The sequence below is a fragment of the Musa acuminata genome, chromosome BXJ1-6, assembly GCF_036884655.1.
Source record: "Musa acuminata AAA Group cultivar baxijiao chromosome BXJ1-6, Cavendish_Baxijiao_AAA, whole genome shotgun sequence".
Lineage (NCBI taxonomy): Eukaryota > Viridiplantae > Streptophyta > Magnoliopsida > Zingiberales > Musaceae > Musa > Musa acuminata.
This window is the reverse complement of record NC_088332.1, coordinates 6,945,125-7,184,293: the sequence shown is the minus strand read 5'-3', so window position 1 is coordinate 7,184,293 and position 239,169 is coordinate 6,945,125. Positions and strand designations below refer to the sequence as shown.

Sequence of the window (239,169 nt, the reverse complement as noted above, 5' to 3'; positions counted from 1 at the left end):
TTAACAACTTAAGCTTTTGAATTTTTTATGAGCCAATCTAAAAGCTTTAATAATAATAATAATAATAAAACACATATCATGTCAAATTACATTTAAGTTAAATCTCAAATAATTCTCCCATCCTCTCTCTCTCTCTAAGAGTATATGTATATTATTTTAGTGAAAGAAAAGTCTTCCCATATGATCTTAATCTGAATTAGAATTTTAGGATCTATGACTGTTCCATTAAGAGCTCAACAGTCTGACATTTGTGTGAAGATTTCAAGATCTTCAACATAGATAAAGTACCTCTTAGTGTGGAGTCTGTGGACATCAAGTGGTGGAAGGGGACCTCACTGTGGCCAAGCATTATAACCAACATGCATTAATTTAGGATTCCTGTTAATTAAACAGGATTAAGGTTACACAGAACATGCAGCCACGACACTGTCCAGTGGACAAGCCCTAAAAAACAGGACTTGATTTTTTGTTTTAGATTCTTTGACATGATTTCCTCTCTAATGTTACAATTATTCGCCACTTCGTTTAATTTCTTAGGAATTGCATAGATGTCATTAAACACTTTTGTATCCAATACCCATTTTGTACTTCTTCTATTTGTATTCCACCACTCAAAATTTCTATGGTATTGTCTAAAAGAATACGACAATAGAATGAATAATGGCCATGTGCTGAATATTTTAAAATGTGATAACGTTATTTTAATACAATTACATATATATATATATATATATATATATAATTCTTTATATATGTACATAACTTATGCAAGCTATCGATCGCATATCTATCTGTGTTGACAGCAAAAGATGATAGGAGCGATAGAGGGACAGACGAAGCATGTGTAGAAATCAAAAACGTTTTGGTTCAGATTTATTTGGAGCTTCGAGTGGGTTGGCGTGAAGTTGAACCCACACAAACACATGGAATCCAACTATCCAACCATGTCGGCTCTCCAGTCCCACGGACCCCCCCCACCATGTCGGCTCTCACCACTCCCACGGCTTACACACCCCCCCTCCCCCACCACCACCCCACCAACTAGTTTCTAATTATCTACTTAGATACCTATAATAAATAATTCTTTTATTTAAATATTCAAAATATCATATATAAAATGAAAAAAATGATCTCATTAGTTCTTTGGAAGACAAATTCTTGAAAAAAATAATTAGTTACAAAAAATTATCGTATAGCATCTTCATTTTCAAAAAAAATTATAATATAATTTTATTTTGTAAAGATAATTTTACCCCGTGCCTTCACCATTGGCCATCGATCTCCCTCGTCCTCCCCTGGCCACCTCTTGTCTATGCTCTTGACAACCTCTATGTGTGAGTCTGTGATCGTCTTTGCACATGGCTCTTCATTGCTTGTCCTCGCTCGTAACGTCCACCCTCCGTTATCTCCCCTATTGCTTATGAGCTTGTGCATGGAGGTGTAACTAGCTAACGATAAAAGCGTAAGTAACCAAGGTTTGTGTTCACTCATGGCTCCCCACCTTATCATTGTCCTTGACAAGGAGAGAGGAGGTATGATAATAATATAAGAAAATGAGGACTATGATACAAAGCTAGGGCACAAGTGCAATGAATATAAAGATAAAATAATCTTTTCATGAGACATTTGCTCTACTAAAATTTCTTAAAACTATATGTTTTAAATTATGTATATATATATATATATATATATATATATATATATATATATATATAACATAATTAGGTTTTGGGTGATGGAATGGGACGCGCTACCTAAGACATGAGACCAGTGTTTATCGTAGGGACACAGGAGCGTAGGAGTACGCAGGACAATATGGAGCAGTGTTAATCCTAGCGTCACAGGATCGTAGGACGGGCGTGGGATCACCATCTCCGGTCTTTCTTCCACATCCCGACGCCACCTCCTGCTAACTACAGAGCCACTGAGCGAATGCTCTGTCCTCTTCGGGACTATGTTATGTGCTTCGTCCGTTGGGACTGGAAATAGTTAAGAGATGACGACCATTACTGTTATGGCACTTCGCTGAGGCTTTTACGCAAACAGTTGTCATCGTGCGATATGGTCATGCATCTTCACGAGCACGAGATTCTCTTGGCTAAGCCACACGCTACCGAGGCTTTGGAGAGGAGGAATCCGTCCAGCGTGGGGTTCGTCACGCGTACAAGCCCGACAAATCTTTCATTAGGTGGCGACGGCGACATCTCCCATCCTCGGCCGACATCGAAAGCAGCGGCTGCAACCACGGGTTGTCCGCCGCCATGGTGTTCTGGTTCCAGCGTGGCAACACAGCCGACGACGCCCACAACCTGGTCTCCAGCCTCCTGTCCTGTTATCGTCCACCGCCGACATATCGTCGAACACTTGTAAGTCGTCGGACGCCGCGGTACTGTTGCAATTTTCACACTGTAGTACCTGTGAAACGGGTCTACCACGTCTACAACGTCACAGTCGTGTTCGACGATATGTCGGACACCGTGTCGTTTCGACATTGCTTTGAATGAATCGTTCGTTCCTCTGTATAAGTATCACTGTTCAAACCAAATCATTAGGGGGCCAAATTTAACTGAACCGATTTCTGATCTGATTCTGATTAAAATAAGATAAGTTCGAATCAGTTTAAAACCGATTATTTATTACGGTTTGATCGATCGATTAATTATTTTATAATTTTAAATATTTTTTAAAAAATATATTTTTTTTCAAATCTCGAACCGATTGAATCGAACCAAAATCTTTGTTCGATCGAACCATTAATAAGTCTTCGAGATCGAAATATTGATGGACATATTCAAGCCGAACCGATTTGATTTCGTTTTCCGAATACCCCTAACAACACAATTGATATGAGGACCCTCAAATTAAAATTCTCTTAACTCATGCTCACCTTCTCTCAAAATTCATCCTTGCCTTCAATATGTCTAAACTAATAGAGGAGCGATCGAAAACTTAATCTCTCGATAATACATCAATCCACCAAACATGAACTCATTGAAGCCTCATATGGCTCTGAGCCATCCCAAATTCAAATTACAGATCACAAAAGTTACATCTATCACTAATACATCGATCCATACCAAATCCTGCATTGATAGGTGCCCTCTTGTACGGGCCATCTTTTTAATGGAGCTGTCTCGAACACTATCATTTGGCAAACTACATCTGAGCTTGCCAATCAATGTTGTACTAAATTGCACACACAAATGCCTTTGTGGGTTGATGATAGCAAGTTCAGAAAAAAAAAGACTCCAATAATGAACCTTGCCTGACAAGGGACAAAGATCTGAGGCAGCAGCTCCCAAGTTCATGCCATCCCCATCAAAGTGACAATAAACCTTAGCCTTTTGCAGGCTTTACACCACTGCATCTTACCCCCAAACGGAGGTGGCTGAGTCACTGTTGATTTGCAAGTTTCACCAACTCATATGGTCCCAACTATAAGCTATAATCCAACAGCAGTTTCTTCTTTACTTACAGCATAGTATTCACAGCACTTTACAATGTCAAAGTAGGCAGGGATAGAGTTAGATGCTATGCCTGTTTCCTAGCGAACTAGATAGGGAGGTTTAGATTGGGGCTTGTGTTAACCTAAATGAGCATGGTGGCTGGCCCATGGTCATCTAACAAAGAATTATATGGTGCAATATGGCAGAACAGCTGATGAAACAGATGTTAGATATGTGGCAATATGAAATGCTGACATGCTTGCCAGGAAGGTTTGGTTATCTGCAATTAGAAACAACTACAAGTAGCAACTGCAGGTGCACTGTAGAATTCTAACATGACAGAGAGAGAAATGCTACTTACAACTCAGCATATAAATGAGACATGTAAGTGAATTGCTTGATACATATAGACTTGTAGCAGGCAAATCACTTGAGAAAGAGTCCAGCAATTGTTGCATGCTGTAAACACCATATGCTGAGCTCTCTTCACTCTTTTTGTTCTTCTCTTTGGTGGGTTTATAGACACTATATGTATACATATACTTTATACACATTCAGAAGAAAAAAATTCTAGTTCTGAAGCTAAAAGTAATATTTCTTTTAAAAATTTTGAATGATAAAGCACATCAGTGATCTAAGATCTCATCAAGTCTATAAAGATTCCGCCGTAATGCTCGAGGAAACTAGATGTAAGCATGTTATCTCTCTCTGTCAAGCTGAACTTTGTTGTTCAAGTTTTCAAAAGTGATCCACAGTTTGCATTACACATGACCAAAAGCTTGATAATTTTCTTGGATTCTTTATATATCCAACAGTAAAGCACTCGTTGTGGATGAGTATGCCTAGTTCATGTGTCAGTCAACTACTAAACTTCCACCTCTACTAGATGAGAATACATATGTTGTTTACAAACCCTAGTAGAGGGATCTATTGTTGCATTCCTAGTCATATTTCTGGTGATGTCCCATGACAAAAAGCCACAGCCTCATGATCCGATCGGTAGAAGAATCTAGGTTAAATATGGTTGTGATCACTGATCTGATTTGCAGTTCTACTGTCTATCAACATTCTTCAGTCTACTGAAAGGTATTATAGGTAGAAGCTTATACAATACCTGTGCTTGGCAGGTAAGATTTGCAGATGGATATGCTGGACAATGTGGAAATTATCATGATGGTAGAGCAGAACATTGCAGACAAGATTTCCGCTGCTGCTTATTCCATTGAGATGATAAAGTCCCATTTCTATGAGCAATGCAGACTTGAGATTAATTGAAATAATGCATATTATCTATACTTCCAACCTTGAAACTGTTTCACGAGTGTTTGAGTTTGGGGCATTTGTTTCCATCTTTCAGAACTAGCTTCTTTTGCAAACATGAATCTGAAAGCTTGACATTAGTTTCTGGCCTTCTTTTGTTTCCATCATTCTTCTGAAACATCACTCATTTAATATCCTGTGCCATCTTATGGAAAGATGGTTTTATCAGCAAATAAATGTAGAACATAATTTGCCATCACAGATTTTCTTGGCAAGAAGCACAACTTGCTCAACTGCAGACTTGTAGGTATTAGAGGAGCTTCCATCAGTGATCAGTCCATGAGAGGCTGGTACAAGATCTGTGGGTTCTACAGTCACACTGGGACTTGCAGCAGACCTCCATCTATGATCCCAGGTTGCCATCATAGCACTTCACTAATTTCCTTCCCTTAAATGCAGCTCCTTGGATCCAAGGAAATTAACCTAGTCATTAATAGGGCATGGCTTTCAAACTGCTCATCATGCATCGGTACAGTTTGACTCCAGGAGACCTACCACCAGTTGGTGGAGCAGGGACAGCAGAATATAAAAAGTCATAGAAGAAAGTTCCAGCATACATTAAGGGGCTCTGCATTTCTCATCATGAGTGGACCATGTGGGGGCATTCAGTGACATGGAAGTCAATGGCACCTGCAACACTCTAGCCATGCAATCCTACCTTTTGCAAGACAAATCTCACTCCGGCATACCAAGTTGGATGCAGTTCCATGGCAAGCAGACTTATCTGATCTGCCTGCCCTTTCCATCCCAAGTTGTACTGGCAAATCTAGAGAAAGGTCTTCTACCTTTATGTCCCCATCCCAAAGTGACCCTTCCATCCCTATCATTTTGCCAGATCTGCCTGCATTGGAGGCACAATCCAATGAGAACTTTTTAGTCTGGTATGATGGTGAAAAGTACCTCGATGCCTCCTCCTGGAAGCTGCCATGATGTTTGGGTGCTTTTTTGACTGGTTATCAAGTGCAGCACTCGAGTGCTGCTCATGATTTGTTCTTGGATCCATGCAAGAACCCGTAGGAGGAATCAAGAAGGCAACATCGATAGAATCCCTGCAGCCCTTCCTTGTAGCGATGGGTCATGAGCACCACCACCATCCATCCACATGCAACACTGCAATGACTGGCCTTCCACAGAGTAAACCTTGGGTTCTCGAGAGTTGTGTGGGGAGAGGAGAGGGGGGCCAATAGAGCATTCCAGTGTCACCACCATTTACTCACCCCTAAGGCTTCGCCATCATTCTGTTCCAGCCTAAACCAACATGATCATACTATGCCAAGATCTACTTCACATCAACCGAAACCCCTGCGATATTTGCTCTACTTTTCATGCTCCCAACCTGCATAAAAAGAAAACATAGAGTTACCACAAGCACATCTTTGATTGCAGAAACATAACATCTGCACCTTACGAGAGAAACACCTGAGAGCCATAAGAAACGGATGAGAGAACAGAAAAGATAGTCTCCCGGTGAACAACTGTTCACCTCACGCTGTAAGAATCCAAAAACCACCATCTATTTTCTATGACATCTCCTGCTTTGTTATGATTGGAACTGACGAGTTTAATGTTATTGGGATTTTGAAGAGACAAAAAAATGGATAGAAGCCAAAGGAACGGAGAGTTAATGGATGGGATAACAGTGGTCATCAAAGGTAATAATAATGGGAAAGAAACAAAAGAGAATCGAGGAGGGAAGGGGGGAAGAGGGAGGCCATCATTGCGAATCTTTGGGCCGACGGAAACCCCACCACCATCAATCATCATCATGATCAAGTGAAGTCATCCCCATGAAATCCCCGTAACGCCCTCCGCTGGCCACCCATCATCATGTGACGCCACCCGCTCTCCTCCCGGCCGCCTCCTCACTTTGCTTGCTTGCATGCATCCCACACATGCACGACTCCTGCATCTGCCACTGTGTATGTCTCTCTCTAAAAGAAATGTGTGTGTGAGAGAGAGAGAGAGAGAGTACCTGCACCATTCTTGCACCCTATAAATAACCCCGAGACCTCGACACCCGGAAGGCCATGCAGTCCGCAGCACAGCTTCATATCAGTCTTTCTCTGTTTCCTTCCATCCGTCTCCTCAAAGGTGATCTTGTTTGAAGTAGAAACAAATGCACTTCTCATCTTGTTTTCGCCCTTATTATGTTCTTCTATTTCAAGTTAGATTCTGATTTCTGAAGCGAAAATAAATTATTTGCTAATCACGTTTATCTAGAGCTCTCTCTCTCTCTCTCTCTCTCTCTCTCGGACACACACACACACACACACAGTCAGGAGCATGTTTCGGTTTGCTGGCTCTGTGGGTTTCTCGTGTAGTCCATTTTGTTCCTTGTGGATTTCTCATGTTGCAGTACCATTACCTTTTCTTTTCTCTCTTCTTTTCTGGAAAGACAACAAGACATTTTGTTAGGATATCTCATGCCCAAAGGCACCCCACTGCCTGTACTTTATTGGTTTCAGGGTGCTGTTCCTTGGAGCAAGCCATGGAGAGGCTCAACACCAAGCTGTACTTGCAGAACTGCTACATCATGAAGGAGAACGAGAGGTTGAGGAAGAATCTCCAGCTTCTCAACCAGGAGAACCAGGTCCTCTTCTCTCAACTGCAGCAGAAGCTGGCCAAGTCCAATGCCACCTCCACCTCCAGCCCCAATCCCAATATCCCAGACCTCAACACTCCCCCACCACCCACCATGTCTCCAACTGGAAGCAAGCGCTCATCTCAGTAGGAAGATGTACTCACCACAAGTACTTCCTTTTGGATGGATGTTTTGGTGTGATAGAATTATGGATCCTATACATGTTCCTGGACCAGTTTGGTCAACAGGCTACAGGCCAGTCTTATGTATGTATGTATGAATGATCTCTATCAAAATTTAGCCTTACCAACAAACTGTTCTTGTTTTGATAACTATGAACCATGACCCAGTAAAGATACCCAAGCTTAATTCTAATGCCACAACCAAGTTAAACTTATTGCCAATCATAGATATATATCAGCATTCTGTACAAAACATAGATACTAAAGGCTTCAAATTTATCCACTTAATGATCCCAGCATTGTTTCTCAAAATTTCCAACTCAGAATGTGTCTTGCCTCATTGACTTAGCTATTCTTTAGAAAATTATTCAAGAACTCTGTACTAAAACCCACCTGTGTGTGAACGACTGAAAGGCTCAACTCTTGGCTCTCAGATAACATCAATATCATAAAACTTTATTTCTTATATGGACCTCAAAGACATTGCATGTGTGGAAACAAGATTGTATAAGCTTAAATAGTACAATCATACCTCATGATAATTGATATAATAGCTGCAGTCCCATGTGTATGCACTCAGCAGCAACAGATGTTTGAGACCTGACACAATAACATGATATTTTGATCAGCTGGCTTAGCTAGGTTGCCACCAAAATGAACAAAAAGATGATGACAACCAAATTTGATTGTATTACCATAAGCTTGGTTGCTGGGAAATCAGAAGACAATTCTGCAGTGGGTTCATCAGTGAGATCATTATTATTGGCTTTTATGACTGGCTCCCAAAGGCAGGTGGTATCAGTCTTTTCTCTGAGAAATGAGCTTTGATTAGATATCTTTTATCATATGCCATCTAGACCAAAAGTCCAACTGAGTACGACAACAGAGGCAATAAAATAAAAAGCAATAAGGTCAAACAGATGAAGGTCCACAAGCACAAGATGACATCAGTAAATGACAGGATGCTTGATCTCTCAGTACCAAAGAGGTTGACCATCACCCACCGTTATCAAAGTCCCATCAGAAGTCCACAGTATGCAAGCCCTGATTTAGATGATTTATGTGGTTAGGCATCTTAATTTAGATGATTTATTTCTAATGTAAGATTCAAGAAGTAATAATGTTTTTTAAAAATGAAATTAATGACCACCAATTAAAATGATTTATTTCTAATGTAAGTTTCAAGAAGTAATAATGTTTTTTTATGAAATTAACGACCACCTAAAGGCTTATTACCAAACCAACAAAAATTTAAAAAACCCCTAAATAAGGATTAAGAAATGACTACATGAATGCTGTAACATAGTGTGGAGCAGAGAGATTATCATTTTAAGATGCTATGATGAAAATCACTGGCTCCACCAATGAGAATTATTTACTACTGAGTTTAAGAAAGATCAATATGCAGTCTTATTCCTACAAATAATGTTTTTGTTACTGAGATTACAATGTTATGCTACAATAATGATTACATTTTGAATTATTAAATTTTAATAATTTACCTATCTACAGGAGACAAATAATGGCAGATTGGTGCACTAATTTTGACAGAGTTGATGAAATGAATTGTCAAAAGGTTGTCCCCCCTAGCAATGCTACTTCCAAATCCAATGAACAATAATTAATTAGCTAAAACTGATGGTATGTTTCTGCCAAGGAATCAAATACTATTGCATTCAGGTTTTGACTGGGAGTAAGACAAAGGAATGTGGGAAGCACTGTTGAAATGAGAACCCTAGAAATTGATGTTAGATCATCAGCATTTATCTGTGTAAGAAGCAAAAGAGATTGCAAAATTGAGATGAGATGCAAGAAACTGATACAAAATTTTGTTCCAGTTAAGATGTATCTTTAACAGAATCAAAGGTTTCAAGTGATAACAATAAAGAACAGGATTACCTTCAGTAGTCATTGACTCGAATTACAATTGTTCAGGCATTGACCTTATAGAATGATGGCTTGTGCTTCCAAGTCATATCAATAAAAGAGCAGCAACCCTCTAGTCTTCATGTGATCATCAACCAAGAGCTCCATCGAGTTTGAACTGAAGGATCAAGGATGCAGCATTTTAGAGTAATTTAACTGAACTAAAAGAAAACTAGAAAAGGTATGCTGATAAACTTTATATAATTATGGATTTGTCAGTTTCTTTTTTGTGCAGTAGGGGCCAGAGATTTAGAAACTGGAAAACGTGAAGTACCCATTGTTGGGACATTTCACTTTATTCGCTACAAAGTCTGCACATGATCAAGATCATTCAAAATAGGTCCTGTCACTAAAAGCAAAGTTATAAATATTTCCTGTTTAATAAGGTTGTTTATAACAATAAGAATTAAAAGTGCAAAAATGAATCCGAGATAACTATGAGGAGCAATGCTTAAAATACTGGTAATTAGAAAATATAAAATGAAATGTCTCAGCTAAAGCTCGAGAACAATGAACAGATAGCATGCCTTTTAAATGTTATTTGAAGAAGGAAAAGAAAACGACAGAGAGGTCATTTGTTGCTGATTGGTTCTCAAGAAAAAATCTCAAGTGAAACAGAAAGAGAGCAAAGATATTAGTAGTCATCATACTATGATGCAATAAGAACATATAAGATGAAGAAAAGAAAATTGCACAAGAAATTATAATGCTGAACCCACAAGCCAAAAGTATAAGCGATCACAAGAACAAGACAACTGGTTGTGTGAAGAAGCTAGCATGAAAACAACTGCATGCAACTTTATTGATGACTATACATGTGTATAACAAAAAAATACCTTTAAAAAAGAGAATTACTCATGAGCATCTGGTTTGGTGGAAAACAAACCAACAGAGTGGCCTCTCAAGAATGAAAAGAAGAATAGGAAATGAGAATATGACAACATTATAATCAGTCGAACACTCATCCATGATTCTAAGCAAATATGAAGAGTTCTCTTTGATATTGGCTTACCAGACTCGGAGGGACCAATGCATCGCCATCCTCTGGCATAGCTGCCGGGATCTGATCTGACCATGTTCACTTGCTGTTTAAACTATGCAATACGATCAAACTAGTACAAAGGACCTTTGTTTCTCCAAGTGCCTGAGGATATTCACTGCAAGCTATGATGAAAAAATTTCAGCATCTCAAACCAGAAAAATATTCTCCTGCTTATCTGCTTCTTTGGAAACCTCTGCATTGACTGTATGTTGAAATTCAAATCCTCATGTTACTGAAACCCTTGTCACCAACTAATGCAAACAATTCATTTAAATAGTATTAAATCAGAAAACAAGTCTCAAAAGCATATCTTGACCAGCTACTCTTCACAAGAATACTCTAATCATATGATAACAATAAACAGAAGATAATCATCAGCTTCTGGGAGTTGACTATGAAATGGTTGACATTACAAACTGAATTTTTTTTAGATTCATTTTCTACAAAAAAAAAAGAGCTTTCTTTAACATGCACTGCAAGAAACATTATCTTCATGGATCCAATATGCAGAAACCAAAAAGCTGAGACAAGCATTTGAAAGAATGCTTTCTGGAGGAAGTTATAAGCATTCATAGAATTCCTAAAAGCTCTATTTTTTCCCCATAGTTATTGGACATTGCAACTCATTCTTCTACACATAGGAGCAAAATGCTTTACAACTTATTTACCATCATTTATGGGTTCAGAAGTAGAAGTCTGTATGCCATATTTATCCTCAATCTAAGCTATTCAACTTCAGGTTTCTCAATCATTAACATTGAGGATTAAAGTTTTAAACTTGAAAGATTTGCAAATATCAATTTTCTCAACCAACTTCTGAACATCATAAAGTGATCCTTTCGCCATGGAATTACCTGTATACTCACAAGTAGCTCATGTAGCATCTTCTGGGGATACATCGGAATTTAAGACTGCAACTTCTGAAAATTTCAATTGACAATTTAGGCTTTCTTTCATCGGTGGGATCCCTAAACATTCCTTCCGAAGCTATTATCTTCATTCAGCATGGCATTTTTCCTCCTGTAGTTACCTTCCCCGTTATATAATCCAGTAGGTGTTTGCAGTGTTCTGCTCTCTGTGTTGGACCTACTATTGCCACGGCAGTATCTTCCATTGCCCCCCATCTCACCGGTTTGAAACTTTAGCAGAAGCCATTACTTCAACCATGTTAGATCTAAATTGAGCCCAGATCCTCGGCTTCTGCCATTCCCATGGTCTCTTGGATACCATTCAGCCTGACAGAATTAGCTTCTCCAACCTCCACCTTCAAGTCCTTGTATTCACCCATGATGTCGCTGACGTCATCACAACCAAGTCGACCTGGAAATATTTGCATCTGAGAATTGACACGATGCTTGATCTATCAATCATCTCATCCTCCCCTGCACCCCTATCTTGACGATTGAAGTTCCTCAGGGATCTTGAATTAAATCTCTGAGGCAAAAGTCAGAACTTTGATCACCTTGATCGGTCTAGATTCTTTGCTTTCACATTGATATCCTTCTCCTGTGGGCCGATGACTGTCCATTGTTCAAGTACCTAATTGACCTCCTCTTCCTCCAAATAGTAATGCCACCCGCTCCCCTGGCGATGTAATCATCAAACCTCAGCTCCTCCTCTGCCCCGTCCCCCGAGTCCTGTTCGATCCCCGGGTGACGCCATACGGTTTCACACTGTGGAAGACGGGAAGAGGCGGGCGTTGAGCAGCTGCTTCGCATTCTGCTGCATCCGCTTCCATTGCCACTTCGACACGTACCACCCGGGGGCCACCGCTGCCACGGCAGAAACCAGAGGAGAAGGGGAATCTGTAGGCCCCCGACAGGTATTTGTGGAGGAGAGGGTTTGACTGGCGGCGGTGGCGGACCGGCGAATGGCGACGGTAGCAGGAAGGATCGCGGACGGCATTTTGCGGTTGGATCGGATCGCTCGATCGAGCAAGACGAACCCAAATAAATTTCGGGTCCTCAGCGAGTCGGGTATGTATACACTCCGACCCGATAGTGAAGAAGCGGTCCTTTAGCCCACGCGGGTCGGTTCCCGGCCTCGTCGTATACAGACCCAAACCCACTTATAGGATTTCGGGTCCGCACCCGCTCAATACCAGCGCTGTTCTCGCCCTTCGCCTCCCCGTCGCCTTCCTCCTTGCCAAGTTTTCTCCTCCGGTCGAATCGGTCGAATTCTTTTCAGGTATTCTTCCATTCTCCAGATGTCGCGCCAATGGTCATTGGCCGGTGTGGCCTCATCCGAGCGTTGGATGTTCATATTTCTCATCGTAATTTCTTTCTCCCCGTTTCCTGTTTGATGCTTCGTCGCAAAAAAGTTCACTTTTTTTTTTGTTTTGTTTCTTTAGTGCTTCGAATCTTTATTAGTAAGACTCGTATTTTTGTGTTTGATGATGAGCTTGGCGATTTGGTAGGCTTTGGCGAGATGGTTTTGGGGTCTTGAGATGTCAAATTCGCTCGCTTTACCTCGAGAGTTCACCTAATGAGAGGGAGAAGAGAAAGATGGAAGAACTAATGTGGGTAGTTTACATGGTTTGTGGCTGCTAAGCTCTTAGTTTGATTCCTAGAAAATTGCTATGATCAGGACTTGTATTAGGCCCGGTTTGATCGGTGGAACCAATTCCAGTCGGGTGCTTTGCACGTTCTACATTCGAATCAATATAGCACCTATAGCATACAAGCTGGCTTGGTGATGGTTTCTGCTATAAACTCAGCTATAATTCTTGGATGCTTCCGGTTCGAACCCACCATAATGTAAAAGAGCCCAAGGGGCAAACAACAAAGTTTTGTTCGACCGAATTCTAGTGGCTTTTTGCACTCGAAAGAATCTTGTGTTTGGACCGATTGAGTAAATACCTAAAGACTTGCAGCCCAATCTGAAGTGTACATGTCGTTTCTCGACTGATAGGATAAGTATATACATCTTTGTTTCATGAACCCTTATTACATCATGCCATGTGTTCTTCAACTAAGATTCATCCATTAATTCTACATATTCATTGGTATCTAATTGACATTCGAAATGTTAAATTTTGCATTATTCTCGTAGTTTTTTGCACTTTCTGGTATCATTTGCTTGATAAGAAATTCTCATTTAGGGGGATGCTACCTTAATGCTCAAGCTCAGTGCACTTTGGATCATGTCATTCACATCTAACAGGTTTTTATTTCATAAGTTCTGCACTATTTGGAGGATTGATTGCTGCTCGGTCAGGTTAGTTTTCATAGATATTGGGATGGAAACACTTGTATGTTTCCACCCCAGGCTGGAATAATGGTTAATTTATAATGTACATGTGCAAATAATTTTACATGGACTTTAAATTATTGATTGATGCTTTTGGTCCCATAAACCTAAACTCTAATGCGGCAGTTTTTGACAATTATTCTTTCTCTCGTGGTTCGGGTGATAATGTGGCCATTAGATCGCATTGTGTCCTCTGTGGATTCATGCATTTGTGACATCATAGCGAACATATGTTTCTTGCAAATTTCAGGTCACTCAGTTTGGATTGCAGAAAATACATCCTCTAACTTGACACAAGCATCATATGTGTGCTGAAGTATGTTGGTCACATTTCCTCAGACATTCTTGTCTTATATTGTTAATCAATTGTTGTGGTATTTTGCTGCTAAGGTTTCTTTGCCATTTCATTTAATTTTTCTATTCATCACAAGGAGAAAGAAAGCTGATGCAAAATGGTTAATAAAACTGATTTTAAGTTATCTCTTCTCTTCAAGCTATGTAGCTTGATAGTGCTTTCATCTTTCCTTTGTCTTCTAATATACTTGCATGCATACATATCTATTGCTCTGACATATGGAGTGATGTTCAGTTTTCCATTCTTCCAGATTATTGAGTTCCAGAAGTGCCATGCAGACCATCCAACTGGAAAGTTTTTTAGGCAATGCACTGAACTAAAGATAAAGCTTGACCGTTGCTTTCGACAGGAGGTGTTTGAAAACATGAGAAGTAAAGAAGACACACAGCCACAATAACACCAATGCATTTTGCACCAACTTTTTCTCTTGATATAGATGTTTTATTTGCCTTTTCTAATATTCAGCTTTTAATCCTTTTACTCTGTTAAGATTTCACGTCACTCATGTTTCATTTCTTTTTATTTTGTTATATTCTTTGGTGTTTTGAAAGCTGTTAAATGGAAGGCTAAATTTGAGGAAAACAAAAACTTCAAGGAAAGGCTGCAGGCTTACAGAAAAGAAATGGTGGAAAAAGGCACATAGGGACGTTTCGAAAATTACATAGACAGACAATTATGTACTACCGCATAATTTGAGATAATGAATGAGATGTATCTCCTGGCCAAGCATTTAATTTACTGTTTATTGTGAAAATTGCTGGATTGTAACAATCTAGAGAAATAAATCAGATGACTGATTTCATCTTAATATGCCAATTTAATGAGCTGCAAACTCTGTTTGATCCATAGATGCATATAATTATTGACTCATCCAGGTGTTAGCTTATTTGCTTTCTTTGCCCCAGAAAAAGTTGTCACCACTGATGATGCTGCCTTCACAGCCTCAGCAAATTCCAGGGTGGTGGAGCTGGTTGAGCAGTCTTCTCCTCTATGGAGAAGGTTCAGAGGGTAACAAATGAGGATGTGAGATCAGCTACAGACTGGCTGGAGGTTTAATAAAGGGTTGCCTTCCTCTTCACATGGAAGCTTCTTTGTGTGTGTCTGCTGGAAACTTCCTTTACATTGACTTTGGGTGTCTGTTTTGAGTGCTATGGATGACAAAATGTTGCTGCTGTGGGTTGGCAATATCAATAGAAAAGTAACTGGGAGACAGACAATAGAGAAATATCATGTAGTGTGATGAACCAAGTACAAGGAACAGGTTGATCATATCTTGCAAGGACTTATTAGAATCTGATCATTCTCTCATCATAATTTTCTCTGTGTTGGAAAATTGTTTGTGATACAAAGTTTAGGACTAACTAGTGTAACCCATCCTGTTTCAACTCTTATTAGGAAAGGGGCATGTGAAAAGAAATGATCATCAATTTATATATTGGAATCACAATATGATTTGGCACTAATGTATATTTTCAGCATAATGTCTTTATTTTATGGAAGGGTGGTAGCTGCAAAGTATTGGGCATAAATGTGCCCAATACTTTGTTCTTAGGATGAACCTGACCAAAGTCATTTTAAAAGAATGATGTGTAGTGTAAGATGATGCTACATCTTTATTTTTCTCTCTGAAGGGAAGAAAATTCTACAATCACTAATGTCAACAAGAATGGTTCAATGCATGTGAATAATAATCATATTATAAAAACCCTCTTCAAAATTTTCCTTTAAACAATGTGTTTGGTTGAAATGTATGGATTCATAAGTCTGAAGAACTATTCCTAATAGCTACTCTCCACCCTCCACCCTCTATATAAGTACCAGCAAACTACTTTCAGTTCTCATTGATTGAGAACACAAAAAGAAGGGGTTACTCTATCAATTTGATTCTTATATAGATTTCAGGAGATGGCAGCCCTTCCTCTTCTGAGCCCTTACAAGATGGGAAAGTTTGATCTGTCTCACAGGTAATTAATTTGGTTTATCTCGTTCTTCATCTCTGTGATAATTTGTATTTGGATTTTCTGATTGCTTTTTACTGAAAATACATCAGTAATGGTTGATCTTGTGAAGGTTTTGGATTCTTTTGCTACCCTTTCTCTTTTGGTTTCTTTTCTTGTATGTAGCAACATGAAATGCAAGACAAATGTTAAACAGTTCTTCAGCACAAATGATCCAAGTATGAGTGGCATTCTGGATTATAGATTTTCTTATTGAAAAAGATAATGATGATGAAAGAAGAGGATTTGAATCAATAACTTGCTTTTATACCATGATAAATGGCTAGCAGGATGATAACTATTTAAAAAAGCTCAAGTTAATTAATGTGATGAAACTTGATTAGTATCATTCTGACAAGCCAAACAATTTGAGTTATTTAGGATTGGTCAAACTATTTATATTTGTGAGTAACTACAAGGATGCCCATGAACAGTCCATGGTTCTTCACCTTCTTTAGCTTGTTTCTGCTATTTCATGGGAATTATCTAAAACATGAGGACAATGATGGAGGAAAACTCTTATGAATCCTAAAAGTTGAGTTCATTGATTGCAAACATTTGCTTTGTTGGGCTGTCATCTGCATCTTAGTTTTGGGTTTTGTCGTAGAGAAGAAGGTATGACAACATCAAGCAACTTCTCATACCTAATCACATCATGGTTGGTGGGATTCTTGCTTTTATGAACCTAATTCAAAGTAGGTTAACAAACTAGATTTAATGTTGGTCAAAGTTTTACCTTCTTCTTCTTTTTTTTCATGTAGATAAATTATATTTATTGACAAAAAAAATACAATTATATCTATCAAACAGAGCAATTAGTAATGGGTGATACATCTGTAGGATTGTCTTAGCACCTCTCACAAGATCAAGATCTTACGGCAATGTTCCCCAGCCGATTGCAGTCCTGTACTACTCTCAGAGGACCAGCAATGGTGGATTCTTGATCGCTGAAGCCACCGGGGTCTCAGACACTGCTCAAGGGTATATCGTCATCCTCGTAGCATAATAGCATGTAATCTTTGCTGCAAGTGTGACGTCTGTGGGATCGCCGTAGATTACCGCACACCCCTGGAATCTGGACGAGGGAGCAGGTGGAGGCATGGAAGCCGATTGTGAATGCCGTGCATGCCAAGGGTGGTGTCTTCTTCTGCCAACTCTGGCACTGCGGCAGGTTCTCCAAACCTGGTGCGTTGCCATGTCCCAAGCTACACCTTCGATGTGTGCATATCTACATTTGCGATCCATTCAAGATCGATGGATGGAGCATTTAGATTCTCTCTCTCTCTCTCTCTCTCTCTCTCTCTCTCTCTCTCTCGTTATAGCTTTTCTTCTTGTGTTGCTGATAGAGTACCAGCCTAATGGAGAAGATCCTGTGTCGAGCACCGACAAGGCGGCGCCTCCGTACGTGTACGACAACGGCTACGTCGATGAGTTCTCTCCCCCCAGGCGACTGAGAACGGATGAGATCCCTGGAATCGTCAACGACTTCAGAGTCGCCGCAAGGAACGCCGTCGAAGCTGGTAACTTCTCTTCCAGTGTTGTGGCCATCCTGTAGTATTGCAGCGGTGGTGGTGGTCACCGCATGCCTTCTGGACGTACAGGCTTCGACGGAGTAGAGATCCACGGCGCCCATGGATTCCTCATCGAACAATTCTTGAAGGACAGCGTGAACGACCGAGACGACGAGTACGGCGGGAGCTTGGACCGGCGCTGCCGCTTCGCCTTGGAGGTGGTGGCGGCCGTCGCCGACGAGATAGGGGCCGACAGGGTCGGGGTACGCCTCTCGCCCTTCGCCGACTACGGGGGGTGCAGGGACTCCGACCCGGAGGCGCTTGCCCTGCACCTGATCCGACAGCTGAACCAGCACGGCGTTCTCTACTGCCACATGGTGGAGCCGGAGATGACCGTCGTCGACGGCCGGCTGCGAATCCCCCACCGCCTCCTTCCCATGAGGCAGGCGTTCAAGGGAACCTTCATCGTCGCTGGAGGATACGACCGCGAGGAGGGCAACAGAGTCGTTGCCGACGGGTACACGGATCTGGTGGCCTACGGTCGGCTGTTCTTGGCCAACCCCGACCTGCCCAAGCGATTCGAGCTGGACGCGCAGCTGAACAAGTACGAAAGGCTCACCTTCTACACTCACGATCCTGTCGTCGGGTACACCGACTACTCGTTTCTTGAATCATCCGCCTCAAGCATGCGTTGACTTCACTGTGTTCAAGCACCACCGATACGTTGACTTCAGTCGTCTGCCAAATGGGACTCAAAACATCCGTCAACGTATGCGGACCATGGTTGCCAATTAGTGCTGAAGCTTAAACCTCGTTACGTAATGTACATGTGTATCAAAAACACAACCTAAATCTACTTCACTGCCATCATCACTATCGCGGCGAAGGAAGCGCGGCGGCGCTCAGAAGTTGGCCTTGACTTTGTCGATGCGGGACTTGCGGACCGCTTGCTGGATCTGCCTCTCGTGTTCCTTGAGCATGTCTTCGATGTTCCCACCTGGGGGCATCAACGGACCCGAGTAGTGGATCCGTTTGATTCTGGTGCCGTAACCCTGCGTCACAGTGTGGGGATCATCAAGAACGATGCATGCGTTGCGAGGAGAAGCAGCAGTTGCGGCGGGAAGAACTTACTGGTGCCGGATCTTTGATGCCTACTGGGTCGTCTTTCCTATCGAGCGCGTGCTTCTGGGCGGGCTCAGCCACGTCGAGGCGATTACGTCGGGACTTTGCAGCGTTTCTTGCGGCGAGCGAGCCGGAGATGTCGGAGAAGTCTGCAGCACCGGGCTGAGGCCTGCATGACATCTGTGGCTTCAGGTGAGGGCCGTTCGGCACCCACACCGAGCTGGATGTGCGGCTGGGGACTTGCCGGAGCTGTTCCTGGTTCGGTTTCCTGGTCCATGAGGGTTCAAGTGCTCTAGGGTGCATGCCGGTATGAGAGAGGCCATTTCTTGCCGTTTCTACAGCAGGCTCGATGGGGAATCCAGACCCAGTTTCATCTTGTGGGTCGTACTTCTCGCTGATGCTTTTGGGATTTGCCTGCACCTGCCGCGTCTGCCACCAAAAACAGAGGAAGAACAAGAGATGCACTCTGAAGCAGACGATTCTAAGGGTTGAAATGATCATACAACGTCATGAACAAGACACGAAAGGCACCTGCAGTTCTGCATTGGCACCTGATGCTGCCATTGCTTTGGAATCTATTCTTCCCGGTCTGACAGATTCACATCCACGTCCCCTGGCAACTTCTGCTCTTTGCCTGCAGAGATTCGCAGTTGCACAAAGGTGAACATGGTATCAACAGCACAATGCGGTCATCTCAGTCCTACTCAATACATTTTGCATCAAGTAATTATGTAGAAAAGGAAGAAAAAGAAAAGGCTTCAGTGATTATGTAGAGCAGTGCATATGATCGAATACCTCCTAGCCTCATCCTGAAGTTTAGCATCATACTCCTTGCTTGGTGGATATTTTGGCAAATTTGAAGGGTCGCAGGCAAATGGCTTTGTCAAGAAGAACTGAAAAGAACATTAAGAAGATTATTGAATGCGGTAATATTGAGGAAAAGTATGTATGATACAGAAGCCCGGAATAAAGTGCAGAGGAAAGGAAACCTCCAAGATCATGTTCTCGGCAATAGAGATAGCATATTCTAAATGAAACCTATTAAATCATCATCAACGACTCAGAATGAAGAAGTGCTGTCAAATTCAAGCATTACAACATATTTATAGTTCCGACAGAAGTAGACTAGATGCATATGTGATCCAATCGACGATATTATATCGTCTCGAGCAATCATTTGGTGCACAAAAAAAAGAAGCTAAACGAGAAAACTAGACCAGAAATAAGAAATCATGACTTACTTCACTCTCGAGGGCTGATGCTGCAGTTCCTCGGTTTGCTGGTTCTATAGCAAGAAGAGAATCCAAGAGAGATAAAGCTGAAGGTGGGAAATCCTTGAATGTCTCAGCAAAGCAGCGTCTATACTGATTCTGAGGTTTGAATATGGTTGCATGTGGCAGCTTTGATTTCTCCCAGTACTCATCTGATGGTGAACCGCAGAGTTTAAATATCTTGTGCAGTTGTTCCACCTAAAATGGTTTGACCATCAAAAGTTGAGATGAGAAATGGAATAACAAAAGATCAGCAGCCACCATTTTCTATCAAATTGAGAATCATAATAGAAAGTCATTTCTCGGTAACAAAGTTAATCTGCATTGTTTGGAAAACTAAATCAAATTTTCTGCCAAACAAAACATTCTACAACCTAGTTGAGATATGCAGAATTACTTGGATAATTCTTCAGATTCCGTGGTTATTTTGTGCATAGCAAATGCAGAAATCAACACACCTCAGTTCTTCCAGGCATGATTGGTTTCCCGGCAAACAATTCTGCAAGAATGCAACCAGAGCTCCATAAATCAACGGCAGCGTCATACTCTGTAGCACCAAGCAAAAGCTCAGGAGGCCTATACCACAAGGTCACCACACGACTTGTTAGCTGCTGATTCTGGTCAGGATTGAACAGTGTTGCGAGGCCAAAATCTGCTATTCTGAGCATGCCATTGTTGTCTATCAACAGATTTGAACCCTTAATGTCTCGATGCAAAACCCCGCGACCATGACAGTGAGCAAGCCCTTCAAGCAGCTGTCTCATATAGCACTTAACCTGAGATTGATATGAAGGCGATCAGAGGATACATGTTCGAACAAGAAGTATGAACAAAGGACTTTAGTTATAGCAAAAGATGTGATATAAGATACCTGTGGTTGAGTAAACCTGGGACCTGACCTAGCTAAAAGTCCAGCAAGATCATGCTCCATGTACTCAAAGACAAGATACAGGTTGCATGACATCCGTGATGTAACTATACCTTCAAGCTTTATAACATTTGGGTGATCGAGTTTACGAAGAATATGGATTTCCCTTGCCATAAAGCGGACGCTTTCAGGGTCCATATTAACAAATCGCACTTTCTTGAGCGCAACGATTTTACCGGTCTCAAGATCGCGGGCTCTGAAAACATGACTATAAGTTCCTTCTCCAATCTGAAATGGAATGAGTTCGACTATGCACGTAAGTACTGCCACCACTATTACCAGGGACTAGAAAATTTTGTATTCTAGACTACCTTTGATTTCAAACTATGCAACAAAAATTAGTATATTAAACTCCGATACAATAGCATGCAGACCATCTATATAACATTAAAGAGTGATGCGATCAGACGACATCTGAACCAAAAGACAATGAGTTTCAAACACAAAATTTTCATAAGCAGGACCGATAAAGCAGAAGAATTTCGTTCTCTTCATGGATTTATTCAACGAAATTATTGTTGTTAGAGGTTCTTTCACCAAAAAATATCTGGAATCTTCATTTTGAGGATGAAATCATTTAGTTTCTTGTCAATAGTTTCATTTGTTTAAACATTTTCAGAATTATGTTTGCCATAAGCAATCTTTTCTCTTGATTATGGTTTCACATCACTGCACAATTTCTACATGAATATCAGCATCGGAAGAGTCAAGACAGGAGAAAAAATAAGAACATAACTTTTGGCCATCTTGATCGCGGATGGGAACTTGGTGATTTTACGTACAGTAATCGCAATGGAGGAAAAAAGAAGCCTATGTAAACTAGATAATCGATTCATTTACTAAGCTCATTCTGATCTTGCCATATAATAAGAATCATGATCTATCAAGAAGTTCCAAGTTCAGAGAAGTCTTTGTCATGGTAAAACTAAACTATACATGAAAGATATTGTTTTAGAACATCAAAACCATTTAATCGCGACATATCCCAGGTTGTATCCATCAGATCATTAATTCTCATGATTCCCTTTGCACTTAGCCAAGCAAGTTGAGTTAAGGTTTTCTTTAACATCAATGAAACATCTTCCTGCAGATATTTCCTTCTCTGGAGCATAAAAAAAAACAGCTAGGCTTACAGCAAAGATGACAAGCATATAGAAATGCAATATTAGACATAAAGAAGAAATGGAGTCATTTAAAGAGAGAGGCAAAGAACAGAACTCTAACCTTGTCTAGTTTCTCAAATGAATCTCCTCTCCTAGGCAACCACCCCTTGATTGCTTCTCCGGCCACCGTCGCAAGCCAAGAAGGCCACCCTGCTGCAACATACTCTCCTGTAATACCATCGGGCACATCCACGATTCCCATATCGTCTCCTGAGTTATTGGCAACACCGATAACTTCAGAACCATCTCTACGTGCCCCGACATCCACCGTAGCCCGTCTCTGATGCGCCCCAACTTTCGTCACCCTGTCAGCGACTGTGTCTGCTTTCTTCTCTTCATCATCGGACGATGACAACGAGGTGGAGTCTGCATCGTCCGGTGTCTTAGACAAGAATCTTGAACTGCCATGGCTTCCGCTGAGTGCGACATTGATGATGGCAGCCACGACCTCGTCTTTCTTCGGAAGTGTGACGAGACGACTCGAGGACTTGCTTTCCTCTGCCACGCCATCCTCATCAAGGTCGATACCTTTGGAACAAAGGCAGCCCATAAGCAGAAATCTAGGACAACCTCTACCTCATTTCCGTGTGCATTGACCCATAGTATGGTGCGTCCATTCTGGAATTGCAACTGCAAACACGTCTGCCCCCAAATCTCCAGGAACGCACCGATTTCCCCTCTGCAATTGCAAAAATAATCGAACTCCCTTCCCGAATTCTGCAAGAACGCCGTTCAATCCAGAAAATCCCCAACTCAACGCGGAATCAAACTCAAGAATCTCGGAAGACCGTATCGAAAGCTGCCGCCTTTCTGGGTCGAAGGGCACGGGAACCGGGAACAAATGACCGAATCCCCTCAAGATCGAGAACAGAAGCCCGAGCCCGTCGAACCCCAGAGGAAAGACGCCGTGGGGGTCGCGGAACCGGATCAAGATGCCACCCTGATGCGGGAATCACGAGCACCGGTGGCTGAGTCGTGGTTTTGTCGGTTCATTTCTCGTCGATAGTCTTGCGGTGGAGCTTTCCGCACCGCAGGTGGCTCTTTTTCTTCATTTTCGCGCTGAACAGAACCGAGGGAAAAGCGGAGAAGACGATCAAATTTGGATAGGAAAACAAAATCAAACTATTAACGTAAAAAATTGCGCTTTTTCCCTGCAACCGATCGACGACAACAAAGGGAAATGACAAGTTCCGGCAAACCAAACCAATCGAAGAGGTGGGAAACGGAAGCAGAGGCGCCTTTGTCGGATCCCCATCGCCCTAAAATCTCGCCCAGCCTATGGATTTCTTCCTCGCATGTCTTCACAGCCAACAGCCCTAAATGGGTTGGACTCTTCCCCTGCATCGGAAGAGAGCAAGTCGTTGATGCGAGGCTGCGCGCCAACCAGCCTTTCTGCCGTTATGTCGGGTTATTTTACATACTAGTCCTTTTATATTTTATTTTTCTACATACACCCTCATTTTCTTACCGAAAGCCCCCCTATCTCTTAGATTTTGCACATTAGTCCATCAGTTAATTTGATACAATATTCTAAATATACATTTCACTAATCCCATTAACTCACTAACACTAGACAAAACTTATCCCTATAAAAATAATAAAACTTCTAATACCGATCTAATCGCTACATATCAATCGATGCTTATCGATAGAATCAAGAATAATTTCTGCAACATATAATTTAACATCGATATATTAGTTTATTTTCATTTGTCATTATTTAATTCAATGATATCATGCAGCATAAATCAATATGTCGTTCGATATATCGGTACTATATCGATATGATAAATTTTCAACATCGATATTTACATTTTGATTTAATAACAGCATTTTGAACTTTTATCCTTTTAAAGAATTTGGGCATTAATTATATTTCAGTAAATGATAAATTGACTTGTGTCGGAATTAAGGAGTAAAAGAGTAATTTAAGCAGTAAGATTGATCTAAATTGACTGTAGTTGAAAGTAAAGATGACTGTTTCTAAAGTACATATTGGAACTAATTAGTATCATTTCTTGTCACACACTTCTCAGTTGGATGAACAATTTCAAGAAACAATCCTTTTCTGGAAGAGCATGTGATCCATTTTAACAGTGTGCACAAAGTTCAAGCTTCAGAAGTCAAGTTCATGCTTGCATTGAGAACCACTCGGAGCATGGATTACTAGGGTTCCTCACTTGAGCACACAAAGAACTAGGAGATGATAACAACTGGATAGATAGATATCTTATGATTTCAATCTGGAGTAAGAAGAAAGCGAATGAACTTGGTCATCGATGGTAGTTGAGGATACAATGCATCTTCGTGAACTCGATGGCCATTCCTTATCGACTACGAAAAGCTCGGTCCGAGCAGAAATAAATTGTGTACTGCCTCGAGAAGAAGATGGGAGATAAGGCCAAGTTGCAGCGTGATGATATCCTCTCCTTCGATCCGGGAAGTCCAACCGAGAAGAAATCCTCAAAGCTTCATCCAGTATTCAGGACAGTATCTGTGGTTGATGTGTGCTTAGGATCCTAACTATCTTACGGCAGACTCAATTCTCAGCGATAATGATTCATTCCAAGCTCCAGAAAGCAACAAGAGAGCATGATGATTCTGTCAATGGCATTGGTTGCTGAATTGCTCAGCTCAATGTAATCCGTAGATTCATCTTTCTCTATTTAGGTCGCAGTTTGCCAGCTCAAGCTGTCATAAATGCAAATGCTGCCTCCAAAGACGAGTCTGATTAGTTTTGGTGTTAGAAATATATGCACATATCTTACGGTATTGGGCACTGGGAATCGAGCAGATCCCGACGCAGAATCCCGCAGAACAGCCATACCCCTGGCGAAAGAATCCCACGAATCAAGCGGCTGATCTTTTCTATAGCCAAACTAAGATGATCCAGGGTGGATTGGCGTGCCGTTTCTTGATCCTTTCCCTCAATTCACATAAGCCAGTTGACGAGTAGAAGCTTATCGCTGATCGATACTATGGCTGACCTATATATACCAATGCCTGCAGCAGCAGATGCTGGCCAACCATCGCCGATGGCAGCAACGAAGCAGCGGCTTGGTTTCCTCGTCGTAACTTGCTTCTTGATTCGCGTTCATGGACACCCCAACTACGCTGATGCGTTGCGCAAATCCATCTTGTTCTTCGAGGGGCAGAGGTCCGGTCGGCTTCCCGGGGATCAACGGATTACTTGGAGATCAAACTCCGGCCTTTCCGATGGCTCGGCCGCCAATGTAACATCGCTCTTCATGCTTGAATCGATGGATTAGTATTCCAGCGAGGTTATCGAGCTAGTTGCGTGTGGTTTCCATTGAGCTGTAGGTGGATCTGAGCGGAGGCTACTACGACGCCGGGGACAACGTCAAGTTCGGGTTCCCGATGGCCTTCACGGCCACCATGCTGTCGTGGAGCGTGCTGGAGTACGGGAAGCGCATGGGAGGCGAGGTGGGGAATGCGAGGGCCGCCATCCGCTGGGCCACCGACTACCTGCTGAAGGCCGCCACCCAGACGCCGGGCAAGCTCTACGTCGGCGTCGGAGACCCCGACGCCGACCACCGGTGCTGGGAGCGCCCCGAGGACATGGACACGCCGAGGGCGGTGTACTCGGTGTCCAAGACCAACCCGGGGTCGGACGTGGCGGGGGAGACCGCGGCGGCGCTGGCCGCGGCCTCGCTGGTGTTTCGGGTGACCGACCGCGCCTACTCGAGGCGGCTGCTGGCCGTGGCCAAGACCGTGATGGTCTTCGCCATGAAGTACCAGGGCAAGTACAGTGACTATCTTGGAAGCGTCGTGTGCCCGTTCTACTGCTCCTACTCGGGCTATCAGGTACGCAGCATACAACCTTTCTCTGTGATGGAGGAAGAAGCTATAATGCCTCTGTTGCAATAAACATAAACTACTGCACGTTTGATTCTGGAATTCTTTCTCTTCTGTTTCTTCTTCGTCTTGTAGTAATAGTTTGGCCAACTATATGCAATAGGTCAGACCTCACAAACATATGCTGCTAACCAGCTGACTTCAACCCACACTTTTTGGTCAATCTTAACCTTAAAAAAAACATTTTTGGCTTTTTTTTCGGATTTTAATAGTAATGTGTTTATTTTAATGATAGGATGAACTACTATGGGGTGCTTCATGGCTATTCAGAGCAACCAATGATGCCTTCTACCTCAACTATCTTAAATCTCTAGGAGCAAATGACAACACTGACTTCTTCAGCTGGGATAACAAATTTGCAGGAGCTCGAGTTCTTCTATCCAGGGTAAAGAAATGAAGAGAGAGAGAGAGAGAGAGAGAGAGAGAGAGAGAGAGAGAGAGAGAGATTTAGTTGTTTCTTTGTTGTTTAATGCAGAGTGGTCATGTTGTTTGTGCAGAGAGTACATGTAGACAACAACATGTCTTTCGTACAGTTTCAGCAGCAAGCTGAGGACTTCATGTGCCGAATTCTCCCCAACAATCCTTCCTCGACAACACAGTATACTCCAGGTTAGAACAGTCCATAAATCCCATTGCTGTGCTAGCTTAATCCAGTGAGTTCAATACAGGAGGACTGATGTACAAGCAGAGCTCTGCTAATCTCCAGTATGCTACCTCCATTTCCTTCTTGCTCTTCACCTACTCCAAGTACATTGCTTCCTCCAAGCACAGTTTCACCTGTGGCAACCTCTTGTTCACTGCAAGTTCCCTGAGATCTCTTGCCAAGAAACAGGTGACTCTGCTAGTCTTCACCCTTCAAAGATGTCATGCATGGAGAAACAGGTAACTCTGCTTAGTTCACTGACCCTGCATTACATCCTCAGGTGGACTACATTCTCGGAGAGAACCCTTTAAAGATGTCATACATGGTAGGGTTTGGTGCAAGATTCCCACAGAAGATACACCACAGAGCCGCCTCCCTGCCCTCCCTGGCCACCTACCCTGGTCACGTTGGTTGCCAAGCCGGTTTCCAGTACTTGGACTCCAGCAGCCCTAACCCTAACATCTTAACTGGAGCTGTGGTTGGTGGCCCCGATCAGATTGATGCATTTACAGATGATCGGAAGGACTTCAGTCATGCTGAGCCGGCCACCTACATCAATGCTCCCCTTGTTGGTTCTCTTGCTTACTTGGTTGGGAGCTATGGCAATGGTTAACTGTTGCAGTATGTTTGCAGCTTTCTTAAAGCTCAATGGCAGGAGAAGATCCATGTAGCCATTGTAGCTTCTGTTAAGGAATCTTAATCTCAAACTTCTAGTGTTCTAACTATATAAACAACAGATTTTTCTACTCGTTCATTAGAAAATTCCACTCTCCTATTTTTTTGATAGATTAACACAACCAAAGAGAAATCTGTGTGAAGATTAAGATAAGATCATCCATCCTTCAGAGATGAGAACATCCAAAGTGTTGTTGGAACTTGGAACCATGAGATTCACATGTTTGCTCACTGCCCATGTGCGACCTGACATGAGTCATTACTGCAGGCTTTGGCTTCTTCAAATTGACTGCAACGTTGTCTCACAGTAACAAAGACCATGTTTGTTATCGTTCACTTGGGAGCGGTAGTGTTAGCTCTAGTTCCCATGTTGTCAACATGAGAAGGTCTTCTTCCCCGCATCAACCCATCAAACTCGGATCACCTTTCTATCCCAAAGTCTGCAGCCACGAATCATCAAAAGGATCACTTCTCTGGTGGCTACTTCCCTGTTTTCTTCAAATCCCAGCATGGATTCACCTTCAAGATCCCACCTTTTTGGTGATTCAACTCACAAAACCTTGTTGGGATTCCTCCTGTTCCTGTCCCTGGCCCCATCATTTGCAGAGACCCAGATTTCCGACGAGCTGACCGCCTACCAGATGCTGGAGAAGTATGATTTCCCCAAAGGGATCCTCCCACAGGGCGCGCAGAGCTACGTCCTGAACCGAGACGGGAGCTTTGAGGTGTATCTCAGCGGCGACTGCGAGTTCGAGGTCACCGGGGGCTACTTGTTGCAATACAAGAGAAGAATCACCGGCACGGTGGGCATGGGGTCGTTGACCAACTTGCGAGGCGTCAGGGTGAAGGTCCTCCTTCTGTGGTTCGGAATCAATGAGGTGGTGAGGAGCGGCAACGAGCTCAAGTTCTACGTCGGCCCGCTGTCGGCGTCCTTCGGCTTGTCCAACTTCGAGGAGTGTCCCAGCTGCCGCTGCGGCTTCGACTGCGCCGACGCCATGGTCTCTGATTCTTAGCATACTGGTGTTGGCGCGCATGGAGCATCTCGGACCTCTGTCTCTTCTCTAACTCTGGATTCCATGGATGTGTGGGGATGATGGTTTAATCTCTTCGACTTCGAATAATTGCACATTGTGCTTCGGTTGAAACATCGCCTCATGCCGAATCATGTAGTTGGAAGTGTTTAGGACTTGTGTTCTCCGTTGTTGTAGCTTGGTGATGAAGAGATTGGAGTTGGATCACTCTTCTAAGCTCAACTTCAAGCAAGATTGTATTAAGAATGATTTGAACTTTGATGTGAATGTTGTGTAACGGTTATTATTAAATATCTTATTTAATAATAACGTAACCGTTCTCATTAAGATTCATAATTCATTATCATGAATTTCTTCATTTATTATGGTTTAAATGATTTCGATTTCTTATTCTTTATGCATGAAATTGTTATTATTAAATTAAATATTTAATATCATTAAGTTCTTCATTATGGTCCAAACGTTACAAATTTGAATTAATTCTGGAACGTTATGAGTTGGTGATGATAAATGTTCTTGATGGGAGAACATCTATATATACATGAGGATTTTGGTCCCTTGGTTCAATCATCTCTTTGAAGCGAAAGGCTTTCCTACACCATCTAAAGCGAGAGTTCTGAGCCGAGAAGAACCAAAGTTCAAGAAGAAACCTCTGCAGAAATTCTTGGCGACAATGGCTGGAGGTACGCTATTTCGTTTCCGCATTAGTTTTATTGTGTTTCTATTACAATGATTTAGAAACACAAGTTGGCTTCATTAAAATTTCTTACATTTGGTATCAGAGCCGAATGACCTCTGCCTTGATATGAAAAAGTTTTCATTTTTATGCCATGAAAATGATTTGATTTTGGTTTCTTCTTGGAAACTTGTTGATATATTTTGTTGAAAATTATGAGGAAATATCATTTTCAACATTTTTAGTCGATAAAATGCTCATATTATGTATGCATATTTAGTTATATTAAATTATGTTTATGAGCAAATTTTTTATGTTTAAAATGTCTAGTGATCCATATAATCTTAATTAATTAAGAATTAGCCACAGCATCCTTAATCAATTAAAATTATATATAAAGTTAAAATAAGGATCACATAAGTAATTAAACATCATATTGTGATTGATTATATTTCGTATAATAATTGTTATCCCACAGGATCTTTTATTATATTTAATATAATTAATCAGGATAAAATATCAGATTATTTTTATAATTTACCCACAGGGATTATGAATTGGAATATAATTTGATAGTTTTATCATAAAGACCATATGAATCTATTTGAATTAAGAATTTAGCCCACAGGCAATTTTTATGTCATGAGATTCATATTTTGGCATGTTTCACATTGGTAAAACATGTAATTTAGTCTATTAAGCTTCAAATTTTGACATAAGTATGTTTGATTTTATGCGGTTTCTCAAACTGTTAATTTCTCTGATATTCGATGTGATATTCCCGAACTTAGTGGTGATAACTATAAGATATGGAAGGAGAGAGTTCTCCTCCATTTAGGGTGGATGGATATTGATTATGCTATTAGAAAAGACGAACCACCTATAGTCACTGATACCAGCACTCTAACTGAGATCGCGTTATATGAGCGATGGGAGCGATCCAATCGGCTCAGCGTGATGTTTATCAAAACTAAGATAACTGCTGGCATACGTGGTTCTGTTGACCAGCATGAAAATGTCCGAGACTTGCTAAAGGCTATCGATGAACAATTCATCACTTCGGATAAGGCACTAGCAAACACCCTTATTATGAAATTTTCATCACTTAGACTCACCAACATAAAGGGTGTGCGTGAGCACATAATGCAAATGCGAGATATTGCAGCTCAACTTAAGAAACTTGAGGTTAATATGTCAGAATCCTTCCTGGTGCACTATATTCTGAACACCCTTCCACCTCAATATAGCCCTTTTAAAATTTCATACAATACACATAAGGATAAATGGTCAATTAATGAATTAATGACCATGTGTGTTCAAGAAGAAGAGAGGCTAGTAATGGAATTGGGTGAGAGTGCATTGATGGTAACCACTCGAGGGAAGAACAAAATTAACAAACATCACGCCAATCAAAAAGCTTATCAGCAGGGAAAAGGTAAAATACCACCCCAAGCTGATATCAAGAAAGAAGCAAGGTGTTTCTTTTGTAAAAGAAAGGGACACATGAAGAAGGAATGTACGAAATTCCAACAATGACTTGAAAAGAAAGGTAAACCAACCTCATATGTATGTTATGAATCTAATATGGTCAATGTTAATATTAACACCTGGTGGATTGACTCTGGATCAACAATCCATATTGCAAACTCTTTGCAGGGTATGCAAAACCTAAGGAAGCCAGTGGGAAGTGAGCAAAGCATCTTATCAGGAAATAAGATGGGCTCACATGTGGAAGCAATTGGAACATGCATTTTAACTTTAAGTAGTGGTTTTGTTTTAAAATTGGAAAGAACCTTTTATGTACCAAGTTTCTCACGAAACTTAATTTCTGTTTCCAGACTCGTACCATTTGGATATTCCTTTAATTTTAAAGACACATCATTTCGTTTATTATATAAATCTGATTGTGTTGGGAATGGTATTTTGTCTGACGGTCTTTACAGTATTTTATTACAAAATGATAATACTCAAGGTTCAATGCATGTTCACGCTGGCATTAAAAGGTGTAATATTAATGAGGACTCCTCTATATTATGGCATCGGAGATTAGGACATATCTCCCTAGAGAGAATTAAAAGATTAGTTAAAGATGGAGTACTTAGTACTTTTGATTTTACTAATTTTAAGACTTGTGTGGATTGTATTAAAGGAAAACAGACCAATAAGTCCAAAAGGGGTGCTAATAGGAGTTCAGACTCATTAGAAATAATTCATACTGATATATGTTGTCCAGACATGGACATACATGGTCAGAAATACTTCATCTCCTTTATAGATGATTACTCACGATATATGTATATATATTTGCTTCATAATAAAAATGAAGCATTGGATGCCTTCAAAGTCTTTAAGGCTGAAGTTGAGAACCAATGTGGTAAGCAAATTAAAATTGTGAGATCAGATAGGGGTGGAGAATATTATGGTAGATATACTGAAAATGGACAAGCACCTGGTCCTTTTGCTAAGTTTCTTCAAGAACATGGGATTATTGCCCAATACACTATGCCTGGTTCTCCAGACCAGAATGGTGTTGCAGAAAGAAGAAACCGAACATTATTGGACATGGTGCGGAGTATGCTTAGCAACTCCAATCTTCCTAAGTTCTTGTGGACTGAAGCATTAAAAACGGCTGTGTATATATTAAACCGAGTTCCAACTAAGGCTGTCCAAAAGACACCATTTGAACTATGGAAAGGTTGGAAACCGAGTTTGCGACATATGCGCGTTTGGGGATGTCCGTCTGAAGTTAGGATATATAATCCACAGGAGAAGAAACTGGACCCGAGGACTATTAGTGGGTATTTCATTGGATATGCCGAAAAGTCCAAAGGTTACAGGTTCTATTGTCCATCTCACACAACTAGGATTATGGAATCAAGAAACGCTAAATTTCTTGAGGATGATGTGATTAGTGGGAGCGATCATTTCAGGAACATAGTTTCCGCACATGATCATACAGAATCTCAACCTTCCACATCAAATGATAGATTGGTTATAGTTCATAGCACTCCTCAAGTACAAACTAGTGCTGAACAACCAATCATTGAAATTCCACAAGTTGATAGTATTCTAATAGATCAAGCAGTTCAGGAATTACAACAAGCTCCTGAACAACTAGTTGAACCACAAGTTCCTCAAGGAACCATTGGTACAACATTAAGAAGATCTACTAGAAATAAAAGATCAGCAATTCCTAGTGATTATGTTGTATATCTACAAGAATCTGACTATAATATTGGATCCAAAAATGATCCTGAAACATTTTCACAAGCCATGAGTTGCAAAAAGTCAAATTTGTGGCATGATGCTATGAAAGAAGAGATGAATTCCATGATGAGCAATGGAGTCTGGGATCTTGTAGAGTTGCCTAATGAAGCAAAGGCCATTGGTTGCAAATGGGTCTTTAAAACTAAGAAAGATTCGTTAGACAACATTGAGAGATACAAGGCAAGACTTGTTGCAAAGGGATTTACTCAAAAAGAGGGAATCGATTATACGGAGACATTTTCTCCTGTATCTAAGAAAGATTCTCTGCGTATTATTTTAGCATTAGTTGCTCATTTTGACCTTGAGTTGCAACAAATGGATGTGAAAACAGCATTTCTTAATGGAGATCTAGAGGAAGAGGTTTATATGAAACAACCTGAAGGTTTCTCCTCTAGTGTTGGTGAGCACTTGGTTTGCAAGCTTAGGAAGTCTATATACGGCTTAAAACAAGCCTCCCGCCAATGGTATTTTAAATTTCATGAAGTGATTTCTTCATTCGGATTTGTTGAAAATCTCATGGATCAATGCATATACCAGAAGGTTAGTGGGAGTAAAATATGTTTCCTTGTTTTATACGTAGATGATATTTTGCTTGCAACCAATGATAAGGATTTGCTGCATGAGGTGAAACAATTTCTTTCTAAAAATTTTGACATGAAAGATATGGGTGAAGCATCTTATGTCATTGGCATTAAGATCTATAGAGATAGACCTCGAGGCATTTTAGGTCTATCACAAGAAACCTATATTGATAAACTTTTAGAAAGATTTCGGATGAAGGATTGTTCACCAAGTGTTGCTCCCATTGTGAAAGGTGATAGGTTCAATTTGAACCAATGCCCAAAGAACAATTTTGAAAGGGAATCAATGAAAAACATCCCATATGCTTCTGTCGTAGGAAGCCTTATGTATGCTCAGGTCTGTACTAGACCTGATATTGCATTTATTGTGGGGATGCTAGGTCGATATCAGAGTAATCCAGGTATGGACCACTGGAGAGCTGCAAAGAAAGTGATGAGGTATCTACAAGGAACCAAAGATTACATGTTTATGTATAGACATACAGACAATCTGGATGTGATTGGTTACTCAGATTCAGACTTCGCCGGTTGTGTTGATTCTCGTAAATCAACATCAGGATATATTTTTATGATGGCCGGTGGAGCTATTTCTTGGAGAAGTGCTAAGCAGACCTTGACTGCTACTTCTACCATGGAAGCTGAGTTTGTCTCCTGCTTTGAGGCTACTTCACATGGTGTATGGCTTAAGAGTTTCATTTCTGGGCTTAGAATCATGGATTCTATTTCTAGGCCATTAAGAATTTTCTATGACAATTCAGCTGCTGTCTTTATGGCTAAAAACAATAAAAGTGGAAGTCGAAGTAAACACATCGACATTAAGTATTTAGCCATAAGAGAACGTGTAAAAGAACATAAAGTGGTCATTGAGCACATTAGCACTGAATTGATGATTGCTGATCCTTTGACTAAAGGCATGCCACCTCTAAAATTCAAGGATCATGTAAAGAAAATGGGACTTAGTTCCACTTTGTAATGATATTGAAACTCTTATATATTGTGAAAATTTCTCATTTATGTACACATTATTTTGAGAAAATATATTGTTGTTGGACCAAGAATAAACATAAGGTTTATTCATAAAGTAATATTACCACATTAAGATTAAGAAACTAAATACATCGTGATACATGGATGATAATACTCGCTCTTAGAGGACTTATCGCTATGATTCATGTATTTATTTCTTAAGAAAGTTGTTCGAGAAAGATTAATTCAAATTATTAAGATAAACGTATGGACCAAGTGGGAGAATGTAACGGTTATTATTAAATATTTTATTTAATAATAACATAACCGTTCTCATTAAGATTCATAATTCATTATCATGAATTTCTTCATTTATTATGGTTTAAATGATTTCGGTTTCTTATTCTTTATGCATGAAACCGTTATTATTAAATTAAATATTTAATATCATTAAGTTCTTCATTATGGTCCAAACGTTACAAATTTGAATTAATTCTTGAACGTTATGAGTTGGTGATGATAAATGTTCTTGATGGGAGAACATCTATATATACATGAGGATTTTGGTCCCTTGGTTCAATCATCTCTTTGAAGCGAAAGGCTTTCCTACACCATCTAACGTGAGAGTTCTGAGCCGAGAAGAACCAAAGTTCAAGAAGAAACCTCTGCAGAAATTCTTGGCGACAATGGCTGGAGGTACGCTATTTCGTTTCCGCATTAGTTTTATTGTGTTTCTATTACAATGATTTAGAAACACAAGTTGGCTTCATTAAAATTTCTTACATTTGGTATCAGAGCCGAATGACCTCTGCCTTGATATGAAAAAGTTTTCATTTTTATGCCATGAAAATGATTTGATTTTGGTTTCTTCTTGGAAACTTGTTGATATATTTTGTTGAAAATTATGAGGAAATATCATTTTCAACATTTTTAGTCGATAAAATGCTCATATTATGTATGCATATTTAGTTATATTAAATTATGTTTATGAGCAAATTTTTTATGTTTAAAATGTCTAGTGATCCATATAATCTTAATTAATTAAGAATTAGCCACAGCATCCTTAATCAATTAAAATTATATATAAAGTTAAAATAAGGATCACATAAGTAATTAAACATCATATTGTGATTGATTATATTTCGTATAATAATTGTTATCCCACAGGATCTTTTATTATATTTAATATAATTAATCAGGATAAAATATCAGATTATTTTCATAATTTACCCACAGGGATTATGAATTGGAATATAATTTGATAGTTTTATCATAAAGACCATATGAATCTATTTGAATTAAGAATTTAGCCCACAGGCAATTTTTATGTCATGAGATTCATATTTTGGCATGTTTCACATTGGTAAAACATGTAATTTAGTCTATTAAGCTTCAAATTTTGACATAAGTATGTTTGATTTTATGCAGTTTCTCAAACTGTTAATTTCTCTGATATTCGATGTGATATTCCCGAACTTAGTGGTGATAACTATAAGATATGGAAGGAGAGAGTTCTCCTCCATTTAGGGTGGATGGATATTGATTATGCTATTAGAAAAGACGAACCACCTATAGTCACTGATACCAGCACTCTAACTGAGATCGCGTTATATGAGCGATGGGAGCGATCCAATCGGCTCAGCGTGATGTTTATCAAAACTAAGATAACTGCTGGCATACGTGGTTCTGTTGACCAGCATGAAAATGTCCGAGACTTGCTAAAGGCTATCGATGAACAATTCATCACTTCGGATAAGGCACTAGCAAACACCCTTATTATGAAATTTTCATCACTTAGACTCACCAACATAAAGGGTGTGCGTGAGCACATAATGCAAATGCGAGATATTGCAGCTCAACTTAAGAAACTTGAGGTTAATATGTCAGAATCCTTCCTGGTGCACTATATTCTGAACACCCTTCCACCTCAATATAGCCCTTTTAAAATTTCATACAATACACATAAGGATAAATGGTCAATTAATGAATTAATGACCATGTGTGTTCAAGAAGAAGAGAGGCTAGTAATGGAATTGGGTGAGAGTGCATTGATGGTAACCACTCGAGGGAAGAACAAAATTAACAAACATCAAGCCAATCAAAAAGCTTATCAGCAGGGAAAAGGTAAAATACCACCCCAAGCTGATATCAAGAAAGAAGCAAGGTGTTTCTTTTGTAAAAGAAAGGGACACATGAAGAAGGAATGTACGAAATTCCAACAATGACTTGAAAAGAAAGGTAAACCAACCTCATATGTATGTTATGAATCTAATATGGTCAATGTTAATATTAACACCTGGTGGATTGACTCTGGATCAACAATCCATATTGCAAACTCTTTGCAGGGTATGCAAAACCTAAGGAAGCCAGTGGGAAGTGAGCAAAGCATCATATCAGGAAATAAGATGGGCTCACATGTGGAAGCAATTGGAACATGCATTTTAACTTTAAGTAGTGGTTTTGTTTTAAAATTGGAAAGAACCTTTTATGTACCAAGTTTCTCGCGAAACTTAATTTCTGTTTCCAGACTCGTACCATTTGGATATTCCTTTAATTTTAAAGACACATCATTTCGTTTATTATATAAATCTGATTGTGTTGGGAATGGTATTTTGTCTGACGGTCTTTACAGTATTTTATTACAAAATGATAATACTCAAGGTTCAATGCATGTTCACGCTGGCATTAAAAGGTGTAATATTAATGAGGACTCCTCTATATTATGGCATCGGAGATTAGGACATATCTCCCTAGAGAGAATTAAAAGATTAGTTAAAGATGGAGTACTTAGTACTTTTGATTTTACTAATTTTAAGACTTGTGTGGATTGTATTAAAGGAAAACAGACCAATAAGTCCAAAAGGGGTGCTAATAGGAGTTCAGACTCATTAGAAATAATTCATACTGATATATGTTGTCCAGACATGGACATACATGGTCAGAAATACTTCATCTCCTTTATAGATGATTACTCACGATATATGTATATATATTTGCTTCATAATAAAAATGAAGCATTGGATGCCTTCAAAGTCTTTAAGGCTGAAGTTGAGAACCAATGTGGTAAGCAAATTAAAATTGTGAGATCAGATAGGGGTGGAGAATATTATGGTAGATATACTGAAAATGGACAAGCACCTGGTCCTTTTGCTAAGTTTCTTCAAGAACATGGGATTATTGCCCAATACACTATGCCTGGTTCTCCAGACCAGAATGGTGTTGCAGAAAGAAGAAACCGAACATTATTGGACATGGTGCGGAGTATGCTTAGCAACTCCAATCTTCCTAAGTTCTTGTGGACTGAAGCATTAAAAACGGCTGTGTATATATTAAACCGAGTTCCAACTAAGGCTGTCCAAAAGACACCATTTGAACTATGGAAAGGTTGGAAACCGAGTTTGCGACATATGCGCGTTTGGGGATGTCCGTCTGAAGTTAGGATATATAATCCACAGGAGAAGAAACTGGACCCGAGGACTATTAGTGGGTATTTCATTGGATATGCCGAAAAGTCCAAAGGTTACAGGTTCTATTGTCCATCTCACACAACTAGGATTATGGAATCAAGAAACGCTAAATTTCTTGAGGATGATGTGATTAGTGGGAGCGATCATTTCAGGAACATAGTTTCCGCACATGATCATACAGAATCTCAACCTTCCACATCAAATGATAGATTGGTTATAGTTCATAGCACTCCTCAAGTACAAACTAGTGCTGAACAACCAATCATTGAAATTCCACAAGTTGTTGATAGTATTCTAATAGATCAAGCAGTTCAGGAATTACAACAAGCTCCTGAACAACTAGTTGAACCACAAGTTCCTCAAGGAACCATTGGTACAACATTAAGAAGATCTACTAGAAATAAAAGATCAGCAATTCCTAGTGATTATGTTGTATATCTACAAGAATCTGACTATAATATTGGATCCAAAAATGATCCTGAAACATTTTCACAAGCCATGAGTTGCAAAAAGTCAAATTTGTGGCATGATGCTATGAAAGAAGAGATGAATTCCATGATGAGCAATGGAGTCTGGGATCTTGTAGAGTTGCCTAATGAAGCAAAGGCCATTGGTTGCAAATGGGTCTTTAAAACTAAGAAAGATTCGTTAGGCAACATTGAGAGATACAAGGCAAGACTTGTTGCAAAGGGATTTACTCAAAAAGAGGGAATCGATTATACAGAGACATTTTCTCCTGTATCTAAGAAAGATTCTCTGCGTATTATTTTAGCATTAGTTGCTCATTTTGACCTTGAGTTGCAACAAATGGATGTGAAAACAGCATTTCTTAATGGAGATCTAGAGGAAGAGGTTTATATGAAACAACCTGAAGGTTTCTCCTCTAGTGTTGGTGAGCACTTGGTTTGCAAGCTTAGGAAGTCTATATACGGCTTAAAACAAGCCTCCCGCCAATGGTATTTTAAATTTCATGAAGTGATTTCTTCATTCGGATTTGTTGAAAATCTCATGGATCAATGCATATACCAGAAGGTTAGTGGGAGTAAAATATGTTTCCTTGTTTTATACGTAGATGATATTTTGCTTGCAACCAATGATAAGGATTTGCTGCATGAGGTGAAACAATTTCTTTCTAAAAATTTTGACATGAAAGATATGGGTGAAGCATCTTATGTCATTGGCATTAAGATCTATAGAGATAGACCTCGAGGCATTTTAGGTCTATCACAAGAAACCTATATTGATAAACTTTTAGAAAGATTTCGGATGAAGGATTGTTCACCAAGTGTTGCTCCCATTGTGAAAGGTGATAGGTTCAATTTGAACCAATGCCCAAAGAACAATTTTGAAAGGGAATCAATGAAAAACATCCCATATGCTTCTGTCGTAGGAAGCCTTATGTATGCTCAGGTCTGTACTAGACCTGATATTGCATTTATTGTGGGGATGCTAGGTCGATATCAGAGTAATCCAGGTATGGACCACTGGAGAGCTGCAAAGAAAGTGATGAGGTATCTACAAGGAACCAAAGATTACATGTTTATGTATAGACATACAGACAATCTGGATGTGATTGGTTACTCAGATTCAGACTTCGCCGGTTGTGTTGATTCTCGTAAATCAACATCAGGATATATTTTTATGATGGCCGGTGGAGCTATTTCTTGGAGAAGTGCTAAGCAGACCTTGACTGCTACTTCTACCATGGAAGCTGAGTTTGTCTCCTGCTTTGAGGCTACTTCACATGGTGTATGGCTTAAGAGTTTCATTTCTGGGCTTAGAATCATGGATTCTATTTCTAGGCCATTAAGAATTTTCTATGACAATTCAGCTGCTGTCTTTATGGCTAAAAACAATAAAAGTGGAAGTCGAAGTAAACACATCGACATTAAGTATTTAGCCATAAGAGAACGTGTAAAAGAACATAAAGTGGTCATTGAGCACATTAGCACTGAATTGATGATTGCTGATCCTTTGACTAAAGGCATGCCACCTCTAAAATTCAAGGATCATGTAAAGAAAATGGGACTTAGTTCCACTTTGTAATGATATTGAAACTCTTATATATTGTGAAAATTTCTCATTTATGTACACATTATTTTGAGAAAATATATTGTTGTTGGACCAAGAATAAACATAAGGTTTATTCATAAAGTAATATTACCACATTAAGATTAAGAAACTAAATACATCGTGATACATGGATGATAATACTCGCTCTTAGAGGACTTATCGCTATGATTCATGTATTTATTTCTTAAGAAAGTTGTTCGAGAAAGATTAATTCAAATTATTAAGATAAACGTATGGACCAAGTGGGAGAATGTAACGGTTATTATTAAATATTTTATTTAATAATAACATAACCGTTCTCATTAAGATTCATAATTCATTATCATGAATTTCTTCATTTATTATGGTTTAAATGATTTCGGTTTCTTATTCTTTATGCATGAAACCGTTATTATTAAATTAAATATTTAATATCATTAAGTTCTTCATTATGGTCCAAACGTTACAAATTTGAATTAATTCTTGAACGTTATGAGTTGGTGATGATAAATGTTCTTGATGGGAGAACATCTATATATACATGAGGATTTTGGTCCCTTGGTTCAATCATCTCTTTGAAGCGAAAGGCTTTCCTACACCATCTAACGTGAGAGTTCTGAGCCGAGAAGAACCAAAGTTCAAGAAGAAACCTCTGCAGAAATTCTTGGCGACAATGGCTGGAGGTACGCTATTTCGTTTCCGCATTAGTTTTATTGTGTTTCTATTACAATGATTTAGAAACACAAGTTGGCTTCATTAAAATTTCTTACATTTGGTATCAGAGCCGAATGACCTCTGCCTTGATATGAAAAAGTTTTCATTTTTATGCCATGAAAATGATTTGATTTTGGTTTCTTCTTGGAAACTTGTTGATATATTTTGTTGAAAATTATGAGGAAATATCATTTTCAACATTTTTAGTCGATAAAATGCTCATATTATGTATGCATATTTAGTTATATTAAATTATGTTTATGAGCAAATTTTTTATGTTTAAAATGTCTAGTGATCCATATAATCTTAATTAATTAAGAATTAGCCACAGCATCCTTAATCAATTAAAATTATATATAAAGTTAAAATAAGGATCACATAAGTAATTAAACATCATATTGTGATTGATTATATTTCGTATAATAATTGTTATCCCACAGGATCTTTTATTATATTTAATATAATTAATCAGGATAAAATATCAGATTATTTTCATAATTTACCCACAGGGATTATGAATTGGAATATAATTTGATAGTTTTATCATAAAGACCATATGAATCTATTTGAATTAAGAATTTAGCCCACAGGCAATTTTTATGTCATGAGATTCATATTTTGGCATGTTTCACATTGGTAAAACATGTAATTTAGTCTATTAAGCTTCAAATTTTGACATAAGTATGTTTGATTTTATGCAGTTTCTCAAACTGTTAATTTCTCTGATATTCGATGTGATATTCCCGAACTTAGTGGTGATAACTATAAGATATGGAAGGAGAGAGTTCTCCTCCATTTAGGGTGGATGGATATTGATTATGCTATTAGAAAAGACGAACCACCTATAGTCACTGATACCAGCACTCTAACTGAGATCGCGTTATATGAGCGATGGGAGCGATCCAATCGGCTCAGCGTGATGTTTATCAAAACTAAGATAACTGCTGGCATACGTGGTTCTGTTGACCAGCATGAAAATGTCCGAGACTTGCTAAAGGCTATCGATGAACAATTCATCACTTCGGATAAGGCACTAGCAAACACCCTTATTATGAAATTTTCATCACTTAGACTCACCAACATAAAGGGTGTGCGTGAGCACATAATGCAAATGCGAGATATTGCAGCTCAACTTAAGAAACTTGAGGTTAATATGTCAGAATCCTTCCTGGTGCACTATATTCTGAACACCCTTCCACCTCAATATAGCCCTTTTAAAATTTCATACAATACACATAAGGATAAATGGTCAATTAATGAATTAATGACCATGTGTGTTCAAGAAGAAGAGAGGCTAGTAATGGAATTGGGTGAGAGTGCATTGATGGTAACCACTCGAGGGAAGAACAAAATTAACAAACATCAAGCCAATCAAAAAGCTTATCAGCAGGGAAAAGGTAAAATACCACCCCAAGCTGATATCAAGAAAGAAGCAAGGTGTTTCTTTTGTAAAAGAAAGGGACACATGAAGAAGGAATGTACGAAATTCCAACAATGACTTGAAAAGAAAGGTAAACCAACCTCATATGTATGTTATGAATCTAATATGGTCAATGTTAATATTAACACCTGGTGGATTGACTCTGGATCAACAATCCATATTGCAAACTCTTTGCAGGGTATGCAAAACCTAAGGAAGCCAGTGGGAAGTGAGCAAAGCATCATATCAGGAAATAAGATGGGCTCACATGTGGAAGCAATTGGAACATGCATTTTAACTTTAAGTAGTGGTTTTGTTTTAAAATTGGAAAGAACCTTTTATGTACCAAGTTTCTCGCGAAACTTAATTTCTGTTTCCAGACTCGTACCATTTGGATATTCCTTTAATTTTAAAGACACATCATTTCGTTTATTATATAAATCTGATTGTGTTGGGAATGGTATTTTGTCTGACGGTCTTTACAGTATTTTATTACAAAATGATAATACTCAAGGTTCAATGCATGTTCACGCTGGCATTAAAAGGTGTAATATTAATGAGGACTCCTCTATATTATGGCATCGGAGATTAGGACATATCTCCCTAGAGAGAATTAAAAGATTAGTTAAAGATGGAGTACTTAGTACTTTTGATTTTACTAATTTTAAGACTTGTGTGGATTGTATTAAAGGAAAACAGACCAATAAGTCCAAAAGGGGTGCTAATAGGAGTTCAGACTCATTAGAAATAATTCATACTGATATATGTTGTCCAGACATGGACATACATGGTCAGAAATACTTCATCTCCTTTATAGATGATTACTCACGATATATGTATATATATTTGCTTCATAATAAAAATGAAGCATTGGATGCCTTCAAAGTCTTTAAGGCTGAAGTTGAGAACCAATGTGGTAAGCAAATTAAAATTGTGAGATCAGATAGGGGTGGAGAATATTATGGTAGATATACTGAAAATGGACAAGCACCTGGTCCTTTTGCTAAGTTTCTTCAAGAACATGGGATTATTGCCCAATACACTATGCCTGGTTCTCCAGACCAGAATGGTGTTGCAGAAAGAAGAAACCGAACATTATTGGACATGGTGCGGAGTATGCTTAGCAACTCCAATCTTCCTAAGTTCTTGTGGACTGAAGCATTAAAAACGGCTGTGTATATATTAAACCGAGTTCCAACTAAGGCTGTCCAAAAGACACCATTTGAACTATGGAAAGGTTGGAAACCGAGTTTGCGACATATGCGCGTTTGGGGATGTCCGTCTGAAGTTAGGATATATAATCCACAGGAGAAGAAACTGGACCCGAGGACTATTAGTGGGTATTTCATTGGATATGCCGAAAAGTCCAAAGGTTACAGGTTCTATTGTCCATCTCACACAACTAGGATTATGGAATCAAGAAACGCTAAATTTCTTGAGGATGATGTGATTAGTGGGAGCGATCATTTCAGGAACATAGTTTCCGCACATGATCATACAGAATCTCAACCTTCCACATCAAATGATAGATTGGTTATAGTTCATAGCACTCCTCAAGTACAAACTAGTGCTGAACAACCAATCATTGAAATTCCACAAGTTGTTGATAGTATTCTAATAGATCAAGCAGTTCAGGAATTACAACAAGCTCCTGAACAACTAGTTGAACCACAAGTTCCTCAAGGAACCATTGGTACAACATTAAGAAGATCTACTAGAAATAAAAGATCAGCAATTCCTAGTGATTATGTTGTATATCTACAAGAATCTGACTATAATATTGGATCCAAAAATGATCCTGAAACATTTTCACAAGCCATGAGTTGCAAAAAGTCAAATTTGTGGCATGATGCTATGAAAGAAGAGATGAATTCCATGATGAGCAATGGAGTCTGGGATCTTGTAGAGTTGCCTAATGAAGCAAAGGCCATTGGTTGCAAATGGGTCTTTAAAACTAAGAAAGATTCGTTAGGCAACATTGAGAGATACAAGGCAAGACTTGTTGCAAAGGGATTTACTCAAAAAGAGGGAATCGATTATACAGAGACATTTTCTCCTGTATCTAAGAAAGATTCTCTGCGTATTATTTTAGCATTAGTTGCTCATTTTGACCTTGAGTTGCAACAAATGGATGTGAAAACAGCATTTCTTAATGGAGATCTAGAGGAAGAGGTTTATATGAAACAACCTGAAGGTTTCTCCTCTAGTGTTGGTGAGCACTTGGTTTGCAAGCTTAGGAAGTCTATATACGGCTTAAAACAAGCCTCCCGCCAATGGTATTTTAAATTTCATGAAGTGATTTCTTCATTCGGATTTGTTGAAAATCTCATGGATCAATGCATATACCAGAAGGTTAGTGGGAGTAAAATATGTTTCCTTGTTTTATACGTAGATGATATTTTGCTTGCAACCAATGATAAGGATTTGCTGCATGAGGTGAAACAATTTCTTTCTAAAAATTTTGACATGAAAGATATGGGTGAAGCATCTTATGTCATTGGCATTAAGATCTATAGAGATAGACCTCGAGGCATTTTAGGTCTATCACAAGAAACCTATATTGATAAACTTTTAGAAAGATTTCGGATGAAGGATTGTTCACCAAGTGTTGCTCCCATTGTGAAAGGTGATAGGTTCAATTTGAACCAATGCCCAAAGAACAATTTTGAAAGGGAATCAATGAAAAACATCCCATATGCTTCTGTCGTAGGAAGCCTTATGTATGCTCAGGTCTGTACTAGACCTGATATTGCATTTATTGTGGGGATGCTAGGTCGATATCAGAGTAATCCAGGTATGGACCACTGGAGAGCTGCAAAGAAAGTGATGAGGTATCTACAAGGAACCAAAGATTACATGTTTATGTATAGACATACAGACAATCTGGATGTGATTGGTTACTCAGATTCAGACTTCGCCGGTTGTGTTGATTCTCGTAAATCAACATCAGGATATATTTTTATGATGGCCGGTGGAGCTATTTCTTGGAGAAGTGCTAAGCAGACCTTGACTGCTACTTCTACCATGGAAGCTGAGTTTGTCTCCTGCTTTGAGGCTACTTCACATGGTGTATGGCTTAAGAGTTTCATTTCTGGGCTTAGAATCATGGATTCTATTTCTAGGCCATTAAGAATTTTCTATGACAATTCAGCTGCTGTCTTTATGGCTAAAAACAATAAAAGTGGAAGTCGAAGTAAACACATCGACATTAAGTATTTAGCCATAAGAGAACGTGTAAAAGAACATAAAGTGGTCATTGAGCACATTAGCACTGAATTGATGATTGCTGATCCTTTGACTAAAGGCATGCCACCTCTAAAATTCAAGGATCATGTAAAGAAAATGGGACTTAGTTCCACTTTGTAATGATATTGAAACTCTTATATATTGTGAAAATTTCTCATTTATGTACACATTATTTTGAGAAAATATATTGTTGTTGGACCAAGAATAAACATAAGGTTTATTCATAAAGTAATATTACCACATTAAGATTAAGAAACTAAATACATCGTGATACATGGATGATAATACTCGCTCTTAGAGGACTTATCGCTATGATTCATGTATTTATTTCTTAAGAAAGTTGTTCGAGAAAGATTAATTCAAATTATTAAGATAAACGTATGGACCAAGTGGGAGAATGTAACGGTTATTATTAAATATTTTATTTAATAATAACATAACCGTTCTCATTAAGATTCATAATTCATTATCATGAATTTCTTCATTTATTATGGTTTAAATGATTTCGGTTTCTTATTCTTTATGCATGAAACCGTTATTATTAAATTAAATATTTAATATCATTAAGTTCTTCATTATGGTCCAAACGTTACAAATTTGAATTAATTCTTGAACGTTATGAGTTGGTGATGATAAATGTTCTTGATGGGAGAACATCTATATATACATGAGGATTTTGGTCCCTTGGTTCAATCATCTCTTTGAAGCGAAAGGCTTTCCTACACCATCTAACGTGAGAGTTCTGAGCCGAGAAGAACCAAAGTTCAAGAAGAAACCTCTGCAGAAATTCTTGGCGACAATGGCTGGAGGTACGCTATTTCGTTTCCGCATTAGTTTTATTGTGTTTCTATTACAATGATTTAGAAACACAAGTTGGCTTCATTAAAATTTCTTACATTTGGTATCAGAGCCGAATGACCTCTGCCTTGATATGAAAAAGTTTTCATTTTTATGCCATGAAAATGATTTGATTTTGGTTTCTTCTTGGAAACTTGTTGATATATTTTGTTGAAAATTATGAGGAAATATCATTTTCAACATTTTTAGTCGATAAAATGCTCATATTATGTATGCATATTTAGTTATATTAAATTATGTTTATGAGCAAATTTTTTATGTTTAAAATGTCTAGTGATCCATATAATCTTAATTAATTAAGAATTAGCCACAGCATCCTTAATCAATTAAAATTATATATAAAGTTAAAATAAGGATCACATAAGTAATTAAACATCATATTGTGATTGATTATATTTCGTATAATAATTGTTATCCCACAGGATCTTTTATTATATTTAATATAATTAATCAGGATAAAATATCAGATTATTTTCATAATTTACCCACAGGGATTATGAATTGGAATATAATTTGATAGTTTTATCATAAAGACCATATGAATCTATTTGAATTAAGAATTTAGCCCACAGGCAATTTTTATGTCATGAGATTCATATTTTGGCATGTTTCACATTGGTAAAACATGTAATTTAATCTATTAAGCTTCAAATTTTGACATAAGTATGTTTGATTTTATGCAGTTTCTCAAACTGTTAATTTCTCTGATATTCGATGTGATATTCCCGAACTTAGTGGTGATAACTATAAGATATGGAAGGAGAGAGTTCTCCTCCATTTAGGGTGGATGGATATTGATTATGCTATTAGAAAAGACGAACCACCTATAGTCACTGATACCAGCACTCTAACTGAGATCGCGTTATATGAGCGATGGGAGCGATCCAATCGGCTCAGCGTGATGTTTATCAAAACTAAGATAACTGCTGGCATACGTGGTTCTGTTGACCAGCATGAAAATGTCCGAGACTTGCTAAAGGCTATCGATGAACAATTCATCACTTCGGATAAGGCACTAGCAAACACCCTTATTATGAAATTTTCATCACTTAGACTCACCAACATAAAGGGTGTGCGTGAGCACATAATGCAAATGCGAGATATTGCAGCTCAACTTAAGAAACTTGAGGTTAATATGTCAGAATCCTTCCTGGTGCACTATATTCTGAACACCCTTCCACCTCAATATAGCCCTTTTAAAATTTCATACAATACACATAAGGATAAATGGTCAATTAATGAATTAATGACCATGTGTGTTCAAGAAGAAGAGAGGCTAGTAATGGAATTGGGTGAGAGTGCATTGATGGTAACCACTCGAGGGAAGAACAAAATTAACAAACATCAAGCCAATCAAAAAGCTTATCAGCAGGGAAAAGGTAAAATACCACCCCAAGCTGATATCAAGAAAGAAGCAAGGTGTTTCTTTTGTAAAAGAAAGGGACACATGAAGAAGGAATGTACGAAATTCCAACAATGACTTGAAAAGAAAGGTAAACCAACCTCATATGTATGTTATGAATCTAATATGGTCAATGTTAATATTAACACCTGGTGGATTGACTCTGGATCAACAATCCATATTGCAAACTCTTTGCAGGGTATGCAAAACCTAAGGAAGCCAGTGGGAAGTGAGCAAAGCATCATATCAGGAAATAAGATGGGCTCACATGTGGAAGCAATTGGAACATGCATTTTAACTTTAAGTAGTGGTTTTGTTTTAAAATTGGAAAGAACCTTTTATGTACCAAGTTTCTCGCGAAACTTAATTTCTGTTTCCAGACTCGTACCATTTGGATATTCCTTTAATTTTAAAGACACATCATTTCGTTTATTATATAAATCTGATTGTGTTGGGAATGGTATTTTGTCTGACGGTCTTTACAGTATTTTATTACAAAATGATAATACTCAAGGTTCAATGCATGTTCACGCTGGCATTAAAAGGTGTAATATTAATGAGGACTCCTCTATATTATGGCATCGGAGATTAGGACATATCTCCCTAGAGAGAATTAAAAGATTAGTTAAAGATGGAGTACTTAGTACTTTTGATTTTACTAATTTTAAGACTTGTGTGGATTGTATTAAAGGAAAACAGACCAATAAGTCCAAAAGGGGTGCTAATAGGAGTTCAGACTCATTAGAAATAATTCATACTGATATATGTTGTCCAGACATGGACATACATGGTCAGAAATACTTCATCTCCTTTATAGATGATTACTCACGATATATGTATATATATTTGCTTCATAATAAAAATGAAGCATTGGATGCCTTCAAAGTCTTTAAGGCTGAAGTTGAGAACCAATGTGGTAAGCAAATTAAAATTGTGAGATCAGATAGGGGTGGAGAATATTATGGTAGATATACTGAAAATGGACAAGCACCTGGTCCTTTTGCTAAGTTTCTTCAAGAACATGGGATTATTGCCCAATACACTATGCCTGGTTCTCCAGACCAGAATGGTGTTGCAGAAAGAAGAAACCGAACATTATTGGACATGGTGCGGAGTATGCTTAGCAACTCCAATCTTCCTAAGTTCTTGTGGACTGAAGCATTAAAAACGGCTGTGTATATATTAAACCGAGTTCCAACTAAGGCTGTCCAAAAGACACCATTTGAACTATGGAAAGGTTGGAAACCGAGTTTGCGACATATGCGCGTTTGGGGATGTCCGTCTGAAGTTAGGATATATAATCCACAGGAGAAGAAACTGGACCCGAGGACTATTAGTGGGTATTTCATTGGATATGCCGAAAAGTCCAAAGGTTACAGGTTCTATTGTCCATCTCACACAACTAGGATTATGGAATCAAGAAACGCTAAATTTCTTGAGGATGATGTGATTAGTGGGAGCGATCATTTCAGGAACATAGTTTCCGCACATGATCATACAGAATCTCAACCTTCCACATCAAATGATAGATTGGTTATAGTTCATAGCACTCCTCAAGTACAAACTAGTGCTGAACAACCAATCATTGAAATTCCACAAGTTGTTGATAGTATTCTAATAGATCAAGCAGTTCAGGAATTACAACAAGCTCCTGAACAACTAGTTGAACCACAAGTTCCTCAAGGAACCATTGGTACAACATTAAGAAGATCTACTAGAAATAAAAGATCAGCAATTCCTAGTGATTATGTTGTATATCTACAAGAATCTGACTATAATATTGGATCCAAAAATGATCCTGAAACATTTTCACAAGCCATGAGTTGCAAAAAGTCAAATTTGTGGCATGATGCTATGAAAGAAGAGATGAATTCCATGATGAGCAATGGAGTCTGGGATCTTGTAGAGTTGCCTAATGAAGCAAAGGCCATTGGTTGCAAATGGGTCTTTAAAACTAAGAAAGATTCGTTAGGCAACATTGAGAGATACAAGGCAAGACTTGTTGCAAAGGGATTTACTCAAAAAGAGGGAATCGATTATACAGAGACATTTTCTCCTGTATCTAAGAAAGATTCTCTGCGTATTATTTTAGCATTAGTTGCTCATTTTGACCTTGAGTTGCAACAAATGGATGTGAAAACAGCATTTCTTAATGGAGATCTAGAGGAAGAGGTTTATATGAAACAACCTGAAGGTTTCTCCTCTAGTGTTGGTGAGCACTTGGTTTGCAAGCTTAGGAAGTCTATATACGGCTTAAAACAAGCCTCCCGCCAATGGTATTTTAAATTTCATGAAGTGATTTCTTCATTCGGATTTGTTGAAAATCTCATGGATCAATGCATATACCAGAAGGTTAGTGGGAGTAAAATATGTTTCCTTGTTTTATACGTAGATGATATTTTGCTTGCAACCAATGATAAGGATTTGCTGCATGAGGTGAAACAATTTCTTTCTAAAAATTTTGACATGAAAGATATGGGTGAAGCATCTTATGTCATTGGCATTAAGATCTATAGAGATAGACCTCGAGGCATTTTAGGTCTATCACAAGAAACCTATATTGATAAACTTTTAGAAAGATTTCGGATGAAGGATTGTTCACCAAGTGTTGCTCCCATTGTGAAAGGTGATAGGTTCAATTTGAACCAATGCCCAAAGAACAATTTTGAAAGGGAATCAATGAAAAACATCCCATATGCTTCTGTCGTAGGAAGCCTTATGTATGCTCAGGTCTGTACTAGACCTGATATTGCATTTATTGTGGGGATGCTAGGTCGATATCAGAGTAATCCAGGTATGGACCACTGGAGAGCTGCAAAGAAAGTGATGAGGTATCTACAAGGAACCAAAGATTACATGTTTATGTATAGACATACAGACAATCTGGATGTGATTGGTTACTCAGATTCAGACTTCGCCGGTTGTGTTGATTCTCGTAAATCAACATCAGGATATATTTTTATGATGGCCGGTGGAGCTATTTCTTGGAGAAGTGCTAAGCAGACCTTGACTGCTACTTCTACCATGGAAGCTGAGTTTGTCTCCTGCTTTGAGGCTACTTCACATGGTGTATGGCTTAAGAGTTTCATTTCTGGGCTTAGAATCATGGATTCTATTTCTAGGCCATTAAGAATTTTCTATGACAATTCAGCTGCTGTCTTTATGGCTAAAAACAATAAAAGTGGAAGTCGAAGTAAACACATCGACATTAAGTATTTAGCCATAAGAGAACGTGTAAAAGAACATAAAGTGGTCATTGAGCACATTAGCACTGAATTGATGATTGCTGATCCTTTGACTAAAGGCATGCCACCTCTAAAATTCAAGGATCATGTAAAGAAAATGGGACTTAGTTCCACTTTGTAATGATATTGAAACTCTTATATATTGTGAAAATTTCTCATTTATGTACACATTATTTTGAGAAAATATATTGTTGTTGGACCAAGAATAAACATAAGGTTTATTCATAAAGTAATATTACCACATTAAGATTAAGAAACTAAATACATCGTGATACATGGATGATAATACTCGCTCTTAGAGGACTTATCGCTATGATTCATGTATTTATTTCTTAAGAAAGTTGTTCGAGAAAGATTAATTCAAATTATTAAGATAAACGTATGGACCAAGTGGGAGAATGTAACGGTTATTATTAAATATTTTATTTAATAATAACATAACCGTTCTCATTAAGATTCATAATTCATTATCATGAATTTCTTCATTTATTATGGTTTAAATGATTTCGGTTTCTTATTCTTTATGCATGAAACCGTTATTATTAAATTAAATATTTAATATCATTAAGTTCTTCATTATGGTCCAAACGTTACAAATTTGAATTAATTCTTGAACGTTATGAGTTGGTGATGATAAATGTTCTTGATGGGAGAACATCTATATATACATGAGGATTTTGGTCCCTTGGTTCAATCATCTCTTTGAAGCGAAAGGCTTTCCTACACCATCTAACGTGAGAGTTCTGAGCCGAGAAGAACCAAAGTTCAAGAAGAAACCTCTGCAGAAATTCTTGGCGACAATGGCTGGAGGTACGCTATTTCGTTTCCGCATTAGTTTTATTGTGTTTCTATTACAATGATTTAGAAACACAAGTTGGCTTCATTAAAATTTCTTACATTTGGTATCAGAGCCGAATGACCTCTGCCTTGATATGAAAAAGTTTTCATTTTTATGCCATGAAAATGATTTGATTTTGGTTTCTTCTTGGAAACTTGTTGATATATTTTGTTGAAAATTATGAGGAAATATCATTTTCAACATTTTTAGTCGATAAAATGCTCATATTATGTATGCATATTTAGTTATATTAAATTATGTTTATGAGCAAATTTTTTATGTTTAAAATGTCTAGTGATCCATATAATCTTAATTAATTAAGAATTAGCCACAGCATCCTTAATCAATTAAAATTATATATAAAGTTAAAATAAGGATCACATAAGTAATTAAACATCATATTGTGATTGATTATATTTCGTATAATAATTGTTATCCCACAGGATCTTTTATTATATTTAATATAATTAATCAGGATAAAATATCAGATTATTTTCATAATTTACCCACAGGGATTATGAATTGGAATATAATTTGATAGTTTTATCATAAAGACCATATGAATCTATTTGAATTAAGAATTTAGCCCACAGGCAATTTTTATGTCATGAGATTCATATTTTGGCATGTTTCACATTGGTAAAACATGTAATTTAATCTATTAAGCTTCAAATTTTGACATAAGTATGTTTGATTTTATGCAGTTTCTCAAACTGTTAATTTCTCTGATATTCGATGTGATATTCCCGAACTTAGTGGTGATAACTATAAGATATGGAAGGAGAGAGTTCTCCTCCATTTAGGGTGGATGGATATTGATTATGCTATTAGAAAAGACGAACCACCTATAGTCACTGATACCAGCACTCTAACTGAGATCGCGTTATATGAGCGATGGGAGCGATCCAATCGGCTCAGCGTGATGTTTATCAAAACTAAGATAACTGCTGGCATACGTGGTTCTGTTGACCAGCATGAAAATGTCCGAGACTTGCTAAAGGCTATCGATGAACAATTCATCACTTCGGATAAGGCACTAGCAAACACCCTTATTATGAAATTTTCATCACTTAGACTCACCAACATAAAGGGTGTGCGTGAGCACATAATGCAAATGCGAGATATTGCAGCTCAACTTAAGAAACTTGAGGTTAATATGTCAGAATCCTTCCTGGTGCACTATATTCTGAACACCCTTCCACCTCAATATAGCCCTTTTAAAATTTCATACAATACACATAAGGATAAATGGTCAATTAATGAATTAATGACCATGTGTGTTCAAGAAGAAGAGAGGCTAGTAATGGAATTGGGTGAGAGTGCATTGATGGTAACCACTCGAGGGAAGAACAAAATTAACAAACATCAAGCCAATCAAAAAGCTTATCAGCAGGGAAAAGGTAAAATACCACCCCAAGCTGATATCAAGAAAGAAGCAAGGTGTTTCTTTTGTAAAAGAAAGGGACACATGAAGAAGGAATGTACGAAATTCCAACAATGACTTGAAAAGAAAGGTAAACCAACCTCATATGTATGTTATGAATCTAATATGGTCAATGTTAATATTAACACCTGGTGGATTGACTCTGGATCAACAATCCATATTGCAAACTCTTTGCAGGGTATGCAAAACCTAAGGAAGCCAGTGGGAAGTGAGCAAAGCATCATATCAGGAAATAAGATGGGCTCACATGTGGAAGCAATTGGAACATGCATTTTAACTTTAAGTAGTGGTTTTGTTTTAAAATTGGAAAGAACCTTTTATGTACCAAGTTTCTCGCGAAACTTAATTTCTGTTTCCAGACTCGTACCATTTGGATATTCCTTTAATTTTAAAGACACATCATTTCGTTTATTATATAAATCTGATTGTGTTGGGAATGGTATTTTGTCTGACGGTCTTTACAGTATTTTATTACAAAATGATAATACTCAAGGTTCAATGCATGTTCACGCTGGCATTAAAAGGTGTAATATTAATGAGGACTCCTCTATATTATGGCATCGGAGATTAGGACATATCTCCCTAGAGAGAATTAAAAGATTAGTTAAAGATGGAGTACTTAGTACTTTTGATTTTACTAATTTTAAGACTTGTGTGGATTGTATTAAAGGAAAACAGACCAATAAGTCCAAAAGGGGTGCTAATAGGAGTTCAGACTCATTAGAAATAATTCATACTGATATATGTTGTCCAGACATGGACATACATGGTCAGAAATACTTCATCTCCTTTATAGATGATTACTCACGATATATGTATATATATTTGCTTCATAATAAAAATGAAGCATTGGATGCCTTCAAAGTCTTTAAGGCTGAAGTTGAGAACCAATGTGGTAAGCAAATTAAAATTGTGAGATCAGATAGGGGTGGAGAATATTATGGTAGATATACTGAAAATGGACAAGCACCTGGTCCTTTTGCTAAGTTTCTTCAAGAACATGGGATTATTGCCCAATACACTATGCCTGGTTCTCCAGACCAGAATGGTGTTGCAGAAAGAAGAAACCGAACATTATTGGACATGGTGCGGAGTATGCTTAGCAACTCCAATCTTCCTAAGTTCTTGTGGACTGAAGCATTAAAAACGGCTGTGTATATATTAAACCGAGTTCCAACTAAGGCTGTCCAAAAGACACCATTTGAACTATGGAAAGGTTGGAAACCGAGTTTGCGACATATGCGCGTTTGGGGATGTCCGTCTGAAGTTAGGATATATAATCCACAGGAGAAGAAACTGGACCCGAGGACTATTAGTGGGTATTTCATTGGATATGCCGAAAAGTCCAAAGGTTACAGGTTCTATTGTCCATCTCACACAACTAGGATTATGGAATCAAGAAACGCTAAATTTCTTGAGGATGATGTGATTAGTGGGAGCGATCATTTCAGGAACATAGTTTCCGCACATGATCATACAGAATCTCAACCTTCCACATCAAATGATAGATTGGTTATAGTTCATAGCACTCCTCAAGTACAAACTAGTGCTGAACAACCAATCATTGAAATTCCACAAGTTGTTGATAGTATTCTAATAGATCAAGCAGTTCAGGAATTACAACAAGCTCCTGAACAACTAGTTGAACCACAAGTTCCTCAAGGAACCATTGGTACAACATTAAGAAGATCTACTAGAAATAAAAGATCAGCAATTCCTAGTGATTATGTTGTATATCTACAAGAATCTGACTATAATATTGGATCCAAAAATGATCCTGAAACATTTTCACAAGCCATGAGTTGCAAAAAGTCAAATTTGTGGCATGATGCTATGAAAGAAGAGATGAATTCCATGATGAGCAATGGAGTCTGGGATCTTGTAGAGTTGCCTAATGAAGCAAAGGCCATTGGTTGCAAATGGGTCTTTAAAACTAAGAAAGATTCGTTAGGCAACATTGAGAGATACAAGGCAAGACTTGTTGCAAAGGGATTTACTCAAAAAGAGGGAATCGATTATACAGAGACATTTTCTCCTGTATCTAAGAAAGATTCTCTGCGTATTATTTTAGCATTAGTTGCTCATTTTGACCTTGAGTTGCAACAAATGGATGTGAAAACAGCATTTCTTAATGGAGATCTAGAGGAAGAGGTTTATATGAAACAACCTGAAGGTTTCTCCTCTAGTGTTGGTGAGCACTTGGTTTGCAAGCTTAGGAAGTCTATATACGGCTTAAAACAAGCCTCCCGCCAATGGTATTTTAAATTTCATGAAGTGATTTCTTCATTCGGATTTGTTGAAAATCTCATGGATCAATGCATATACCAGAAGGTTAGTGGGAGTAAAATATGTTTCCTTGTTTTATACGTAGATGATATTTTGCTTGCAACCAATGATAAGGATTTGCTGCATGAGGTGAAACAATTTCTTTCTAAAAATTTTGACATGAAAGATATGGGTGAAGCATCTTATGTCATTGGCATTAAGATCTATAGAGATAGACCTCGAGGCATTTTAGGTCTATCACAAGAAACCTATATTGATAAACTTTTAGAAAGATTTCGGATGAAGGATTGTTCACCAAGTGTTGCTCCCATTGTGAAAGGTGATAGGTTCAATTTGAACCAATGCCCAAAGAACAATTTTGAAAGGGAATCAATGAAAAACATCCCATATGCTTCTGTCGTAGGAAGCCTTATGTATGCTCAGGTCTGTACTAGACCTGATATTGCATTTATTGTGGGGATGCTAGGTCGATATCAGAGTAATCCAGGTATGGACCACTGGAGAGCTGCAAAGAAAGTGATGAGGTATCTACAAGGAACCAAAGATTACATGTTTATGTATAGACATACAGACAATCTGGATGTGATTGGTTACTCAGATTCAGACTTCGCCGGTTGTGTTGATTCTCGTAAATCAACATCAGGATATATTTTTATGATGGCCGGTGGAGCTATTTCTTGGAGAAGTGCTAAGCAGACCTTGACTGCTACTTCTACCATGGAAGCTGAGTTTGTCTCCTGCTTTGAGGCTACTTCACATGGTGTATGGCTTAAGAGTTTCATTTCTGGGCTTAGAATCATGGATTCTATTTCTAGGCCATTAAGAATTTTCTATGACAATTCAGCTGCTGTCTTTATGGCTAAAAACAATAAAAGTGGAAGTCGAAGTAAACACATCGACATTAAGTATTTAGCCATAAGAGAACGTGTAAAAGAACATAAAGTGGTCATTGAGCACATTAGCACTGAATTGATGATTGCTGATCCTTTGACTAAAGGCATGCCACCTCTAAAATTCAAGGATCATGTAAAGAAAATGGGACTTAGTTCCACTTTGTAATGATATTGAAACTCTTATATATTGTGAAAATTTCTCATTTATGTACACATTATTTTGAGAAAATATATTGTTGTTGGACCAAGAATAAACATAAGGTTTATTCATAAAGTAATATTACCACATTAAGATTAAGAAACTAAATACATCGTGATACATGGATGATAATACTCGCTCTTAGAGGACTTATCGCTATGATTCATGTATTTATTTCTTAAGAAAGTTGTTCGAGAAAGATTAATTCAAATTATTAAGATAAACGTATGGACCAAGTGGGAGAATGTAACGGTTATTATTAAATATTTTATTTAATAATAACGTAACCGTTCTCATTAAGATTCATAATTCATTATCATGAATTTCTTCATTTATTATGGTTTAAATGATTTCGGTTTCTTATTCTTTTTGCATGAAACCGTTATTATTAAATTAAATATTTAATATCATTAAGTTCTTCATTATGGTCCAAACGTTACAAATTTGAATTAATTCTTGAACGTTATGAGTTGGTGATGATAAATGTTCTTGATGGGAGAACATCTATATATACATGAGGATTTTGGTCCCTTGGTTCAATCATCTCTTTGAAGCGAAAGGCTTTCCTACACCATCTAAAGCGAGAGTTCTGAGCCGAGAAGAACCAAAGTTCAAGAAGAAACCTCTGCAGAAATTCTTGGCGACAATGGCCGGAGGTACGCTATTTCGTTTCCGCATTAGTTTTATTGTGTTTCTATTACAATGATTTAGAAACACAAGTTGGCTTCATTAAAATTTCTTACATATTGGGCATCAAGTATCATGCTTTCTTGGTCTGTGTTTGATTATATTTCTTTTGATCACAGATACAACTATACGTTTCAGAGGCCGTAAAAACATCAACCAATAACTTTGATTGAAGAATCAAAACAGAGAGGAAGTCCAAAGCACAAGAAGAAACACATAGAACACCTACCCGAAGAAGAAACGTGATAAACGAGCATAAACAGCAATGATTGAGCAAAAAATGGAAGAGGCTGAGACCTCTTGTGAGACAGGTTGTGCCATGAGCTTTATGAGGAGCAGCTGACAGACATGTCCTTCCTTACTCAGAACTGTGCGCTTCCTACGAGAATCCAAAATCTTATCTCACATCAAAAGAGAGAAACAAAGTATTCGTTCAAAATGCATTCATCAACCGCAATATTTTATAGAGAGTGATTGCCGGGAAATGCTTCTTCTGTCAGTAGCAGCTCAGATGACAGGCACATGTGCCTTGAAAAGCCCCTAATTGTCCTATAAGAAAACCAAAGATCGCCTCACATCATACAGAAACATCTAAGAAATTTGATGAAACGTAGTGCAAAAACACATTTACCAAATACAATTTTCCATTTAAGTATTATCGAAGCTCATGGGCTGTGAAGTATTATTATTTATTTGATTTCTGCAGGGAAGGTGAACAGAATTAATTACCCAATTGAGGATTTCTGCAGCATTGTTGGATGACAAGATCATAACTCCAACAATTCCATGCGCAATGAAGATGTTGATCTCATAATTATGCCCTTCTCATATGGGAGTCTATCCTAACATCTACCTGTGGGGGTGATGCTGACATCGTGATCAGGTGGTGCAGCTTGTGTGCCCCAAACATGACCCCACCTTCTGCACGCGGGTCTCTTTTCAGGTTAATTTATCGGATCCGCAGCTGTAGCGGTCTGCGTTGGATCCGGTAAGCTTAGTACAGGGATCGGACAGGGACCCACGCAACAGATATGATCCGATCCCATTACCGGTAGTTGGCGGACCGTCCTATTAATCATCGCATGCCAATGATGGAAATATGAAAATTTACGCATATGCCCATGCAATTAGTCTCGTAAAAAGGGGATTTTACCCATAATTATTTTATATTATGATTCAAATATCTTTAATAAAATTATAAAAGAATAGTGATTGTGCTTTAACTCGTTTTTCAGGATTGAACTGATTTTTTTAGATAAATCGGACACATCAATTAAATTAAATCATAATTATTCAATTTAATTTAATTATATCTTATATTATCCCTTGATTTTTTTTAAATTATCTCCACCCTTCACCTCCCCTCATATTTCTCCTCCGATCGTCTCCTCCCTCTCCTCAATCACTTCTCTTTCTCACCCTCCGCCGCCTCGTCATTCTACTCTTTCCTTTCTCCTCATCCTTATAGTTTATTTATAAAAATCATAATACTTGAGTTGTACTTATTTATATAATATAATAATAAATATATAAAATTATCTTAAATTCATCATTAAAAACTTGGGTTATCCTAAATATATATATATATATAAATTTTTAGATAAATTTATCCTAAATTATCTAGAAAAACCATTATCTTCACACTCATGTTATATTCAAGTTACACTCATTCATATAATATATTTAAAAATATATTAATTTTTATATAAAATTATCTTAAATTCATCAGAAGACTAATCACAAAATCCTATATTTTTTATTTTCTATTTCCTATATTGACTTAGTTAAACTCAAAATTAAAATAAATTAATTTTGATTACCTAACATATTTTAATATTAATATTTTTAGATATTTTAAATATAATTAATTATTAAAACTTTGAGAATTATACTATAATTTGATTGTAACAAAAAAATATCAATTTTTTTATATATTAGAAAACTCAAGTTATCCTAAAAATATATTAATTTTTATCCAAAATTATCTTGAAAAGTTATTACGTTCTATTTATACTCAGATTACACACGAGTTATCCTCAATCATATAATATATTAAAAAATATTTTAGTCTCTATATAAAATTTTATTAAATTCATTACAAAATAAAAAAAATTAAGTTACCCTAAAAAATATATTAAATTTTATATAATATTATCATTATCTAAAACATCATTACACTTAAGTTACACTCATTTGTAGAACATGTTAAAAAATATATTAATTTTATAAAATTATCTTAAAATCATCATAAAATTTTATATTTTCTATTTACTATATTAACTTGGTTATACTCAAAATTAAAATAAGTTAAATTTGATTACTTTTAATAATATTATTATTTTAAAAAGATATTTTTAGGATAATTAATTATCAAAACTTTGAGAATTCTATTGTAATCTGACAAAAATTTTACTAGTTTTTAATTTATAATAAATTTAGAATAAATCTATATAAAAATTAATATATTTTAATAAATTTTATGAATGAGTATAACTTGAATGTAAGATATATGAACCAACATGATTTGAAAGGATTTGACTTGAATCGACCCATATATCAGTTTGATCTATGACCTGATTTATATAAATTTATATAAAAAATAATATTTTTTAATAAATTAGAGTGTAACTTAAGTATAATTTGAAAATAAGATATCCAACTTGGCTCAACCTAATCTGAAAGGATCTAACTCGAATCAACCTGATTCAAATCAAATCGACCCGTAAATCCATCATGCTTAAAACAGTTTGGTTCAACTACATTATTAGGATTTTTGGAAGAAAAAAAAGACACTCTTCCATAAAAACCAAATATAAGAGCATCACTCGCTCATCACCAAGCATTTTTTGTTTTATAAATTGCCCAATGATATACAATATTTTTGGAAAGCTTAGTTTGAATGCAATTTAATGCATGCCATGCATAGCGAAGTTCTAAAGGATCCTTCAAAACCTTCCAATTTCATTTCCTTTTCCTCATATTTGTTCACTTGATTTGTTCAAATTATTTATGATATTTATTGTTTAACATATGAATAAATGACAATGGAATTACAATGCAATAAATAGTAACGTTATAAGGATTATTTTTAATTTAAAAATTAATAATATTTTCTGTGTCATGCGAAATACATACCCGTTCGATCAAGATCAAACGGTAGCACGCATTTCAAACGATCACCGTCGGATCCTACGGGGTGGTGCTATATAGACCCATGTTCTCCGTTCCACCTTACGGGACACTTTTCTCTTTCTCCTCTTCCACATCCATCGGCAGCGAGAGACTCGCGGGGCGACCCCTTTTCGCCTCTCTCGTCACGGGGAAATAGCGTGAAGATGAAGGAAGACGAGAGGTTCGGTTAATCGCTACAGAGGAAATTTTTGGCGATCGTGAGTCTCGGTGGATGAAATCGAGCAGCTCTTTTGCGGAGGAGTCAAACCCGTAGATCGAGGTACCGTTTTATCTCTGCTTCGTTCCGATCCCGAATTCTCGAGGTTTGGGACTCATCAGAGTCTGCTCTTTTCCTGTGGGTTTCTGGAACTATTTCTAATCTCTTACAGATCGATTTCTTGCCGTGCTTCTTACCATTAATTTGCTTTGTTGTTCTTCAACTATAAAAGGAATATTGAATGACGATCGAATGTTAAAACCCCCCTACGCCATGTTCATTCTTCCTATTCTATTGTTTCTTTAAGTACTTTGGTGGAAGAACAGATTCAGAGGAAGAGGGGCGTCGTCGCCCAAGAGATCTCTATCGCGCATCTCGTGGGAGTACATCAATGAGCAATTGTAGTAGCTGTTCCCATTCGTTCGCAAATGGGACGTATCCCTACTTCCGATCTGCAAATCAGCAGACCCCTCAACTCAATTGCTTCCTCTTGGAATAATTAGTGATGATGTGTGGATAGGAGAGTTGTCTGCTAACAGAATCGGTGGTTCCCATACTGCTTCCTTGATACAGGAATCTGGTGCTGATGTCAGGAATTGACCTCCACATGTCATCTTCATTGCCGTAATTGCATTGATCCTAAAGTAAATGGTCGTATCGAAATGGATTAAATCAAGTAGCAGTATGAATTAATTGCAAGCTTTCCCAGGTTTGATTGTAGTTCTGATTATTGTAGTACATGGAATAGAGCCTAGGATTTGACCTTGACAGTTACGTGAAGGAACCGCCAATCTCGGATCAACCCTCTAATAATTGTGTCACGTAGTTTCCTCTGCGGTAGGCAAGAGTTGTCCACCCAACAATATACCCCTGCTTGTGTTGCAGTCGGGGCTTAAACACGACAACGAACACGAGTATCAACGCCATAATGCTTGCCTTGGGACTCGTGACAACAATTTACATGCCTAAGCAGTCACGTCTTTGGAAGGCTTAGCAGTATTTGTACTCGAATACCGGAGAAAAGAACTAATGTGACGCGAAATGTTCGCGTCAACCGTTTCTGTTGCCCAAACAAAACTCCACCCACGTCACCAGTTCTCTTGGAAGCTATGGGGCCACTGCTGCTTCCAATCACCAGGCAGCACAGCATCGGCCTCCTTGTTATTGAGGCTGCTGTGCTGACCAGGCTTCTGTGGTCCAGAGCGAGTGGGGGCGGTTCGCTCTAACACGCAATTCGTGCCATGTGTTACGGCATGTTGCTTTGGGAAGTCCCACAATTTTGCACCCACCAAACCATGGTGCGACCTCCAATTGTCGTCTGCCGACGCCCGATGGACCACTAGTTTGTGGTCCGTAATATCGACGTGCCTGTTCATAATTCGCTTCATTGCTGGAATGATGACCTGAACGTCTACTGCATTTCAGGTGTCCCCCATTTTTGTTTCCCTTTTGCTGGTACAACCATCGCCAATCCATTCATGCGACTTGGAGGACTTGTAAGGGTTGTTTCTGAATATTGTTTTTGTAGGTGAACCGAGATCTTCATATTGAAGGTCTTTTGGCAGCGACAGACACAGGGAGGAGCAATGGATCATCAAGAGGGAAGCAACGACATAGATGGCATGGAGGGCGCGTGGCGGGAGATAGAGAGGAATGGATCGGGGTTGTACGAGAATGAGGAGGCTGGGAGTATGAGGGAGCCACTACTGAGGAAGCGCACCATGAATACAACCTCGCAGATCGCTATCGTTGGCGCCAATGTCTGCACCATCGAGAGCTTGGACTACGAGTAAGGCTTGATCTTAAATTATCTATTGGGTTGTGGTGGCATACGCACTGCCATCTTTGTTTGAGTACTTATTTCGTAAAGTATGCAACTTTCCTATTTTAAAGTAGTCCAGATGCAATTTTGTGTGTGTTTTTTTCCCTCTCTTCTGTCGATTTGGATCATCTGTAAGCTGCAGTTTAACATGTAGTTGACTTATGTTGGAATATTAAATTAGAGCATTGTTTAGCATTAGGAGTTTGATCAAGATTAGAAGTTACAATATACTTTGAAGGAGTCATGGTTTTATATATGTCGCATGTAGCCTTCTAAATCAATTCTCAGAGAGCATTGATGAATAAAAAATTTAGATTATTGCCTTCTAGAACTCTTTTATAATTCTTCTTTGTTAATTTTTAGATTTACCATCTTCAGAGCTATTCCTCAGCAGGCTTGAACTAGGAGACTATTCTAATTTCCACTATGGTGTCATCTGGTTTGCAGAGATATTTTCAGCATGAGAATGTGAGAATAAGTGAAGAATTATATAAACAATATGAGATCACAATTTACCGGAATTGATTACACTAAAGTTCATAACTAGTCCTGTACCAATAGCAAGAACCATATAGACCTTGCCTATCTCTGTGCACCATCTTCTTTCTATATGATTTCAGAACAACATGGTGAAGATTATATTTATTTTCTTCTTCTCAGCATTTTATAAATAAAGGTGTGGCCACATACTTAAATATTCTTAAAATGGTTTTTTAAGTGGATTGCCATGAATAAGATTTATAAGGTCGATTGTGATTAATTGTTAACGCCTTCTTGTGACACTCAAATTTGAAATCTAGAAATTTTTGTATGTTTTATCTTTAATATATATGCCATTTGCTGCAACTCAATTATTTTTTCCCTACCTATTTTATGATGTCAAATAAAACTTCAAACTTGTTATGCTATATTTGTAATGATGGATCACAAAATCAGTATTATTAGATCACTATGAACTTTCATGTTGTTTTCAAATTGTTTATGAGCATCGGACCTGGTATCTTTTTTCTTTTATGCTTAGATAAAATGTCTTGGGACTGTCATATGGCTATTTGTTAATCATAAATGATCTCATTTTGTCTTAGAATTGTGGAAAACGATCTTTTCGAGCAAGACTGGCGGTCGAGGAAGAAAGTCCAGATATTCCAGTACATTGTCCTCAAATGGACTCTTGCTCTTCTGATTGGTTTGGCAACAGGGCTAGTTGGCTTTTTCAATAACCTTGCAGTTGAGAACATTGCTGGATTTAAATTGTTGCTGACGAGTAATCTTATGCTTGAGCACAGGTAAAACCAACTTACGTTAAAACCAACTTACGTTATCACCATTTTTTCTGAACATGCATGCCATTGAAATTGGCTGAATTACTTTCTGCTATCAAATAAAGAAGTATTGCACACAGCGACAAATAAATGTTAATGGCAAATATTATAATGCAACAAGCTGTTCGTTGAGGATTTATAAGAAAATTCATAAGTTTTAAGTGCTTTTGTCTTAAATATCTAGGCCAATTGCTTTCTATTTAATATGTTGATTGCTAATACAATTCGTTTTAGACAATGCCAGAATAACTTATGTTCTAACAGACCTTTTTTAAAGGTTTTTCTGTGGGAAACTGGAATATAACAAGATCCAACCGGAGATCTGTTTCAAGAGTTTTAGCATGAAACAAACCAAAGAGTTCTAAATGTTTCACAGCAAAATGATGGACCATTTTGCCTCAACAGAACTTAAGTCTAACTGGGCACAAAAAAGACCTTGTTTGCAAGAATTTTTGCGGAACGTTAAATTCTAAAGAAGGCTCTAATTGTGATGAAAGACTGGATATTCCTAGCCTTCTGCATTTTTTTTCTTGATTTTCCTTTTTCTCAGATGAACGACAACAAAATTAAGTTCCTGGTGATGTTTATTGTGGAATGGTTCTTTGAATCTAACAAATTAAAAGGTAAAGTCGGGATTGAACTTTGGATTCACTTCCATAATCTTTATTGATTTCTATTAATCTTCGGGTGACTGGATCTATTTGTTTTAGATTGATTTCAGCTGGATTGCTAAAATTGACTGCTTTCCATAGTTTTTATTGTATAATCAAGAATTTTATGCTTGTGCATGTGCTTTGTCAAGCGTATAACAATGCATCTGAACAATTTTGGGTTTCAGAACATCTTTCAGATGCATCACAAAAGGCTAATCATAAAATATAAAAAGTTTTTCTGGTGACATGCTTTAATAGTTTGCAAACTGCCAGAGTTCAAGTTAATGCAAAAAGAAAACGCCAAAGTTCTTTCGCATTTGCAGAATAATATCATGTAATTGGTACAATTATGGTTCCAGTACAGGTACTTTGCAGCATTTTTAGCCTACTGTAGCATCAATGCAATTTTGGCAGCATCTGCAGCTGCCCTCTGTGCTTATGTTGCACCTGCGGCTGCTGGGTCTGGCATTCCTGAAGTGAAAGCTTATCTAAACGGAGTCGATGCTTATTCCATACTGGCTCCTAGCACGCTCTTCGTAAAAGTAAGTTCCAAACATAAACTATTTTCTGAAATTTTCCGGTCTTGTTAATCACACACAGCTCCAGCCATGAACTTGTGAAAACACCCTCCTAAAGAGCATCATAAATTTTAAATTCACATTCCACCACAGAGGTAGATGCTAAGTGATGACAGTGCACATCCACTCAAATTTTTTTTTATTGCTGCCAATTAGTAGAGGAAGAAAACCATCATATATGGTTTAAAAACAATCTACAATTGTTTTCATATTTGCCTAATCTCTTTTTATCTTTCTTCATCCTGTCTTCTCTTGAAGCACTCCAAGCAGTAGAACAAAATTATAACTGTCTTACCTAACTTCCTTCTATGGTTATAGTTGGACAAGTAAGACACAAAGTTATCACTAGTTTTTTTTCTTTTTTCCAAAAAGCTATAACTAGTTGATCTATGCAAAATTCTTCATAAGAGGGGATCTTTCATGATGAACTTTATCTTTTACTAGGATATCTTTTCCAAGTTTCTTGGAGTTTTGACCATAAGCATCCAGCTACAAACTGAATAATGTCTGACATGACCATTTTTGTGACAAGGATCATCTCAACTTTCTCGAAGGACCAAGTTTGCTAGCTGATCATCTTGTAACAACACTCACTTTAGGAACTTGCCAATGGGGGAGGGGGGCGGGGGGTGTGGGGTAGGTAGGGGTATCAGGAGATACGTATCTGTCAGATTGGGAATTTATAAACTGAAAATGTTCAATTCCAATTCCTGGTCTTGAAGCAAATATAAAAACTCCATTCAGCAGATCTACCTCTAAATCAAATAAATCTTCTACCTGATTGATCAACTAAAGATCGTATGAGGTCTTTACATTATGCAGTGTGGCAAATGAAGTATCAACCATAAACATCGTTGCAAAACATATTGTTCTGCGTATGGATTAGTTGTATATAGTGCATGGTGTTTATTAATTTATATTTCTTGATTCTCTAGATATTTGGGTCAATTGGTGGAGTTTCTGCTGGATTTGTATTGGGTAAGGAGGGGCCTATGGTGCACACAGGAGCATGCATTGCCAACTTACTTGGTCAAGGTGGATCTCGCAAGTATCATCTGACTTGGACATGGCTCAGGTACTTCAAAAATGATAGGGATCGACGAGATCTGATAACCTGTGGATCAGCAGCAGGAGTGGCAGCTGCCTTCCGAGCACCAGTTGGTGGTGTTCTCTTTGCTCTCGAAGAAGCGGCTTCCTGGTAATCCTACTTTTTTTTTCTTTTGGTGCTGCAATTGTGATATTAGTTCAGCATTTATGACCATCGATAGACAATTCTGGCTGCCATATTCATATAGATTGAAACAAATATTATGGCATTTGGTTTAGCAGTAATAATTATTGGACATATGTTTCCTCAAAAGTAAAAATTATGGGATACTACTTTTAACAAATAAATCAAAATCGAAGACAGGATCTGCTTTTCACAAATTATTTGTGTTGATGCATCAAAATGACATTATTTTTAGAAATGAAAGAATTTTAAATGATCATGTATTTTGAGCAAGGCAGTTTGCAAAGCGTTTTTTTCTTACCTCCAGAGCTCGACAAGTGCCAGAAAGCAAGACTCTTCGAAAATTGAGATGGCAGATCTTGATGCCTCAAAAACATGCATTATTATCTTACTAGTTGTCTTCATTTTCCTCAGGTGGCGAAGTGCGCTTCTGTGGAGAACATTCTTCACAACAGCTGTTGTTGCTGTATCATTGAGAAGTTTAATAGAGTATTGCCGCAGTGGAAAATGCGGGTTGTTTGGCAAAGGAGGACTAATAATGTTCGATGTTAGCTCAAGCGTTACCACATACAGCACTCCCGATCTGATAGTCATAATAGTTCTTGGAGTAATTGGGGGAGTCTTCGGAGCCCTCTTCAATTACCTTCTGGACCGGATTCTTCGAACCTACAGCTTCATCAATGAGTAAATTCCTTACATTCACTCTGTTATTAATGATATCAGTCCTAAGAAAAATTTTCGAGTCGATCAAACGATTGTATTTGATTGCAGGAAAGGTGCTCCGTTCAAGATTCTCCTCACCGTGGCCATATCTATCCTCACATCATGCTGCTCTTACGGGCTCCCTTGGCTCGCCAGCTGCACTCCCTGCCCCGCACATCTCCAAGAGCAGTGCCCGACCATAGGCCGCTCCGGCAATTTCAAGAACTTCCAGTGTCCCCCGGGTCACTACAATGACCTTGCCTCCCTCTTCCTCAACACCAACGACGATGCCATCCGCAATCTCTTCAGTGCCGGCACTGACAACGAGTTCCATATGTCTACCCTTTTCGTCTTCTTCGCTGCGGTTTATTGCCTTGGACTCGTAACATATGGCATTGCTGTTCCTTCGGGTCTCTTCATCCCAGTTATACTCGCCGGTTCTACATATGGCCGAATGGTTGGGACTCTGCTTGGCCCTATCTCGGACCTCGACGCCGGCCTCTTTGCCCTCCTTGGAGCAGCATCTTTTCTTGGTGGAACCATGAGAATGACTGTTTCAGTCTGTGTCATCCTCCTTGAGCTCACCAATGACCTGCTACTGCTACCTCTGGTGATGCTGGTTCTTCTGATATCCAAAACAATGGCTGATAGCTTCAACAAGGGGGTCTACGACCAGATTGTTCGGATGAAGGGCTTGCCTTTCATGGAGGCCCATGCAGAGCCTCACATGAGGCACTTGGTCGCAAGGGATGTGGTCTCAGGACCCCCCGTCAGCTTTTCTGGAGTGGAGAAGGTGGGAACCATAGTACATGCACTAAGATTGACCGGTCACAATGGATTTCCGGTGGTTGATGAGCCACCGTTCTCGGATGCCCCTGAGTTAGTCGGGCTGGTGTTGAGGTCTCACTTACTGATTCTGCTGAAAGGGAAGAGATTTTCCAAGGAAAGGGTGAAGACTGGGGTACGAGAAATGTTACAAAGGTTTGGTGCCTTTGATTTCGCTAAAGCTGGATCAGGGAAAGGACTCAAGTTGGAAGACTTGAACATCCTCGAAGAGGAAATGGATATGTTTGTTGATCTCCATCCTGTTACGAATAAATCACCCTACACGGTGGTTGAGACGATGTCATTGGCTAAGGCTGCCATCCTCTTCAGGGAGCTCGGACTCCGGCACCTCTGCGTTGTGCCAAAGACACCGGGGGTAAGAACTCCTTTTATCTCTATAATTATAATTATAATTATGATTAGTTTTCGTATATACTGTCAGTGGTTTGTTACATTGCCAATCACTTCTACGATAAACATGTTCACAACAATATCGCATTCGAATAGCTACAATCTACTCATAATTATGCCTAGTTTTGTATATACTGTAGTGGATATCTATCTGTCTATTCACGCGTGTTCATATTTTAGAACTCATCAGCTCTGACCGACTCATTGCTACACCTGTTTGCGTGCAGACGCCTCCAATTGTTGGAATCCTTACTCGACACGACTTCATGGCGGAACACATTCTTGGATTGTTCCCTCATCACCACTCCCACAAATAGGTCATCGCTGTACTTATATTTCTTTGCCTGTCACACTGTTACTGCAATATCTATCAACATATTAATATCGCTGCAGACTTTATTTTTTTTTTGCTCTTTTTATGAAAGAATACAACTTAAAAAGTCGATTGCATTCCACCGTTGTTACACGAGTTCTTACGGCTCCTCGAGGAGGATAGTTTTTTTGCCAATCTCTGCTATTTGGTGCTTCGTATCCGGTCATTCTCGAATTCTTATGGACAGAAAAGGGCCATTGCAACCCAAGATGGTTGAAACACACAGCAAACTCGACGGATTACATGGGGAATAAACCGAAAGGACCTTGCTGCACGCTTTCAATAGTGGATGAGCTCATGCAATGGAGTGCAACACACTATGATTGATCTTTGTATATTTTGTACAAGCAACACTGCACAAGGAAATCTTAAAGCTTTTTAAAAAACATGGTCGTGCTTATGCAATGGAGTGCAATACACTGCGATTGATCTCTATATATGTTGTACAAGCAGAACACTGCATAAGGAAATCTTGAGCTTTTTAAAAGAACATTGTTGTGTTCTTAAACTGGCAATCAGAATCTACTACTAACGCAAAAATATGGCTCTGTTATTGCTGGTTCCTCTACGGTCCATTCTCTCAGGGTTTAGAACACCTGTTTAGACTACAAAACGGCAACCCATCGAGCTCCAACATCCAAATTAAGACCAGCCATAAGTGACGTTAAGAATCAAACATACTTGGGAAGTCGGAACCAATGATACTGATGACAAGCAAGGGGTCCAGTAAAATCACGGGAGTATTCAACAGAAATTTTAAAATGGAAAGAAATCGAATTCCAAATAATTTTGTAGGCTCATGCATATGTATATATTCATAAATGTGGATGCATGGTCTGATGATTGGTCCCGATAGATCATGGGATTTTGGGTCAATTCTCCGTAAAAAGTAACATCGAATGTACAGAATGGAGCGAGATAGCATTAAAATTTGCAAGAATTCTCCAGCTCATTCCAGAGTTTTGAGAAGCCTGAACAAGCCAGCAGCCTCCCTGATGCGGGAGAACTCGATGCAGAATGCCTGCACCTCGATGAATAGATCATGAACTGCATATCACGACAAACAACCATAGGAATGTCATTACCAGTGTGGGACGACATGCATCACGTCATCCATGCTAATCTTAATGTACAATAATAAACTGTCACAACAACAATTTTTTTTTTTTTGTCACATAAACTACAATACATATTCGATCTAAGAAGACTGTCCATTTTGAAAATGTAATTTTCATTTACATGATCAAATAAACCTAAATCATCTTAAAAGTTTATCAGAAAGTCGGGCAGTCTAACTATACACAAAAGAAGAACCCAAAATGAGAACCAATGAGGTGTTTAGGGGGGGGGGGGGTCTATATATATAATCGTATCCTTACAAGTAAAGAGATCACTATTTTAACACAACCTCTGGTCATTTAGATTGCGAGGATCGACATGCGAAGCCAACGTAGAGTCAGGAGGGTCAATATGTGCAGGCAGCCCTCATCACACTAAAATATGATTATGTACACTGTAAACTGTTGAGATATCAATAATAAGTGCTCTATGTGAACCAACTACGATCTACGTAAGCAACTACCACATGGTAGAGTATCGCACCGACAAAAACTTAGTACCAGGGTACAGAACATCTTGATGGGCAAAGTTAAAGAAAAAAAGGGTACCAGAATCCATAGATAACTAATTGATCATTTCATTACCTTTCCCTTTGCTTTTGATTATTTCCTAACTACGCTGACACTCATGACCAACACAGGGATTTGATCCTAGATCAAAATCAAACATAAAACTGCAACAAGGACTATGACCACCACCCACTACTAAACTTAAAGAGCATAGAGTTCCAGTAAAACTGTATTCTAGAGCTTGCAACGAAAAAAGACAGTTCATAACTTTCATACAAAAAGGACAAACTAACAGAGAAAAGTAAAAAACTTTGTTTAATGCACTTAGAAGCAGGGAAATGGCAGCATAAACATCAACCATGAATGTCAGTTCCTCCACGAGAGAGCATAAGTACACTATAATATATAAGCATGCTGAAAAGCAAACTCACCATTAATGATCTTGTTCCTGATAAGACTCTGTAGAAACACACAAACCAACCTCACCAGTCTGTTTTGCATGTACTTGTCCTGCATAATAGACAAAACATCAAATTAACAATTTAGCGGTTCTGTGAGTTTGTCATAAAAAAGACAACATCAAATCCAATAGAATTTAAAGCACAAATTTCCTAGTTTTAGCATGTGTATACTAAATGAAGAACAGTAAGATCCATTGAAACACCCAACTGCTGTAAGTAACAAACATCATACATCTAAATAGCAAGACAAACAAAACCGTAAGTAGACATTGTTGATATAGCAAAATATGTTTCGACAAACCTACACTTTTAAGACTACAGGAGTACAATGATTTATAGTTTACAATGATAGTGTAATGACAAACACTAGACTGCTAAACAGTTCCAAGCATTAATGAACATGTAAACATAAACTCAATCAAGATGAAAGTTTTGGCTAAACAGCCAACCAGTCAGTAGCATCATAATTAGTTCCCCTGCTCTTGATGTCTGGGTATGAATTATTATGTTTCAGGTTATATCAACCAGTTTCTGACAGTATCAGCTAAAAAAGATCCAAAATCCATTTCTAGAAACTCAAAAGATTGGCATGAGCAACTTACAGGAGACAATGACAACAATAAAAAAAGAAAGAAATTAAAAGATTATTGTCTACAAGGTTTTAGGTTTCTATTTCTTGGAGACAACACTTATTCATCACTTGATTATCTTATTCAGAGTCAATGTAGACTACAAAATTAACAAGAATCTTCTGTTTTCACAATTGAAGCTCAGAAACTCAAGCTAAATGCAATTATGCTGCCTGAAAATCAGATCTTCAGTCTGACCATAAAAATAGAAGAATAAGCATAAATCCTCAACAATGATAATCAAAGTACCATCAGTATCAAAAGTGCTGCTACCTATGGAGCTCTTCTGCAGGCAAAACTTGATGTCAGCTATAAACATGGCCAACTAGAGAATAAGTAATTGAATGACCACTGTGAATTGATCTAGCAACAAAATAAATTTAGACAATGGCGTGTTTCCATGTGTGCATCTAGTAATGAAACATAGAACAAAGTACAGGATATTACAGTTTCATTGGCAATTGCTATACAATGAAAGCACGTAATCCGAGGAAGAATGGCTACACACTAAGTTCTAGATGATGATTGATCTAACAGATGAAAGCATATGAGCTAAAACATTAGAAAAAACATTAAGGTTCTTTTCTCTCCACAAAACTCAAAGAACTTCTGTACCATTTCACACGCCTGGTCAAATATTATACTACTACTACAAACACGTAAAATCCCAACTCAAATCTTATACTAATGAATGGTTAATTCAGCAGAACCAGATTCAATCAACTTTCCTCACTGCCAATATTATCATGGTGTGAAGTGATCATGCTGTTTCAGGTACAGGACATGTTTCGACGATTTGGTTGGGGACTGATATGTACCGGTTACCAGTTGGGATCACTGTACCACTCAACAAACAGTACACCGGTATCCGCTGGTGTTTCAAAAAGGAACAAAAAGGAGAAGAGGAAAGGGCAATGGAGGAAGGGAAGAAAAGAGGAAGGAGGATGGAAGAAAGAGGCGGTGGAGGAAGAGGAAGAGGCAAACGGAGGAAGAAGGAGAGCAGGCAGTAGGGGAAGAAGATGGAGGGAGAGGAAGGAATAAGAGGAAGAGAAAGAGAAGGGGAGGAGGAGGCATACGTCTCGAAGCAGCACGAGAGATGTACTCATGTTCGGGCAAAGAGGGCTTGCAAATGCGTATCATAAAAGTTTAAACGAGTTGAAGTCAACCCGTTTTAGTGGGTCAGAGTGGACCGCCCCGGTCCACGTACGTACTGCCTGTTTCGTACATTCTAAACGAGTCGAAGTCAACCCAGACAAAACAGCAGTCCTACTGGGAACAGCCACATGCAAATGAAATTACTCTCTTAGAGGCTTTGGAAAAGACCATTTGCTAATGAAAAATAGCATGTTTTCACCAATTAGCTACAAGCAGTGCACAAAGTACTAAAATAACTGAAAGCCAATGGTTTTTTCAGCTACAAACATGTCAGTAGATTGCAATCAATATCTTCAAAAAAGGGGAACATTTGAGGATGAAAGTGTGGGAAGACCTTTATGTTTTCGCAGGATGATATACAGTTAGTGATGTACATGTGTACAAACTCTGTTGGGAGGTTAACTGCAGTTGTAAGCCTGTTTACTACTTCCATTGAGTGTAGACTCATTTCCATATTCACAAGAACCGTAAAGTACCTGCACAACCAAACTCAGGAATAAGTATAACAGAATAACATATACATCACTAGTAAGCACATGACAATTAAAATGTTTTACTCTGAAATTTCAGGGGAATTCATCAACTTTGTAAGAACTTCGACAGCTATAAGTGGATTGTGCTCAACTAGTTCCTACAAAAGAGAAATACGGATGCTACCAGATTAGAAACAGCATCAAATAAAAATTAACCATATAAGCACAGACGTCACAAACCGGAAGCTTCAGGGGAGTAAGTCCGCAATGATAAACAAGTTTTGGGTCCTTTGCTAGTTCTAAAACAACTTGCTGCAGAAAGAAGCAAATAATAGTAACTGTTTTGCACAAGTATGGAATCAACAAAGGTAGGTTCAAGCCAGAAAACTATTATCAAAATTACGGCATAGAATCAAGACTTGTGAAAAAACTATATAGTTGCTATTATTTTAGTTCGGATCTACAAGCACAAAAACAATGGCCAAAAGAAGGCATATAAATCGACAAAAAACTAATATAAAATTTAAAAAACACTATTCACATAGGGAGACAATTCATATACAAATGAGCCATCCTTCTTATCGCATGAAATATTCAGCTAAAACTGTTTAATTGTCTCAGAGCAAGACCTCCTGTTGGGAAGGTACAAGTGGACCTTTCAATGCTTTTGCAATCAAATCTCTAACAGCTGCTCCCCGACTGGTGTCAGCACACATGCCATAGTCCCACAACAGCTCATGATTATTATCAGGATTGAGCCACATAAGCTGTACAATAAATTTTCATTAACAAGAGATCAAAATATTGAATAATAAGCTCTCGAGTGAAATCTTACCTCTCCATCTAATACTGGAAGCATCGGCGGAACAGGCCTAATCCACTGGGGACCCAGTCCTTCCAAAGATAAGTTCTGCAATGAACCTATTATAGCACTGTCTCTATCCTCAGAACCAATTCTTGGTTTAGCTCCTGTTAGTGATAAATTTGGCCTGAAACCATACAATATTGGGGAAAAAAGGTGTTAGGTAAAGTTAAAATGAACCAAATCAATTCTTTCTTTTTCTTTTTTCCTTATGTGGAGGGAATTGGTTGTACTCAGATGAATTAGCATCAAAGCCAAGAGGTACATCTGGATCAGGTATAACATTTTTAACCGCTGCTGCTTGGAAAATACTTTTATATGACTCGGACTGCAATCCATCTACATGCTGCTTCTGCAGCTGTTCATATTGCAATAGAACCTAAATAACCATAAAATAGGAAAAAAAAAAAAAAAAAGAGTCATCAGAAGATCATGCCAAATCATATGAACCAATTGTTTCAAGCAAAAGGCTTTATCAACTAAATTATCCTCACAAACCTCATACTTACATAGGACGATGAGTCAAATCCTTTTATGTAATCCACCGCTGACTGCTTCATAACCTGATCAGAAACCAAATAAAAATACGTAGAAAACAGATTGGAGGAAATGGATGAATCTTATAAGAAATGCAAATGAATTTACCATTAAAAGAAAAAAAATCCCAACTGTAATAAATGTACTGAATATATATGGATAAATGGCTTAACAAAAAAAGCTTGCAGATGTTAACATTTTGTTATTTATTTTTTTAAAAGGCTTGTACCCATCGTCAAAATTTGAGATTGACAGAAAAAAAAACTACTACACTTCGAATGAGCAAATTTCATTCTAAAACATGAGAGAGATAAAGAGAAACAAAATGCATCAGAAGGTTATAACTTTTTTATATATGCATCTAAAGATCATAGGTCACTTAAACAGTATAGATTCTCCCTCATTAATTCTCGAGTGGAAGGATCCACATAAAAGCCTTGCTTATCCTAGCCAGGATGTGTTAATATCCATGTATATAAGCATACATATTCTACAACATATACATATAATTTGATTAAACTTTTGAACCTGTCCATATCTTCATCTGTTTACTACCATGAGAACAGCAACCAAATACAAGGCAGAGTACCAACCAAATACCATTGAGCAAGACATATAAGATGCAGAACCCCAGTTTTGAACCCAAGAAATATTCCTGATATATCTGAAAAATAAAAAGGAACCAGACGAGCTGCATGACACATATACTAAGAACCGGTGCATAACCAGTCTAGTTTGTATATATTATATAATAGGCATCAAGGGACCCAAGGGGTTTCACCAGGAACGGAACAAAAGTTACCAAGAAACAGGAACCAAGGAACTGGTTTCATCTGGGGTTAATGGTGGTGATTTTTGCCCAACCATTCAGTCCAACCTAAGCATAAAACCAGGTCCATCTGCATATAATACTGTCTGAAATCCAGGTCTGGACATAATTTTGTACTTAATTGTAAAAGTTCTAGTCCAGATTTATAATTGGAGGAATCGATTTTTTCTACCTAGTCTCTTCAGAATTCAAATCATTCCATCTATCACTTAAAGCAAAGAAAAAAGAAAAAAATCATGAACTGGTTCCTTAAATAGCTGTAAGTTGTATAAGACATTGATTGCTGAAGGAAGAAATGATCTTTCTTTCCCCTTCTCACCAGAGCCTAATTCTTTGACCCCTCATCACTTCTTGGCCGCATGATTCATTGTGCCTACAAGGGATTATATTTGCAACTTTTTTTAATTCAAAACAAACACATCTCAAACTAAGGTAAGGTTGCTAGGCATGATCATATGTACTTGATATAAAATAATAACTGGTAATTATATAGTTCAATGATAAATGAAACAAAACTCTAAAGTATTCCAGAGAAGATATGACTCTAGAAAAATTTTGACCTAAATTATATAGAAGCTCCTGAAATGATGTTTTTTCCTCACTTTTTATTCCTCTTGTACTATTTCATCACATTTAAAAATTATGCAAAATATTTATGTGACTAACTAAACAAATCTAAATCCAAAGAAATAGCTACCAGAACAAATGCAACTGAAAGGGGAGGAGACAAAAGAGCAAACCTCTTTGTTACTGTTCCCACCAATAGATCCCAACAGAAGTTGAATAAATGCCATCTCCATTTCCTCTAAGGCATCATCTGTTGCTGCCTGTGAAGACAAATAGTAGCTTTATAAAAAAATTGAATGACAAAAGATCATATTTTTGCCAGCATTAGAACCCAGCACTGACAAGCTAGGTGTTGTAAAAAACTATTCTGCAAGGATTCTTCAGTTTTCTACCCTTAGAATAAAGGGCAGAGTGTGCAACTTCTAGGTTTCATGTAACTATAAACAAATGTAGAACCAGACCAGTCAAATTCAATTGACAATTATTTTATCATTTGGAATTAATAAAACAAACAGGTTTCCAATACCTTGATATACTGACCACATTGTACTAGTCTGAGAGCATATAAGTACCAATGTACCAACAGCATTGGTTGGAACCAACACATCAAAATTTTGTTAGTATTCTTATTTGTATACCAAAACAAATACCATACTAACCAGTCAATGCAGTTCAATAAGATTCAGGTGCATAACAATATGGGCGATTAAAACCTTGAAACAGGACAACTAGAAGGGATAACTCCTAAGATCTGCTATACAAATCAAGGAACGCTTCCATGATAACCCGCTGCACCCCAAAAGTCTTAAGTTTGTGCACAATAGATTTCTATATGATTTATCTTTTTCATGTATGTTTAGCATATAATGATTATAAGAATGCCCAAACCACCTGTCACCAACAAATCAAACCTAATTTGTCTTGGTTAAAATAAACTTTAATTTCGATTTGATGATATTGTAGCTTGGATTTCTTTGCAAGTAAAGATAGAATTAACTACAGATACCACATAACCAATGGTATTAATGGTTATATGTTTCAGCCAGTATACTCAAATCTTAAAAGAAGCACCATAGTTCTTGACTTGTACCATTCTGGCTGGAGACCAGCATGGATCCGATACCCAACACATCAAACCCTATTAAGACACATCTGGTGTCATTTTGCATAACATACTATTGCTTAATCAGGAGGTTCCAATTATCTCAGTAACGATAATTTATCAAGTTATGAATTATATACATTGAATCTGAAAAAAAATATATCCAGCTTGACCTTTTGGTTCCATATCAATTTGTGAGAATTCGGTGATAGTGTACATGATTGCTTGTTTCTCCAGTCCACTTCCTCATTGTTTCAGATTATTTTTAGACCATTTAGCTGTCGGCACCAGTTCACGTAATCACATGAAAATAATAGTGACGTGCACTCAGGAAATGTCAAAATGCAACCAATCCTTGTAATTCTAAATGTCAAGCATTTGGAAGAAATGCATCAGAAAGAAATTGCCGTACTTACATTTACAAGTAATGAAATGAATGGGTTCAACGATGACGGCTGAGAGGAATAAGTCTCGTGAAGAATAGCATAAGCAACCAAACGCTGGCTGGGCTTAAGCAAAACTTTATCCTGGGTATGTGAAAAAAAGTTAAAAGCAGGCCGAAGCATGAGATAACACATTCAATTAGAGCAGCAAATTACCATAAGGAGAAGAACAAAGGGAAAGATATTACATTTGCACAATCAGAATTCATACCCAAATACTTTTGCAGGACTTACGAGTAGTGATCCTTGGCAATAAAAGATCACAGGAAGAGAAAATTTGGGCATTAAAATATCACAAAATTCATTTTATAAGAACATCACAGTAAACTTTCTTGCAAACAAGTATGTTAACATATATAACTAATTTATGGTGGAATCTCTGAACAGACAAGCATTAATACTCAACCAAAAAAAACTTCGGTCTCAGCTTCAAGAAGAAAATATAAATCGATGGGCATCAACAGATTATTATAACCTTGGTTTCTACCACGATAATGGCTGACTACATTTCCATGCAAACCTCAAAAGTTCTGCAGGATTCTAGGTGCTGTTAAGTGTGAACCAAAAACCCTTGTAGAACAAAAATATCAATAAGTATCAAATTCAATAAAAAAATGTTAACGACAAGTGAATGTTTCTAAAGAAGCTCATTTTTCATTTCACAAATACCATCAAAATCATGGTGCTGAAACTGATTCAGTTTCCTTGGGACAAGATACATGAGGAGAGGCAGGGAGAAATTAAGAAAAAAATAGTTCCTCCAAACAGCACCAAGAGAAAGAATCCAAATAAAAGCTTCATAGTTAAGGCTCTAAAAACATAATGATTGCATTGAAATAGAAATAATTTTATGCATGTCATATTGTCACTTATACAGCTTGCTAAGGGGAAAATGACAAGGCCAACACGTCGGCACCACGTGGCTGACATATCAACGCAATATAACCGACATGCTGACACCGTGCTGCCAACACGTTGAGACCAGTGATTTAAAAAGCGCTAGGCGCCAAGGTCCAAAAACGCCCGAGGTGCTAGGCGCTCGCCCGAGCGAAGCGAGGCGCTAAAATATAAAAATATATAATATAATTAATAAATATAATTATTTAAAATTTTAAATAAAAATATGCTATTAAATTAAGAAAATATATTAATAGTATTGAAAATTAATCATTTCAAATAAACTTAATATTAACAGTATATTGTATACTGAGCTTGTTGACTGAGAAACGAGGAAGCAGCGGCGATAGCGGCAGCGGCGATAGCGGCAGCGGCGATAGCGGCAGCGGCGAGCAACGACAGCAGCAGCAGCGGCGGCAGCGAGAAAGGGAGCGGGAGGCGCGAGCGGCGACAGAGGCAGCGTTTGCGAGCAGCGACAGCGGCGAGCGGCGACAACGGCAGCGTTTGCTAGCAGCGACAGCGGCGAGCAGCGAGTTCGAGATCGAGATCGGGAGTGGCAACGACAGCGGGTTAGGGTTGGGTAAGGGTTATATTGGTTTAGTTGGTTCGATTGAACCAACTAACCAACCAAACTAGGACTGAACCAGACCTAAAATCCTGGTTCGGTCGCCTTGGTTTACCCAGGCGCTCGCCCGAAGCGCCCAACGCTTGGGCTCGGGCGAGCGCCCAGGCGGCGCCTGTTTAAAGCGTGCCGCCTGGGAGATTAGCGAGGCGCTCGGGCCTCGCCTCGCCTCGCCCGAGCGCCTAGGCGAGCGCCTTTTTCAATCACTGGTTGAGACCATGCGGCCAACACGTTTGCCACGTTTGGCCAACAACCGACTTACACAGCTGACATTGTCGACACCATGTGGCAGATATCCCAGGCCATGCGACCGATACGTCGACGCCATATGGCAGACAATGGGTTGTCGCATGGTCGACAAGTCAGATCCATATAATTGACACCTCGATGCCACCTCCCAACCATGTGGCCGAATCCTGGGTCTCGAGGGGTGGCCCACTACCAGCGAACAAATTCCACATGGTGAGCACAAAAACTCCCCATGGTTCCACATTCTCCAACCAACTAGCCACCCCCATCGTCCAATCCACGTCACATGTTAGGAAGCTACGCAATCCCAAACTCAACGTGGGCTAGCAACAGTTACGACCGGAATCGGTGCTCCACGTTCGCATGAAGAACGCACCATGCGAAGGAAATGGCATCGAGCACCCACTATAAAAGGGGCTCCAATGGTATGTCAAAACACACAGACTCAAAGCCTATCCGACTTGTCCGGCCTATCCATTGACTTAAGCATCAAAGGGACATCGTCAGGAGTGCCCCAACGTAGTTTTGTAGGATTTGAACGGCTAGTAGTGAAGTTCGATTTGAGACTAGCTTGGGAAAGGAACCAGGTTGGATCTGAATTCAACTTCCACTTCGAACAACCAAAAATTGACCAAACACATCCCATCTTCTTTAATTCTTGTAGACTTATAATATACATGGCATATAATGTTTAAATATACTACTTGCACATAATGGAGAGCATATGCATGTACCACTTAATTGACAACCTACATTTGCTAGTCAAATGAAATGTCTCTAATAATAGTACCAATTTACTTAAATTTTGGATCCCATGGCAAGGATAGAATTCAGTGTCATATTAACCTCAACAGCAAGGTTTGTCGAACCAACCAGTTCGGCCGATATTTACCACTTCAACTATCGACTGGTACACGGAACATCCCACACATATAATATGTGTGTGGGTCAGTTTTCCTCTTTTAGTTAGGGATCACGACTCCTCACACTCGCGAGCTGCATGGGTTGCACAACCATCACTTAGTCTCACAGTGCCATTGTTCACTACTCAAATGGCCATCATCATTTGTCACTCACACGGCCTCCTCCTCCTCTTTCTCTTTCTTCTTCTTTCTTACTCCTCACCTCTTCTTCCTTTTCCTTCCACCTCCTTTCTCCTCTTACTCCTCTTCATCCTCCTTCCTTCTTCTTCCTCCCCTCGTTGCCCTCCCCCAATGGTTCATGGTATGTTCCAACATACCAAGACACTGTACTCCAAAATGGACCAGAACAGATTCGGTAATTGGACCTTCAGACCTTGCTCAACAGATTTCTCAACCACAATTCACATGGAGTGATAAAAAGCACACTAAATATACTTTGTTCCTAATACAAATCACATGCTTGTTAACACTATGATCAAGTTCTGATAACTTAAAATATAACTAAAGAATCGTCCCACTAATAGCTAAATTATATGTCACCACCAAAAAATCTATCTCCTGAAAGAAAATATTGAAGCCAGGTTTCTTCACACCCTATGCAGACATTATATTCAGGAATCAGAAGAGGGGTAGCTGCTGAATTACTAACAAGTATTATAGATAAATAATAATGTAAAATAGAAAAAAAAACCACATGATGAAGAAATGAGGTCGATGAGAATTTCAGTCCTATATTGGACGCCAAATTCCTACTTCAGTCTAAATAATCTGGATGAAGACTTCTGAACTGAATCTAATGGCTCAAATCTTGCTCTCAAGAGCTAACACTACATATATACTATGCTCGATGCTCAGCTCATTTCCCATTCAGTAAGACAAACAGGAAAAAGTCAAAGTCCATAAGCTGTTCCCACCAAACCATTGTCTTAAACTCCACTTTTTAGAAATTTATAAATTATAACAAAGAACCTTCAGCTGCATTGATGCTTGCTGACAACAAAAATCTTGGGAGTATTAATCCAGTTGGCGTTTCCAATCCTCTGGGCTGCTTTATGGGCTTCGCATATTGCGAACAAGCACATAAAAAACAAAGAACAGACCGTTTGATGCAAAAATAATACAGATTTCAGATTGCAACCAGAAATTGTGAAAATAAAGACCAGAATATAAAATTCAAAGACAGGGCACGTCAGTACTCACTTCAAATTGCATACATCCAAAAATATTTTGTTCAGTACACACAGCATTTCTCCTGCCAACGTTCCCAATCCAATAGGCTAATTTATGGTCTTAGCAAAGTATGAACAAACGCACCAGAAACAAAGACGAGACTGTTTGATGCTACAATAACACAGTTCGGATTACTACCAGAAGTCGTTACAATTGAAAAGGACACCTCAATATTGGCTAATCAATTGCGAGGATCCAAGAACATTTCGTTTAACGCATACAGTCAAATATATATATTCGAAGAAAAAAAATACCCTTTTAGTTCATATACCACATCCTTCGTCAAAAAGTAAAAAAAAAGAATAACCAAAAGAGATTGCGCAAATGTACTCCTGATGCATGATCTTCTTGTTGATACTATTACATTATCATATCATATTCTCTTCATCAAATGCTAAAGCGAAAGCTTCAAACAATGTTAGAAGAAAGCACATAAAATTCTCGAATATAAACCAGAAGCAGAAGGAAAAAAGGCACTTCGTCATTATAAGTTTTCCAAGACATGGGAAAGCCAAGACCCCCAACGATACAAATTCCAGGCAGAAATTAGCAAAAACGTATCAAGATAAGAGGAGGAATCCAGAGCAACCATCTTAAAACCCAAGATCAAGCAGCGAATGCCCTAATAACTCAAGCCCCCATAAACCAAATCAATCAAAAGAATCAAGAAACAACAAAAGATGTAGGACTTCATCTCCTACCTCGAGGAGAACAGCGAGGGAGGAGCAAACCCTAAACCGGGCTTCTCGCGCGAACTGGGATAGGTAATCCGCGACGATCTCATCGAAGGGCTTCGATTCCGCGTCCAGCAAGGCGAATAGATTCTTCGATTCCTCGATCGATAACATGGTCGCGATCGAAGGAAAAGCGATGCGAGCAGCACCAAACACCGAGAGGGTTTCCCCGGGACTTGGCGTCGACTCGGAAGTGTTCGGGGGAAAAGGGCACCGTACCGGTTAAAACGAAGTCTGTAACATTTCCACTCATCTTGCCTATTATAACGCTATGCTGTCGGGTCGGATTCGGATCAAATCCAACTTGAGCTTATAACCTGGCCGGATCCTAAAATTTAAGATCCGTATCCAAAAATTAAGCGTGTGTGTTGTATATACAAATAGAGTATAACAGCATAATGCTTATTATAGGTCATACTAAGTTAATGCACTCATCAACATAAATCCCAATGGAAATATTAATTTTATTTTCCCATATAATGCATTTAGCATAATATTAAATACTTTTAATTGGATGCTTAGCACGGTTCTTTATTTTGTTCTATACTACTCATTTCAAGATGGATAAAATGCCTAGCGTATTAGCTAGGGGTTATTATCAAGTCGGATCCATTTTGGACCTATGCCCGGATCCGAATTCAATGAAACATATGATTCTAAAAATGAGGACCCATACCCAAAGTTCTACATGCTATAAGAACCCCTAAAGGAAAAAATAACTCAACCATCAGAGAGAGTTGTTCATAAAACATGACAATGCTAAATTACGTTGACAATTGAAAGATTTGCCACCTTTTCTCTACATTTAGGTGTAAGTTAGAGTCAATTTCTTGTACAAAGAATTGAGGCAGAAAACCATCGAGTAGCAGCAAACAAGGGGAACAAAGATGAAAAATAATTTAACTTATATTTACATAATTTCTAGTGACAATAATAGAAAGTGATGAAACACACAGAAGTTCTAACTCAGGAGAGGATAAATAGAGTCCCAACAAAAACAACTTGAGTGTTGGACAGAAGAGCAGCTGCATACAATACAAGACAGTGAGGTGCAGTAATGCATGTTCCTATCTCAGCAAATGATTGTCAAAAGCCCATTTCCTTTTCACTACTGGTTAAAGTGATCTCGGAATGAGCTGTTAGGACTGGCCTTAAAAAAAAAGGCCATGTCAATAACTATTTAAGACACCATCAGCATCCATCTTCTGTGGTGGCCATTGGAGATGCAAACAACATTTCAATCAATGAAAACCAGCCTAGGCAAGGGTTACACAGACCAGGAACAGATTGGACACATGATGAGCCAGCAGCCAAATCTATATTCGACAGTGCTCCAACTTGGTGAGAAGCTTGGTGTCAAATTGCCAGCAATCCTGATTAGCAACGCAAGATGGTTATTGAGGGTGGTTTTTATAGTCATCCGCACCAGACGAAGCTTTCTTCACTCTGAAGTTGATATCACCACGGATGACTGGAAGCTTAATCTTGGGAGACAGCCTCTTGGCCTCCTCGCACGTGTATATATGTATCTTCCTCACAATGCTGCAGAATTCACTGCAGTTAAAAAGAACGAAATTTAAATTATTGTGACACCAAATGACCAAATTGACCTATTGTCAGTAAAATGATTGACAGATAAGATTTAATTCTTCAATAACTTTCTCATCATTTAGCACAATAAAGAAGGATTTTGGAACATTACTTCCATGGGTCATCGCCAACCAACATAATGTCATCCTCATCATCTGTGTAGACAATTACCCACTTATTGACTGCACCAGTAAGTTCTCTTTCAATGCTGAACATCTCTTCCAGTTTGTGCAAAAGCTCATCATATCCATTTAGTCTCGTCAAGTCCACTGCCCTCCCAACTGCAAACCCTTGCATATGAACCTGCAGAAAAGGAGGGGTTCGGTCACTCGTGTATTTCTCCTCCGTCACATGAATTATATCGGCTGTCAAAATTTCTTGCTAGAGTTATCTAAATTCAATATATAAATTGCTGATATAGTCCTATTTAATGGAGGGCAGCAAAGCCAAAAAAGAGAAGTTTTAGTAACCTTGGTGCAGCTCCTTGTTTGGCGGCTATATGTCTCTTGTGGTGACTTCAAGCATGACTTATCAACTTCACTGCTAATTGCCGGAGTATCAGACCTTTTAACATTTGATGGCTGAGATTTCCTATCAGAATCCACAATCAAAGATGTCAACGGTTGGTCCTCTGCAATGCTAGAAATCGTAACCACTGGTGAAATTTCTTCTGTTGCAGCACTCTCGATTAGTTGGATCCCAAAGAGCCTGCAGCCCATGGTCGCCTCCTTCTTTGTTTCATTTGGTCCCTCATTAATGCTTGTCAAGAAGGATTTAGTTTGAGCTGATGTCCTAATTGGCCAGTAGATGGGACTGTTGGTGACAGTTGATGTTCCAGTTTTTGCACTAAAACCAATGGTGTCAAACTTTGATGCTGCTGAGAATGAAGAGGACTGTGTCTCAGAAACTGAGTAATTTTGTCTAGTTTCCTCTGGGGATTTCCATAATTCTGCAATGAGAAGCAAATATGAGTGATTGAAGAAATAAAATAATTGAACAGGCAAGTAAGATATAGTTGCAGAATGGTTCCTTTGTTGGTGGATTTTGTTTCTACGTAATAATAGCGATGGTAGAACCTAAATGAAGTTTTATTGATGTTGATAGTGGCATTGCTTCCGAACCCTAGATATTGTCGATGCTTCTACTTAATTAGGATTTCTTAAATCATATGTAGCCAAAGCACTGTTTTAATAGAAGTCTCTCCAAAGACACACTGTCACAGAATCAAGAAACAAAAGCAAAAACACAAATAAGAAATCATAAATCCTAGATATTCATGGTTGGCTGCATCTATAAGGACATTCTCCTGGCATTGAACTTCATCAAGGGCAATGTCACAAGTCACATTGAAAAAAACTACATCCTTTCTTATTGTGTTCGATGAAGTTGTCTTATTACATCTCTTGTATAGCACATTGTCTTAAGTCTTGTCTTATTACAACAATGTCTTGCACCACTACCCTGAACTGCCACTGTCTAAAAATACTTTCACAAAAGACTCATTGAATCTCAAAGCAGGGTAGAGATTTTATCAGCAAGAACATACTTGTATAGCACAGACCACCACAAACCATATGTGATAGTTGTTTTGTATAGCTACAGCTACAAGGACATTCTCCTTTCACTGAACTTTATCGAAGGCAATGTCACAAGCCACACTAAGAGCAACCACGGCCTTTCTCATTGTGTTTGATGAAGTTGTCTTATTACATCTCCTTGCACCACTACCCTGAACCGCCACTATCTAAAAATACTTTCACAAAAGACTCATTGCATCTCGAAGTAGGGTAGAGAATTTATCAGCAAGAACAAACTTGTATAACACAGACCACCACAAACCATATGTGATCGTTGATTTATATCAACACTACCACAAACCTTGTCTAGTTTATATAACACTGAATACCGTACCATACCGGTATACCAATCAGCTATCAGTACAGTACACACCGAACGTACCGACACACGGTACACTAAAGTATACTGATGTACCACCCGTACCAGTCCTCTATCGGACTAGTACGTACCACTCGCACCGAGCGGTATGGTACAGTATTGCAAAGCATGATAACAACCAAAAAAGTCAATATTATAGATATCAGTTGTACACAAAAATGCCATGAGTTCTGGATATCGAACTGTGACAATGATATAATCATATAACCACAACAATCTATTCTTGTGTATTGTGCATTGTAATCATTACCTGCCAAGGTACAAGTACACAATAAACAGTAGTATGCACCGATCTCTTTTTGAGAAAAACCAAAATATTCATAATCATCATGGCTTCATGACCTTATAATACTAAATACTATGTCTGCTCAGGACTGGTATGGGAGAACATAATTGTTTATATAAAGCACAAGTTGTTCAAAGACAAAGACAAAAAGCAATCTAGTCTAGGGAAAAACAATTATTTTCCAAAGAAAATACAACAATAATGATCAGAAACATCAAAATCAAACAACGAAGATTGCATGCCCTACCAGGTGAACCTGGTGGTCGTGCACGTTTGCTTCTCTGAACTGGTTGAGAGGATAGATGAGTAGCTGCTACAAGTGGCACCAATTCCCATGGTGAAACTTTATCTGGCCGCATGATGGACGAATGTTCATCCCACCGTACCTAGATATGAAAGCCAGACAGTTTGTGAACACAAAAACAGCAGTATGGAAAAAAAAACATGGTGTTAAGGTAAATATTAGATTTTGAATTATCATGACAATCTAGGGAAGGCTTGAAGTTTATTATATACTTCTGATAACAAAATGGGAACAAAGCCATTGTTCCTTAGTATTTATGAAGTTGGCTACAAACTTCTGATTAGCAGCATGCTTTTAGCACTTTATAGAAATGAATTTCTACCTTTAAGGATCTCCATTCTGAATCTGCCCATATGGAAGTCTTAGTATCACCCATGCCAATTATAGTACCACTGAATCTGGAAAATTGTAAAGGAAACATTGCTTATGAAAGATACATTGATGACAGTAAGATCATTAACGAGAAAATAACATACCTTTTCTCCGGAGCCTCATCGCCTTCAAATCTCATCTTAAACCTCATCCCCACGGAAATTTTTTTATTCTTGGCTTCAAGATACTTGTTAACACTGATGACAAACTCAGAACGATTTGTTCTGAAAAATGAACATTCTATTATGTATTAGGAAAAATAAATTGGAAAATACATCAAAAAAAATTCCTGGTTTACATAATTTTTTTAAGAACAAACTTAGATAAAGGAATGGAACCATAAAATGGTTAATTCAGAATTAGCAAACTTTATGTGCCCGAATATTCAATTAGAGTTTCTAATAAAAACTAGAACATTAAATATCATTTCCAACTACGATTGGATACAAAAGTGACACCCTGAGCATCTTAATATGTCATACTGGAACTTTGCGTTCTATTTAATCAAATGTAGACAAACACCAATGACATGATTGCAAGCTTAAAATATATAAATGTTTACGATTGTGCGTATGCATGGGTATGAAATAGTGTGATAACGAAGACAGGGATATCATTAGTAGCAATATTACCAGAAAATGATAGAAAGCAATGGCAATGACAATGGCAACGGCAATGACAATGGCTTAAAATAAAAATCAAACCTGGGTTTGTAGAAAACAGAAAAGCGAGTCCCTGTAGAGAAAGCGTGAGCAGCAGTAGCTAGAACTCCAACATGCATGCTATGACTAGATATGACAGATGATGGCATGTTATTTTGTTGTTTCATAAGCCTCCTCACACCAACTCGCAATTCACCATTCTCGCCTCTGCCATGTATCATAGAAAATGCTTATGCCCAAGTAAACAGGAAAAAACAACTAATTGTTGACCAAAGACACAGTATAAAATGCCAGAGTTCAGCAGAAGAAAAATATCTAACCTCAAAAAGATAAATGCATCACCAGCTACTAATTGCTTTGCACTAACAAAGACACTCCATCCGGTTGTGAGAAGATGGCGCTTAGGATGCCCTGAAAAGCATGAGAAGCAACAATATCCATTTAATATCAATGTTCATCCGCCATGAAAATTTTGAAACATATGGTTAGGAAATGTATATGTGATTATATTGATCATGGGCATTAAAAGAATTCTCAATAGTGAAAATATTAAGGCTCTGTTTGTAGCACAGGATGTGAGAAAAAAAAAAGATAAATTCTAAATCAAAATTAGATGGTTGAAAAGAAAATCTCAGGCTTTTTACCAGAGTGAAAAACAAATCTATATCCACTTGGAATTGCTAAGCTATTGGCCAAAATATTTGCTCATAGTAACCAACAAATCTAGGTTTTCCTTTTTAACTTTCCTCCTCTTCTCTATCCTGTTATTTACAAGCAGCAGCCAAATCAGGCCAGAACATTTTGCCATCTATTGGCCCCCCCTTCCTATCCTATCTATGTTTCCACCTTTTTCATATTATCATTGCAGTTGGATTTGGTTGATTCCTAATGATTTCATGTCTCGTACAAAAATAAGCTGAGAAATCAACTGAAAGTAGCTCAAGACAGACCAATCCTAATTTAAATCAACCTATCTAATGAACCGAGTTATAGTCCTCAGTTTCAGTAACCTCCCAAACTAGTGTGTCACCTGCTTAACAGACAATTGATTGTCTTGTACCTTTCAATATCATTGAATAAATGACACTGTACCACTACCGAGCTATATGTTTTGGTACTAATCCTCGATCAAACCAGTAAATAGGAGTGTGTCACATCAGTGCGATCAAGATTTGATACCATGCTCGAAACCACTATAAGATTAAACCAAATAAGCCTATCAACTAAGAAAGCAGAATACATGTAACCTCGAAATATATGACGAAAATGCCACTCATTTCGATGAAGATCTTTGGCAACCAATTCTTGTGAAGGTGGATTCTGGGACATATCCTGCACAAAGAAGAACTTGATAATATCTTGAGAAAGTTGGAGGAAAAATAAAGAGAAAAAAAGTGCATATCGTGAAATACTGAACAGAAAAAAAAATCATATTAGTGACATACCAATGGAGGAAGGCACTCATCTGCATGTCGCCTAAGAACTGAGAACCCACCATGGGTGCTGGTGTCTGAAGCTGTCAGAATCTTACAAAAAGAATGGACAGTACACCTTTCTGCCTCAGGAAGAGGTGGATCTGGGGTGGTAACCTCACCTTGCTGCTAAAAGTAGAGCAAGGAGGCCAGTGTAAATAAAAGAAGCATGTCGAATAAAGTAGAAACAAATGGAAGAGATACATCCATCTGAAATAAATAGTTGAACTTTATCATAGCTCAGAGGTTGCAGACACATTAGAAAATGAAAAAACTCAATTGATTATGTATTGTCACTAGTGATTTAACAGGCACATCGAAGCACATACTGCTCATGCAAAATTAGATTACCTGACTAGGAATTCAATCTGGCTTTAAAAGTGATCATAATGCAGAAAAAAGAGAGCATCCGAAGTAATTGATAGACCATGTAGTGAGCAGCACAAGTTTATAATGGAGCAAAGTATTCAACTTAGAATAACTTACATTTATCTCGGGAAGCAGTGTGATCTGTGCATAAACTTCATCTGTATCTGGTTCAGCCTACAACATGAGAATATAATGGAGAAAATAACATGATTTCTTCGATTACTGCATCAAATATGAAAAAGGGCCAAAACGATAATTGGATTAAATTTAAAAGGGAAAAAAGGATAACAGTGGTAGGAACTTACGTGCAAGTCAACATGAATCACCTTGCATAGGATCTTTGAGGGTAGATTAAACAATGGCATCTTCTGCTCATTCTCCTGGTCTGATGGTGCTTCAAGCTAACAAAACAGAAAGAGAAGCAGATGTGAAAATCTACGTCAATTTGTTCTGTCTTGTAGGAACTAGCCCGTGAACATAATAGCTAATGAGCCATATGCAACAATCAACATAAAACAGTGTGACTATGTCCTGAACCAGCCTGGGATTGCCATATTAGCTGCCCTTAATGGTAAATGCCCTATTAAGATTGGAGAAGCCAGCTCAAAGACCCAACAATTGGCTAACAGGTCCACAGTTCATAGGTTCTTATGGTGCAAGAGAAGACATGGGGAAAAAGAACACCACCTAGACATGCATAATAATAAATCTTTGCAAGATGAGGCAGAAGAAAATATATATTTTGGAAAAATTATCACATGAAAAACTAATAATCACCTGTTCCATGTGACCCTGAGGAAAGTAATAAACCCGTTCTCCTTGACAAGGCACAGTAACGAGAGGTCCAGCACATGCATGCCATAGTTCCTTATACAAACCATCACATGAGGACCCTGAAAAACGATGATCAATAGCATAACCCATTATCGGAGCTCTCCAAACCAAGAGGTCGTAAAATTGAACTGTTATAACTCGAAAGGTGTTAATTTTGACAATATAACCAAATCAATAAATGTAATCAGGGCAAAAGCACGTCCCAACAGAATCCACAAGACCCCTTAGAAATCGATATGGAAATCAATACAAGCACATGCAGAAAGAGCGAATGGTAAAAGAACAAGACCGCAGAAGCGCATGAATGAACAAGGCGAGATTAAACAAATGAAACAGTTCAGCACCACGAAACTTCTACAACATGGGTTTAGACATAGTCCAAATCAAATAAAATAAGAAATGAAAGGAATACAGAACAAAAGGTATTGGAAATATTATGCATTAGCGTCAACAGCCTTTTGCTTTATCACTACAGAATCATATGTTCTGAATGAAAATTTTCAAGGAGAGTTAGAAAGACTGGAAAGATTAGAAAATAAAAACTAACCTAGACCTACTGAACAATTTGGAGGCCCCATCGCCATGATAATAGGCTGGAATTTCCCTTGAGCAGCTCGATCAGCCAAAAAGAAACAATCCTTACAGAAGATGGTGGCAAGACACAACTAGCTCGCCCTGGCCTCTGCTAAATCAACCCCGCAAAGGCTTCTCACAAGAGGAAAATCGAAGAACTTGAAGACCGCTTCTTCTTGTAAGCCTGCGAACAAAGTTCGAGTGCTCGTGAAACGCCAACCTGATCACCCTCACTAACTCCAAAGCAACTCCAAGTACCACCACCCTACAAAGCCCCTAGCAAAATGACAAGAAGGCCTCGATTACTTCGGAGAAGGTGCTATGCCTAAGATAGCAACTGAACCCTATCTCTGATTCCTAGCAGCCATCAGAGTTTGTCTCGCGCAAAAAAGAAACGCTAGTGGCCCGCACCTGCATCAATCCCTACTCCTCGGTTCCCTTGAAACGGACGGGGCTCCGTCACTTGATGGCCACGGGTAGCGTATATGCGCCCCTCTCTCCGGCTCTAACAAAAGCGTTCTTCTACCAGGAAGGCGCCGCCTTTCGGTGCTAATTCTTAGTCACGACCACGAATTCAAATCGAAGAACTTAACTCCACCGATTCAGATATGGAACGGCGACTCTTTGCTTGACCAAATTCCACTGACTTCGACGGATTCACGTCAATGCAAATTCTTAAGAGAAAGACCCAAAAAATCCCGATCTCAACAACCAAAAAAATGGGGATAAAATCAACAAGCCCTCCTCGTTCTTTAACCATTAGACAAAAGCTCCCCTGCGAAAGCCGCCAAAACCTCAAAAAGACTCATAATTCCATCGCGGAACAATCATTAATCCGTCGAAACCCTCCAAAATCCACCACTCCCAAACGAAGCAAAGCTCCTTCCGCAGCGCTTCTGAGACGCCGCCCGGATCGCCGAGAGAGAGAGAGCTAAAGTCTGACGGCAAGTTGACGCCCCTATTGCCTAAAGACTCCGGAAGAAACGGAGACCAAACACGCAACTCCCGCAGCAACGCGAAGTTTTGTTTTTGTTTTTGTCTCCGATCTCGACTCCTCCATCTCGCGCCACCGCCATTCCCCTGTTCCTGCGGTTCCACTTACTTATCTCATTCCGACGGTCCGATCCCTCCAATTTATGCGCATCACATCTGATTGCTTTTGTCTCACCGACTTTACAACGTCCCGGAGGAACAGAGGAAACAAAGCCGGTACGCGCGTCGCAGCGCCGTCGATACCGTCGCGGGCTTACAGATCCAACGGCTCATTCTCCACTGTAACGTCAAATGATCCTGTTTTCGACGGCGTTATTCCGACGAGCCACCAAAGGAGCGGCTTCAATTGGGTCCCTATAATTTTAATAGCAATTAATAAAAATGGGTTAAATTGCTAATTAAAATATTTTTAATTAATGTTTAGGGACGACGATTGTGATCAGAAGGTCGAGAATGAATCTTGCAGATAGGGTTACGATGGTAATTTGGGAAGTGGATGGGCCGGCTCCGACATGGTCTTCCTCGAGAGCGATGGCTTCCGTTCCCCGCAACGGGAGACAGCCGACGGCTTGACGGCATGCATGACGGGGAGCGTCAAAAGGCGTGACGCGGCGTCCTCTATTTCGCAGGCAAAATCTCTTTGCGAAAAGGGATCTCCTCCGTTCATCTGCGATCTGTAAATCCAACGGTGTATAAATATTCTCGCACACTGATTACTTGCGCCACGTGTCCACGACACGTTGGGCCCCGGGAGCCACCCAGTCTACCGGCAATCAAAGCGCCTGCTTCCGATGTCCCATTCAGGTAGGCCCCGCACAATTTCCCCAATTAAAGAACGGGTAGGTCAGCAGGGAGGGATGGGTGTGCGGGAAAAGTACATTTTCTCTGTTTCTCAGTGCCTCCATTATTGTACTAAACAAAGTGTTGTTGTTCAGCAGTGAGCCTCAGCATTTATTAACCATACAACTTTGGGGAAATGGCTTTTATTATACCTCTTGAGGTTTGGGTGGGTGTAGGATTGGGATGCAAATTATATGGGAAGCATCCTTATAATAATATTATCCATTAATAATAACACAAATATCAAAAATTAGGTAGATCATCTATAATGATCCTTCATGACTTCCCTATGAATAAGGACAAATAGAGTATGCAACAATTTGGATTGACCAGCTTGTGTTATTGATTGCACCTAAAAAGAAAAAAGAAAAGACTGTTGTTGGAGGATATAAAGGTGCAAGAAAAGTAGTCATCAAGTCCTTGTCAAAAGCCAAGTAAATGAAACAAAAGGCAAGGCATGGAAAGTGGATTCCTATTCTCTAAGGGTGCTTGACAAATCTTTGTGTGGCATTGAGGAACAGGCTAGAAGGAGAGGGGACAGTGTGGGGAAGGTCAGAACTGGTGGCATCTGCCAGGGAACGATATTCCAATTGGCTTCCTCCCTCTTGCACACATTTATGGCGTGGAAAGGGATGGGTGATGTAGTGGCATCCAAGTCCTTGGCCACCTGCTTGGAATTTGGTGTTTTGGTGACCGGGACTTGGTTGGACTTATTGGTCTCATGTCCATTTCATGTTCCTTATCCTCTGCATCTTGTTCATATGACATCACCCCCTTAGACCTTTAAGATTGCAGTGGAAAATGTGCATGACATGTTCTTTATACAAACTCAAGCAGAAGAAGTACTCTATCAGTTTTAAGAATCATGTTCTCAAGAATTAAAGACTTGGCATGAATTTTGGTAGAAGCCTCACAGACTACTTCTCACCAGAATCTGTCCTCTCTGTTTTTTTTTTTTTCCTTCTTTTATTTTTTTTGATAAATTGGTCAGCTAATCATTTATTTTTTGCAGAGTTTATGTGAATTTATTGAGGCCTTTTGGTGTAATCATGCATTAGGTGGGGGGGTTTCAGCTCCTACCTACTTCCAGTACAACACAGAGCAGAGGAGGCTCCCTTTGCCTGCAGACTCATGCACAGATTTCCATGTCTTCCATCAAATTCTTGCACATCTCTCAAAGATTGATAGATACAGATCATGAGCAGTGCAGCAGCTAATTAATTATCCATGATTCAGAGGACCATTGTTTCCCAGTACTGTTGCAGGGATGATTTTAATGCGCAATGCTGGTCTCTGTGGTGGTGTTGGCCTCTTTGTGCTTGTTCCTTTCATTGATTGAAGTAGTTAACTGTGCATTTATAGATCCCTCCTCCCAAGAAATGGATACAGAAATCAACACAGAACATGGTCCCTAAGAGCTACACTAGATCAACATCACCCTCCTTGTGCCCACATCTTCCTTGGCATCACATGAAATAGCCCTATCTCATAAAATAATATGAACAACATGAGCTTCAGGTCTCAGTATCTCTGAACAATATGCATAACATGAAATAGCCTTATTTTATAAAATAAAGGTAAAAATAAAAAATGAAGCTACCTTCACATCTTTCACCACCTAGAAAGGTGGAGATCAGACATGAAGCTTTCAGCATAAAAGTGGCCACCTTTATGGTGGTCAATGCCCAGTTGGTCTTGGACAATTCAATAGATGCTTGTTTCAGTATTGATACACAATGGCTTGACATGAAGGAAAGGATGTTCACATTGGAGATGTGACCTAAACACAAAGTCCACAGCTAAAATAGCATGCTTTGTTTGTACCTTCTTCATGTGCATGATTAACTTAGGTTTAACTTCTTTGCAGATATTAAAATACCAGTTCTTTCTCTCTCTTTAGACCAGCCCAGACACTGCATCTATAGTCCAGGTTACCCTTTGATTGAGTACTGTAGGTGGGTGTAAAGAAATGAGTTCTATATGGGGAGCTGTATGGAAGAAAGGTTCTTCAGAACAAAGTCTGTAACTGCACTTGTTGATTGGGGGAACCTTCCCAACCACAGGTACAGCAGCTTCAGACACTGAAGTATTTGTATTATCACAAGGGTGAGCACAGTAAGAGATTGGGCTGTGTTCTGTGTGTGTTTGTGTGGATCAGTGGATAGCATCAGTTGCAGTAGCATAGCTTGGCTCAATTGGATGCTGGACTTGGCATTGAGCTCATCTGTTCCAAGGTGGTTTCCAAAGGATTGAGAATATTAAAGGAGAGTAGAATTTGGTTTTCTTAGAACAATATGTTATAAGACTATGGAGGTGCATTAATAGGTAGTGTCAAGAAATCAACAACTTAAACCTTCAACTGAATTTATTATATTAATAATAAGAAAATCCAACACAAGTGCATAATATTGGATATTAGCATAAAAGTAAAATAGAAATTCAAGAAATTTTTTTGGCTATTTCTTTTGAACCTATAGATGATATCATTGGATGATTAAAGTTTTATGTTTATAGATCCGAGTCAAAATAAAATTTTTGAGTGGTAAGGATATGATATTTGAGTAAAATCTATTATATATTATTTCACTACAATCTATTATTGTTCTTAGATGAATGAATAGTTTCTGTCATTATATTTTTACAGTACACTTATTTGAAATTTAAATTAAATATTTTAAATAAAAATTTAATTCAATCCAACCCAAATAGGTGTTTTCATGATACAATTAGTTGAACTTTAAAGTAAAATATTATTTGAAATAGTAATTAATTAAAACTAATAATACAAATTATTTTGTTTGTCTAACTTTATTTCTAATTTAAATATAATGTAATAGGTGCAGTCAACAGTTGAAACTAAGATTTTATTTGGGCCCAAAAAATGGGATTGGCCCGCATCTGTTGGCCCATTTATGGGTCCATTATCTACGTAGAATTATACGAAGCGCAACAGATTTCCATGGGCGAACAGTTACTCTTACTTAGTTCAACCCGTGTTAACGATTGTAAAAATAGAAAAGGATATCGAGGACCCACATGTGGGCATATGTCTTGGCTAATGGAAAGAAGGGTATGAAAATTGGGTAATATTTCTGGACGGGAAAAATTACCTTCGATCATCCTTTTTACCTTCGATCGTAGAACGACGATAACAACTATTGCTATTTTTTCGCTTTCTGGTGTCCGTCTCCTCTATTGCACCTCGTCGTTGGATCGGGACTCCCATGGGCGGGCAGTGATGGCACAACCGGCGGGCCGGCCGATGGTGGCAGATGCCGCGGCGAGACGGGCGGAATGCGCAGCGGCAGCAGCAGCCGGGGTTCGGGCAGACGGTGGCGGGGATCTTGCTGATGGCGCTGCTCTCGTACTTCGCCATGAAGTTCTTTGGCCCCAAGAGGCCCGCGGCCGTTCCAGCTCATCTCCAATCTCTTCCACAAGGGCGACTCGTTGGTTCGTCTCATATTTGTCCCTAACCCTAGCTTTTTTTGAGCTCCTCGCGCAAGATTTGGCACCGTGTCGGATCTTTATCACACGTGTGCGAGTTGAAAAAGATAATATTAATTTGTTTTTCTGAATGCTTGATGGTAATAGTGAAGGAATAGCGCGAAAGGCGAAACCCTTGTGAATTGTGATTCCAGATCGAATAGACTTTCCCAGGATACACATACCAGTATGTTCTTTGAAGGAATTGGTCAAGAATCAAAAAATGATATGAGGTTATCTATTATACATGGGCACTTGATGACCCCCTCATTTTCTTGATAAAGATTGTTATACTAAATCACCTACTTCCATTGAGTTTTGGCAGTCTCATGCTTTATCTGACTTGATTCAACTATAAGATCATGTAAAGGGATGGTTTGACAATTGAACTGGAGGAGAGGGCACCTAATAAAAGAGGCATGATCTAATTTGAGGTTGATTGTTCTTTTGCAATTGTGCATTTAACTTGCAACAGAGGCCAGCTATATTTTCATGAGCCTTGGACCTTTGAGCATTCGGATTCAATGCTACTCTGGATCTTGGTCAAGGACCCCATACAACAACACTAACAATAAAACCATAAGTACCAGCTAGGACTTGCAAAAAAACAAGAGAGTAAAAAGATTGTTTTTACAGTTTGCAAAACACAAACTCAGTTCATAGGATCAGTTCAAGTGCAACATACACTGTTCATTAGTGAAATGAACATACGGAAGTACTTGATTTTGACCAAGCTCTTCAGAATATTCTGGAGAACACTGTATCCTTTCATACAGATTGTGTAGTTGTATGCCACCACATGCTAGCTCATGTTTAGCTATACTGCACTCATAGTGTTGTTTAGTATGTGGTGTTGCCTTTCTGGATCTGTGCCTTTGAGAACTGACTTTGTCAGTCAGCAATTTTGTGTTATGGACATGAACCCAGTTGACGTGTACTTTTGGGTGTCTCACTTGGCAAGGAGACAAAAGAATAAAGGTGATTTATGGGGAAATATAATTGTAATAACAAATCTATACATTTTATCTTTTCATGTCAGGCAAGCACATAATGCAAATATGAGAAGATGAGTTTTTTTAAATTGAAAAAAATCTTCAAGAGAAGTAAATAAGTTATTGGCTTATTGGTACATTTCAACACTTTGGATACACATCTGACACGTGGATAAACAATGGTACATGATTTTTGGGTGCTGGAAACAAGTGTTCTGATTATACTATCCACAGCACATTATTCTGGAGTGTTTTTTATTTGCACTATCTGTTTTAGCCAATATTCCTATTTACTAGTACAATATATGGGTGAAATACAAGTTTGCCATGGTCTTCTATGGGGTATTTTGTGCTATTATTTGCTATCTTGTGATAATAAAGTCATCTCTGTTACTTTACAATGTGTAATGGAATTTATTTTGCTAATTACCAGGACATGTGGGTTTATCTCTCTGAGAACGAGAAGCTTAAGGATTTTGGTGATGAGTATGCCCTTGTTTGGCATGAGTCTAATATACCTTGTTTGGCATGATTTAGGCCTTGTACGATAAGCGATCTATTATATTTTGCTGATAGAATTCTTTTCATTATATGGTTTTGGTGCATTCTTTTGTTCTTATTATCTTGCTAGTCCCCTAGGCATATTTTAGCCATTGAAAAAACATGATTGCCTGTGTACCTTCTCTCTTCACAGATTTTGGTGTTTTCACACAACTTCTTTATGTTGTTGTTACAGTTGAAGAATGATAATCATGTTGAAGCCAAGGATAAGGGCCCTGTAGATTGTGTTTCATATTGGAAACCAAATATCACAATGAACTTTGTTGATAATTTTACAAGGTAACATTCCCTCCAAAGAAAAAGAAAAAAAAGGAGTTGACCGACAAGACTTGGATACTTGTTAACAATACGTACAAGTATGACAGCTGTAGACTCTTTATTTTAAATTAAGCCATAAAAGATTGTGACAGTTTCCTTTTTTTGCATGCTAAAGTTGTCTGGCTGCTGTCTGATTCTTGATGCCCCTGATCTGTATATATATTTTGGAAGTCCTTTTTGTATTATAAATCAAAGATCAAGTTTATTTGCTGCCATTATTTGACCTTTGACCTTTTGTTTGTCTTGATGCTGTCTTTAACATCCCTTAATTATCATACTTTTATACCAAAAATTTGTGGTGTTAACATGCCCTTTTGTCAGATTCTGTAGAAAATTGGAACGAGCCTAAAACCTTTCTTGCTTGAGGATGGCTCATATATATATTGGTTGATGTGTGAGTTAAGTCAAGATAGACTGTGGTGTTTGTTGGAACTACTAGCTATATGTGAGAATAATTGCTGGAAAATGATGATTTCTTGTAGAACGACAAGAAACAATGAATCAAGAGGTGATACTTGGGGGAGTGGGGTGGATCTTAGGTAAAAGGTGGTCCACCTTTACCTTTCTTCTTTCAAGGTGAGACACCAAACCTAGCAACATAGGCCACAAGCCCTGCAATGCTATCCTATACCACAATTAGGCTACAAGAGACATTCAAGTCAATTTAAACCCACAAACCTACCAAAGTGAATCATCCATCATGAGTTGAGAAAATGCATACTTTTCATAGGATGGGATTTAACTCCAAACTTTCCACTAGGGAGAGAGATGCTAATCATTGAAGGCAATGGATGTGGCACAGTGATTGAAAAAGGCGCTCGGGCAAGGCGAGGCGAGGCCCGAGCGCCTCGCTAATGTCCCAGGCGGCGCGCTTCAAACAGGCGCCGCCTGGGCGCTCACCCGATCCCAGGCGCTGGGCGCTTCGGGCGAGCGCCTGGGTAAACCAAGTGACCGAACCAGGATTTTAGGTCTGGTTCGGTCTTGGTTCGGTTGTTAGTTGGTTCAATTGAACAAACTAAACCGATATAACCCTTACCCAACCATAACCCGCTGCCGCTCCCGATCCCGATCCCGATCTCGCTGCTCGTCGCTCCTGCTCCCGCTGCCGCTGCTCGCCGCTGTCGCTGCTTGTGCCTCCCGCGAGCCCTCCCGCTGCTCGCGCCTCCCACCTTCCCGCTGCCGTTGCCGCCGCTCGTCGCTGCTTCCTCGTTTCTCCGTCAGGCTCAGTATACAGTATACTCTTAATATTAAGTTTATTTGAATTTTGAAATGATTAATTTTCAATACTGTTAATAGATTAATAATATATTATTTTGATTTTAATGTTATTAATTTTTATTTATTTGAAATTATTGCTAGGTTTCAACATAAATGACTTTGATGTAAAATTTTATTGTTTTGAATTTTGAAACTTTTTGTTAATGTGACATTGTGATTTTGTATCTTAGATTTTCTTAATTTAATAGCATATTTTTATTTAAAATTTTAAATAATTATATTTATTAATTATATTATATATTTTTATATTTTAGCGCCTCGCTTCGTTCGGGCGAGCGCGTGAGCAAGCGCCTAGCGCCTCGGGTGTTTTTGGACCTTGGCGCCTTTTGGCGCCTAGCACTTTTTAAATCACTGATGTGGCATACCTGCTACCTTCTTATAAGACTGTATATGGGTAGTGTAGTAAGAATGAATTTCTAATGAGGTCTTGATGTGAAGAACTATTCATTGGAAGATGCCAAAGAAATAGGTCGTATGGAATACTTAACCTTATAAAAAATATGTACAAATTGGTATGTTTAGGATGTCAAATCAAGGATAGGTATGTAGGTTGTGCTGGGTGGGAAGGGACAAACATGGTGCACTGGTTATGGCATGTCATGTGTCAATGTGACTGTCCCTACCATGTCTACCTACTGTCACTGCCCTGTACCACCACAATCATGCTGGTTGAAGGTGATACATCTGTGAATGTTTGCGAATTGGAGAATTATTTTACGCAAGCTCATAAGCTGCAATTCAATGGGAAATATCTTAGACAAACAATGTCTCTAAGCATGAAGGAAGTTCCTGTGTTTGAAGGTGAACATAGAATACTTTTTTATGTGTTATGGTGTGGCTGCTCCATCCCAAATTTGTCCACTTCGAGTTTGATAATAAATAAATGGTCAACTTGATCGACATTGCATCATTATTGAAGATATGCTATATGATGTCATTTAAAAATATTGGGTTCTTTATGTGTATGCAACATAGATGTAACAAACATTTAATGTAGTGCAAGTAATGGTGAGTAGAGTTTAGATGTCATCGTTGTCATTTTTCAGCTGGCATGCATTTATTGCTAGAACTTGCATACTATTGAAATTAATTTGTCAATTAAAATTCATTCTCACTGAGAATTTGTGCATTTAAGGCTTGTTTATTGCTATTTGTGTGCCGAAGCTAAGTTATTTATACTTGCTGATAAAGCTTCACGTTGTGACAGTATATGCTTGACAATTGATGAGATATTCATTTGCTGTTTTGTTGTCTTCTCTCTTCTGTAATATACATTGGTTCTGTTTTTCATGCCTTACTGCCATAAGTCTGCTGTTTGTTACTGCATTCAGAGTATAATGCTTCAAGCATCAAGTATGATATTTGATCAATCGAACATAAGCATTCATTTTTGTCCTTATTGCTGAATTGTAGCATAAGTTTAGATGACGTTGCACTGTCTTGAGATGTTGGGAGAGATTTAAGATGGCCATCATTTATCTTACCTTTGCTGGTTCTAGCTTTAGTTCTGATCTCCTGGAGTTTGGGACATCAGTATGTGATTTGCACCAGTAATGAGGTGTGGCAAGCTTGATTCTGGATGAAAAGGTTTCATCTCTCTGCAGTGGGAGGAAAAAGATACGTCATGCTTACAGCAGTATGCCATTGCTTTTGATGAGAAAGCGCTGCACCAGTTCAGGTGAGAGTGGAAGATCAAGTCACTGCAATCTTTGCAGGCTGAAATATAACCATCCCTGGTAGACTCTTCTCTCATGCTTGTTTGCTGATTTCTTCCTTGTAGTTGTCACTGAACAGTCAGCACTGCCTGTCAATGAATGTAGCTACTGCAGATGCCATCACTGCAAGTCCAACCTCTGGTGGCTGGGAGCTCCTTCTTTATGATATGAACTTGATCTGCTGCAGGGCACAGTGTTCCACTGCTGGATAAAAATTGCTCTCTGAGTTTCACATTTCTATAAACTTGCCTCAGTTATTTAGCATTGGAGCTTTAGCTTCTATCTTCACTTGTGGCAGTGACCAACATATCAGGATAAATGGATCCAAGTGACCGACTTGTGGTGTGCTTTTTCTTTCACTTGCCACCTCATGATATACATATATATATATATGTGAATAACACAGTGGAACTGAGATATCAATGCGCTTGTTGGTGAAGTATTATTGTGTGCAACATTGTGTGAAGTTCATTGTGTTGACATGTCTAACGTCTTTTCCATGTCTATCATGTTTAAACTCCACAATCCTTGGCAGCTTGTTGCCTTCTTTAGACTTTACAGCATACCTTAGTGGGTCTTGAGTGTCTCATTAGCTCCCCTTTTTCCAAAGCCTATCCGGGAGCTCTTATTGCACCTAGCTGGTTAGGATCTTGTCAACATCTAATCTCATCACTGATCAATTCATGTATATAGGTTTGTATAACATGTGCTGAAGTGGATGAGAATGTCTTGATGGAAGATCAAGTAGATGTTTGAGATACCATCTGCTACTGAAAACCAGCTCCGTCAGCTCCGTTCCATGACACGGTATGAGGTTGCACAAGACAGTGGAGTCTGATTCAAATGCATGTTTTTTAGTTAGTAGATGCTTGACATGTCAATCGAGCAACCAACGAGAAGGTGGAGATCGGGAGGGAGAGGGAGGAAAGACAGGTATTGATCTATCTTTCAGCTGACCTGCCAAGAAGATAGATAGATTGATTGTTGATGATTTGACCTACCATTTGATCGCAAAATTTGCACGAAGTAGCTTTATTTCTTTTGGTAGAACCACTAGTTGGATAAAAAAGATGAATCATTGTTATTTAGATTACAGAAGAAGTAGATTCTTTCAACTTTTCCTCTGAAGTGCTGAGCTTTCAGATAAGTTTGGCAAAAAGACATCTCCTGTTTGCAGAAATGACAGCGTCGGCAATAGCCTGATCTCCCAAAGAGGATCTCAGCATGTTCTGGTGTCACGTAGCTGACTCATCCGCGACACCTGCAACCTCAAGCTGAGGCTCCACTTCGGTGGGGTGCATGCACGAAGCCTAAGAACATGCACCTTTTGACCTAGATCCTCTCAAAGAATATATCTTCCCGATTGCGCCTGCAAAAGATTCCATGAACTTGGACCAAAAAAAAGAGAGCAGATCGAACAAGACATGCAGAGGCGATTGGCTTTGGGAGCATTCATGGCGAGCAAGGCAATGGAAGGTGCTGCTGTTGGTCGGCACAGTTTGTTGTTTCTTAGGTGGGTGGGGATGCTGCTGCCCCCCTCAAAGCCGATGGTAGCTGAGATATCAGCTAAAAGTCAAGCCGGGGTTGACTTGGATGTCGATGCCAATGATGATGTTGGCATAACCTCAGTACCATATCGGCTTAAAGCCATTACACGACGAAGATTAGGCTGAAACACCACTAAGTTTGCGCAGTGATATCATCAATCCTTTGGCCATTGGATTCGATCACCGGAGCACTAATCAACGAGCATGTCTTTTAAGTCATAATGGCTTGTGACTAATCTCATTAAGGTAAAAGTTGAGCATCAAATCATGACACACAAAATTGCTCAATTAAAATAATTGGTCGAAATTTTGATTCGGTCGTCCGTCGTCGACTCAAAAGTCCACTTTGATCTCCTCCGCGTGATCTTGTTGGGAACGGATCAGATGGCGCTCATTGTCTCACGATCTCAAGGTCGGACCATCTCTGCCGTACACCTGCGAGCTGGTCCACCTCTCCTTACGCCCAAGTAATATTGTGGTGGGTTAGCGTGGGACCCACTCAAACTCTCCTCTCGTGCGCCCCCCGCTGACTTCCGATATCAAACCCGGCTGCCGAATGGAGGGCCCCACCGTCCACATATATATATATATATATATATATATATATATATATATATATATATATATATATATATATGATGCATAAGCATTGGTGTATATAAGGAGATTTTTAGGCAAAATGATGCATCCTTGAAACTGATTTAGCAGCATAAGCATGGATTATTTTGGGTTCCTTGCACAATTACAGTATTGGAACTTAGCATGAAAAGGGTTTATATAAGGAGTTTGATTCCAAGTTAGTTCTGTGGCAGACCAGCTTTTGGTGTTCTTCTCACTTTGCTTGGTAAAATTATAGCACTCTGACAATCCAACTCCAACATACTACCCCACTAGCCAGTGACTGTTCACAACCCATTGATTCTCTCACCATAGAGGATCCATATCACACCAACCCCCCTCTCTCTCTCTCTCTCTCTCTCTCTCTCATGTGCTGTGCTGTTATAAATAAGTGAATCAACATGCCTTGAATTCATCAGAGTCATCTTGGAAGAAGAAGAAGAGCTGCTTGTATAATTGGGTTGTGAGCTTGAGAAGAGATTCTCTGCAAAGTGAGGTAGACAGAGTGCTGTGTGAGTGTGTGTGAAGAAAGAGTTTATGGACATTCAGACAAGACAGGATCTTAGAGGGGATTGCATGGTTACTGAAGTCTCCCTTGATTGGAGGGGCAATCCCTGCAAGCCCAACAAGCATGGGGGCATGAGAACTGTTGTCTTTGTGTTAGGTCCCCTCTCTCTCTCTCTCTCTCTCTATTGGACTTGGCATCCTCAATTTCTACTCTATGATCACATGTTCTTGATTCATGAGGCCACTATATACAAGTTTCACAGATCAAAATAGATTAGCTCTCTTGTTCTATTACAGTACAGATAATCAAGTTATATGCAGGATTCAGATTCACAAACAACAATCTACAAGTTTTGCCAAAGGTAGATTGAACTGGTGTGAATTATCTAAACATTGTTTTCATTCTCTTCCAGGCATTCAAGCATTTGAGATCATGGCAATTGCTGCTGTTGGCAACAACCTCATAACATATGTCTTCAATGAGATGCACTTTTCTCTGTCAGAATCAGCAAACATAGTGACCAACTTCGTAGGAACCATTTTTATCTTGTCTCTCCTTGGTGGGTTTCTCTCAGATTCTTACCTGGGGAGCTTCTGGACCATGTTGATATTTGGATCTGTCGAACTCTCAGTAAGTTCTGTTTCCTCTGACAATTAATCCATGTCTACTGAAGAAGCAGGACAGAAGAACAAACTCTGTGATCGATAACCTATTCAAGGAAAACCAATTTTCAAGGATTAAATGTGTTCTTCCAATTGCTAGCCATATACTTGCATGTGATTTCCATCATAATACCACCGAAGAAGATATGAGAATGCAGTCCAGCAAAGAACATTAACAGATTGCTTTTCCTGCATTGAATCTGCTTTCGTTGGTTTTGCTCAGGGCTTCATACTCCTATCGGTGCAAGCACATCTTCCACAGCTGAGGCCACCACCATGCGACATGATGTCAGAAGCGCATTGCATGGAGGCCAAAGGCGTCAAGGCAACCATGTTCTTTCTTGCACTCTATCTGGTGGCCTTGGGGAGTGGCTGCCTGAAACCTAACATGATATCCCATGGTGCTGACCAGTTCAGAGAAGATGATCCGAACCAGTCGAAGAAGCTCTCCACATATTTCAACATAGCGTACTTCAGCTTCTGTGTGGGAGAGCTGATAGCTCTCACCGTTCTCGTTTGGGTCCAGACGCGATCAGGGATGGACGTCGGTTTCGGAGTGTCAGCAGTTGCCATGGCCATGGGGCTCATCAGCTTAGTTTCTGGTGTTCTTCTCTACAGGAACAGGCCTTCGCAGGGCAGCATCTTTAACCCCATTGCAAGAGTAAGCTTCATCAACCTCTTCTTCAGAGATTACAGATTAATCAAGTGTTACAGTCCTGTGTTTGATGCTCATCATGATCGCAATTATTCCTTGATGATTTGGTTTTGGTGGAAGAGAGTAGGAAATTTCCTTTGTATTTAGATTCATAGTCTTGTGTTCGATGTGTGTGTCGCAAAAAGAGTTTCGTTTGCAAGCTGATCCAGTGACTGTCGACACATTAACCTTTAAGATAAGAACAATGGTGTTTCATTTGGACTGTTCTGCTGCAATAGATGTAATAAAGCTGTATGTAAGCTTTGAATGTTCTTACCATCATGTAGAATGTTCTCTTGCAGGTGTTTGTAGCAGCTTTTTCCAAGAGAAAGCAGGTTTGCCCCTCCATCGTTGGTGATCTTGTACCTTCTCCAATTGTCCACAACATCATGCACATCAACAAGTTCAGGTTAGAATAGCTAATCATTCAATCTGATCATATATATCTTCTTAAAGAGCTAATCCTTAAGAGTTGAATGACTGTATTTTTGGTTCCTCTGCATGAGTAAGATTTCTGAACAAAGCCTGCATGAAATCTCATGATGGTTCTGCCATGAAAGAGAGCCGGTGGAGGCTATGCACCCCTGCAGAAGTCGAGCAGGTGAAGGTGATCCTTTCGGTGATACCCATCTTTGCATGCACTATCATCTTCAACACGATCCTCGCCCAGCTCCAGACCTTCTCGGTCCAACAGGGAAGTTCCATGAACGCCCAGCTCGCTGACTCCTTCAAAGTCCCACCGGCTTCTCTCCAAGCCATCCCTTACATGATGCTCATCGTACTGGTGCCCATCTACGAGACCTGCGTCGTCCCTCTCGCTCGACGGCTCACCGGAAAAGACCCTGGGATCTCTCCGCTGCAGCGGATCGGCGTCGGTCTCTTCACCGTCACCTTCTCGATGGTCGCAGCTGCCATGATCGAGAGGAAGAGAAGAGAGACGGCCATTGGGTCGAACGAGCTGCTGTCCATCTTCTGGATTGCCCCTCAGTTCCTCATCTTTGGGCTCTCGGAGATGTTCACAGCAGTGGGGCTCATCGAGTTCTTCTACAAGCAGTCGTCGGCTGGCATGCAGTCCTTCTCGACTGCCATGACCTACTGCTCTTACTCGTTTGGGTTCTTCTTGAGCTCCCTCCTTGTGTCATCGGTGAACAAGATCACATCAAACTCATCAAACGGTGGATGGTTGAGCGACAACGACCTCAACAAGGACAGACTCGACCTCTTCTACTGGCTACTGGCTGCTCTCAGCCTCCTTAACTTCTTCCACTATCTTTTCTGGGCCAAATGGTACTCCGACACTCCATCTCCATCAACTGTTACAACACATGAAGAAGACTACCGCAGCGTCAGTTCTTCAAAGCATGTCGGAGCTGATCAGGACACACTGTGAAATCACCATCCCACATGAAGCTTCCTTCTCGTGAGTCCTATACTGGAACTAATCTAAACCATGAACATCTCAAGTATGTTTCACACCAAATCTAGCTGGTGCTGAACCATGAAAACCTCAAAGATTGTCTAAAAGGAAGTCAGGTTCCATCTGAATCATTCACCGTCGAAGAAAACATACTGTCTGCTCTCTTTTCTTGTCTTCTCTTCTCTTTCTCTTCCTTTTTGATTTGAAATCATATTACTGATATCATGCAGATAACCAGCCGAACATTATCTAGTTTCCATCCATAGATTTGATCTATAGCCAGAGATAATTCCCAGCGCAAAGAACAAACAATTCCCAAAAATGACTTGCAGTATTCTGACTTCCATCATCTTTTAGAGTGCATTCTAGCATTTCTACTGCCATCAACTGGACTACCGCTTCAAAGGAGAGAATTGCTTCAAAGCTTGTGTTTGCTGAATGGATCAAAGTTGCAAAGGATCTCTGCAATGCCTGCAGCATTTCCGGAGACCATAAAGGTTCCAGCGAGATTTAGGATTCGTGCTCCATCCCCGTTAACGGTTGGATTTTCATCCTACGAACGCAGGTTGCGACATGCGTGTCTTGATCGAGTTACCTATGGCTTGGGCGGACACATCACCCCGAGGCATTTTTTAGGTGATTACGATTGACGTGGTCCGTGCACGCACATCTCACGTGCATAGGTAGCATCTTTTCATACGTCAGTTCCTGTAGAGCGTCAAATCATCACGCACAAAAAATAATCATTTTCTGGGTCCCGCAAGGTTTCGCCATCCGACATCCAATCACGAGGCAGGTAAGGGTTCGGGGATTGTTTTAGTTAGTAGAATAATCAACGCTTGGAGTCTTTGGTAAACCCCATGACACGATAAAGACTTTTCTTTATTACAAATATTGCCATTATATTTTCCTTTAATTAGTATAATCCGGCAGCTATATATTTTTTTCCTTAATCTAATTAGAAAATTCATAGTAATCTCTTCTAACTATAGTCAAAATTAGTTGTTTAGTACAAAACATATATATATATATATATGTACATATATATATATATATAATTTTAGTTCTATATGATTTGGCAATATATTTGCTTAACTTAGATGTATAATTAGAACGACAAATACCAAATTCACCGACTTGGGAGTACAATATATGTAATTGCGCCGATGACGTAGTTTTCCCTTTCTTAGATGCTCTCTCCGTTCTTGACCGATACATTTGGTGTTACGCGATCTCTCGACACTCATTCGGGATCGTTCCGCTTCTCCCCCTCTAGAGATCGGAACCCTAATTTGGGGGCAAAAACCCTAGCCGCGATCCAAGGATTTCGAGACCTCTCGATCCAATCCGCAGAAGATTCCCGCAGGGGTATCGTTTTTTTTCGTTTAATTGTTGAGAGGGAGGGGGTTTGAGGGTCGAGACACATGAAGGATCCCTCCGATCGGACTAAGGTCGTGGTCCGGCGCTTGCCGCCATCGATGTCGCAACCCGTGCTGATGGAGCAGATCGATGGGAGGTTTGCCGGCCGCTACGATTGGGTGTGCTTTCGTCCCGGAAAGAATAGGTAAAGGGTTTCTTTTTCCCCCGACGAGAAATTTATATGGAGTTGTGCTACGTGGCTCTAGTTGTTGTGGAATTCGATATCTTGATGTTTAGTTAAGGTGGGCGTCGCTTAACGCTGTAATCAAACATATATCTTGGTTAGGATTCTGGTGGCATGGGAGTTGGTTAGCTGACATTTACAGGGGTTCTTTTGAGGCCGTAATTCCGTAGCCTTCGTTTGAGGTTTCATTTGAGATGTAGTTGCCTCTCTAAATCCTATTGTACCGACTAATTGAGGGACTTCGATCTTTATGTCTACAGTCATTCATTCTAAAGAGTGTTTTGACTGCGTATTTCCTTTTTTGTCAATTCTTCTTTTTTATTTATACTTCTATAGCAAAACTTGTTTTCTGTCGTACCATGGACTTAATTAGATCTGTTATTGCAGGTGTAACGGTAAATCATGTTACTGCTTTTTTTGCAGTTAAGTTAGCTCTAAGATTCTATGCTGTTTATGATCTGGTTGTGGAAATGCCAGACTTGATTTTACTAAGCAAATATGTTTGGAAATTTTGTTTAGGCTTTTTTTTGCTTTTGATTTTGTTCATATGCATCATATTAGATAATGCTTTCATCTAAATAATCCACAAAACCTACGCCTATGATTTAGAATCTGAATGAGAACTGTATATATGCTTTTATTTTCAAAAAAATTAAATAGGCTTTCTACTTTTTTTACTATATCTGTAATGTTATATATCTGTAAAGACATGCCTAGTGCTAATTTTTAATACTTTACTGAATGTCAGTTTGGCTTCAAAGTTACTCGAGTTCCTGACTTATCTTAACATTTTTAACTTTGAAGTATCCAATTATTTCAGTAACATGTGCCTGTATTAACTTCAACCATCGTAAATACAATGGATTTTGTACTTGGCATTTTTATGTTGACTGCACCTGGATTTATAAGTTTACTTTTTTTTTGTTTTACATCTTATTTACAATATGCTAGTGATAGATATAGTTGTTTTATCTTCTTATGGCGTGCATTGAATTTCCACAGCCAAAAGAACCAGAGATATACTCGAGCTTACCTTAACTTCAAGATACCAGATGATGTGGTTGAGTTTGCTGAGTTCTTTGATGGGCATATATTTGTCAACGAGAAGGGTATTCATTATATTCTCATCCTTATATGTAGCTTGAGTTAAGTTTTCATTATCGTTTGTAACTTATTTATTCAAAAGCTATTTAAGATTAGGGCAGCATAAGAGATGATAAAGGTTTTTTTCCTTCAGAATCCTTTTGGTAGTGTTGTTTGTCTGAGAACAAATTGCAAATCATATTCATTGTGGGCTTTGTCTTTCTATTTATTTTGATATTTGAACCTCCTTCCTAGCTTATGCATGTCTGTTTTCTGCATATGCATGTGGCACATCTTGCTGATTGTTATGTGCAGGCTTACATGTGGAGCTTCTGTGTTTGCTTGTGCAATGTGTGCTCATTTATGGTTAAGCTAGTTTCAAATGTAGATTGTATTTGAGTAATCAGCTAGCTATATTGTATACTAGTTATGTTCCATGTGAAAAATCCTAAAAATTTTTGGTTGGTATTTTCCATGTAATTTGTAATATGGTTTTTGTCTGATAAGTTCTTGAAAATTGTTACGCCAGGTGCTCAATTTAAGGCTCTTGTAGAGTATGCACCCTTTCAACGTGTCCCAAAGCATTGGTCAAAGAAAGATGTTCGTGAAGGGACCATATATAAGGGTACACCTTTCTATCTATTTTCATTTTCTTTTATCTTGTGTACTTGACATTTTAAATGCATGTCTGTGACTCTGTTAGTGTTCTGATTTTAATCACTGTTAGTTTTTTGATGGATACCTAGATTCTGAATATATGGAGTTTCTTGAGCTTATATCAAAGCCTGTGGAACATCTTCCTAGTGCTGAGATTCAGCTGGAGAGAAAAGAAGCTGAAAGAGCTGGTCAGTTATAATATTTTTATGCATTGATACTTTAAACTAGATGGTACCATAACAAGTAGTAGCTGTCTAACATGATGAATTTGTTTAATGGTAGAAAAAAATCGTTTTAACAAATATGGCATTTTGTTCTATAGGTGCTACAAAGGAAACACCCATAGTAACACCTCTAATGGATTTTGTTCGACGGAAAAGAGCAGCTAAAAGTGGTGTTCAGGTATCAAGCTAATCGTGTAGGCTTGCCACTTCCCTTGTATTGATTTTATTTTATTTGATGTATCTGTTTGTCATAAGTCCATGTATCTAACATCTGTATGGGAACTGTCAAACCATGTTCATCCCCACTTGGGCTGCTCCCTGACCCTATGCAGTATACACCTGAAATTTCTAAGGGGTTCAGGTGGCCAACCAAATTCTTGTGGGGGAATCATTTAGGTGTAAAACAACTTTCTTATTAGTTGGGTGCTTGCTTGGTTGCTACAAGTAATTGTTAAAATTCGAACGAAACTCAAATTAGAATAAATTATTATATTGGCGTGATAGATACCTAATTGAATTAATTATATGTTTTTTGTTCTAATATAATCTTTTTGTTCCTACAATAATGATTCCTGGCTCTGCCTCTTTCCATAGCCTGACTTGATGATTGTTTTAACTTTTAATGCTAGTGATGATTTGTGTTGTTATCGCAAACTAAGTGTTCGTTCCTTTAGAATACTGCCGAACCTTTGAATGTTTGAAATTTATGGGGAAACACCAAAGGGCCTCCTTCAACAACCATTCTACATTAGCCACATGGACAATTAACTCAACATTATTGATAGCTTCAATGAGCTTTGTTTTGTCAACCTCAATCATTAATATTGGTTCCTTCAAACTATTAATGGGCTGACCTTATAACACTTATTAGTTGTTCTCTGATGTATAGGGGGCAACATCCATCGTGGCTGACTCACTGATTTCCTCCACCTCTATATGGATGAACAACATATATAAAAAGGGGTGCTTTAGGAAGTGCAGTAACTCTGGAAATAACAATATTTACTTTTTCTAACTTTCATTTGCTACAATTATGGCTTCTTTTTTTTCCTACCTGAGATTTGTTTCGAACATCAGATGACCTAGTTTGGCCCATCCTCGGCAATTTTTCAATTTTTTGACCCAGGCAGTTGTGTACTGCATGGTGCAAACTCAGCATCAAGGCATCGATCAGGTTAGATCTTGCTTTCCGTGTCATCTGGATGACCAAAAAAAGTATCATCAGATATTAAATGATTTAGGGTCTAATTGCTTCCCCAAAGGTGGAAATTGGCATCATAGTGGAGATAAGTCAATACTTTGGAATTTGACATTGTGATGAGTGTTTGGTTAATGTCATGTACTTCTGGTTTGACAAACGGGTCTATAATATAAGTTAATGTCATTTTACATTTAGATCTTGCTTTCTGTGTCAGCTGGATGACCAAAAAGAGTATAATCGGATATTAAATGATTTAGGGTCTAATTGCTTCCCCAAAGGTGGAAATTGGCACCAAAGTGGAGATAGGTTAAATACTTTGGAATTTGACATTGTGATGAGTGTTTGGTTAATGTCAAGTACTTCTGGTTTGACAAACGGGTCTATAGTAGAAGTTAATGTCATTTTACATGTAATACCTTAGTAGTAATTTCAATGATTTGAAATACTGAAACTTATGATAAAACAAATGAAAGTCCAAGAATCTCAAACATGATCGAATTATGAATCCTTCAGGGAAACGGTCCAAAGTTAGTGGAAATGTGAATGAATTTGAAGTAATTATCGATAGATATAAGCAACTGTGGGTGGAAATATGATAATTTTTTATCATGATGCTCGTAGTACAGTATAATCATTTAATGCACTGGAAAACTATCATGTGTATATTCTAAGATCCTCATTACCTTAATGGTTTCAGCCAATTGACAAATACATTATGTACATTTAAGGATGTAGATAAATTGGACTATTTGGTTCAATACCTTAAGTTAAACAGTTCAAAATCCATAATCACTTGAAGTCAATCTGGGAAGGGCCTTTGGGAAAATATAGAAGCATGATAAGAGATAAAGGTGGATGTTCACAAAGTTCTTTGAGGTGGTTTTTGTTAGGTAATTTATGTTGTGATGAAAGTCATGAGTAAACCGTTGAGAAAGGATGACCTTATTAGAAAGTTTGTTGGGAGATCATTCACAAAATGGGATTAAACAATTGAAGTTACGCTGAAAGATTCTATATGGGCTTATAGGGAGAGCCTTTGAACATTGGGTGATATAGACAACTGAGAGTTGCATGAAGTTCTTTGAGGTGCTTCTTGTTTGGCATTTTATATTATAGTGAGAACTGCAACTAAAACAATTTAAAGTGCTGGTCTTATTAGAAAGTTTGTTGAAAGGCCAGTTGCATCATAAATGATCACGGGTAATGGAATATGGAATTTCCTGCATTAATAATTTCAAATTTAGTGGATAAAAACAGCAGAAAATAAAATTATTTGAAGTGGATAAATATAGGAATCCTAAAAGTGGAATGGTATTCTTTCAGCAATGATTAAAATCAATATTGTGCTCTAGATGGACTAGACATCCTTTTTCTTGATGGCATCAGGTTTTTAATTAGTGTCCTGAAAAGTGCCACATTTGACAAGGATTATGACATGAGATGGTATACAAGTCACTGCCACTCTTCAGAATTTCAACTCCTTAGGAGATACACCTTTTTTTAGAGAAACAGCCAACATGATTTTGACTTTGGATCATGACAATGTTTGCAACGAATTGAGGGCAATATGACATTATTGGTTTATGGAGCTGCTTATGATATGAATTTCATAACTTACTACTGCAATGCCATATATAGCAGAAGTATTAATTTTCTTGTTGTTTCTTATAGATGGTTATGAAGTAAACTGTGGCATACATGTGTGAAACTACAAACTCTTGTTGTCCTATACAGAAGTGGCTGCTTTGCAGCATATGATGAAATTGGCCATGATTGGTAAAAAATAAAAAGATCCACATTTTAAGTTTTTTTTAATGAATTAAATCTTAAACCTGCATGGATATTTTTAGTTGGTTGATCACTGGCTAAAATTCTTATGGGTTAAATGTGAACACGTGTTTCTTTGTGTTTGCTATTCTCGGCTTTTAGATTCAATGCACAGTTTAAACATGCTGCCAAAGTTGGCCGTAAGCTATTATTGCTGAACATTCCCTAAGATATTACTTTGCTGCAGAGATCATCTGGTAGTGGTAAAGTTAGCAGAAGAGCTTTAGGAGTTTCTGCGAGCAGCTCAAGTCCTTCCAAAAGAAGTTCCGAGAAGCGTAAAGTTGTAACTTCCACTCTATGTATTTGCTTACTTATTTAGTTATTCAGTTTGAATTTTGTTATTGTGCTGCAAGTTCTTGGATATCTATATGCTTCTATATTTCATACTTGTTTAATTTGACATCTGTTTCTGGTTGAATTTGTAACTTGGCTGATGTTCCTTAAACTTTTGGTGAGAGTTTCTTTAGCAGTACAAACTGCTTTGGGAAGATGGGTCTGCTTGCTGCTTTTGTTGCACTAGTTTTTTTTAAATGTCATACATTTTCTATTTTGCTTGTTGCTATTAGTGGTCATATTTTGTCGTTACTTCTTTTGTCCCATTCATTGTCCTTTTTTATTCTGGTCCAATATCTTGATTTACACTGAGCTTTTAATTTTATGATTGTGAAAATGGTGATACTATTTATTATATCCCATATTCACCATTTAAGCGGTCATAATTTTAATGTCTGCATGCTATTGAAAGGCAGCATCTGGAATTATGCATCTAAAGAAGCAGTGGTATAAAAGCATTGACTGAATGCTTAACATTTTTTACCATTTTGGTTACATGATAGAATAATTTGCTCTTAATGTAGCGCAAAGAGTTCTAGACCTTTTAGTAGGTTAAAGGGACTTAATGCGGGCATCGGTTATAGACAAAAACTCTTAACTGGTGTTGCTATGGTTGTTAGTCTAATTATTTACCACTTTATTGTTTGAGAAATAGTTGCCCAAGGAATTTTTGCTAAGACTTATTTGGGCCATGAAACATGAGAAAATATGTGCCTTCATATACAAATTACAACAAAATGCTCAAGATGAATGCTTTATTATCTCCTCAGTACTCTCCTTGGGCAAAATAACTTTTAACTTAGCTAATTCTGTTGCTTCGATGGAGCAATGAACCTTTATTCCTTGCAGAATTTGGACTAAAAACCATGGCTAATTTCTATCTTTTTGATACTTTACACATGTTGTTATCAAAGTAATAAAAAATGTCTGGGCAGGGAAAGGCTTAGGTGGATGTCCTTGACAAATAGGTTGTCACCTAGAAAAAAATGCAATAAAAATAGTATGAAGTTATGAACTCACACACACACACGTGTATCTACATATGTGTGTGTGAGTGAAGTGAAAACATTTTTTATAATCAGTAAGTCCTCAAAAGAGACATGATATACAATGTTTATTCCTCATGCATTAACATCTTAATAGAGATTGCATAATCTGATATTCTTAACATCCTGCATTTCATATTGGATATTGTGATTATAATCCTATGGCTTGTCAAATTTATTCTCTCCCTTTTATACTAGTGTTTTGATAGATATGCTACTTAATATTAACAAAAAGAACATGAGAAGAAATCCTTTTATTCTTTAATAAATATTATTTGTAAAAAACATCCACTTAGCAGTAAAAGGTGGTTTTAGGTACCAATTTAGCTCCCTAAGCCCCATCTTGGTGTTCAAGCTGAAGCTTGGACTGAAACTCAAAATTGCCAGGTAACTAGAACAGGCAGTGATTTTGAGAACATTGGCACTTACATTGCAAACGACCTGATCCTCAAATGCTTTGGCTAATGCAGTGAGTTATAAACTAACGAAGCTTGTGTCAATTTTTCTGCAGTATTTTCTAATTCAATCTCCATAGGTGAATAAGACTCTTTGATAATTTTAGTTGTCAGCTTCCACGGTATCTTTTTTTATAATCAGGAGCTCTTTTAATCTCACTGACCTGGTTATGACAATTAATTCTTTTGGGCCACGAACATTTTGGTTAGCTCAAATCCCTCAATTGTGTGCTATTATCTGGTTTTGAACTACTTAATGTTGCCATTATAAAGATCAGATGTATAGCAAGAACCACATTTATTTATCTAACATATTGCTTTTTCTTGATATCTATAACCTCCTGTTAGACTGTTTCCATTGTTCTAAAACCTGTCAGTATACCTTTGTTCCTTTCTTTTTTTTAATGTCTCAAATTTCTGCCTGAATGTATCCGTTGTTGTAAAGCCTGTTGCTACACTTTTTTTCCTTTTATGTTGTCTTTGTTCCTCAAAACTTTGTCATAACCTTATTGTAACAGTTAACGGGATTGAAACTGTTTTTGATTGAAAGAAAAATGCAGAAGTTAGTGCAATAGTGCCTGTTGGTGCTGGGCAGCTATGCCCTAGCTGTCCACTCTACAGTCACATTCATGCTTGTCACTGGTCATAATCTATTACATGAAAGATGCATTTGAAATGGAAATACGATTCTTGAAGATAATATATCTTTCTTGTTTATATATGGATGATTTTTTTTTTGATACATCGTTTGAGATGATTGATGTCAAATTTCCATTTTTTCTGTGTTAAATGATCAAATTATTCTTTTTTCTTTTTGTAACACTGAATGGACCATAACTTGCGTTAAGTATGCTGTAGTCTATCCCATTTTCGCAGATATAGCTACAGTAACAGGTTCCAACTATGCATGCCTCCTTGTGTTCACATGCATGCATGTTTACATCTTTTTCTTTTCTTACCACATGTTTTCTTCATAAGTTTTGCATTAGATCTCTGTTTTCATCACTTTGCAAACGATATTATGCTAACAAAAATCTGATTATGGTGTGTTCATTAGTCTTTTATCTTATTGTTCATCATATGTTGTAACTTGGAAGGACTATGTTTTACAATTTTCATTGGGTTGGTTGTAGTCATGGATTCTATCAACTCGATTTAATGACCATGGTAAGACTATCCGGCTCTATGTCATAGGTCCAATTAATGATATGTTTTGCATCTGGTCAATTTTAAATATCAAATACAAATGTTAGAAAAATGGAGCAGCATGTCCTATTGTTATGACTAGGCCTGATGGGATAATTAGCCCATTAACGTTATTGAGCTTGAACTATTAGCTCATAATGCTTACGCTGAAATTAACAGTAGTATACTCAGACTCTTATAAGTCAATCTTAATCTTAGTCCACTTCTAATGTTGCACTAAATCGGGATGTTATAGTCTTCTTCACTTAAGAGCTTGACGTCCTAGTCAAAACCTAGCATAGCCCAGATCGAACCCTAACATGGTGCATGTGAGACATGGCCCAATGGTGGCTCCATGTTGTGACGTGCCCTTTGACCTCGTCCACAGTTAGTCCTTAACTACACAAACTTCTCACCATGTCTCCATTACTAGGGCGACTCTGATACCAATTGTTATGATCAAGCCTGATGGGGTAACTGGCCTATTACCTTCGTTGAGCTTGAACCATTAACTCAAAATGCTTATAGGCTGAAGTTACTAGTACTCTAGTAGTGCACTCATTAAACCCTTATAAGTTAGTTTTTGTCTTGGCCTACTTCTGATACTGGACTAATGTGGGGTGTTACACCTATAGTTCTCATTCTTGTTGATGAAGAAGAGGAGAGTTGATACTCCGGGTGGAAGCTTAATTATGCTAGGGAAAAGTCTCAAGTCAACATTTCTGCATAAGATTTCTTGTAAAATTACATATGAATTAGACAAATTTCCTTGAGCAGTATATAGCCACTAAAAATTTTAAGAAATATATTATAGGTTGGCCTTTGAGCACATGCTTGAACTTGATTCATCTAGATTTCTGTCTAACGCATGATTGCATGTATTGTAAGTGTGCTTTATAAATACTGCACCATGCAGTATATGCTGATAGAAAAGTGTCATTGCGCTAACGTTGATAATGCGCTTGCCAATGTATACCAATGCATGTCCTGGTGTCTGTATATCTTTTTATATGATGGTTCTTATGAGTTATGATACTTTAATCCTCATATTATGGTGCCTTTCTTGCTGATTCAACTTCCTATTCATGTATCTTTCTGTCTTTTGTTGGGTTATCACCTTTATTCCCAATGAACAACCTTTTAGGTTCTTTTGGACATGAATCATTCTCTTTATTAGGCACCTTGAGGCATCATCATGAACCTTATTTACCACCTTCTTTATATTCTAACAACAATGGTCATGTCTTTTCTCCTTTCTGCAGTATGTGTTAAAGGATAGCACGAAAAAGGGGAGTGCCAAAGACAAACCAACATACATTTTAATGTCAAGGAGAGAAGATCAGCAGCTTACAGTGGATAAATCTGCTTATGTACCTTCTCCAGGGAAAAAAGAAGCATTAGAAGATGAATTTGGTGCGTATGCTCAATTCCCATTTCTTGGACATCCCATCTAATTGACTTTGTGTTGCCCGCACTAGTTACTGGTGAATATTCTGATGTATTCTATCAGTTGTTTGGGTTTGATCTATAGATTTTCACATGAGATGATTTGTGCCTTTTTAGGCTGCTTTTGCATGGAAATGGTTAGTTTACACTTTAACACAAACCTGGTCACAAAAATTCATGCATAGGGTCCTTCATGGTTTCCTTGATAACAATGACTGCTTTCTTTTGCTACTGTTTTCTTTTATAGAACTTGTATTTAGACTTTCATGGTTTTGTAACTGAATTTTAACTTCTTCTTTGGTAGATTATATTTTTTTATTAGTATGTTCTCTTCCTTTTCTTATAATTTACATCATCTAATCATCAGCAATTCTTTTTTGTTATAGTTTATACTCTTAATTCCTCATAAGTTGGTCAGAACTTGGTAAGTTCTGTATTGCTATAATTAGGTGCCTTATAGTTCAAAATTTTTAATGTGTTGTTGCCTCTTGTTATTTATTATGTTGATACAATTGTTTGGTTATAATCCTTAACCACGGTACCCTAATTGATTAATATTCTGTAATAGTAGTTTGGTCGCCTTCCCTAAACTTTCTTGCCAGTCAGGTGCTTAGGCTAAAGTTCAAATTTTATGGGAGCTTTTAACATATAGAGAAGTAAAATGGTTAAATCCTATAAAATCAGGTATAATGTCATTCAATATTCTAACAGAAAATGATAATTTAAAAGTAACTTCTTTTAAATTACATAAGTTCATAATAAAGCATAATCACAATTAATCACCTGAATATGAACATGGCAGAGCATTAGAACCTGTTTGTGAATCCTTTCTGCATGTCTTGTAATCTGCTTATGTTCATATATAGCTGTTCCTTAATTATACATAATTTGCAAATTATTTGAAGGAAAATGTTATAGCATGATGTTGCCCATGTATTACTGTTCACAGATGTAATGTCGAGATGAGAAAACTTGGTATGATGATTTAGCCTTGCCATTGGATGAGGAATGAAAATCTAGAAGCCTTGTGAGAGAAAAAGCTACACCCTGACCTATTCTTGACGACTTCTACTTGGATAGTAATTTCAGATGTTTGTATGATTTTTTTATGGGTGTAAGTGTGATATCGGTGATTGAAAAATTGTACCTTTAGTTGTATTTAAGAAAATTGCATCTGCTCTATTGCTGTGGTCTACAATTTTTCTTAGTGATCACAACTATTCAGACCAAAAGGTGTTTGTTAACACAATGGAGATTAAGGAAAGATGGAGAAACTATTATTATAAATTATTTAATGAATATTTTATTGATAACTTATCCTTCAAGTAGGAAGTCTAGGAACAACATATTTGTTCATAAAGTAGATAAGAGAGGCAAAAGAAGTTTCAAAGAGGATAAAAGTAGGTTAAATGATACTTTGGTTGCCTATTTCGTTTAACAAAATTTGGAGCATAAAAGATTGCGTCATGCTTGAAGGTTTTTTATTTTTCTGTTAGTAGTGATTTTATGAATAAGGGGGAGATCTAAATCTGCTTTGATATAGAAGGACTAACCTAATGAGACATGCTATGGAACCTCGAGAAAGGGTGATTGGAAAAAAAGGATAGACCAATATATGAAATGAGCATTTCTGAGTATCAGTTTGATTCTGTGCTTGAAAGATCTAACCATAGATTCTATTTATTTGTTGACACAATTAAGAATACAGAGATGAGAAATATTTTATATTCTTTTATTGACTTTGAAAAAAAATTTACTATATAGTTCTTAAAGATTCATTATACAGGTCACTATTGTTGGGATTATTAGGAGTCTTTTTAACGAGTTTCTTATAAAAATAGTATCACATCAAAGTCAATCAAGTCTGTGTCTTTCCACATTGGTCATGGATAGTCACGACCCGGGCCTGATGGGCTAATTGGCCTATCAACTTCGTTTGGCTCAAACCGCTAGCCAAAATGCTTAAACTGAAGTTGATAGTAGCACACTCATCGGACCCTTGTAAGCCAATCTTAATCTTGCCCACTTCCGATGTGGGAACAATCGGGGGTGTTACAATCTCCCCCACTCAAAGGTTTGACGTTCTCGTCAAGGCCCAGCATAACCCAGATCAAACCATAGCATAGTGCATGTGAGGCGTAGTCCAGTGGTGGCTCACGTCGTGTCGAGTCCTCTGACTCCATCCACGGGTAGCTCTTTCCTACTCGAACCCTCTCATCATGCTCAAATACTAGGTCAGCTCTGATACCAAATGTTACGACCCAGGCCTGATGGACTAATTAGCCTATCGACTTCGTTTGGCCCGAACCACTGGCCAAAATACTCAAGTTGAAGTTGATAGTTGTACACTCATCAGACCCTTATGAACCAATCTTAATCTTGCCCATTTCCAATGTGGAAATAATTAGGGGTGTTACAGATATGCTGCTAGTTATGGACAGGATAGATGCCCTTCCTATTTGATTAATATGTGTTGTTTGCTAATGATATTATCTTGATTGATGAATTGGGATTAATTCTAAACTTCAGTTGTAGAGAAAAACCTTGGAAACTAAAGGTTTTTAGATTAACCATATTTAAGGTTGAATATATGCATTGCTAAGAAAAGACATGAGTGTGTTTTGGATTCATTATTAAAAAATAATGAGAGATTAATGAATACACTGTGCATAGAGAAAAAGATGAATGGTTAGAATGGAGAAGTTTAGTGGATTTGTGCAAATTATTTTGTTCCCCTTAGATAAAAGGAATATTTTATAACTAGTTGTAAATCTAGTCACTGCCTTCTCCCTTTGTCTTTTGTTTTTCTCTTTTTATTCTATTCTATCTGATTTTTGTCTCAATGAAAATGCAAGGTTTATCCATGAAGCTCAGTGGGAATATGTTCTTTTGATGTTGAACTTAGGTTAACGCGGGTTTTCAAGCCTATAATTGACAGAGACGATTTATGGTTTTAATGGGCATATGAGAAGGATTGGTGATTTAATTTCGGCAAGCAAGGTTCTTTGACAATAGGGAATGGTTTCAACTGTCAAGGTGTGTAAATAATCTGACAAGGGAACCTCCTTGTGTCATACACATAGAATGCCTTTATTAGTTTGAATAGTTGATCTCCACTTAGTAGAACTACTGATATTGTTTTCTATAGGAGGTCCAAAAACTTCAGATGTCATTGTAATATGGTCAATCAAAGTTTAAAAGAATTTCTTAGATGTTATGAAGTGTCCATACCGGTGACTGACTGGCATTTATCAGCTAGATTTTTGCTCGAGGAAATACAACCCCTTTTTCAGAAGAAAGAACAAGAAGGGAAAGTAAAATTATGGTACTGAACTTTTAAATATCCCAGGAACTAATTCACTATCCATGCAACCTGGACATGGCTAATTAGGTTAAGATTGACTAATGTAACCAATTCTTATTCATGCATGTTTTGTGAACCTTGACAAGATTCGATAAAGTTCTAGATTCCACTTAATCGAGGGATTTTGTTAAATGTTTTTACAACAGGAAGTTGGCAGTTCTGAGAATCAATTGTTAATACAGCTTCTTGACTTTACATGTGTGCATATGTGTTGGTGTTATGTATGTGCTTTAGTGCTTGGCCTCAATTGCAACAACTTATTCTGATTGTTGGTTTAAATTGGCATCTCTTTGGTACCACAGTAATGTTAGGCTTGTGGGGTTCTAATCCGTGAGCATCCTTCAGTTTAACTGATCTACAATCCTGACTGATTTATCTTCATGAATTATTTTTATTCTGAGTTCTTTACCTGATATAACGTCATAATATGTGTTGGGGTTGTTTTGTTAACTTGTAGTAACTGAATTTCATGGAAATTTTGTAGCTTCTGAAACTTCTGAATCTGGAAAAGGAAGATTTGTGCTTTTGAAAGGGAAAGAGCAAGAAGTTTCTGATGTAAGACACTGATGATGATGTGATCTTTTTTGTCTTTTAATCTTTATATTAGTAACTGCTTCAAATATCCTTTGGCCAGGTGTCTAAGAGTTTGTTACAACAGCATATCATAACATCTTCGGTAAGAAATTCACCATCCTTAACATCTAGACAGAACCAGGCAAGTGGAAGAATCATTAGGAAAATACTCTCGAAGGAAGGGCATGTGGATCAGTCACATGTATCTGTGACCCATCCTGAGCAGCAAACACAAGCGGTAAATGTGGAGAAGGACAAGCGCCTGCCTCGGCCCCCCAGTGCAATCTCAAATACGAAAGATTACATTTCACGTATTTCATCACTTGCATCTGTTTCTGATGGTGATGATAAAAGATATATAGTTGATAAATTTTCTGTAAACAATATACAAGGTTCCATATCAATTAGTGAAAAGCACGAAAAGCGAACAAGGAAAAAGGATAGACCTGATCGTGGTGTTTGGGCCCCTCGTCGTCGTGCAGACAGATCTCGATCTGGTGATGGAAGTCCATATGCTGAGGTGACTCAGATGACGGATGCTTTAGAAAGCATATCCATTTCTCACCAGGCTGTTGGTAAAGTTGGGGAGGAGGACATGGTTGTTCAAAATGCTCGTGTTGGACGTGGCAGTAATTTGCATGCCGCCTATGAAACATCATTAGGTCGTGTAGAAAGAAAAGCTGATATGTCTTCTGCAAGTAGAAGTGAAGATATGAAGATGTATGGAAGTGGACGAGTTGATTTTTCTTCATTGGATAATGGTATGGCCTTTCCAATTCAGTGTCTTTTTTGCTTTTTTTTTCTTTTTACTACATGACTGATATTTTTTTATAACTTATTTAGGTTCTCATAGGCATGTTGGCCGCCGTGTGTCTGCACGTGGTCCAAAGGAAACGGATAGCTCCTTGAGTCTTACGGAGGGAAAGAGTTTTAAAAGGGGTCCCACTGTCTACAGTTCCCACGAGGTGAAATTTGATAAAATGTTATTTCTGGTTTAAAGCTATTTCATGATATTATACTTACTCTTCCCAAACTATGTTCAGAGACAAGTATGGGTTCAGAAGTCAGGCTCAGCTTCGTGAATCTTCTAGTGAATGGTGAAGGTTTTTTTCTTTAGAACATATGATTTTCTATTTATTAGTTACTTCTATGGCATTAGCTGAGTTCTACTAATTAATGATTCAGCTAAAATTTAGGGTTTCCACCATGGAAACAAGGAGCCGAAAGTATAAATTGTCATCATTATAAAATATACTGGCATAATGTTTTAGTTCGGGCCACAGTTTTAATCATTTTATTAGGGTTTTTAGGATCTTTTTTTATATAGTGCTAAGAAAATTTATAAATTGTTGGGTTGTGAACACAATTAGGGGCATTGGTTTATTTAGAGAACAGCTAAGTGGAGTCGAAAAATCACTTTTAAGGTGACTTTTTTGAGTTATTTATACTTTTCGTTGGTTGTTTTTACCTACAAGGAATCACATGTTATGCTGACATCTACCGAAGAGCCTTCTCTCAGATTACCTTCATGTTCGGAGTCTCATGCACTGGGCTGCCCTGAGTTGGATAACTAGTGTACTATGGTGTTGAAATCTTTGATATATAGATATTAGAATATAGATTAATTTTATATAAATCATGCTTTATTAAACTAATTTATCTCGAAAAACTCCTGAAGCCCATTCGTTGGTTCTTTGGGAAGACAATAATGGGTTTGCTTTTTTCTTATTGGTTATTTAGTACTTACATGTTTGGATCCTTGTATTATGTGTACTATTTTATTTTGTATTAACTTGCTAATGTTTATGCTACAGGATATATGCAATTATGCACTATTGCAGATTTGTCAATTGTGGCAACATTTTGGTTGTGGGGCTCGGTCTATCAGTTCTTGATAATGTTTGCATGGCAGTTATGCGGCTTTGGATAAATGCTGCTCGAAGGATGCTGTTACCAAATTGTTCCATATGGAATTACAGCTATAGCTCTAGTTGAATCAAGAGCAGCATGATCTAAGGTAGCTAGGAAGTGAAATAAATTGGCTTGTGGGTCTGTGAGTTTCAAAAAAATATCGAGTTATTTGGATGGAATCCTGTTGGCCAGCTGATGGAAGATTCGTCTGTCTTCTATACCACTGAACAGTTTGAGCTGGCTAAGATACTTTTCGCATAGAGATGTAAGCAAAGGCCCTTCTCAAGTATATTATGCCAACGAGCAACTTCTCTTGGTATAAACTGTAAAGAATAGTTTGAGGAGGTCAGTGCTTCTTTCTGGCCATTGTTTATAGGTTTGAAGAGCGTTGTACGACTCACTGCTTCATGGACTACTTGGTCTGGTTAGTACTTATACAGTAGTGGGAGAATCCCCGTTTTAAGCACCCCAAGTATTACCATTTGTTGCTGTAAAGTGTAATGGTGAAACCGGCTTAGGGTGGATCGGTCTGTCATCAAGGTCTGTTTTGGAGTATTTGAACGAGTTGATTGAGGCATAAAACTCGGGTTTTGTGACTTGGTTTATGCTGTTATACTGCTAAATCTAAGATGGGTTTTATTTCAACTAAGTTGGTTTTATGGAAGCTATTTTTTGCCGATTTATCTCGTAAGGTTTGTGTTTGTTCTCGCGGAAAAGGACTTCCCCGAATAGTTTCTGATTCCTAAAATGGATGGAAACACCTGGTGTTTATTTACCTCTCACTTTGTTATTGGATTGCTGTGGATTGAGTATTATGATAAATCCACCAGAATAATTCTTCTCTTAAGATCCATCTATTTATTGCTGTTGCAACTTTGATTTTAATATATTAATTCTTTCAACATAAATCTTGCCTTTTTTTTTTCCAAAGTGCTTGATCTTAAAATTTATCGCTTCATCTTACAAGAACTGTTGCTCTCTTATTGCCCTCGTCAAATTCATTCTCACTCAAATTAAGCTGGCACTACTTAATTATTTGAGGCAATTCATCCATGTTACTGAAATTGTGACGAGGTTAGCGTTTTCTTGATGTGGAATTAAGCTACCATCTTTCCTTATTTCAATTGATTTCTAGACATGAGCAAAACACTTGAGAAATATGAGACTTCTTAGGACAAAAACTTGGCATGCAACAACTTCAAAAGGACAGGGAAGGGTGCAGTCTAAGCCGCACCAGCAGCACTGCGTGGCTTACGTGCAGCTGAACTTGCATTTTGTAAGTTATTGATCTTGTTTGAATGTGTCTGATCCAATTCTTGCTCATCCCCATGGATTCATCATGAGCTTCAGGTGATGTTTTTGCTCGTGCAATGAGTTCACCAAGTTCTAATAATCATGGGGAGAGAGATCTAATTGATCATTCCGACAGGCATACATGAAGCAAAGTATCTCAGCATGGCCTGCTGCTACTTTTCACCATTTGCAGACAGGAAAAGCTGCCACCGTAAGGTTTGATCTTTATTCTAACAGATCAAAGGCTGCAAAGGAAGGTGATAAATAATGTGTCTAAACCACACCTGGATGCTGGAAACCCATCAAAGAGATCAAAGAATTCCAAGCCAAGAAAACACACATGCAAATTGGCAGATACCATATGTGTCATCAGTATGACGACAGGTGAAACCAAAGAACACAAAGAATAGTTTGGGTTGTTCAGACACAAAAAGGATTTGCATTTTGTGTCACATAACGAGAGCAGAAGTGCACTGCACCCACCGAAAGACCTGTAGAAGAGCTCCATAATGCGGATCAAGAAATGCATGGAGACGACTCTGAGCCTCACCACATTCGTTAGACAAAAAGAACTTTAGCCTAGAACAGTTGCTTGTCATTGAGATCTTAAATCTTTTGCTCAAGAAAAAGAGTGTCCCATCTCACTGTTGTTTCTTTTTCTTTTCACCCACTTCTTTGGATCGTCTCCGGCTACCCCATCGGTTCATGTTCTGATCTTATCCTACACATCGTTCATCTGTCACACTCCCAGAAGCCTACATAATGGTCCTCAACAGTCAATAGGAGAAGAGTGGGAAGGACTTTTGAAAAGAGGCACTTTTGTTGATTGGCTGTATAGAGAGAGAAACAAAGGGAAAGATGTGTCTGCAGATTGCCACTCAGTGGGGTTCATCTGTCTCCTCCTCCTGTATAGAGAGAGAGAGAGAGAGAGAGAGAGAGAGAGAGAGCCATGCAGCAATGGGTTACTCATTGAACCCCTGCTCTGATCAACTCTGCTTTCAAATTTTGGTCCTTTGCACTCCAAAGATCAATGATTCATGAATAGATTTTTGTTGAATCAATCAATGCCTTACCTTTGATTTAGTTTTGCAGGTGATAGCTATAATTAACAGAAACATAAAAAAAAGAAAAAGAGAAAGAGAAGATAAGATAGGGTATCATCAAAGGTTCATAGGACAGTATTAGGAAACAGAGCATAGTTAGACCACCCTCCCAATAATGACACAACAGCTCAGGTGTGATACTTCCACTACCACACTTGACAATTCCAACATAAACTACTGCTGAACCAACAAAGAATTTGAGGGAAATGAGAGCAGCTTGAGGCCAAAGATTAGAGAGGATTACAAAAGCAAATAGCTATGATGGAAAAGTATTGTACATGGACCACACTTGGAGCTGCATGACAACCTTAGCCATGCTTTCTTTTGATGAAGGTGATCACCACCACCATCAACCCATCAACAGAGTAAAGCTCATTGTTGTTCCAACAGTTCTTCTGCAACTCGCACTGAGATCTGAAAAGAAAGCAGCACCTTTGCTCATCAAAGTTAAAGAATTATAGGGGTCCATTTCATCATCATTGCTGTAATTTACACACCACTCCCGCACATCTTCACCGTCATCAGGTCAAGAGATCCGGGAAGAGCTTGCAGAAGCCGGTCTCCTTCTTGCCTGAGCTGCTCTCTTTCAGTGCAGTGGCAGAGGAAGAGGGAGAGTGGCTCTCCGGGACATGGTGCGGGAACTCGGAGAGCATCTGGACAACCTCCCTCATCGTCGGCCTCTCCACGCTGTTCTCCTGCACGCACAGCATGGCCACGAAGAAGACATGCATCACCTCGGCTATCGGCACCGTGCTCAGCCTTGGATCAGCGATGGCGGCGACGTTGTCTCTGCTGCAGTCGGTGACCCTCTTGGCCCACTGAACTATGTCCACTCCGTCCCCGAACTCCCCCACCGGGCGTCGCCCGGTGATGAGCTCAAGTAGAACCACTCCGAAGCTGTAGACGTCGCTCTTCTCGTCTACTTTGAGCGTGTACGCATACTCTGGGATCAAACATGCAAGCAAAAACAGAGTAAGAGAACAGTTGTACACAAAACGAGGATTTAATGGACTATACATCATCCGAAAGAGAAGATATAGAAGAACTCGGTGGCGAATGACCCATTAACATTAATGGACTATACATCATCGTGTGCATGTCCCGAGAGTCAGATAGCATATCCCCCATCAAATCAAAGGAGGAGGAGGAGGAGCAGTGTGAGGTGGGAGAATCTTTGTGATCCATGTATTTTACAGGTCTCGGGAGTTGCCATTGAAATCCATCACAAGCCTCAAAAAATCCCACGCTGTGCTGGTGTTGAGCACACATGCAAGAGAGATAGAGAGAGAGAGAGAGAGATGTGGTGGATGATGTGATCTCTCACAAACCTAAATCTGAAGTGACGGGACCAGGTTGCTGAATCCCACTCCAAGATTTTTCGGGTGATTCAGTCAACCTAGAAGGCAGCTCCTTGGAAGGAGAACGAACAGTGATCTCAACGCAGGAAAAGAGTCAAGGCCTTCGAATTGGGAACAGCAGAAGGCACGCTTTCACCAAAGCCGATACTGCGAAAGCTGCCGCCCCTTCTTGTCGGTCCCCCACCCCACCCCTGGTCCTGTGACTCGGATTTCCATTTCCGGTGGTACGAAGCCGCGCACCGGAACAGGTGGGCGGATTCACGACGTGACATACAGCGCCTCAGCGTCACGTCCCTGTTCTCTCCCTCTCTCTCTCTGCCCATCAATCTGTGTGCATGCTGTCGCTTCAACGTGAGCCAGTCGCACAGTACCCCTGAGCTTTTATCTGGTGGGTAAAACACATAGGTTTTGTTTCTGTTGCAGAAATCAGAGGTCCCGAGTCTCACGCATGTTTAAGACTCTGACTCTGCAGACGGCTGCCGGTTTTTGGTAGCAGAATGAAAAGCGAAGCGGGAAACGGTTTTGTATGAGAGTGTTTCGGAAACAGAACGATCCATGTTTTGAGAACAGAAAACAGAAAACAGAAACGAGAAGGGTGAGAGCGCACCTGGAGCGATATAGCCGTAGGATCCGGCGATGGCAGACATGCTCTCGGAGGCGCCGCCGTCCTGCAAGAACTTGGCCAGGCCGAAGTCCGCCACGTGTGCCTCAAAACCCGTGTCGAGCAAGATGTTGTTGGACTTCACATCTCGGTGTACTATCATGGGACTGCAATCGTGGTGGAGGTAGCACAGCCCCCTCGCCGCCTCCACCGCGATCCGGTAGCGGCGGTCCCAGCCCAGGAAGCCGCCCCCCTTCCCGTGCAACACCTCGCCGAGGCTGCCGTTCCCCATGTACTCGTACACCAGCACGTTGGTGTCCTGGTTGGTGCAGAAGGCCAGCAGCCGCACGATGTTCCGGTGCCGGATGCTCCCCAGCGTCCGGACCTCCGCCCTGAACCCATGGTCGTGCCCGCCGGCCCTCAGTCGCTTCACCGCGATCGCCTCCCCGGCTCGGGTCCGCCCCATGTACACCACCCCGCCACCGCCGCGCCCGATCACGTTCCCGTCCCTCATGCACTCCAGCACGTCCGACACCCCGAAGTCCACCTTCTGGAACGCGGTGAGCCGCCACGCCGCGCCTCCAGGCCCCCGGCGGTACGACCGCGCCCGCACGGCCGCGGCCACCGCGAACACCAGCGAGCAGAGCAGCAGCCCCAGCGCGAATATCAACTTGAAGTCCCCCGCGCTGCGCGGCGCATGCACCCTGCCGGCCGTGTGGCTGCAGGGGTTCTCCAGGACCGGCCCGCAGAGGCCGACGTTGCCCGCGAACGAGGAGGCGTTCATGTAGGCCAGCTGCCCGACTTCCGGCAGCTCGCCGGAGAGGTCGTTGAACGAGAAGTCGGCCGCTGTGAGGCTCCTCATCGCCGCAATCGACCTCGGTATCGAGTCGCTCAAGTGGTTCATGGAAAGGTTCAGGTAATTCAGTATCGAAATTCCGGCGATCTCCGACGGAATCGGGCCGGACAGATTGTTCTGGCTGAGATCGAGGTAGGTGAGCTGGGTGCAACTGCCGATCTCCGGCGGGATCGAGCCGGACAGGCGATTGCGGCTCAGGTCGAGCTTGACCATGCGCCGCAGCCCGCCGATGGCGCTGGGGATTGGACCGGCCAACTGATTGTTGCCAAGCAGCAAGGTTTGAATGGAAGAGAGGTTTGAGATGGAGGATGGTATTGGCCCGGCGAGCAGGTTGTTGGATAGGTTGAGCTCGGCCAGCTGGGTTGGACTGTGGCCACTGTTATCATCATTCGCTGGTACTGGACCAGAGAGGTAATTGTTCTGCAGCTCCAATAGGTTTAGGTTGGGAAGGTAGAGGAGGCCTAATGGGATGCTGCCATTGAGATAATTCTGACCGAGTCTCACTCTTGTGAGGCTGGAACACCTGCCTAAGCTCGCGGGCACGGCGCCGAACAAGAAATTGTTGAGTAGAATGAGGACTTTGAGCTGATTAAGAGGACACAGGTTAGCAGGGACTGCACCGGTGAGCTTGTTCGACGAAAGATCGAGCACCCGTATCCGGCCTCCCGAGCCGAGCCTCTCCGGTATGGCGCCCGTGAAGTTGTTCATGAAGAGCTGGAGCGTGTCCAGGTTAGGTAGCTCTGCGACGAACTCGGGTATCGAGCCATGCAATCGGTTCATGAAGAGGTTGAGCAGGTTCAGCTGGGTGAGGGCGGCCAGCTCGTGGGGAACTTCTCCGGTGAGCGCATTGTTCGACAGGTCGAGCAGCGTCAGCCTGGTGAGATTACCGAGCGACGGCGGTATCTGCCCGGACAACCGGTTGGAGTGCAGGAACAGCGTTTCGAGGTTGATCAACTTGCCGATCTGCCGCGGTATCTCCCCGTCGAGGCCGCAGCTCGAGAGGTCCAGGAGGACTAGATTGCTTAGTTTGCTCAGCTCGGTGGGAATGTCGCCGTCGTACACATTATAGTAGCCCAAGTAAAGCTGCTTGAGGCTTGTCAGGTTCCCCAACTCGGCGGGAATTCTGCCGCGGAGATCGTTGCCGTTCAACGACAGGTACTCTAACGTGGTTAATCTCCCATAGCTGGCCGGAATTTCTCCGTCGAAGTAGTTGCCGCCGAGGTCCAAGTACTTGATTCTCTTCAAGCTCGCGACGCCGGCCGGTAACGAGGCCGTGAAGTTGTTGTCGTAGGCGTCGAGCACCTCCAGGTTCGGCAGGCCCAAGTAGTCCCACTCGAGCCCGCCGTCGAACTGGTTGAAGGAGATGTTCAAGTACCGAAGGCTCGGCAAATGGGACACCCTGATCGCACCTTGGAGCTGGTTTCCGGCGAGCGAAAGGTTGACGAGGGAGTCGAGGCCGAAGATGTCGAGCGAAACAGAGCCAGAAATGTTCAAGTTGGAGAGATCGACGGCGACGACGCGGCCGTGCTCGCACTGGACTCCGAACCACGAGCACACTGAGCTAAGGTCCGCAGTATTCCAGCTCTCTACTTCTGGGGTAGAAGATTGGAAGCCTTCTCTTACGGAAGCCAACACTAAGGCATCGTTCTGAAGCGAAGCACAAGCAACAGGACTTACAACAGTAAACAAGGCGAGGAGGAGGAGAGAAGGGACCATTTTGATGAAGTTTTGGAGATCGATCTAGTCAGACATATCTCTACGAGAATATGACTTGGAGGAATGAAAGAGAAGAATGGAGGTTTACAGACTGTACATGGGAGGATATAAGGCTAAGGGCTTGGAATCTGAGAAGCTTCGCATGTGTATGGTTTTCAGGGAAGAGGCATCTTTCAGAGAGGAGACTTCACAGGGAAGATATGAAGGGAGACAGGTACCTCCTACTTCCTTCGTCTGATCTCTTTTATTTTATTGTTCTCCTTCTGCTCTTTGATATGTGTGTGGAGAGAGAGAGAGAGAGAGAGAGAGAGAGAGAGAGAGAGAGGTGGCTGTTGTGGCTCCTTCAGCTAGGCCAAAAATATATGGCAAGAGAGGGAAAGAGAAGAAGGTGGTCTTTAAATATTATTTGCAGGCAAACAAAGTGCTGACATTGGCTGCAGAATTCCATTAAAGTTTTAGATGTTAGGAAAAAGATCTATGAGGTTAAAGTGGGTCTCAAGATGTTGGCCCAAACTTGACAGATTGAGGTTTAGAATCGTCAGCAAATCTTAAGTGGTAAATATAGGAGCCAAGTAGATCAACTCAACTGAGGCAACAAATTTGAATGAGGATTCAGCATGGCCTCAAAAAATCCTTATATCCCAAGAGAAGAAAGAGAACGTTGCATGTGCAGGAAGAAATTGCAAAGGAGCAACAACAACTGGGTTATTGCTTCACCATGTACCGAAGCTGGCACCTGCCACTGATTGCTGATGGGGCCACAGTTCAGAGCCTGCACACTGCCATTAAAAGTCTAGCTTGGAATGTCCTGGATGAGCACAAGGACCACAGTGTTTCATAGATGTTCTGTGTTGTCCACAATCAATAGGAAAAGAGGATGATGTGCAGAAGATGTGAGGAGTTTACTACTGTTTCAAGCATTTTCCAGTTCCTGTACTCTGGTCAGTGATGCCAATCGTGATTATAGCAGAATCATTATGTCCAGGTAACAGAGATCATACATGGCTATATAATCAATCAGGCAATGGAATGATTGTGACCTGCAATGATGGCTGTAATAATATATACAGCTGTTGATATGCTGCGTGGGAAGGAATAATTGAAGCTTTCTCTTTTATTTCCCTGCTTTATTTCTTGTCCCTCTCCTCTCTCCACCCTTCAAAGATACATGGTCCTTGAGAGAGAGAGAGAAAGAGAGAGAGAGATGGAGGTGGGGGTAAGATCCTCCTCCACTCCAAAAGAAAGGAAAAGATGCAGATGCATGGCCCCCTTCACATGGGAAAGAGTGCTCTTGTATCATATGGGAATTGCACAGGAGCCACTTCTCTTTTGCTTCTCTTCTTTCCCAAAGTTGCCTTCTTTGCTTCCTAGTGCTTCTACTTGACTCCTTTTTCCTCCTTTAGGCTTCGTGGATTATCTGGCTAAAGCTAATCCACTCCCTTGCATGCATGGGTCACTTTGAATTCATCCATGGCATCTGAAACCTCCCTTTTAGGGTGGGGGGGTGCTCTGTGGCTAGTTGGTAAGCACCTCCTCCTCGAAGCCAAGGAGAAGAAGGGTAGCCATTTGACAAGTCACCATCTGAGACTTTTGTGACGGTGGTGTAAGAAGCATGTGAAGTTTGCCACCAAGCAATGTGATGAATGCTAGTGGATTGAGAGAAGATCCAATGAGATATCTTGAATGGCCACATGAAATGGTCAGTCGTGATCTTGATGCCCATCTAAGATCTTTCTCCAATGGCAAATGGCCCCTGAACAGTCTCTCTCTCTCTCTCTCTCTCTCTCTCTCTCTCTCTCTCTCTCTCTGTCAAGTGCAGAGAAGCAAGAACTACCTTGTCGGGCAACGGTAAACCTCTCCGTTTCCTTCACAAGAGATCAAACAGCATGTAGCGACAATTCAAGCAGGACGATAGGGAAGAAATGAAGTCACGAGACTCGCAAGACAACCACAAGAAGAACAGAAGACGGAAAGCATAGTTTTCTAGATGGATGATTGGACATCGAGTGAGTACAAGAGACAAATCAAACTAGTAAGTAATGTGCCCATCATTTTCGATATCAGCACGTCGATCACCGCACCCCATGCAGTGGTGCTGCCTGCGACAAAGCCGGTCTTCAGTTCAAGGAGAGAAGGAATGACCGCCAAAGGCCTTCAAAAGCCGAGGCACTAACACAGGCCTCTTTAGCTTTAACTAAAGAATGGTGCGCTTCGCCTCACACCCCTCATTTTACACTGGGAAAGCAGGCGATGAACGTGCTCGGCCAAAGGAAAAGACAAAAAGAGAGAAAGAGAGCTTCGAATTAAAGAGGAGGAGAAAACAAAGCGAGAACACATCATTCTTTTCTTCCCTCCATTCTTTGAAGAGATCATCGCTCTGGCTCGGAGGACAAGAGAGGATCTTTGGAAGGTGCCATGTCTCACCCTTTGCGTTGGCAATGAATGACACGAGAGAAACTAAAGTCTCGATGCGTGCACACTTCCCCAGTTTGATGGCAGAAGCCTTCCTTGCTCGCCCGGATGCCCCTGCCCAGCCACCATAGGCTTTCTTTTAGACTTCTCTAATGCATGTCCTTCCTCTCTCTTAATGTGCAGGAATCAACATGTCGAAGCTGAACACTTCACATCACACAGAGAAACTCGTATTGATTGCTTGTAACGAGATGGACATCTGCTTCTTTCTCGCTCGAGCTTTGCCACTTTGAACTCAGTGGAAGAATCCTCGCCTTTTCCTTTTGTCTTGTGCCGCTTCTTTGGAGTTGCAACGTCCACAGCATGCTTTGTTCACGTTGCAAAAGGAGCCACCGCTGCAAAAGAGACACTCAAGGTTGGTGTTCCATCAAGATCGGCAAAGCATTGCTTGCCGACCTATGTGGCCGATCCAAATGGTTTGAACATTGCGGCCTATTATTATTATTGTTCTATTACACTTCAACTACATTTAGTTCCATTACTTGCTTGCTTGATTCTAACTAAACATGTGAAATATAGGAGGCGACGAGCAGTGCGAACAAGATTAGAGATAATGCATGGGCAAGAAATGATCAAACAATAATTAGCGTAAAATATAGGAGGTGATGAGTAGTGTCTTCTTTCCGTTTTTTAAGGTGCTCGAGTCCAAGCATCTTCTTTCCGTTCTAAAAGCATATGATAGTGGAATGCCGATTTGGGTCTACACAATCCCACTAGTTTAGCTTCATGGATTATGGAGACACTGCTGTCGAAGAAAAAGATGATTATGGACTCGACCACACCAGTCTTTTTTGTGCTCATAGAAACTAACATCAATCGATCAGACAATGATGTGATGGAGCATTTGTCATCATTTCTAGCATTATTAGCTAAGGTATGCGCATATTATAATCGAATTAGTTTATGTTTTTACCTTGGTATAATAGCATTAACCTGTGCTTTACGTGAGCAGTCACAGATGATGGATCACCGAAGGCTGCCTCGCCTGTGTTGTTCCATCATGCTGCTGTCAGGCAGCCTTCGGAAAAGGGTTGACAACCATCAATAATGTTGAAACAGTGGAAGTATCAGTCTCATTCATGTCATATCTGCATCTCGAGTGGCATATCGACAATCACACTCTTTCCACCACCGTGGCTGATTCTGATCTCGTCTCCTTCCATGGGTGGATGCATTGCAATTGCACAAGAGTCAATTTCAGATGAAGAATCTCGTTATCTTAACGTATGCTAAGATGCACCATTATACACTGCTCGAAACCTGCCTAGAAATTGAAGGAGGTGCGGAAACTGAGAGGGATTGAATCGTCTGACAAGGTGATCAATGCTTTTGGCCCCTGGAGAAATGGCACAAGGCAAAGCATTAATGAAGGGAGAAGAAGAGCCGGCTGCCTCATCTGCTAATTGCAGCAACTGCCGCTGCCGGAAACTGACTCCATCAGTTCATCAAGGCGAGCAGAGACTGGCAGCACGGTACCTAAGCCTTCTTTGAACAGGAACAGGAACAGGTCATGGATCTCGAAAGTTTGGAAAGCTGCCTCCTGCTGCAGGTCTTCACTGGAAGAGACAACATAAGTACTTGGGACAGATTGCGGACCCTTTTGGTGTCATTTACCAGTTCATGCAGAAATTATGGTCAGATGCTCTTCTACTTTGTCAGAGTGGAGATTCTGTACAAGATTTGGATACAGTGCTCGGTCATCAGTGTCAAATAAATTAACATTCAAAGATGTTCTTGCACTGAATTCTGATGGGTAATTACAGTATTTTTTTTAGACATTTTATCCTAAAATCCTAATATTTATTGATTCTTTTCTGTACTGGATCGGATGGCATCTACTATTGGGTTTCTTTTACTGGATGGTGGGACCTTTTCTCCTCACTTGGACAAAACTATCTTTAGATTTTCTCTTATATAATTTGATTAGATTCATATCCTATTGATTATGTAGAATTTTAAGTTGAAGCTGACAAAATTATACTTCAAATTGAATATTATCAGTTCAAAAATTCTCAAATTCTGATAATTAATTATTATATTTTTTTAAAAAAGAAAAATATTATACTAATTATCTTTAAATAATGTTTAATTGATTCTGTGAAAATTTTGATTGGTATAATAAAAATTTGATAAAGTGTTTAATCGCATAACCTATTAAAAAAACTAAGTTAACACTCGAAATTGAATCGAATCATACTCGATCACAAAAAAATCTCTAAATTTAACAATTAATATCATAATTTTTTAAATAATACTTATTATCTTAGAATGATATCCTAATGGTTCTGTGAAATTTTGGATTGATTTAGTAGAAAAATATCAGTTCAAAAAATCTTAAATTTTAATAATTAATATTATAAATTATTAAAAAAAATTAATATTAATCATCTACAGATCATGTTCTAGTTACATTTGAATTACACTAGATCATAAAACCAACCTATTCAAAGAGTCTCCCATTTCAATTAAGTTTATTTCGTCGATATTTTATTATTTATAAGAAACATACTCTCAAATAAAAATGAATAGAAAAACATTATCCATTAAAAAGCCAATAGTTGATGCATGCATGCAGTAGCTAAACTTATGTATCATTTAGTTATTCCTAAGTTTCACTTGGTTGCCTCAAAGCATAAGCATCCATAATCAAACTTGTGTATAAAAGGTTAAATATTTATCCTTCCCTTTTTCCTCTGTCTCCTTTGTGTGACATAAAGTCTCCTCAGGGATTCACTCAAAAGAGTTGAAGGATTCAGTTTCTGCAGTAGGAATGTTCACTATTCAGGCAAACATATCTAATATGAATATTCTTGTAAAGAATATATGTCATCAAATTTTACAGACAGCAAGTGATCCATTGAAAGGCCTAAAATTTTGATTGAAATTTTTTGGCTGAAACTTTATGGTAATAATCCTCACATCCAAATCTTTTACAGTTCTGAAAGAAAACTGAAGAACAAGTGGTAGACTGCAATTTCCTAAAAGATCTATGAACTTTAGCTATTAGATATGTTTGCTGAAAATTTATAGTAATAATCCTGCATGCAAATCTTTACAGTTTCGAAAGAAAACCGAAGAACAAGTGATTCCATTTCCATTCTGATTGCAATTTCCTTCCTTGGGGGAAAGATTACGACCAGACTATTAAGTTTATTCCCAGTAGATAAACAATGCATTCATTACCTTGAATGCATGAAATTTCATGATCCACATCTGCGTTCTTGGTCGATGTCCTCAGCACAGTGGGTGTCTCATCTGTTTCAGAAGTAGAGTTCCATAACCTTTAAGCAAACTTACATCAGTTTGATGCTTCATGAGATGTAAACATCACAAGAACATATTGGCTGTGCCTATGCCACCAGCTCGAAGCAGTATCTCTTCAGGAATTCTATTTATCATTCTATAAAGTGTGACAAGTATTTTTAATTTGTGTTTCTACAAATTATTGATTTTTAATTCTATCAAGTTAATAGATCATTTATCTCATTGGGTTGAAATCATAGATAGATGAGATAATCCTCGTATATGCTATATAATCTGGTTTGGTTTCGGATTAGGATATAAAGCCATCAGTTATGAGATAGTGTAATATCCAGTAGTAATAGATGGATCTTATAAGACGATGCTGAAAGAAAATTCTAAAGCAGTGAGCCTTCAAGAGATGCGCATCGAAATAATTAGGTTTAAGACTTTGATCTCACACGCCACTCGATTAATTCTATAGTCCAACCACATGAGCACACCACCATCGCAACGTAAGCGCTCACACTAACAAGAGAGATGACATGCTTTAGCTTAAGCCATCAACTTTGACTCCTTTGTCAGATAATGTATTCTGCAAAGCCAGCATCGAGCAGATTTCACTGTGCATGATCTCAGCCAAAAGCTTTCGAGATGCAGAGCTATCGGATGCAGTAGCAGAAGAAGCCCAGGAAATGGAAGACAGTAGAGAGACGTGGGTCGAGAAGAATCACTCACCCATGCCTACAATGCCGTGCTATCGGATCTGTCGCCCGCATGTTTTGTTCTTGCTTGTTCTTGAGATGATTGGAGGACAAAGATACGACACAGATTCTTCTCGGAAGAAATATGCTTTGGGTCACAAAAATTCCCATTCTACTGTCGAACGCATGCTTGACAGACGTCCATGGAATCAATTTTTTATTAGGAATTTGCTCCACTTGATGTGTCAATAATTTTTAGTATATCCTGTGGAAGATTTGAGTCCTGAAGGTGAAATAGATTTCTTGAGAGTTTCTTTTTTGGTGATGGAATTCTTTGGTGGTTTATGAAGGGACTATTTGCAGGTATATGTTGGATTTTAGGGTACAAAATGAAGCCCATAATAAGATTTTGCAAGGCTAAAAATAGAAAATTCCAGCAATTAAATTTGAATATAAAAGAAAAAAACTAAAAATGACCAAAATGCTGATTTATTTAGAATAATTTAGTCGAATTCTTAATAAAGCCGGAGATGGGTAAGTGGGGAGGCGGCGGCCCCCACAAATGGGGCCCTTCCAGCCATAACGGCCATTGCTTTGCCGCCTTCGTTCCTTCGTCCGCTTCCGTAGATTTCGAGCGCATCCTCGATAACCCTCCACGGCGCAACGAGAGCGACGAGGAGTGGAACAAGTGGGGGAACGACGAAGTCGGTAGGTGAAGTCGAGGTGGGCAATCACGGCTTGAAGCGTTGGAGCCGACGGGAGGGGACACCACCGCCTCCTCGACACCGCACCGCAAGTGGAGACCCCCAAGCGCCGTCCCCCTTTCTCCACCGGCCTTCTCTTGGACAAGGAGCGCAGCCCCGCTCCCCACGGCGGTCGCGGCGCTCTCCCCTCAGCCGGTGGTAGCTCCTCCGACCTCCTCTTCCTCGCCGGCGGTGGGAGAGGACTCTCCCCCTCCTTTTCCCCTGCCCTATTTTGGTTAATTAGCTTAACCGTCCCCACCTCCCCCCTGTTCTCCCCTTTTCGCGTGTTACGTGAATAACCGATAGAGAAAGGAAGATGCTAACTATTAAGAGAGTCCCGACCGTGCTCTCAAACTATCAGGAAGATTCCGGCGAGCCCCGCGGCTGCGACCGAAACTGCCTCGGCAAGTGCTGCTTGCCTGGTAACGCGCAAAATTCCATCTTGATTTTCCCTTTTCTCTGAAACTCGTCCTTTTGTTTTCCTTCCTTTTTGGAATCCTCTTGGGCGATTCGATTTACTTTCACGTCTGATTTGTTGCGGGAAAACATTGGCAGTCTCCAAGCTTCCGCTTTATGCCTTCGAGAGCGACGCGAGGCCCAAAATTTCTTCCTCTGGTGACGACGAACCACCGTCCGACTTCTTCCTCAACACCCTTTTGCTGGGACAGGTACCATTCTTCTATACGTGCCATCAAAATTCGAACTTTTTTGGGGGTTCTTTCTAGTGTCTTTCTCAGTGATTCTGATGTGCTTTTGGGGATTTCACAGTGGGAGGATCGGATGAGCCGTGGGCTGTTCCGGTACGACGTGATGGCATGCGAGACTAAGGTGATCCCTGGGGAGTATGGCTTCGTTGCGCAGCTGAACGAAGGCCGCCACCTCAAGAAGAGGCCGACTGAGTTCCGCGTCGACCGCGTCCTCCAGCCTTTTGATCGTGCGAAGTTTAACTTCACCAAGGTCGGCCAGGAGGAGGTCCTGTTCCGCTTCGAGCCCGGGGAAAGTGGCAGTGGCCGCTTATTAGAGGATGATGCAGTTGGTGACGCCAACGCCCCCAATGTTGTTGCAATCAATGTAAGAGCTAAGAGCTACTCCCGATTCATGACATTCACGTTCAGCCGTTTCTATCTCTATTCACGTGTTTGCAGGTGAGCCCCATTGAGTATGGTCATGTGCTGCTGATTCCCCGCGTGCTCGACTGCTTGCCTCAGAGGATTGACCCTGATAGTTTCTTGCTCGCCCTTCATATGGCAGCGGAAGCAGGGAGCCCTTACTTTAGGCTCGGGTACAACAGCTTGGGTGCCTTTGCCACCATCAATCATCTGCATTTCCAGGTATATCCTCCAGAGATGCTCGGTCTTGCTGTTTCATCTCTGCTTATAGCTACTGTTAGATTGACACAATAAGTAAGTCACTGTGATGAAGTCTGCAGAAAGATTGACCAAGCAAGATTTTTATTGTGTCGAGACAGGCTTATTTCTTATCCATGCCCTTTCCTGTGGAGAAAGCTTCCACTCAAAGGATTCCAATTGTTGGAGGTCTGTCCCATAATGGAGTGAAGGTCTCACTATTGCTGAATTATCCCGTGAGGGGTCTTGTTTATGAGGGAGGAAATACTTTGAAGGACTTATCCGATGTAGTTGCCAACTCCTGCATCTGTCTCCAAGAGAACAATATCCCATTTAATGTTCTTATATCTGACTCTGGCCGGAGGATCTTCCTCTTTCCCCAGGTAAATTGCATTTGCTGTTTCCATCCGCCTCCATTCATCTTAGCATGGCTTATTGTGTAGGTGGCCTAGTGAACTGCACTTCTCTGGTATGTTAGGTGATCTGTAATAAGAATAAGCTTTTTTCACTTTTAATGTAGGTTTGGTCCTGGTAAATTCTGTGACAGATAATGCAAGAAAGAAGTATGAAATGGATAAATGTCTCTTACGGACAGGACTTGGAATCAGTTTATGCAATTCTTATATCAGCCTGTGATAGATGGAAATTGATCAATGCATAGGATGCTTGATGTAAATGGGAATTACGCTATTGCAGTCATTACATTTTACTTTTCAGTTTATGCTATTACATTTTAGCTTGTTGAAAGCCTTTCTTTGAGAGTCCACAGATAGTTCTGCCCCAAAGACAAATAAATGAATTGGATAACTGGCTCTTATGGACAGAATCTGGAATCATTCAATGTGATTCGAATGTCATCTTGATAGTATATAAATATTGTTGAACGGCTAGGATGGTTAATGTTAAAGGGAATTATGCTTTTTACCTTTGACTCTCTGTTGATACTATTACATTTTAGCTTCTTAAAAGCATTTGACAATACACAAATCCTTCTGCTGCAAAGATATAAATGAGAAACCATGGATGGAAAACTTAAAACTTCTGCGACCAAGCATTACATGAACAACTTGCTCTTTTTACATATTTATCATATTGCAAGTATTTTTGTGTATCATATCTGCCTTAAGTTTATAAATTTGTATAGCTTACATCGTGCTGACATTGAGCTAAAGAAAAAAAAAGAAAAAAAAAGGAGAAGACATGATTAAGGAAAACAAACTTGCATGCTCAAGGAAGTAGATGAGATAGATGTTCTCAAGTCTCATCCGTACTAGGTGTCGCTAATGGAGCTTGCATTTTTCCGGTAGTACTTTTTTTTGACTGACCTTTCTTGCTTGCAGTAGTGCTTGTTCTTAGCACTCTTTAACTCTAGAGAAAGAAGAGTTAGGTTGGTGCTGATAGGCTTTCTCCCTTTTCCGCACCTTGCAGTGTTATGCTGAGAAACAGGCACTGGGTGAAGTGGGCCAGGACCTTTTAGATACTCAAGTGAATCCAGCTGTGTGGGAGATCAGTGGGCACATAGTCCTGAAGCGGAAGAGAGATTACGATGAGGCATCAGAGCACTATGCATGGAGGCTCTTGGCTGAGGTCTCCCTCTCGGAGGCAAGGTTTGAAGAAGTGAAAGTGTACATCTTTGAGGCCACTGGTCTGGTGGAGTCTGAGAAGGAAAAGATGGAGCCAGGAGATAACAGAGGAGCCCCATATCAGTCCCCATCCCCAGTGGGCACTGCTTCTCCTCACCTGAAGGTTGCCTGATTCTTCTGAATTGCCTACTGATTTGCTTCTGCCTACCTACCAAGAAGAATCAGAGCACCAAAGTTCTGTCTTCCGTTTGTTTGTGTTGTGTAACACTGGGTCTTTTGACAAGGCAAGTGTGGTTCTCATGTAGCTTTGAACCCACTGCTGATTCAAGACTTCCATTGTCCACTGATATTTATGAACAGTAATGACAGCTACTTTCTCCTTATGCTTGTTCTTCATAGTCTCTCTAATTTCATCAATCTTCTCTGAGGTTTTGTTCATGATAAATATAAAGGGCAGCTTTGGTTTTTGTCCTTGTATCAACACCATCACATCTTGTTTTTGTTAGAGCTTGTTCTTCATAGTTTGCCCACATTTCATAGTCTTTTGCATAGAGCTTAGTGTTTATTTAATTACGAAGTTTGAACTTTGTTGCAAGTTCAATTCTATCAGCTTGGGTCTGACAAAGCTCAGCCATGAAACATTCATTCTTATTGGGAGAATATGAATTGGTTAGATGTGTATTTGCAGGGAAAGTGATCGTAGAAACAACTTGGAGCAAGAGACATGGCTGCAGAGATTCCACAGTAAATGTTTCTTCAGATATATTACTCTTTATCATCCACATTCCAAATTTGTCAGAGCTCGAATTATGAGCAACTTTACTTTGCATTTCCCAACTATGTCACATGTTGAATTATTGGATTTGACTCTCCTTCCACCAGCTATAGCACTAATAGAACTTGGTCACCACCAGCTATAGCCTCGTTTAAGCTCTTTCTTGATTGGGTCATTCACCATTGCACTATGATACCATTTATATGGATCCACTTAAAATGCTTAGACCAACCTACTATAATCTTAGAAACTGACTTAATGTCAGGACTTCAGTTTGTAGTTAAAGTAGCTAACAACTTAAAATTTATAGCAGGATGCTTTAAATACTAAGTCTAAAGTAAGTGGGTCACATACATCATACTAATATTTTAATATATAAATATACTTATATTACCTTTAAACTATTGAAGTTAATTTGATATTATAATTAGTAAGTCATTGTCCCAGATGAAAATTGATTCGAATCTGATTTATTTTTTTCTTCGAGTCGGTCTTAAGTCAAATTTTGATAGGAACCCCTAAAATGTTATGTCAAGACACTCATTGACAATCTAATACTTTAGTTTGTAAGTTGGTTAGATAGTTCTGATTTACTCTAAGTGTAATTTGTGTATATTTGAAATATATTTATGAAACCCTTTTTATAGTGAATTCATTGAACTGTTACCTCTAAATGATATGAGAATATGGTGCTGTGATCTTAAACATAATTATTATCAATCTATGTGGAGTTCAGGACCATATAATGTTTTGACATATGATATAGATTTGATGATAATGTCCGAATAGTGAGTGGGATGAGCTAAAACCATTGAGTATCATTGTACTTCTCATATGGCATACTAGTGTTAGTCATTTGACATCGAGATGTCGATCACATGATATCGTGGGGTAGGATTGGTTGTATAATGTTAAGATATTGATCACCTAGCGTTAACATATCAATCATATGGTATTGTCAATCGTTTGGTGCCAAGGTATTCACCTCCATGTGTCAATGAATTGATCGTATGATGTTGAGGAGTCTACCGTGTGATCCTCTAGTGTTATCATAACAAAATATCTTATAATAGTACTTCTTTCCCTCAATCATCAATGTGTACTCCATTGTCATTCATCGATAAGTTTTGTCGTAAAATATATTTAACCTGAAACTAATAGGCTTGATTAAAATATTAATTAAAATTTTAAGAAATCAATTGACAAAAAATAAAGGTTGGAGACCGAATAAAAGAATTATTATTATCTATGATCACATCCCGTTCTAACGATCCTAACATAATTTCTCAATCAAAAACTGATCTTTTTTTCCAGAAAATACCCTAAAATTCATTTTTATAAATATTTTCCTTGTCTTAATTTTAGTGGCACAGCCTCCTGTCCGACGAGACTCAGGGCACGATTCCAGCCACGAGTTGCGTGGGTGCACTCGTTCGCCTTGGTAACTTGAGTCGTTGCTTGACATGTGCAGCGATTCGAAGTCACCCCATCGCGTACCGGTCAGTCCCTTAAACCCGCGAGAACGTAAAACGTGGGGCCCTCTCCGCCCCCACCAGTCCAAAATCCCTGTTTGGCATCCCCTACCCACCGCGTTCCTCCGCTCGATTGCTTCTGTCACATGACAACGTGATTCGTCGGAGTGAGCTTTGCTCGACTTCCATTCGTATGCCGCTTTGTGTGCATATAGGTCGTAGACGGTTAGCGTACGCGAGCTACGTTCCCTCGTCTCTTCCTCCGCCCTTTTCTGGTTCTTGGATGGGCAAACCCTAGCGATCGGAGAAACGAGCCCTGATCCAGGGAACTCAAGGATGTTCTCGCGGTGGGAGTTCTCGCGATCGAGCGTGGTCAAGCGCGTGTGTAAGTTCCTCCTGAAGAAGAAGCTCGGGGAGGTGATATTGGGGGACATCGACCTCGACCAGCTTGATGTCCAGCTCAGCACCGGTACCATCCACCTCACCGACCTCGCTCTGAACGTCGATTTCCTCAACCAGAAGGTGATCATGTAGCTCCCCCTTTCCTTTTCTCTTTTCTTCCGCTTCTTTAGGGTTTCCTTTTTCTCGTTTTTTAGTTTGCAATTGAGATGCAATGCTTTGGCTGGCTGTTCTTTTGTTTTTGGGTGATTTCTCGATAGTTTCCCAGTATCCGGTAATAAAAAGAGAAGCTGTATGAATAAACTGTGGATTTTGTTGAATGTTGCGATCACAATTATCGTACGGAGATTTGGACCACTCAAGATTCTTGATTTGTCCGCTAAATGCCGGCTGGATATATAGTGGTGCGTCGGGTGTATTACGTAGCGGTAGGTGATGGACCGATATATACCTGTGGGATCGTCAGGACGAACATAATTTGAGACTTTAATTGTCACAGAGGTTTGAAAGATTCAGTAAGTGGGGTTTATGGGCTTTTTTGTTCTAATTGGATATTGAGGGTTGTTGTTTGCATTTCACTCTGTCAGGCTTTCACTAAGAGGTAGACCCTTGTAAAACCATTAGTAATGTCTAGTGAAAATTCAGTTAAGATATTGGTTGCTGAAAGAAACCCTTCTTCTAGCATGTTAATGGTAAAGTTTGTTTAAACTTGGAAATCAACAAACTTATACATTGGACGATCTAAACAACTTTTAAGTATATATCATTCTGAGAGTTTATTCTCTATTGCAAAGATAATGATCTGGGTAGTTTCTAGTTGATAGCATTATGTGAAAATTACTGAGGTAGCATTACTAGGAAATCAAATCCTGTAAATGACAAATATTTAGCTTTTGCAGTCTTCTTAAATTGATTTTCTGACATCATGAGGTGAAAATTTGCTTTTATGCTTCTTGATGATAGAGTTTTCCTTTTATTCCCCTGAAAAAATTCAATGTGTTGACTACACACTGTTGTGAAACTTGACCACATGTCTTGACAGGTTGTCTCTTTTGGTTCATTGTTGCCAAACAACTTCAAAGTGCTGGTTTAAGTTCTTGCTAGATTACACCATATTTTCATCTCTTATGTCACTAGTAGAGTTGTTCCTCTGTTTCAAACTTAGTTTTGTTGATTTGTTTGTGTTTCAGGTTTCTGGCATGCCAATTGTGATCAAAGAAGGATCATTAAAATCCTTATCTATTAGAATTCCTTGGAAGCTTAGAAACTGTGAGATAGAAATTAATGAAATTGAGCTTGTACTTGAACCATTTAGAGGTAACAATATTTCTCTCGCTGATGCAAAATGTAAATTGGCACATGATGGCCAACAATATATGAAAACCAATTCAGACAAGATTGAGCTGGGGCCTGCTCAGTATTACCATGGTTCTATTCCTCTAGATGTTCATGAAGGAGTTAAAACGATTGCCAAGATTGTGAAGTGGTTCCTAACAAGCTTTCATGTTAAACTAAATGGAATTATAGTTGCATTTGATCCCTGTTTAGATCTGGATGAAAGAAGAAACAGATCACATGAACTATTAGTTTTTCGAGTTAAAGAAACTGAATTTGGAACTTGTGTTTCTGAGGATTCTATGGCAAAGTTGACGAACTTCGTAAAATTTTGTGAAGCTAACATTGAGTTTCTTCTAATAGATGATATTGACAAGGGTATTGAACTTCATAGTGTTACAGGAAAGAGCTTTAATGAAAGATTTTTGCGACATGGTACCACTCCAATTTTGACTGGTGCAAGTGGTGGGTTCTCAGGGACATTGAACTTAAGCATACCATGGAAGAATGGATATTTGGATATACATAAAGTTGATGCAGATGTTTCCATCGATCCCATGGAATTAAGGGTGCAACCCAGCAGCATCGAGTGGCTCATAGCCACATGGCATTCTCTGAAGAACATTAGAGAATCTCAATGGACCTACAATCATAAACGTCCAGATTCTTTTAAATTTAGTTGCAAAAGTGGCAACCACTCATCAATGTCATGTACTGTATATCTAGATGCTGATGCTGAGACACCAGTTAAGGCCAATGAAGTAAGAAGCGTTTATTCTGCAATCACTCCAGAGGTAGTTCCGAATATGTTGCTTATGAGGACGAATGTGATTCACAATTGGATCCCAGAATATGTTTATCATGAGGATCAAAGTGATGTTGAGCCAGATTTGGGTGCAAGGTCTGTTTTCTGAACTTTAAATGATGACTACATGACATGGTAATATTGTCCATGCCCGTTATATAAATTCTTTCCCTAGATATTATCTCAGCAATGCCATTTTTTCCAAAATACGTGTATAGGAGTGACATATTGTTGTGTCATATAGTAGCTATTGAAATCCACTATTGTTTCTTATTTTTGCCATCTTAACTATTTCCGTGCCTTATAGAAGCTATTTTCGTTTAATTGTTCTTGTGGATGAAACCACATTCTCACATGTATCTGTTAGCTTGATAATGCTTTCTTTCTTTCTTGGTTTAACTATAAGATGAGAACAACAAAACAGGAATATATTCATGTAAAAGAGGCTTGTAAGAGTTTCAAGAGAATACATAAAAATGTTTCTGACAATGTTATTCGTGTGGTGTTTATTAAGGCCCAAATTTGACTTTGTCTCATGTTAGGTGAGGCTTTTCGCTCCACTGAGGCATACTTTGCTTCCCTTGTAGTGAACTACGTTGTGAGATTAACATCCTAGTCCTTATGACCAGATGGAAGTTATCTTCTGTGCAATCAGAAATGATAATTTGGCCCTGTGAATGATCTTATCCCTCTGATGTTTCTTTTATTCATTGGGAAGGTTAAGGCTATTTCTGTTAAATTTTGGTTTAACCTTCTTGTTAATAAGGTGTCATTGAGTCCTGGGTTGTCCCTTGGTCAATCAATTAATCTATCCAGTCAATCACTATGTGCTGGTGACTGGTGAGCAGTCTAATGGGTTCCTGACATAACCCCAGAGGTCCACAGTCTCTTCTATTCAGTACTGGATTAATTTTTATAGTTAATCAGATATTAAAATGATTGAACCTGGCCATTAGGTTCTCAGGTAGCCAATTCTATAGTTTCATTAGCACCTTGGATAAGCAGATTCACATTTTAAGTTTCCTTTGGCATATGGGTACTTGTGCTACCCTAGAGGTATACATGAGCTGGTAAGGTCAGTACTGGACTAGTTTTTATTCTGATCGGGCATTGAACAGACTGAACCTGTCCATTAGGCATCTCAGTTAGGCAAATCCATAGTTCCCTTATAACCTCAGATAGGTAGATCATAGTTTCATTCACTTTCCTTTGCCTAAGCACCTTAACTGCTGTTTTTAAGTTAGATTAGCTTATCAACTTAAGGTTTTTTTTGTTAAACTCGAGGTTTAAAAAAATCAAGCATAGTTTTTATTGTGAACTGGTACAGGGACTAGTATTCTCAATTTCGATGTGTATCGCCCGGTACAGGCAGTATGTACCGCTCCGAGAGGATACCGGTATGCGGACCGCTTTCTACTGGGCGGTACCAGTGTTTTGACTGGTACCGAGGCTTACCAATCGGTATTGCCTCAGATTTTGACCGTTATCGAGACGTACCGATCGGTATGCCTTGGCTTATCGATGGTACATACCAGTACGTACCATATTGAGCAAAGCTCGGTACGTTGGTATAGATCGGTATTCAAAACCCCGACAAGGACCATTGATTTTAGCTTGGTTTCGATTCATACAAGGCATACTATATTGTATTCTTACCTTATCAATCATACTACCAAATTTTAACTCTGGGAATCGGGTGGACACGGGGTAACATTTGATAGTTATCTTTTTCTTTCTCTTTCCTCTTATAGTTCCTCCATCTTTTACTCATGCTCTCTCTGCCCTCCTCATTCGGGTTGTCATCTCCTCATGTGCTTCTTCTTCCTCTTTGTTCTCTATCTGTACGTCCTTCTCCTCTTCCTCATCTTCTTTGTCTCCTCCTCCATTCCAAGGTATGCAATACCGTACTATACCGGTGTTTCGAGGTTGGCTCGGTACGGTACGATACCATGTATCGAGCGGTACGTCAGGGCGTATCGAGCGATACACCTAATTTAGGTGTAAAACCCTCCGAAAATAAAAAAAAAGGTTAGGATAGAGTTTTTAAGTTAGAAATAAATATAGCAATAGCATAAGTTTAGCAAAATCAATGTAAATTAGGTAAGAATAGTATCACATATCTTTTTCGGGCTTTGAAGAATATCTTGTACAAGGTTCGTATTTCGGTTTATTACGAATTGTCCTTATGTAAACATACCTCTTGATTAGAAAGTTCTTCCTCTTAATCTTCCCAAATTAGCCTTGATTCAATTCACAAATCGTTGTTTTGTAGAGTTTAGAAGAGCATAAATGTGAGAAAAATAGAGTTTGAGATAGTTTAAGAGAATATGAAAATGTAATAGAGTGAAATAGGGGAGAAGGAGTTTAAATACTATGAGAAAGGGCTCCAACGGTCAATTTGACTGTTGGAGAATTGTATCACTGTTATCGAGCAGTTTTAAATATTTCTTTCTCTTACTGTAGCACTGTAGCACGTTCCGTCCAGTAGCGGGCGGTTCGTATACCGGTATGTCGTCAGACCGGTACGTACCGCCCGTACTGGGCGGTACCATTCGAAATTGCATACCATGCTCCATTCTTCACTTCCTCTTTCTCTCTAGTCAGAGAGTACTAATAGTACCAAGTGTTGTTACATCTGTCCATGAATTTAGACATCGAATGAGTTTGTCAGAATTGAACTGAAAATGTAAAGTTGCTTATATAGTTCTTCGCTTTATTTTGCTTATATAGTTCTTCGCTTTATTCTCTGTCTCTATGGGTTTGAATGGATGAACTGTTATTCGTGTGTCCTTTTAGGTGATTTTGGACCCCAAAAAAAAAGCTGCGAATTAAATTTGTGTAATTTGCCTTTTGTTTCCTTAGCTTCCATATTAATTTTAGTTCATGATTTACATAAAAACAGAGCATGTGACGATTCTTTCACATAAAAAACCTATTTTATCTGAATGCTTGCTTGCAAAGAGTAACATGACACCTCTTGCATGCACATCTTACATGCTGCCACGTGTCTATTGTAAGTATGATGTCCTATATCAGTGTATCCATTACTTTAGCTGGTGAATATTCTGATTCTTCTATGGATGACCAACTTTGATGGTTCCTGCTGTTGAAAAGTTTGCTAGGTTCATAGCTTTTTCATTCAATGCCAGTCTTGTTGCTTTTGTATACTCTCTAGTTCAATATGATGAATCCTCTATACTCAATGTAATTGAGCCATATAACCTTGGCCTTCCACAAAAAATGATTATGATTGATTTCTCAATTGGAATGAATGTTATCTGCAGCATCGATCAGTTTTTTGAATGTTTTGATGAGCTAAGGAGCTCCCAGGTGTACCCTGCTAGTGGTCATATATGGAACTGGACATGTTCTGTTTTCAATGCAATATCTGTTGCATCTAATCTTGCTTCTGGAATGGGAGACATTCCTAAAGGTAATTTCCATTGTCCATTTGCAAGACTTGTTGCCGTTGCATTAGTGGTGATCCCCTGACTTGTCATGTTACATTTTTTGTATAGCACATATCTGTTTTCTGTAGATTATCACTGTTTTAAATTACTTGCCATTTCAAAGGTGAGTGTTTCCTTAAATAACGTGCCGATGTAACCTTCTCAAGAAACATGACTTTTAACAATAACAACAACAACAAGGCCGTAAGTCCCAATTATTTAGGGTTGGCTACATGAATTTTATTTAGGTCTTCCTTTATCTCTACCTGTACCACTAACATTAATCATTTTACCTCTTCTAACAATTGTATTTGGAGGTCTCATAAGCACATGCTTATACCATTTTAAACAATTTTATTTGATCTTATCTTTTATCGAAGCGATACCTAGTTCACAAATAATTTTTTTTTTTTTTATCTTTCATATTGACTCCGCACATCCATCTCAATATTACATTTTGTATATGTTGTGTTTTAACTGCCCAACACTTAAGAAACATGACTTTTATGCAAACCCCAAATATCTTTTTTTGTTGAGCAAGTCTTGTCTGCAGGTGTTGTCTCATCAAAGATCTGTTACCAGTTTGTTGAACTCGTTTCTTTATGATTTGTATTCATGAACCTTCATTATTATAGCATTGTTCTTCCAAAGATGACAACACAGTTTCATTATTATTTTTTAAGAATAATTAAGTTAATTACCCACCTTAAAGCTATTTGTTGCCTTGTCGTGAAAATTGGAACCATTTTTCATTTTCTAGAACTTAGTTACATGGGTGTAATTCCATTATTGTTTAATCTTTTAGCAATAATTTTCTCTCAAGTGAAAGTTCAGCAAGTATATCAGTTACACTATGCTTGTTGATGTTTATTCAGCACTTTGATCCTTGCACATGTTTCTTTTTATCTTTTCAATTTATTAGTTGACCTAATTTAACCTGTTCAATTTGTTCTGTAGTTCCTATTGTTTTTGTCCAATTTTGTACTTTAAGAAGTTAATTTTTTTGTCATTATATTGTTTTCAGAAATAACATATTATCATTTTTTATGTACTAGAAGACACCAATGACCAATATAGTGCTTTTCTCCTCCAAGGTGCATATAAATTGATCTATAATTTGATTTCAGTCTACTGTTCCTTCTGTACATATGGAACATCTATGATTAATGTATAATCTTAAATTGTACTTTTGTAGCCCTAGGTAAGTTGTACTTTGGTTTTATTATCTTGCTCCTTCTGTACATGTGTCGCCTCTGGTACGGCCTGCAGCTAGAATATTAGCATAGTAACTTCATTAAGTTTTTCATTTCTAAACCTCTTAAGTCCTTTGTTTATTCTCTACACCCTACTTATGATATAGAATTAGTTGTAGCAGTACTCAAACCTGTTTTAGATCATGCCTGGTACACCGATCATGTTCGATCCTGTATTGGGACATTGTTTTGATTCTTTTGAATTAAAATTTTAAATACTATTTATAACAGTACTATTTTTTAATTACCTTTATGACATCAGAAATCCATCAAGATATTCTTCACATATACTGATATACAACATTTACCCAGATTATTTAGTAGTTGAATCAGTAACTTTACAGTAAGTTTCATGTACTTTCTAGTTTCTATGACGTCGCTGCAACTTCTAGTTCCACTTCCCTTCCTTGGGTAATTTGAGTTAATGCATATCAACCCCTTTGGTACTCAACTAGCTTTCTATGGTATGTATTGGTCATGCAAAGTTTCAAATTTCATAATAGTGTGCATTGGTCAATAAAAGGCTTCAAATTTTACATGATTGGGTTTTCTGGTTATGTGCTAGGCTACAGGCATGGTACATGTCAACCAGAATAGATTGCTTGACACCAATCTGATAAAATGTTGGCTTATTCTCATCATGACATGCGATTTTGTGCTAATAGTGAGCTGGGGCATTGATGCAATATAGTTATAAACTAGGCTACTACCATGGTATGTGCTAGCCTGCTTGCATCCCTTGACACCAAGCCAACATGATGTCTGCATGTCGTTAGAATGACAAGAAACTCTCTGCTGATAATGGGCTGGCAGATTGATGCAATATGTATGCTTTTAGATATAATGAAGGTGAATCTAGATTGAATCTCTGTGGGAAGATTATGGTTTTCCTAGTTCTCTAGATATTTTGGAGCTAGTTTTGTTCTTTCCTTTTTCCCAGAGTTTGATTAGTCCAGATTCATTGAGTCTAGTAGTAGTATTTCTAGTCTAGGATAGGCTGTAACTTTGGTGGATTTAGATTAGAGAAAGTTAACCTGATTATTTCCTTTTGAAGTCTTTAATGTTGCTTAGGGACGAAGTAATCAAATCCAAGGACATAATCTAGTTTCTGTGTGAAGATAAATTGTGCTAATAGTTTTGAGTTTGCTAATGGCTTGTGGACCTTGTTATCCCTTTTAGTCTTCCTTATTCTTCCTCTAGTTTCTCCCCTTCCTATTTCTCTCCACCAATCTGTCAAACACTCCTCTGTCACTTGTATACGGCACTTGCCAGCTGACTGAAAACTGCCACTTTAATCAATGAGTTCTTATAGTTTTTCTTGTTCTAAGCATTTAACATTTCATATTTGATATCTGACATGAGAGCTAACTGCAATTCTACTAATTCAAATTCTTATTAGCTTGTATTATGTTGTAGTAATTATTTCCCAGTTCCTAACACTATAATTTCTGGCTGTGTTTCTAAATTCTCATCCATGTTGATTCAGAACAACATGTGGAGACAAGTTTACGAGCTGCAATTGCTGGTATCTCTGTTATTCTTTTCCTCAGAGACGATGATCAACAGTCTTCATATGGTTCCAACAAATTATTGAGTGAGCTAAGCTTTGGGTCTTATATGAGCTGCCATTCCCCTACGAATGTTGACGTATCCAGCACAACTGAAGTTGATCCTGTGAATGAAAAGATGCACCACCTTGAAGCAAAGTGTCAGAATGTAGTTCTAGATTTGGAGGTAAAAGTTGATGCGCCTTACTTTGTCAATTCATTTGAAGCTTTTGTTTCACATTTTTTTGTGTGTGTTGGCTAACTTCATATATTTGACAAAGTCAGCAGACTTATTCTCAAAATACAAAGTTTAGCGCATCAGTCGAGCATATTAAAGTTGATGCGTACTATGATACTCAAAATTGTGCCACAGGAATTTCCTCACATGAGTGGAAGAATGAATCCAAAGAACAAATGTTTTTGAGCCCTTATCTACAAGAAAAGGTCCAAGATGCTCTTCCACCATTTCCTTTCCATATACGAAATCGTGTTTCAGAATCAGCTGTCAGGGATAAAGTTCTGAATGGCCTGAACCAGGTTAGATTGTTGGAAACTTTCGGTGAATGCAGCTGTAAGTTAAATGTCAACTCAAAAGACTCACATGGTGTGGCATTGACATCATTTGTCATCGAGTTGCCACCTTTTGTTTTATGGTTTCACTATGCTTTAGTCTATATGCTGCTGGACCTGTTTAGACGAATAAAGTGTCCTTCAAAGAAATACAACATAAATAAAGATGTTCAATCTGATATGCTGTCTGAAAGAGAGAGGATTTCGTTTCATGAGGTTGCTGAAAATTGCATTCATCATGATGTGACCAGTGTGTCTCCAAGAGCATTTCTTCAAGGAAATATAGTGCTTCCACAGGCAAGGATAATAATATGGTTTCCTTCTGAGTATTATGGAGATTTCAGTAACTCAACTTTTTTGGATAAGATCATCACTCTTGAGCATTCTGCAACTTTAAACTCTGAAGAAGCTTCAGATGCCTTTACAGTTCCAGAGGCAAGTTCTGGAAGTGATCAATCTCATACGCCTTCCAGTTCAATCCACTCGAGTATAAGAAACTTTTATATTTACTTGGTGGAATCTTCAAAAGAAAATGCTTTGGATGTTACGATTTCTACTTTAAATAGTCAACTCTTCACTGCTGTGAAGATTCTATCTGTTGAAGGTACAAAAAAATATTCTTGTTCTGGAGTTACCATGCTTTGGCAGAAGGGTCCTGTGACTGGCAGGTGGATGGCAGATCGAGCTTGGAGTTTGTCTGCATCACATGATCAAAATAGAAACAAAATTATTGGAAAAGAATCCGAATTCTCTTCTGTAACCAATGTAGAGGACCTTGAGGAAACAGGTTCTAATGTCCGCCAGGAGCTGATCCTCAGTTCTGCATTTTTATTGCAAATTCAGTTGTCTCGTGTTTGCATCGATCTTGATAATCATGATTTTAAGCTTCTAAATTGTTTGTTGAATAATCTCATTGATGGATATTCAGAGGCTGCCATTGGGGTGGACGTGTGTGTTGACAGTAGCATCAAGAACAAATTCCTCAGTTCCTCTAATGCATCTCAAACAACAATTCTTGTGAAATGTGATGTCTTAGATGCTTCTATTAGGCTAAATGAAGTAATTGAGGTCAACCATCTAGTACAAAAGGAGCTACAGGGATCATGGAATTACTTTAAATTGAAAGTTGACAAGTTTGAGTTGCTATCTGTCTCTAACACTGGTGGAGTTGGGGATGCAAAATTTTTATGGCTCAATCATGGTGAAGGTGAACTGTGGGGTTCCATCATTAGTAATGTTGAAAAATCTCGTGCAGTAGCAGAGGAGTTTCTTTTGTTAACCTGTAGAAATTCTGCAATGAGACGGGGTAATGGTGAAGGTGCTAATGCATTAATGTTTGGCCCTGCTGGTACTGCTGTAACAAACATGTGGAATCCACTGTCACAACAAAGCTATACTTCCATAATGGTTCGTTGTGGAACAGTTATTGCACCAGGTGGTCGGTTGGATTGGATTAGTGACATATTCTCATATTTTAGTTCATCTCCTAGAGAGAAAGGAAATGATGGAACAGCTGGAAAATTGTCTTTTTTTCTGGATTTGGTGGATGTTGCTCTGAGTTATGAACCTCATAATAAACAATCTGCAGTCAGCACTGAAGATAGAGACTGTGAGCATGATTCTGATGTTGAACCTGACAAAGAGACAGAAAAAGTATGCACAGCGTGCCTTTTAGCTGCAGCATCATTGAGCCTCTCTCATCATACTAAGTCAGACACAACCTTTGATTACAATATTCATCTAAAGGATGTAGGCTTTCTTATTTGTGAATCAACTGGCTCCTTACATGATATCGGTGGTTATTGTGTAGGTTATCTTCAAAAGGCTGGATATTGCAAAGTTGCTCAGGTTTCATTTCTGCTGGCTATTCTGAGAATTAGAGGGATGTTCTGGGAAATTGAATGTACAGATTCACATATCGATTTGGAATCCTGTCATGACACAACATTTGGTCTTTTCCGTTTAGTTTCCCAGCTCCAGCAGCTTTATGCACCTGATGTTGAAGATGCTTTAATACATTTACAGTCTAGATGGAATGCTATTCAGCTTGTAGATAAGGACCGGAATACAAGTTACATTGCAGAAGTTATCTCAAGCAATTCTGCAGGATCAGGTTTTGAGTTGTCAACTAGTAGTGAAGAACATCAAGCCGCTGGACTCCTGGATGAGATTCTTGAGAATGCTTTTGAATGTCATACTACATCTGATCATTGTGGAACACAATCTCATATCTCACTCAAACAATGTCAGCTAGGGGACATGTTGAATGTTAATGCCTCAAGAGCTGATGATGCTTTTGCAGCAAATATTCTGGATTCTGGTTCATCTTGCAGTGCAGAATTGGGACAGACTTTAAACCAACCCATAAATAGAACATACACAAGTCAGGTTATCGAGAGCTACTATGCATCTGACATGCTTCCATCATCCCCAGTGCCTGTCAGCAATTGTTCTTTTAGCAAAGATAGCAAATGTATAGATACATCATCTCATAAAGATACTGAACACAGACAAGGTGGGTGGTACCTGGATGATGGTTTGATGATATTAGAAGACCATATTTCAACAAATCTGAATCAGCCTGAAGGAAAGAGTTTGCAGCAAGAAGGGGAATTTGGAGCTGACAATTTTTACCCTGTTGATTGTTGTCTTCTAAATGGAAGAGTAGTTCTTAAAAATATGAATGCAAGGTGGTGCATGTATGCTGGCCATGACTGGACTAAACCAAAGGGACTTCCTGTGTGTAGTGTGACCCAGAATGGAAGAGATAGGAGCACATTCCTAGAGCTTAGCTTGGTTGGGTTGTATCTTCAGTATGACATATATCCTGAAGGTGTAACTTATGTCTCGAAGTTTTCTCTGTCCATTCAGGATGTTCAGATTTATGACAGAAGCAGTGATGCACCTTGGAAGATGGTGTGAAATTTTGTCTTGACTTTTTATACATGTCATTGATATTTTCACGCTAGTAAACACTAGTAAAGAATCATGTTTGAAGTATTCGTTATTTTGAATATAGGTTTTAGGTAATTACCAACCAAAAGATTATCTGAGAGAATCCCATGCTAAAGCATTCAAATTGATATTGGAAGCTGTAAGGCCCAACCCACTAACACCTCTGGAGGAATACAGGTACTTGTCAGATGCTTCCTATTTAAACATTAAATTGGTCATTGTATTTTTTGTGACTTTACCATTTAGATAATACATATTTGATTTGTGTAATGTTTTTATTTGAAATACTAGGATTGCTTTAGCAAAGCCAGTTAAGTGCAATTCACGAACCTACAAAGGAAAACACTGATAGTTTCCTATCAAATTTCATGTTTCTGATTTCCCTGTCCATGTCCAATCTATTTATAGAGATTCAGTCTTACTTTATTTTCCATGTGCGAATAGCTAGCTTTGCCAACAGTCACCTTCTAAAAGTCTAGTTGATTCGGATATCTTAAAGCTTCCATGATGAGCTTATCAGTCATAACCACTTCTACATTCAAGATGAAGCTATTCTGAATTATACATTTGTACATCACCTGACCTCTTATGACAGGTAGGTCACTGTAGGTGTATGAGATTTGTTTTATTTAGAGACCATCATGTAGAAGTGACTTTTTATTTGTTTGTTTCTATGTGATTATGACTTGTATAAGTTACATATTAAGTCTAATTATCCATCTGAATCACAACAATTAGACCATGAAATTTTATTGCATTGTGTTGGATTGTTGCTTCATTTAGCCATGGCTAAATGGTTTATCACAGGAAATAATGCAGTGGTACATTTTTTAGTGAAACAGGGAAAAGAATCTTAGATAAATTTTATTTAGAAGGTGATATTGGATTTAGGGATGGAAAGAATTGAGATAACAGCAATTGAAGTCGAGGATAAAATTGGTAAATTCACTGTTTCAACTTAATGATCACTAAGTTCACCTTTGTCTCAATCGACTCAGTAATCCACTGTTTATTTTAATCAATGTTCCTCTTGAGAGTTCATATATATTGCAGACAGAGAACACTAAACCTGAAAATCTGATCAAATGAACATGAGGGTTTGTTTGTTTGAATCAATATTTGAGCTGCGACAGTCAGATATGACTTCTTGAGGTAAAAAATATTTCTAAGCAACCACAAGAAGCAGCTGTAATGTCCCAACTATTTGGGTTGACTATATTGATCTTATCCTGCCTTTTGCCTCTATTTAGGGCAATATCACTAGTAAAACTGTGAGCAATCAAATCACTTTTTATTATATTTATAATGTTTTTTAAATGTTTTCCTCTACCTTTTGACACCATTAGTCTTTATAGATCACCATGTTTGATTAAGTGATCAATTGGTATTTTTGGCGATGCCCACACCATCTAAAACGATATTCTATAAGCTTATTTTCTGTTGCTTCTATGCCTAACAAATGGAAACATTCTTATATTATTTCTATAGTAACATCATCCATATCGATATCCTCATCTCAGTAATGCTATCCGTTTCATTTTTTTCTTGACTATTTAGCATTTTGATCAATAAAGCATTGTTGATCTTGTAACTGTGTTATAAAATTTTATTTTTAATCTAAGGACCACACAATGTTCATATAGGAATTTTCTCTCCACTTTTACCATCTTGCCTTTACTACATAAATGATGTCTTCATTAATATTTCTTATTCAGTCGGATAATATATATAATATATCTAAAACTTCTACTTTTGGATTATTCTCGTCTATTTTAACTGAACTTTCAATCGGTCTCCTTAGCTTTGCTAAAATTCTACTTCGTACTTCGTATCAGGTTTTACCTCAGCTTACCCTTAGTTTTTAGCATGTGTTTAGAATTGATTCCAACTAAATTTTCATATGTTGAAAGTTGTAACAATATTATCAACAAATAGCATTCACCAGGGTTTGCTGTACCGAGCCGTACCGCCCGTACCGGGCGGTACGTACCGGTCCGCACTGTAGCAGTTACTGTAGCGAACTGTAGCAGTGCTACAGTGCTCGGTACACCTCGGTGTACCGGTCGGTACACGCGTACCGTACCGTACCGAGCACGAGTCGAAATGCCGGTACGGTACAGTACGGCGAACCTTGGCATTCACCATGGGAGTTTATCCTTCACTTCATTCTTGACTAAACTACCAAAGTTGGTACTCAGAATAGATTTGTAACACACACACACATATATATTTATGTATAGATATTTATATATATGTATGTGTGTGTATATATATATATGTCTCTGTGTGTGTGTGTTTGTATATATATATATATATATATATATGTATATGTATATATATATGTATATATATGTATATGTATATATATATATATATGTATATGTATATGTATATATATATATATATGTATATGTATATGTATATATATATATTATATAATATAATAGCTTCATTTGTAATAAGCTTAAAAGACACTCTCCTCTTGTAGTTTTAACACTTGTGACAACTGTATGCGTAAATCTTTTATCACATCAATGGAACTACTAGATCACCTCTCTTTCTCTCTCTTTTTTTTTTTCTAAGTCCACCATTAAAATCTCTCAGAAATCTATTGAAGATTATAAAATAATTATTTAAATTGCCTTAAATTTGAAAATTAGCTTTCTGCAACTCACTGGTTTGTACAGGGTTGCTGAAAATTCTGGTTCAGTCTATGTGATGGAAACATGCCACTATGTGACAGCAGGAAAAGATGGGCTTTGCATATTTTTCTGGGGATACACTTAAGAAAAGCCTTTGTTGAAATGTTTGAGAAAATTTCTGTAAAATTGTCATTTAATACAAGTTGAAACTTATTTATGTTTTTCAATTTGGCTGATTGGGTACCCATGTTAATTGTCATAGCATTCATCAGTGCTCAAGTTTTGGTGGTTTTCAGGTTACATATTGAGCTTTTGCCTCTTCGGTTGCATCTCGATCAAACCCATCTCAATTTTCTCATCAGTTTCTTTGGCAAGGATTTATTTAATGATACCTCTCCAGTTCCACCTAATAATTTGGACGAGTCTGACATGTCAAAGACAAGCAGCAGGAGGTTTGGAAGCCAGACAATGGTAGAGGTGGCTCTTCTTCCATTCTTCCAGGCTAGTTCTTCAGACTCATTTTCTCTCACTTAGGCTCTTCAGCCATAACTTAGTGAGAAAGATATGCTCTGTTAAATATTTTTCAATTAACCTGATATCTTCAGCAAGTGGTATGGCCATTCTGACTCTTCCAACTCTATTCATTGAAGTATGTCTTTAAAAAAGTGGCTCAGCTGAACCAACCAAACTTCTTTGAAGGACCAAGCTAAGCCTTCACCACACACCATTGTGGAAGAGGAATAGAGATGCTTAACAATTAATAGGAATGTCCCTCTTCCCTGGTGGGAAGAGCTATGGCACTCCTTTGTTTTGCATTTTTATCAAAGTATGGATAGCTATTTCTCAATGTTAAGTTCCTCAAAGCTTCAAGTTGGATTTACTTTATCTCATAACTATGTTATTTAAAATAAAATTTGCATTTGTACAAACTTATATTATAAGAAATATGCTGCCTTTTCTCCTTCCAAGATTTCCAGCTTGAGCAACATGGAACAACTAAAACTAGTCCAACTGTTTTTACATATTTTTCAAAAGTGCTACTTTCTTAGAAGATCTGTGACATAAGACTATGCCTTTCAGTAGATCGTATATTATCCAATCCAGATAAAACCATATGTGAATCAGCATTTTGATCTGACAACCCAGTAACTGACCTGATTTAATGATCCAATATATAGTCAGATCTGTTACAGATTGACCTTGAGTCAATCTGTTTATGACAAATTATTCAATGACTGTACGTTGATTTCTAAGGTAAATATTCAGCATAAATAATTTTCAAAACTTAATTAAATGGTGTTAAGACAATATTTGAATAATTGATGTTGGGATTCCTTGGAATTGGATTGTGTTTGCACTTATCAGAACAAAGCTTGATTGTTAACTAGATCAGATTTGGATTAGCTTTTAGCCAATCCATTATCAGATTCTTTTGGATGCATGGATGTGAATCCAGTCTTCAATGCCCTGGCTGCATAAAACTATCAATTTAGCTGCAATTTCAATTACTAAGAACTGGTGACACTTTATTAATATTGCAACCATTAAAAGAGCAAAAATTGGTTCTATAGATAACGAAAATAGTTTAATATGTTGTTCATGATTATGCTAGCTTCCATGACAATAATGGTTCTATGAGTCCCAAGAAATGCAATCTCGTATAGGACCCTGTACTGATCCCTTTTTGGACCGGTACATACCACAAATATCAGTGGTTTGACACAAAAAAAGGTTGAGGGAAAATCAATTGAAAATTGGAAAACTAGAAGAGACAAGGCGGAGGAGGGAAGGAGGAGGAGAGGTCACGATGCAGAAGGAGAGGAGGGAAGGGGGCAGTGGAGGAGGAGGAGGCAACAATGTAAAAGGAGAGGAAGGAAGGAAGCAGCGGAGGAGGGAAGTGGGAAGACGACGATGCAAAAGGAGAGGAGGAGGGAAGGAAGTGGTGGGAGGGAGAGGAGGGGGGGTGGGGGGGTGAGGAAACGACACAAAAGGAGAGGAGGGAAGGGGGAAGAATAGAAGGAGAGGTGGCAGCATAGGAGAGGACGAAAATAGGCAGTCAGGAGGAAAGGAGGAGTGAATGTAACAGCAGAGGAGGAATGGAGGTGGAAAAAGAGGATGAAGAGAAGGAGAAGAAGATTACTGATGAGGGCCAACAACAACTGACACGAGCAGCGAGCAAGTGGTGAGGGGTGAAGGCAATGAAGGAGGCAGATGTGGGTGTAGGGGAGAACACATGAGGATAAGTTCGGGTTTTATTTTATTTTTTATTTTAAAATTTTAAAATAAAAATGCTAGCTGGGTTTACTGCTCAGTCCAGGCCTAGTAATGGTCTTGTGCCAGGCGATAAGCCTGGTTAATGGGCCTTACCACCCAATACACAGGGACCTGTGCCAGGCGGTAAGCCTGGTTCATCAGCCTTACTCCCAGTGCACAGGGTTCACTGAGCGATAAGCCTGTATTCCAGTTGGACCACTCGAAATTGGGTTTGTTTGCATGCTGGGTGGTGGTTGGACCGATAAATACTGGTCATACCATACCAAACAGTGAAATTGCATTCCTTGGAGAGACCAATATTCTTCTACCTACATTCATTACTGCTTAAGTAGTTTCTGTTATGTTCCTCCTATGGTGATCACAATGCACAATATGCTAAGATATACTTGATAACAGTAACATCATGCACTGTCGTGTCTGATTCTTTTCTAATCTTTCTCATTGTAGAAATGTGATGTGAGGCCTGTGGTTGTACGTGTTGACTATATTCCTCGTCATTGTGATGCAGCTGCACTAAGAAGAGGAAACTATGCTGAACTTCTCAATTTAGTGCCATGGAAGGTAACTTGCTAAATTACAATTGTTTTTTTTTTCATTCTTGCATTATCAGGATTTGAAGTGATATATATAGCTGACTGGACCATGCCCTCTTTCAACTCGACTTTAGAAAAAATATGCTTTTCTAAGGAAGTTAATATTAGGAGACTGATAAGTCAGCAGGTAGTTGAGATCGTGAAACCACACAGAAAGTTAGCTGACTTGGTGTAACTACTGCTTCAGGTTACCATGAGCAATTCATAAGATAGTGTATCATACTTCTCAATTGTCGACTTATGTAATGAACCATTATAACTTTTATAAGTTAAATTTAGAATAATCCAATATGATTTAGGGTCTTCAGACATTGACAATGTCTGTTGCTGTTCAGGTTTACATTGAAATAAGCTCTCTAATACCTTGCACACTCTTAAAGATTTTTAACTTTATAACATTATAATATATCTTTTTTGAAAATTTCACTGTTTGAAAATTTCCATAGATGGCATCTTTCTTCTTATGTATAAGTTATCTTTCTCAAGGTTGGTATATCTTTTATATTAGTGTTTTAAACTTATAATAGGTTCCTTCACTCTTGGCATGTTTTAGTTCCTCCTGTGGTGGTAGTAACCTAAATATTTTCTGATAGCATGAATTTGCATGGAAGGACTCAATAATTTCATGTCAGTAACCTAAATATTTTGTTTTGTTTAAAACAAAAATGTCATTGGGTATGTACAGGATCTTCAATGGGGAGCTTTCATGTTGTGTGCATGGTTCTGTGAATCTGTTGTTGCTGTCATCTTTGTTGTTCTGCTCATAAGCTTTTGCTTTAGGATAAGCAAATTTTACTTTCTGCCCCAATCAGCTAAATGCTCCTATGATTTATTCACTTGAAGATTAGACAAAGGAGTTCTGGACATTTGGGTGTAGCGAGCCATCCTGCAAAACTTCAGAGGTGATGTCATTTCTCACAGACTTGAAGAGTAGGGTCCCTGTACGTGGGCCCCACACATCGGATCTGTGAGAGTTGACATCAAGTCAGTAGATAGCTTGTCCTTGTACAAATTAGTACCTTAGAGTCATACGTTCTAGCTTAAAATTGCTTGTTGGCCATCAGTGTTTTGCTTGCATCGTTTATTTCATCATTCTAACTACTGACTTTAAAATGTGTAATTGTTGAACTTAGTTTTCAACAGCATGTTATTTGTTTATAAATGGCTCTCTTTGTATGTTCCTTTCACTAGAATCACTCTTATTGTACTTGATATTATGTGTGTTGATACATTTAAGTTTCTTTGTGCTAGTCCTGTTAGCTGGTGAATGTTACTCTCTCTTTAACTAATGACTAAGATTTACATACATTTTTAATATATAAAAAAATAATGTTTGAATGGAAAGATCATAAATTTTGATTTGATGATCTTGTAATATAATTAGCTTTTTAACAAACTCATACCTAGTAGAATTCCATGGTCTTAACTCCTAAGGTTTTATTATGATAGTTTTGTATGATAAATTGAATTGAGACCTTAATGGCTATGATAGATAGTAGATACTCTTTGTATTTGTGTGTTCAGCTATGATAAAAGTTTCTGAGAATCTTGACAACTAAATTTGTTTTGGAGACAGAAAATGATGAGAATGGATGAACAAGTCATTGAAGAAATGTTCAACTGAATTATATTGTTACTAAAAGCTAATGAAAACTTTTGGTATTGTTCACCAAGGGGGATATAACAAAATCCAGTCGTGGACTAAAACTTGATTGAAATGGCAATTTGATAGTTGCAACCATCAAATAAAAGCTTTCTATAAAAAGAAAAAACTTATAGGACAAATAGAAGATTGAGCATGTTCACTAGTTTTGCAAAAGAGGATTTCACCCAGTAAATTCTTGATCAAGGATTTTAATTTCGAATAATACCATCCGTACCGGGCGGTATGTACTGATTCGCCAGTAGATCGGTACACGGACAGCTCGCTATCGGGCGGTACCATCAATTGGGGTTGTTTCCGCCCCATTACTGTCCTAAATCGGTTGATGACCGAGGGAGAAGAAAGAAGAGGGAGAAGCGTGGTATTAACCGAGGCAAGAAAGAAAAGGGAGAAGAAGAGGAGAACCTGGAGATCGACGCCACTCTCCCTCCTCATCTGTCGGCGACTTCTCATCCGCGCGGGGAGAAGAGAGGCGACGTTGCGGGCAGAAAAGGGGCGACGTTGCAGAAAACGATTTTCTTTTACTTATATACATATATATATATACATATATATATATACATATATATATACATATATATATATATGTATATATATATATACATATATATATACATATATATATATGTATGTATATATATACATACATATATATGTATGTATATATATACATACATATATATGTATGTATATATATACATACATATATATGTATGTATATATATACATACATATATATGTATGTATATATATACATATATATATACATACATATATATGTATGTATATATATACATACATATATATGTATGTATATATATATATATATATATACACATATATATACATACATAAAACGAGGTGACGTCGCCCTGGTTTTCTGCCCGCATGGGGAGAAGAAACCAAGGTTTTCATCTCCCCACGTGCCAAAAAGGGTGATGAGGCAGTCGACCTTCTTTTTTTTTTTTTACTTATATATATATATATATATATATATATATATATATATATATATAATACCGTTCAGTATATAGTATCGTACCGTACCAAGCGAATCTCGAAACTTTGGTACGGTACGATATTTCAATCCTTGCATACAAGCACTTACATTTCACTCTAAATGATTTTTTTTTATGCTTGCCTCTTTTTAGCTCAACAAAGCAGACTGCACCAAGTTGGTGTGAGAGTATTTCTTCTATTATGCATTCATTACACCAGAATTTGACCTTGTATTTACTGCTCAGAGTTAATCTTGATGTAATTGTATCATTTTACTATTGTGATAAAGCATTAATGTTTCCAAACTTTAGTTCCTCGAAGGTTTTATTGTAAACAGTGGATCCTTTGGCTTTATTTACAGGGAATTGATTTGCAACTCAAACATGTTTGTGCTACTGGGATTTATGGGTGGAGCAACATTTGTGAAACTGTTGTTGGGGAGTGGTTGGAAGATATCGCTCACAACCAGGTTTTTATCGTTCTTTTTCAATTATTTCTGCTGAAGAATGGTTATGATTATAAAATATCCAATCTTCATTCTAATTATAATGTCTTTTTATAGATCCGTAATTTATTGAAAGGGCTTCCACCCATAAAATCATTGTCTGCTGTCAGTTCTGGCACTAAAAAGTTGGTGTCACTGCCAGTAAAAAGCTACAAGAAAGAACATAAGTTTCTGACGGGAATGCAGAGAGGTAAGCATGTATTCATTTTTTACTGTCTCCGTTTAGATGTCTGTCTTCTTCTTGCAAGTTGCTTCGTTGACATTGGTTGGTTTATATTTTCTAATAATATAAAAGCTTAAGATGATTAGTTTATTTTAGTTTGTCATTTCTTTAACCATCGCTTCAAGTTCTGGTAGAATATTCCCTGTTGGTTTGCTATCCAAAATCTAAATGCTACATCTGGTGCGCTATGCCATGTTGAGTGCCCCTTGGACATGAAAAGAGAAAAAAGTACCGCCAGAAAATTATTCCCACTATTCAATATGCAGATCAGAGATATTTATGTCTAAGAAGAAAACAAGAAAAAGAGATTTAATTCTAGCTTCAAATTGATAAAAACATACTTAGCAATATCAAACATTTTTTTCCACTTAAAATACTAATATGGATGGTTAAAATGGAAAAAGAACAAACCCAGTGTATGAGGCTCTTTCCAATGTGTTTTCTGGGATCAATGTACTTAGCCTTACATTTATATAGAGAGGATGTCTCCATGACCTGAATCCTGATCACTCAGGTCGCAAAGGAGTGACCTTACCCTTGCACCAAGGCCTGTCGTCTACCGATATGGATGATTTGTAGTTCTGTTTTTTGTGCAATCAGGCATGCTAGCCAAAAAGGTAAAGACCTGAATGATTGACTTTAGATATTAGAGGGCTTGAAGAAATAAATGGTCTTACGAGCGAAATGCAAACTGCTAGTTTTTACTCAAACTTTATTGATGGAATTCTTTTAAAAATGCAGTTAAGCATAATGTATTTGAAATCTGCAAGTATTTACTAGTTTTCGAAAGTCACCTTTCGTAGTCTTGCATTTCATACAAGCCATACAAGAACAGAATGCACTGAACTATCAGCATCATTTTGTAGGAGCAATGTCTTTCATTAAGAGCATATCAATTGAAGCTGTGGGGCTGGGATTGCATTTGGCAGCTGGAGCACATGAGATTTTACTCCAAACTGAAGACTTCCTTACAAGTATTCCTATGTCTGTCCCATTGTCCGAGATAAAGAGAAAAAAAGCAAATGTAAGATCTAATCAACCTGAAAATGCGCAAGAGGGGATCCAGCAGGTACACAATTCTCATGTGCCATGTTACCAAGTTATACTGATGGGCATATTTATGAGGTTTCAAAAGCTTCTTTTTTCTTTATGATTATAGGATTTTGGTATTGCACATTACAAAATTAACTAGTGGTCATATTTATTCTCATGCACCATATTACAAGGTTATACTAACGAGCATACCATGTATTCACAAGTTGGATAATTACTTAATATGATTTTTTGAAATTCAATCAATCGTAAACCTCAAATAATTTAAACTGCCTTTTAAGTATTGGGGGTGTTCCTGATGATGTGCTTCAACCAAAACCTTAGTAGCTGCACTCACCTAAAGCAAAAAGGATGGGACATTCACTGGATTTTATTTTATGGTGCCTAAAATTGATGGAGCAGTGTTTTTGTTACTTTGGTTTGTGTTTGCTATTGCTCCTCCTATCCATTGTGGGAGTGATTAAAGATCAGCTGCAAATCATTTAGTCCTATCCATATCCATGACATTTTTCACTCTTCTCTGTAGGCTTATGAGAGTTTAAGTGATGGCTTTGGTAGAACTACATCTGCTTTACTTGTGACTCCATTAAAAGCTTATCAGCGAGGTGCTGGTACAGGATCAGTCCTTGCAACTGCTATTCGTGGAACTCCTGCTGCTGCTATAGCTCCTTTGTCTGCTTCTGCTCGTGCTGTTCACTGGACATTACTGGGACTGAGAAATAGGTGATTTTATTTTGCTATGAATATTTCATTAACTAATTTATTCACCCTGCAGTTGATTTGTACCTTACTATGTCCAGAGAGAGTTTTTCATTAGGACTACCACGTTTAAATAGATTCCAAGTTTCCAACCACGACTAGTAAATGCACCAGCCTCACATCTATGAGATAAATTATATGCATTGAAGGTGTTGGATAAATTGGTTTCTAAATGAAATTGAAAACACCAGGTGTTTATAATGAATTGTAGTTATATCCCAAGTACAAAAAAAGAACTCTGCACTCTTAGTTATATTTTTCTTTGATAGGTATGGAAGAATTAGGCTTTATGTTTTTGCATCGAGAGACTTCAATAAACCAAACTTTGTACTCTTTTCATTTCTTTTATTGACAGGAAGTATTTTATTATGCAGAAGCTTGAAAATCTTTGTTAATGATTAGTTTGCATATTGCAGCATGGATCCTGAGCACAAAAAGGAATCCGTGGAGAAATATCTGGGTTCGTCTCAATCATAAGATTGCCATCTTTTTTTCCTTGGCAGTTAAGATGCATCATCCATATATATGGTATCACTAGAATTGTTGGCCCATTTTCTGCTCAAGCTTGTGCCCCATAAATCAGATAGCCATGTGTGGCGCTGGTTACAATTGCCTGTACATAGTGTGCTAGTACATTGTAAGCATCCTTAAACTGAGTCAGTAGTAAGTTAAGTTACATCAAATAATGGTTAATGTTTCTTGGATGATGCAGGTGTATAGCTCTTCAAGAGTGGTTCTTTATGCAACAGAATAAGATGGTAACCTTTGTACAGAATTAGGTAACTTAAGTCTTTGCTATTTTTGTCACAGATTGTGAATAGGGATTTTGTGTATAAAGCATGTTGATTGTGTGTGCGTGCCTATTTCTCCCACCTATATTTCTTTTCTTCTTGATGAAATTTTTTGTAAATCCTTGTAAGCAACAAGGCTAGATAGCCATATTGGTGTCTTCCTTTCAAGAAAAGGTTGCATGCATTCTGTTGCTAACTTGATTCCAATCATCTTATATTTTGCCAAAATCTTAATCAACAATAACTGTCCCACACAGACTGACCGCTTGCTATTGAGAATTCCTGGTAATCAGATACTTCATGCTCTCTAAACTTGGTTATACCTTCATTTCCCTATTTGAAATAACTTTTAGTACTTCGAAGCCTTCGGTGTTGAATACAAATATTATAAATAGCTACGTTGATGTATTATCATGTTTAAGTGCACATGCGATGTAAGTGTGCTGATGTATTGTTTGAACAAAGAATTTTAAGTTGATTGGTTCTCTGATGTATTCCCAATACTGTGTCATGGCTTAAACAAAAGTAAGACTGTCATAGAGTGGAAATTTCTGGCAGGATTGGATGTGATTACAGCTAAATTGTAGTTCAGGTGTTTAGTAAATGAATTCAAATGTGTGTTAGCATGAACATGTTTTGATCCATCATTGCAGTCCAGTATGAACATTAACAACTAAGTGGTAGTTTATGATGGAATCTGTACCGGTCTTTTGGAAGAACTGTTTCCTGTTGGTAATCATGTGAACCACATTGTCATAAGACGCATATTCATGTGCTGAAACTTCCAAGACAGTAGCAACCCGTTTCCTCTTGACCTTTGGGACCAGTCGGAGGAAGTCAGATGTAATGAAGCTTAAGCTTCCTAGTTCTAGCAAAGCATGTTCCATGCAGCTTACACATCAACATTGTCAGAGTAGAGTGGTACAACTAGTTCTCTTTAAAATCTCAAAAGATTACTTTGACTTCACATTTTGAGTAGGCCACAATAATTATCGAAATTGTATGTCCTTTCTCTGTGATTGGTAACAATGCGGGCCCGGTGATGGTCCCTATCGTTGGATGTAATAACAAGGCCGGTCGCTCGTGCAGGTAATCGGTACTTTCATAAGGCCACGCTAAACGGTCTCCTGCCGCGGTCAACAATAACGCGACCTCTGACTTGGCCTTGCTCCACAGGACGACCAATGAGCTCCGCAGATTCTTCCAATGACAGAAAGGGTATGTCTTCGGGTAACCAAGTTTGGTAGAAAAGGTTTGCTTTTAGGCCACGATACGTCCAGCATGACGTCACATCTTCAGACCACGCGTTTTTTTTTCATTTTAGTCCTTATAATCTTTTAAATTTGTGTCTCGTTTTCTCATGCAAACGAAAATCATGCTTTTTAATTCTTTCGTGGTCTTCAGTTACAGTCAATCTTAATTAACTCATAGAATTTTTTTTTTTTTGTAGTTGTATCCAGTTGAAGCCGATTTATGATATAACCAAAAAGACCAAGAAAAACCTATTTAGAGAGGATAGGAGTATAAAAATAAATACAATTGGTTATGTGAAAATTTTTTGGTAGAAATTTCCTAATTGACTTAATGCGAAGAACTAATATATATGGATAAAAATGTATAGGAATTTCCTGCAAGCAAGAACTAAAGGTCTTTTGTTTTAAAAGACAAAGATGTTAGGGTCTTACATGTAAAAGCTTAGGAGACAATATAAATAACCCACCGGTCTCCGAAGTCTTTCTTAATTGGTTCCGTCCCGTCTCTCCCCTCGCTTCCGCGAGCCCTAAGGATGAATCTTTTTTGAGGGGCATTCTCGCTGTCGATTCTTGTGATTTATTTCCGTACTTATTCGTTTTCCCAACCTTCTCGGAGTAAGTGCAAGAACCCCGGCTTCTTTCTTAAATCTTGGGTTAAAATTCTGGGTTTTCTGTGTCTTTCTGCGATTCCTGTTGGATTGGGTTATGCGTGTGGTTTCGTTTCGGCAGTTTGTTGATTGAATTTAGCACTAGGTGAAGGAAAGATTGGTTCTTGGATTATCGGCGTTGATCATTTCGCCGATTCTTTGGATTTTGGTTGTGAGAGATCGGGATTTGATGGATATTGAGTAGTAGGTGCCCTCTTGGCCATAGTTTGAGTCACCTGCCTTTTGTGTGAGGTGAGATTCTTCATCTATCTAAAAGTTGGAGTTTATATGTACTAGTGTCATCTTCTGAAGCTTCCCTTACTCTGTTCTCGCGCATCTTGTACACGAAGTGGTCGAATGCTTCAGAATCTAAGGCTTCCACTCGAGTTGAAGTGTAAAGTGGAAAAAAGAGAGAACTTCCGTTTCTCTCATTTTGACGAAAATTAGGAAGCTTTTGTATGTATACCGAGCTAATGATAGATTCTAACCAAAACTAACTGTAGCGAAAGATGGTACAGCTGCATGGGCCTTCTCAGCCATTGAGCAATATCTCTAGTTAAATCAAAAGCATTAAATCACTCTTTTAGTATGCCTCCCTCTTCCTCTCCACACGCCATTAGTTCTAACTGTCATGTCGTATTGTCACAACATCTATAGATCTCCTATAAACATGTCTGTATCATCATAGATGATTTTTCTTGTTTTATCCTTAAATTTGAGGGGAGTGTAGTTTATTGTAAATGCAATTTGACCAATCACAATTTACAAGCAAGTGTTTCCGTATCATGATTAAACATGTGGTGCTTCAGTTGCATGCATCGTTTTATGCTGGTAGGAGTGAACAATAAGCTACTTGTACATGTCAACCCATGTGAAGTTGATCACCAAACTTGTGCTCTGAAGCTTGCGGCGATGGTTGTATAGGTTGACACATTGTGGGAACTATTGAATTGTTATTTTGGTCTTGATTAGTATTGTTTCACTAGCTCTAAATATTACTTAGGGCATTGACATCTATTCCATTTTGATTTTATAGGTTGCTGCTTAATTTCTTCTTGTTTGCTTAATTTATTTGTCTTGATTTTTGCTTGTGTTGACTCTTGTCAGATGACATGCATCTGACAGGCTTCTTGTAGTATGATATAACAAATGATGCGGATAAAAAATTAACGCAAAAGCCAATGATATCAAGAATATAATTGGAAAAGACACAAGGAATTATGCTGTGACTAGCCAAAATTTCACTTGCCTCATTAGTCAACTAACTAAGATAATAAAGGTATTCATATCTTAGCTTGTTTTGGTAACTTTTCAATGATTCCTATCAAATGTTAGTTTCCTAAAGTAGGAACTTCTATGAAAAATAAAAGAACGAGCATGAAATTTTATTAATGCTCATGTGCCTTATTATCCTTGCTGTTTTCCTTTATAGAGGGCAGCCCTTTGCTGAGAGCTAACTTCTGAATGTAGGTTTTCTGATGATAAAGCATGTGTGCACAGCTGTAAAATTGCTTCATTTTGATCTCTGAAATCTGAATCATTGCCTATGAGTTTCAACTGATGAAATTACATATTGAAATGCTGGGTAGCATTGCCTTCATCCAACCATCCCTGGACACCAGAATGATGGAAGTCTTAACGATGATAAAATTTAAGTACTTGGAATTTTTGCATAGTCCATATGAAGCACAAAGATTATTAGGCGGAAGCTTCATTTGATGCTTTCCTCTAATTTTTTATATTACATAATATCTAAGTAATAATTTATAGGTATTTAGGCTTTGGATGAAGGTTGGTATCCCTTTTTCTCTATAAAATGTTCTTATTTTGGAAATTGTTCTCTGAAGTTTTTGGCAATAGATGTTTTACTAACATGGAGAACCTTATGCCTGTCTACAGAAAAATAAATACAAGATGTTGTTATGTAATTGTTTTCCAAACAAAGTTTCCTTTTGTATTGAACATGCAATTGATTTGCTAGGAAAGGATATGTATATATTTTTCTCTTTATTGATGCAGCTATTTAAACTTTGGGTTGGCAGACAAGTGATTTCTGTATCATTGCATTTCACCTTCACTTGAGAAGAAATTCTTCACTTACATTGGTTTCAGAAATCATCAGAAAATGCCTTCACTGCAGTTATTGCCATTAACTGAACATGGGCGAAGCCTTCTGGTATCTAGGAGGTATGTTGAGCCATTTGACTTGTGTATGTTGTCTGTTTCTTGGTCAATGGTTTTGTTCATTTATCGGTTGTGATGCTTAAGTCAAATACTCTGGTTCATATTTAACATACTGCCTTTATTGAAATACTCTGTTTTAGTTGAATCTCAGTGAATCATTCAATTTTGTAGTTCATAAGAAATGGGAGAAGATGACAAGAGAGCCTTGATGAGGAACACAATAATGTTGTTATGTTCTATTTATTTCTGTTACATTTGATATTCGTGTGTCAGGTTAATTGCTCAATCTTTGCTGGTTGATGCAACTTTCTAATTGATGCTGGTTTATTTAACTTTCTAATGAAGAACACAATCCTTACTGGTTGATGCAACTTTCTAATTGCTCAATATTTGCTATCGTCAGGATTGTGGCTCTTATGGTAAATGCTAATAGGTCAGAGAGGATGAAGAAAAAGTTAAAAGGTTAAAAAAACATAGTGTTCATATTGATAACTGCTGATTGGTACTGTTCATGTTCCATAGGATATTTGATCGTATGTGGGCACAAGGGTTGCCTAATGTTTTAATACTTATATTTGATCGTATGTGGGAACAAGGGTTGCCTAATGGGTTAATACTTATATTTGATTGTATGTGGGCACAAGGGTTGCCATAAGCCCTTTGTTTTTCTCTTACAGAAGCATCGTCATAGTGCTAATGAGTTTGGAGGGCCCATGTGTATGGCATCCATGCTGCATAATAGTGGCACATTAGCACCACATCATTGTCTTGTGCAGTGTTTGCCGTACCGAATCGTACCACCCGATATGGGTGGTATGTACCGGTCCGACAGGCCAGCGGTACGCGGACCGCCCGGTACCGGTCTGACTGTAGCAGTGCTACAGTGCACCAGTACACTGTAGCACTGCACTGTAGCAGTACTACAGTACTCGGTATACCGTACCGGTACCGAGCCCAGGTCGAAATACCAGTACGGTACGGTATTACGAACCTTAGTCTTATGAGTGTTTCATCACTACCATGTCAAAACAGAGTTTAGCATGAGGTAGTGTCAATGGCTAAAATGGAGAAAATCAAAGATGGGTCAAGTAACGTTTAAATCACTGGAGGATAAGTTAATATGTCAAACCATAGTTGGGTAAACTGTAATTTACCCTCTTTTTGGTATTGATTGCTCTGTTCCAGTTATTCTTCTTCCATTGAGATCTAGTTTTGGCCATCAGTTGTGGTAGTAATACAGCTTGTAGAGAAGGTGCTTTAATTAAAACTGACATGGAGCATTTACCAATTTCAACAGCAAAAAAGGTTGAAAAAGAATTTCATATCTGCTGTTAGCGCACAGAGTCTTGTCATCTTGTGAAGTATTGCTCTAGCACAAAAAAGTGGAAGATAGATTAATTGGGAAATGGAAGTAATGTCCACCATTGGTGATGGTTCAATGTGTTATCCTGGTACTTTGTATTGAAGGGTCAGAGCAGTCCTTGAGATCTATAGAGATTTGGATGGAAGTTAGAGAAGGGTTCAAGAAAACTTATAGCATCTTAATTGCAATGTTCAGTATAAATATGACTGAAAACACCTGATTTTGTTTGAACAAGCCTTTCTTTTAGTGCCTATATCATAGTGAACCTTGAAGATGCAGTCAATGATTCCTAATTTTTTGACATCCAACTCGTATCTCGACTTGTATTTAACAATTTCTACAGTGCCAATTGGTTCAAGAATGAACATCCTGTAGTAGTTCACAAAACAACCATATTCAGTCAAAATGGTGTAGCCAATAGAATAGTCAATTTGAACAAATATAGAACTAGCTATTGTCTTCATACTGAGGTAAGAAATTAAAATTTCTTCTTTTTTTCTTTATAAACTTTTGTTCATTTTATCTTTTCTTTTTCATATTCTCTAACAAGAAAAAAACAATTTAATTATTTTTTGTTTTGCTATTAGATGACTTCAAAGTTCAAACTTTTCCCTTTACAATTATTCTTACACCAAATGGACTCTACTTATTTACTGTTATCTTCCTCAGACTCTCATGCTAGTATATAAATCCCATCATTATCGTCTATGCCTTTCAACATTTTTTTAATTATGTGATGGATAACCTAATCCAGAAGGCGATATGTATTTGTTTTAACATTGTCTGTCATAAAGACTCTGTATGAAAATCCTCACCAATGTTCTGATGTGGTAACAAGCAGGAGAACGTTGGCAGCAGTCTCAGCTGTGTTAGTGGCTGGTGGAACTTTTGCATACATGCAATCACGTCAGAGTCGAATATCTCTTAATTCACATGATTCTTTAAATCACATCACTTCTAGAGAAAACGAAGAGAGTTTGAGCCAAAATAGTGTTAATGATCAGCTGGTTCGACCAGCAAGGCAGAGAAGAAAAGGAATGAGATCTTTACATGCTTTAGCTGCAATCTTGCTCTCCAGGATGGGGCCAAATGGCATGCACAACCTTCTGTTCTTAGTGACTACTGCGGTGAATTTTTTTCACCTTTTTTTGTGCATATTTCCGTACACTGTGTTAACTTGATTCTCTCCTCCATCACTTAGCATGTGTTGCATGTTTATAAGTATCTCTGACGTGGAAACTTGTCTAATGCTTTTGTGGATTTACAACACAAATTGGCATGTATTAAGCATACCAAAATGTTGCTGGGATGATCAAAGTTTAATAAATAGATATGATAGTTGTTGCATGATACCAGTGATGTGGGTGCATCTACACATGGTTCTTTTTGTTCCTGATATTCATCTTATTTTTTTTCCATTCTCTAAACATTTATTTAACACAAATCAGACAATGAAATATTTTTTCATCCTATAAAATTTGTCATTGATAAAGTCAAGTCTTTTAGCATGGGTAAGAAGCAGTAGAAGGTTTCTTAGTCCCAGCTACTAGCATTTTAAATACTTGTTTAGTCCTCTAACCACATGGTGTATGCCTTAAAGAATTAGATACTGAAACATTTTTGCTGACTTTTCATGTAGCAGAAAGAAACAAAGCATGCTTAATTAATTCCCTTGTTAAGTGTTTTCTATTGAAAAAATGACTTGTTTCTTTTCAATCTTATATTAGATTCATTTACTTCAATATGCTTTCTTGCTCTTAAGAAACAGTGAGAAATGGTATTTGGATAAAATAAATATTCATATAGGTTTAACTTTCAACTAAAAAGGAAAACCTTTTACTTTGGAAAGAAGCTAGAAAAACATTATAGTCCCAGCGTTGGCATTCTGAATTATACACATCCGTCTAATTTCTTTTTTGTATGTGTTGAAGAATTAGACATACGTTTTATCGGTAACATTTTATGCAGACTCAATTTTTTATGTTTAATTGATTTCCATTGTTTTCATGTATATATGAAATATTCTTGGTTATGTAGGATATATTTCTCTAAAGTCTAAACTACTAAGCATCAAGTCAAAACATATTGCAGGTATTGAGAACTGCCTTGAGTCACAGATTGGCAAAAGTTCAGGGATTTTTATTTCGGGCTGCTTTTCTTCAGCGAGTACCCACTTTTTTGCGCTTAATTGCTGAGAATCTTCTTTTATGTTTTCTCCAGTCCACTTTGTATTCAACTTCAAAGTACTTGACAGGAGCCTTAGGTCTACGATTCAGAAAAATTTTGACAGAACTGATACATTCTGATTATTTCGAGGTAAGCTCAGCTTCTTTCTAATTGATGTGGCTTTTAGAGCTAGTTTGGTTATTCTTTGATTCCTCATTCAAGTTCACATAAAATATATTTACTTGAATGGATCTCAAGTTTTTGAAGCATTACTTAGTACTTACTAAGCTTCATCTGTTAATGTTAGCCTTGCAATTTGGAGTGGAACCAATATGAAGAGCTCCAAGTTTAATCTGTGAGGATTGTTCAAAACTGAAAAAATGAAGGGCATATCTGAGTTGATAATATAAATACTTAAGGAGTATCTTTTTGTTGGAAGGCATTTACAAAACTTGGACTAGTAATCAGGTTGTCAGCACTAGGAATTAGGATCTCAGTGTGATACAATACATATGTTGAACTAGCCAGAAATTTTTGACCTGCTTGATTGTTAGAACATAAAGTTTGATAAGCATCCAGTTTTGGACTCAAAGATAGTTATTTGACACATTTTCAAATGTCATGATATTAGTCTTGAAGCACCTTCACCTTATGAACTCCATTGTCTGTAGTATCTAAAATATTGTAAGATCTGCAGACCAGGAGATCAGGGTAAACTGGATGGTACACCTGGCACAGATCCTGTCTCGCCTGATACAGGACAATTCTGGACCTGTACTGGGAAGTTTCTTCTTTTTTGTTTTGTCAGTTTTTTTCAGGCTTTAATGAAACTCGATATGTACCAGTGACCAATCTGAATCTTAACCGGTACAGAACCAATACACGAATTTGTGAACCTTGGTTTATGCTTTTTCTAGTGTTTGTATAATGGGCAAATATATTTTAAAAAATCATTGTATGGGGAAATGTTGTCAGACAGGAAAGCAACTTCTGATCTATGCTGTTTAATGTTGGGACTTCATTCCATTTTAACATTATCATGGTTCTCTACATTTCCTTCGGAGGATTACTATCTCTTTTTATGTTAAGTCAGTGAAGAGTTGCCGTTTTAGTGCATAACATTTACACAGTTCCTTTGCCTTGTATGCTATAACTGAATGCTATTTGGAACGTTTTAGCTTCTCTATTTTTTGGTGGAGTATGACAATAATGTCAGACAGGATATCTAAATTGGTTTTTGGGCATAATTTTCTTTGTTTTTTCTGTGTCTACATGAAATTAGGCGCATAGCTTTCTTGTTGAAGATGCACTTATTTTTATGTTATAATATTTTTCTTCTTGATTTGGCTGTGGAATGCAGAATATGGTGTACTATAAAATCTCACATGTCAGTGATCGAACCAGCAGCCCAGAGCAGCGGATTGCTAGTGATATACCAAAGTTTTGTTCTGAATTGAGTGACCTTATACAAGAGGATCTCATTGCAGTTGCTGATGGTCTGATATATACCTGGCGCCTTTGTTCATATGCAAGTCCAAAATATGTGCTCTGGATACTGGTAATATCTATTTCTTTCATGCAATTGTTTGATGAATTATTTCTCATCACATTTCAAAATTTTGATTTATTTCTTTGTTTTCAGGCATATGTCTTAGGGGCAGGTGCAGCTATTAGGAACTTCTCTCCTGCGTTTGGAAAACTAATGTCCAAGGAGCAACAGTTGGAAGGGGATTATCGGCAGCTTCACTCACGATTAAGGACTCATGCTGAAAGTGTAGCGTTCTATGGAGGAGAGAATAGAGAAGCATCTCATATCAAAGAGAAGTTTGAGAAGCTTATAAAACACTTGAACATTGTGCTTCATGATCGTTGGTGGTTTGGAATGATTCAAGACTTCCTCTTGAAGTACCTTGGTGCTACTGTTGGGGTGGTCCTGATTATTGAGCCCTTTTTTGCTGGTAATCTTAGACCTGATGCTTCAACACTAGGAAGAGCAGAAATGTTGAGTAATCTTCGTTATCATACAAGTGTGATTATGTCGCTTTTCCAATCACTCGGGACTCTCTCCATCAGTTCTGCACGACTTAACCGTCTCAGGTTATTGCATGATGATTTAATTAATACTAAAGGGGATCATGTCATTCCTTCTGCAGATATTTTATCTAGTTTATCATTTGAACTTTTCAAAATGTCATTTTTATTTTAGGGAATGAATCTTTGTTTGTGCTCTACTTGCATGAATTTGCTGGCTTTGTCAAAGTGATTAGCAAACCAAATGTATATATTTCCCAGTGCTATAGAATTTTTTTCCTCACATTGCCTGAATTTTTGTAGTTATTATTGTACACTTTGCCCTTAACAACATCTTGAAGAGTCATAATTTTAACTAGTTTTTGTAAAACTGATTCTATATTCATGATCTTCTTTATTGCTACTTTCCAATGATCGAAGACTGAGCCCTTTTGCTGAATATATTGTGTCCAGTTACAGCGGGTCGATGATTAATGTTAACTGAAACTTCACCAAGAATTCAGCACACTAACTAAAATAGTTGCAATAAGAAAATGAAAGATGCAAAAGTTGTACATTTTTCCAATGCTTGTCCGACCGGTATTTACTAGTTTGGTCAAGTACCAGTATCAGCATATATAGCTTGGTACTAGTACATGTGAAATCCATTTTTGAAAAAGCTTATTTAAAATATCTTCTTTAGAGACTGGTATTTTGGTTTGTTCAATCCTTTGAATACACTGAGAGGAATTTCTATAAAAAGATTATGGGAAAATCTTAGTTAAAATATCTCACTTTAAGATATTAATGGAATAAGATATGCATGTTGGAGAACGAATCTGTGACACAAAAGAAAAAGATGCAGCAAGGCGGATGGATATTTAATTAGTTTACACTTGTCATCGATGGAAATATTCTGTCCTGAAGAAAATTGAAGTTGAAAGAAATATACATCTTAACAAGCAAAACATTTTGCAAACAAAAAAGCACCAGCCACTGCAATTATACTCTTTCCAATTTTGTATATACATGTCATGCTATGCAATTTTGTCTGGACAAAGGCATCTAAGTATTTCTACCTCCAATTTTGCACTATTGTATTTCTTGCTCTTCACCCTTTAGAACTGATATTGATACCTTATTTTTTTTATCATTCTTCCTAGTTTATACTCTATATTTTGATTATCTACTTTTGGACGTCCTAATATATAGGCAATTGAATGTTCATGGTTATCATTAGAGTAATTTCATTTCTTTTCTTCATTGTCGTAATTGTGGCATTTCACCGAGCAAAGAAACTGTTCTTATTTGCCTTACTATTTCTCATTTTGATATTTCTTTACACTACGCCTTTGCATTTGTCTGTGAGTAACTAATCTTCAATGGTTATCGTAGGGTTAATTTTGTGTGCTTCTTTTATTCATGTTCTTGTAATCACAGACAACTTATATATATCATTTTTCTTACTATATTCCACTGGATCATCTTTATAGCTAGTTTATGAAGCAGTACTTGGCTTTGTACACACCTTATTTGAGCATTGAGACCAAAGAATTGTGTATATCAGTACCCAACAAATTAAACCATCAACCAGTAGACAGGCAGAAAAGAAAGTCATGTAGTGGTATAAATGATAAAGCCAAGAAAAAGATGAGAGGTCAATTTCATAGTTGAGGTTTGTGATTAAGGCCACAGTTGTTTGCACACAAAGGAAAAGATACTGTCATCTGTTGTAGAATGGGCAGGTCAACACATTTTCTTTGTGACTAATGCTGCAGTGCCTTAAAGGGATCAGAAACAGTAATCCAGCAAGCTTTATTTTGGCTTTAGCTGTGGAATCTTATGTTGTACTGAAGTTTGATTATTTGTCCATTAATGCCTAAGAAATTTTTTAGGTTTACATAATCCTCGTCATTGAATTGGAAGGCTCCTTGCATTTGTATGTCTTCTTGGTTCATGAACTAAATGTGGTTGAAACTTGTTTTTCTTGTAAAATCATTGCTCAGTTTGGCTGCTGGATGCTGTAATGAATTAATCAGCTTTTGTGTTTGTTACAGTTTATGGTCTTCAAATTCATTTTTTCTATGCATTTTGCATTTTGTTTTCAGAATGACAAATGGGGTGATCGCCCGGAGAGAGTACTAGTTTGCATTGTAGACTTCCTTTTACTTTATGACTACTTCAATGAGTCGATAAGCAAGTAGTGATGAGTCCAATTTGTCATATTCTCTAGATGTTGTTCTTGAATTAGTTAATAAGAGACATGAAATATCAATTCATTTAGTTGACCATTTCCTGGAGATAATTCTTCCAATTGTAATTCTTATTCAGTGGTTATGCTGACCGCATTCATGATCTAATGATTGTTGCAAAGGAGCTATCTGCTACCTACGACAGATCATTGATTCAGAGAAGTACCAGTGGAAATTATATCAGTGAAGCAAATTATATTGAGTTTGCAGGTGTTCAGGTAGTTCAAATTATTTGGAACTTTTGTCTGTTTCTTATCCTTGTGATACTAACTTTAGATGCTTACAGGTAGTTACACCGACTGGAAATGTATTGGTGGATGATTTGAGTCTCAGGGTAGAATCAGGCTCTAATCTACTAATCACTGGTAAATTTCTTTTCTTTAATTCCTTGTTAATGTGTAATCTCACATTTTCCTTGTCTCTGTTTGCCTAATGACATGGAGTTTTCAGTTTTCACCATGAGCTTTTAGAATGAGGCCTCTATTTAGTCTGTCATGGACAGCATGTTTTCTTACAACTGTACAAACTATTCATATTGTCTATAATTCTATAGAAGAAAGTAGGGATCTAATTTATCATTATCCTGCTATTTATGTAGTTCCTGAGGTCAATTTGTAACATTAGTTTTCACTCAGAGATTTGGATTTTTTTTTTTAGTGAACTTGGTCATTTAGCCTTGTGTACTCTTTACATGTAAGAATCTTATTATAAGCGGATTCATTTGCATGACACCTGTACCATGGAGGCTCTCTGTTTACTGTTAGAGAAATACCATCCAGAACATAAACATTTGCCTCTATTGTAATGAAAATATTAGTAGAGCTTATTTAGAAGCTTTTACATAATTTTATGGTTTTCTTTGTGAATCCAAAGAAAATTTATTTCTACTCGTATTACTTCTCAGACGGACCTAACAAAAATCTAACATTCAAAAGGGCAAGTTTTGTGACAATCAGAGGGCTTGATATGCTTATTTTCTTCCAAAACTTTTCAAAAAAAATGGAAACTTATCGAAAAGTGTATCTAGATTTTTTAAATTTTTACGGAGTAGAAGCTTCCTACTTCTGATTGTTAAAGCAGGTCCATTCATATTTGGTACCTACTTGCCGTATTTCTGATGGAAATTGGAAGTTCATCTTATCTCTGAGATCACGTGACTATTTACTCAATTATTTGGATTATTTTCCTTCCCCCTCTCTTTTAACCTCATCTAAGATGTCTCACTGAGGGAGGTCCTCCACTTGAATAGCATGTTGCCATTACCTTAAGCTCTCTTTTTTGTTGAACCATGTATTGTCCTCCACTATCCATCAACCTACACCTTTATAATCCCTCATGTGATGCTAAGCTTACACCTTTTTTTATTTTTGTTTCTAGAACTGACAGTTAAGCAGTGGCCTAGATGTTTTGAAAACAAAAATTAAACAAGATTTCTTAATTTTAAAATATAAAAAATAATTTTGAACACCCTGTGAAAATCTTGTTATGTTTGATTTTACATTTGTGCCATTTTCTTTGAGGGAAGCAGCTTTCTTAAATTAGTTTCTGGTCTGATTCATGGATTTGCTTTCTTAGAGTAATTTCTGAAATCTGAACTGATTTTGCTTTTACAAATTATGATTCCTTTTATCAGCTAATTAATATCTTTTCTGCTCTTTATGGTTGGTATAAAAAACTGCAACCATTGAGTTTTATATCTAGAATCTATCAATGGAGAAATAGCATTGTTAGTACTTCACACATTTTTGAAATATTTGTTGATGTCAGCATTGGCTTTTCGCACAAGTGAAATCCAACATTTGTTAGTTACAAAAACAAAAACAACTAGCTGGAGTTTAGCAGGCAGTGTTTCTTCTATTTGCTTAATTCAGATAATATTTTAATGTTCTTGAAGTGTGCTTAATGGTGCATTTTGTCTCTTATAATTGAGATTTGCTTGTATAGGTCCCAATGGAAGTGGGAAAAGTTCTCTCTTCCGGGTTCTTGGAGGTCTTTGGCCACTGGTATCTGGCTACATTGTAAAACCTGGGATTGGTTCAGATCTCAATAAGGAGATTTTCTATGTGCCACAACGGCCATATACAGCAGTTGGGACACTTCGTGACCAGTTGATTTATCCCCTTACAGTGGATCAAGAGACTGAACCACTCACCCATGAGGGAATGGTTGAGCTCTTAAGAAATGTAACATTTTTCTTGGACTTTTTGATTTTCCTATCCTTCCCCTCACAATTTTCCTTTATTTTTCAGTTGCTTAAATGCCTATTATTCTGACCTTATTGATTCACAAAGTACTGTTTTTGAAGTTGTTTAATGTAAAATAGAAAGATAAATTTTCATTTGTCAGGTTGATCTTGAGTATTTGCTAGATCGTTACCCATTGGAAAGGGAAATTAACTGGGGAGATGAGCTTTCCCTTGGTGAACAACAGAGGCTTGGAATGGCCAGGTTGTTTTATCATAAGCCTAAGTTTGCTATTCTTGATGAGTGTACAAGTGCAGTCACAACCAATATGGAGGAACGCTTCTGTAAGATGGTTCGAGCAATGGGGACATCATGCATAACAATTTCACACCGACCTGCTTTAGTTGCATTCCACGACATAGTTTTGTCATTAGATGGAGAAGGAGGATGGAGAGTCCAGTATAAGAGGTTACAGTCCATAATTGTCTTAATCTCTTTGGTTCTGCACAGATAACTGATTGTTGACTTCAGACTTTTTCAATTTTCAGAATAACTCAATCCCTTCCTTCTGAGACAATTCCTGATTTACCAAATTCATCAGAAATTAATCGTCAAAATGATGCACTAGCTGTTCAAAGAGCTTTTTCTACCAGTGGAAAGGTTTAAGCAGAACACCTTCATTATTTACTACATGCTATTCAAAAAAACCTTCTGATGCCTTTTTCTTCTCAGGGAAACACATTATCAGAATCAGAGGTTCATCCGTATTCTAGTAGGGTCATTATATCATCACCTGAAATTGACAAGAAAGTTCCACTTCCAATTGCTCCGCAACTGCAGAAGCCTCCAAGGGTGCTGCTGCATAGAGTTGCTGCAATGTTCAACGTACTGGTAGGTTATTTATGTCTTGTTTTATCTTCTTTCATATCTATAGGTCAGAGTCAGACAAACTCTTTGCATTGGTAATTAGTTAAGAAGTTTTCAGGAAAACTAAGCTGACAGTTCTTCTGAGGGCAGCTTATCTCAAAATGAATTTGGCAAACATCATTTAGACTGGTCATGTTTTTAGTAAAAGATGTGAAGTGAACCTCATAAGTAAGTTATTTTCCTGTGTGGACATTTTTTTTTCAGGTTCCCTCCCTATTTGATCGACAAGGCATGAAGTTGTTTGCAGTTGCTTTACTTGTGGTGTCTAGAACATGGATCTCAGATCGCATTGCTTCCTTGAATGGTATTGTGATATGTAAGATTTAGGTCCTAGATACACAAGTGAATCAGTCAGTTTTCTTCATGTGTTTGGTTGACTTTACAGGGACCAGTGTAAAGTATGTCTTGGAACAGGACAAAGCAGCCTTTATTCGGTTGACTGGTTTAAGTGTTCTTCAAAGTGCTGCAAACTCTTTCGTTGCACCTACATTAAGGTATAATTTTCACTATTTCATGGTACAAACATTTTAATCGTGAAAACTAATTTAATTAGTAAACCATCAATCTGCTGAATTTGATTTTCTGTAAAACCTTTGCCTCATCATCCCCTTGCTTTTCTTGTTGGCCAGTTTGGTTTAGAGAACTCATTGGCATGGCATCTGAAGTACCCAAAATTATCATGGTCAGCTTTTGCTGATAATGGCTTTAAACCACCTTGTTGCTAATGGAAACTTTTTGGTGCATGTTTAGTACTGTGTTAGGATTTGTCTTCTGTTAGCTGGGGCTTTTCCTCTTTGAAGGGAAGTAGTGCCTCCAAGAAAAAAATAAAAAATGAAACTCATGAGGGAGAGAGGAAGATAATTAAACTATTCTACTTTGTTATCAATCAAATTCGGAAGCTAACACAAGTCTCAGGTCTCTCAACCATGTTTCTTTGGCAGATACAGGAAATAAAAATGCTAATTTTGTCACCTCATACTACGATAAATGCATTATCATTTGGTTTAGAGCATACTATGAACAATGCCAACAAGGCTGGATTGTTGTTGTGGTTTAATTTTTGAAGTTTAAATTGCCTTGGACACTTGCTACACTAGGAATATTCCTTCAATATGCATGTTGTTGCATGAATTGTGAGCATCTTCCTGCTCTTATCCATCATGAAATACAGGCAACACCTTAACAGGTACCTAGAATAACCTATGACTAAGTTGTGCATTAAGATGGTTATGTTGTTCAGCTCTCTCTCTCTCTCTTTCTCTCTCATGCACGTATACATGTGCATGCATAATTATGTTCACTCTCCTCTTCAAACCCATTGTTCACTGATTAGTCACTATTTTTTTGCCTTGGTTTGTAATATTGGTTGTCATAGGTAAATTTTAGGAAATACCTTACCAGATTCTACTTGTCATATATAGTTTCCAGTAAATCAAAAACTAATTATAGAATCTATCATTCTTGAATGATTTGTTCTCCATTACTTGGAAAATGTATTTATATAAAAGAATAATTGCCATTTGAATGTCAAATAGTTGGAAAACACAGTTCCACAAGAAGAGAAGTTATATCTTCTGACCATATACAAAATCCCAGTTTGTTGCTAGGTCAATTTTTAACTTGTCAAATGCCAACATGAACGACAAGTTTTAGTTCAAAGCTTATTTGTCTTACAATACCACCACCTAATTGTGTGGTTATGTTTAGTGTTGTTCATCTTTTTGATGCACTGGTACTAAGGCTCCATATATTCTAGTGATCTCATCCAGACTAGCATACTTGTCTAAATTTTCCAGTTTTGTTCCTGTGCATTAATTAAGATTAACCTTTGTTCCTTATAGGAGTGATTTTGGCTTTCTTAGATAATAATTATGGCTAATGTTTTTTTATTTCTTCCAAGAGTCTAGAGTTAACTGGAGTCATTTAGTTGGAAAATAAAAAAGGAAAAAAACTAATGGGGTTTTCCTATACTAATGTTGGATAGATGTTCCCACCAAGGTTCGTAATTTTGTACTGTACTGAACGGTATGCCAAGATGTACTTAATATATAAAAATATTAAAAAATAACATTAAAAAATAAAAAAAGGAGGTGTATGTTGCCTCGGTGACGTCACCTCCTTTTCTTCTACTCGTTGCATTAGACGAGGAGAAGAATGCGGTCTTCTCCTTATCTGCGGTGTTCGACGAAGACATCGAAGGCCGCAAACGTCTCCAGCCTTCGACTAAGTAGCAGCCATTAGCAAGTACCAAGCAGCGGTGCCATCGGCCAAGAGAGAGGGAGAAGGAAGGAGGAGAACCAAAAACCGGCAGCGAGCAACCAGCACATTCAGCGCAAGAAGTCCGAGCAACTATTGCTCCCAAGATCTTTGCTTAGTTCCTTGTTTTAGGTACTTTGATTCCAAACATTAGAGATTGTTTTATTTTTGGTTTATAGTTTTTCTGCAACAAAAAAGGCAACTCCTCCACGAAGTCATAAATCCGCTTGGTGGAAGGTTCAGTGTTATTGAGTTCTTCCCCCATACGGATCATTGAATATGTCCTGCTAGTACATCTGAGAATCTCATGCTGGATGCTGTTATGTGATCAGAATTCCCATCAGCAACACTTTTATGAATACATAACTTAATGTGATCAGAATTCCCATATGTTCAGGAACTATTTGCTCAGTCTGCAAGGGATTGTTGAACAAACATTTCTGGAATTCTGATTGATCTTGGAATTCATTGTTCTTGCCCTTCCATTTTAGATATACTTTGTCTTAAAAAGTTCTATAAGCAGTCACGTAGTATCTATCTGTATGCTTTTTCTTTGCTACTTTGATCACTCATTAGCCGGTCATTATCGATAATTGAGTTGTTACATTTGATATTTACGCATTTTGTGGTCTAGTTTTTCATTATGTGCTCTCAATTAATTCATAAACTACAGTTTTATATGCTAGTCTATCTTTCCATGACTTGATTCATATGCTATTCTGACGTTCCAACAATTCAGAACATACAGTACCACAATTAAGCTCATAGGTACCTAAACTAGCTTTCATTGTTTCAGGCATCTCACTGCCAGGCTTGCCCTTGGATGGCGAATTCGATTAACTCATCATTTACTTAAAAATTATCTGAAGAGAAATTCTTTTTACAAGGTAATTCCTTTCCTAAACTTGTCTTCCCACACATTAATACATACGTGGGTGGGTTTTAAATTTATTTTTAGAAATTCTTTGGAATAAAACAGGTTATTTTTGGGGAGCAGATATGCTTCGTTTAGGATCACACGTTAAGTGTTCATTATGTGATGTCAAAATGGAAATTGAAGGTTTTTATGCTGGATGAGACCAGCAATATCAAGACAACTTACCGACTGCTAAACTTTAAAGTGCTGAGATGAACATAGTCTTAACTCTAAAGCAAGGTTCGTCATACCGCAGCATACCGTTTGGTACGAGCGGTACATACCAGTTCGATAGGGAACCATTATAGGTGATACATTGGTATGCCCCATATACTATGTGCTGGCACACTCGGTATGGATCGGTAAGGCGAACCATGCCCTAAAGTACATCAATGATTTTCTGTTGAATTTGTTTGGTTATAATATAGTTGATGTGATGATTGCTTCAACTTTCCTGTGGAGAACCGGGAAATTAAGGAAAACTTAGGATAGGAGATGATTGGTTGATTAGAAGCTAAGATTTAGGAGGATCAAATAAGGAGAATATCAATATTTTAAATCTCGGTCCAGTCTAATGTCAGTGATCTACCAGATGGAATGTTACTGGTGTACCAGGTGGTATAGCAGCCCATATTGCCTGATATCAGCTGAAGAAAATTAAAAAATATATCAAATACCATTCGATAGCTCAGACCGGTAAATACCTATTGTTATGGACCATGGAATTGAGTATTTAAAACCTAGGAGAATGTTAACCAAAAGATATAGGAGCTAAAAAGGTGGATGGTTACCTGATTGCAGCACGATCCTTAGTTGAGTTACTTCAGTCTATGAAATTAAACATGCTTATGTTGCAAGAACTTCCTAAAAAATCTGAACCTTATACATGGTTCTTCATTCAGTGCCTTCATTTTTGTTTCTCTATAAAAGACTATTGTCCCAATTTAAAGAGTCCAACTTCTGGAGATAGGGAAACCATCACTATTTTGCCTCTCTGTTCACTGGTGAGAAGTTTCCATGCTCACTCATTCTGTTGTGTATGAACCGAAACTGTCATTTGACATATTCTTGCTAATACTTGATAATATTCAGTAATAAATGATAAGTTTAATACAGTATTTTCCTTATTGTGATGCTTCTGTGAGATTTCATCCGGTGGTTTTTATTCCAGGTGTTCCACATGTCTGGTAAACATATTGATGCAGATCAGAGAATAACACATGATGTTGAAAAGTTGACTTCTGACCTCTCAGGATTGGTTACTGGTATGGTAAAACCATCTGTAGACATTATTTGGTGAGTGTTTGATTGTAGTATAATTGTGCAGCCACAAACTTTATTACTTTCTAGGAACTACTAAATATGAAACATCGATATAAATCCTGACTGCTGCTGGTTACTTCCAAAAAAAATTATATATATTCAGGTTCACATGGAGGATGAAACTCTTAAGTGGAAGAAGAGGAGTTGCTATATTGTATGCTTATATGCTTCTGGGTTTGGGCCTTTTGAGAAGTGTCGCTCCAGAATTTGGTGATCTAGCAAGTAAGGAACAACAGCTTGAGGGGACTTTTAGGTAAGCTTTTTTGTTATTCTCTTGAGCTATTATATATGTAGTTTTTCTTCTCCACTTGCATAATTGTTTGTATGCTTTTTAATCTTTAGTTCTTTATCAAGCATTTCTGATCCTGTTCACTAGGTATATGCACTCAAGACTACGCACACATGCTGAATCTATTGCTTTCTTTGGTGGTGGTTCTCGGGAAAAAGCAGTAAGTTCGTTGCACTTCTCATATTGGTTTTATGTCAAGATGCCAGTCTTCTGTTTTAACCAATCCTTACTGTTTCAGTCATATTATTATCATTCTTTGCTTCATTTTATTATTTAAACATGAGGTACTAACTTGAATGAGCATCTCATGGTTCAATAATTTCATTTTCTTGGTCAAGCTCCTATCGTATGACCAAATGATTGAAGCACTAATTGGTTTCTCCACTCAGTTTTCTGTCAATCTCCATGCCTTGTATTTTGACAACTTCACAAAACATCTTTAGAGAATAGTTTTTAAAAAATTTCAACACAAGGATTGACATTCTGTGACACGGTTTATGTCAATTGATTGGCATGATTTGTTCGTACTTTTTTTTCTGTACAGTATGATCACCGTTTTAGAACTGCAATTCTTGATTTAACATATTTGTAATATTGTTTAGTCAATTTGTGTAAATATTAACTACTATTCTGAAGTATTCAATATCTTAATGTTCAGAGGACTCGATAATTCGCTACTTGTTTTGACGTATTGGACTTCACATCTGATACATTTTGAACTATTTTTTATCACCTAAACTTCTGATGATATTGCGTTAGTTTGGTGTTGTTTCTGATGTTCTGAGAATCTGAATATTATCAAACAGATGCTTGATTCAAGATTCAGGGAATTGCTTCAGCACTGTGAGATCCACCTGAGAAATAAGTGGCTCTATGGTATACTGGATGATTTCATCACAAAACAACTCCCGCACAATGTAACTTGGGTACTGAGCCTATTGTACGCTGTGGAGCATAAAGGCGACCGTGCACTGACTTCCACTCAAGGTTGATAAAAAATGAGGTTGTTTAAGTTAATTGAGTAACAAAAACTTGTCTTATTCAAAACTGTATTTTCTTTCTCAGGGGAGCTTGCACATGCACTGCGGTTCTTAGCATCTGTTGTGTCGCAAAGCTTTTTAGCATTTGGAGATATTCTTCAGTTGCATAAGAAGTTTCTTGAGCTCTCTGGTGGTATAAATAGGATTTTTGAGCTCGAAGAACTTCTTGATGCTGCCCAAAACGGTAGGCATCCTTAGTAACTATAACGATAGTTTTTTTCCATTGCATTCTTAAACATCTCGCACTGACTTATATTAACTTTATGCAGCAATTTTGTGGCTGGTGTATCTTATATTTCTTTTGTCATGGTCAAAAGTCATTTGCAGGTTTCTTGTTTTTTTTTTTATATCTCTAGTATGTGGCAAGCGTGTGTCTAGTGTATCTTCATTTCTGTCATAGTCAAAAAGACATGTGGCAAACCTGTGTCTGGTCACTGGTGTATTTTCTTTTCTGTCATAGTCAAAATATATTTTCACTTTGAAGTATGCCAATGTAGGTTCTATAGGAAAAGACGTGCAATGTGGGAATGACTGATATCACTAAAATGTTCTATCAGTATATAAGGACACTGGCAATATGTAATTACTGTTCCTTGATGGATGCTGTAATATGTGAAGTTTTCGGTTGCAATCTCAGCAATTATGCACTAAAAGTCATGCTAAAAAAGTAAAAATTATGTTAAACAGTTTAGCTTAAAATGTCTGGATATGCATGTATACTTAGACTAGTGTGGTACATATGTGATGTGCACAGGCATATGATCATTCTACTGTTGAGATTCTGGTTGTAGGCTTTGTCACCCTTATTTAGGATTGCATAACTTATTTTCCTCAGCTTCAATTTTAATAACAAATAAAATCAATCATGAAACTGGTGTTATTGAGCATTTCTTCAAGCAGCGCTTTCTCGTTTGCTTTTTGATCAATTGCTATCACTGAATATTGCCTTTTGGTTTCATGGCTGAGTGCTAAAAAAAGCATTGTATGGCAATTTCTTCAAACATGCAGAGGGTTCTTTACCTGATGCTTCTTTGTGCTCTGATGCAAATGACACCCATGCTCAAGATATTATTTCATTCAGAAAGGTGGATATTATTACTCCATCACAAAAGCTACTGGCTAAGCAATTGACTTGTGATATCGTAAATGGGAAAAGTCTACTTGTTACTGGTCAGTATGAAAGAATTTGATTTTATTTTGTTTTAACATAAACATAATAGAATTTTCTGGTTGTTTGAAGGTCCAAATGGGAGTGGAAAAAGTTCCATTTTTAGAGCTCTTCGAGGCTTATGGCCAATTGTATCTGGAAGTCTTGTGAAGCCCTGCCACAACATGTTTTATGTTCCACAGCAGCCATATACAAGCCTAGGGACTTTGAGGGATCAAGTCATATATCCTCTCTCACGTGAAGAAGCAGAGCTGAGGATGATATCTATGGTCAGAACTGGTAAGTCACTGATCTCTTCCCACTCCAAACTCTATTTACATATTTGTTTAACTGAATCTCTGCACAATTTTAAAGAAAATATTGCAAATCTGATATGGCTAGAAGCACATGATTAAGGTATTTCAAAGCTTATGCATGTTAGGATTCCCTGACACAAGTCAGAATGTATGTCAATTTATTGCCGGAGGAAGGCCATGGTTGTTAAAGGCACCAAGGCTCCAAAACACCTGAGGCACTAGGCTTCAGATTGAGACGCTCACCAATTTGAAAATTATAAAAAAAATTAGGACAGACAATCATTAAAATAAAAACTAGACTATACATGAATTCCATATCATCTCATATCCAAATTCCAAAATATCATCACTAGAATATAGAATTACATTTATTTAGTTATTGAAGTATTGCATTGCCCAAATCTAACAACAAGAATGACAAAACAAAGGAAGGTTAACATTAAAGGTTCAAGAATTCCATGAGGGGTTATCAAATGGAGAAGCAAAGCGAGGCTTTCAGTGAAGGCCAGGGAGGGGGCCTTGGGACCAGAGGAAGATGGCTATCGGGGGATGAAGTAGAGAGGGCCAGGGAGAAGAGGAGAGGTAGCTGTATATGCATAGTCTATCTTTATATTCGTCATGTGTATGCACACAGTTTTGGTCTCCAAACCTGAGAGTTCTCTCTCCCTCTGCTGGGGAGAGAGAGAAGGGTGGCTGCTGTGGTGATGGCAGGCATCCGGACGCAAGGGAGAGCGACACCGAGAGGAGAGGGGGGACACTCCAAAGGCACCACTGGAGGGCTGCCTTCTGGTTGCTGGCCACTATTCATCCACAAGGAGTTTGCTCATGGGGTTTAGATTTCCAAATCGAGTTTGGTTTAGATCAGGCTTGATTTGGTTTAGTTAGATCAGCATATAGTAATATTTGGTCAGGTTGGGTTGGGTTCAAACTAGCCTGATTTCGTTCAGATGCTCACCTTGAGCCACCTAGCACTTGGGTTCAAGCGCACACCTCGACCGTGCCTAGTTTAAATTAAGCCTCGCCTCGTCACACCCAAGTGCCTAGGCAAGCATCCGTTAACAAGCCTAGGCTAGGCTAATTTTTTTGTCTGTGATGGCTAACCTAAGGTCATGTTAACTGGCGTAAATATGCTGGCTGGAACAAGTACCAGCATGCCCTTATGCTACAAAATGGCAATCCTTGATTGCGTTTGTGAACATATGAGGTTGCCTCTTTCATTCATCTTGCAATATCACTAGCTCATTTTTAACTGCAGAATATGAACTGTTTTTTTTATGTGAAATGAGGAGAAGACTCCTAGTCTGTTTCAGCATTCATAATGTCTTTCTATTCTCCATGTATATGCACACATTCTTGGCCTCCAAATCTGAGAATCAGATCTCCCTAAATGTCTTATAGTTTATAAATTGCTTTATAAATATTTAACCAATTGAACAAAAATATCTCACTAAATGTTGATCGTCATACAGTGATTTAAAAAACGCTATGCGCCAAGGTTCCTAAACACCCAAGGCGCTAGGCGCTCGCCCGAGCAAAGCAAGACGCTCTAAAATATTAAAATATAAAAATATAATATAATTAAAAATATAATTATTTAAATTAAAAATATAATATTAAATTAAAAATATATTGTTAATAGTATATTAGTTAAGTTAGAAGAGGAGAAAGAAATATTCTCTGAAATATTAAAATATAAAAAATATAATTATTTAAATTAAAATATAATATTAAATTTAAAATATACTATTAATAGTATATTACTTAAAGTTAGAGGGGGGAGAAAAAATTGTTAATAGCAGCACTACGAACGACAATAGCGGCTACGATTTAATATATTGTTAACAATATATTACTTAAAGTTAGAGAGGCGAGAAAAAAATGTTCATAGTAACTGAGATAGCAGCAGCACTGTAAACGATAGCAACAACAACGGTGGAAGCTGCGGACAGTAGCAGTGACAGTGGCGAAAGCTGCAGATAGTAGCAGTGGCGGCAACAGCAGAAGCTGCGGTCAGTAGCGACGGAAGCTCCAGAGGGCGTTCATCAGTGACGGAGGAACCCGTGGTCCTCTCCCTCGACAGTGGAAGGATGCGACCGCAGAAGGAAGCTATGGGGGTCGTCGAACTCGTCCGTTGACAATAGAGGAAGGCTCGGTCCGTTGCGTCTGCAGCGAAGGCAGCAGCAGAAAGTGTCGACGGCGGACGCAGGAGCGCTAGGGTTCCTCGAGGTCGCGTAGGTGTGAAGCATGATTTTGAGGTAAGAAATTACGAACCAAACCACCCTTAAACCGGTTTGGTTCGCCTAATAGAGTTGGGTGCACGCTCGAAGTGCCCAGCACTTGCGTTTGGGCGAGCGTCCTGGCGACACCTCATTGAAGCGCGCCTCCTGGATCACACACGAGGTGCTCGGTCCTCGCCTCGCCCGAGCGCTTAGGTGAGCACCCGAGCGCCTATTTAAATCACTATCGCCATATCTAGTAATTCTTCTCTGTAATCAGTATAAGAAAAAGCTCAAAACAGCCAAATAATAAACAACAAAAGAGCATAAACAAGTTTGAACTTTCATATATTTTGTCACCGTTATTTTTGGCTTAGTTAAGTGCATAACTAACCAGTGATAATGACTGGTTACCACGACCTAAAAAATAAATTGACTAGCCGTTTCATGAAGTAATCTTAGTGACTCACCTTGTACCTGCTCATGTGCTATCTGGCGTAGGACAATTCCACATTCTGCGTATTTATGGCTCAAATCTGATCTTTTGATTAACGTATCAAGCTTGAACACCATGCCCAAGTTTGAAGTGAGCCAACCATGAAGCCTTTCCTAATACTAACTTGTATGTTTACTTATTTGATGTTTGAATCTTTATTTCTTTTAGTTCTTGGTGTATTGCACTTGATTTTTTCATGAAACTATTATATTTTTATTGTATTTATCTCAATGAATTTTTTTCTGCTGAAGAGAGCTGGTCTAATTTTTTCTCTTCTACCATTTTGGTTGATGCAGTTGATGCAGTTGAAGCATAACTAACTGATATAAAATACTCTTATTGAGTCTATACCTGGTCTCTTTCTTTTTCTACATTTGTCATCCATGAGGTGGTATTGGAATCAAGCTATTTAATCATAATATCACCATTTTTGGTCTTAAAGGGGAATGAGGGTGGAGCATGATACCTTGAAGGCTAGAGAAGGAAAGTTCTTGTTCCAGAAGATTACACTACTAGTTTTAGGGTTTGTTTTGTATAGTTAGAAATTGATTTTGTCGTCAAAATTTGACATGCTTTAAGTGAAGTATTTTACTTCTACAAGCACACACTTTAAAATTAATTGGGTTGCATGTGTTGGTGAAAACCTATTAAGCCAACCATAAATAACACCAAGTTCATGGTTGTATAGAGAAGAAGGGAAAATTAAAAGCACCTAAGAATGCTTGTGTCATAAAAGAATCAGTTATTTTGGACCTTTTGGTATATCTTGCCACGTCAAGACCTTTTAATAATATGTCTTTTAAGTCAATTCATGTAGGTTTCACTCACCTTTACCAGAATAAGTGCTCTTAATTTATCTTATTTATGCTTTTTAAACTTCTTTTTATTGAGTGAATGATTTTAATCATCTATTTGAACATGTTTATCTTCTGTTATATTCATGTAGGCAGTGGTTCTGATGCTACTCTTCTCCTGGATGCTCACCTAAAAACTATTCTAGAAGGTGTTAGATTAGTTTATCTTCTTGAACGAGAAGGCTGGGATGCTACTGCGAACTGGGAAGATGTTCTCTCTTTAGGAGAACAACAGAGGCTTGGAATGGTGAATTTACCAATTCCATCGCGATAAATATTGTTATTATGATTGCAACATCGTTCAATTGTGTGCTCATGTACTCAACTTTTGCATCTTATGTTGTTTATCTGTTCTTTACAGGCCCGCTTATTCTTCCACCACCCTAAATATGGTGTCCTGGATGAATGTACCAAGTATGCAATCAACAATCTTGCTGGATTATTGAATTGTTGGATTGAAACTATCAATTACTTAATTACTTTTCCTTTACAGTGCCACTAGTGTTGATGTTGAAGAACACCTGTACAGACTAGCAAATGAAATGGGGATAACAGTTATCACATCCTCGCAGGTAAGGAATAACAGAAGAATCCTTCTTTTTTTTTTCCCATCTCGAACTTCAGCATCCTTCTGTTGCTTGCCTTATTTTAATAATATGCTTCTTTATAGCGACCTGCCCTCGTACCATTCCATTCCATGGAGTTGAAACTTATTGATGGTGAGGGCAAGTGGGAATTATGTGCAATCGACCAATGATGACATCTATATGCCAGAATCTTCAGTTGTAATTACATTCCTATTTTTTGGTCATTTGTTCCATATGATGCATCAGAGATGCTAAAGTTTCCCACACAAAATTCAGCTAGTTGTCATTATGTGCTAACACAATTGAAGCCAGATGCATGGATGGATCCAGATGGACCAGATCTCCACTAGATGCGTAGTTATCTCAAAGGCGAAGTTTGTTCTTCAGAAATATTCGCACCATAAGACGACTCTGACTCAGATTCGTAGCAGGATAATAGCAATGTCTATGCCGGAGATGTTGACCAAGGCATATTATTCAGATAGAAATTATACAAGGGCTTGCATCTGACACTTAAAAGATGCTGATAGTGGTTGGATGCTCCTAAACAACATTATTTTAGAATAAGATGTCATTTTTTGACAGATTGATTGAAATAATTCTCAGAATTGACTCCTGTTATCAAATTCCAATAACGACTGGTTCAACTTGGTTGCATGGGGTGGGGGAGACTGAGAAATTGTCACCATAACCATATGGATACAGAGGAAAGTCTTAGATGATTGTTGTATTTTTTTGACACATTTTTTCCTAGTGTTATTTTTTAAATTCTTCGAGTAAATGTAAATTTTGCTGGATGTTTTTGGATCCAGATTTATTTAAATGATTGTGGTGTACATTAATTATTTTTTAATGTCTTCTGGTGTACATTAAGTGATTGTGGTGAATAACAAGATTTCTTGGTCAATTGGAACTGTGTGGCTTTTATCAGTCATGGCAGAGAATATAAGTGGAATATTTCTGAATCATAACATCATGAAGAAATCCTGAACCCATCCCATATGGCCCCCTTCGACTGATTAGATTCTCTCTGAGGTCTCTGTTCCTTTCTGATAGTTGCAGTCTGCAATGGAAGAAGCTTTGATGCTGTTGCTTTGGACTGGTTAATACCTCTGCTTCAAGTCTTCTGCTACCATTGGAGCTTTCTTGGCATTGTTACTAGTACTGTGATGTAATGGTTATTCTGACCCAGCTGAAGTCCTCTTGTCCATCAGAAGTAATCATATATGCCTTGGAAAACAAATTGTTTTGTTTCATTGGTCCATGGGAAATGGAGAAAGATAAAGATGGAAAGGACTAAGAGATCATTGCAGATCTTTTGCAGGCTTTGAAATCCTCTCCATTACCAACAAGTTAGTAATTACTCTCTCTCTCTCTCATATGGATTGATCCACCTACTCAATTTTGCAGATTTAGTTTCCTATTTGTGCCTAAAGTTCTTGAGAAAAGAGCATGCAACCAGTAGAGCTACTTGTCCTTTGATCGCCTTATCATATGGAAGGTCAAGTTTCAAAGCCTTTTGTTTCACCAGCAACCTAATTCATTCTTTTATGCAATTCAACAATATTGCCAAGCTTTGATTCATACACTCAGGTTTTTGGCATCACATCAACTTGCTGCACCACATCTCAGGATGAGATCAAGGTTTTCTGTTGTAATGGCTTGATTGAGAGTATCAAAAGACTCGAAATGAAGGCCACATGTTTAGTATTGATTGATACTGTTAGTATCATATGAGATTTGGATTTTATCTTTCTTTCTCCTCTGCTTATCTGGTGAAGAGATTGAAGATGCAGAAAGCATGATGGAGAGAGATCATGAACGAGACAAGGTTGAGATTGACTGATTCATAATATTAGTATTACATGGGGTTGAGATTTGATGTTTCTTTACAACAGGAGAGCATCAACACAGCAGGAAGAAGAAAGACATCCAAGCTTTGGTGTTCTACAGGACTAGGCCAGAAGCCAGAAGTTCTTCTGCCATCTGGTGCTCACAAGGTATCCACCCACTCCACCGCTCTGTTTCCTCACTGCCATGGTCAAGCACTCGGCTCTGCTGATGCACTGCTCCACCAAGTCCTCATGGCTGCTCTGGAACATGCTGCACTTGGAGAAGCCATCATCATCATTAGAGAGAGAGAGAGAGAGAGAGAGAGAGAGAGAGAGAGAAAGAAAGAGAGAGAGAGACGATGGACTCACCAGCATAGTGAGGATGGTTTGGACTGCTTCAGCACCAGAACAGAGGCATCAAGCTTCTTGACTTGGCCCAGAACGGTGGTCAGTTTGGGTCCTTGGATCACCAATGCTTCCACTCGTACCTGAGAATTACCAGTGACAGCGTAAGAAAGGAGACGATACAATAAAGCTTTGCTAAAAGAAGAAGGAAAAGGAAAAGAGAAAAGGGAGGGAAGATAAGAAAATAAAGCTGCACTCTTTTCCTTGAAGTTCCAATCTTTTCTTCGTATCAAAGATGTGAATTCAAGGTTAGAGAACATGATACAGCAGTGTAACCGATGATGATGGTGACGGTGAGGGCCGGCACCATTACCTGGGGTCGCATCGCCTTGCACATGGAACCAAGGGAGTTGACGAGTTGGGAAGTCTCCTCCTCCCTGTGAGCAGAGGCGGAGCAATGGGGAGGGAGGACATGGAGGAGGGTCATGACGTCCCCCTTGTTCGCCACATGAGTCAACGCCCACATCATGGCATGCTTGGCGCGAGCGGTGCGGTCTATCACCACCATCACCCTCTTCCTCATCACCGCCCCCTCCTTTTTCCCCCCTTCCCTCCTCTCGGAAGCGCAGGCATGAGCGTAGCAAGCAGAGGCTTGTTCTTCCCGTCCCTTCTTCTTCGTGCGCTCACCCCCTCTTCTCTCCCAGCTCATCCTTCGCTTCTCTTTTCGCTCGGCTTCGAGGAGCTTGCTTTTCTCAGAGCATGCAGGTTGATTTATAGCGGCGTTCTTGAGACGGGGGAAAAGAACAAAAGGATAAAGGAAAAGAGAAAGAGGGAAGAGGGGGAGGTCACGAGCGAAGACAACAAACAGCACAGCATCACAGCTCCACGGCAGGGATGGGAATCTTTCTGCGCTCTGTGAGCCCCTCTGACCGATAGGTGATGATAAAGAAGAAGAAGGACAGCCTTCACTTCCTCGGTAAATGAATCCATGGCAAGAAGATCGATCGATTCACCCATCCAGTGTGATGGATCACTAGATAAAGATTCGCTGCCGTCTACCATCTTGCACTAACAGTGCGCATGATGCAGCAGGGTCGGCATCCGTCCATGGGAAGCAGGAAGGGTAGCTGGAGCCGGAAAAGGACATCGATCGAAGACTGCATTGTTGGGTCATGTGTTGCTTTCCGGACAAAATCTCCATTTGGATTCATGAGTTGATGACAGCTTAGCCACATTGAATCGTCAGATGGATATAATACAAGATCTTGCGTTTAGGTTACTGCACTCACCGTGCATGAGCACGAAGCCCACACGCCTCTGCTTCAGTGAGAATATAGTACTGCAGTAATCATCAGTATGTGTGGCCTACGCATGATGGAGGTTTGCAGGGCCGCAAGAGCGCGAGAGAACGACGCTGAGGGCTGCGCTTCCATGGCCAACACGCGTCGTTGCCGTCGACTGTACGATTCCATTTGGCAGCGCTCCTCCAATGTGACGTCTCGAATGGCTTCTCGTTCCCTGTTGCTTCTCTCACGAGGCCTGTGGACAACAGTACGCTCTTGTGACCCATTCATGCCGTCCTCGCTGTACACGGAGCTGCCGAGGGTGGATTGTGTGATGGAACTGTGCCTGTGAACCCTGCGCATCTACCTGAGGCTAACGAAGGGATGAGATGGCGGATTGTTTGATGGACCTGTGCCTGCGAACCCTGCGCATCTACCCGAGGCTAGCGAAGGGATGAGAGAGAGGGGGAGAAGACAAAGGCATCCCATCAAGACAGTCCTTTCATCTCATGGAGCGGTAGATGGTGAAGGCTGCCGTGTAATGTATAGCTCAAGAACACAAGCTGCCAAGGATCATGTGAGGTGAGAAGAGAGAGAGAGAGAGAGAGAGAGAGAGAGAGGAATGCGTTTCAAATGCAACAAAACCAAAAACTCATCTACCTTTGACGACCAGAACGAGAATGACAACGAGGGTGCATGATCTCTACTCCAACCGCTGGGTTCCATCCTTGTTCTAACATCATCAACAAAGCTTGAAGCAGGTGATGATAATGATCTTTATATATGTTGGTGATGGTGCGAGATTTACATTGTTTTTCTAATCAGAAGAAAAAAGAAACTATTTATTCAAAAAATTTATTGTAATTATTGTAATTACATGTTGAATCACATTATAGCATAGAGAGATTTTATTTTGATAAATGTAATTATTTATGAATTGGTAAGGCTAGTTAGATATTGATGAGGGCTAAATACTAGCTTATGATATGATTTAAGTAGAAATAAACACTTCTTTTCTTGTTTACTTGAGATGCAAAGAATTGTATATTGCTAATATGTGAAATTAGTTTAATAAAAGAAAGAGAAATGATAATATATTTATTTTGTTATGTATTTATATGCAAAGCTAGAAACGGGGATTTGGATCCCATCCAGCTTACGTTTCACGCTGGTCTCCATCTGATGCTGGAGTTCGACCTTAAATGTGGGTCCCACATCAACGGAGGGTTCCGATGCGGGGAGTCTGTGGATCGAGACTCGTGGGTTCTGGAGAGGATCCACTTCGATTCGGCGACGGTATATCTCCGGCAGCCAGCGGGCGAGCGGGCGGGCGGCCGACGCGACGGTGAGTGGCCGTTCGGCTGCCGGCAGCAAGACGGAGGTCGGTGGCGGTAGCGTGTAGAGGTATGCTTCCGTGTTCTTTGTTCGCCCCTTCTCGCCATGTCTTTCCTCTTCGGCGGGTCGAAAGCCTCGAAACCCTAGATCTTTATGCCGATAGACTGATGGCTTGATTCCTGGGGCGGAAGACCACTGGTGCGAGGAATCTCTGGCCCTCGGAAGACGCCCGAAACCACGAAACGGGCCGCCGCCTCTTCTCCGATTCCATGAGGCCAGTCCCGCTTCAAGGTCGTCTTTTTATCCGGATGTTCCATAATTTACGAAAAACAAGTTGCAATTATGGGTTCTTCGGTGCAAGAATCGATCAAAGTTAGTGAATTTATTCTCGAGTCCTCAGGAATTTAGGGAAGATTCATTGGGTTTGCTCTGAGCAAATCATCAGGCATTTCCCCCCAATTTCTGGAGTACATTGTCTCTGCCCTTATATCCTGGCAGTCTCTTTTCTTTCTTTTTAGCAATGCCTCATCTCTGATTTAAGTTTTTAGATAGAACTGCAATGCCAAACAAAATATATAGAACTGCAATATATATATATATATATATATATATATATATATATATATATATATATATATATATATACACACACATGGTAGGTCTATGTCAATCTGCTAGGAGGGTTGAGAATACAAATCAATATCATCTTCTCTCATCAACTGGCTTAGGCTTTTATATGAAATGACAGTGACAAAAAAATTTAAGAACTGAACTTAACAGAGTAATCAGAAGCATCTGATGGTGCATGGGTTCCAGAAATCAGAGAATAAAACAGACTATGGAGAGTTTGTGGTAATTACCTTTACATTAATAATCACATATGAAGTACTTCAGAGAAATCACATATGAAGCTGAAAAATATGAGGCAATCAAGAGGTTAATATCTTGCTAGAACATTATTCAAATGTATGGCTGACTACTTGATAATTCACTCAGCTACCAATATATTGATAATTCAATGTGTTGCTGATGCTCAAAGCCCATAAATGTAATCTGAAGGATATCACACTTTTATCTTATACAGACAGCCATAGAAATATTGTCAACAATGCCGCCTACTTGGGAAATGTACACTATTGCTCATACAAGATCTCTAGAATCACTCCTGGACTCCTAAATACCTTAGCACAAATTTTGGTACAAACTACAAACCATAATCATATCTTTTAGCATTTGATGTCAAGCTTAAGAAGTTCATCCTCCCCAACGATAAAAAGTTTATCATTATCTCTCAGAACATCAATGGAGTCTACCTCAGCAGCATCTTCATTTGTCAATATTTTGTATCTTGCATCGACTTCAAACTTCTTGCCTGTCAATGATGAAAAATGATAAATAAATAAGAAACAAGAAATCTGTTTTGAATAAGCAGGTATTTTAGCTGCTAAAATATATTGATCTAAATCCTGTGGTTTCTCTTGTAAGGATGTTTGAACTAGGTGGGTGATTTCTGCTTACATATAAATGACAAGTCAGATTTGTGCATACCAATAATTGTTCTGAGCTCTTCCATGGTGCTTGGCAAACTTATTAGCTTTCCAGTTTCTGAATGGCTGTTTCTGAGCAGTGGATGGCCGTTGAATACACTAATCCTTGGTCGATGTTCATTTGCTTCCAATTTCAGGGAATTATCTTGCTCTCTAAGTGCTTCTGTTTTCTTAAACGCTCCATAAGGTTCTAATGCCATAGTTGGATATCCAACATCTCTTTGCTGGATCATTTCTTCTAATATTTCTTTTTTCATCCTCCTTTCTATGCTCCCATTTGGATTTGATTTCACTATGCTCGCCCCATTCATGACCAGGAATGTAACCATTTCTTCATGATTTTCAGCACTTGCTATCTGCAATGCTGTCAGTCCTTCATGGTTCTCGGAATCTATGTTTAAACCATGGTTTAACAGCTCTCTCATAGTCGAAAGGTCATTTCTTTTAGACGCAAGACATAGAAGATCGGCACTGGTATAGGGATTGGAAACACATGCACACCGGTGCAAGATATTGAAAATGTTATGGTGTTTTCCTGTGATAGCATCCCATAATGGAGTATTTCCATCCATGTCTGACATTTTTGAACTAAAATCAGTATATCTCCTCAATTTTGTATGAATGATAGAAGATATGTGAAATATTCTGAAGCCTAAGCTGCATACCTTGTATATTGATGTTGCAGGCATGGTTGATTAGAACCAAAACACAATCCTCGTATCCTTTTGATGCTGCTATATGCTAAATGCACAATAAAGTAACAATCGTTATGAAACAATGCATTGCATTTCTTCTAAAAGTATAAATGCATATATACAATCATGCCCGTCATGATTCATGATATAAGAGTTGCACTTAAGAAACCCTTTTCTTGTGTTAGTTTATCATAGCAATTTTCAGGTTAAAGATGAAGTTGTTTCCACATCTTGGTAGCCAAACAAATTTTAGATCCCTAGGACAATGGTCAATTGATGTCTTCACCAATTCATAAGTTGTAGCATTCTCTTCTGCAGATTATGTTTTGATCTTTTCTTTTCCAGGGACTGCATATGTTTCTCATTAGCACCAACATCCGTTTGATGTGAAATACAGAAAAGAACCAAACAAACTGTTGATATGCAAATGCAGCAATATTTATAGAGAGAAGGAAATTTTACCAATGGAGTTCTTCCTTTGGAGTCACCAATATCAGGATCCATTCCTTTTTTGAGGAGTTTGTCAAGGAAGCAACTATTTCCTGTAGCAGCTACTGTGAGTAGATTGCACGGTTTGTTAGTTTCTTCAAATTCTCCATTCTCCCCTAGCAGATTATCGATGCTGATGTCCTTGAATTCTGTTTGATGCTTTAAATTATGAAATGTTCTTGTTATTTTCTACCGATTTGTAATTATTGAATGATTTCTAATATGTACTCATTCTACAACTTGTAACTGTGAAAACACTTAAACTATTACCTTAAGAAAGTTCTTCATGATAATTATACCATCCTTTTGTTTTGCATGCAGAACTTCTTTCAGGGTGCTCTGCTTCAACTTTAACAGCTGAGACAATGTTCTGGTGCGGAATATAAAGCTTTGAGGCCTTTCGCTGAGTGCAGTAAATTCTCCAAATATATCTCCTGTGCTAAACTTCCCTACAACTTGTTCCATCTCATTATCAGAATATATGATTTCAACTTCACCTGATACAACAATGTATACATCTTCTGGGGCTTCATTTTGCATGATGACATCCTCTCTGGGTGGAATGTACTCGACTTTCATCTTAGTTACCTGATCCAGAAATCACAAAGAATGTGAGTCAAATATTCACGTAGTGCGTTTTCTCTGGTGCTGGTGGACATAGAGTTGAATTTGAACCAGAGATTGCTAAGTTTACCAACAGTAAGAGTGTTTCCCTCGAGACACCTTTAAAGAGGTAAGCCTCCTTGACAGTCGGCAGGAAGAGATGCTGACAGATGCTTTTGCATAGTGCTTTTGGTAATTGGTCCATCAGATGTTGTTGGTTTAAGGTCTCTGCTTTAAATCTAAGACACATATAAGCCAATATCTGTTCTTTCAGATGTGGTGGTAAGTGGTTTCTGCATACAAAGTTAGATGCAACTTGTATGCTATTCCTCTGCAATAAATTCCAGACACAAATGAGTTTAAAGTTGTAAAGCTATTACGGATGCAATACGTGTTTTATGATCTTATAATTTGCATCTATCAGGAGTTTATGTATGATGAAAAGACTGATGCAACTATACAAAAGAAAAAAAAGGATTGGTGAATCCTTACGAATTCCATTGTGCGTCGTGTTCCTTCAACAACCAGATTGGTCATATTTCCAATCAAGTATGCAGTGAGGCCTAGGTTACAGAGCATATAGAAAATATTAAAGATCATTTCTCTTGTGTTCACAGCATGAAGATCGCCATAACCAACTGTTGTCATTGTGGATATAGACCAGTAGATGGAGGCTATGTAACGCATCCACAAGTTAGCTTCCCTGAAGTTTGGCACTGCAGCACCAATCCAAGTCTTCCCTTGATGTGGATACCGATCAGCCAGCAAGTAGTAGAGGCATCCAGCACAGTGGACTAAGAAAAAGGTAACCTGCATCAACCATGTTGGAAATTTCTTTTACGTTTCCAATCAAGCATTTAATTGCTTATCGTTTAACTTGCATGCCAGACCCATTTGATTAGCCTGGTTTGCTACAGTTATATTTTAGCAGATTAATATTGCATCATCTAATATCACTATTTTAAGTCTTTGATGGGATGCAATAGATCATTAGCAGAAGAAATTGGAGTCAGATCTACTTACAAATAGGAGTCTAACGCATCTAATGCAGAAATAGCTGAACCTGATATCTTTTTCTAGCCTGCACTAGCCCATGAAGAAAATTAAAAACTTTCAGACTTCCATATATTTTTCTCCATGATTCAGTTTAGTTGCTACCTTGTGAAGAATTGTTTGACCTTCCTGAGACGCCAGAGTCTTAATGTGCCCAACAAGCTGTAAGAGACTCCTGCCTTGACTCTTCCAGTGATCAAGTAGCCAAGACCCTCAAATGGAAGTGTTGATGTCAAATCCATGATGAACCATGTTGACAAGTATCTGAGGAAGGTTATTTAGTGAATAACTATGAAATTGCAATACAACCAATATGCAGTAAATCATTACTGTTAATATAGTGTTCTTGATACCATCTTTTTGATGGTGCATTGGTGTAAAATGTTCAAGTTTTACCGCCATTTGATCAGTATGGTTAGTATCACCTTTTGTTGTATGATTATGAAATTGTGGGTCACACGACCTACTTATTTGGTCATCAATGTCTGCTTGTCAGATTCTACCTATAGGTTAGTCTCAAGATAAGATTAGTGTTTCATACCAAGTCTAGAATTATATATGCATTAGCAATTAACTGTTACCTACCATGATATTGGTTAGATGTACGACAACATTATCTGATAGCCTACAGACCTCAAAGCTGTAAGTAGAATAATAACTTAAAGTGTTAACCTTCTTAGGGGAGTAATATGAGTGTATGCAATAAAGCTTAACTGAATTAAACATATAGTTATTGATGGAGTTTCATAGAGAAGAAATTTCTGCAGCATTCAACCTGTCAAACATAATTGTGGAGATTTTACTGAGGATCTATCAAATTTAATTAAGACAGTCACTGAAGCAAAGAAGAGAACTTGCAAGTGCAATATTTGTCTTCACCACTTTAGATCTTTGGGTAAAATTTAGAAGCCATGGCCTTGTTTAGATAACAGAAGACACTTAACTCTCTGTCGCTCCCTCCCTCTGTTTTTTATCCCTTTTTTAACTTAGTCAATAATGAGTAGCTGACTTTTGGTAGAACAAGTTAGTTGCAGAGACAGATTTGTGGTTAAGCAAATATGTCAGAGTTGCAGAGACAGAACAAGTTATAATTTAGATGGTCATTCTTTGTATGTTAACCGAAGGAACCTATTACTGAAACTGTTTTTTATTCAAACAAGGATAATGTACAAGAAGACTTAATGGTGGTAAAATGTGATTGATTGGGAACTAAGGGCTGAACAACTCTTTACTCCCTCGCTTATTCTTGCAATAATTGTTTAAATAAGAACAGTGACATACAAGTCTCTCTAAGTACTATTCTGTGCAAGAATAAGTGAAAAAAAAAAAAAGATAGAAAGTCAATGGTAATAATTGTTTAAATAAGAACAGTGACATACAAGTATCTCTATCTTTTTTTTTTTCAGTTTTGGGCCATAATTTGTAACAGATATTGACTATCTTTCGTGTCCATAAGTTAATTGACTCGGTATGTGACAGTCATTTCCTAGATTTCATCAGACGGAATCAGAGATTCACTTGACAGGTAACCTATCTGTGCATATGTATCCAGGTTAACTTGGATACCTATGCGCAGAGATTCACTTATTGCATGTTGGCCCAGTGAATCAAAAATATTCTGGAAATTAACCTTTTTACATCCAAAAAGGTATTAAGCTTCTGTAATATTTGCCAACTTTGCTGGATGCTTTTTTATATATATATATTTGCACGGTAAAGGATTTTACCCACAGAACAACTGTTGGAGATCACTCAATTATGCTCTGGCCATATCATTTTACTTGAGTTTCATCTGAAGAATTGTCTTGTTTTGTAACTACAGCATACCTGTAATCAGAATTCAAGTTAGTGATGTTGATGATTGATGACTGGAGACAAGTTCATGGTACATCATGAGCTGGCATATCACATGTATCAGTTTGATTTTAGCATAAGGTTGTACAAGAGCAGCCCCCATGTCATAAAATGACAGAATGGAAGACAGTGGTAGAGGCATTGCAGGATCCTTATGGTCGCAAATTTTGTACATTTTTTTACGACCACAAGTCGATAAGTTTTTCTACCATTATTGGTGGGGTCAGTCCGTGGGCTGGGATACCTCAGTAGGGTCAGTTACATTAAAAAGCCTGACGTTATCTTTTTTTCTTTTTTTTTTTCCTTTCATAAGATCTATAAAGCACTTGAAAGCTTAAGTCTTTGTGCTAAGCGCTAGTGTTGATTGTGCAGCGCTACAAGAATAAGCTGAAATCAAGAATGAACAGATTGACAGCACTAGATGTGGTAGTTATCTCAAGTACTGGTGAAGCAAGCTTAACAAGACAATCAGTTTGTGATGGCCAGGTAACAATCTGGTGGGCCCCTCATGTTGGTGATAGAAGAACATCTGACAATATCTTGTTTTCTTTTTTCCTTTCATGAGATCTATAAAAACTTGAAAGCTTGAAGTATATTTATGCAAGAGTTGGTGCTGATCGTGCACTGCTACAGTGATTAAGCGGAAATCAAGAATTGAACAAAATGACAGCACTACATGTGGTGGTTATCTCAAGTTCTAGTGAAAGCAAGCTTGCCAAGACAACCTGCTTGCCATGGTCAGATATTAGCCAACACTCTGGTAGGCCTATTAGACAGTTCTTGTTTTTACTTTTTTTCCTTTTTTCCTTTTTTCCTTCTGTAAGATCTACAAAATACTTGAAGGCTTGAAGTATTTGTGCTAGTATGAACAAAAGTAGTTGTGCAATGCTACAGGGATTAGGCTGACATCAAGAATGAACAAAATGACAGCATTAGATGTGGTGATCTCGAGATCTCGTGACAGCCAGCTTACCAAGACAACCTGCTTGTGATGGTCAGGTATTAGCATTCCTTTCTACTTAACCGACGCAGACCTTCTAGATTTGATGAACTACAGCCAACTTGAAACCGTACTCCACATCAAGGAGCTACAGCAGCACTCTATCATTTTTTATACAATTCTCTAGAATCTACTCGATCTTGATTAGCTACTTGATGTGTCGATACCCTGGTGGGCTCCTCATGTTGGTGATAAGAATAAAAAGTCTAACAATATCTTCTTCTTCTTTTTTTTCCTTTCATGAGAGCTAAATCTGCAGTGCTATCTCAAGCTTACCAAAATGACAGCACTAGTTGTGGTGGTTATCTCAAGCTTACCAAGAAAACCTGCTTGTGATGGCCAGGTATCAGCTAATAATACACTATGGTGGCCCCCTTATGTTGGTGACACAATGAAAAGTGTAGGTGCCCTTCTCTTGTGAACCCAAGTGGTTGGTAGAGTTAGTGTAGCAATTAGCATGCAAACAAAAAAAAGAAAAATCATGGCTTTCCTGAGTCTGAGGGAGTGGAGTCCAAGCAATCTGAGTGGAACCTGCGTGATTCTGACAGCGCCAAGATGAAACGAGTCCTCCAGAAGAAGCCCACGCAGCTCAGGTTTTGATGAAGTAGGTGCTACAAGACTGCCACCAGAACCATTTGTTTTCCTGGGTACCCCCTTCTACTATTTTTCTTGTGGTCACAATGATTTTTCTCGTAGTTGCCTTCATATCAAGAGTTCAAGAACCTATGTGACAGATTGCCTGAGGTTTGTTTGCTTGTTCGTGACAAAGCACAGAGACACTCACACTAAGCCTGTTAAGGTCTCAAATTCCGTACCTAGTCATGGGAACTCTCTTTTATTTCTGTAAGTGGTGATATATGGAACTTTAGATGATTTAAGTGCTAATTTTGGATCATTAGAGAAGAACTAATGGTTATATAAATTTTGTTTGAAGGTGATGAGTAAAGGTGTAAGAGGGCATAGATGAGTGGGCGAAGAACAGACCTGGTGGCTATCTTCCTGGGGTCACAAACAAGAACCTGCGTCCTGGAATCGATGTAAGCCACGAAGAACGTGAGAACGATGTCGGCCGCGAAGAAGGCGTCGATGACGTTGTCGGTGAGGAACAGCCCACCCTTCGGCGCGGCGTGCATGAACGCGATCTCGAACGGATACACCCATGCAGAGTACGCTACCAGCGCCACCATGAACGCTTCCCAGCACCTGCAAGACAACATCTTGGAGCTTTCGTTCGTCAGCAAAAGAGAGAATTCGTCGCCATGGAGCTCTGCGCGTAGTTCTAACCTGTATCTCGAGTCCATGGGCAAGAAGATTCTCCATCGCGAGCCGTTCGGGTTCTGGCTGCAGCTTGACATGCCGAGGGGAGGAAGAACGAGCTTGGAGAGGCTGCTGAGGCTAAGGGACTCGGAGCTGCTCTCATCGCCGTGCTTCCTGCAGCCGTTCGTCATGGAGTTGTGAGCCTTCATGGCCGTACCGGAGTCTTGGCACGGGCTGCCTGCCATATTTTTGTTGTTATGAAAGCATCAGGAGGAGAGAAGCAGGATCGAGTCACACAAGCCTGGCACAAATAATGGAGGGCGAAGGATGACGACAATGTTGTGGTTCTGGCACGGATGAACCATCTGAGTGCATTTTTCGGTGATGGTGGGATAATTCCCGGGCCACTCGTGGCTGGGTGGCCAGCCTCTTTTTGTCTTGCATTCTTCTCTCATTCAGGGGGGTGATATATCTGCATCATTACATAATGTTTTCTGAATGTAACTCTCACATTCAATTTGGCTGACGTACACAACTCTATCTCCTCTTCTTTATTGCCTAAAATTATGTACCTGCGTTGATCATTGGACAATCAAATGGCAAATCAATTTTTGAGTTGCTGCACATGTTATTTTTGAGTAGATATTCTTATAATGAATGCAGCGAAAGAAATCAATATGATGATTGAGACCAATACAATCAATGATAGATATGAACCAAAACCAATATCTCTAATTCACACTTCAATCTGTTGATTGAGTGCGGCTTTCATTTCCCCACGGATGCCAACAGTAATAAATACCTAACGCAATAAATTCAAGTTCACTGCAATTAAGTGACATATAGGCAAAAAAAGATTTTGAAAATGACTTTCATGTCTTAAAGATATCTTACTTGGAGTTTCACCGAATAAGGTTCCCTATGGGAGAACAGGGAAAACAACCTAGCTACTGCTAGGTTGAAACCTGGTTGGATGAGATGGTGATTCTTGAATCAGATTTGGCAGCCATTAAGACACTAGGATGATGATGGTTTGATTTGTGTGTCCATGGAGAAACATCAAGTTGACTGAGAAGAAATGGATTTGTGCTTACCTTTCCTTTTCTTTCTTGAGATTATGCTCAGGGTTTCTCTCCAAGAAATTGTTTTAGCATGGAGGGCACTTGGAGAGCAAGCCTCAAATGTGCCATGGAGATCCACAAGCATCATTCTCACAGCCATCTAATACTGCAAGTTGCTGAAAAGAAAAAAGATGTGACATCATTTTTATCTGTTAGGACTTTTCATTTACCAGTGCCAGGATTTCGTTACTAGAGATTCAGAATATGGATCAACATTTGTTAAAAGAAGAAACGTCCACTGAAAAAAAAAAACAAGAATAAATTTTGGTTAATTAACACTTGTCTTGATGGAGGCCCACCTGTTCAAGGACTCTCTGTTCTAGATAATTGCTTTCCTTCATGTAATGGTGGTGTTCATTGGCCATCTAGATAGAGAGTCTGGTGTTCATGTAATGGTAAAGTTTCGAATATAAAGACCTGTTCAAGTTTATAACTCAAAACAGAACCATTTTGGTCCTCCTGCAGAAATAGAACATTCTCCTCCAGCAAAAGTTCTGATATAATTATCTCCTTCTGCAGCCCATATCTGCAAAAAGAAAAGTGAAAAAGAGATGGAGGATTAAGTGATGAAAGTGAGTTAAAGTGACCTCCATGAAGGCCCTACAGGTAGTTTCAAAGTGGAAACTCTGATAATTGATAGTCCAACAAATGCTTGAGGGCAGTGGTCATGGTGGGTTTCTCTATCTAGCTTTTCAAGTATGGTTCTTTTTAGGCTTCACATCACATCTGCAGGAGGATTTCAGATTCCACGACCACTACTGAAAGTTCTCCACAGTCCGCTCAACATGAGTACAATAACAGCCGTTGCTTTCTTTCACTTGAACAAAGTGATAAGATATATATATATATATATATATATATATATATATATATAGAGAGAGAGAGAGAGAGAGAGGTTTTTCGGATTCCTCAGCAATCTGTGCGATGGTTAATTAGACTTCAATGTGATTTTCCCTTATCTGAAAAGGAAAAGAAAAAGAGACAAGATCATTAGTCGCTATCTTAAATATCTCGAATATTTACATTGAAAATTTTGAATGAACAAGACAGAAGAGATAATAGAAGAAAGTGCAGATTCTGGTATGACTAATAGTGCAACAAGATCTTCGTAATACAGAAAAATAAAAATTATGCATGATGTGTATATCTTGTTCTAGAAAATAACTTGGGCAAGATGAGAGAAAAAAAAGAAGTGGATTAGAAACAAGAGACTGCAGAAGGAAAAAAAATGATTTTTCTTTTTTTCGCTATAACTGATGGTAGGACAAGTTGGCTACAGAAAAAACCATTTGGTGATGTGCACCATGTGTTACAGTTTTAAATTTTGCACACTGAACGAGGGAAAAAACAATTATTGTCCAGTAAAAACTCTATGATTGAACCCCAGACATATTTTCCAAATGAAAAGAGCATCTAATCCTGGTTCAAATACATTTTCTACAAACTCAATCTTGAAGATTCATAATCTGTTTTAAGTCAGTCAGTCCTAAAACCTTGGTGACTAAGCAAGAGGGAACAAACAGGATTTCCTTAACTTTTTGGAGTCTGGACTACTGTTTTTCATGATGGTCAAGGTTCATTTGATTCAATTGACAGGATAAAGTAAAGCAGGATTTTGAGTTTTCTAATCTCAAAGATCTACCATTGCCAAAAAGATGAAGGATCCTACTTTGAGGGGGGAAAGATCCTAATTCCCGAGAGAGGATTGGAAGACATGAGAACCATTTCACCATTTTTTTTTGTGTATCAATTTCATCTAATATTAAATTATTATGAAAATAGTAGTTATTTTCTATGAAATGCATGTTAAAGTATGCACATATAAGAGCATTTTTTTAAAGTCAGTAACAAGCATGGATTTAAATTGCTCTCATCTAACCATAGAGCTTTGGACCTCCAAAATCTTCATTCCAATTTCTCTCCAATGTCCGAAATAATTAATGTCTTCAGATGTGATTTCTCTTATCATGTTTTCCTTGATGAAAATTTCTTTTTCAGTGTACAAACGTATTATCATCATATCTATCAGCCTCTCAAACATTTACCAAGTATTTCCCTAACAACACATCATTTCAAAACTAGGGGACAAGTATCTGTCCACCGTTGACACATGCTCCAGTGAATCTAAACTAAAAATCCTTACTAAATAATGTTTAAAGAAGTCCATGATATGCAATTCAAAAGGATAAATTTGAACAGTTTACAATAAATGATATTAGCAATAAGCAGCTCATTTTGGAGATTTATTATCACCAATGTATTTCCAATATAAAAATAACATCATGATTCATATTTGCAAACCAGCAGCCCAGGTAGACTGGGGTTCAACTTTCAATACTGAAATATAAAAATAAAATTTCTGTCTTCCTTTTAGAGACAATAAAGGTAATCAGTTAGTAATGAGATAATCCAACGAAGAAACGGAACCTCCCAGTCATGACGTTTAACTTCCATTAAAGAATTCAATACCCACCACTGGCCCATCATCAGCACTTACCAAAGGAAAAAGTCAAGTCCCAAAAGTTTCCAATCCCCCTTTTTTGTGCAAAGAAAAAAAAAAAGTTTATGTCCAATCCCACAAGTTTCCAATCCCTTTGTCTATAGTTTGGGAACATCCACTGAACTCCAATGCTACATCATAATTTTGGAATTAAGTGATGCAGAAGGTAGATATGATATAGATTTAAAGAAAAAGATTAAATACAAGCCATGAAGCACAACAACAACTAATGGGCATAAAAATTGATATAAATCAATGTACAAAACCAGAAAAAAAAAAACCCATGGCCAGACAGTTTTACAGTTCCAAAAGTAGAATTTAGCCAAGCAATTCAAAATGAAACATACAATTCCAAGTGAAGACACCCTTACACCAAACCTAAAAACGAAAGGCAACTCTCTTTCATCAGGCTATAATCTCTTGGGATATTAAGGAAACACTAGTTTAAGTATATGCTTTATACATGATCTAAATTTAACTTCAACTCGGAGTCAAAAGAGGCAATAGGCAACTTTACCAAAGAAAGGGATCGGACAACAGCATTATCTTTCAAGATGACTGTTGTGTGTGAGAGTCTCTCAGTCTTCTTACCGAGGTCAGCAATTTTCTCACTAGCCCGTTTCAGTTATAATTTTAATCATGGGTAGTTCATATTCTCACTAAATCAAAATTGAAAGGAACAGTATAAATCACTCAAAGAACAAAATGAAGCAAAAGCATTGCTGAATAAAAGAGAGGATTTGAACCTTGGCAGCCACAATACGACCAATGTGAGCGATGTCACACGTCAAGATAGCACCACACTTAATCCGCAATAAGCCTAAGTCAAACATAATCCCCACAAAACCTTGGCCGTCAGGTTCAGGGGATCACCATGAGGACGATTCGAGTCCCCAAAAAATTCGTCCTCGCGAACCCGTCGCGGGTGAATTCCAGCTGCTGGTCGAGGAGATGCAGAAAAATAGGCGGAGGGACGGAAGGATGGGTGAAGGGTCGCGGAGACCGGAATCGAGCTCAACGGGGATCGGGTCGCCAGCGATACGGGCGTGGGGAAGTGGTGGAGGCAAGGGAGCGTCATCGATCCCAGCGAGAGGTTGTCCATGGCGAAGCTCTCGCATCAAAGTTTAGAAGCAAGAACAAGAACTCTGATATAAAGATCGAAGTAACAGGAGCATCAGCAACGAACAACGACAGCACCTGAGACGACAATAGCGGCGAGCTCCCATCGACGGCGGACAGAGAGAATGAGAGAGGGCGCAAGTAGAAGAAACCCTAACCGGAAGAAAAGGCGACGAGGAGACGAGACGAAACAATAGAAAGGGGGAGGAGAGACGAGCAGCGGCCGGTGGCGGAGGCGAGAACGCCGAGGAAAGAGGGAGTGAACCTGGACGGGATTATTGGCCGGAATCGATGCTGGCGTCACCAGGAACGACCGGTCACCACCGTTTTCCGTCCTCGTACCTCCTTTGCTCGTATCGCATCGGTGGACTTGTATTCCGCTCCGTTGCGCCATTATACGATGGGATCGGCTGCAAGATATTTTGTACAGATCCTGGGCAAGGCGAATAACATCTCAACGCGTGTGAATACTATCGTTTTCTTTTTTATAGATATCAATTTACGATCAGGTGATCACAAGATGAGTTCACGAATCTTACAGATAGGATGATCCATGGAGTATGTATTAGACTGCCGGCCTGCAGACATCCAAAGCCTGGTTGATGGCCCAAGTACGATCAACCTTGCTCTATATATTAATTTAGATCAAATAGATTACAAGAAGAAGAAGAAGAAGAAGATGATGATGATCTTGCAGATCTTTCCAAGCTCGAATGATGCCAATAATGGCACCCACCACTTGGTCTCTGTGATCCCAGGACGAAGCAGCAAGCACATGCCTTTGCTGCCTTCGGCCACCAATGACCAGTTCAAAGGGCAGGAAGCAGTCAGATTCCCCGCATAAAGCCAACCCTTGGCGAGGACAGCAAGCCTTGGGCGTGGCCACCATCAACAGCCCCGTCTCTTCTTTTCCTTTCTGCCCTTTTCCTTGTTTGATGATGGTGTTGGGTTGCCCCTCTCAGGCCTCTCCCCTGTCTTCTTCCTGTTGGATCGACGTTGAGTCTGGCCGGTGGGGCCATGTTGATGTCCGAAAGCAAACCCTCTCGAAGAGCAGTCAGCTTCATTCAAAGACAGAAAAGATAGCAGAATGATGGGCACTAATGGGAGCTTGGAGATCTCCTTTACTGTGACTCTGTGATGTCTCTCCATGCCTTAGTTATAAGGCTGCTCTCATGGCACCCAAACCTAGGCTACAAGAGAACTTGAAGCTCAGTGGTAAGCTGATGGTGATCAGAAGATGCTTGTGACAAGGAATTTGTCACTGGTTTGATCTGCTGCTTTTTTGTGTTGAGAGGCCTAGGACCTTTGATAGCTTGGTGCAGGCTATGTTCCTTGCAGAAAAAGGGAGGATACAGGCTAGGGTTTCAGGAGATCACACATGCACATGGGTGAACAGAGAAGCAAAGATTGTTGTCCACTGAGTAAAAAACTTGAAGGTTGCAGATAAAATGGAATTCATCATTCTCCTTCAGCAGTTTTCCTTCAGAACATAATTTGTCTTTATTTTTTTCTCCTCTTTTTGATGCTTTCTTCAAAGGAGGATAGATTGAGATTCTGAACTGCCAAAAGCAAGACTCTGGCTTTCTTTCTTTCCTTTTAGAACATCTCTGGCTCCCAGTTGGGTTATATAAACAACAGCACATTAGCTGCTAAATTGTAGATGGAATTTTTTAGGAGGTTCAGTGGAAATACTAATGCTACATCAGCAAGGGCAAGAAATGTGGAGGAGATCTCATAACATGCAAAGGATTTTGATCTCCTTAAATGTTAGTGCAGTAAGTCCCAAGTCCAAACCAACAAATTCACAGACAGCAAGGATCATAAGATTGTTTTCTGAGATGAAGACAATATGGCATGGTCATTCTGAGCATGACAAGAGAGGATGTCACTGATACTTTTTCTAAATCTAGCACAAAGAACAAAAGGTTCAGAAAACTATCCAAAGAGTGAATTAGGATGTCCTGCAAAACATGGCCTTTTCTTCTGCACCTTCAATTAAAGCAGGAAATGGCCTCATACAAGACTCAGGACCACCAACAATTGGTTACATCTTTAATGCCACACATAATAGACTACAATTTGGGTTGATTAAGCAGTATGCCTTAATTCTACATAAGTTTAATCTTCTTTGTCATGAATGCAGAACTTAGGGTCCTCTGAGAAAGAAAGCAAAAGCAAACTTTAAACTATGGAGGGAAGAGGCACAGTTATCTGAAGGATTTCAGTCTCTTTCTTTTGCCACTCAAAAGGAACCAATGTTCTTGCTTTGGCAAATCTTCCCAATGGCTGATTGCCACTGTTTCTTCTCTCTCTCTTGTGTGTGTGTGTGTTAGATGGTCTAACTGTGTGATAGATGATTGACATGGTTGTCTGCTCTCCCTGGAGTCAATGCAGTGAACATTCTGGGACAGAGAGCTCTCTTTGTCAATTCACTATGTGCAGAGGATCACTGTGGTGTGCATCAAAACTATCAACTCCTTTTTCCTCACCACCACCTATTAAACTACATGTAATCCTGACAAGTTAGCATAGGATTCACCTGCAAATTAGAGATAGAGAGGGTGTTCAGATTCCCTATGCATCAGAACCTTTGTATCTTTCCTTCCCCATGAAAAGCACTTCCCTGTTCCCAATTCATTTGGGAGCACTACAATTTACTATCTTCATTACATTGAAGATATGTAATATTTATTGTGGATTTCAAACCTTTGTATCTAAATTGGATGGGCCAAACTTGCAGACAGTACTGAAAACATCAAACAAGTAGAATACTTCAAGTTATATGATTGAGGAGACCAGCAGTTCAAATATTTCCAAGTACAATGTAATGCTGACACTACATATTAGACAAAGATTTGCCTTCAACAGTGTAACCATATGCTTTGAAGATAATTTGCTGGATTAGCAACATGAGAACTCCTCCTTGCACATAATCTCCAGAGTGGGCAAAACATGGACCGGCAAAGTTAAAGATGAAGTTTTGTATGAGCTAACATCATTGAACCCATGAGAAGGATTAGTTGCTAATCCTTCACAGCCATTTCCTTTCTTCGAGCTCTTCAGTTGCAGTTCACCAGGAAGCTCAGGTGGATTCAGCTGAGCTCTTGATCTTGTACCTGTAGAGAAGCTTCTTCCTTTTGGAGCCAGAGTTATGGACTGTCAGAACAATTTTGCCTGCCTCTCCGATCTTGAAGCTGCCTTTGAGGACTGGCTCATCGGCGGCGACCAACTTCCTCTCCTTCTGCACGATCACCGTGTATCCGTTCTCCGACCTTGGCACGAACTCGGCGCCGTACGTCACTTCCCAGCCAAGAACTCGCAGCTCCCAAACGAGAAGGCATTTCTGCAGAGACAGCATTACGTTCCAAAATGCATGCAATTGCTACTGGTTCAGAAGTGGAAGAGGAGTTCCCTACCTCAGTAACCTGAATCTCTATGGCTTGCCTCATTGAGGGCTTGATGGTGATCTCTGTAACAGCATCAGAAGAGGTGAAGTCTGGGTCATTCTCCTTGCTCAGGCCGCCATATCGAACCGGGACTTGCTCGGGAGCAATGTATCTGATGAGATGAATCGATTGTGCATCAGGACAACCAAACTATGGTGGAGCAAGGTGAAGGCAGAAGACAATATTGACAGATGCTGCTAACTTGGAGAGCGTCTCGGCTGTGTTTGAGGGCCTTGCGAAGACGAACTTGCTCCTGGTCCTCTGCGTGAAGAAGGGGCTCATCATCCGATTGAAGGCCAAATACCACCATGGAACATTGATGAATATCTAACGTTGGCAACACAGAATGTGTCAGCATTCAAACAATTATTGAATAGACGAAAATATAGGCATGCAGAGACCAATTCAACTCCACAGATCAAATTTCTTTGCATCTTTTTGATTCGATCCATTCATCAAAATGCAATTTGGGTGAAAAGAAGATTCAATCCACCACTTTGTTCAACTAAGAATTCTTTGGAAACAATGGAAGAAGAAGAAGGAACTCCAGCTACCTGCTTGGCGACGAACTCCGGGTAGTTATCTTGGAGCAGAGCGAAGGCATGGCGGAGTTCCTTGGCCGGGCCGGTCGAGTTCTTGAGATCAGCGACCTGCACCATCGTCGAGATTCCGCCTGGAGTGAAGTCCAGCAGATTCCGGATGCCCTTCTCCAGGAACTGGATCCTCCACCTCAAGAACCGCTTCTTCTTCTTCTCGTCAGCGAAAGCCAGCGCGTAGAGCTCCTTGCTTTGGAGTTCCCCGTAGACGTTGTAGCACACGGGGTGGCCGCCTCTGTCGGCGCCGTGCATGAACACCGCCCTTTCCAGCTCCGGGACGCCGAGGTCCTCCGATAGGAGGGCCTCGATGCCGAACTCCTCCCTCCAGAGCACGGCGTTCTTGAGCATGGCCATGGCTTCCTTCGCCTTGAAGTCCCTCGCACGGAGGAACTTGATGAGCACAGTGTCGCTCCTCTCGTCGACCAGAAGTGGGATGCCCCAGATGAGGACCTCCTTCGCGGCCGACGCCGCGGCGGCGGCATCGGTCTTCTCCGCTTCCTCCTCAGCGGCCACTGGAGTCATGGCCTCCTCGGGTGGAGGAGTGGCGGCGACGGAGACCACGGTTTCCTCTATGGCTTCCAGCGTCTTGGCCCCATCCTCGTTCGCCGTGACGGTATTCTTATCCGCCGCCGATTTCTGTTCCGGGGCCTCGTCGTCCTCCGCCTGCCTGCTCGGTGGAGCCGGCGTCTCGGTCGCGGGCTTCGGCGGCGCTTCCACAAGGGTAGATGCGGGCGGCTCCTCGAGCTTTGCCTCCTTGGCCAATGAGGCAGCTGGTGGAGGCGGAGCGGAAGAGAACTCGCGGCTGGCGAGGGCGGCCCGTACGAGTTGCTTCATCTCATCGAGGGCCTTCTTCTCGTGGTCCTCGAGGTCAGCAACGAGGCTGCTCTCCTCCTTGAAGGAGACGGCCTGGAAGACGGAGGCAGCCTTCTCCGCGGCCTCCTTCTCCGCGCCACATGCCCGCTTCTCCTCCGCCTCAGCCGCCGCCTCGGCGGCCAGTGCCGACAGTAATGCCACCTTCTTTGGCCCTTTCACAACCTCCGGAGCAGGTACCACATCCAGTTGCTTAACCACCTCGTCCGTCGGCGTCAGCGCCACCTTCCCGACCACGACCTCCTCGGTCGCCGCCACCGCAGCTGCCTTGCTCTGGCTCACCTCGGCCATGTGCTTCGGGTTGCGTAATACTATTACAAGACGTTATAATTGGGAGAGGGAGACGTCAATATATTGCGAACGTGGACAATAGAAAGCTTCATTTCCACGTTAGTCCCTCACATCTTCTAAATTTTCATATAAGTCCATCTCAAGTCTTATTGAAAATCTACAGAAAAATTTGAGCCGAACCGGAGTCAACTCCGGTCCGGTTTTCTTCCCACTAGACTTCACATAAACGTGCAAGATAAAAGGCTTCATATTTCGTACAAAGCCCTTTCCAATTTGAGTCGAATTGAAATTAATGACGGCCTGACTCGGGTTCGGTTCTTTTCCACACTACTTTGGGCCGAACCGGTCCTTTGCCGCTTGCCCAGCATGTGGAGCTAGTGAAAGCCGGGCCGTGGGCTTCCACTTATCTCAAGTCATCATCTCCAAGCACCGCCAAGTTCATCCCTTTAGCTCTGCTGTTTGGCCATGTCGAAGGTGAATCTCTTGATCGACTATGGTGTAGCTTCTTATTTCTTTGTTTATATTGAGAAGATTCATAGTAGATTTCTTCCTTAGGTTGTCTGGTCCCTTTTCATTCAGTTTCTTGTTATGTTATAACAAGGATTGTTGTTTGGACTGCAGAGTTGCTGATCTGATCATTACATGATGCAGTTCGGAGCCTGTTCTATTTACATGCTTGTGTAAGCAAACATCAACTGAACATGAGCTCTGAACCTTGCATTTACTGTCTGATGCAGAAGTTTCACAAAGGATTCAGTGGGCTCTGCATGTCTCTGTTGAATCAATTGGAGTTTCTCATCTAAGCTGGAGTGTAGAATTAGCACAGCCCTTACTTTGTCCATTTCCAGTGTCATTGAAAACGATGAGTCAATTATTCAGTTTGACACATTGAAATCAAGATGTAAACTGGATAGTGGAGTGCTTAGGGATGAAGTGCATTGCAAACAAAGATGGCACATCATAGCTGAATGTGAAACTATTGAGCACACTGAACACAGAGAAGGAAGAAGGCTTAATGTTTCAGTGATGATTAAGAGAACATGTTTTCTTTTCTAGGAAGACAAATATTGGGCTATTGAATCCTGTGTTGGAAGAATTACAGGTGAGACACCATTCTAGATAAACTATGAGCTACACTGGATGCTTGATGTCTTCTGTTTGAAGGATCATCTTCTAGATTTATGATGCTTCTTAATTGTATACGGAAGCATTTGCAGTTGCCATATTAACTGGTTGGCAATTCTGCTTTGTTTGTGAGACTGAATTGTCATGGTTTGATTCATGCTGTTGAACTATTCTGAGTTTAGAGGTGACTTCAAGTATCCACAAAACTCTCTATGGTAACATAAGCTGAGAATAGAAAAGGAATCCACAACAAGAACTCTAAAATGTTCTGCCCAAAATACTAAACAGATTGCACATCCAAGGAAAGTTTCACTGGTAAGTAAGAACCATGAATACAAGAGAATAAGGGAAACTCGTCTCCTCCTGTCCTGTTTGGAGTTTTGGTGATGTGATGATAAACATCACTGGAAGTTTCCATTCACCAAACTTTTCTTGGTTGCCTCTGTGCCACTTCATCAGTGATGCACTGGTGAAATCTTGGCAGTTGCTGTGAGGCAGGCTTTGCCTAATTTTCCTTCTTCTTTCTACCTCCATCTGTCATCAATTCTCAATTCGACAAGTCTGTGATGCCTGGCTACGATCAAGGTTTTCCACCGTACAAGTAGAAGCCAAGTTGGTGCAGCATGTTGTGGAGGACAAATGAACAAGTAGTGTTCCCTCGAGGTGTGTCAGGAATGGCCATCAACCATGGCACATCAATCCACCCTCTTTCCCTTTCCCTCACCATATGCATTTACTCCTTCCAACCATCACCAGAATCGCTGCACTTGTATCTTTTCCTATTCACAGATGATCTCTCAAGAAGATTCAGGTGTTAAAGCTGAGATAAAGCAGCAAGCAATAAGCACATAAGGAGCAGGACAAGCTGGTGGGTAGAAGAAGGTGGGCAAGAAACCAGAGTCGAGTCCCAGCACCATATACTAGTATTAAACATAGAAGATAATATATATACACACATATAACAATAGCAAGTCATAATGTTCGATGAAAACAAGTGAAGAGGCTGGTAAACTCCAAGGAATATGAACCATGATAAGTATGATGTCAGAACAAGCAGTGTTCAGTGTAAATTAGATCTCCATGGAGCTCTAGAAAGGGCATGGTGTTTGATTACTTGAGGGCATGGATAAAATATCTCTAGCTGTTGGTGCCTTGATGGAGATAGCTTCCAGCCTAATAAAGCCAAACCCATCAACACCAACAGGGTTGGGTGGGGTTGGCCCTTCTAGAATCTAAGCCCTACACTTTTCCCAACAGCCATCCACTGATTCAAAGGTTAAAGATCCCCAGAAAAAGGAAGGACATGAGGGAAGCAAAAGACATCACAGGCACAACCCTGAATTCAATGGAACACGGGCAGCGGTGGTTGTGTCTTTGGGTGATGTCATTTGGCTACCAACCACCAACTACCAGTCCAATGCCTCTTTCTGCATATGTCCAGCTTCTCTCTCTCTCTCTTCTCTTCCTGTCCAAGTTGGTAGCAGAGAACCGAGAGGCTTGGCTGTGCCTTCCAACCAGAACCAGTGCATCAGAATCCCCCTTTGCATGGGGCCTCTGCTGCACTATCCTTGGATGCATGGGGCTGAGGTGCTGAGTAAAGGTCAGGAGGAACATGGGAGATTCTTTCATTATTACCAATTTTTTAGGTCTTGGATAATGCATGGTAGATTTTGTGGAATCGATATCTTCCACCCATATGTGGGATGGTCAAAGGGGAATAGCCTTTTCACGCCTAAAGGTCATGCCAGTGGTGGACACATTGTACGCTTGATGCTTTCGGAAGGTGTCCCAGTGCTCGGCATGAGGCCTTCCATTGTCACTCAGGATAAGCAAGAGAGGAATCTCGAAACCATTTCTTTCCCTTGTAAAGATGTTTTTCCTCTCTCTCTCTCTCTCTCTCTCTCTCTCTCTTTCTTCCTCATCGTAGAGGACTTTAGAAGCTACAGCTGCTGCATGCAAGTGTGTAGGGCCCTCTCCTCTCCGCCGGACCAATGCAACATGGAAGCTTGGTCTGCAATAAACCACCCTCTCTTGACCTCGAGGAAGTATGAGGTTAACACCTGCAACACCGTCTCGCACATCGCTATTTGAGACAGAGGACAGCAAGGTTTATGGTTCATAACTCGAACCGGAGGAGGACCACATTTAGAACATGGAAATACTGCGACAGTGGCAACTTCATGGAATACAGTAGAAAGAAGAAGATGAATCGAGCATGGGAATACAGGCCGGAATTAGGAACTCAGATCAGTGAACCAAACCACCACAGTACAATGGTTGCATGCATGATTTGTGGTATAATAGCTTCTGATACGTGGATTCATCTTCTTTTTCCTCATTTTTTTTCTGTTCTACATTCTTTCCGCTGATCGATTCAACGACAGTTCCTCAAGTGAAGTGCAATAGTACCACCAGCTGCTAGAATTAAATGTGTGCTGTGGCATGAAAGCTACTCGATAATTGGAGCTTAGTACCATGGCCGACAAGTGGATACTATAGTTAATCAATAGATGCTTTCAGGAACTAAGTACTGTTGCATGTGAAGTTGATTATTGACATTACTGACACATATCTAACCAGTACTAACCCATATGTTTTTTCTTCTCCCAAGGACTGGTGGCATTAATTAGAGTAGAATAAACTGGCATCCAATGAGCTGTCAACTTTTGGATATATAAATATATATAGATGGAGAGAGAGAAGAAGAAGAAGAAGAAGAAGAAGAGGAGGAGCAGAGTTTGACCAAAGAGATCTGACAAGTTACCTGACACTGTAGTCCAACAGCTTAATTTGCTACTGTATTTATTAGCCTACCAACTGCTACCTTTCCTGATATGATTCTTGGCATTTTTACAGGGAAATCTAAAAGCCCTATCTGCAAGTTTGTGTTGGCATGCAAGTGTGTGTGTTCAGTTCTAACATGAAGATATATATGGATACATCAAAAAGAAAGAGTGGAGTGTTAATATCCTACCAACTGCCACACCACACTGCACAAGAGACACTCCATTCATCCTCTAACCAACCAAACCCCACAAGCCATCCCTTGCGCTTCCCACTCATTAATGGCAGATGAGGTTAACCTACCACGCACAGCACATCACATGTTCGCCACACTTGTATAGGTGACAAAGGCCTCAGCTGATGTGCCCCCAACACCATTCCTTGCTGCGTTTCACACATTTCTTATCACCTTTGGCCTCCTTTTGTTTGGCACCTAACAACACATTTAGCTTTAACAGAGACTGCACACTGATTCAGCAGTTCAAAGTAACTCAAAACATACTTCCACACCGTGGGAAGGTATCATCACAGAGTTACAATGCAACCTCAACTAGTGTTGAGCTTCTTCCAGGCGTCTGATTACCCTCAGTACATGCGGCGGGTTTTGGGTGGTGTGGCAGCTACAAGCTTCGCCGCTCTGGAAACCCAGATGGCAACACAAACAAATGGCCTGAGGGCTGCTGCTTGTTGCGGCGGATGTTAGAGGCTCCGAAGGTCGGGAGCGCTTGGGGGAGCGGTGGGGGAGACTGATGGAGAGGGCGAGGTTGAGGTCAAGGTAGCCGTCCGGGTCGTCGTCCTGGCTGCCTCCGCTGCTGTTGGTCTCGTCGCAGGAGTCGGTCGCTGACGCTTTCGGGACGGCGGTCTCGGATGGGTGAGGGGCGGCGAAGGCAGCGGTGGCGCCGCCGTTGATCGGGCCGTGCGTCTGGGGGTCGATGCCCCGGCTGAGGAGCTTCCGCTTGATGTGGGTGTTCCAGTAGTTCTTGATCTCGTTGTCCGTCCTCCCCGGTAATCTCCCCGCTATCAGCGACCACCTGCAACGACGAATCAACGTTACACGCATGCGAACAAGAAGCAGCAGCTGTTGTGTACGTAGGTCTGTCATCGACCGGTGAAGCCAAAGAAGGCGACGCACTTGTTTCCGAGCAGGCCATGGAGCTTGATGATGAGTTCATCTTCCTCCTCTGTGAAGTTGCCGCGCTTGAGGTCGGGCCGGAGGTAGTTGATCCACCTGAGCCTGCAGCTCTTCCCGCACCGAAGCAAGCCTGTACAAACAAGCACGGAAGCATAAGCAAAAGCTGGGTGGCAGCACAGGATGGGATGCTCGAGAGGAGGACCTGCAGCTTTTGGGAGTGATCTCCAGCAACCTTCGCCATGGGCTTTGATGTAGGAGATGAGCTTCTGGTCTTCCTCCTTGGTCCATGCTCCTTTGTTGGTGTGTGCCTTCTCACAGCATGGAGACCTGCCCATACCAGCACAACCAGTGGGGCTTCCGTGTGATCTGCAGCTTGAGATGGGAGAAGGAAGAGGCAAAGGAGGAGAGAGAGAGAGAGAGAGAGAGATAGAGACAAAGAAGGCTGAGTTGGAAAGGAAGGAGTGGAACAAGGGAAGAGAGAGAGAGGGGATGGATGGATTTATATGAGAAGGGAAGCTGTGAACGCACATTGACTCCATCCTTTGAGGATCATTTGACTGAGTTTTGTGCAAGCACAGAGAGAGAGAGAGAGAGAGAGAGAGAGAGAGAGAGCCGGGCGTTGGATTCGTTAGGTAGGTCTACCTGTACGTCTGGGTTTGCGGCTGTTTGTTTTGCATATTGGTCCTTACATTGTAAGCTAATTATCGCTATTTACAACATGATTCTCTTAATGCGTTTTTTGTATATTGGTCCTTTAATTTAAGCTAATTATTAATGAATCCTCGTTTTATCACTATTTACAACATGATTCTCTTAATGCGTTTTTGTATATTGGTCCTTTAATTTTAAGCTAATTATCAATAAATCATCGCTTTATCGCTATTTACAACATGACCTGCAATTGTTCTATAAGCCTTTTTTTGCATATTGATCCTTTAAATTTAAGCTATTTATTAATGAATTCTCCTTTTATCACTGTTTACAACATGACTTGCAATTCTTGCTTTTAGCATTTATACTTCTAATGCTGACAACCAAACACCTCAATGACACTAATATTCATGGAATTTGATTTGTTAATCAATTTTTAATTCCCATATATGAATGAAATCATCCTCTTTTTTGTTACAAACTAAAAAAAGGGATCAATCAAAAAGTGAACATTTAATCAAAGGAATGAAGAATATTATAACCAAAAATTAAAAAAAATGATTTATTCACATTGTGATAATATCATTTAAATTCATATTTAGTGAATTTCGATTTGTACTTAAACCAACTAATGGAGGTTAAAGACAAGGGCTAAAATTTAATAGAAATCAAAAGAATTGTATAGAGATTTCTGTCAATAGACAAAAAGCAATGGCCTATGTGAAAAGAACACAGTGTGCAAATAAAATATTATTTTGTTGCAATCTGCATATTTTAATGGCCCATCTCACAAAGGTTCTAGAAACCCTCACTTATGTGTGTAGGAGGAGCAAAAGGGGTGGAGAGAGAGAATCCATCAATTTGGTGACCAACCCTTCTCCTCTTTGTTTGTGGAACAAGTTGAGCTTTTTTTCATTTTTTTTTACTAATTACTTTATTCTTATTTATTGGCAGTCTTAGCCAATGCAGTCATCCATGACTTACTTTTGTGAGAAGCTTGTGTTCCTAACATTCTTTATGCATTCATGTGTATGAAGATGTGACTTTGTTCATCAATTCTTTCAAATTACAAAAATATTGTTTGGGTAGGCTGAGATATTGATGTTTAAAGTTGGATGAACAACTTTGAACTTGGCTTCAATTCTGTATTAGATTCATGTTTGCCAACCTTAAAGCTTCCATGGTATTTATCTCAAATAAAAATTTATTGTGCATCATCATGGATAGAGATAGCCAGTTCTCTAATATCTAGTTGGAATTAACATAAATGATTAGTAACACTATTAATGGAGCCTTATGATAAACTTAATGTGGCAGACAAAGATCACCTTTTATCCACAAAAGAAAAGTGTTTGGTATTTTACTTCATAGTTTGTATACACATCTTCTATATCTCCCATCTTTCTTCATGCTCTCTCCCATCCTTGGACTCTTCATGAATGCAAGGGAAGACATTTGCCATAGTACTCATCTCATGCAATAAATTAGGGTACCATTTTGTCATAGGCTTATTAATGACAGCTTTTCTCTTCTAATCATGGTTGTCATCATGTCCAATTTGTTCATCCTGGTCAAGTTTTTCATCTATATTTCTCTTCATTTTATGTGCCTCTGATGAGAATTGGCTCACCTCCATTGCCACTAATCTTAATGATTAAACATGTGTAAATCATCCTCAATGATTTCATCATAGATTGCAACTGTTGCATGCAGTACACACATGGAAACAATGTCTGTTTTGTCTCTCTAGAAATAAGCAGGGGCAGAAACACAATGTCATGGTCATTATTATACTTTTCACCTACCAGTCACTGTTGCATACTGGCCAGGCAATCAAGCATCTTAGAAAGTTAGAAGAGAAGAAAGATGGGGTGACAAGAACAATCAACAGGTTAGGGAAGTAATGAGAGATATGTTGAGATGTTCCAGAGTCTTGACTCCAGCAGCAGGTTGTGTACTTGCACTCACTCAATGCCCATCTGCACCAGTACACTCTTCCAGTCTCCCTGTAGATATCCATCCATCAATTGGACTGTGATCCAGCTTCAAGGAAACAAGAAAAGTTGGCACATGTGACCCTACAAGATTCAAAAGATGACAGCTTTTACTCTGAACCAAGTGGCTCATTCATGACCTTCCTAATAAGCTTAAGAGAGGAAGGGAAGGGCACCAGAAGTTTCTTTACTTCCTTCCAGAGCTTAGCCACCTTTTCTTGACTTATTCACCAGCTTCTCAATCTGTAGGACTGAAAGAAACAAGGAAAGATGGGAAAGGAATGCCAGTTGATGGAACCATCCCCAATGGTCTCAATCCAAATGGACCATGCCTTATTCATCACAATGAAGGCTGGGGGTTGGAGGGCTTCTAGAGAGAGGAGAGGACTGTTGGGGCTTTGGTTCTACCTCACCTAATCACTGTGGTTGGTTTGTGTTGTTGACTGCTTATGGATTATATACCCACATTCCCAGGACAACTAGAATATCTTGACTGTCACTGCACTGGTCATTGTAGCAGCAGATAATTGTTGTGGGAAGACCAGCTGATGACACAAGGTCTCAACCAAAATTTTCTCCTCAACTACTGTACACCAGGTGGGTGCATGCATAAATAAGAGATTGCTTTTGATTTCCATGAAAAAGATTTGGACTGCACAGGGGAACATAAAATAAATTGTTGTTATCAAGAGAAACAAATGATGTTTTGGTTATCTATATGCAAAGGCTGTGTGCTAATTCACCTTAAGCTGATGGTTGCTGCCACATCTGATTTAGGCCCCTCATGATGAATCTTTCAGATTGCTTCTCCTGCACAAGCTCAACCTTATATTGAAGGCAGGCTAATGAGGTTGATAAGGTAGAACAATCCATGACAAGAAGCTGACACTGGGAAATAAATGATCCTGCTGATGTACAAAAACATTGTTCCTTGGATCAGCCACAGTTTGATGCAAGTGTTGACAGGTTACCAGATGCACCAGGGGTTCAATTCTCTGTGGTTGAGTTACATGTGACTATGTAGAATGCATCCACCAACTTCATCTGTTTTCTGAAACCGAGTGCTGCAATCATAGGCCAGACACAAAGAAGGCATTCATTGTGGAAACCTACCAGATGAGGAATCAACCAAAAACTTGGTACCGCACCAACCAATCCGACTGATATGGGTCTCAATTATATTGTAAAGCTCCACCAACCTCTGCCTCCTCATGCATGAGTGTATCACAGCACAGGCATGTGCATTCCCAACCCTCATTTCCAGCCAAGGTTTTTGGGTTGAAAGATCTTCATCACCAAACCCATGTTTCTGGGGAAGTACAAGGTAGAAGAAAGTGAGGATAGAACTATTGGTTGCTGTCTAAGATATTTAATGCTTGAATGGCTAACCCCATTACCCTCAGTGTGGCATAAAACTTATGCAGGCAGACTGCTTTTGTCCTACAATTTACTTCTTCATCCTAATCTTTCACTTAGAATTCAAGCCAGCACTACTATGAAGAAGTGCTACTTGAACTGTGCCATTGTTACGCCTTCTTTGTTCTTATTATCTTTGCATTAATTGCAGACATGGCCTCTATAGCATGCATCTGTTCTAGGCAAGATCCTCAGTTTTGTGTCAGTATTGGGATTTTACATTAGAATCACTGATCATATACAAACAGATAGTGAAGGTTTGCGTACTGGTCTTGGTCGCACATGTACAAACAGATAGTGAAGGTTTGCATACTGGTCATGGAACTGCGACCGATGCCATCTAGAGCAGCCACATCTTCATTTCCCTGCACAGGTGACATTAGATGAATTTTGTGACTCAAAGCTTGTATCAGGATTGGTTCAAGATAGAGATGTTAAGATGATTTTGGTGATGGAGATTTAATGAAGAACCCGAACCGATAGAAATTAGTAGGAATCAGAAAAGTTTGACTTACATTCGTGAAGGTGTCATCCATGGATTCTACTGCCACAATCTGCCTTTGGAGCAAAAAAACCTTTTCATGTTAATTAGAAGGAACTTAAGCCTGAGTTAGTGGTTGGTATTAGAAAAGCTGCGTCACATGATGAGGACTTTTGAACTGTACATAAAGGACAAGATAGAGAATGAGGAGGCACTACAGCAATTTCCTTGAGCAGCCACTCATGGTTGCCACTAGGAAGGAAATAAGAGATGGAAGATGGAAGGAGGAAAGGGAAGAGGGAGAGATTTTACAGGCTGAAAGTTCTCTGCATGCTTTGTTGTTTATCTTCTTGCTTGACCACAGCAACCACTGAGGAACTTCAATACCTATCAATTTCCATCAAATGAAAGTAAATTATTCCAATATGTAAACAGAAATGATAACACCAATTTCTGCTATCAAGTGACAACAATTCAAATCTTTAATAATTCATCAAAAAAATTAAAAGGGGAAAAAAACTTCGTTTCGCAAACATTAAGTTGCCTTCAGAAGAGAGAAAAGGATATGTCATGGATCACATTTTTGATTAAACACCATCACTGGTACATAACTATCACCTGCTGGGAATGATTCTAGGAAGGAACAGCAGATACATCAAAAATCTGATTCATTCAGGATATATGCATCAAGCACCAACTAGAGATCATTTACCTCTTCTGAATTGCTCTAGCAGTGGATTTGTTAGTACTTGCTGCCTCCAATGAATTGTAATCTTTTGGTCCTCCGACTTCAGAAAGGAAACAGAAGAAAGAATTTAGAGAATGCAATCATCTGGTGCACGGTAGTCGTCCTTGCAGATTCATCTGCAAAGAGTTTAGATAAGCAGATTCATCAGTAGAATAACATCAATCTCTCATCTGACTGCTTAATTTCTCGGAAGAACAACAACAATTATTATCTCTTATTAGAACAGGGAGGCAGTCCCTTCTGAAACATTTGTCGGTGATGATTCCAACGTTTACTGCCTATTATTTCTAAGGAATAGGTAATATGAACCCTTAATCATACTGAAATCTTCTATAATAAAGAAAAAGATAATATTTTTTTCTTTCATTGCATATAACCTAACATAACTCTGTCCACATTATGATCAAAACTTGAAATTATTCGCAATCTTCGAGGAAGAAGATTTTTATCCATCCAGCAGTGCTGTATCTTTTGGTAAATGTTCTTCATCATCACAGAACAGCTTCACATGACAAACCTAAACATCCTTTCTATAACTTAGATTTCAGACACTGCCAATGCTGCTGATAAATGTCTGATTGATTAGTTACCAACAGTTCCAAAAGCTTAAGATCTTAAGAAAACTCGAATGAAGAACTGAGTATTGTATAAATGAATTCTATAATTGAACACTAATATTATTACAATATAAATAAGAAAGAAACCAATATATCTGCAAGCTTTTAATAACTACAATGTAAAATACCAAGTTCTCAGCAAGAATGAAGATTGTACATTAGTCCAAGCCAATGAACATGAAATTACAACATTACAACATCTTTCTATATGTGTATCTTTCTTGGTTTATCAATCAAATCACTAATAGCATTGTTTTGATTTTTGAAGCCAATTTGAACTTAGTGTACATAATTCTTGTCATTAATCTCCATGCAATAGGATTATAACCAATCGGGTGGCTCAGAATACTGTAATCATTGGAAATGGAGACCCTCATGAACGTGAACATAGAAACGAAGATACACCATATGAATGCAGGGATGAGAAGGTGGAACCACTTGGATGAACAGAAGGAAAAGAACCAAGAAGAGATTCATTGACAAGCTGAAATATTTGTTCCTGAACAGATAATCTTCTTTTGACACTGCAAACTCTCCTTCCCTTACTCTGAGCTGGTTTGGTGGTCTTCTCTGCTGTCTGCACCTTGTTGATGACAGGTAGGGGGTTGGACTTGGTGATGGTGATTCATCGGCTGGTGGTGCTCAGAATTCATGCTCCGGCCACCACCTCTACGATAAGCATTGAATGCCGCGAGCATCCGCCGATTAGTCTCCGACGTGCTCAGCCCAGGATGCTGCGCCACCAGGCCGCTCGTTGGCTGTGGCATGAACTGTAGTGGTGCTTGAGCCCGCTGATCCTGCCGTGACGGGGAGCATCCAGAACGGAGCCCAGCTCCGTTATTTGGGGCAACCGCCCACATTACAGCCGGAGGCAGGACGCTCGACGGCCGCTGTTGCAATTGGAGGCTGCTGGTCCCCCTCACGGACTTGGAGGCCGACGATGGAGACGAAGGGCTAACCCCTCCTCCTTTTTCCTGCTGCTGCTGTGGTGGACGAGTCTGCTGCTCATCTTTGCAGAGATTTTCTCTGAGACGTTTCCTCAAATGTGTGTCTGCGGAATCGCCACCGACTCTGCTGCCGAGCCGCCGCCTTGTATTTTTAGGCAAAAATAGTGTGTGTATGGATCACTACTTACTGGTCAAAAAGATGACTACATGCATGTCTGTCTCTTTCACTTCATCTGCTTCCCCAAAGGACTGAGACAAGTGGTGCTGAATTGTTTGATGACGATTAGGAAAGTGATGAGGAGGGCACCATCAAATTATATGACTGCTGCTGCTTCCTAACCTACCGCCAGGCGACATGGGCAGCCACGCCATTGAAGGTGGGCGTCAGATGGAGCATCTAATGCTGATGATAACCATCTCTTCCTTCAAAGACATCTCGATTCCGAAAGAACATTCCGTCTCTTGCATACTGACCTCCCGTTAATGCGATGCCAGGCAGCAGAATACTCATCTGCCGGTCAACTCCAGATTGCTCCACCTTTATCCACATTCTTATTATAAGATGAACAGCAAGGTGTTTGATTATTTTACTCCACGAGCATCAACTTTGATCCATCTTCGTGCTCATCTTTTCACTCACCAATCCATTCCTCTCTGACTCTGTCACAAGCAATAGCATACATGTGTTGTAGATTTGAAGGCCGAGCTGTCTGCATCAGTCATCGTGGCTGGCCATGATAATTCTGCAGCAGCTCATCTGTCTTCTTCTGCCTCTTCACCACCAAAGCTGGCACTGTCGAGCAACAGGGGCTTGGCATGGGTAAGACTTGGTGGGCGACGCATGCGTGGTCTGAGCCTTGCCTTTGCCGTCTCTCCTTGCATGCCCGTACGTGCCTGCTTCGTGAAGCTTTTGTGCGTGCGGTAAAATGGCTGACGCATGTCGGAGGAGAATAAGGACAGCGCAACTACCATTAGATTTAGCTTTAGGTTTCTGAAATCAAAGAATGTAATAGAACTCATGAATCGTGTGATTCCATGTTCTCCGATGAGCTCTCTTTGAATCATGGATTGTCTCAAAAGGTAGAAGAACCAAAAAGAAGTGATGATCGTCTCTCTCTCACTCGTTCAGCTCACCTAAAGGCCTTTATATAGTACTGTTGACAGAAGTAGCTCAATCTATCACTGATGTTTGGGCTGCAACTTCACCTACATATGATGTTGATGTGCTACAACCTTGTTTCCAGTGTGTCTACAAACATCAAGTCTCATTTGCTCTTCACATGCTTGTCTTTAGGCATTCCTCCTGCTTGCTTATCATTGACTGACACAGGCAAGACTTCTAATGAGTACATCTGCTAGCTGTGGGATGTTGAGAACCTACCATCCACCATCACAGTTTCAACAAGATATCTGATGAGTAGCAGCTGGCTGTGAGATGCTCAAAACCTACACATCCACCTCCCAAATAAACACCTTTAGAGATCACTTGCTTCAGGCAAATTTCTATGTTACAAGAAAAGACAATTACATTGGCTTTCATAATCGAAGTATCGAGTATACAAACATCCTCCTTATATTCTATAACCAGCAGGAATTCCAGTAAGTTTAATTGGGAAATCCAATATCTGTATATATATATATATATATGTATATATAGTAAGATAAGATAAGATGAGTTGCTGCCGTCAGTTGATTGGATACTCTCCACAGGCATGGACTTCCTTGACCCTCTTATCGTACTCATCATCGTCTTCCTCTTCTTCCACTCCAGTCTCTTGGTTCTCGTGCTTGCCTTCCTCCAGCTCGTCCTCCTTGGCCCAGGCAAAGCCTGCTGCCGGAGCAGGCGAGCCCGGAGTTATCCTTGCCTCCTCAACAATCTTCATTATCTCATCCACACTCTGAAGAGAGAAGGTAGGCGCAGTGTTGTCCCTCTTGTAGTATATAGCTTGCGCTGCTTCGGTCAGCGACCTGGGCAAGTTCTTCAAGAACCAGGGGTGGTGCCTTATCTCCCTAATCGTTATCCTCTGGATAAAACAGCAGCAAGTCAATCCATTACGGTAACATCTGAATCAGATTCTACCGTGAGGCTTTGGGGGACCAAACTACCTTCGATGGGTCGGCCATAAAGATCCCGGAGAGCAGTTGCCTGCAATCCTTTGAAATATGGACGTACTCTGGTATTGTGTACTGCACTGACATGATCCTCTGCGGTCCAAACAAGACATGAGAACATCGAAGAAGGAGACGATGGAAGAGAGGATAAGAGCTATAACCACTACCGTCATGGTTTTCCTAAAATTCTTGGTGTCTTCTGGGTCTTCAAAGGGATATGCTCCCACGAGCATCACGTACAGAGTAACCCCACAGGACCACACATCAGCCATCTGCACCATTAAATACACTAATTAGAATCAGCTTACAGAGGAGAACTGCAGCACAGAGAACAAAAAAGGGAGCATCAAAAGATGGATTAATGGTCAAGCGAACCCAATGCGATTATGCTTCGTCTTCAATGCAAGTCACGATCACCATGTTCTGTCTCCTAAAAATTCCAAGCACAGCTCTGCACCAACCACCACCGGGGCCCCACGCAGCCGGGTGGACGTCGTCTGCGACAATATCATCTTTACTGATGATTCTCCGGTGTGTACGCGCTGCAGCGAGTCGTCGTCCGCATCCCCTCGGGGCCCGTTCGAGATGGAAAGCAGAACGCGGAGGAAGAGAGAGGAAGGAGAGAGAGGAATGGAAGCGGGGCTGACCTTGCCATCGTACTCACGCCGCGAGAGGACTTCGGGGGCGATGTATGCGGGCGTGCCCACCGTCGACTTGGGGCGGGAGTGAAGCAGCGACGACTGTTTCACGCGCACATGAAGACAAAAGGCACATTTTTGTTGGATAGAGGAATTGCCATTGACTCGGAAATGGATTAGGAGACGAAAGAAGGATCGATAACCTTGGAGTAACCGAAGTCGCAGATCTTGAGGCGCGGCGCCGGGCTGCCGTCGAGCAAGGTGTTCTCCAGTTTCAGATCCCGGTGGCAGATTTGCTGGAACCATTGTAATCGTCATACGATCTCGGAGAAAGATTTTTTTTTTTGGACTGAAAATGTGATTTTGAGGGGAGGTTTTACCATGAAATGGCAGTAGCTGACGCCGGAGATGAGCTGCTGAAAGAAATATCTCGCCTGCATACGCCGCAGCTGAAGGTTAAGAAAGCGATTTGGGAGACTGTTTTGAAGAAATTGAGAGCTTGCTACCCAAAGAAAACGGAGGAAACATTGAGGAAGAAAGTAGAACCTCATCTTCGCTGAATCTTCCGGCGTGGCAGATGCGGTCGAAGAGCTCTCCGCCGGCGGCGTATTCCAACACGATTGCCAGATGCGTGGGCGTCAGCATCACCTGCGGTCAAAAGAACAACGAGCCAAATTGACTACCCGAACCCTCTTAAGGCGACGCGATTAGGGCTTTCTAGCGCTCGAAAATTCGACCTCTTTGAAACGGATGATGTTGGGATGACTCAGCGACCGCTGGTTGATTATCTCCCTCGCAACGTTCTCGTTGATCTGCGACACCCGTAATGGGACGGAACGACACCGCAATCAGGGGATTCGATCAGCACCATACCGGAAGAAGAAAACGGAAGCAAAGATCGAACCTTGGGGCCTCGGGGGATGTACTTCATGGCAACAAGCTCGCCCGTGTCCTTGTTCCTCATCAACCGCGCGACCCCAAAGTTGCCCGATCCGATGTCCTTCACCAGCTCGTACATCTCCATCATCCACCCACGCCACCGAATCCACGCACGAACACCACCGGAAGAACAAGGCCCCTTGCCGAGAACAGCTATCGACGGAAGCCGAAAGGGAGGCCGTCGTTCGAGAGCTCGAACGATGCAGCAGCAGAGGAGGCGTGAGGAACAAGGAAGCAAAGAATGCGGGGTTGAAGGGAGGTTTATTCGAAGACTTGCGGCGCTTTTGGGAGGTAAAGGCACGCGAGCGGGCGGGAATAGGATGTATCGGTAGAATGTATTGGTAGTGACTTGGCGGGGAGCTCCGAACCGTCGCGATTTCCTAATACTCTTTGCTACCTACTCGTCTCACCTACCTCCCCTGTGCAAGTATAACTGGCAGCCACTGGGACCCAGCAGACCCACCTGGGTAATCACAGATAATGGTTAACAAAGGAAATGGACGGTTCTGATCCACTCTCGTGCAATGCTTTCAGGTAGGCCCTGAATCCTGTCTTGGCCCGCGTAGAACGCAAGTCGGCCTGACCAATTTAGCCTCATTGATCTTCGCAATGAAAGCTACAATAATAATAATAATAATATTATTATTATTATTATTACATAAATTTTGATTAATTTGTTGTGTGACGAAAGATCTATTCGACTAGATTTCATAATCATAGGGACTATAATAAATACTTGAAGGTGATTATATTCACTCTCCTGATTTGTTACATAATATAAGGAATTGATAGTAGATGTACAATTACAATCTTCCTTATTTGTTGCATGATTAGATAGATTCATTTGTTATACGATTAGAAGGATTCATTGAATGATCGGAGTGAAAATTCATGTATTTTCAAAGGCTCGATTCGATGAACTATTTAAGAATCAAATAAAATCATAATTGAAATCTATTTCTTAATGGCTAGATTTGTAATTGTGTCAAAGGATTTCTCGATGATCATTACATTCGATTCATTTCTTATGTTTGAATAGTCACCTTCCCGATTGGTTACATGATGATGAAAGGAATCGATTGCATGATCGCCTTCTTTATTTATTGTATGATTGAAGTGATTTGTTACGTGATCACATTCCTTATTTGTCATTCATGCGTTTCTTGAATGATCTGTTAACAAGTTTAATCTATAGTAATCATATCTTTCAGTACGTAAATGCCACTCATTCATGCATGTAAATCGTGTCCGATACTATAACGTGTCTCACTGAAGTGAAGTCAAAATAAACGGTCAATAATCTCCAACTTGTTTGACTGAAGTCAAAATAATAGCCGTTGTAACGGTCCGCCTCATATATAACACGTTTCGCTTGAGTCATAATAACGGCCGGTATAATGATCGCGAACCGTTATATTGGGGTCGAGATGGAGGAGCGAGGGAGTGGCTGTTTAAATAGGAGACGAGTCGAACCCAAAACTGCCCGCCTTTCTACTCTCTTCTCTCTCTTCCGTTCTCATCTTTCTCCGCCCCAATTCTTAGGGTTTCCGCTGCGATGGTCACCGACGTCGCGCACCGTGTGCAGATCCCGGTTCCGGGAAGGAGCGGCAGCGGCGGCAACTCACCCTACGGGAGCTTCTCCAAACCCGCGTCCACTAACCGAGCCTCGTAAGCATCGTCTTTATTGCTCGTTGATCTGCTGATTCTTGATCAATCATCTCCGTTGATGATCGAGTTGGAACAGGGGGGAGAGGAGGGTGAAGAGGCTGAGGTTGTCGAAAGCCCTGATCATCTCCGAGGGGACGACGGTTTCCGAGGCGTGCCGGAGATTGGCTGCTCGTAGGGTAGATGCCGTTCTGCTGACGGATGCCAATGAGTTTCTCTCTGGTATTGTGACCGCTAAGGTTGTCTCATTTCTCTTTACATGATTGCGCTATCTCGTGAGTTGAGGTTGATTGGCTGCGTTCTTTTTCTGGTGTTATTTTCCGGATAGGATGTAGCGACGAGGGTTGTAGCAGAGGGTTTGGACCCAGAGAAGACGATCATTTCAAATATTATGACTAGGAACCCAACGTTCGTCATGGCAGATACGCTGGCCATCGAGGCATTGCAGAAGATGATTCAAGGTACCCCTTTCTTGTTAGATCTTTAACTTAATTTCTGCAGAATCTTTGGTAGGATGCTTGCTGACAATCCCGTAAATTGTCATAGGAAACGTACAAGAAAACAACATAATAAGTTTTACATTGCTTGACCGCCTAGATGTTTAAAATACTTTGGCTTGTTCTTTGTTGTTGTTACTTGAAAAGTTGCATCCAAACATATGACTAGCCAAACTCACTCTATATGAATAGTATTAAGATCCCTGATTAATCTGCCAAAGGCCTTCTGTGGATTTATCTGCAGTATAATAGTTGGCTTTAAATTTCATAGTTATGTGATGGAATTAGAAGAATTTAGATGCTGCCACTGTCAATAAAAGGTTGAAGCAAGAGATTTTGTTGCAAGAATCAGTTTTCCAGTTGAGAACTTTCTTTTTTATCTGACTCAGAATCTCTTGAAACCTGTGAGACTCTTGCATTGACAAAACCATGACAGTTCTGTTAGCGATGGCTTTGGTTTCTGATTGCAAGGTCGAAACCCTTGAACCCTGTAAGCAATTTTCAGATAATGTCATGAGACGCTGTGGGTTTGGAGACATGTTCTGCTATACAAAACAATTTTGTTATGCGTCATAGTATTTTGCATCTTTTTGATCAATTCAAAATTTAGTATCAAGCTCATGGACCCAAGTGTATTATAATTTTTTTCTTAGCTATTACAATAAGTATTCCATCATGATACTTAATCCTTTTCCTTTCCATATTTCATTTCTACAGGAAAATTTAAGCACCTTCCAGTTGTAGAAAATGGTGAGGTTATTGCCATGTTGAACATTGCTAAGTGCCTGTTTGATGCTATTTCAAGAATAGAAAAGGCTATGGAGCAAGGCAATGCTATAACAGCTGCACTCAAGGGTCTTGAAAGTCAAATGGAAAGTAAATTTTCAGGTCAGCAGATTTACTTTGTGGATTAGAATAGGATGGCTTGCGGCATTCATAGCATAATATCTTTTGCGCACACCATATTTACTTGCCAGTAAAGACAGAAATGTGATTATACAATGAAAAAGGATGAGATGAGTTCTAACCTCTCTAGCATAGACCGATACTAGACGGTGCTAATAATTCATTTTGATGGTATACTGACCGTAAAACGATTATTGTATGTAGGGAAGTAGAATATCTCATAGCTCCTTTTTTGTTATGTCTTGGAAAGCCTTTTAACTATCATATTCAAACTAGCAGACTTAATCATCAGCTCCTATGTCAAGTAAAAGACTGTTTGGCTCTTTTAAGATTAATCTCTATATAATTTAGTCCTTGAATCATTTTATTGGTGAACAGAGAAAGATGGAACTTTGATTAATCCCGAACAAATTTGTTATCAGTCCTTGAATTCAGTAACTTTATGAATTTGTTCCTGGCTGCAGTTCCTTATACATTCACTGAAGCTCTTCACCAAAATATATGTAATCCTGTTCTGTCAACTATCATCTCAGAGAATGTGAGGTATAGTTGCATTTTTTTCAGAAATATGTAGCGCTTGGTGAATCACAACAATTGTTTGATGCCATATGTTTTAGCAAGAATATGGTTTTATATGCTTTCTAATTATCTCTAAATTCAGGGTTGTGCTAGTATCTCCTTCAGATTCTGTCTATGTTGCCACAAAAAAGATGCTTGAATTCCAAGTTGACTCAGTCATTGTTGCAACCAGAAACGGGCTTCAAGGGGTTCTAACATATGTTCCTTTCTTGGATTTTCTTTCTTTCTTTTTTTTTGCATTTGAAGCTCGTTTGCTGTAGTACTGCCACTGCTTCATAGTGATTATTGATGTCTGCCCAAATGCAACATATTGCAGCTCAAAGGATGTGGTTATGTGTGTAGTTGCTCAACATCTTTCTCCCGAACTGACTCCATTAGAAAAGGTATCTTCTGCTGAACTCATTTTGCAAAGTTCTTTCTTTAGATGATCGTATAGCTCATGTATGAGGTATGAAATAAATTCTCTAAGTTGTCTGGAAAAGTCAAAGTATAGTATTAAATTTTGATTAAGTGACATTTAACTGTGACTTAATATTGAATTGTGTTCTGTTATCTTTTCTTATATGATATTTTTATTGCTTCTGATTTTGTTCCACGAAATCTGGATATTTACTAACCATGAGTTATTTTTGAGATGCAAAGGTAATGACTGCAAACACTGAGTGTGCTATAATGGAGATGACTATTCTTGAGGCATTGCATCTAATGCGTGACAGTAATTTTTTATATCTTCCAGTGCTAAGCAGAGGTAATTTGCTTTTGCTTTTCATCGATGATGAATTTCTTTGCTTCATCTATCTAACCTGCTTATATCACAGAAGATCATGTTGTTGCTTGTTTGGATGTTCTTCAAGTAACCAGTGCTGTGATCCTGATGGTAAGTAAGTGTCACCAAGTTATACCTCTCTAATCTTGTGTCCAAAATAATTAAATTTGTTTAATTTTTTTTATTTCTATACTAGACTGCTAACTTTTAGTTGACTTAAATTGAATGGTTGGGATCTGGATTTATTTTCATGTAATAACCTTCTCTATAACAATAAAATTCTGAGATATCTTCATGTCTGGAATGCAAATGCATAGCCATGCAAATTCAGGCTTCTGAAACTTGGTGCAAAGAAATTAAGAATTAAAAATGCTCTTTTTTGCTTCTTATGTTGCATGGATACCGTGCCAACCATACATACTAGGTGCCAGCAAGACCTTAATCCTGATGGTTTGTTACCTGTACACTCCAGTTCACCAAGAGTAAATATACCAGATAATTGGACACTGGGTATTGATGCAGATACAGAATCTCATAAACGGTAAAATCCTAGGAAATTGGCTCAAGGCTTTAAGTTTTGTGCCATGTCACCTCTGTCATGTCTGAAAATTGTTCTCTTGAGTCAATGGTTCTACATTAAACAGGGGTAAAGGAGGTAGACAGTGACTAGCATCTCAGTCATATCTTATTGTTTGTCATTAAAAATCTTTCAAAATCTAGGTTTAGATTTTTTATATTAATTACTGATTTATACTAAGCATGCATAATATACATGTCTTCTTTTCGAGTGGTAAATCATGAAGATAAGATTTGATCCAAAGACCTTGTTATCAACAGTCAAGTTGCTCACATGCATGTATTGAAGCAAGGTATTTATTTAATGTTCCACGTTTATGCAGAACATGTACAAGAGTTTTAGTGTCTCCTGGTGTTTATGGTAACATGATTTCTGATACGGTAGCAGTATCTTTATCTTGAAAAAAATACTCTTTTGTGCTAACTTAAAAGAACTATATCCACTTGTAGGTTGAAGGAGATACTGGAGCTATAAATGGCGTGGTAGACATTGTGAAGCAGAAGTTCTGGGATTCTGCTTCTGCTCTGGAGACAGGATATCAGGAATATGATACACATAGGTATCTTCTTGGTTCCTTGTCAAGTTGGATTTTCCTAGTAGGCAGGCCAAATAAGAATCCAACTCTCTTTGCCAGTGAGCTATCTGCGGTGATGACATCAGAGGATGCAGAGGCCAAGAATATGTATCCTCCTCTCTTTGGAAATTCATTTGCCTTCAAGTTTAAAGACCAAAAGGGACATATGCATAGATTCAAATGTGATAAGTACAATAAAGATTATTTTTATCAGAAGTAGGGTTATTACTCCACTCCTGACAAACATCAAATATGTGATTGTTGTGTATGCCCTTTTCTCTTGTTAGGTACGAAGACTCTACTTGAACTTGTATCGGCTGTAACTCAGAGACTTGGGCTTGATGGTGATAAATGCAGAATTAAACTCTTGGTAAGTTTGTTTTTATGCATAATGTTACAACCCTTTTGCTGGTCTGAGATTTGATCATTGCGTATGATGGAGTATGAAGACAATGAAGGAGATAAAGTTCTACTCTCCTCCGATGATGATCTTGTTGGAGCAATAAACCATGCAAAATTAACTGGATGGAAGGTAATTGTTTCTTCTTCTCTGATCAAATCATCAACATTATCATGGAAACGAAACCCGAAACCTCAGAGCAATGCATTTAATATGGTGTATTTGATTCTAAGGACTTTACTTTTATGTTCAGTTTGTGACAACTTTAGCAGTTTCGATGTTGCCAATATTTTTGGCTTCTTTAGGGTCAAGTTTCATTAGTTTCTAGTGATAAAGATCCGGGTCCATCTTCTCAAATGATAAAGATCTGTAGAATTATTTGAATACTATATTGATCACCAACCTGTGGTAGCATATTCTGTCTTTCATTTAAGAAATTATACTCATTTATTGGATCTTTTTCTCATGTATTTAATTGTACTTGCATGTCCCAATACGTCGTATTTTCTCTCATGGTGACTTTGTATTGACATAAATATCCATATTAGTCCAGCTCTGCGATACTCTTTTCTTACATAGCTTAATGTGACATTTGTATATGTGGAATGCCATTGCTTAAGTAATAAAAGGGAATCAGTCTGCTAAATGTGTTTGGCATATCTTTGCTGATTTAGATTTAAGAGTGATAGTTCCTTCATTTATTGCAAATAAAGATTATTGGACATTAGGAAGGGAAGGAAGTTGGTCAGTCCTGATACTCTAAACAATGACTTCATTGATGATGTGAGTCTGGTGCTGCATCTTGTAGAATAAATTTTTTGTTCTTCCACTAGTGCTTTAGTACTGAGCACTAACAGTTGCTTCTCACTTTAAATTGGATCTGTTCAATGAAATTGGTAAGTGAGGCTTTCTCATTTCTTGTACCGTTTGATTATTCAGGTTTTAAGGCTGCACATTGATGACCCAGGGACCAATAAGATAATTCTAAGTTCAAAGTCAGGTATTTCCACAATGCAGAGAAATGAATGGACATCACTTAGAGCTGGAATTTTAGCAGGAGCCATTGCAGTAACAAGCATTGGAGTTATGGTGTATCTGAAGTGATCTAAGGTGTGATTCCCCGCAAGATTAGAAGAAATACTCAGATCAATAAGTGCAGAATGCCAGAACCAAGCTCCGGCGGAAATATGAACTTTATTACGATCACAATCTCGGACGAAAGAGATCACAGATAACTTGAGTTCCACACATTTTTCATGACACCACACTGAATGTTAAATCGATGCAATTTTATCGGGTGGAACGAGTCAAAAAATGTATATTGTTCCAGAGTGTTTGGCACAAATAACTTACAGAAAGTGTAGTTTTTTGACCTCAGAATGGAACCAAGTTGCAGGTGCCGTGTCTATCTAGTTCCTCTTCATCTCCAAGTTGCTACACTCGGAGAATACAAGTGTCCTCGTAAATGATCAGTACTTTGGGCAAAGTTCAAAGGATTTGAAGTTCAGCCATCTCTGCAAGCTCAAATACCAACTTGAGGAGGGTGGGAAAGTTGCCATAATAGTGGTCTGTTCGTTGCAGACTGCTGGATAGATCTTTTTGGTTCTCATGCCTTTTAGTTCCATCTGATATATTTTCAGAAGCCATTTCATAGCCAAGACTCACTAGAAACGTCTCAAGAAAGTGGGAGGCGTAAGCTGGTACTTGATGGGGAAAGTTCACAAAGGATTTGAAGTTCTGCCATCTTTGCAGCCACAAATGCCACATTAGACGGGTGGGAAAGTTGCCATAGTGGTCTCTGTTTGATGGAAACCGCCGGATGAATCTACTTTGGCTTCCTCTGATATGGTTTCTGGAGCGAGATCAAAGCCAAGACTCATTGGTGTTGACTCCTGGATCACACCAGTTAAAGGTGTGACCTCTGAGGTATTCATCTTTAAGCACCAGTTAAAGATATGGATAATTGCACCAGTTAAAGGCAACGTCTTTAAGCAGCTTCTGGTATTCATCTTACGCTAAGGACATTATTATCTTCTGTGACCTCTGAGGTATTCAACAGATGTCCTTCCATCCAAAGATCTGTGACCTCCAAGGACATTATCTTCTGGTTCAAAGCTGCAGGGAGATGGATTGGGGAAGTCCAAACAAATAGCATGCAGTTAGCTTTCCGTTACATCTGAACTATTAGTCGTATGAAAAGTAAAGGGAATATAAAGGATGGATGGAACCCAAGAACAGCAAGTAACATCTCGAGAAAGAGGAGGCACAATTTGTGGAACCTTTTATTGAGTATCCTACAGTTTCTGTAGTCAAGTTCATATACCTGTATTCCAGATGTGTGCAGTAAGTGGCAGTACCATTTTGATCTCTCCGCTTGCCATCATATGTATGGTATTTCCTTCACTCGGCGGAGTGAGGAGGCGTTAGCAGCCAACAAATGTAAGCCATGGAATGTAACCGATGTGTCGTGCATAGCAATTTTAGTTGGAGGAAAGCAGCGAGAAAGGGGCAAATTGATAGCTTAATTTTCTTGTGATTTTTCGGCGTCGAAGTAAAATGTGGAGAGAAAGCAGCTAAAATGCATTCTGGTTTTGGGCCAAGTTTATCATCAGCTCAGTGGTACTATTCACATTCCATGGGCTCTGTTAAGGCCCATCCAACTTCATGCATGGGCTTATTAGTTCAAGGCCGAATAACTAACTTGGGCCGACATCCACTGAGCTCC

At 39.1% G+C, this 239,169-nt stretch overlaps 18 protein-coding genes, 4 long non-coding RNA genes and 1 pseudogene across 48 annotated transcripts; 12 read left to right on the top strand and 11 right to left on the bottom strand.

Moving 5' to 3' along the window:
- Positions 1–3,957: 3,957 nt before the first annotated feature.
- Positions 3,958–11,490, bottom strand: LOC135675945 (uncharacterized). The gene is made up of 6 exons (XR_010514076.1): positions 11,352–11,490; positions 10,468–10,699; positions 9,429–9,573; positions 8,225–8,573; positions 8,062–8,129; positions 3,958–6,102 (listed from the first exon to the last, which is right to left on the bottom strand). It is a non-coding gene; the product is annotated as an uncharacterized LOC135675945 (long non-coding RNA).
- A 4,435-nt stretch (positions 11,491–15,925) lies between these two features.
- LOC135675944 (putative 12-oxophytodienoate reductase 11) lies at positions 15,926–18,431 on the top strand. Its single transcript, XM_065186613.1, has 5 exons — positions 15,926–16,065; positions 16,939–17,079; positions 17,153–17,283; positions 17,445–17,618; positions 17,700–18,431. Exons 1-5 carry the CDS (start codon positions 16,007–16,009, stop codon positions 18,302–18,304), a joined length of 1,110 nt encoding a protein of 369 aa, XP_065042685.1. The 5' UTR covers positions 15,926–16,006; the 3' UTR covers positions 18,305–18,431.
- Positions 18,432–18,511: 80 nt separating this feature from the next.
- LOC135675943 (probable serine/threonine-protein kinase At1g54610) lies at positions 18,512–23,374 on the bottom strand. The gene is made up of 8 exons (XM_065186612.1): positions 22,155–23,374; positions 20,874–21,158; positions 20,461–20,778; positions 19,973–20,200; positions 19,527–19,624; positions 19,263–19,365; positions 18,741–19,160; positions 18,512–18,661 (listed from the first exon to the last, which is right to left on the bottom strand). The coding sequence occupies exons 1-8, from the start codon at positions 22,641–22,643 to the stop codon at positions 18,512–18,514; spliced, it is 2,091 nt and encodes a 696-aa protein (XP_065042684.1). The 5' UTR covers positions 22,644–23,374.
- A 1,756-nt stretch (positions 23,375–25,130) lies between these two features.
- On the top strand, positions 25,131–27,357 carry LOC103987212 (endoglucanase 9-like). Its single transcript, XM_009405452.3, has 6 exons — positions 25,131–25,326; positions 25,415–25,918; positions 26,205–26,354; positions 26,467–26,578; positions 26,638–26,801; positions 26,893–27,357. The coding sequence occupies exons 2-6, from the start codon at positions 25,472–25,474 to the stop codon at positions 27,223–27,225; spliced, it is 1,206 nt and encodes a 401-aa protein (XP_009403727.2). The 5' UTR covers positions 25,131–25,326; positions 25,415–25,471; the 3' UTR covers positions 27,226–27,357.
- A 257-nt stretch (positions 27,358–27,614) lies between these two features.
- On the top strand, positions 27,615–28,585 carry LOC103987211 (uncharacterized). The gene has a single exon (XM_009405449.3). It carries the CDS (start codon positions 27,797–27,799, stop codon positions 28,298–28,300), a length of 504 nt encoding a protein of 167 aa, XP_009403724.2. The 5' UTR covers positions 27,615–27,796; the 3' UTR covers positions 28,301–28,585.
- Positions 28,586–59,797: 31,212 nt separating this feature from the next.
- LOC135582352 (chloride channel protein CLC-c-like) lies at positions 59,798–67,890 on the top strand. Of its 4 annotated transcripts, XM_065186609.1 has the most exons (9): positions 59,798–60,010; positions 60,255–61,372; positions 61,476–61,736; positions 62,855–63,055; positions 64,109–64,286; positions 65,258–65,520; positions 65,968–66,237; positions 66,325–67,456; positions 67,719–67,890. In XM_065186609.1, the coding sequence occupies exons 3-9, from the start codon at positions 61,534–61,536 to the stop codon at positions 67,806–67,808; spliced, it is 2,337 nt and encodes a 778-aa protein (XP_065042681.1). In that variant the 5' UTR covers positions 59,798–60,010; positions 60,255–61,372; positions 61,476–61,533; the 3' UTR covers positions 67,809–67,890. The 4 variants fall into 4 exon arrangements, with proteins under 4 accessions (XP_065042681.1, XP_065042679.1, XP_065042680.1 ...); XM_065186607.1 differs by lacking the exon at positions 60,255–61,372; XM_065186608.1 differs by lacking the exon at positions 59,798–60,010 and having other exon boundaries at positions 61,325–61,402.
- Positions 67,891–68,607: 717 nt separating this feature from the next.
- On the bottom strand, positions 68,608–81,449 carry LOC135675942 (uncharacterized). The gene is made up of 12 exons (XM_065186610.1): positions 81,173–81,449; positions 76,524–76,634; positions 75,179–75,265; positions 73,582–73,635; positions 73,306–73,451; positions 73,046–73,199; positions 72,840–72,977; positions 72,451–72,522; positions 72,295–72,368; positions 72,072–72,213; positions 69,924–70,002; positions 68,608–68,911 (listed from the first exon to the last, which is right to left on the bottom strand). The coding sequence occupies exons 1-12, from the start codon at positions 81,317–81,319 to the stop codon at positions 68,814–68,816; spliced, it is 1,302 nt and encodes a 433-aa protein (XP_065042682.1). The 5' UTR covers positions 81,320–81,449; the 3' UTR covers positions 68,608–68,813.
- A 644-nt stretch (positions 81,450–82,093) lies between these two features.
- On the bottom strand, positions 82,094–90,700 carry LOC135585944 (auxin response factor 7-like). Of its 3 annotated transcripts, XM_065186603.1 has the most exons (15): positions 90,035–90,691; positions 89,598–89,899; positions 88,994–89,109; positions 88,522–88,617; positions 88,334–88,390; positions 87,821–87,976; positions 87,623–87,707; positions 86,696–86,786; positions 86,418–86,582; positions 85,818–85,937; positions 85,664–85,739; positions 85,285–85,423; positions 83,266–83,744; positions 82,908–83,098; positions 82,094–82,759 (listed from the first exon to the last, which is right to left on the bottom strand). In XM_065186603.1, the coding sequence occupies exons 2-15, from the start codon at positions 89,632–89,634 to the stop codon at positions 82,600–82,602; spliced, it is 1,968 nt and encodes a 655-aa protein (XP_065042675.1). In that variant the 5' UTR covers positions 89,635–89,899; positions 90,035–90,691; the 3' UTR covers positions 82,094–82,599. The 3 variants fall into 3 exon arrangements, with proteins under 3 accessions (XP_065042675.1, XP_065042677.1, XP_065042676.1); XM_065186605.1 differs by having other exon boundaries at positions 89,598–90,700; XM_065186604.1 differs by having other exon boundaries at positions 87,821–87,973; positions 89,598–90,690.
- Positions 90,701–94,508: 3,808 nt separating this feature from the next.
- Positions 94,509–100,242, top strand: LOC135675940 (uncharacterized). 5 transcript variants are annotated; one of them, XR_010514073.1, is made up of 4 exons: positions 94,534–94,906; positions 96,365–96,848; positions 99,502–99,824; positions 99,909–100,242. It is a non-coding gene; the product is annotated as an uncharacterized LOC135675940 (long non-coding RNA). The 5 variants fall into 5 exon arrangements; XR_010514072.1 differs by having other exon boundaries at positions 94,509–94,906; positions 96,365–99,766; positions 99,869–100,242; XR_010514075.1 differs by having other exon boundaries at positions 94,510–94,906; positions 96,668–99,824.
- A 2,134-nt stretch (positions 100,243–102,376) lies between these two features.
- Positions 102,377–105,543, top strand: LOC135675939 (protein NRT1/ PTR FAMILY 4.4-like). Of its 2 annotated transcripts, none has more exons than XM_065186601.1 (5): positions 102,377–102,632; positions 102,889–103,106; positions 103,362–103,799; positions 104,135–104,241; positions 104,343–105,542. In XM_065186601.1, exons 1-5 carry the CDS (start codon positions 102,506–102,508, stop codon positions 105,220–105,222), a joined length of 1,770 nt encoding a protein of 589 aa, XP_065042673.1. In that variant the 5' UTR covers positions 102,377–102,505; the 3' UTR covers positions 105,223–105,542. The 2 variants fall into 2 exon arrangements, with proteins under 2 accessions (XP_065042673.1, XP_065042674.1); XM_065186602.1 differs by having other exon boundaries at positions 102,491–102,627; positions 104,343–105,543.
- An 874-nt stretch (positions 105,544–106,417) lies between these two features.
- On the top strand, positions 106,418–122,802 carry LOC103987205 (regulator of nonsense transcripts UPF3). 4 transcript variants are annotated; one of them, XM_065186599.1, is made up of 12 exons: positions 106,418–106,813; positions 107,855–107,961; positions 108,465–108,560; positions 108,682–108,780; positions 108,915–108,994; positions 112,032–112,127; positions 116,126–116,276; positions 120,158–120,228; positions 120,308–121,007; positions 121,090–121,211; positions 121,290–121,349; positions 122,061–122,802. In XM_065186599.1, the coding sequence occupies exons 1-11, from the start codon at positions 106,674–106,676 to the stop codon at positions 121,326–121,328; spliced, it is 1,701 nt and encodes a 566-aa protein (XP_065042671.1). In that variant the 5' UTR covers positions 106,418–106,673; the 3' UTR covers positions 121,329–121,349; positions 122,061–122,802. The 4 variants fall into 4 exon arrangements, with proteins under 4 accessions (XP_065042671.1, XP_018683455.2, XP_018683456.2 ...); XM_018827912.2 differs by having other exon boundaries at positions 106,420–106,813; positions 121,290–121,343; XM_018827910.2 differs by lacking the exon at positions 121,290–121,349.
- A 1,767-nt stretch (positions 122,803–124,569) lies between these two features.
- LOC135675937 (leucine-rich repeat receptor-like serine/threonine-protein kinase BAM1) lies at positions 124,570–129,415 on the bottom strand. Of its 2 annotated transcripts, XR_010514069.1 has the most exons (3): positions 126,519–129,415; positions 125,882–126,387; positions 125,361–125,496 (listed from the first exon to the last, which is right to left on the bottom strand). XR_010514069.1 is itself a non-coding variant. In XM_065186598.1 (2 exons), the coding sequence occupies exons 1-2, from the start codon at positions 129,082–129,084 to the stop codon at positions 125,075–125,077; spliced, it is 2,988 nt and encodes a 995-aa protein (XP_065042670.1). In that variant the 5' UTR covers positions 129,085–129,415; the 3' UTR covers positions 124,570–125,074. The 2 variants fall into 2 exon arrangements, 1 of the variants encoding a protein (XP_065042670.1); XM_065186598.1 differs by lacking the exon at positions 125,882–126,387 and having other exon boundaries at positions 124,570–125,496.
- Positions 129,416–129,477: 62 nt separating this feature from the next.
- LOC135675938 (uncharacterized) lies at positions 129,478–133,359 on the top strand. Its single transcript, XR_010514070.1, has 4 exons — positions 129,478–131,494; positions 131,680–131,911; positions 132,076–132,430; positions 132,509–133,359. It is a non-coding gene; the product is annotated as an uncharacterized LOC135675938 (long non-coding RNA).
- A 2,729-nt stretch (positions 133,360–136,088) lies between these two features.
- Positions 136,089–139,555, top strand: LOC135675936 (GDP-L-galactose phosphorylase 2-like). The gene is made up of 6 exons (XM_065186597.1): positions 136,089–136,665; positions 136,799–136,911; positions 137,012–137,314; positions 137,389–137,574; positions 137,712–137,972; positions 139,018–139,555. Exons 1-6 carry the CDS (start codon positions 136,560–136,562, stop codon positions 139,342–139,344), a joined length of 1,296 nt encoding a protein of 431 aa, XP_065042669.1. The 5' UTR covers positions 136,089–136,559; the 3' UTR covers positions 139,345–139,555.
- Positions 139,556–141,506: 1,951 nt separating this feature from the next.
- LOC103987202 (autophagy-related protein 2) lies at positions 141,507–165,298 on the top strand. Of its 7 annotated transcripts, XR_010514066.1 has the most exons (14): positions 141,513–141,941; positions 143,009–144,054; positions 147,243–147,391; positions 150,147–150,394; positions 150,493–153,693; positions 153,797–153,909; positions 156,671–156,875; positions 159,096–159,209; positions 162,265–162,372; positions 162,466–162,598; positions 163,498–163,700; positions 164,211–164,407; positions 164,860–165,080; positions 165,156–165,298. XR_010514066.1 is itself a non-coding variant. In XM_065186595.1 (13 exons), the coding sequence occupies exons 1-13, from the start codon at positions 141,756–141,758 to the stop codon at positions 164,843–164,845; spliced, it is 5,931 nt and encodes a 1,976-aa protein (XP_065042667.1). In that variant the 5' UTR covers positions 141,512–141,755; the 3' UTR covers positions 164,846–165,298. The 7 variants fall into 7 exon arrangements, 4 of the variants coding, with proteins under 4 accessions (XP_065042668.1, XP_065042667.1, XP_065042666.1 ...); XR_010514068.1 differs by having other exon boundaries at positions 141,511–141,941; positions 164,302–164,407; positions 164,818–165,298; XR_010514067.1 differs by having other exon boundaries at positions 141,512–141,941; positions 164,302–164,407; positions 164,860–165,298.
- Positions 165,299–166,966: 1,668 nt separating this feature from the next.
- Positions 166,967–192,513, top strand: LOC135582319 (ABC transporter D family member 1-like). 2 transcript variants are annotated; one of them, XM_065186589.1, is made up of 26 exons: positions 166,967–167,102; positions 169,154–169,321; positions 171,523–171,808; positions 172,773–172,997; positions 174,208–174,405; positions 174,490–174,944; positions 177,189–177,327; positions 177,396–177,474; positions 179,054–179,292; positions 179,456–179,760; positions 179,841–179,952; positions 180,025–180,183; positions 180,424–180,523; positions 180,605–180,713; positions 183,272–183,362; positions 184,563–184,687; positions 184,818–184,967; positions 185,091–185,163; positions 185,810–185,990; positions 186,069–186,227; positions 187,052–187,213; positions 187,284–187,490; positions 191,166–191,320; positions 191,435–191,487; positions 191,567–191,645; positions 191,744–192,513. In XM_065186589.1, the coding sequence occupies exons 2-26, from the start codon at positions 169,260–169,262 to the stop codon at positions 191,828–191,830; spliced, it is 3,990 nt and encodes a 1,329-aa protein (XP_065042661.1). In that variant the 5' UTR covers positions 166,967–167,102; positions 169,154–169,259; the 3' UTR covers positions 191,831–192,513. The 2 variants fall into 2 exon arrangements, with proteins under 2 accessions (XP_065042661.1, XP_065042662.1); XM_065186590.1 differs by having other exon boundaries at positions 166,985–167,102; positions 169,177–169,321; positions 172,902–172,997.
- A 965-nt stretch (positions 192,514–193,478) lies between these two features.
- LOC103987200 (uncharacterized) lies at positions 193,479–194,810 on the bottom strand. The gene is made up of 3 exons (XM_009405431.3): positions 194,211–194,810; positions 193,862–193,980; positions 193,479–193,763 (listed from the first exon to the last, which is right to left on the bottom strand). The coding sequence occupies exons 1-3, from the start codon at positions 194,544–194,546 to the stop codon at positions 193,616–193,618; spliced, it is 603 nt and encodes a 200-aa protein (XP_009403706.2). The 5' UTR covers positions 194,547–194,810; the 3' UTR covers positions 193,479–193,615.
- A 2,625-nt stretch (positions 194,811–197,435) lies between these two features.
- LOC103987198 (potassium channel AKT2) lies at positions 197,436–205,198 on the bottom strand. Of its 4 annotated transcripts, none has more exons than XM_018827590.2 (11): positions 204,981–205,198; positions 204,681–204,899; positions 200,948–201,106; positions 200,813–200,870; positions 200,282–200,599; positions 199,881–200,120; positions 199,457–199,774; positions 199,160–199,345; positions 198,668–198,743; positions 198,004–198,576; positions 197,436–197,827 (listed from the first exon to the last, which is right to left on the bottom strand). In XM_018827590.2, the coding sequence occupies exons 1-11, from the start codon at positions 205,196–205,198 to the stop codon at positions 197,682–197,684; spliced, it is 2,511 nt and encodes an 836-aa protein (XP_018683135.2). In that variant the 3' UTR covers positions 197,436–197,681. The 4 variants fall into 4 exon arrangements, with proteins under 4 accessions (XP_018683135.2, XP_018683136.2, XP_065042663.1 ...); XM_018827591.2 differs by having other exon boundaries at positions 204,681–204,913; positions 204,981–205,120; XM_065186591.1 differs by lacking the exon at positions 204,981–205,198 and adding an exon at positions 202,570–202,669 and having other exon boundaries at positions 204,681–204,820.
- A 7,257-nt stretch (positions 205,199–212,455) lies between these two features.
- LOC135675935 (patellin-3-like) lies at positions 212,456–214,930 on the bottom strand. Its single transcript, XM_065186588.1, has 4 exons — positions 213,694–214,930; positions 213,342–213,466; positions 213,110–213,251; positions 212,456–213,036 (listed from the first exon to the last, which is right to left on the bottom strand). The coding sequence occupies exons 1-4, from the start codon at positions 214,894–214,896 to the stop codon at positions 212,776–212,778; spliced, it is 1,731 nt and encodes a 576-aa protein (XP_065042660.1). The 5' UTR covers positions 214,897–214,930; the 3' UTR covers positions 212,456–212,775.
- A 4,347-nt stretch (positions 214,931–219,277) lies between these two features.
- On the bottom strand, positions 219,278–220,417 carry LOC135675934 (myb-related protein 308-like). Its single transcript, XM_065186586.1, has 3 exons — positions 220,140–220,417; positions 219,938–220,067; positions 219,278–219,836 (listed from the first exon to the last, which is right to left on the bottom strand). Exons 1-3 carry the CDS (start codon positions 220,270–220,272, stop codon positions 219,356–219,358), a joined length of 744 nt encoding a protein of 247 aa, XP_065042658.1. The 5' UTR covers positions 220,273–220,417; the 3' UTR covers positions 219,278–219,355.
- A 1,853-nt stretch (positions 220,418–222,270) lies between these two features.
- LOC108953061 (uncharacterized) lies at positions 222,271–227,513 on the bottom strand. Of its 2 annotated transcripts, XR_010514065.1 has the most exons (7): positions 226,391–227,513; positions 225,192–225,343; positions 224,514–224,866; positions 224,266–224,363; positions 223,980–224,171; positions 223,326–223,891; positions 222,271–223,234 (listed from the first exon to the last, which is right to left on the bottom strand). It is a non-coding gene; the product is annotated as an uncharacterized LOC108953061 (long non-coding RNA). The 2 variants fall into 2 exon arrangements; XR_010514064.1 differs by having other exon boundaries at positions 223,980–224,363; positions 226,391–227,512.
- A 768-nt stretch (positions 227,514–228,281) lies between these two features.
- LOC103987192 (serine/threonine-protein kinase SAPK7) lies at positions 228,282–230,797 on the bottom strand. 2 transcript variants are annotated; one of them, XM_009405418.3, is made up of 9 exons: positions 230,446–230,797; positions 230,279–230,353; positions 230,088–230,189; positions 229,922–229,990; positions 229,745–229,837; positions 229,551–229,643; positions 229,071–229,175; positions 228,898–228,996; positions 228,282–228,815 (listed from the first exon to the last, which is right to left on the bottom strand). In XM_009405418.3, exons 1-9 carry the CDS (start codon positions 230,566–230,568, stop codon positions 228,477–228,479), a joined length of 1,098 nt encoding a protein of 365 aa, XP_009403693.1. In that variant the 5' UTR covers positions 230,569–230,797; the 3' UTR covers positions 228,282–228,476. The 2 variants fall into 2 exon arrangements, with proteins under 2 accessions (XP_009403693.1, XP_009403694.1); XM_009405419.3 differs by having other exon boundaries at positions 229,922–229,975; positions 230,446–230,795.
- Positions 230,798–231,980: 1,183 nt separating this feature from the next.
- LOC103987190 (CBS domain-containing protein CBSCBSPB3-like) lies at positions 231,981–237,560 on the top strand (annotated as a pseudogene).
- The last annotated feature ends 1,609 nt before the right edge of the window (positions 237,561–239,169 follow it).

What these genes read in the sequence shown, in the direction of transcription:
- LOC135675943 (XM_065186612.1), bottom strand. Translation starts at nt 22,643, where the DNA reads ATGGGCTGCCTTTGTTCCAAAGGTATCGACCTTGATGAGGATGGCGTG. An exon ending in CATTTGAGAAACTAGACAAG is followed by an intron (nt 21,159 to 22,154) that starts GTTAGAGTTCTG and finishes ATTCCATTTCAG; the next exon opens with ATTGGAGAAGGAACTTATAG. An exon ending in CTTCAGGATGAGGCTAGGAG is followed by an intron (nt 19,366 to 19,526) that starts GTATTCGATCAT and finishes GAATCTCTGCAG; the next exon opens with GCAAAGAGCAGAAGTTGCCA.
- LOC135582319 (XM_065186589.1), top strand. Translation starts at nt 169,260, where the DNA reads ATGCCTTCACTGCAGTTATTGCCATTAACTGAACATGGGCGAAGCCTT. An exon ending in TCGCATTGCTTCCTTGAATG is followed by an intron (nt 180,524 to 180,604) that starts GTATTGTGATAT and finishes TTGACTTTACAG; the next exon opens with GGACCAGTGTAAAGTATGTC. An exon ending in CAGTTATCACATCCTCGCAG is followed by an intron (nt 191,646 to 191,743) that starts GTAAGGAATAAC and finishes GCTTCTTTATAG; the next exon opens with CGACCTGCCCTCGTACCATT.
- LOC135675944 (XM_065186613.1), top strand. Translation starts at nt 16,007, where the DNA reads ATGGCAGCCCTTCCTCTTCTGAGCCCTTACAAGATGGGAAAGTTTGAT. An exon ending in GTCTCAGACACTGCTCAAGG is followed by an intron (nt 17,080 to 17,152) that starts GTATATCGTCAT and finishes GGATCGCCGTAG; the next exon opens with ATTACCGCACACCCCTGGAA. An exon ending in CGGCAGGTTCTCCAAACCTG is followed by an intron (nt 17,284 to 17,444) that starts GTGCGTTGCCAT and finishes TGTTGCTGATAG; the next exon opens with AGTACCAGCCTAATGGAGAA.
- LOC103987200 (XM_009405431.3), bottom strand. Translation starts at nt 194,546, where the DNA reads ATGAGCTGGGAGAGAAGAGGGGGTGAGCGCACGAAGAAGAAGGGACGG. An exon ending in GCAAGGCGATGCGACCCCAG is followed by an intron (nt 193,981 to 194,210) that starts GTAATGGTGCCG and finishes GGTAATTCTCAG; the next exon opens with GTACGAGTGGAAGCATTGGT. An exon ending in AAACCATCCTCACTATGCTG is followed by an intron (nt 193,764 to 193,861) that starts GTGAGTCCATCG and finishes CTCCAAGTGCAG; the next exon opens with CATGTTCCAGAGCAGCCATG.
- LOC135675939 (XM_065186601.1), top strand. Translation starts at nt 102,506, where the DNA reads ATGGACATTCAGACAAGACAGGATCTTAGAGGGGATTGCATGGTTACT. An exon ending in AACTGTTGTCTTTGTGTTAG is followed by an intron (nt 102,633 to 102,888) that starts GTCCCCTCTCTC and finishes ATTCTCTTCCAG; the next exon opens with GCATTCAAGCATTTGAGATC. An exon ending in ATGCACATCAACAAGTTCAG is followed by an intron (nt 104,242 to 104,342) that starts GTTAGAATAGCT and finishes TGCATGAGTAAG; the next exon opens with ATTTCTGAACAAAGCCTGCA.
- LOC135675937 (XM_065186598.1), bottom strand. Translation starts at nt 129,084, where the DNA reads ATGGTCCCTTCTCTCCTCCTCCTCGCCTTGTTTACTGTTGTAAGTCCT. An exon ending in CTACGGCTATATCGCTCCAG is followed by an intron (nt 125,497 to 126,518) that starts GTGCGCTCTCAC and finishes GTTTGATCCCAG; the next exon opens with AGTATGCGTACACGCTCAAA.
- LOC103987198 (XM_018827589.2), bottom strand. Translation starts at nt 205,198, where the DNA reads ATGGCAGGCAGCCCGTGCCAAGACTCCGGTACGGCCATGAAGGCTCAC. An exon ending in GTCAAACAATTCTTCACAAG is followed by an intron (nt 200,871 to 200,947) that starts GTAGCAACTAAA and finishes GGGCTAGTGCAG; the next exon opens with GCTAGAAAAAGATATCAGGT. An exon ending in CTGCAACATCAATATACAAG is followed by an intron (nt 198,577 to 198,667) that starts GTATGCAGCTTA and finishes CAAAAATGTCAG; the next exon opens with ACATGGATGGAAATACTCCA.
- LOC135675936 (XM_065186597.1), top strand. Translation starts at nt 136,560, where the DNA reads ATGCTAACTATTAAGAGAGTCCCGACCGTGCTCTCAAACTATCAGGAA. An exon ending in CGGCAAGTGCTGCTTGCCTG is followed by an intron (nt 136,666 to 136,798) that starts GTAACGCGCAAA and finishes AAACATTGGCAG; the next exon opens with TCTCCAAGCTTCCGCTTTAT. An exon ending in ACACCCTTTTGCTGGGACAG is followed by an intron (nt 136,912 to 137,011) that starts GTACCATTCTTC and finishes GGGATTTCACAG; the next exon opens with TGGGAGGATCGGATGAGCCG.
- LOC135675942 (XM_065186610.1), bottom strand. Translation starts at nt 81,319, where the DNA reads ATGTTATCGATCGAGGAATCGAAGAATCTATTCGCCTTGCTGGACGCG. An exon ending in TCATTTCATTACTTGTAAAT is followed by an intron (nt 75,266 to 76,523) that starts GTAAGTACGGCA and finishes TTGTCTTCACAG; the next exon opens with GCAGCAACAGATGATGCCTT. An exon ending in TTTGATGCTAATTCATCTGA is followed by an intron (nt 73,200 to 73,305) that starts GTACAACCAATT and finishes GTATGGTTTCAG; the next exon opens with GCCAAATTTATCACTAACAG.
- LOC103987212 (XM_009405452.3), top strand. Translation starts at nt 25,472, where the DNA reads ATGGCCTTCACGGCCACCATGCTGTCGTGGAGCGTGCTGGAGTACGGG. An exon ending in CTCGAGTTCTTCTATCCAGG is followed by an intron (nt 26,355 to 26,466) that starts GTAAAGAAATGA and finishes TTGTTTGTGCAG; the next exon opens with AGAGTACATGTAGACAACAA. An exon ending in GACAACACAGTATACTCCAG is followed by an intron (nt 26,579 to 26,637) that starts GTTAGAACAGTC and finishes AGTTCAATACAG; the next exon opens with GAGGACTGATGTACAAGCAG.
- LOC103987192 (XM_009405418.3), bottom strand. Translation starts at nt 230,568, where the DNA reads ATGATGGAGATGTACGAGCTGGTGAAGGACATCGGATCGGGCAACTTT. An exon ending in ATTTTAGGAAAACCATGACG is followed by an intron (nt 228,997 to 229,070) that starts GTAGTGGTTATA and finishes TTTGGACCGCAG; the next exon opens with AGGATCATGTCAGTGCAGTA. An exon ending in TTATGGCCGACCCATCGAAG is followed by an intron (nt 228,816 to 228,897) that starts GTAGTTTGGTCC and finishes TGTTTTATCCAG; the next exon opens with AGGATAACGATTAGGGAGAT.
- LOC103987202 (XM_065186593.1), top strand. Translation starts at nt 141,756, where the DNA reads ATGTTCTCGCGGTGGGAGTTCTCGCGATCGAGCGTGGTCAAGCGCGTG. An exon ending in TCGATTTCCTCAACCAGAAG is followed by an intron (nt 141,942 to 143,008) that starts GTGATCATGTAG and finishes TTTGTGTTTCAG; the next exon opens with GTTTCTGGCATGCCAATTGT. An exon ending in ACACCTCTGGAGGAATACAG is followed by an intron (nt 153,910 to 156,670) that starts GTACTTGTCAGA and finishes GGTGGTTTTCAG; the next exon opens with GTTACATATTGAGCTTTTGC.
- LOC135585944 (XM_065186605.1), bottom strand. Translation starts at nt 89,634, where the DNA reads ATGGCGATGGGGCCTCCAAATTGTTCAGTAGGTCTAG. An exon ending in TCTGTTTTCTACAAACCCAG is followed by an intron (nt 85,938 to 86,417) that starts GTTTGATTTTTA and finishes TTCATTTTTCAG; the next exon opens with AACAAATCGTTCTGAGTTTG. An exon ending in GATGAGGCTCCGGAGAAAAG is followed by an intron (nt 85,740 to 85,817) that starts GTATGTTATTTT and finishes ACAATTTTCCAG; the next exon opens with ATTCAGTGGTACTATAATTG.
- LOC135582352 (XM_065186606.1), top strand. An exon ending in CTAGCACGCTCTTCGTAAAA is followed by an intron (nt 64,287 to 65,257) that starts GTAAGTTCCAAA and finishes TTGATTCTCTAG; the next exon opens with ATATTTGGGTCAATTGGTGG. An exon ending in CTCGAAGAAGCGGCTTCCTG is followed by an intron (nt 65,521 to 65,967) that starts GTAATCCTACTT and finishes CATTTTCCTCAG; the next exon opens with GTGGCGAAGTGCGCTTCTGT.
- LOC135675934 (XM_065186586.1), bottom strand. Translation starts at nt 220,272, where the DNA reads ATGGGCAGGTCTCCATGCTGTGAGAAGGCACACACCAACAAAGGAGCA. An exon ending in ATCACTCCCAAAAGCTGCAG is followed by an intron (nt 220,068 to 220,139) that starts GTCCTCCTCTCG and finishes TTGTTTGTACAG; the next exon opens with GCTTGCTTCGGTGCGGGAAG. An exon ending in CATGGCCTGCTCGGAAACAA is followed by an intron (nt 219,837 to 219,937) that starts GTGCGTCGCCTT and finishes TCGTCGTTGCAG; the next exon opens with GTGGTCGCTGATAGCGGGGA.
- LOC103987205 (XM_018827910.2), top strand. Translation starts at nt 106,674, where the DNA reads ATGAAGGATCCCTCCGATCGGACTAAGGTCGTGGTCCGGCGCTTGCCG. An exon ending in TATATTTGTCAACGAGAAGG is followed by an intron (nt 107,962 to 108,464) that starts GTATTCATTATA and finishes TTGTTACGCCAG; the next exon opens with GTGCTCAATTTAAGGCTCTT. An exon ending in CTGTCTACAGTTCCCACGAG is followed by an intron (nt 121,212 to 122,060) that starts GTGAAATTTGAT and finishes TTTATGCTACAG; the next exon opens with GATATATGCAATTATGCACT.
- LOC103987211 (XM_009405449.3), top strand. Translation starts at nt 27,797, where the DNA reads ATGGATTCACCTTCAAGATCCCACCTTTTTGGTGATTCAACTCACAAA.
- LOC135675935 (XM_065186588.1), bottom strand. Translation starts at nt 214,896, where the DNA reads ATGGCCGAGGTGAGCCAGAGCAAGGCAGCTGCGGTGGCGGCGACCGAG. An exon ending in CGGAGTTCGTCGCCAAGCAG is followed by an intron (nt 213,467 to 213,693) that starts GTAGCTGGAGTT and finishes TGCCAACGTTAG; the next exon opens with ATATTCATCAATGTTCCATG. An exon ending in ACAGCCGAGACGCTCTCCAA is followed by an intron (nt 213,252 to 213,341) that starts GTTAGCAGCATC and finishes TCATCTCATCAG; the next exon opens with ATACATTGCTCCCGAGCAAG.